The sequence below is a fragment of the Pecten maximus genome, chromosome 10, assembly GCF_902652985.1.
Source record: "Pecten maximus chromosome 10, xPecMax1.1, whole genome shotgun sequence".
NCBI lineage: Eukaryota > Metazoa > Mollusca > Bivalvia > Pectinida > Pectinidae > Pecten > Pecten maximus.
This window is the reverse complement of record NC_047024.1, coordinates 37,378,602-37,666,959: the sequence shown is the minus strand read 5'-3', so window position 1 is coordinate 37,666,959 and position 288,358 is coordinate 37,378,602. Positions and strand designations below refer to the sequence as shown.

General features: G+C 36.4%; 16 protein-coding genes, 2 long non-coding RNA genes and 1 other non-coding gene across 29 annotated transcripts; 12 read left to right on the top strand and 7 right to left on the bottom strand.

The window, feature by feature from the left end:
* Nucleotides 1-1,651: 1,651 nt before the first annotated feature.
* Nucleotides 1,652-11,463, top strand: LOC117336228 (uncharacterized transmembrane protein DDB_G0289901-like). 5 transcript variants are annotated; one of them, XM_033896693.1, is made up of 11 exons: nucleotides 1,652-1,800; nucleotides 1,949-2,019; nucleotides 2,394-2,454; nucleotides 2,781-3,218; nucleotides 3,603-4,040; nucleotides 4,354-4,791; nucleotides 5,159-5,596; nucleotides 5,912-6,349; nucleotides 6,738-7,175; nucleotides 7,479-7,568; nucleotides 9,822-11,463. In XM_033896693.1, exons 1-10 carry the CDS (start codon nucleotides 1,689-1,691, stop codon nucleotides 7,538-7,540), a joined length of 2,934 nt encoding a protein of 977 aa, XP_033752584.1. In that variant the 5' UTR covers nucleotides 1,652-1,688; the 3' UTR covers nucleotides 7,541-7,568; nucleotides 9,822-11,463. The 5 variants fall into 5 exon arrangements, with proteins under 5 accessions (XP_033752584.1, XP_033752583.1, XP_033752587.1 ...); XM_033896692.1 differs by lacking the exon at nucleotides 9,822-11,463 and adding an exon at nucleotides 7,805-7,871; XM_033896696.1 differs by lacking the exons at nucleotides 4,354-4,791; nucleotides 9,822-11,463 and adding an exon at nucleotides 7,805-7,871.
* Nucleotides 11,464-25,710: 14,247 nt separating this feature from the next.
* LOC117336791 lies at nucleotides 25,711-27,534 on the top strand. Its single transcript, XM_033897435.1, has one exon. The coding sequence runs from the start codon at nucleotides 26,418-26,420 to the stop codon at nucleotides 27,288-27,290; it is 873 nt and encodes a 290-aa protein (XP_033753326.1). The 5' UTR covers nucleotides 25,711-26,417; the 3' UTR covers nucleotides 27,291-27,534.
* Nucleotides 27,535-67,444: 39,910 nt separating this feature from the next.
* Nucleotides 67,445-70,765, top strand: LOC117336444 (fatty acid-binding protein-like). Its single transcript, XM_033896957.1, has 4 exons — nucleotides 67,445-67,654; nucleotides 68,313-68,488; nucleotides 69,175-69,288; nucleotides 69,973-70,765. The coding sequence occupies exons 1-4, from the start codon at nucleotides 67,573-67,575 to the stop codon at nucleotides 70,027-70,029; spliced, it is 429 nt and encodes a 142-aa protein (XP_033752848.1). The 5' UTR covers nucleotides 67,445-67,572; the 3' UTR covers nucleotides 70,030-70,765.
* A 5,861-nt stretch (nucleotides 70,766-76,626) lies between these two features.
* On the top strand, nucleotides 76,627-81,274 carry LOC117336443. Its single transcript, XM_033896956.1, has 4 exons — nucleotides 76,627-76,801; nucleotides 79,447-79,622; nucleotides 80,112-80,222; nucleotides 80,876-81,274. Exons 1-4 carry the CDS (start codon nucleotides 76,717-76,719, stop codon nucleotides 80,933-80,935), a joined length of 432 nt encoding a protein of 143 aa, XP_033752847.1. The 5' UTR covers nucleotides 76,627-76,716; the 3' UTR covers nucleotides 80,936-81,274.
* Nucleotides 81,275-83,701: 2,427 nt separating this feature from the next.
* On the top strand, nucleotides 83,702-88,143 carry LOC117336442. The gene is made up of 4 exons (XM_033896955.1): nucleotides 83,702-83,888; nucleotides 85,461-85,639; nucleotides 86,870-86,980; nucleotides 87,870-88,143. Exons 1-4 carry the CDS (start codon nucleotides 83,804-83,806, stop codon nucleotides 87,927-87,929), a joined length of 435 nt encoding a protein of 144 aa, XP_033752846.1. The 5' UTR covers nucleotides 83,702-83,803; the 3' UTR covers nucleotides 87,930-88,143.
* A 2,263-nt stretch (nucleotides 88,144-90,406) lies between these two features.
* Nucleotides 90,407-95,101, top strand: LOC117336441. Its single transcript, XM_033896954.1, has 4 exons — nucleotides 90,407-90,681; nucleotides 92,476-92,651; nucleotides 92,918-93,028; nucleotides 94,840-95,101. The coding sequence occupies exons 1-4, from the start codon at nucleotides 90,597-90,599 to the stop codon at nucleotides 94,900-94,902; spliced, it is 435 nt and encodes a 144-aa protein (XP_033752845.1). The 5' UTR covers nucleotides 90,407-90,596; the 3' UTR covers nucleotides 94,903-95,101.
* Nucleotides 95,102-101,452: 6,351 nt separating this feature from the next.
* Nucleotides 101,453-107,188, top strand: LOC117336439. The gene is made up of 4 exons (XM_033896952.1): nucleotides 101,453-101,836; nucleotides 104,232-104,407; nucleotides 106,314-106,436; nucleotides 106,832-107,188. The coding sequence occupies exons 1-4, from the start codon at nucleotides 101,755-101,757 to the stop codon at nucleotides 106,886-106,888; spliced, it is 438 nt and encodes a 145-aa protein (XP_033752843.1). The 5' UTR covers nucleotides 101,453-101,754; the 3' UTR covers nucleotides 106,889-107,188.
* A 9,769-nt stretch (nucleotides 107,189-116,957) lies between these two features.
* On the top strand, nucleotides 116,958-123,801 carry LOC117336440. Its single transcript, XM_033896953.1, has 4 exons — nucleotides 116,958-117,368; nucleotides 121,448-121,623; nucleotides 122,948-123,070; nucleotides 123,452-123,801. The coding sequence occupies exons 1-4, from the start codon at nucleotides 117,287-117,289 to the stop codon at nucleotides 123,506-123,508; spliced, it is 438 nt and encodes a 145-aa protein (XP_033752844.1). The 5' UTR covers nucleotides 116,958-117,286; the 3' UTR covers nucleotides 123,509-123,801.
* Nucleotides 123,802-127,536: 3,735 nt separating this feature from the next.
* Nucleotides 127,537-142,363, top strand: LOC117335913. Of its 2 annotated transcripts, XR_004534514.1 has the most exons (5): nucleotides 127,537-127,703; nucleotides 133,742-133,920; nucleotides 134,226-134,336; nucleotides 139,716-140,232; nucleotides 140,713-142,363. XR_004534514.1 is itself a non-coding variant. In XM_033896194.1 (4 exons), exons 1-4 carry the CDS (start codon nucleotides 127,619-127,621, stop codon nucleotides 139,770-139,772), a joined length of 432 nt encoding a protein of 143 aa, XP_033752085.1. In that variant the 5' UTR covers nucleotides 127,537-127,618; the 3' UTR covers nucleotides 139,773-142,363. The 2 variants fall into 2 exon arrangements, 1 of the variants encoding a protein (XP_033752085.1); XM_033896194.1 differs by having other exon boundaries at nucleotides 139,716-142,363.
* On the bottom strand, nucleotides 140,121-143,955 carry LOC117336674 (protein starmaker-like). Its single transcript, XM_033897282.1, has 3 exons — nucleotides 143,930-143,955; nucleotides 141,835-142,118; nucleotides 140,121-141,055 (listed from the first exon to the last, which is right to left on the bottom strand). Exons 1-3 carry the CDS (start codon nucleotides 143,953-143,955, stop codon nucleotides 140,121-140,123), a joined length of 1,245 nt encoding a protein of 414 aa, XP_033753173.1.
* Nucleotides 143,956-145,247: 1,292 nt separating this feature from the next.
* On the bottom strand, nucleotides 145,248-152,767 carry LOC117335912. Of its 2 annotated transcripts, none has more exons than XM_033896191.1 (4): nucleotides 152,445-152,767; nucleotides 146,481-146,656; nucleotides 145,958-146,077; nucleotides 145,248-145,755 (listed from the first exon to the last, which is right to left on the bottom strand). In XM_033896191.1, exons 1-4 carry the CDS (start codon nucleotides 152,524-152,526, stop codon nucleotides 145,693-145,695), a joined length of 441 nt encoding a protein of 146 aa, XP_033752082.1. In that variant the 5' UTR covers nucleotides 152,527-152,767; the 3' UTR covers nucleotides 145,248-145,692. The 2 variants fall into 2 exon arrangements, with proteins under 2 accessions (XP_033752082.1, XP_033752083.1); XM_033896192.1 differs by lacking the exon at nucleotides 152,445-152,767 and adding an exon at nucleotides 152,363-152,378.
* Nucleotides 152,768-154,135: 1,368 nt separating this feature from the next.
* LOC117335911 lies at nucleotides 154,136-161,630 on the top strand. 3 transcript variants are annotated; one of them, XR_004534512.1, is made up of 5 exons: nucleotides 154,136-154,271; nucleotides 155,615-155,740; nucleotides 156,045-156,221; nucleotides 160,326-160,451; nucleotides 161,207-161,630. It is a non-coding gene; the product is annotated as an uncharacterized LOC117335911 (long non-coding RNA). The 3 variants fall into 3 exon arrangements; XR_004534513.1 differs by lacking the exon at nucleotides 154,136-154,271 and adding an exon at nucleotides 155,344-155,361; XR_004534511.1 differs by lacking the exon at nucleotides 154,136-154,271 and having other exon boundaries at nucleotides 155,550-155,740.
* Nucleotides 161,631-165,534: 3,904 nt separating this feature from the next.
* LOC117336846 lies at nucleotides 165,535-171,458 on the top strand. Its single transcript, XM_033897504.1, has 4 exons — nucleotides 165,535-165,678; nucleotides 169,705-169,854; nucleotides 170,134-170,241; nucleotides 171,247-171,458. The coding sequence occupies exons 1-4, from the start codon at nucleotides 165,619-165,621 to the stop codon at nucleotides 171,409-171,411; spliced, it is 483 nt and encodes a 160-aa protein (XP_033753395.1). The 5' UTR covers nucleotides 165,535-165,618; the 3' UTR covers nucleotides 171,412-171,458.
* LOC117336847 lies at nucleotides 170,617-172,716 on the bottom strand. The gene is made up of 3 exons (XR_004534668.1): nucleotides 172,382-172,716; nucleotides 172,040-172,133; nucleotides 170,617-171,598 (listed from the first exon to the last, which is right to left on the bottom strand). It is a non-coding gene; the product is annotated as an uncharacterized LOC117336847 (long non-coding RNA).
* Nucleotides 172,717-178,726: 6,010 nt separating this feature from the next.
* On the bottom strand, nucleotides 178,727-178,800 carry Trnai-aau. The gene has a single exon. It is a non-coding gene; the product is annotated as a tRNA-Ile (tRNA).
* A 3,112-nt stretch (nucleotides 178,801-181,912) lies between these two features.
* LOC117335916 (soluble guanylate cyclase 88E-like) lies at nucleotides 181,913-232,896 on the bottom strand. The gene is made up of 10 exons (XM_033896197.1): nucleotides 232,708-232,896; nucleotides 218,721-219,407; nucleotides 217,326-217,481; nucleotides 213,115-213,287; nucleotides 210,759-210,888; nucleotides 208,600-208,746; nucleotides 206,843-206,989; nucleotides 206,233-206,502; nucleotides 205,867-205,956; nucleotides 181,913-183,716 (listed from the first exon to the last, which is right to left on the bottom strand). Exons 1-10 carry the CDS (start codon nucleotides 232,750-232,752, stop codon nucleotides 183,639-183,641), a joined length of 1,923 nt encoding a protein of 640 aa, XP_033752088.1. The 5' UTR covers nucleotides 232,753-232,896; the 3' UTR covers nucleotides 181,913-183,638.
* Nucleotides 188,294-203,134, top strand: LOC117335917 (microfibril-associated glycoprotein 4-like). The gene is made up of 4 exons (XM_033896198.1): nucleotides 188,294-188,412; nucleotides 197,792-198,004; nucleotides 199,893-200,005; nucleotides 200,326-203,134. The coding sequence occupies exons 2-4, from the start codon at nucleotides 197,796-197,798 to the stop codon at nucleotides 201,159-201,161; spliced, it is 1,158 nt and encodes a 385-aa protein (XP_033752089.1). The 5' UTR covers nucleotides 188,294-188,412; nucleotides 197,792-197,795; the 3' UTR covers nucleotides 201,162-203,134.
* A 19,430-nt stretch (nucleotides 232,897-252,326) lies between the features above and the next one.
* On the bottom strand, nucleotides 252,327-263,068 carry LOC117336673 (G-protein coupled receptor GRL101-like). Its single transcript, XM_033897281.1, has 7 exons — nucleotides 262,702-263,068; nucleotides 259,492-259,632; nucleotides 258,123-258,233; nucleotides 256,572-257,162; nucleotides 255,105-256,133; nucleotides 254,508-254,644; nucleotides 252,327-253,226 (listed from the first exon to the last, which is right to left on the bottom strand). The coding sequence occupies exons 1-7, from the start codon at nucleotides 263,066-263,068 to the stop codon at nucleotides 253,203-253,205; spliced, it is 2,400 nt and encodes a 799-aa protein (XP_033753172.1). The 3' UTR covers nucleotides 252,327-253,202.
* Nucleotides 263,069-269,324: 6,256 nt separating this feature from the next.
* Nucleotides 269,325-280,064, bottom strand: LOC117335624 (nuclear pore glycoprotein p62-like). 3 transcript variants are annotated; one of them, XM_033895746.1, is made up of 10 exons: nucleotides 279,921-280,064; nucleotides 277,913-277,955; nucleotides 276,241-276,483; nucleotides 274,555-274,659; nucleotides 273,225-273,831; nucleotides 272,806-272,953; nucleotides 271,939-272,123; nucleotides 270,875-270,986; nucleotides 270,440-270,506; nucleotides 269,325-269,578 (listed from the first exon to the last, which is right to left on the bottom strand). In XM_033895746.1, exons 2-10 carry the CDS (start codon nucleotides 277,944-277,946, stop codon nucleotides 269,487-269,489), a joined length of 1,593 nt encoding a protein of 530 aa, XP_033751637.1. In that variant the 5' UTR covers nucleotides 277,947-277,955; nucleotides 279,921-280,064; the 3' UTR covers nucleotides 269,325-269,486. The 3 variants fall into 3 exon arrangements, with proteins under 3 accessions (XP_033751637.1, XP_033751640.1, XP_033751638.1); XM_033895749.1 differs by having other exon boundaries at nucleotides 274,555-274,656; XM_033895747.1 differs by having other exon boundaries at nucleotides 279,981-280,063.
* Between the last annotated feature and the right edge of the window lie 8,294 nt (nucleotides 280,065-288,358).

Sequence of the window (288,358 nt, the reverse complement as noted above, 5' to 3'; positions counted from 1 at the left end):
CAGCATTATATATAGTGTTTATAGCACATTAAATGAGGCAACTGTAAAAAAAAAAAAAAAAAACATTTACTGAACAGAACAGCTGTACTTTGTTCTTTTCAGAAAGGTCTATTTACATATCGATATCTCCATTAAACACTTCGAAGAATGGATAACATTTGCCAATGTGAAAGGTGTCTGACATGGTTATATAGAATAGGTTGATGTTTTGAGTTGCTCATACTAGCAAAGCATGGTTCAATGTGTTCAAATGCATATTTTACTTTAAAAGTGGTCCTCGCCTATCATCTCGAATTGGTTCTTATTTACTGAAGCGGAAGATCCTCATTAGGGTAACCCAATGATTCCCCCCTCCCCTTTTTTCTTTATTTATTTTTCTTCTTTCTTTTCATCATTCTGGATATCTCGGTTTTAGCAGTTGAGGGGATTAATATACTCGACCACAATGTGATATGTTAAGGGGGAAACATTTGATATTTAATATGACTTTTTCAAATGATTTTTTTTTCTTCAAAGCATCACATTGTGATCGACCATATTAATCAGTTAAACTGCTAAAAACGAAATATCCAGAGAAGACAAAAGTCAAGTAATTTGTTATATGTACACAAGTTATTAGATTTAAAAATATACAGAAAATTATTTGTTAGAATAATTTCGTTACAGGGTAGGGTCATTGCGTGCATAATATTTCAATAATTGGTGGTCAAATTGGTAGAAATAAAACCGCTTGTGACTAGTATGTGTTAGATTTTCTGAAACGAAAAAAGGTCATATTATGTGAAAACACCATAAGAAGATCTCATGCGGTCGATCATTTTTTCCCTAAAATCTTTGAAATAGCGGCTGTAACATGATACTATCATATATATAAGGTTTACGATGAATAATACATTTATGTACAAAATACACAAATCACTGATATCTGTTGAAATCAATACATTAAGTATCTATATATAAAGTAACCCTACTAGGTAAGGATGAAAAGATAGTTCTCTTACAGGTGTAAACAATTTCTATAAAACATACAACGGAAATATTTCATAATCTTACATTTTCCTTTTATTAAATTAATTGTTCAACACATTGCTGGCTTTGTTTGAAATGTAAAACCGTATGATGTAATCCATATGTAAACGTATTAATTCAATACTTAATTTTTGGAGAATATTCGAATGGAAATTTATTATGAGATTGACTATCACTGTCTCTAACTGAGTTTCCTTTTTTTTTCTACATAATAAGTTTCCCTTTTTCTTAATGAACCTGTACTAACTCTGATACTTGGATTTACATAATTGATGTATATTTGCGGCTACAATATTATTGACTGTACTTTCTTCTTTTTTCTCGTGATAGTTGTTACGGTCTCTTAGTGCTAATATTCTTATCTCTCTATAAACATCTTCCTTGTTCCTTATCTAGGTACGTACACATTCTCCGAATCATGACCCACAACAATTCCTGTAAACAACGACATACCGTAGATATCCATGCTCTGTCGGGATTGGACATTGCGCAAATAATGGAAGAAAGGAGTCCGTGAGAACAATGTCATCAGGTTTATTGTGACTACTATAACGTACGTCATTTCTGAATCATTTCGAAATTGTTCGGTGTTTGGCACCTATAAAAGCAGTGGTTGTCTCCTCTTTGTATCATAACGCTGTGAATACAAACATTGCACAATGAGAGGAATTTTACATTGTACCCTTGCTTTGGTACTAGTTTCTATAGTAACAGGTTTTACCCGTTACCCGACATGCATTTGTTATGTTAAACACTCAACTGATGGAGAATGTAAGTTCCACAGATACAGGTTTTCTTTGTGTCTTAACATTTTTGTGATCTACATGTACTCAATGACAAGCATTATGTATTCTTATAATATCGTTTTACATTACGTATCCTTATGATGTATCTAACCTCAGATTCGTATTATTTGCAGCAGCTGATGGATTCCGCGAAGTTCAGTGTCTCCATTCAAGTGGTTTGTTGCTGAAGCCACGCCGGATACAAGTAGGTTAAATTGCAAAATGTTAAAACTTCGGCAGACATATTTTATATAATACATTTTATGACAATTTTATCAAAATGTACTCGAGTAGGAAAATTACATATTATAGACAAACAACGCACAATTTGTACCAGATCAATAAATTAATATGCAGAGTTTTGATCAGAAAACAAGTTTATATTTGACAAATTTGGAGAAATTTTCTGAAGATACATGTAGCCAGTAAACAATAGAAAAAAATGGTTCTGGACTCATTTTTCATTCTTCTGAAACAAACTTTTAGTTGAAATACAGATTAACACATGTTCCTTTTCGACGAATCTGGTAACTACATGTGTAGGCGAGATAAGTGTGTGAGGCTTCTTTTTCTCTTCAGACTAACGATATAGGCACATTAACAGTCCTGACCGGGTCAAATTGCGAGAATTTACTGGAAGGTAAAAGACAGATTGATAAAACATATTTAAAATTTTTTTTTAGTAGTGTTTCCACTATATACATGTATAATATGATACCTTCTATTGCTGACTCATTTTGTTTTTAGTGACATTAAAATATTACTTTCATTTCTTTTTAAAAATAGGTTCTGATATACAAAATATTTATTCTTTGACTTTTAACTGTTTCCTTGCGTGGATTTTCTTTTACCAATAATAACAATGGTATTTAGCTCATTGAAATTTTACCTACGAAATGTTACTATTACTGTAAGTGTATGTATAAAAAAATAAATTTCCATGTATGTACGAATTCTAAATTTCAGATGAAAAGAATGAACAGCGACGGTTTTTCTCTGATTCTTTCGGCGGGAGTATTGATACCGGGGCTAAAGGTGACGGTAGTTCTAGCTTTGGGGGAAGTGTACATACACCGGCAGGAAGTGTGTCGGGTCACGCCCACTTTTCTCATGGCGACCTGTCTGGAGGCGACATCGGTGTGTCCGGCAATGTGGGGAAATTTGGAAGTGCCGGTGTACACGCCAACTACGATAATGGACATGTAAGTGGAGGTGTCGATGCTGGAGTTGATCTTGGTGGCTTTGCACATGCGCAAGGACATGTGGACGTTGACCACAACCTCGATTTCAGTGGAGGTGTGAACGCAGGTGTAGATCTTGGCGGGTTTAAGGAGACGGCCTCACTAGATATCGACCATAACGGACACGCTACAGGAGGAATCCAGGGCACATTTGGACGCAGAGGTAAACCTCTCTCTGGATCAACCCTCTTTCTCTAGATATAATGTTTCCTTTCGGAACAAAACCTCGTATTACCAGAGTAAAAGGAAAATCAAGAAAATGTATGTTTAATTGTATCCTTGTCCGTAGCACAGATTAACAAAATCTTGTGTTGACTCGAATTGTGAAAACATCTCTGTTATTTCCTTTTTCACTTAGTGATCTGTCACAAAGTATTTTCGAAAGGAGACTCTTTAGAACAAAAAAATAAATAAAAACTAATAGTAATAAAAACAACAACAACAAAAAAACCGGCGTGATCAATATTTTCCAAACATTGTAATAGATGGCTGTTTTGCAAAGTTTGCTATTGGGAGGTCAATTTATTAATTTTGGTCATTCTTTCAGATCAGGGCAATCATCAGCGACGGTTTTTCTCTGATTCCTTTGGCGGTAGTATCGATAGCGGAGCTAAAGGTGACGGTAGCTCTAGCGTTGGGGGAAGTGTACATACACCGGCAGGAAGTGTGTCGAGCCACGCCCACTTTTCTCATGGCGATCTATCTGGAGGCGATATCGGTGTGTCCGGCAATGTGGGGAAACTTGGAAGTGCCGGTGTACACGCCAACTACGATAATGGACATGTAAGTGGAGGTGTCGATGCTGGAGTTGATCTTGGTGGCTTTGCACATGCGCAAGGACATGTGGACGTTGACCACAAACTCGATTTCAGTGGAGGTGTGAACGCAGGTGTAGATCTTGGCGGGTTTAAGGAGACGGCAACACTAGATGTCGACCATAATGGACACGCTACCGGAGGAATCCAGGGTACATTTGGACGCAGAGGTAAACCTCTCTCTGGATCAACCCTCTTTCTCTAGATAGAATGTTCTAAGTCTTCGATAGGCTGCATTTACGAGCAGCCACTGTTTTCCAGAGTTATAAGTATAGAAATGTATGATTATAATTGAATCCATATCAAAACACAGATTAACGAAAATTTTGTTCCGAAATATTGTTTGCATCCTTACCTCTTATGATGCATTTTTTAATGGAAAGCCATGACAAAAAAAAATCCCATCAACATAAGGTATACATTTTTGTTTTGCAATTACTAAAATAAAAAAAAATCTACATAGTTTTTCTGTCCACATTTCAGATGAGAGCGAACAACAGCGTCGGTTTTTCTCTGATTCTTTCGGCGGGAGTATCGATACCGGGGCTAAAGGTGACGGTAGTTCTAGCTTTGGGGGAAGTGTACATACACCGGCAGGAAGTGTGTCGGGCCACGCCCACTTTTCTCATGGCGATCTGTCTGGAGGCGATATCGGTGTGTCCGGCAATGTGGGGAAACTTGGAAGTGCCGGTGTACACGCCAACTACGATAATGGACATGTAAGTGGAGGTGTCGATGCTGGAGTTGATCTTGGAGGCTTGGCACATGCGCAAGGACATGTGGACGTTGACCACAACCTGGACGTCAGTGGAGGTGTGAACGCGGGTGTAGATCTTGGCGGGTTTAAGGAGACGGCAACACTAGATATCGACCATAACGGACACGCTACAGGAGGAATCCAGGGCACATTTGGACGCAGAGGTAAAACCTCTTGAATTTACCCTTTTTCTCTAGATATAATGTTTCCTTTCGGAACAAAACCTCTTATTACCAGAGTAAAAGGAAAATCAAGAAAATGTATGTATTATTGTATCCTTGTCCGTAGAACAGATTAACAAAATCTTGTGTCGACTCGAATTGTGAAAACATCTCTGTTGTTATCTTTTTCACTTAGTGATCTGTCACAAAGTATTTTCGAAAGGAGACTCTTTAGAACAAAAAAATAATAAAAAATAATAGTAATAAAAACAACAACAACAACAACAAAACGGCGTGATCAATATTTTCCAAACATTGTAATAGATGGCTACTTGGGAGGTCAATTTATTAATTTTGGTCATTCTTTCAGATCAGGGCAATCATCAGCGACGGTTTTTCTCTGATTCCTTTGGCGGTAGTATCGATAGCGGAGCTAAAGGTGACGGTAGTTCTAGCGTTGGCGGAAGTTTACATACACCGGCAGGAAGTGTGTCGGGTCACGCCCACTTTTCTCATGGCGATCTATCTGGAGGCGATATCGGTGTGTCCGGCAATGTGGGGAAATTTGGAAGTGCCGGTGTACACGCCAACTACGATAATGGACACATAAGTGGAGGTGTCGATGCTGGAGTTGATCTTGGAGGCTTGGCACATGCGCAAGGACATGTGGACGTTGACCACAACCTCGATTTCAGTGGAGGTGTGAACGCAGGTGTAGATCTTGGCGGGTTTAAGGAGACGGCAACACTAGATGTCGACCATAATGGACACGCTACCGGAGGAATCCAGGGTACATTTGGACGCAGAGGTAAACCTCTCTCTGGATCAACCCTCTTTCTCTAGATAGAATGTTCTAAGTCTTCGATAGGTTGCATTACGGAGCAGCCACTCTTTTCCAGAGTTATAAGTATAGAAATGTATGATTATGATTGAATCCATATCAAAGCACAGATTAACGAAAATTTTGTTCCAAAATATTGTTTGCATCCTTATCTCTTCTGATGCATTTTTGAATGGAAACCAATGACAAAAAGAAATCCCATCAACATAAGATATACATTTTTGTTTTGCAATCACTGAAATAAAAAAGAAATCTACATATTTTTTTCGGTCCACATTTCAGATGAGATTGAACAACAGCGTCGGTTTTTCTCTGATTCTTTCGGCGGGAGTATCGATACCGGGGCTAAAGGCGACGGTAGCTCTAGCGTTGGAGGAAGTGTACATACACCGGCAGGAAGTGTGTCGGGCCACGCCCACTTTTCTCATGGCGATCTATCTGGAGGCGATATTGGCGTGTCCGGCAATGTGGGGAAATTTGGAAGTGCCGGTGTACACGCCAACTACGATCATGGACATGTAAGTGGAGGTGTCGATGCTGGAGTTGATCTTGGTGGCTTTGCACATGCGCAAGGACATGTGGACGTTGACCACAACCTGGACCTCAGCGGAGGTGTGAACGCGGGTGTAGATCTTGGCGGGTTTAAGGAGACGGCAACACTAGATATCGACCATAACGGACACACTACAGGAGGAATCCAGGGCACATTTGGACGCAGAGGTAAAACTTCTCCTTTAATTATCACATTTGTATGAAGGTAGAATCTTTATTGTCTATCAAATATTGCATTTCATAAAACAACAAGAAACCACTTTTTGACGTCAAAATAGAGAAAAAAAAACACAAATAAGGAAACAAGTAGATACTGTTCGAAGTGAATATCAAACATTTTTAATGTGTTTTTAAACTGTACACATTTTGCGTTAAGCATTTGTTTTTGTATCATTATCTTTGACATAGCATTTTCAGAAGACTCTCCGAAAGAATAAATTATTTGGAGAAAGCCTCTTATAGCAATACTTAATTGTCATCAACTATGTAAAATGATTTTGTAATTAGATCGATTGAGAGATGCATAGATGTTTATTCTATTCGGTCAATATTTCAGATGAAATCGGACATCAACGACGGTTTTTCTCTGATTCCTTTGGCGGTAGTATCGATAGTGGAGCTAAAGGTGACGGTAGCTCTAGCGTTGGCGGAAGTGTACATACACCAGCAGGAAGTGTGTCGGGTCACGCCCACTTTTCTCATGGCGATCTGTCTGGAGGCGATATCGGTGTGTCCGGCAATGTGGGGAAATTTGGAAGTGCCGGTGTACACGCCAACTACGATAATGGACATGTAAGTGGAGGTGTCGATGCTGGAGTTGATCTTGGAGGCTTTGCACATGCGCAAGGACATGTGGACGTTGACCACAACCTCGATTTCAGCGGAGGTGTGAACGCAGGTGTAGATCTTGGCGGGTTTAAGGAGACGGCCTCACTAGATATCGACCATAACGGACACGCTACAGGAGGAATCCAGGGTACATTTGGACGTAGAGGTAACACTTCTAGAATGATGATATTCTGACATAGATGGAATGTGTATGGTCGCAAAGCATATACCGACTTTAAGGTGATGGTGTTCTGTAAATACTATTGGAAATCTTTAATCTAAAATACATGCATCAATCATGTTGATCGGAAAAATGATTTGACATATTATAGTAATAATTCAGGTTAAAACAATTTTTTATTTAATTTTAATGCCGGTTGCGATATTGTTTTATTAAAAAGACCCACCCACAATGTATTTTCATATGTTTTAAATACATTTGAATGAAGGCATTATTGTTTTCTTACAGGAAATTCCCCCATTGAGCGTATGATCAAGCAGGTTGGCAATGACGATACAGAACTAATGTAGTTTGATAACCAGATGTGAGCATTCTCATGTAAGTTGATTTCTTTAAGTCTAAAAACGATTGAACATTTAAAGATATCAGATAATCAAATGTATTAAATGTTACATTTATGTTCAAGACAGTCAAATAATATAGCATAACGAATCGCAACAAGTAATTAAAATAGATAAAATTAAATCCTACATAAAAAAATAAGCATTTAGCATGAAACATTTTTGCTGTAATTTTGACAGAATATACATATATTGTATTTTACATTTTTACAGGAAAGCGTGATTACAAGTCAAGAACAAACTCTTCATTTTTTATAATCGCATACTTTGCTTTTTTAAATAAAAACATAAATAAATATTTGCAACTCACATGTTTAATTATTTATCAATTTTGCCTATAATCAACACAAGTTTCTAGTAACATTATTCAATCTGATGCAGACATTTTACTGAATAATTCTAGAGAAAGCATACTTGCAAGAACATGTTACTTGGAAAGTCAGCAATGGATATATCAAAGGGTAATTTGTTTCCTTTGAGATAAAAACTTTGATTAGTACAAATCTATATAGACATTTAACAAAAAAAAAACAGTTATGGCAACATAAATAACCTACTGTCCAAAATTCATGTAAGGAAAGAACCCGAACAATGAAAATATAATTTCGCTTCACTCTGAATCTTAATAGATTCACAAAAAACTCTTAACTAATTATTTCACTTTGTGCATGATAAAATTGCTATCCGTCAAATGAAACTCGTATTGATGTCTACATTGCAAAACACGAATCCGCGTATGAAAGTTGTTTTTTTTTAAATAGATTTCAATTATCAATCTACTGTAAGTTTATGTTCTTTTCTCAAACTGCCCATTAGTCAGTTGTATCTCCTCGGATAATAATGTTCATCTGGTAAGCAGGATAAACGTAGGTATCGGGGAATAGAAGGCAGATATAGATAGCGTACATATTATTATATTTACATTCTGTGTTGCATTTGTCTATATGTCGTTAGTAAACCAAATTGTATTCATGAGACTGTATACTACAATTTACAGTGATTCGGTCAGTGTAGGAATACAGCTCCAGGTACCGTGGTGTAGGTTAAACAATGGCCGCCACTTACTTTCGGTCTAAGGAGCTTTGGAATGCTAGAGCTTTATTTACAGAAGCCACAACGAAAAATAAAGCAACGTCACAAGTTATGAGAGTATTATTTTATAATTTGAAAAATGTAGTCAACACGAAATTACTATAAGTGCCATTCTTGATCTATACGAAATATGATCAAATTGTCAATGTGGTCACACTCACAGGGGCTCGTTCCGAATTTTCAGAAATGCAAGACACGACAACAATAAAAGTAAAGTATTCATATAAAAACAATTCTTGTATAAATAACGGGAGTATCGACATGGCTTCCGGTTGTGTATGTGTAGGCCTACTGGATTTTAGTTGTGTGGTTATTCACTGATGTCAAAGGCCTACCTTACAAATTCGAGCCCTTGTGAAGTTTGAAAATCGTCTGCTAAGTTAGCGACACTGAGTTGACCGGTTAGACTGGAATCTGTTTCGAACGAAATATCCTTGGAATCGTTTTCCCCTACTGTCAAAACGACTTTCATTTAGAATTTAAGAGCTGATATTCTTCTTAAAATAACGTAAATTCAGTCGATAGAAACATAAGTGTTTTCGAGGAATCGAGTCTGTCCTGTGCAATGCCCGTTCAACGCCGCATCACTTCTAAATGTTAACTGTATATCATTGCGCGGAAAAACAGTTTCGATTTTAAACAATCAGAAATTATGCAATTGTGAACAATTTGACGATACCTACAAACGTATATGAAATAAAGAATAAAGCCAAATTGTGCAAACAATGATCTTATGTGTTTGCTATTAATAATGTCATCAGGGACTATATTATTCCTTCTGGAAATTTCGGCTGTTCCGGTATTTGAACTTGATGACGTCAGTGATAGGGTAGCGGCAAATTTAAACGCGTCATAACCTACAGTAAATAAAAAATCTTTATGAATGTAAATATACGCATTGAATTGTTACCAAATGGCAGAATACAGTCGTTATGAATACAATTTGGGTGACAGATAAATATTTCATTTCGCCCTAACCTAACGGGCGACATTCTATTGATCTGTCACCCAAATTGTATTCATATCGACTGTATACTACCATTTAGTAACAGTTCAATGCTTAAATGTACCATTATTCTACCACTGATGTTGATTCGCAAAAACCACTTGGGTTTGTATATCATCTCATCTTTCCAAGGTACCTCTCCCGGTTACTTCATCAACAGTTTCCTCTGTTGTGGTCGCCCGTGAAGACGAGGCTGCTAAACGCAATCGAAGACGGTATTTGCCTCTCCATGTTTTTTGACGTTCACAACTGAAATGAATATGTAAGGAATCATAACTGGGCGTCACCTGGGGTCAGTTTAAGGGACCTGTCATGCCAGAGTGTCTGCAACATGACAGCTCGGTGAAATGCAACACTAAAGTTATTCTAGGTGACATCTTTATATGACCTTATTGAATAGATATGATGATAAATACTATCTGACCAAGCAATAGGCAAAGTTATCATGTATTTTTGAAGATTTTCCTCCAAATCTGCATACCATTTCACGCTCGATCAAATATCTGCCGACAATAGAGTTATATCCTTTTACATTTGGTACATAACACTTTTAAATGGCGTTGATCAGTCCTTAATGGCGCCGTCAGGTTGACGTGGAGTAACGTCAAAAAGAAATGACGTCATTAATTATGTAACTGATTCTCGGACTATTTGATACTACAATGTATTAGTTTTTCGACGTTTGTTATTTAGTTTTTTAGCATGAAAATGTAATAAAATGAAAATCGAATGGTTTCCCGTTGAATACAACATATACATGTATGATAAATATCGATAGTATGCCATACTCGTGAAATATATGTTATATCCAACGCGAAACCTTTCAATATCCTCTTTATATTTTTAGATTAATATGTTCCGAAATATCAGTAAACATTATTTAAAGATAGCAAACGTTCAAGTACTACCTTCTCAATATTTTTTGGATGCATCTTTAATATTTGAATGAACAAAGACGTAATGTAAGGAATCTATATGTGAAATTAGTTTAAAACTACTGGTCTAATGATTAATAACACCAAACCTGAAGTTATTTAGATTGGCTGAAAGAAAACAGTGACGTGATTCCTTATCCAGAACTAAAGCAGCAAAGGGGAAGCAGTAATTTTTTTACTTCTGAATGTGGAATTTCAAGTCGATTTACATCAGATACCTAAATTTAGTAACGCTTATGGCTTTAATTAATCTTTAGATGTATAATATACATTATTAAGTCCTTATTGATATCACAATGTAATCATGTTTTATATTCTTGTCGAATCTAGGTGACATTTTCATTAAAAACTATATAGTTTCCTATCGCAAAGTAAAGTAGATATTAAAATTACAAAGAGTTGCTATTATTAAAGTTACTTAGAAGGATGTCTTAAAGTGATTTATTTGATATAAAGTCTCCTATCAATTCATTAAAACGTGTATTGATACGTAGGATGTCTGAAATACAGGTTGCATAACAAGTATTATATAATCAGTATGTTTATGTTTACATTCTTACTAACTTGGTTATTGGATACTTATCCGTTATACAACGGAACTGTAAAACCTTAAATCAACCTGAAGTTCCCTATATTTCCATTACACCATTATTACATTATGCATGTAAAACATGATTTTATTTCCAGTTGTACACCGGACAAATTGCTGTCTAAATGAGTTTCTTTGTCCTTTCAGTACATTTTCGGTAACAAACTGAGTTTTGTTGTTACCTGTTCAATAGTAAAATCACCATGAGTGATCCAACTACAACCACGAAATAAAGAAACGCCGAAATAGTTGTGAGAGTTCGCATTTTCTTTTTGGGTATTGCTAGGATAAACGTGAATATCGGGAAAGTAAGAAGGTTTCTGTTTTCAGTGTCATAGTTAGAATCCAATCTCCAGTTTTTGCTGGAGTTATGACCCTTTGCCCATAGGAATCCGTTTTTCAGACTTGGTTTTGCTTTAACTTGGCGCATCAATTTGCAATCTGTATTGTGTGTCTTTACAATACTATAAAACAGTTAGAGGCAGATCCCCGAAAGTCCGGTTTTTCCCCTGGAGTTGTGGCCCTTTGCACATTGAGGACTGTTCTCATAGTTAACTATAATTAAAATGATTTATGATTTTGGATTAAAGATCAAGTTCGAATCCCGTACGAATATAATGTTCGACTTTCTTTTTTTATTGCGTTAATGTGTACATTGACATTTCTTTTCCATGAATGATTGATTACAATTCAAGCTCAATGTTCGTGTCATATTCCATTTATTGCTGGATATACACCACACACAATATGCATCAAGCACTATCGATACCATTCCACAATCAACAAGCAATATAAAGCATAGTTGATTTCATGATGACCATGAAATTTAGAGAATGGCACTATTCTATTCTATTATTATATTAAGTGGACGCAAGCGAACCTTTCACTATTGTGGGGTTCCAGCATTAATAAAAACAACAATCTGGCATTGAACCTTTAGGGATACCAGGTTAATTTCCACCGAATAGGAATTACATATCCCCCTTTACTTCCAAAGACAATTTATTATATTCCATTCTGTATTGTTGGATCGTCGGGACAAAATCTATCTTGGCATTTATATCATGAACACGCTTGATCTACTTCCACACCTCTACTTCTTGCTTAGCTTTCAGTATGTTGGGGTGGGACGACATTTATCAGTATAATGTGACCAGATGGCCGCTACTGCTGGCTGTCTTTGGCAGTATGCTTCAGTGAGAAAGTAATAATACAAAGGTCAGAAACTATTAGAATACCGTTCTGAAAAGTACAACCGTACTTCATGGTTACAAATCCTGCCATGTTCGAAACATAGCTGTGGAAAATTGTAGAAGATCTGCGGAGAAGTAAACGCTTGATGGAAAACGCCATATCAAATACTCCCGTTAAATTTTGACGGGTGTATGGAAAATCTAATTACTTTAAGCGTAGCGCTGTAGTATTTAGGAGGTGTCGTTTAAATACACAATGTACGTCTATATACTCTGGTTCCAAATTATCGGATTATGTGTGTTCAGGAGTAATATCACAATAATCGCGATCAAACATTATTTTATAGAATTTTTTTTTCTTGCGGAATTTTCCAAATTGTTACAGAGAAGAAATTACTTGCGGTGTCGGAAGTACCGAAATGACGTCAGTATCTAATGAACATTGTTTACTTTTGTCGATTAGCTAATCAATTTCTTCCATTATTACTCCTAACAATATATTGTACCGTCTGGGGCTACCATCGATATGTCACCATGTTGTGGATCGATACAATTTCGTGTCTGCCTCATGCTCGCTGGTAAATCACCGTCACTCATTCCACGCTCATCTACCGTAAAGCAATGTTGTATTCGTAAACTTTGCTGTTAAGAATTGAGTAGATTTAGCTTGGTATATACTGTCAATGAGCGTCCGTACCATAGTGAAATTTTGCCATTTTGCCAATAACCACACACCGAGTACACATAACCTTAGGCTTCGAGGGGAACACCATATACTTATTGCGACTGTTTCGCCATATGGTTGTAATGACCGCTACAATTCGGTAGTGAACTTGTCATCTCCAGGATGCAGGGCAATACAGAAGGGCGAGCATGAGTGCTCTAAATCCATTACATGTCCATCATGTAGTTGCTTCCCTTTAAGTCTTACGGACATTACAAGAGGACCCTGTCAAAACTGTTCCTGATTTCTTTCGGATATTAAATTGGGGATTTCGTTAAGCAAAACGATAATAAAAAATAATGTAAACGTAAATGACAATAATTTACAGATGAAAACTTCGTGTAGGAAAGGAATGTTTCAAAGACCAACTATATTCGATTGAATTTATTATTATCACAAAATTTAGTTAATGATGTCAAAAGAGAACCCATAGCCAAAATAAGAAATTTTAGTGACTAGTAGTGCAGATCACCGCCGAACAAACTTTGTTACTTTTGGTACATACGTGAGCCAATGTATCATGTATAAAGTTCCAATGACAAGTCTACCCAGTAGATACCCTAATAGGGCGTATGCACTTTACCTGCTGCCCAATTGCATGATCGTAGAGGCGACTGAAGCATTGGATCTTATCTGTTCTCGTCTTTTTAAACATCTTCCTGCTTACTTATGCCTCCCTTGACACTGCTTTACTTTTGGCCTTAAATTGAGCGTTCGCCTATGCAAAGAATGCTTTGGGCTCCGTCCCCTGGCAAAGACAAACCAGTGTCTATAAAAATGGTATTTGCTACTCCTGCTTTAGCGCTCAGCAGTTTTAGGAGTAGTTCGCCAGTTGTCAACAACACAACTATGCAGGTCGAGAAATGTCATAAAACGTCGAGGTTCTGCACAAGATTCCATTGTCAGTGTATTACATTTGCTTATTATCTACTACATGTAATTTGCCTGTTATCAGATCATTTTATAAAGGAATACATGCAATTTAAGTTGTAAGTAAAATTTAGATTTCATGCATTTGTTATAGAGCAAAGACAGCAACTACTCTTTTCTATTGTGTTAACTTCGCACATATATTTTGTTATTTCTATTCAGAGACCAATATATGCCATTTGTATACCCTAAAACATATTGCAATTGTAAACACAGATTTCATTTTCATGTAAACACCCAATATGTGATAAGGCGGTTATGCGATGAGACAATCAACATTTTTATACCTTGTATTTGATCTGCCAGTAATGATGATAAATTTATCATCGCTAATTATTATAAATCATCATATCTTGTAAACTTCAGTAATTATATATATACTACAGTGTATGGGATTATAGAGATCTCGAGCGTTTTAACTGTACTAAGTACTAAGGACCCCGGGCGGGATGACGCATACCCTGGATACCCCGGGTAAATACGCCGTCCAATTATAGCAACAAATTCTGAGGACAAAACGACCAATCCTTAATTCAGCATTTCCCTGTTCTTTCTATTCATATACTTTATAGTCATGCTGGACAGGGGGTAATGGTTGATTTCCACAACACTTAAAATGTTAAGCTACTTGAATTAATGATGAAGGGCCCCAGTCATTAAGGACCGTCAAAGACCACAGCAACGCTTATCGTTCTTCAATGTTTCGTTCTACCAGCATACTGATAAGGACGGAGACTTTCTGTCTTTAAATTCTCAAATTTCTCCAGATTCCTTATCAGCGACCTTTTATGATTGGTTTCAGAGCAGCTTTTATCAAAGCGTTTACTATATGTACCATTTCTAGTACTGTATATTGTGATTATCAGAGCACATGATTAATTCAAATCACTGCCTCCACTTGGGATCGAACCGGGACCCCTGTTTATCCGATCGAGCTAAAGAGAAGATCTATATATCTAGACAAGCGGTATATCACTCCCCCTCCAGGAAAGAACTCGACTTTTCCAAGGGTAACAGCGATACTTGTGGAGCGAGGCTGAGTATTCCCCCCCCCCCCCCCCCCCCCCCCCCCCCCCCCGTGTTCCACGTTGGGCGCTATTGAAACAGAGTCGGTGTTGTAGTTTTCATTATTATATTCCGTTACACGTGCATCATGATAGATACGTCAATGTCCTGCAATGAAACAAATAGTTCCATTTAACTAATTAGTCTGTCTGGAAATCACACAACATAGATGATATACATAGGCTTTCGCAGAATTCAATACCATTTCACTTATTACATCTGTTTTACTATTTCTAATAGCTTAAAACTTACATTGAATTTCACAAATACATCATCTAATTTATAAATGCAGTTAATACATCCTTAATCAATTGTATAGAAATATCCAATCAATTGCAAACAATACAATTATTACACGAAGTACATTTACAGGTACCTATCCAAACAATTGGGCAAGAATACTGCGTTGAGTCTAATGAAATGCATCGTAATTCACTCCATAATCCGATCGTTCATTATAACTGTATTGAAAATGTGTAGTGGAAACAGAGCCTACAAGCGTTGGTAAATTATTCTTTAAAATAATTACTATTCTGGCTAAACATACATGGATATGTCAGTAATAATAACAATATAACGTAATTAATGAAATATGATTATGGTGCCTGAAGTAGTTGTTTTCAATTTTGGAAATAGATGGAAGTCTGATGGATTAATATCAGGTGAATAAGCGGATGTTCAATCAATTTATAGCAACAATCGTGAATGGCAGCCATTGCAATGACAGACTTGTAAACAGGAGCATTGTCCTGATTGAATATTACACCTTTAATTAGTGAGCTTTCCGCGGCGCTTAAGCTAAATATTTTCCCCTAACCACCCCAGAAGTGAAGCATAGTATGTGACATTGATTGTTTGTCCCCTTTTGGAGATAACCTACCGGCAGTATATCATCTGCATCCCAGAAAACCAAGACCATAACCTTCTCAGCTGATGGAACAGTCTTTGCCTTCTTTTGCGGGGAAGAGCCATGGTGCTTCCATTGTTTCGATTGTTGTTTGGCCTCTGGGGTAAACTGATTGACTCATGGTTCATCTTAGTGACAATTCTCTGACGAAACTTGGCAGGATCTTCCTAAGAAAAGTTTAAAGCTGACAGTGCAAGTTAAAAAGCATCCTATTGAGAATAGAAAAATAACAATAATGCATGTACAGAGTTCCAAAAATCGCTTCCGAGACATCCCCCAGTTAAGGTAGTGTCGTATCTAAGGACGGGCAGACATTTTTCTTTTTTGTTATGCGTGGATACGAACCGCTATAAAAGCGCGTGCGTTCATTGAGACAAGTATCAGTCTATCGATACATGCGCAAAGCGACATATCTCTGTAGTATATATACATGTAGTATACGTTCTCAATACACACGCCAACGGGTTTTTGTTTTCATTGTACGCAATTGCAGTACTTGGATATGGAATTTGAAGAAGTAATTTTATATATACATATATGTTTTATTTTACAATAGAAGAAAGACATACAAAATATTTGGGCCTCAACAAAACATGATAAAATTATAAACAGAGTAAATGTGAGTAAACTCCTACCTGAGTCTGTACAACTGTTACAGTATTACATCCATAGTTTCAATCGAAATATTACCCGTGTCTTCGTATCATTTGTGCACGTATCATAACGCAATTAAAGCGTGATAAAACCGCACTACTGCACTACAACAGCCCTAGTTTAGTGTAGACAATAGGAATACATCCGAGGAGTTCCGAGTGCTAGTGTAGACGCGAGTAAAAATCGGAACTCCTTGAACTGTTTACTTGTTATCAAATTGGCTGCACCCACGAACAACACGTGAGAAAATGGATAGAGTATTTCGGATTAATTCGTTATGCATTTTTCAGCATTGATTTGGAGACTTTATATTGAACAAGATTTGAAAGATAATTGAGAGACACTGACCATCTTTCTACTCAGGTTACAGGTAAGTGCTTCTTCTGTTTGGTGTCGTTCGCGAATACAGTTGTAGGTCACGTGATGTACAGATACAGTGTATACGTAGTATAATAGGTGATACAGGTGTGTCACCGTGGACACCTGGGGTTAGAGTGAAGGCGAGTGTGACAAAGCACCTTCTTTTTATAGCAGCGGCGGCTTGGTTGTATCCACGCATAACAAAAAAGAAAACTGTCTGACCATGCTTAGATACGACACTACCATAACTGGGGAATGTCTCGGAAACGATTTTTTGAAATATGTACATGCTTTTGTTTAAATCTCAATTGGATGCTTTTTAACTTGCACTGTCAGCTTTAAAATTAGCACGCGATAACTTGCGCCTTGTTTGCTTCTGATCAACTGTCAGAAGACTTGGTATTCATCAGGCCGAAAGCTTTCTCATTGCAAGATCCTCAGTCAGAATGGAATGTATTCCTACCTGTGAAATGTTAACTCTACTGGCTATATATGTTTCTGTGACTCGTCCGTCAGTCATAATAATATCTTGAACTTTATTGACCATTTCTGGAGTTGCAACATTGACAGGCCTTCCAGGACGGGGGTCATCCTCGAGGCTCTGTTGGCAGCGCTTAAATTCCGCTACCCCCTTATCACTGTAGCATATGAAGGAGCATCTTTCCCTAGTATTGGTACCATATCATTATGGATTTCCTTAGGTGTTAAACATTTTTCATGCAAAAATTAAATCACTGCTTTTTCCCGATTTTGTCAATTTTGTAAAAGCCGATTGTCTTGTTTACTTTAGAGTGCTACCTCGTCGATATAAACTAACCAAATGAGACCAGTGCTTGGGTATACGGTCCCTTTATAGTCAGATAATAGTAGGACTTAAACAGAACTGTAAACGTTTGTACTGGACTCACAAATAAATACGTCTGTGTACATCCTTTGTTAGCGGACGGTCTATCGTTGCCGGCAACGTTCACACATAACTAAAACGAGGCATTTTCATGTATTCACACTTACACATAACAAACATACGACACGTGACATGAAAAGAACAGGTATCAAACACGTGAGAGACTCCACAGATAAAGGTACAAAACATATACAGAGGCAACGCACTTAACAATTTATAAAAAAAAAAAGTATCTAAAACAACTTAGATTAACCCTTTTACATGATAATCTATGCTCAAGATATAGAATGAATTTAATATGGATTTTGAATAACTCAATAACTAAACAGCTTTGATCCGTTCCTGAATGCAAACGCCTGAAGTTTGTTTTCTTTGTACACTACCTGTACACCTTCCATACCTTCATATATTGACGCCATAATGAAATATTCATTATTTATAATGCTGAAATCGGGATTCCTTGTAATTGTATATAATTTGGAGTTTGGTTGGTTTGTACAAGTTTTATGTTGGGATCAGAGGTGGGGATTAACCATGGCTAGCAGTGTTTCTTTTATTGAGTAGTTGCGTTCATTCCCTTTGCGTCAAGATTGCTAGTATGTATGTAATTTTTCAAATCCCCATAATCGAATGCTTTCAGCAACATCGTTCGTTAAAATCTAGCAACATTTTCTTAGATCGTTCACGCAAATGCCGGTGGGACGGATGGTGGCTAGGGCGTACTTACTACGCTATCTCACAGAGATGTTTAAGACAACAGGGGAACTATAAAGACTCTTTTACACGTTAGTTTGAAAAAATAAATCAATGTATTGTGAAGAGAGTGAAGATTATTACCCCGTCTCGCCCGGTTTATTCTGTAATCTCATCAGCACTCAATGTTAGTATATGTAGCTCATAATGTGAATCGTGTCCCGGTTAAAGAAACTGATAGGCCAAGGAAGCCAAGGAAGCCAAGGACAACACGAACGGTATTTTATGAGAACAAACATACAACAAAGTCTTTTGGGCCAAGAATAACTAGCATGATTTTACCATAGTTATGTCGACGGAGTTTCTTTCTCTGTCGATATCTACTTAGAGCCATTAGAGAAGTTGGGATCTGGCTAGGGAATCATAGGGAGGACACATTTGCATGAAAGTGTGAGAGTCTAGAGAGCTTCCGCTACGGATCAATGCCAGCTCCACCATCAATTCAATAGCAATTATAGTCAGCCTAGCAATGACATGAAAATCTATTGTAGTTTTGAAGTTGTAGAATATGTAATTAGTATATTGAGGACAGAATAATCGACGAATACCATATTCCGTTGTTTAATCACGATCTCTTCACCTGGTCGAATGATGAAGATTGACAGTTGACATTCAGTGAGCTTAACGTTAATAGCAAGCACTAGTACACACACAATGTGTGTCATGCGTTTAAGGATCTTCTGCACAAACAACTTTATGGACAACAAAATACAATTTACATATATGTTACCGTACTCCTATGTATGACAATAGTAGCAAGACTTGGACAATATTGATTAGACTGCTCGATAAACACTGTACTGAAACACTAACAATTAGGCCAGATGTCCCTGTTGACAGAACACATGTAAAGTGTTTCGTTTTAATATCGAACAGCACTGTATTTCTTATCAGGAAATGGATGCCGGGGAACTGATGGTGATTTGATATGTTCCCATGGCGACCCCATCATCTCTTTAATGACATGCATGTGAAACGGTAGTGAGACATGCTGAGCGGTTAGGTAGCAAAATAATACAGGCCGTATGAACTCGTAGGACAGATATATGCCGAGTTTTAACACTAGATACATATTTTTGTCAAGTGTTCTAACCATTGTGGTGTAAATTATGCTCAACTTCATCCAATGCCACCTTTAATAATTCATAATGATTTATCAGGAGAACATGTATAGTTATCTACTGGGCTTTGACTGCTTTTAGTACTTTTTTTGTGCAAGTCAAATTTTGTTGGAAAATGAGAAGTTACTCGTAACAAACATTTTCTCGTTTGAAATAATCAGATTTTGACATGTTTAGGTCATTTTGCTTGTGCTATGCTTTGAAATTGTAAAGCTAACACTGACTCATCCCAGAAAGTGTTTACATCATCCGTCGAGGTTTATACATAACAAAAACAAACGTAAGTGCCTAAATGGCATCTGTCCATGATGAGGTTTAGTTAGGAATTGTTTAACGTCCTATCATCATTTGGAGTCAGCGGTAAATTAGTGTTGTCTCCTTGTGATAGAGCGGAACTGATACCGACATTTTAGTACTATCTTACTGAAGCATACTGCCGAAGAACCCAAGCACTGACAACGGGCGAACCAGTCGTCCTATTCTTACCGAGCGTTGATCAGGATTAGTTACGACTAATTTTAGTTTAATTTCAATGTGTATCTCGGTCAGGGGACAGATCCCAACGCCTTCCTCACAGAGGCTAACGCTCAACTAAGGACAAAAAGAAGGGAAATGTCGATAACGAAGTTCGGAAGATGATTGGTAAATAAAACTATATGATATCTCAAATGCAATCCCCTCTTACGAATATAATTAGCAGGACAAGGCTTTAAATAGAAAGGCCTATTAAAATCATTTATAATTTTGACTGTTTTATTTTCATTGATTTCGAAGAATCAACTTTCATTGTAGTTTTTTTGTTTTCAGGTTGTCTGTAGCCATCGCGTTTGGTTCGTCGTCTACGTCATGCATAAAAGTTTACATTTAATTCGCGACTCTTAACGGAAAGCGAATTTCAAACATATTTGGTCAGAAACATCATTACGGAGGATAGTCACATTTTTAATAAAGTAGACTTTTTCGACTTAATGCTACAGAGGGGAGAGCACAAAAGGAGAATTTAGCTATAGCGGTTTTCCTCCTTAATACATTGATGGTCAAATTCATTCTGTTCAATATAACAACATTCATTAATCTTCCTCCCACCTGGACAAGTGTTACGTAAGTCGAGTAGTAGATACGTATATGTTTCTATTTAGTAATCACGTGCCTTGTTAATAATGTTAGTAAAGGCATTTAAGCTAACGCGGAAATGCATCCCGCATGGTCTACACCCTCATATCCGCTTCTGTACCATGTCCAAAAATCGTTTTATGTCTGGAGATTTTCTTCCTGTTGCCCAGTCCATCCCACATCCACGTTAACATATCATCCATCATCGTTTAAATGGGGGACTCGGATTAGCAATAATAACGCAAAATAATGTCCACACACGACTGACTTATTGATGAAGTCGGCGATTATTCTAATAGTTAGCTGAATTTCCAATCTTCTTACGGACGTAATGTTGGTCATCAATATGTAATTCTTTGATAATTTAATCATTCCTTCATTACAGTAATTGAGAAAGCCAAATATCACCGTATCACTCACGGTGGAGCAGCGTATCATTGAATCGAGGTAATCAACCTCCGTACAAATATAACTGGTCGTTTACATGCTTAGATATCTCAAACGGTCAGATATGTCAAAATTTAGTATTTTCGAAGAGTGAAAAAATTATATATATATTTATCTTTCAGAGCGTCCTGTATGGGACCCAAGCCAGAACATTTTCTTCCGTTGCGTCCTGTAAGGGACCCAAGCCAGAACATTTCCTTCCGTTTCCTTAACTTGAGGGCATGGTAGAGGGTAAAGACAAATATATATATGTCACACTAATATATACATATCAGATGTTTTCTTTATTACATTAAAAGACAAATAATTATTTTTTCTTTGTTTTCATGGTAAATACTCAAATGTGATTGGTCGAAAAATTCTTTTCATTCTTCTATGAAAGAAATTCCGAGAATGGCGCGAAAGATGTGACGTCACAATACGACAATTGACGTTGCGTATTGATTTGAGAAAAAGAATCCCATTTAAAACCAGTAAAATTGTACATAAAACATGTTTTAAATTAGAAAATCATTTTCAAAAATCAATTATAAACGTTGATGTCAATTAATTTTTAGTTTCATCGGGGTATGAAACAAACTTCTGTAAGAATCCGCTACGCGGATTCATACAATTTGCAAACAAAATTTGTTTCATACCCCGATGAAACTAAAAAAAAATGACATCAATGCTTAACTAAATTTAGGATCTCATCTTTTCTCTTCTTTCTTAACAACGTTTTTGCTCATTGTGTATCCAATAAGTCCTTCTTCTTACTTTTTGCCTTTAGTTAATTCATCTTTAAATTACCTTAGATCTTAATACGATGTTATATAATACAAAGGCAGACCAATCCAAACAATCAGCATTTTGGGAGAAGTACGACTTGATGTGACTAAGGCGGGAAACACGAACACACTCCACATGCATGGAGGTCCCACACACATGAGATCGTCGTTAAATGTTTAAATGACTAAATTGTTAATAGGACGCATTTCACATATACAAAACCTATTGATTATAGTCGTTACTGTTTCTTCTATATCTAAAGTTAAAATGTGGTCGAGTAGACGGATACAGACCGATACGTACCAAAGATCAACTTTTAATGTTTATTACCAGCCGGAAGCCAGGAAGGAGGGAAGAAGGGCAGGACGGTGTAAATCACAAACGATATGTACCGAAATGAACCGGGTAATACAGTTTCTTTCTCACCCTTCCCCCCTATGGTAAGAGGAAGAACAAAAATGATAAACGATGTACTGGAATCAAACACTAACTTGAACAGGACACTTTTTAACAAACACATTGATCGACGACCTTTTGACGCAGTTTATAGACACGATGACTGTTCTCAAAACCTCACTCCAGGATGCGGGAAATACGTTCCCTGAAGGTGACATAACACTTTCTACTTCTAAAACATCACATGTTGTACCAAGGTGATGATCCTTGAGGTAGAGATATGTCGAATCGTCCTGCAATAAGATTGTCTCCTTTTGAACTTTTGCAGCAGAGGGTTTTAATTACGTCATCCCTAACGATTCGGAAAATAGCTGATCCATCTTCTCACTTTATCTAGTCTCCCGTGAAGCAATTTCAAATAAATCTATAGGTGCGTCAGATGCATGTCTTTTACGATTGACAGGACAACGACACTCAGCTTGATCCTCCAACAGTGTTGGATCACTACCATGTCAGGTAATAGATACTCCCGTAGAAAACTCCCTTTAACTATGAATTGCCTTTGGCGAAATACGGGGACCTAACATTTGTTTCGCACAGGTGAAATGCTAGATCCCCAAGGCCGCACGGATCTTCGGATCGGTTTGATTCGGCTTTTGGGGTATACATTTTGCTACGACACACTTCAAAATCCTCCATTATCTAGATTTTCCGACGGTTTGATCTCAGCCAGATTCCTCCTTCTTGATACTTTGAACTGCTGTTCTAAATGGAAATGATCATTGGAAAACCAAAGAGTTGCATTTCTAGTTTTTCTAACAACACCGTGGATTTCAGATGAAAACACATGTGTACAGTTAATCCTGTGTCCAGTATCTTTGTGTTTCTTATACGAAACTTCTTAAGCTGGACAGCAATAAGTGGCTTCAGAAAATAGGTGAAAAGACGCAAAAAACAAAAGTGTTTCATTAACATTTACTTCTTTTGCGAATAGTGTTTTTCATTCTTCGGATACAGTCGGTTTTTAACGACGTATGATAACAAGTCATGTAATTGAGATGAAAGAGGCATGTGAGGCAACGACATAATTTCAATGTATTGCAGTTCTTATCTTTCTTAGCAACTTTTCCCCTAAAATCTCCCTTGATAGTGTCTCAATTTCGGCCTTGAGTAAAGCTTTTTCCCTGTGAGGAAGGTATTGGGTTCTGTCCCCTGGCTGAGCCATACCAAATTCGCAGTTGGTACTCCTGCTTAGCGCTCATCATTCTAGGAGTGAGACGACTGGTACACCCGTTGTCAATGTAATGTGATCGGATGGAATGTCCTGCTGTTTGCTCGTAGTATGCTTCAGTGAGGTTACATTATAAAGTGGGCATCAGTTGTGTAAGGAGATAGACATAAATATACCGCAGCCTTCCATTCACTTCCGGTGGTTGACTGTAATTAGTCTTGTTTACGTAATTTCTCAAACGGACTAGAACAAAGTTCCATTGATAAGTAAATTTCTTTTGTTATACTTCCTATCAACAACTATGGTCATTTATGAATGGCCTCCCTGCGTGCTAGATATCCATCCTCAATGACAGCATATTAGGACCGTATTGTCCTACCTTCAAAGAAATGTCCTTAAAATAAATTTTATATAGGAGATTTACACAATTCAAGACTACCTTTTGGTTTCAAATTTGCGTGCGCACAGAAACTTATAAGTTACTTTCGTCAAAAGGTTTGACCATAGCATGAATCCTGCTATATACAAAATGTATAGCCCACTTCATGTTGACGATAGGAGGCGGCTTAAAGTAGACCTCCTACGGGATCGGGGGTTTCTTCTGTGCTTTCGTCTAATGACATTTAATCAACCAACTGTTCTGTTGTCTCTAATACAACACTTGAAGTTCGAGTTCCTGAGTTCCTGAACACTAGCTAACATAATGCTCTGGCCACAAATTGCAATAGCATACAACAAAAGAATGATGTTTTGTTAACTTCAATATGTTCTAAACAATATCTAAATTGGAAGCATTGATATTTCGCGATACGGTGTATTAAAATATTCATAATCCTCGCAATAAAGAACACGAGTATGTCAGCTTTGTAGCAGTAGTGTACAATAAAATGTATCGCTTGTCGATGTATAATCGAAGACCGAGTGGTTAAGCATGTAGATTTCCAACTGAATGGTCCCTTTGCAATTCCAACCGAGTTCGGGTATAACATACATGTATTATCAACTATAAAGGTCTGTCATTTATAACGAATATACATAAACTTTACCATATCAAGACGACTCAATGCTATTAAATAAATCCACAGATCATACTGAACCACTTGCAATTATAGAAAATAGGAATGTTTTTCGATATTAATATGTCTTTATTCCCTGGTGTCAAATATCAACACAGCTTGTCTAAAAATGACTGCAGTCAAATCTTCGCGACCACCTGTCCATATTTATATCCAGCTTTTATCCACGTCATTTAATGATGCAGACTTTGTAGGTCAGTATACCTATACTGTCTCTAACATTAAGGTATTATATATCGATGCTCTTCCTTCGTGTGATATCTAATATGTTCATTAGGAGACGTAGCATAATCGAAAGTGTACTCTGCAGGCAAATGATGTGTCTTAGCTGAACGTAATGTGTTAACAACTTCTTCCTAAGACAGGGTTATGCTTATGATTATTACACTATTAAGAGACAATTCTGATGTGACCACAAGTTGACCAGTACACATTTAGGGGGACCTTTTACCCCGATGAAATAATGAAATTTTAGAGCAACGTGTACTCGAGGAGCAAAACATTTCAAAAGAACAGCAGACAGAAGTTTTGCAATAAATTGACGTCAATTGAACATTAAACTTTTTTGGCTCGTTATCAAATAAGTTGCACACCCCCTGGCCCTGAATTAGCGACGTTATTTGCCATACTCCCTTTTGCACATCAACTATACTCAACTCCAACAATGACAATTGTTCATACGCTGGCCAACCATAACTATGGACGCCTACAATACTATCGCGAAGGCCTTTTGCCCTCGGACTGTGATCAATAATATCATAGAATAATCAATACGGCCTACAGGGGGCGCTCCGATCGCCGAACACGACAGCTATAACTCGCCTAATTGATTTCGTTCCAAGGCAATTGTTTGGTTGGTGTTCACAAAGATGCATCGATCTCGACGCTTTAGGAGAAGCAATAGCATTATTTTCTGTAGATGGTCATGAAAAATTTAAATATTTAGAAGATTAATTTCAATGTATTAGTTTTGTTTTTTCCTTAAACATACGTTGTAGAACAACAGCAGCTGTGCCGAGAAACGCTGTGGAGTAGCTAAACAGGTTGGCACCATCGATCGCAGGCGACAATTTCAGGTTGAAAGAAACTGTCTACTTCATATAGTTCCTGCCAGTGATCGCATGCCACCAAATATTTGGGCGGCTGGTGTGTCGTCTGCTACCACAACTTCAGGAAGTGGTTTAAGAGCGGAGAATTCACTGAGAAAAATTCGTATTGATTCCGGCTATAGCGAGAGATGTGTTGTGGTTCAGAAAACCGTCGTATATAATAGTGAAATTTAAAACAGAAAAAAGGATAAATGAACACAAATTTATACATGGGATATTAAAACACGATGTGTCGATAATTATGCCGATCCACAATACCCTGTTTTAAGGATTATACCAGGAAGGAACCTTTCAAACGGATTTATGTGGAGAAAAACATGCTGGGGACCTATTCTCGTCGTGTGTGTAACTTGGAATTGTGCTGTGCTCTGGATTACACATCGCTATGATAGAAATGATAACAACGACCTAACAACGTATAAATAAACAGTGTGAAATACTTCATTCGCAAAAATGTCATCGTCATCGTCTTCATCTTCAACACAAACGAGAAAAATATCAACTACCGATCGGAAAGGTGTCCAATCCCTGTTTATACCGGCGGTGCCCCAGATCGTCCTGAACGCGGACGAGAAGGCAGATGCCAGTTCTACTAATACAATACCCCATTCTCGATCAGCCGGTGAATTGGCTACGTGTATGGCCGGTGGGTCCGGAGCTTCAAGCAAATCTTCAAGTGGAAACGCCATTAATTGTAATGGGAAAGAAGCAGAGCCTAGAAATGTTATAGATATATACTGTTCTCCTAGACTTCCGAGACGGTCTTTCCATCAATACGGAAATCACAGTAGCCATTGTGACGATGACTCGAATTGGCTGGAATCGTATGACCCCAACACGCTCCCTACTAAACTTGGCCCCGGAAGTCGTGTCGGAAGTGCTGTTTCCCTTACTAGTGAGTATACGGCTCGTAGTGTGGGTCTCATATCTAACGATTCTTCGTCTGATAGCACACAGTTTTCGGACAAACTGGAGATGATAAAGCAAAAACAGAGTCTGCTGAGGCGATACGTATCAAATCCCGAAAAACCAAACGATATTTACGAAACTCAAGTTCAAAGGTGTACTAAATCTGTAAATAATTTACATAATGAATGTGGACAACAATTGTTTGTCAATCAAAGCAATTCTAATACGGACGGAAGTTTTCCTGACTTGGGTTCCCTAGCTGGGGTCGAGAGGGATCTATCAAAAGTCAGGACGGGCTACGAGGAGTCGGACGATGGTTTTTCATCGTCTATGGTTACTATGGTTACAGACGAGTTGGCTGTGAAAGAAGGAAGGGTTCGTCAGTGGCTAACGGAAATGGGTTCCACCAATGAATAATATCTTCCGGTTTAGTAAAAATGTTATTTTCAGGAACATTGTCTTATATGTCCCCCTTTCATGTTTTGTTTTCAGCTGGGCAAATAATTTGCTGAAATTTGTTTTAAAATTGGATATATTTTAAAACGTTATAACTACAAATGTTGGTATATGTATTTTTGGATTGTATGCTGTTACACCTTCACGATTTCACAGTGTTCTGTTTTCCTCATTGTTCTCTTGTGATTTAAAAAATGGAAATGCATACATACCTTCTTTATTCTTTGTTCTAAAACAGCATAAGTAATATTTGTTAATTCATCAATAATACTGAACAACGTAACTTGAATGTCAATTGACGGAAAATAGCCAATATCATTCTCAGAAGATTACATTCTTTCTTCTCGTTTTGCGTTAAACATGTTAGGGCTACTATGACACCGACACTAGTCAACTTAAAAAAGAAAAAAAAAGATCTATCAGCTAAGCTGATTCTATTGAAAAATTATCTAACTACACAGTAGTTCTCCCGTAAATAGCATGCTGATCTCGTTGTCATGAGTTTGGACATTCCAGTTCATCCAAATTTACACAGCACCTAATGTCCTGCTACTATAAACGATGTCCTCTATAACGCAGAGATATATAACCAAAATGATATAACGTTATTATCCTGCGAAATACCTTCAATTTCATACCCTTTCTGAGAAAGTAAATATGTGCCTATAATGAGTATATTTTATTAGTATGATTTTAATAAAAACTAAAGAGCTGATGTTTAATGGACATCCTTTACAGGTGCAAATTTGGAAGGAATAATTAGCCTAAATGACAACATATTCTTCAAGTAATTAATGATCATATGCTGATTATTAATACTCCGTTAATTTACCAGACACACCGATGTGTGGGTTGGACAACTATAATACACGTTCTGCTATGAACAAAAACATATTAGTGATTATCTTGAGGACGAATTATAGAAGACAACACAAATGCATTATCTACAGAAAAAAAGAACAATAAAATGTGATCGTTTTGGGATGAAAAAACCAAACAGACAAATGGCCTGATAGAGATTTATATCACGTTTGGTTTGCAGGAAACTTGAACTTGAAGGTCGAATTTTGGCAAGCGTTCGAGTGGAAAAATCCAAAAACATCAAGACTATTTGAGAATATTATTACATTGTAATTTGATCAATGTGACGTATTATAAACATTTTCTCCTGTAATATAATTTAATGTTCCACACTAGATATGATGTAACGACAAAATGGAGCAAAACTACAAAGGATACCGACATGATAACGAAATCATAATTCCAACACAAAATCGATAAACCGAGGGCAAAATAGAAAGATTTGTACGGCAACCTTGAAAAAGTAACTGAATAAAAAAGATGTTCCGACAACACCAGGAAACCATTTAAATCTAGGGAGATGTTCAACAGGGGAGACAAATATATACGCTAATGTGATAAGATGAACCTTTGTTATCCCAGGGTTCGGCATATACATTGTATAATACTTAAGAGACCAACCAACCAATTGTTTTCCCATAGACCTTAGTGTTAACGTTTTGGATTTTTTCATTCAAATTCTTGAATTGAATATGACGATTATGGTTTATAACAAAAGTTTAGGGTCTGATATAACACCTAATCAAAAAAAAAAGTTGGGTCCTTCAGCTCAAATTTTCTCCAGGGTAGCCATTTTGAAAATAGGTGAATTTCGCAGTAAAAATTCTCAAAAATCTTAAATGTTTACCTGTTTACTATTATTACGTGAACTTTTGGGTTAAAAACCAATCGGACTTAAGAAATTTATATCAACATTTCTTATTGATAGTTACCTATCAGGCTACATATCTATTTTCTCACTTCATAACATACTGGCCAATCAGTGGCTGCCAGACATTTTATCCTTGGCTCAACGTTCTATACACAGGGGCTGTTTCAAAAATATATTTTTTCAATTGGTTGGTTGTTCCCTTAACCAAAAGCATCTCAAATGTCAGTGAATGCACCAACTGATGCTATGATATTCGTTGATGAACACCATGCTCACATCGCTATGCCAAAAAAACTATTGTTAAGATTATTATTTCAGTGTGTTATATTTTTCGATATTTTCAAGAAGAATAACCCCTTGAAAATATAACATTTGAAAAGCTATAAAATAGAGAAACCCCATGTCCTTTTAATACTTTTTGCGATAAAACATTCTCTGCCTTGTCAAATGTTTAATGAAATAGGGAAAGCTGTATCCCCTAACACCATTGCACGCATGTCAAATACACAATACAAACTATCTAAATAGTGATCATAGACTTCGACATTATCGATGAAATACCAGCATGGTCTGGACATGATTCATGTTTGGCCTCCAACCATCTTTGTGTTATGGTAGCTCGACACCGGGAGCCCTACATCCTATAAACCTGACCTGATTCGTCTGGCTTGAAAGTAAACATATTCGAAAAAATAATGCTTTATGGCTTCCCGTTCATCGATTAGGTATAAGACATCAGCTTCCAAAGAAAGCTTAAAGTTCTCTGTAAAATTATAGAAACCATCGGTTCAATTTACTTGTTTAATGGTATAGGACGGGCGGGAAAACGACACATTGTGTTCATAGTATTGATTTAGGTTGGTATTATCATTGAATATCGATGGCCTCCGATGGTAGAGCAGATATTTGATGGATTTTCGAGAGGTTGACATTTATTTTTGTAATAAATCTTACAGACGATTACATTTAATATATTCCTGCAAATAAAAGTAAAATGCTTTTCTAAACATTACTAATAAAACCCTCTATGAGTATATAAAAAAAGAAACATTCGTGTTTAGATTTATTCTCTATACATGCAATATAGAAAAGGTATATTTATAGAGTCAAAACTTGTATTTCTGAAGATTTGTAAAGAAGAATATCTCCTCTTAAATCAAATTAATTAATAAATAAACAATAAAAAAGGATGACTAGCGGTGAAATCTAATCATATGCTATCTTATATTTCTGAGGTTATCTTCTTTTTAAGGCCATATACCGTTTTGGGATGTGATTACAGGCTTTGAGCTTTAGCTTCCTAAGACTCGAATACCAATAGGCGTGCAGCATCGATTTTAGGCATGGAGGTTAGTTAATTAGTTACTACATTCTTAACGGCCCATCATCACTGAAAGGCATCATGGATTGTTGAGCTGGATGAGCCTCGGGGCTGGAATGAGAGTAGATTACATTACATGAATGTTTGAAGACACGGGAAAAACTATGTCCATTATCACTGATTAGAATAATCTAATAGGTTGCACGGTTGTCTTATCAAGAACTATGTCAACATTGGTCTGTATACATGTATCTACCTACAAGCATTGTATTTACCTGTTTCGGTCGTCGTGTTATCTACCTACTAGTGTTGTTTTTACCTGTTTCGATCGTCGTGTTATCTACCTACTAGTATTGTTTTTACCTGTTTCGGTCGTCGTGTTATCTGCCTACTAGTATTGTTTCTGCCTACTAGTATTGTTTCTCCCTACTAGTGTTGTTTTTACCTGTTTCGATCGTCGTGTTATCTACCTACTAGTATTGTTTTTACCTGTTTCGGTCGTCGTGTTATCTACCTACTAGTATAGTTTTTACCTGTTTCGGTCGTCGTGTCTTCTTCAGAACCAGAATTATCAGTTTATTGTTAGCAGTTGTACATATGGGCTTTAGTTTTGTCAGCAGACTGTAAGAACTAGATGTCATTTTTCACGCAACCTGCAAAAACCAAACCGTCCTAGGATGCAATTTTCATTCCTAATTCTTCATAAACTGTACTTATTACAAAATTGTATTTAAAGGTATTGTGCCTTGGTATGTATTATTTTTGTAATCGCATTATAACAATATAATATAAACTTGGACGCAGGAGCAGAAACGAAACTAAAGTTTTAGATTTTACAGAATTCAAAATAGGTTAAATATATAGACGTAATTCTTTCAGCAGCATTCAGATTAACTTACTTTTATACAAACCTTTAATTAGCAACGGATTTACATGTAAACATATCAAATGAGTTAAAATGCGTAAAATCATAACTTTGTATTTGATTCAGGGCTGGGTTGGTTGTAAAAGAAGTAAGCAAGAAAGAATTATCGACTTACATTTCCGCGAAAATCTTATAAAATACGCCAAGAGTAGAAGAGAATTCAAATATATTTTGGTGAAGCATCGAAAATTATATTATTTCTTGATTCTATTTCGTTTTGAGACTATCACAAATCTTTGTGATAAATTTGCACTGCATACTTCCGCGTAATTATGTAAAAGTTAACCTAATTGGTTTGTCACATAGGAGACATTTTATAGGTCATAATTGCATGACGCAAGAAAATAAACCCTATTATAAATAATTATAGTATATGCATATTGCCCCCTGCCCTTACCTCATATACCTCTCAATGTGTTAAATCCTTTATCTTAAGAGCAAAACGTTGAGTACTCCAGAATACAAAGACATTCGCGATGTTTATTTTATTCCTCGTTTACACAGCGCCTGTTGACACTGTTATTTCTTAGGATCTCACATCCTGTACAATACATAACGTTTAAAGTGCATTTAACGGAACACTTGGTCAGTAATGTTATATATACATATAGTGAGTAATATATATATAGGGTCTGTATATATACATATGGCCTGTAATAAAAATATGGTCTGTAATAAGGCGAATAGCTTAATCATTTGATTAGCGAAAATCTCATTTCCCTTTACCCCCAAACCTTTGTGTGTGTATTCCTTAAAACAGGCAGTTAAGAAGAGGCTGATTAGTGTTTACGTTTCCCAAAATTGTATGAAGTAAGCTTTACCACAAATAGTTTTATCAGGATTTTAGATTTGCTGGTAAAATCACTTTTAGACCAAGCCATTGTCTGAAATATAAAGATAAGGTTTGTACTGTATAAATATGGTCTGTATGTCTGTAATATAAAGCTATGGTCTGTAATATGGAGTTATAATCTATAATATATAGATATGGTCTGTAATATGAAATTGTAATCTGTAATAATAGATATGGTCTATGATATAGATATATGGTCTGTAATATATAAATATGGTCAACATGATGTGTAGATGAAGATTGTAATATACAGATATATTCATATGATCTATGATATCGATATATGGTCTGTAAGATAAGTATAAAGATATGGTACATGTATGTAATATATGTATAAAGATATGGTCTTTAATATATGTATAAAGATATGGTATTTAATATATGTATAAAGATATGGTCTGTAATATATGTATAAAGATATGGTCTTTAATATATGTATAAAGATATGGTTTTTAATATATGAATATCGTGTACATGGTTGCCACGGGTGTTACTGTGACGTATGTCTATGTTTAATGGCATGTACTGTCTGAGGGCTCAACAAAGCAATAAACAATATTGCCACAGAGGCGATTTGATGGTCCCCGTGCAATCACGCGACCAACCTAGAAGGTCTGCTGCATACAGAGCCTGACCTATGAACGCTGTGTTTAAGATCTAATATCTGGTGAGAATTCTCCGTTCTTTAATATAATCACTAATCAGAGAGAAATACATATGAGAAATAACCACGATTCGAACAGGACGAACACACGATTGGGTTAACCATAGAGACTGTACACACTTACATATGATACAATACAGTCCGTGAGTTTTGTAATAACTAATATACCTAATACAAACTTTAAACGAATATTTTCTTTATCCTGTCCTGCTTGAAGGCTTGTTACATGATGAAAAACCAAAGCGTGCCCGTTGATGTAATGTTTTGAAGAGAAGTATCTTCAAAACATGTCCATAAGGACTTGAGAATCGTCAGCATAAAAATAAAACAGGAAAAATATTTCCCTAAACACCAAAATTTTACCATTTTAATAATAACAAATCATATATTTTCTAGAGGCTTAAATTTCGTGGGCTCTCAAAGAATCGTTTAGTAGGGAATTCGATAATGTGAATTAAAAGCATTCCCGAAATCATTAATAATAAAATTTCATGTCATATTTCAGCAATTTATAAATCCGTGGGCATGTGAGCTCGATTTACGAGTATCTTCGAAATCGATGAAAATAATAATGGTAAATGTTAACTGCTCTATAGAAAGAATCAGCTTGGAAACAGTACCGTACATCATGATTAAGAAGGAATATGTATACTATGATAATTCAATACACTTTGTACATAATATACCATTGGTACATTAATAACTCCATGTCATTTATACTGAATTATCACTTCATGGACACGGTAGCAAGGCAACCCACTCGGTCACACACCATTGATACAGTGTTAACAAGTCTTTATCGATAAAATTGACTGTCAATCAGGGAGATATGTCTCAAAGAACGATACGGTGATGTGCCTTCCTTCTGATATCTTCATGTTATTTATCGATATAAGTAGTTTATGCCTTCAGCTGGATGAAATAATAACGAAATTAATCATTTCACTCTAACAAAGGCATATTGTGCTTTCATCATAAAATGTAGTTTTACATTAGTGAGATGTCGTAAATAAAGGCAATGTAATGGTATCGCGTTAAATTTGAAATTATTTCACCAGCATTTTACTCTGTTATACGGATGAGCTTACCCGCTAGGGCCAGCTATTTAAATGTATTACCAGGGGTTTTCGTCGGTGTTCTCTAAATTGCTAAGTACTGCATGTTCGCCATTTTCAAAACGTATGCCCGAAATACAAGATACAAGATACACGAAACTTTATTTAACGTCGCATACATGTACATATAAACAAAGAACGTAAGCTCATGTGAGCTATTATTGCGACAAACATAAGTATGATAACAGACTTAGACACAACAACTAGTACATTAAGATATTTCACTTGTAAATAAACAGAATAATAAAGTTCCTCATAAATTACATGATTTAGAACAAACACTTTAATATATCACAAGTATCATATTATATATTATATTCTTTATAATGTACCCGAAAATTAATGTAAAAGGCGGCGTAAAAGTAAGGACAATGGTAACGGCAGTAGCCAGGTTAAAACGTTAGATCTGAAAGCAGATGCTAAAGGAAGGTGTTATGATACTATTATCCAAAAATATGGTGATATCAATGAAACTGCTCATATGATATATTAGCCCTTTCTTACACGTCCCAGTAGGGTATCAAATAATGTGATATTGCTTTGATAATGCATTATGTATAATGTGTGAGCTTAATTCCCTATAAAGGTTGCCGTGGTACAGTGCAAGGTTCGATATATGAAACTGGAAGGTTTCCAATTAAAATAGCGATAAAAACTTTCGATTCTACTGTTTATATTATATATATCTATACATTATGTATATTGATTCTGCCTTGTTATCTATGATCTATATGGTTTATTGATCTTTTGGTGTTTGATATCTTATCACACTTTTCTTTCAATCAATTTTCTTTCAAGCGAAAGAAAAAAAACTAGTGTTTTTACATTATAATACATGATATAGCAAATATGACTTTAGGCAATATGATTTATAACTTGTGAAAAATGAATGCAAAAATATTAGGTGTTTGGGACGAATTGATCAGAATGCCCTTAAAATGTCATATTTCCACACATACTAGTTCTAGCGATAGTATATCGATTGTAATTGGACTCAAATGTTAAACGTTGTTTTGATGAAATCTACATGTGTATGTGGACAGAATTTTGTCCTTTGTTTCGTGTGGCAGTGCACATTTCAATGTCGCTGGTTAACTCTCTCTTGGTCGAACTGCTGTACATTTACTAATCATCACAACACGCATACACTTTCAAGTCAGCGTTGAATAATTGATAAACCTAACACAAACCATTAATTTTGTCCAACATAACAAGTTTGTTGTCCAGCTGTGATCATCGTCAACATCTTCATTTAGGATTACGTAACTCCGAAACAGAGACAGTTTTTGTATGAGTAGATTACTTGCGCCATTCTAAAACAGTTTGTGGGCCAGGTAGGGAATACTCTAACAAAGGAAATTCATTCTTAACTCCAGAAAAATATACTTATATATCCACAAATGTCGGAAAAAGCAGTAATTGGCATAAACATTTCCCTCTTAAAATATACAGTTATGGTACTTGCTATAGACAATTATTTTTTACATTTGCCATTACTAAAAAAACATATTAAAATTATCATTGTAAATAAAAACATTCATTCATAGAGTTTTACAACCATAACATGATCCCAAATTAATGCACTATACACAAATATATGTTTACTGTTTAAAACCGTTTCCCTATAAAATACCCGTCTTCTTTCGAAATAAGCTATAAGGTTTCTTACTCTATGTGTCTCCTTGACATCCGTCCTACTATGACCCTGGCTGTTGGTGTCTCCTTGACATCTGTCCTCATATGACCCTGGCTGTTGGTGTCTCCTTGACATCTGTCCTCATATGACCCTGGCTGTTTATGACAAACTTTCAAAATCAGCTAAAATGTGTTGGCAAATTAGGTGTGGCATGCTGGCATGTTAACTTATTTGGCAGGTTGACAATTAACTATAGATAATCTAAGAAATAATTATCGAATACTGTCTTCCAAGGTTACCGGAGTAGCCACTGTCGTGTCCCATTTGAAAATTGTCTTTTCAAGGTGACGGACCAAGACGAACACAAAAAGTGTGTGCACACATTGTCTAGGTCAAAAATAGTTATAATTCGTGTTACAACATCAATCTGCTGCTGTTTATCTTAAGAACAACTGTGAATCCTGCGCAAAGTTGGGCGAAGTGTTAAACTCAGCATGAAGCCATGATTCGCCGACATTTTGTTCGTATCGAATGGTCAAAACAGCCTAATGTTTATATTCATCCTCAATCACATTCGCTTTTAATCAATATACTGTTTATGATCCTTTGTTTTCGAGAATATTACAGGGCGATGAGAATAAATCGCTTAAAAGCGGATGGCGTTGGGGAGTCTTTCTAATATACACTACTTTTAACCGTGACCCGCCCTCGTGATCGTTAATATGTTACTTATTCATGACACGCATTCGTTGATGTAAATATGCACTACTTAATCGTGACCTGCCCCCGTGATTGTAAGTATACTACTTATTCGTGACATGCCCTCGTGAATGTAAATATACTACTTATTCATGACATGCCTTTGTGATTTGTATAAGGTTTCGTTAACATGTAGACATTCCCTCGGTCATTCCGATATGACGCGAGGTATAAAAAACACAAGAGATCCCTATACATTGTTAAAATGGACGGTACAATGGTGTTCTGTAAGTATTTCCTAACCACATGTGGCACCGTCACGTCATATGTCTGTCTCCCAGGTTCCTTATAACACATTCCAGTAATATGTACTCATATAACGCCTGCTTTGTATACTCACTGATGTTCGTACACTAACATATCAATTACTAGATAATGCACTAGAAATATGCATATATATCGATAGGGTTTGTATCCTCGTTCACTCCAGCCTGGTTGGCAAAACGGGTTAAGGATCTCTTCTAATGGCAACAACTCCGGCTGTCATTAGATATCGACGTAGCACGCCAAACAGGAATCAGCTGACGCTGGGGAGATGAGATAAATGCGTTTGGCCTAATTCTGTTAAGGAGAGACCTCGATTTATTTTCATTTGTCGATTTTAACTCTGCACATAGTTTTGTTTTCATTAATAGTTAAACAAGACAAATGTTATAAGTACTCTCACGTTAAAAAGTAATTGTTAAAACAGAACTGTCGATGTAAGTTCGTACTTTGTTTTTGACTTCTATTAGCTTAAACACAAATTTATTCAGTATTCAACCATATTGTACATACATATATTAGTATGGGATGGGAAAACAAGCCAAGGTATCATGTTTTTTTTACTTCCCCAATTGGTATAAGTTTCTGGTTTGGCTAAGTAAAATCAAATCATCACCTACCTATCTTTTTATAATGTAATATTTATAAAATGGTTTATATTTTGTCAGTAAGGAACTTTTCAGGAAAGAATGGTCCACGGTGGACTAAGTCCATGACGTGAAAGTATGGCTGATTATGTCCTTAGAGGTTGTATTATAAATGGTCAAATATGCTGTTGCAACTAGCCAGTTGAGGATAAAACTGAGTGTACCCATCTTATTTGTCTATATCTGGTATCCCCTAGACACCTGTCATCATACATCTGGTATCCCCTGGACACATGTCATCATACATCTGGTATCATCTAGACACCTATCATCATACATCTTGTATCCTCTAGACACCTGTCTTCATACATATGGCATCCCCTAGACACCTGTCATCATACATCTGGTAACCCTTAGACACCTGTCATCCTACATCCGGTATCCCCTAGACACCTATCATCATACATCTGGTATCCCCTAGACACCTGTCATTATACATCTCGTATCCCCAGACACCTGTCATCATACATCTTGTATCCCCTAGACACCTGCCATCATACATCTTGTATCCCCTAGACACCTGTCATCATACATCTTGTATCCCCTAGACACCTGTCATCATACATCTTGCATCCCCTAGACACCTGTCATCATACAATGTACATATGGAGTCCCCTAGACACCCGTCATCATATGTCTGTTATTCTCCCAGACAACCCTCATCATACACTGAACCAAAATCCTGACTGAATTTAAGTCGGTATTTCTAGAGGCCATTTAAGTGGTAGGATTTATCGACAAAAATGCAAATATTCAATAAGCATTGTGAAACTGTTGGGACGTATAATGTAATACATACTGAATATAAATCAGTGTACGGTGAAGAGATAAAGATGTCCCTCAAAGATTGCATATGTTTCTTTCCACCTACAGTGTGGGAGAACATGCGTGTTGGCATCGCGTGATGTACCACATAGCCGTTCCTTCGAAGTCGATTGAGTTTAGTTCCATATATGTTGTTTAGTAGACCAGAAAATCGTTTTCTTTTTTCTCTTTCGTATATTTATCGATTAGAAAGCAAGCTTTAAAATTGTCGGCCTGGGCTAGTATATAAACACGAATAAGCCTGTAGATAAACTTCGGTATGTTTAAGGTAAGGATAGCTGTCCAAATCCGATGCTTCTTGCATCGGTAAAAGGCGACGTCACGGAATGATGCGTCCGAAAGAGCCCCAGATTGATCACAACACGCAACTGAAACGAAAACCGAACAACTTTCATCCTAATGCTTTCCGAAAATAACATCCTCTTAAGTGATTACATTTCGGTAGTAATTATAAAGGATTAGAATTTCCCCCTGACCTGTTCTATCCTGTAGACAATATCATAAATAATATGTATATGAAGCGTTGACACTAGTTGAACCTGCAAACCGGAAGCTGTTATTTTGAATTGTGCTGTACGTCTTACAATCATCCGGTTATGTCAGGGCTACATGATAATATCAATAATGATGATTAATGTTGGAAAGATGTACTCTGCCTTCCCGGATGTGACGTAAACAAGACAGAATGTGGTACTTATGTTTATTGATGACGCATGTATAAAGATATCACATTGCGAGAACTTGCGAAACCTAAAGACAATTGGCAAATGATTTGTTCTCAAGTGCGTTGCGAGATTAAATTGCAGTTTTAAGTTGATTCAAATATATTTATCATTGCATGATGGAGGCATTTGTTGCCTCTTTAAACACACATTATCTTCTGAAGCTGTCGAAATGGACACCTTTCTCTCAACAACTAATTCAGCGAAGAAACATTGTCTTTAGTGTGATTTTATAAAGTTACCGTTTTATTTCACATAAATCTTAGTTCAAATTCTATAACTATTATATTCAGGTTGTCCCAGAAACGTCACAGAAGCGAATGCAATTTGGGATTAGTTAGAGACATCGGTATATCATATAAACATTTCCTTTGCTAAACTGCTATGATAGAGGAAAATACAACGACCACACCGGAAATTATTCAATCAACTCTGGGGACTCAAATTTGCACAATTATTTCTGATTTTATATTTTCCTAGGTCTCTCGAGTTCATGAATATCCTCAATGTGCTTTGATAGTTGGGACAGTAATTAACATGATTTTACACCGTTGAATTATATGGATACTTTACAAAACACCGTGTGTATATCGCTATCAATGTAAAAACACAATATGGCTCAGAATAATGAGAAATTCACGATTTTTTTCTCTTTTAAATTAAGTTATTAATGTTTCAGAATAGTTGCTAACCAAATGAGAATGCGGGCAACCCTTTCCAATATTTTGATTATAAGATTGGTCCTACTAAATATTACCTGTATTCTCTTAGTATTTTTTTTTTTAAACTTGATTGATCCATACATTTTCATTTCGAGTTTGTTTGTTATTACCGCATTGTGTAACAACAGTATTATAAGAATATAACAACTGCATTACTGCAGATTTAAATTTAGAGATAATTGATTTTCGTGATCGATCATAACAGACTTTTATTTCAGGACAAAATGAGTCTAATATTGATTTTGGTTTGGTTTATTCTTTTAACGTCCTGTTAACAGCCAGGGTCATTAAAGGACATGCCAGGTTTTGGAGGTGGAGGGAAGCCGGAGTGCCCGGAAAAAAAACTAACCACACGGCCAACGCGGCCCCTTCTAATATTGACTATAAGGCAATAACAAGAATAATAAGAAATCATCGATAAAATATGCATTTTTTATCACTTGGAATACTTAAGGATTGTACCTCATTTTGACTGCGTATATGGAGTATGCCCGCAGTTGGCAACGAACATATCCTATGGTTAGCGCTCCATAGTATATGTTCGTTGCCAACTGCGGGGATACTACCGTATACGCAGTCAAAATGAGGTACAATCCTTATATTTACATCAAGCAGACCGTTTAAATACAGTGCGAAGACAAGAAAATTCGGGATGTGTTGCGACGTTGGTAACTACGGCAGCCGTGGTTGCTAAGATGATATTGTTCCAGTGAATCTACGTAAAGACGACAGTATTGTTAACAAATTAAGAAGAAACAACTGAACATTTTTGTTCAATACTTATTGCGTTTATTATTAATTAATATATTCACAATCTCCTTCTCAGATTAACTATGATTGTCAATCAAAGCGTGTATTGACACAGATTTAGTAGTGACGTGGTCAAATGTTCTCTAGGAACTGTACACTTCAGCCATTTGTTGTTAGCTTACATAGTGGAGAAGTTAAATATGCACCCATTTCCGCAATAATCTGTTGAGTTTTGACAAAATACTCACTTGACGTTAGATTTTTGTGCAGAGATCATCGGGTAACAGGAGAAAACGCTAAAATTGCGTTGATCAGTCTTTTCAAAATGGCGCCGTCGAGTTGACGTCCCGGTAACGTCACAAAGAGACGACGTCATGATTATGTAACCGATTCCCGCGCTTATCAATCCGCTGAGCCTTTTTTTCATTGCCTGTTCGCTAATTTTTTCGCAGTCAGAGTTTACTAAGATGAAGAAGGGAGAGATGTATATATTTTTATTTGTTTTATGGTAACCTTACCTGCCATAACTGTTCCTATTACAATCTACTGAAAAAAATACTAATATAACAAATATCATCAAAATGTCGGAGTCGTTTTGTCTCTATTGTAACATTCAACCAAAAAACGTTAATATAGTACAAAAAGGGGACATTACTTTGAATATGTTGTTAAAAATACATCAAGCCACTTGTAACAAAATCCAAATTAATGTCCATAGGGCGATGCACCAACGACCCCGATGACCGCCCTGTATGCGAGTCACAGGGGGCCAATCCCTGTAAGGGGGCAGCTATCCTTACACGTCTGGGTCACCCGCTGATGCCTCGCGTGTAATTGGTTCCAATGGCCGCCATATGAAGCGCATAATTACGGTCTACAGGGACTCGCAAGGCAATCACACTGTCATGTCTAGAGTTCCACAAGGTCGGGGAACATCATAGCTCTCTGTGGCAAAATGTGTCAATAGAAACACCTCTGTCGATTCAATCCTCATCTCGAAAATGGAAACTCGGCTGAGGTGTTCCGTTGGTAATAGTGTGAGGGAACACTGAGAATAAGATTTACAAGATAATAGAACTATATTTGTTATCATGAAACGAAATGGATTTCGGTAAGGAATGTAATCAAGTTTCAATCAACAAACAATCAATCTAAATAATCGTCTTCTGCAAAGTAAGTTTTAAGAAATTTAATCGGTAAGTACAGTATTTTGGTTATATGGGAATCGATTTTCTCTTCTCGTGACTTTAATGGTAACCTTTTATATGCTGACGATTTATACCCCAACACGACTTATTAATGAAAAAAAGAAGAAAATGAAACATGTAGGCTCAAACATTTTATAATATTTTTTAATAAAAATGATAATATGATGTTCTATTGTCATCTAAAAGCGGTTCACAAAATATATGATTCAAAACTGCTTCCAAGCAACCGATCATAAATTGTCTGTTTTTTATTGTGATTTCTCGTAATTCATAACAAGGACATTTACATAAACCACGGCATAGAATACTGTCAACAATAGGACTACTTTTGATCTTGAGCGCGTTACCGCCAATAGAAAGGCTATTCCTGTACATGAGCGCCTTAGTATGATCTATGGTCACATGAAATACCACCAATAGAAGGGCGATTCCTGCAATGAGCGTCTTGGTTCATCTGACAGCCATATGCGAAGAATACAGCCGATGATAGACAGGACTCTAGTTTAACGATAAAACGTCAATATTCTGAATCTTGATGTTATCACTAATAACAATATATCAACTGTCGACCATGTACAGTAATATGGCATTAATTGGTACCAGGAGAAATAAAATATTGTGGATAGAACTAATGCTAGCTGTTTTGTCCAAAGTATCCAGTACCGGCATGTATAGTCCATGTGCTATATATTTAAAGGGACCAAGAAGATGACAACAAACCTTTATAGTTGGTCTTACTATATGCTACCGTACCGAATGATTTGCTGTTTTGACGTTATCCTTTGCGAGTAATTAAAGACGTAGATATTACGAACACTTAGGATAAGACGTGAGTTAGATTCCGTATAGGACGTGACAATACATGGAGTCATCCGATCAATCCATTGTTTTCTATGCATATTCAGTCATATCCCCCCCCCCCCCCCCCCCCCCCCCCTGATGATTTTGATCCTTGACAACAAGACAAAAGTTATATTTTGGACATAGTTAAACTAAACAATTAAATCTTAGCGTTGTATCTGGTCATTGGAATAAGCATGATGTGATCCTAGAGAGTACACAGAAAAAAGGCATACAATTTCATTTTCATTCCCCTGTTACAAATGTAACAGATTCCTGGCGCGCACAACCTGACATATTTGTCTGACGTTCGAATCAAACACGCCGGTTACTGAAACCCAAATCGATGTTCCTGCTAGAGCTGTCTAATTAACCACGGAACTCTTTTGTTTCGCAAGTTGAAACGTTGGCCATTTCGCCCAAGTGTGAACAGATATCCGATTTTATCATGATATCACCTGTTTCAAGAGCTAATTGAATGATTCTGACGACGTGTGGATCTCGAGGTCTCAGATTGGAATTAGTTTATCATTCAAATACCATCAGGCGTTACAAATCAATGTAATACATTCATCATTTTTAAGAGGTCATAGCAGATTAATGATAATTATATTTTAGTAAATGGATAATACAAACAGTTCTTATTGTTCTTCAAGTACTGTTGTTTTAAATAAATTAAGTCACTATCCAAACAATGGATTGGCTGATTTTTGACCAAGGTCCGTACTTCAATACGGCAAAATGAAGGATCGCTTTACAGTACGATATCACGGAATTACCACGTCGCAAAAACATTGGCGTGCCATCACTTTTAATTGAGCTTCAAATAGAAAGTAATTCATTTAATGATATTGGCTCTTCATTGACAAAACATACAGAACAGCCAAACTAAGGCAGAAAACAATTCAAAGAAGACATCAGAAAGGAAAGTGTTAAGAAAAAAAGGCAAAATTCAAAGTTTGGTCGACTATTTCTTTTTAAATGGCAAAAGAAAAAAGTCACGCCCTTTCAATATGACTTGTTTCCTTTGTTTTATATAGGATTTAGTCTTTCGCCTTAGAAGAAAAGCAAACGATTGCTCATGCTCTAACATTTAAAACAGTGTCATGGAGCTGCGAATAGCATGATAGTCAGAAACAGCTGTTCCCCTCCAGTAAAGATACAGGTAAGGCTTAAGAATTGTAACTGCTGTCTTCATTGCATGATTCGAACGAGGCGACTAAATTTCGGATACTATATTCTGTCTTCTGTCTAAACGACATCCTTCTTCTTAATTTCTCTCTTCAGACTGACTCACTTTTTAATGAGCATTTGTCCATCTGAGGAAGGCTTTGGATTCTGGCCCCTGACCGAGTCTCACCGGAGTCTATAAATGATAGTTCTGCAATGCCCCCCTCCCCCCTTTGCAACAACAATAGGCTGTTCACAACGCGCCGGCCTGAACTTGAGGTTCTTACCCCTGACCGAGGCGCACCGGAGTCTATAAATAATAAATATATAAATGTTACTTTGCGTTCATTATTTTGGAAGTGGGACGATGATGATTAAAAAAAAAACGTTTTTACCCAAAGCACGTTCCCTCATTTTCTTCTGTTGATAAATCTTATAATCAGGAGCAAATGAGGTGTTAAGTTATAGTCACCTACTCCCGAAGAAACTTATATCAATGTTTACATTTGGAGGTTTTTACAGTTTTCGGACTTGTTACATACATTGTACCTAACAGACTATCGTGAATCAGAAAATGAAAGAAAATGTGTGTTTATGAAAGTATACGGGGAATTCCCAAAAATAATAACTGTGGCTGCCGGACCAAGTTGTTCTGAAAATTAGTCCCACAATGCAACGGCGGGTTTTACAGTCTATACAAAATGGCGGAACGCCGAAAGCGTGGACCTGGGAAAACGAAGACAGATTCTGCGAAAAAAAGACGCAAAAGTGAGTGGAATCGGCAAAACCCGAGTATTTCCATAGGAAAGGAAATGATTAGTTGGAACTTAGCGAAAAAAGGAAAGAGAATAGACTCGAATTCCGATTTTGCCGGACGTCTATTGGATTGCTGGTTAGCTTTTGAACATTGTCAGCTTCACCGATCTAAAATTTTATCGATATTTTGTTGTATGCATATTGCTACATTTTAAAATTAAGTATTTAAATGTAAACTATATATATGTTTGTTTATTTTGTTCAGTTATTACGCGAATATTCTGTTAATATGTTTAAATGAAATCATTATTAGGCAAAGTTTACGTATGCTCGATATTAAACAACGGCCATGTATGTAGTTTATGTTCAGCGCACGTTGTTATAGCCTCGTTCTCGGCTCCGTGACAAATCTCGCGATAAATATAAATGCGGCGAGTTATTTTTGAGCATCTTTTAATTGGCTTGCCATTAATATACATGTGTGCAACTAGAAGTTTAGGTTGTTTGGGAGTATCTGGCTTTAAAAGTTTAGAGAAATAAACATTTCCCCGCATTACCAATGTCCCGACCTACGCAGAGAATCGTGTGTAGTAAAATAATTATATTCTGCAAAAAAACCTATCTTAGGGACTTAGTAATATTTGATTTTCGTTATGTGGTGTAACTTTTCGATTATGTAAATGGTCTGTTTCGTGAAATATTGTTCCACTGTGATACAGATATTTCAATTAGCCGTCTCCCCATGTGCTGGGTATCGACACAACTGCGTTGTTTTAAGAGAATAGTTGGTTAACCTATCGGGAATAGTACGATAAACTATCTACACGTATATAGGTTTTATTCTAAGACAGTTCAATCATTCACGTGCTCAATGAAAGGTTACTAGGGACGATTAATGTCTAGTTTCAGTTACGTTAAATGCACCACATCACAGGTTACTCACCTTGTGAATTCCACTGCAGCTTGGCAATTTCTATTCGGAGTACTTAACCCTGTAGACTGATTATCGTGTTGAGACGAAAATTAGAAAATAGATCTTCTGCCGCCATTGTGACTCATGCGATCTTAATAATGTTCGTTGTTCTGAGTGTTCTGTCTTTCTGTGCTTTGGTTCCCTATATAGATGTCCCCTTGGCACTCGTCCTTAAATGACCTTGGCTGTTGGGAGGATGTTTAGCGCCTAATAACAAAACAGACAAAAATTACACCGCATCAGATTAATGTAATGTAAACAAAGACCATTAATACGGTTGTATGAAATACCATTAGGAGTGTTGTGGACTAAAGATTCAAATTGTATAATATGCCAGCTTAGTGTTGATGGAACGTTAAGAATAAAATAATAATTTGCCACGATGTGTAAATCCAGTGCTTTATTTTGTTTTTCGCGAAAAAAAATGTGGAGGAAAACAAACTTGGATGTCGCAGAATTACCACTACACGAATCAGCAAGTCGACATCCAGAGTAGAAAGAGATATATCCGAGATTTATCCGTAATGTGTGTGAAATCTCCCAATGCTCATGTATATTTTATCGTATTCGTTGCTCCACGAGCTTCACGATAGCTACAATCGATTCCGGTATACTGTAAGATATACCATATATTGGAAGACTGTAAAAAAAATATCATGAATCTTATTGTAGTATCTTTACATAGTAAATCAGACTAAAATAAGTCATGTAGACAAAAATGCTTGTTTCGATACTCTATAAGTAGCGAGATTATCACCATTTCCATGTCTCTATTACCTTTAACGAGTGTAGTCTCTCGGATAACACTTTGGGATGCGGCTACATTGTCCCAATGACGTGTTGTCTGTGTTGTCTTTGTCATAGTTAGGTTGATTTAACAGATTTATTAAAAATAAGAAGAAAAAAAAAAGAAGAAATGTGAGTTAGCAACTAATCACGCTAGATAAAATATCGTCTTTAAGAAACCGCCATGTTTTGGCATAATGAAACCTATCTTAAACGTCCGTCAATAACATTTCCGAGGGGTTCACATTAAACAGGGGAAACCAGTCAACAGCGCTAACCGGAACGTATACGTAGTTATGTCGCTCCATACAAGCACAGGTGCTTGGAGCTAAATATTATATGTTGCATATGTGCTATATAGCATCCCCTTATTTTACACAATAATAAGAGTAGGCTATATAGTACATATAAAACATATAATAACAAGCACCTATGCATACAAAAACATAAGCTTCGAGGGATTCGAGGATGGTAATGAGCCGTTAAACCTCTTATCAATCAGCCAGTCCATAGATTGAGGCAAATAAATTAATTTGAAATGAGCTACCTTCTTGCAAAAAAAAAAAATTAGTAATATTTCAATGACTTCGATAATTATACTCTACAACGGATATACGTACATTTGATTTAGAACAGTAAACATGTGTATTTATTGTAATATGTAATGTTTCCAACCTGACAATTCTGAAGTGTATTCACTACAATGACGTTCGTTTATTTGCAGACGATAAGAGCCTGCGTTGGAAGCACGACAATATAACTATCTATTGTATTACTACGATACACCAACGTCCATCCGGTCAGATTTACATCATCAATATTTATGGCTCTATATAATTATATTTAATGTCACTTCAAATACAGTTAATTGAATGTAATTCCACATTATACATTGATTGATGTGGAATTTGAACTGGAACAAATCTAATCAATATTTAGCTTTTCATAGTTGACGTTCTTTAAACATGCCTTTCACCAGATTTAGATATATTCGATTTAATACATTTATGGCAATGGTCGATGTTACTTGCACATTTCATTGCCTAATATAGATGTTGATCTTCAGCCTTTTTCTGAGACATATTGATCACTCTTAGTCTTGTGCTAGTCTAGGAGAAGGATTGATACTGGATCTGTAGCCAAATGTAATTCAAACCGTACATAAAAAATACTGATGGCTTGAAGGTCCAGGATAGGTGGAAATAAGGTAACCTTGGCACAGGTATAATTATATAGAGTGATTACATTTTGTTTGCCTGCGGTTGTAAAATGTGGTTTAGAAGCTGTTTAATCAAGATCTGTGGCAACAATTACAAAAACTAAAAGCAATAATTTAAGTAATGAAAGGTCTAATCACTACTTCTACGGCTAACCTTGTTCCATGAGAGAAAGACCCTGACGTCAGGATAGACAATAAAACCTTGCGTTAGTGCAAGGTATACTGGTAGATCGATGGCATCAGAGGTATACATAATGGTACCGTCTCGACCAGCGCACCTTCTACGTAAACCTGTGTTTTTTTCTAACAGACACCCCAATAGATAAGTGCAGACATTGGTAATGTGTTTCGGGGATGACCCTCATTATTATTTGTTTGTGTTAAGGAGAACGATACGAAAAAATAGTACAGACAGACAAGTATAATAGGTAGCATCTGTATGGTTCCAATTAGGAGGAAACGATTTTATATCACGATTTTCAAGCCTACATATATACAAATGTTGAAAGAAACAGTACAGAAACTTAACCATTTGTTTTGGGAAGCACTATATTATATCAAAACGATCGCTGACCCAATAATAACAAAAATATAATAATAATTTAGGGTAATTTATATTTTCATTTTATAATTTGCTAAGCAGGTACAGCTGTACGTCATAAGAATTGTTCTTGCACACCAATTTCATCATTCGTAAGTATATTTTCCCTTTTTTATTTCTTAAAATCTTTTTTTCTGCTCCTAACGACTCCCTTGCCCCACAATTGACCTTTAGTTGAGCGTTTGCCCCTATGAGGACGTCTTTCGGTTCTGTCCCCTGGCCTAGATATGCTACTCTTGCTTAGCGTTCAGCACTTTTGGAAATTTGGAGACTGATTTGCCCATTATATTGAATTATGAAAATAATAGTACGAATATTCATACAAGGCTTTCAGCTAACACCTCGCCCGGGTATGAATTGACCCTATATGATCTAGTGTAGCAATACCGGAGTGAACCAGTCCAATACTATTTATCGGCCCTTATTGCTCTAAAAGGAATGAATATTTTAATCTCTGTACTTCAACACAAGCATTCGTCAGTATGGTACATGTTTGGAAGTACAGTATGTCCCTAACAAGACTAAATTGTCGTATCATATCAATTTCAATGGTTTTTGGTAATGCATGCGAGATACCGTTGTGTCCGAAATGTATAGATAATGTCACGTTTAGGTCATTTCTCAATGGATGTTAATATTTGTAATATATCGTATCCTAGACTCGCTGGGGGAACTATTTTTGCCAAATTATACCTAAAAAAATATTCCCTGACACTATTTTAACATTCAAGGAGTTACTGCTTTTTAGCTGTCGCATATTTGCAGATTTAACATCGTCGGGCAACAATACATTTTTTAAAATAAAATTAAAAGATAACACGAAACTTTAAGCGAATTTGACTTGAAGAAGACTTTAAACTACATGACAATTTCAAATACACAAAACTCAAATTCATTTTGCTGGATAATGGTACAATTACAGATAGAACAAGAGTTATTATTGATTAACAATGTGTTGTACGAAAACCGGAGATAGGATTTACAAAAGTCCCAGAGGTAGAAAATAAGCCTGCCTTAGAGATAGCTTAGTCGAATGGTAGCTATTACCATGTATCGCTATTTAATTATACGCGTTACCATACGTAATGACGTCAATGAATACACGAGGGAACTGTATCGGTGACGTAACATAGCTCCTTATATCACTCCATAGATATACCGGCCTTGTTTTGATTTGACCTCAGCGGTGTGGACCTGAGATGATTTAACACAGAATCGTAGAAGTGGCCAAAGAGATACAGGAATCTAGGCATAACAGAACCAGCAGACATCAATGTATATATCCACATTTAAACGAGAAGGAATTAACTATTGATGTACGAAGGTCACTTGACCGCGATCATTTCTCCCAAACGTTATCTTGTAATATATGAGGTATTATAAAACAGGTGCAAAAATAACAAAAAAGTACATCGAGCGCAGAAGCTCCAACGCGTAGACATGCTTTAGTGTCATTGATTATCAATCAATATAAATATAAGTTTTCACAAGGTATCAGCCATTTGACCATTTCTATATGGATGACAGACATACTGGGCATACAGCTATACTTTGTTACTGAGACTAGCAATTGACTCGTTACAAATCTAAGTATTTAATGAGATACATGTATATATACATGTACTCATGCATGGAATAGTATAGGTGGTGGAGGGCGATCACAATCCTATGCCTGACAATCATACCAATAGTCGGAAGTGTGATCAGGGTTGAAATCATTTTACTTGTGAAATTTCTTAATTGACATATAGTACTTATCAATCATGCAACATTTGTACTAAATTTTCACTTGGTAGTCTGTCTCTTAGACCCAGGGCTGAATAGGTACTCTAGATGGAAGGGCGTAAGGGTAGGGGCTGCATGGTGATAAAAACAATTACCCAACTGTTCAATCAACATCTATTTTTGGTCCCAGGGTTGCTTCATTTTAATCAAACGCTAACTAGTGAATTACAATTGGAATGATCTGAAATTAATTGAAATGTCGGGAGGTCATGCATAAATGACCTATGTAGTAGAAATGCACTGAAACACAAGATCGTGCATCTTAAAATAATACGAACGAATTGTAATTCAAACTAAAAACCGACGAAAAAAAAGACAAAACATTAAAAATTTATGTTCACTCTTGAAAAATTATAAAGAAAATCAGACTATGCGTTCGGGAAGGGGAAGTATCACAATCCATCAATGGTCACATCCAGGTAATGTCAGTTTCTCAAAAACCGAAACTGGAGAAAGAGGACAGAACCCTAGGCACGTACAGACATATCGCAGTAGGATTACACCTTGGTTAGAGATCAGGATGTCGGCCGTAACCTTCCACATGGTCTTCATCAAGCTTCATTTCTGGAAACGCCGTTTTCTTGGTGTTTCTGTCGCTGCGAGTATTTATCAAAGAGAGAGGGGGAGAATAAAAAATAGTCAAAATGTTGCAATAAATGTAGCAAATTGGAGACTTCTCCAAAGTAGAAGGCACTGAGGAAAAGTCAGGAACTGGACATTTTAGGTATCATCACTACCATAGTGTCGGATGCGTTGAGTTGAACCTTTGTCTTCCCAACAATGCCAGAGGCAATGCCGTTAATATAAAACACGCTGATCGATTGTGTCCCTGAAGACGCAGGTGTGTTATCTACATATAATCCGTTTCCACTAGACAAAATTAATGGTATAGAAGCGACTTTCGGTGACTCTGAATGCGAATATATTTTTTCTTGGGACAGGGCAAATCTACAAGTTACGGCTTAAGTATTAACAGCATAACAACTTGCTCGTGTTGCTCTACGTATTCTGTTGGAATAGCAAACTATACTACACAACGTACAATGTAAAATGTACAATAATGTACCTACCAATGTAATGTACAATACAATACCGTACCTACCAACGTAATGTAAATTACAATACTGTATTTACCAACGTACTGTACAATACAATACTGCACCTACCAACGTAATGTAATATGTCTGCATCGAGTGTTTGCTTAATTTTCATCGGTCGATTTCCTGTATTCATCACAAGAACATATCGGTGAGTAGACCTGTTCGTGCTAAAATAGCTCAAATGGGCAATGCGTGCGATTGTTGCACGAACAGATCAGCAATCTTTACCTCCATCACGTAACGTGTTACTTTGGACAACAGTTAATCAGAATGCTGGAAACAAAACGATTGTTTACAATATTGCTGATACCCCAACAACATTTCGCTACAATAAACGAAGAGGAATTATAAGATATTTTGAAGAAAAAAGACTTGTTGGACACCCGGGAAAATTCTTCAGATGCAACAAAACTATTTCGGCCACATTTAAGTGCCAAAGGCAAGTCTGCATGCCGAATTTGAAAACTTTAGTCAACATGCTTTGGAGCCTTGGAATTTTTTTATTCATTAGTTTTAGTTGGCCATATTACAAAACAGTTATTGCCTTTTGTGTTCAGTGTACACGAGATTATACGAACCTGGTCAATGGTTGATTCACCTCGGCCTACATCCTCGATGAACAAACCCTTGACTAGGTTCATTATTACCGTGTAGAAAAACTTAAATATCCAGTTGTTGATATGCTATTTAAAACATCGCTTTGAAGTTCTAAACTCATCGTTTTCATCTGATATTTTCCCTATAGCTTTTAACACTATTTCTACAACAAAATTTACCGTACAGAAATGAGCAGTACGGGAAATCCCCCCCCCCCCCCCCCCCCCTTTTCTCAAAGCAAATTTGACAGCCATACATGCGCATGTGCCAGCGATTATACTTTATGCTCCAACAAAGGTTTTTCATATTCAATAATAGTGTATGGTAAACTTCTCATCCGTCTCATCGGGAAATTCAGGGGGTCGGATGTGGGGTAGGGGGATTTCATACAACACCGGTGTACCACACTGCTAGTATACGAAAAAGGGTAACAGCAATGCGATCGAATACTATACTTACTGCCAACAGTAACGACTTCTGTGTATGACGACCCCAATACTCACCCTTTGTGGTCACAAACAAGTCTTTTTAATTGAGATTTTATAATAATTTGTCATATACAACATGAATGTGAATTATATAGGTAAACAACAAAAATACCTTGGATATGGCAACATTCATTTACATGTGATAATTTCTCGACAAACAAATATCTCCGCTTAATTAGCTGATAATTGTGAGAATATGAATAATTAACAGTTCTGGGAATATGACAAAACCTAATACTGCAGGAAGGCAATATTGAAAATGATGGGTAAATGGCAAAAATAAAAGACGAACCACACTGTAGGTTACCTGCGTATCTACAGTGTTGTGTTTATGAAATATTAAACTTTTCGCTCAAATTATCACAGGACTTTGGCAAAGGTCAGTGTGAAGTTATTTGGGTATTTTCTCCGTCGTCGACTATGTAATTGATTTCCTCGATGTAATTCATGGTGACAACCAATTATTGCGCAGTCGGATTAGTATCACCAGATTACTTAATTCTGCTCTTCGACACCTAATGCTATTATACGTGTACAGACGATAACATTTCAAACAAACAATTTCATGAGCTCCTTGTTCAGGTCTTCCGCTGTCGTTATGGTGATATCCAGGTGACGTAATGATGTTTTGTTTGCTTTATCTTGTTTAACATCCTATAAACAGCGACAGAAAATGTTTACTTCCCGATCTTTGTCCATGTTACTATAAATAGCATGTCTTATTTCTCATAAAATAGATTCAAAAATAAGACTCAAGTATTGCATTGTTTTAAAGAAATATTAATTCGGCAAAAATAGTTCTTTGTTCCAAGTAGGGGGTTGGAACACTTCTAAATTGTTACATTTATTTTCATTTGACGGTCTAGAGTATATTTGACCATTTTTTGCAACTGGCATCGTTAATGAGGTATAGATTGTATTTGACCCTTTTTGCCACTAACATCGTTGATTAGTCCTAGATTTCAAGACACAATAATGTTTTGGATAAACTAGGGAAAATATATGAATGCGGAACTGGTGTCGAGTCCCTCTGGAATAAATGTTCTTTGGTTTAGTTTGATGCTTTTAAGAGAGGTGATTTTATGTTGAGGCAATAAAATACCATTCATACATATAAAATGTGTCCCATCTGTCTCACGTATCGGTAGCTTTATGATTTAAATTCCACTTAATAAGCACATTTGTAAATACAGTAGTAATTTGATGAGCGTTGTTGCTCAATTAGGCATTTTTTTTTCTATCATTAGTGAAAACCGTTACCGCACATAATTACACCGGCTAATATGTGTAGCATTCGTGTGGAAATAAGGACCTACGCTGAACACGACAGAAGGCTTACACAAGAAAACTTTATTGATAGAATTCCAGAAGGAACTGATGTGTTGAGATTACCTAGAAATGCCAGACTATTGACATATGGAATTGTCGGAACAGAATCATTCTGTAGACAATAAACACAAGCACCAGTCCCTGTAGCTCTACACATGTTTGGAGTATCGCTATTGGGTGTCAGAATTGTCTAGCTCAACTCATATTGAAATGATGTTACATCTGTACGTCTGTGTGGTTGTAGTTTTCATTAATGTTAGAAACATATCTAATTTAGCAACAGTGCACATTTAAATCTGCAGATTTTATGTGTATAGGAGCCCTCCTTTTATTGACACAGTTACAAAACAAGTCTTAGAAAATCCTTTCTATCGATTCTTAACAATATGTGTAGTCCAGAGGCGGTAGACGCTCTCTAGGTGTCCTTTTCCTTACTATTTGGCATTCTATTCGATATTGAAGGCCTGGTTCCAAATATCGCGGCTTGTGTGATAGATGGCGATTGTTGACAATCCTCATTTTACAACATATGGCTTTAATAAACACAGGTTAATGGCTCGGCATGGTCACCTTCATCTTCACTTTAAACATAAATTTTATTCTGACTGAAATAGGATTTTACAATCTTTTGGCAGTCAGCTCAAAATAAAAAACAAAAATTTTTAATTGGTTAAATAATGTACATGTTATTTTTTTTCTGCAAAGGGATATTTTGTAGTTTCTTCCTCTCAATTATATATTTTATAAATTATATATGGCATGGAACACTCATTTATTATATTGTTATTATTAGATACATGTCATAGGGAAGGCCCACGTGGTTCCTATTACTGTAGGTAACGTATGGTTTTGGTTACAATTTGATTTTATGTATTCATTAAATATTTATTCATATAGAGCGAAACCGGTATTTTGATGTGAAAAGAGATGCCACATTCACATTGTTTTGATATGTAAACATCCCTTGAAAACATCATATTGTATTGATAATTTAAACGAAATTTTACCTCCATTAACATCTGTCTACTGTTGATAAGACTCTGCTTCCTTGTTCCAACATAGCTGTTTCTTGTTTCAAAGGATGCAGTATATTTAGTTTACATGCAACAGTGACAATTGTCGCTCATGTGACTTCAAATACAAAGGTGAGCGAGTGAGTGAGTGAGTGAGTGAGTGAACGAGTGAGTTAGTGAGTGAGTGAACGAGTGAGTGAGTGAACGAGTGAGTTAGTGAGTGAGTGAACGAGTGAGTGAGTTAGTGAGTTAGTGAGTGAATGTTGGAGTGAGTGAGTTAGTGAGTGAGTGAGTGAACGAGTGGGTGGGTGGGTGAGTGAGTGAGTGAGTGAGTGAGTGAGTGAGTGAGTGAGTGAGTGAGTGAGTGAGTGGATGAATGTTGGAGTGAGTGAGTTAGTGAGTGAGAGAGTGAATGAATGTTGGAGTGAGTGAGTTAGTGAGTGAACGAGTGAGTGAGTGAGTGAGTGAACGAGTGAGTTAGTGAGTGAGTGAACGAGTGAGTGAGTGAGAAAGTGAGTGAATGAACGTTGGAGTGAGTGAGTGAACGCGTGAGTTATTGAGTGAGTGAGTGAGTGAACGAGTGAGTGAATGTTTGAGTGAGTGAGTGAACGAGTGAGTTAGTGAGTGAGTGAGTGAGTGAACGAATGAGTGAGTGAGTGGGTGAATGTTGGAGTGAGTGAGTGAGTGAACGAGTGAGTTAGTAAGTGAGTGAACGAGTGAGTGAGTGAGTAATTGAACGAATGAGTGAGAGAGTGAGTGAGTGAGTGAGTGAGTGAGTGAGTGAGACATCGGGTATTACAAATCAAAATCACCAGCATTAACAATAATCTGTAAAGTTTTTGAGACGCCGCTGTGACTCAAAATACATTAATTGCAGTTCACAATCATTAATGAAAACAGCTACAGGAACATTTGGAATAAGATCTTTTGAAAGCTCCACTAAACTGTGTATGATTTGTAATAAACCTGATGCATTATCCGGAAAAACAACAATATCCCCTATTTTATCACTGGTCCAAACAATTATAGTGTTGTATTTCGCATGCCAGTTTTGCAGACATGTCGGTCTTTGGTAGCTCCCTCAGGAATATGCCATTACAATTGATGTATTCTCAGATCCCGAGAACTACTACTAGATCCGGACATTCAGCTTTTCCTATACTGAATAAAAATGCTTAGAGAGAGCTTACATAGCTATAAACATAACTGATATTCCCAAGACATCGTCAATGATCACCCTGTTTAGAATGCAAATACGGGCCTGACCGTATAATAATGGGTTATAAAGTGACGGTAATTGATATGGAAAGAGACCAGTCTGCCTGTAGTCATCGGTAACCAGCACATAATCGCCATATGTGTAATTAAATACCTTATCTAGCTTATTAGAGATCCATATTGATACTTAACCCTCGTGATGTTTCTATTGAACTGTTTGTCGCCTGGTGTTGTAGCATCATTTCATCGTTTTGCAATGAACTGTAATTTCGTACTAAAATGACGTGTTTAATTCTAAATATAATATATTGTTATTGTATAATAAAGATTTTATATACAATTCATTCTTTTTAGCTTTATTTTTTCAGCTCAAAAGGAGTCAAATACATATAAAAATTGAAAATGGCCACCGTTGGCGACTTTCAATGATTATGATGAAAAGTTCAAACAATTGTATAACAGTGAATAATTTTTTTATTATTATCATTACAACATTCATGTGAATCTCGTTTTACGTTTTACTGCAATATTTTATTTTGTGAGTTTTTGGCATTTTAACGAAAAAAATTTAGTATGGATATAAACATATGAATAAAACAAACAGGCAATTACAGAAAGGATGGACATTCCAACTTGTACCATTGCCAATACAATAGAATATAGGCAATTTTGTATGATGTTCATAGAACGTCTCTGTTTGTTTATGTAGGTTCGAGTCTCTGGTAGGACATGCTCCTTGGTCCCGGATAAAGCTTTGATATGTTTTGTTTATGACCTTGTAAAGAAACAGATATATAACCCCCGAGCATGACCAATGCATAATTCAAACATGGTAATATTCCCGGAATAGTAGCGGCACCCGGAATGCCTATATCTATCACTACGTACCGAAAAACATCCAAACGGCATCATTATTTTCTACATGTACATGGTGTTCATACATGTAGCAACACTACTTCCCAACCAAACTTTAAGAAAACAATAAAACGACAAAAAGAAAAAGTAATTTTACCTAAAAATTGATCAAACGAGGGCAAAGACATCAATATAGATTTATCAACTTTTTTTTCATGCGAATGTTTGGTTTTATTGGTTTTTGCAGTCTTTAACGTCTTGGAAAACAGCTATGGTCATATAAGGATTCATCCCTTGTTTGCGAGATGTATACACGTGAGTGCGTACGCATTTTTGGAAACCTGGATATGTTCGTGTTTGTCTCCTTGTGATAGCGCGGAACTGAAGCCGACTTCATAGTGCTACCTCACTGAAGTATACTGTAGATATCAAAAGGAAGCTCCATCTGGTAATTTAATGATGACAACGCGCAAAGCAGTCGTCCCACTCCGAAAATGCTGAAATCTAAGCGATAAAAAATGCTCCATTAGAGTCATGCAATGATAATCCTGATGATGATGATGATGATGATGCTGATGCTGCTGCTGATGATGATGATGCTCCTGCTGCTCCTCCTGATGATTGGTCAACTCCATTAATGAGGTGGTGTTATGCACCGCCACTTCATTGATAAGCTAATGCGTTACACGATCGATTTGTTGCCAATGCAATTTATTTAGAAATGTAGAAAATTGAAGCATCTATTTGTCATTCAAAAAATAAAGATTTATTTTTATCGATTCAGTGTGAACTCTGCCTCAAACAAGTTAAGTGCCGAGGAAACTGCGTGTCATGTAATTCAACTACTCAATGAAATAACACACTCTACAGTAAGGTTGTATTGTGTTATTTTGTTGGTTTTACTTGACAGAAAGATTGATTGCTCTGACTTGCTCTTCCGTCCACTGAGTCCCTGACTCGGTGTATAGTCGGTGTATAGAGACAGGTATGCATTTCCCTGTACATCGACTAAACTCAAGCAACCAGCAAAGACCTTCCGGTCTCTTACTAGAATATGGATTCATCTGTTGTGACCATTCCTCTCAAAATCAGTTATTTGTACTTATTGTGTGTGTGTGTGTGTGTGTGTGTGTGAGTGTGTGTGTGTGTGTGTGTGTGTGTGTGTGTGTGTGTCTGTGTGTGTGTGTGTGTGTGTGTGTGTGTGTGTGTCTGTGTGTGTGTCTGTCTGTCTGTGTGTCTGTCTGTCTGTCTGTCTGTGTGTGTGTCTGTCTGTGTGTGTGTGTGTGTGTGTCTGTCTGTCTGTCTGTCTGTCTGTCTGTCTGTCTGTGTGTCTGTCTGTGTGTCTGTCTGTGTGTGTGTGTGTGTGTGTGTGTGTGTCTGTCTGTCTGTCTGTCTGTCATTTAAGAGTGTGACTAAGATTTTAATGGCAGGTATCGTCGATGAAGGAAATGATACTTACTCTTCCGAAGTACCTAGCCTTTTTTCAGAAGACTCTATGCAAATATGTATATCTTTGAAAACTTTGCTCTCGTTTAATATATTTTTAGTTTAAATCATGATTTCGTTATTATGCTGCTATTCTTTGTTTTATACTCTGTTTATCCTTCCACTACATCGCATCCTAGCATCTTGTCTAAAGATTGTGTTGTCCTTGAAGCCTTTCAAAACCTTCCCACAATAATACCATCCCCCTCTCATGACGCGCGAACGCATAGTAAAGACCATCCACTCTCTCTCTCTCCTTCCATTTTACTTTAAAAGTGTTAGGTGAAGGCGTGACGTCAAAGGGTGTCATTTCCCCCGCTCTCTTAACGTTTGTTTTCCCGCAAATCCAAATTTTAACAATGTCACTTTTAAGCTTAAATTAGAAGTTTCCAAATTGAGCACAATAATAACCTTGGTTTGTTCAATTTTGTCACTGCTCCATAAATGGCAGGTTTAACGTCAAAGTGAGCGATGCACAGGGGAACGTGAATGGAAAATATTAATTGGAAGCGTCCCAGTCTTCAGACTAACATAATTGGTTTGGGCGACGTGTGCAATTTCTTCTTCAAGATGTATTGAGTTCACCAGACATAGAAAGACTTGAATGTTTGAAGCAGACGTTCTTAGCTCACATGGGATCATCTATAGATCAAGAGTAAACACTAGTGTCATTGGTTGGGCACATTGGGCGATTTGCATTTCTGCGCGGAAACGTGCGGGTGCTCTTCTCCAAATGGACTTAATGATATATAGTATTGATTCAGTAAGGTCATTAGAGCAAGCCTTGTTCGCTTAAGGTTTTAACCCCAGTTAGCATTGCAGGGCATATGTACTGCCGGATGACGCCAAAGCTGAAATGTTTCAGAGTATAACGAGAGTAAAACCACAATGTCGGAGTAACTTATCATGATTGCAAATGCTGTTATTTTACGTTTGAAAACTAAACCGACAGAGCTTACAACAAACTTTCAGTCAGTAATGAAAGATGGAATAAATCATTAAAATCGCAAATCACCATTATGTAATACATCTGTATACAATAATCCGGATGGCGATAATAAATTTGATTTATATAAAAAAAAAACATGGAATAACATTAGCTAAACTATGATTGCAACATATTTATTGTCATTTCATTGTACATGTATGATAGCTACACAACTCAAAAGCGTCTTCACGAATTCGACGTACTTTTCATCTTAAGTCAAAGTTACTAATGTCCGCTGTCGATATATTACCACTGTCTCCTGTCGATATATTACCACTATCTACTGTCGATATATTACCACTATCTACTGTCGATATATTACCGCTGTCTACTGTTCCTATGTTACCGCTGTCTACTGTCGATATATTACCACTGTCTACTGTCGATATATTACCACTGTCTACTGTCCCTATATAACCACTGTCTACTGTCTCTATATTACAACTGTCTACTGTCGATATATTACTACTGTCTACTGTCCCTATATTACCACTGTCTACTGTCGATATATTACCACTGTCTACTGTCGATATGTTACCACTGTCTACTGTCCCTATATTACCATTGTCTACTGTCCCTATATTACCACTGTCTACTGTCCCTATATTACCACTGTCTACTGTCGATATATTACCACTGTCTACTGTCGATATATTACCACTGTCTATTGTCGCTATGTTACCACTGTCTACTGTCGATATATTACCACTGTCTACTGTCTCTATATTACAACTGTCTACTGTCGATATATTACCACTGTCTACTGTCCCTATATTACCACTGCCTACTGTCGATATATTACCACTGTCTACTGTCGATATATTACCACTGTCTACTGTCGATATATTACCACTGTCTACTGTCGATATATTACCACTGTCTACTGTCGATATATTACCGCTGTCTACTGTCGATATATTAACACTGTCTACTGTCGATATATTACCACTGTCTACTGTCGATATATTACCACTGTCTACTGTCGATATATTACCACTGTCTACTGTCGATATATTACCACTGTCTACTGTCGATATATTACCACTGTCTACTGTCGATATATTACCACTGTCTACTGTCGATATATTACCACTGTCTACTGTCGATATATTACCACTGTCTACTGTCGATATATTACCACTGTCTACTGTCGATATATTACCACTGTCTACTGTCGATATATTACCACTGTCTACTGTCGATATAGTACCACTGTCTACTGTCGGTATATTACCACTGTCTACTGTCCCTATATTACCACTGTCTACTGTCGATATATTACCACTGTCTACTGTCGATATATTACGACTGTCTACTGTCCCTATATTACCACTGTCTACTGTCGCTATATTACCACTGTCTACTGTCGCTATATTACCACTGTCTACTGTCTCTATATTACCACTGTCTACTGTCCATATATTACCACTGTCTACTGTCCCTATATTACCACTGTCTACTGTCTCTATATTACCACTGTCTACTGTCCCTATATTACCACTGTCTACTGTCGATATATTACCACTGTCTACTGTCGATATATTACCACTGTCTACTGTCTCTATATTACCACTGTCTACTGTCGATATATTACCATTGTCTACTGTCTCTATATTACCACTGTCTACTGTCCCTATATTACCACTGTCTACTGTCTCTATATTACCACTGTCTACTGTCGCTATATTACCACTGTCTACTGTCGATATGTTACCACCGTCTACTGTCTCTATATTACCACTGTCTACTGTCTCTATATTACCACTGTCTACTGTCGCTATATTACCACTGTCTACTGTCAATATATTACCACTGTCTACTGTCGCTATATTACCACTGTCTACTGTCGATATATATTACCACTGTCTACTGTCGCTATATTACCACTGTCTACTGTCGATATATTACCGCTGTCTACTGTCGATATATTACCACTGTCTACTGTCGATATATTACCTCTGTCTACTGTCGTTATATTACCTCTGTCTACTGTCGCTGTATTTCAGTAATACATTCACTTTGTTACCACTGTCTACTTTCGCTTGATTTATCCGAAATGGTGGTATCATAAATTGAAATATTCCGCTTACTTCGGTCTTCGGAATACTCTTGTCAAGGATGAAGAAATGTTCGACTTTGGTATGGATATAGAATCCACAGGCCCACGCCCACAATTGATCTTATCAATATTATTAGAATTGTATTCATCATATAATGAGGTTTTATCATTACTTAACGGTATGCTGCAGTCATATGATCCAATCATACATTGATGTAATCAAAATATGGGAGAATGGAACTAAATCATATCTCGACAATACAGTATGATATAATGGTCATATGATATAATGGTAAAACTGAATGAAATTACGATAAAAATAAATCGTATGTTAGTGAAATCATATCATACAAACATGATATCTGATAATATATTGTTAAATTCAATTAACATGATAAAAGCAAATCATAAAACTACGATAACTAATAATAAAATGTTGAAAACCGAATCAAAAATCAAATGATGATCTAATCAAATCATAGTATAATAAATTCATTAATTCACCAAGGAAAACGTAAAACTGTAGAGCCATATCATTGATAGAATCTAATTCATATAATGAGAAAATGAAAACTAGATCATGAAAACATCATATATATTATGATGGCAAAATCAAATGATATTATATAAAATTTTGCTCATACATGACATCATAATTGTAGCGACACTAGGACTGCTGGTGACTCAATCTAGTGTGAATTGTCAAGACAGCTGGAGTTGCTGCCCTTCGAAGCATCAGCCATGTATCTGTTTCTCTAAAGAATAAAGTATATACTGCTAGTATTCGCGAACTACGATCATGTGGATGTAGAGAATAATTATCAAACACTTACGTTATCATACAAAAATAAACTTCCTTAAGAATGCACACAAAATGACATTGAAGACGCTAATTCATTCATCAACAACGCTTCAAGTAGATTTACTTGAATAGCAAATACCATCAAATGTTACGTAAAAAGAAATTCATGCAGTGTCTGTTTGGTTTGATGTGCTATTAATCAATGCCTATCAACAGCTATGGTCATTAAAGGACAGCCTCTCCTCGATTTGAGATGCATGCGTGTGGTAATGTTTTTGAAGGCTGCAACAACACAAGTGTTCAAAGAGTTATCCTTCCCTCGATCGACAGATTCCTGTGTCGAGAGCAAAGTATTAAAATGATCAAATCTTGATTCCTGTTATATTAAAGTGCTATTTTTGTTATCTGTAAGCCTTCCCTGGTTTGTACATTATTAACTGAAGGTGTCGTGGTAGTTATATGTAATTAAAGTCATTTATAATGTGAGCTAACTCGCGGTCAATAAGTTCTATTCATATTCAACTGGACTTTGTCTTAAGTTTTAGAGGGGAACATCTACAAACTAAAAACCGTGATTTAAGAAAGGTGTTTTAAACGTTTGACTCATAATCTGATATCATACAAAAAGTTTCAAATATCAGTTGTAAAGTTCATAACCTCGGTATGTTTACATTTCCAACCAGGTCAAAACTTCCGGACAAACAGGCTATTATACAAATCACCCAACGTTCAACTTTATCTCGCCGTATTGATAAAAAAATGTGCTTGGTGTACATGTACATATTTGTTTTAGGATGAGCTCACATTAAACAACTGAAGAGGAGTTTCCGCTTGATAATGTCTGGCTTGTTGTCTGCTAAGGCGGTCAGTTTCTAGTACGTTTACAGCTCGGTGTTAATATAGCCTCGCACACCTGCATTTCTCCTCCTGCTGAAACAAATATATTTTATCTGAAATATGGAAGACAGTTTACATCAGAATAATTCATTAGCCATTTAATGAAATGATGAAACTATGCTTTTATTGGTATATTTGGTATCACACAATGTTGTATAGGTATTCATATCAGAGTTAATGTAATATAAAATCTGTAGCGTATCGATAGCTGATCAAATATCATTAGCACACTGTGTGCTTTTACGTTATATTTATATACATGTAAATGCTTATATTTGTCGTCAATATTAAAATATTTAAGATCTCTGTACACAAAATGCCGACTAATCACACATGTAGTGTAAATTGAGTAACACTAAGTTTCGGACAACTTTGTTGCTGTCGATCTGTTGTCCAATATATATCTTTATCTCAAAACGATCGGTACCCAAGGTGCCTAGCTGACAATCGCTTTACTGGCTAGTCAAATATATAAGTATTTGATTAACAAAAATGAATGTAAAGCTATGTCCCTTTAAATAGAATGGCAGGTTCAGATAGACTTTTAACATGTCTGTATGTTTGCTTCTAATTATGACCTCATGGTTCTAATTGCTGACTCTTTAATACCACGTGTTCAGATTGCGAAATATATCCGACCATACAAGGCCACATCAATGACATGTTCCGTCAGATTAAATATCTAAAACATACACATTTGTCTCTAAGTTACATACATGTACCAAGGATTTAATTGTATACCGATAACAAATGTACTACTGTGGTATTGTGATCACCCGTTTAGAGTGTATACATGTATCTCTGTAATATATAACGACTCCATAAACTGCTAAGATAGCTTGAGAGAATATATTCATTCCTTAAGAACCATAATACAGTTAAAGCCACAATACAACTAGTTTGAACGCATCCGGATAACTAAAGCTCACTACAAATTAATATTTACCGTCCCTGGAAATAATAATGTGTAGGTTAAATCAAAGCGCAATACAAACTAAAGACAATGGTCTACAAAATCAAAAACAACAAAGAAAGTAAGCAATACTTCTTACTTAAAATCGATAAAATTGCGGGTAGAATAGCATTCCAACGTGGTAACGAAATGCTATTTCACATTCAAAATCGATTAAGAGGTTAATTCAAAATATTAATTTAGATATAAACATTGAATCGATACTTAATGTGTTCAAAAAAGGGCAATAAGTGTCCTTTAAATCTAGGTGTAATCCAGAAAATCACCAGGTTTATCAAAAAGCGCAAAGACTTTACATACAAAATATGTAACACGAGGGGAAAGCATTGCTTTGATTGAATTCGGACTTCAGATTTTATATCAGACAAAAGCGTGAACTATCCCTATGACAATTGTTTTTACAATGTAAACGTAAAATATTTAATGATGTTTTTTCTCTTTTTGTTTTGCTTTTGTATTCATGGGTTTAACATCCTCGCGACTGACAGGGTCATGTGAGGACGGGTGACTGATGACTACTAATTATAAACCTATATGAACACTTTTTATTTAAAAATACATGTATATTTACACTATACTTCGATTTACTCCTACAAGCTTACCATATTTACATTTCTATAAATAATCCTAGCAACCGAAACCATTGTTTTCAATTTATTGATTTTTTAACTACATGCACAGCAAACAAAAGTGACGCACGTTAATAATTCATCGTTAAGCGGGCAGCAACGGATGATCTAAGGAATTATATAGATACGATTATTTTATTCAGCTAATAACTATGATTAATTGATAGACATGTGAGACAGTTAATTATAACTAAGGCCTTTTTACAGCGTCTCATCATAATTAAGATGATATGGACAAATAAATGGTTCATGAAAACGTTTTTAAAAAGGAACAACATCAAACAATCAAACAATGTCGAAAGTTTAAAGACTCACAGGTATATAGTAAAAAAACAGCTCGTTCAGAGAACGGATCCTAATGTGAAAATGAATCGGACTTCACGCAAAACAACAACCTTGGAAGGTGACTCCATGTTTGTCAATATGATATCGGGGAGTCGAACCCAAACCGTCTTGGTGATAGGCGAGCAGGTTATCTACTTTGCCATACGACAACTTATATGTGTTAAGAAGTAAGTCCCACTTTTTTTCTGGAATTTATAACTCTGTGAAGAAATGGCACATTAAGATTAAAGAAAAAACCTTCTTCGATGAAGTTTTCGACAAAAGGAAGAATGTTTTGTACAAATTTTAAGTATAAGATGCAAATCGAACACATGTATTTTAATAGTTGTCATAAAGTTACACGTGCATATTAAGTTAACCTGTCACCTTATTTACACAGCCAAGCCAATACTTATTGAAAAATTATGAAACTGGTATTAATCACACTTGTCTAGTCAAAGTTAATCGTCTTCTTTCACAACTACCAGTGCACATATGTACACAACACATACATACTATCATTGTCGGTGAAGATGTAGACTGCTGACGTGTATAAACGCATAACAATAAGGAGAAGATGATAGAGCGAGCACATAAAAATTAATGCTACTTCAAACTGACGGAAAAATACCTGACAAAACCTATCATGATTATGATTTCCTATTGGTCGTTATAGCACGTGTTGGTCCACGTCAGATAAGGCTGTTTAAATGTCTTTGTCAATTCAAATGTGCACTCGTATTTTGACCTCTTTATATCAATACTCATTTTATGCGTCATTCTCTGAACATTGTATTTCAACGGCTAGATAGTTGAGAGGGATTAACATTGCGATTTATTTAGAAATCCAACACTGATACCCACACGATGTTTATTACTTATACGGACAGTTAGCAGACACTTTTTACAGACACAGAAAATTACTACCAATGAAAGTAATTATTTGTATATAATTCATTAAAAAATATTGAAATGTCGTTTGCTAAAGATTTTTTTTACATTTGATCCCTGTGACCGTGTAAGTAGGGCAAGATCATTCACTTGAACTTCACCCATGCATGTTACTTGCCCAATATCAGGTACCCGGGCCTCATGATTATCGAGAAGAAATCGTTTTAACGTTTTAGCATATTTGACTCCCGTCACGTTGAAAATAGGTCAAGGTCATTCATTTGAACAAATTTGGTAGCCGTTTATCCTAGCATGCTACAGACCTAATGTCAGTACCATGGACCTTTTGGTTTTTGAGAAGAAGTTGTTAACTTAAAAAACAGTTAACGCCGGACTGACGGACGACAGACGCCTAGCCACGACTAACTTAGGGCAAAAGATCTTTAAACACCATTTATTATTTGCAGATGTGTTAAAACGGGTTGTTTTTATCTATTTAACAATATCCACAATGTAAGATAAAGGTGGTAAAGAACATGTAGAGAAATGCTGGTTATATACTAGGAAAGATTACAGAAATTAAAGGAGGCTTTGGAAAGAAAGTAAGCAAGATCGTTAAGAGGAATTCAGTTAAAAGATAGATACGGAACATCTAACAAACAGTCTCCACACAGCAAAATATGTCTGATTCAAACTTTGATATAGCGAAAGATGATAAGGATCGGATCCAGAGGGACAAAAGGATCGGATCCAGAGGGACAAAAAATTAATGTTTGGTAAGAAAGAAACAAAGACACCAGAAATGGAATGAAGGAAAAATAAATAAAAGAGATGCTGTCTGTATTCACACTTAAGACAACAGAAAAAACAAGGTTGCTTAGAAAAAGAGAACAATTGTAATAAGGACCAATTTTTGGTGTCTTTTGGCAACACAGAAGATAAATTAAAGATATGTTTAGAAATGTTAATAAACAATAAGGGGACATTTTAAAGCCAGAAACGATCAAACAATGAAAGAAAGGAAAGCTGAATCACAATAAGACAATGAATAAATAAAAAAATAAATAAGGGGAATGAACAAACCGAAGCAGGGGAAGGCATAGATTATGTCAACCGAGTGCGAGGTTCTCCGTGGAGGACAATTACGTGTTACGTATGGCAAGACAAAACAGTACCAACTCTAAATCAAAGTTTAATTGTCTGAATTATGCCAAGCACCACATTAGAGGTTGAACAGATTTGTGTTTATTATTGGAGCATGCTACTAACCAGAAGCTGAGTAGAAATGACACAACTAAGTCAGCCTACGGCCCGGGTCAATTATATAACTAATAACAAGTACACAGACACTTAATTTGATCATATTTGAAGGTTTCTATTGTGTGGGGAAAAAAAATGAAAAAAAAAATGCGTTATTATCCAATAACAAATATATGGATGTTTGTAACGTCACTTTAGATTTGATAGAGCAAGGAAAGCTCCGCAAATACTTTTTAGAGAAAAGGGCCAATTGAAGAAAGAAAGCATATTAGGTCTGATTAACGAAGATTAGATTATAAGGAATATTTGAAATGGTGTTTACGATTTGAAGCCATATCACATATAACAGAGTGTTGTCTCTGTGTAAATTGTTTCTTGTTTGATAAAGTAAGAACATTTCATCCTCCGTTGGATTTTAAACGGAGATGTCTTTTTTCTACTTAATGAAAGAGGAGAAATTCGAGTGTTTAAGGAGATATGTGAAGAATGTAACTTCTACTCACCAACAACAATGATGTAATAACAACGACAATACATTATACATGTATTTATATATTGTTTCATGGTAATTGTAAATTGCGTTAGTTATGTAAAAGATGAAGAAATGGTAAATATACCCTTAGCATTATAAATATCCTAGGTTGTCTGAATTTGTACCTGTAATCGGATTTATGTATTACTAACAGGTGACATCATAAGGAAGCGGAGACGTGTCTGATTCTGCACGTTGTTATGATGCAATTTATTCTGTACAGACACGGTTACAAGGTCAGATAAACCCCGGGGATGACATTTCCGTGTTTTGAATATAATTTTACCCAATAAGTATAATACATTTAAATGTCTATACGTTATTTATTCCTGGGCATGCTAATGGCCACTCAGTATGCCTATTTCTTTAGAGTATTAGTACAAACATATTTACAAACACGATACCTGTCAGTGTAAACCCGCGTAGATGATGAAACAGTGGCTAATCTGTCACACCTTTCTACGTTTTTGGTAGAAGCATATTAAACTAAATAGCATGTCACTTGGTGTTGATTTCACGTTTAAGTCAACATGTCTCAATTTGTTGGTAGGTGGAGAGCAGAGACAACTTCCGATGAGGTTCCAGGTTATACAGAGTTTATGCCTGTTCTAGGTAAGATAATAATGTATTCCATTGAAACAATTAACAATCCGTAGGAGAGCTCAGAATTATAATTTATAAGAATGTGACATCTGTAGTACACTAAAATATTTTAACAGGATCACACTTGGTTTTTATGCCTCTTGGATTAACAAAGTAATGAAATGATATTTTGATAAATTTTGACTGCATACGTATTGTATGTAAGACTTTAGAATCATTGTGGAGTACTAGAAGGACGACACAGCTGAATTCTGATATTAACATCCTTGACGAGTCCTAGTTCTGCCCCAAACATAACTAACGAGTCCTAGACGGACGACACAGCTATATAGTGTCCCTGGAATCAACGACAGGTCCTATATGGTTGATACACCTCTGTGGTGCCCCTGGCAACACTTACGAGTCATAGACGGACGACACAGTTGCATGGTGCCTTTGTCATCAATTACGAGTCATAGGCGGAAGACACAGTTGTATATTGCTTCTTTCATCACGTACGAGTCCTAGACGGACGATACAGCTGTATTATGCAGTTTTGTATTCGCTTTCTATGACTAAAGTAATATCAAATGGTTATATTGATGTTGTGGTTATATACAAACTTACTTGTAATAAAAATATTATCTAAAATCAAAAAGTCCACTCTTGGTGAAATGTCCTTTTTCAGATGTACCAGAACACGTTCAAGAGATGATAAAAGGTAGAATTGTTACTCTTGAGTTAGCCCTAGAAGGGGATACGTGGACATCGAAATCAAGTCTGGAGGGAATGCCGGGGAGGATCAACAAGTTCAAGCTTGGACAAGATGTAGAATCGGAGAGGATGGACGGGACCATACAGAACGTGAGGACGTCTTGTTTACAGACATTTAAAAATAAATGTATAGATAGCATTGTGTATCAAAGTAGGATGGTCGAAGGCGGCCGTTTGATGAATTTCTTTAATTATTGTATCACTGTGTACACTGTGGTAATGCAGGTTGTAGCTTGCATTAAAATGAGCATTTTGTTTCCTTTTTCTTTTTTAAAGTTTTAAACAGTTTAACAAATCACATGTCATCAGCCAGGCCCATGGTTGGACATGTTACCTACAAAGCATGGTAGTGATATATATTCATTTAAAATATCACTGATTTATCTGGATTGGCTTATTAGACCCTTAAAGTATAACCTTTAGTATTCAAATGTTTTAAGTGATTGATTCTAGTAGATACTGAAAGTGTTCTTTATAATAACACCCAAGGAAACCTCCGATATACTCATGTCTTAAAAAGCTTTGTAAAATGATGATGTTTTACGCCTGTTAGCTCAATATACGCATATTATTGTTAAGGTGACGTAAAATATACACTTTTATCAAATATTTTGTGATATTTACATTTCAAAAGTAAAACCCGAATAATGTGTCAAGTTAATCAAACATTGGGCCTGATGCACGTTATATCGTAGTATTACATTGCTCATCAAATACAGCAAATAACATCCCAACTCCCCAAATACGACTTGTATACATCTGTGTAATGTTTTCAGTTCAGAAATATCACTGATGGCGATACATGGATTGAGGAAATTACGCCAGTGTCCAATCCCAATGGGAATTCTATTGTGACGAAACGAACAGTAAACGGCGATGTAATGGACGTAGTAAGTACCTGACTGACAATATCATTAGTCCTTGTATAGAAACATCGATATTGTGTACACTGTATTGGTCGATATCGTGTAGATATACACGGTATTTGTCGATATTGTGTAAATATACACGATATTTGTCAATATTCTGTAAATACAATGTATACAAGGTATTTGTCAGTGTTATGTAAATATATACGGTATTTGTCAAAATTATGTAAATATACACGATATTTGTCAATATTATGTAAATTTAAACGGTATTTGTGAATGATGATGTACATGTTGTGTGCTACTACATATATTATATAGGTCACTGAAGACGCTTACCCTCCCGGCACACTTGTTCTTTGTTTCTGTATTAACCTAAATGATTTTATTACATTGTTCCGTTTTCTTATGCATTGTTACCCACGTGCATTGTACGTGAAATAAAAGTTCCCCATGCAATAACTGTTTAAGGAAGTAACCCGTTATTTACATATTTCATAATGTTATCAACATTTCAACAATCTTTATAGTTCAAAAGACTGCATCCTATGCCGGCGTTATTTGAATGAGCTATGTACTGGATAGTTAGTGGTTATATAAGTGGTAGATAACGACCGATTATTATCTTGTATAACGGACTTCTAAATGCACGAAGGTGAGGTATACATGCAAGTCCATATTGAGTTCTCATTATCTGTATTTCAGAACGTAACCATTGTTGGACAGGGAGCCTCGATATCGTTTAAGATGCTAAGACAGTAGGCTGTATTTCCATTTAGTCTTCACTCCATCCATCACGGCCATGCTTAGTGCCCAGCGTGAAAGAAGTGTACTTTTATCTCTTTGTCTCATGAACTTAAATACAATTGTATATTGTTTTAATTGTTCTAGCTATCACACTTAATTGTGTTATTGGTGTATATCTTAATTGATATTTATGCTTTACACTCAGAAAGAAAACTTGATTAACAGGTTTTGAGTAAAATAACCACCAACATGGTGACTTTAGAATTGATTATATACATTGGAGCCGTTTTTGTGACTCAAAAATACTAGTTATAATAAGAATAACGAAGGATTCCAACACAGTATGATTGTATTCCATAAACAATACAATCAACTACTTTATGATGACAATAATCTCAAATCCATGTCAGCTAGAGGGTTTGCCTGCCTTTTATATGTCAGGGACAAAGGTAGTTGGCTAGTTATGTACAATCCATGAATTGAAATCAAATAATTCTATAACATCACTATTATTGATTATTCGCTAGTTATCACAAATTATTAATGTCCTTTCCGCAAAAGTATACACATTCAACAATGCCTAAATTTTATTAACAGCATAATGATTAACAGTTGGGCATAGAATGATTACAGGTGGTTTACTCTTTAATCATGAGTATTAGGGTTTCTCATGTTTTCAACACTAGAATTTCTAAATTATTGACTAATGTAAATGTGAATGTACAGTTGTATATTAAAACAAAAATCTTTATTTCCACCAAATGTTTTTATTTCTATAGTATTTGTTCACATGATAGACATTATTAGATGTGTAACATACATATTTTTCCACCAACAAGATCTTGCCGAAACAGTATATACTTTATGGAAATCGGTCGAAGGACGAAACAGCTGAATAATACAATATTCGCAGTTCAGTATATATTGTATCTATCGATAAACTTTTATTTAAGGGGTTATTGACCTGTGTGCCTATTTGTACACTCCTTTGTATGACTATGTTACGCTATCGGACATCAATAAGCATCACTTATCTCAGACATTATTCTCAGGTTTCTCCGTGATAGATTATTTATTTGGTTAAAAATATAATTATAAAAATGACACAGATGTTTTGTTTATGAACACATCCAAAAAACTATTATAGATTTACATGTTAAAATCTTACCACACATTTTTAGTAAAGATATATCGATCGGTAGCCACACAAAATCGGTGGTGAAATGCTTCAAAGCAAAATCAAATAATTGTCGGTCATTGTACAGTATTTAACTTGATATTTGTTAATATTGTACGTGACTATGGTATAGTCTACATTGAGAACATTTAAACAACAAAGAGCTTCTATCGGCAATATTTGATCAGTTGGTTCTCCGACATAATGGAAACATATGGCTTCACACGTAACACTAGGTACACATAATGATTCCGACAAAGATCGCGCTGCTCTGGAAAGTGGAAGCATAATCGGAACCCGACTGACAAACTGTACGGCAGGTACAGGGCCGCGCATTGTGAAATCTTCACACTTGATAAATGGTGTGTGAAATATATAACCTGCCTGTATTGCGAAATAGGCACGTGATGTGAAATAGGGAGCAGGTACACATTAAGTAGAACAATCCCTATCTAGCATACTCGTGGACATTGCTGCGTAAAATAGGTGTTCTAATATTGATATAAAAAAGACGATAGATGAAAATGAATTATCATATTAAATTGGTTTTGAATGTAGTCGTCATTGCTGTTATACACAATATCAATCTCAATATAATTAATGACGTCATATCCTTTCCTACACACAAGTTGATATAAGCAATATAATTGCTTTTCTGTTTGACAAACTGAGCTAAACTGTCTTGAAAACAAAAGAAAAGCTACCTTACTCATTATCCATATCATATACTGACGTTTGATTGGATTCCTAATCTTCTCAGAAATAAACTTTAGAAAAAAATATTATTTCTGTCTCGGCCAATTCTTCAACCTAGCCTTTATTAAAACTTTTTAAGTATGTAGCACTGCACTACATGATCCAGAAGTTGAATTTAATAATGAGATTTCGAAGATCTCAAAAGAGCTTTAATGAGTCTGAATTGAACAACCGCTCTAGATCTGTAGCTTTTATCACCTATTGACAACCGATGCTACATATGAACTTAAGAACGCGTTTGTTCATTTTGGGAGCCTTCTGTTCCGAGGAAGGAGAACGACTATACCACTTCAATTGATTTAAAATACCATATCGCATAAGAACATAATATTATTTAATATCTGTCATGACAGACTGTTTTTTTGCGTATTTATCAGAAAAAAACTTCTATTTCTTAAGATGTATTGATGATGTATTGTCTCTAAACAGATTGCTCAATTTCTTTATGGTAAACTCATGGCTACCCTTACATGGGAAGCGATGTAATGCGTATTTATAACACAGGACTTACTATTAGTAAATTGTTAATCACCATTCAATATTACATTTAATTTAACCTCTCAGCAGTGTTGAGCGTGTCCTGAATTTCAGTAAAATTGGTATGAGTCATGGAGTCAAACAATAATTAAAGACTATATTAAACTTGTAGAAGGCGTGGGTTAAATGATCAAGTAGGTAGTTTCATGTAACATAACACATTCTGTTCGAACATATGTGGAGTTTACGTAACCATTTCTAATTAATATTTATCTAAATTCACATTGTCATGATTAATTTTGTTCCGTGCTAAAAGTCCTAAAAGTCGTAACAAGTACCGAATAAATGTGTTTGGCAAGTTTTGACAAGAGGAGGGGGAAGGTTGTGTTAGTGACAAATATCGATGGATACATACTGTATACATTCTAAACACGCAATTTACACAGAAACTCAATGGGCGAAAAGATAAAACTCCTTCTGTCCTACCTTCAGCGACAATTAAGGGATGAGATTAGATATATGTTTATTGGATAAATACCGTGTGGAAGTGTTATGGTTTGCATCATGATCTGAGGGTTAATTAGTTTGCATTTCGGTATTCACTGATTGTTCCTAAGAATGCAAATTAATCCTTAAGATCATTTGAAAATCCCGTGGTAAGGACTATATTACCCGGAAAGAATGACCTTTAATTAATTGCTGTAAGTAATTAATGATATGATAGAATGTTTACCGTTGTTTACTTAATGCAGACACTGCATTATTTCAGAAAACATGTTTCCGCATTTATGGTGTAATCGTCGATACACAAGTGGGGCTGAGGAGGGTTTACAGCAATCGGAACACCTCGCCTCCGTCTGCGAACGTTGTTTCGAAGAAAATGACGAGGAGTTCCGATTGGGTTTACAGGATTCAAGATTCAGACTGTAACTATCTTGTTTCATGGATTAACTAAAAGCAAACCAATGCTTTCAACAAAATATTTATTTTATTCAGGATTTGTTGATGTTTGCTGTTGACTATTTATACATCTTCACATGAAATTTGACGGTAACTGCCATGGATAAGGGCGTGCTGGACAGATTGGCCTAGACAGGGATGTCATAGATATGACCCTGACCTAGATAACTAAATTTAGCGTAAATATCTCTCTCGTGGGGTAGCTTCTTTACCGTCGGGACAAGAATCATTGGTTGTCACCCGGTAAACCTCGTGTTTGACGACGTAGGAATCACTTGTCCAAACCCTCATGATCAGACCGTATTAGTGATGGTTTCAGTTAATCATTAATAACTCATTATTCCGAAATATGTATGAAAATTTGATTCAAAACGTTTGCATTAATAACGTTCAATACAGGTGTATAGAATTATAGAAAAACTTAATTTCTACATTCAATAGAATACACTATTATTATTGGTTATGAGTTATTGATATAGTTTTATAAACACAACATTAACCATATTCAGGCTGTATTGATTTAAGGACCTTAGTATGTATACATTGTACCCAGAATTTGCAAACAATCTGGCCAATGTCCACATTAGACGTGTACCAAATGTAAACATACGTCACTGTCGTTGACTAGCGTCAGTGATATTCTTCCGAAGCGTACGAAAGCCTGTAAGCGCCACCACATGTACACGAATCACGAATACAACCTCAAAACTTTGACCCAGTTCAAAAATTTGAGCCCTAGTAATTTACAAGACTGTTCCTTGAAACTGTCTGATCAGATGAGGTTTTATTTCTTCAATGTTTTTACATTTTATGTATGAAAAAAAGTTTTCTCCCACAAAAGTTGGGTGTTATTTCAATGCCCAGGGCATGAAATAATCATAACTGTTGAGTAACAAACAGTGTATACGACACGTGGAATAAAATCTTACTGCGTTTTGATGTGTTGACACGGTTACCTTTGACCGGGACTATTCTTAATTACATATATGTGCGTTTTGATTGGCCAACGCTTGAAGACCGCTTCACGAGGTACCGAAAATGACGATGCACACGAAGTAACTCGCAGATGTATTATGTGATAATCTTAAAACAATTATTATATTTCTATCAATTCCTTGCTTTGAAAATTATAAAACTACTGATTTTTTGCTATGATTTATAACAACTTGCAATACTTCCACACGTTTCCGAAATTGTCAGTTTTGCATATTAATTAGCATCAGGTCATATCCTTACACGTCAACTGATAGTACAAAAAGAAAACAAATTGACACAAAACATGTCGATTTATCCTTAAAATAGCTTTTCTCCTGTGGTAGAAACAGGTCACACAAACTCGTGGTTGTTGTATTTTGCATAACTTTTACTCTCGGTAGTTATTTTTTAAAGTTACAAAAAACACTCGCTTATGCTTATTTTTAATTCGAGCGAAAGAAATACCATATACAACGACAACTCTTTGTGTAACCTCTATATATCTATAATTTGTAACAGCAGAAATTCCAATTAGAAATTATCGTATTTACGTATTAAATGAGGGTCAAAATCATACGATCGCTTATAGACAAATGAAACGGCAAACGCACTATAGCTATACATGATGTCGAGGATTATGTTCGATGTACTAGCTCTCCCCGTAAGTTTGGTATTAGGAAAACTTTAATAGCCAGAACAATTACACTCAACAAAAGAAGCACGTGCACTTAGAGTTAATTATGTTTAATATAAACTTTTATCAACCTGTCATCATAATGTGGTTTTCGAGTGCTTATCATAATCTTTAATCATAACAATTTACAAGTAATAACTTTTTGTAAGTTTTAAACCACGGAAAAGTTATCATCCCAGTGTAAATCCGGTATCTTCACCACAACGGCATTTTTGTAATAGTTGTTGATGTACATTATACATTCTCTCTACTTCAGTTACAGTGTTTTGGATCCTTGTAAAACTGAGCCCACTTGACGTTACAGAATCCGGCTCTGTATACAATTTACATTTCTTTCATAACTTAATTAATGACGTAGTATACAGATACGATACATACGTACAGATAAGTGAAACACACACCCACACGTACAAGACACGTGTATAGGTGACACGCACTAACACCTTATATGCACGTATAACATTTAACACGTGTGACACGTGTAGAGCAATGTACAATGTACAAGTACATGTTTGTCAACGCCTTTATCGAAATTCGACGTCACGAGCCATGTATATTACGAAAACCGGCATAATATGACGTTACGTCACAATCGAAGCATAACAGCAATTTAATATCGTAATGTGTTTGTTACGTCAACATCAGTGTAATATGGGGACGTAAGATGATGAAGAATTCGGTCAACAATAAAAAGATTTATAGAATGTTTCGTTTCCTTTTTAATTGAGGGTGTGAATGAGAAATCTCCAACCCGACGGTTGCTATTTCTGGCTGTCTTACCCAAGGTTTTGTCAACCCAAAATCTGATATTTCTGATTTCTGATTTTCTAATTCTGTCTTGGGTTTATTAAAGGACGTGATACACATAATTGTTCTTAAATATTCTTCTTATATACCTAATATTTACCATACTGGCTTGATAAACTTACAGATACAATGCTCTCTTGATATAAACACAATTGATGTTTCACAATTTAATATGGAATTGTCTTGGGAATAAGTGATAAATCAAGGTGAAGAACACTGAAACACAACTATCTAAAATTTACGTGAATGCTGTATATCGTTTATATGTTGACCGTTGAGAGGAAGTGGCGGGGAAAAAATAACTTCCAATAGCACTGTTTAAACCGGTGGTTCAAATTAAATAAGATGGTACAGACCTTGTTCCTCCATTGTGTCTGCAGGCCTTGGACCACTGGGCCAGTGTCCACATCTTTTGTGCTAAAGAATAGCTACAAAATGATACATCACTAGAGTCGGTCACATCCTTTTAATAGCAGTATCTACTCATCCAATATGATATGATATCATTGAATAAAACCCCACAAATTGTATAGATCACCCATTAATTAATGTTTGATTAAAATAAACAGAGAAATAAAATCACGACGTTATTAGTTATCAAACAAAATTTGATTTACAGCTATTTACATATAAAGACGTCTTAAACATAGAAGTACATGTCTTTGTGATCGTCAGTGTAAATGTCCCGTCTCGGCTATCGTATTGAGATAGCCATCCTCGCTCTTCGTGTTACTTCTCGGCTGCCGTATTGTATGTGAGTCATGTTTAATGTATATAACTACACTAATAAGGCCTGCCCATCTCATTCCTCGTCAGCTTTCCTGTCCATCACGTCGTTAGCCTCCAAACCTTCAACATGTCGGACGAAGTAGTGGGAACATGGATAGCAACCGCGCCCGCTGGGGAATCTAAAGGATTTGAACAGTTTTGCAAAACGTTGAGTAAGTATTTGAAACAATCTTATCGTAAGTTATGTATTTATTTGTTGTTGGTTAAAAAAATAACGGGGATGTAGACAGTGTATTGAAGAATTCTTCTCACAGCCGGGTTAAGAGTTTGGCCTATTACTCCGGATTAAAATAGGATGTTTCTATGATTAATTGACATTTTCAGTCGGCATATTTTAGCGGTTGCGTGTGGTTACCTCACTTAAAACATACAGGAGACTAATCTTTATTCACAAAAATTGGTGTAAAACATCTTGTCCAGAGTGGCTTTACAGTTTTCCATATAACTTTCACACCAATATCCAATACAAAATGAACACATGTTATACCATACTTCGCCATTTTGGACGATTTTCCCGCGACATTCATTAACAGAATCCCAGATAAAAAGTATATTATTTTTGACTGTCTAGAAGTCATGCAAGTAACCAACATTTTAAGTTCTGGTATCTGTAAATACGATGGTAAAGTGTATATTAATGATGGCTAAATAGCTGGACATACTTAACATTTCTGTATATTTATCTTACAATTATAATTACTATGCATTTATAACTTATGTTGATGGATGCAATCATCTTTCTGTGATTAGTTATAAATTGGCCTTTAGCGACCAGATATTTACCTTTCCGATCACACGGACTTGGCGTGAACTTCCATGGGCCACATTATATGTTTCAGAGTAGTAAAACTCCTGGGGAGAAAATAGAACAGTGTTTTTAAAATTACATTTCGTGTCTTACGAATTGTTAATTCCATTTAATATTAATATATATCAGCATGAATTGTTTAATATTTCCAACGAATGTTCACGCGTGGAAATTGGTCATGTATTCAGCAAGGTATGATACAAGAAATTCAATGAAAACAGAGAGATACAACTACGTGGACAACTGCTGTGCGATAGAATATGACCCTGGTCGATAAAGAGTAGATGAATCATTATCAAAGGCAAACATACGACTTATTGACATAACTCGTCTGTATACTTTGAACAAGTTCATGTTCAAGGACAAGTTTATTTTTATAGATTTTTTGTCAGCGCTAAAACGACTCCATTTATAATCGGATTTAAATCAAAATTCATCTATATAAAATGTCCTTTAGTAATTTGATAGACCTTTTCTTTATGATCATGCCATTTGTGCCGACCAACACTGTGCCATCGAACAGTTCTTTGGCGCGGTGGTATAAGTTGTGGAGACCTCTGTCTTGGCGATTAGGAGCTGTAGATCGCTAGTTCAAGTCACGGTCAGGGCTAGAGTCATAAAATTGTCTTCCTTCGTCATTTGTGTTACTTTATCTAATCAACACAATGTATTTTATAGTCTATGTGTTGTTGTGGTTTTTCTCCGGGTACTCCGGCTTTCCTCCACCTCCAAAACCTGGTACGTCCTTAAAAGACCCTGGCTGTTAATAGGACGTTAAACAAAAACAAACCAAAACCATATCACAAACACCTGTAATATAACAGAGTAACACAAAATGATGAAGGAAGACAATTTTATAAACCCATGACCTGACTGGGACCCAAACTCTCGATCTACGACATCCTATCGCCTAGTCAAAAACACGTGCAGCTTCCACGTTCTTAAAAACAGCCAACAACGTTTCAATGGCGCAATGATAGTCGGTCCGATACCCTGATATGATCATAGTGACACTCGTCTATTTAGATAATACATGAATACCTGGATCGGAATATATATATATATATATATATATTGGGTCATATATATATTACATTGATGAGAATTGTATGAATATTACATCAATTCAAATCTTTTAACTTTGGATCAACATCACGTATCACGTATTCTCCCTCTCTCTATAATTTCTAATAAAGTGCGGCTCGCTCTTCTAAGAGTTTTGCTACCCCTAGTTTTGAACTAGTGCTAAATCCTTGTGATTGAGACGAGACGAAGTGATATCAGCCCCTATATAACATCATAAAAGGCGACTAAATTTGGGATCTTATCTTTTCTCTTTTTTTTTTCGTAACAACTTTCTTCTTACTGATGTCCTTTACAATACCTCTCTTTTTGCCTTTATTTGAGCTTTCGACCCTGATATGAAGTCTTTGGGTTCTGTTCTAAAGACGAGGCATACCACACCCTTGAAAAATTGTAGTTGCTATTCCGGGTTAGCGCTCAGCATTTTGGGAAAGGGACGACTGGTTTGCCAGTATAATGTGACTGGGCGGGTTGTCCTGCTGGGTGTCTTCGGCAGCATGCTTCAGTGAGGTGGCACTATAAATTCGGCATCAGTTCCAAGCAATCAACAGAACGCACAATATAAGCATAGCCTTTCTTCCCAAAATCCACACGCATATACATCTGACATGCATCTATTGCACATCTATTACATTGCTGTTGTATGGATGTTCAACAATAGTAAACTAAACCAAATGAAATCATTCATTGCGTAACAATTGTGTTTATTATATGTGTGTCTTGAGATATGATGACAATGTTGTTTTATATGTTACAAGATACCAGTTATGTGATGTAAAACAATATATCGCTTATCACGACAAATTTAATCCAAGAACAATAGAGACAGCGCAACGACATATTCACGTAACATTTATTTGTGAGATTCTAACTTTTTTCGAATCGATGATTATATATCTATTATAGAAGCTGACGAAAAAATGATTGAGCAATTCCGAAAGGTCACCTTTGGGACAAAGCTCTCAAAAGAAGGCAGTTCGTGGACAGTGTCTGTATTAGGCGACGAGAATGTAATCAAAACAGTATCCTTCGAGTCAGGGAAGGAATATGAAACAGAAGGCATGGACAAAAAAATGTACAAGGTATGTATTAACTTACAAACGTATATATCAAATAAAACTCTGTCTCTAAGTAAACCGAACGACAAGCTGGATAGAGATTTGAGTACAATATGACATCATAGTTTATTTCTGACACAAAAGTTTATATATTATATTAGAAGATATCTCATACACTTTAAATGACACGTCTTATAAATATAAAATATATATTATAAGAATTCAAATATTCATAAACATATAATATATAAAGATATCGCATATCTCATCAACTTTATACGATCTCTTTTATAAAAAAAATATTTTATATAATTTGGTAAAGTACTGGACAAACATTGCTTCATGAATCAATGACAACTTGACTTGCCAAACTAAAACCTTACAATTTGTAAATGTAATTGAGCACAACAATCAGGACCATTTCTGTTTTAAAAACACTTGCAGCATTTTTACAAAGTAATATCTATTGTATTATTGTTTCAACGTACTTTCACTTTCGCTTTCTGGTTTAAGGTTACTTCAAAAATGGATGGATGTAAGTGTGATGAGACATCAATTCCAATGGAAGGTGATGGTAAGGGAACACGGACCACGCGAGTTGTAAATAATGGAGTCATGACAGTCGTAAGTGCATTTAATTTCTCACGTGACCATCTTTTCCTCATGGCGCTAAAATGAAAGGCCTAAAGCAATATAACTGTGTATAAAGGTAATTAGGAATAAGACGAAGCCTACCCGACCAAACTTGAATAAATACGAAATGTCATTCACTCCGTCAAAGTAATACTTCCATGTTTTCCTTTTCCTCAAATTTTCTTCCATTCCTGAATAATATTTATTTATTCATTTATTTATCTATTGATCTATCTTTAACAAAAGACGATAGTGGCAAATGTCGACGTATAAAAGAGTTCGAAAAATAAACCTTACATGATCATCTATCTCTCGGTTAATGAAGGGTGTACACTACGCGATCTTCATTTTCTTTAACTTGCAAACATGTTATTTTAAATAAATGTTTCATGCCCGTCGAAATATTATGAAGCACGTAATTATGGAAAAAACTACCACTACTTATAGTTAACATGTACATATATATACTTATAAATGTTAATGTTTGTTAGATATCATAGTTGATACTGGTCCCTATCTATTCCCTCAGGAACACATTTAACAATAAATGGACACCATTTTACTTCTTGCACTTGTCTGTTCACCGCTAACTAAATAAGTATTATTAGATGTGTTATAATCTTTATAAATTAAATGTGTTTCAGACATCAACGTCGATTGAGTTCCCTGACTGTTCTATGACGTACACCATGAAAAAAAAGTAGAACAGTTCTGAAAGGAATCAAATACTAGATGAGATACCAGTCATGATCAACAATGATGAAACTTAAAGTGAAATCGGGAAACAGCACCAGGTTCCTTATCCACGTGGACACCAGCAGACTCCTTCTTCACGCGGACTCCACCAGGTTCATTATCCACGAGGATAGGTTGGAGAAGGAATTATATTAGTATAGTATACAATGATCATTTTCTTTTTCAAAATGTCGATCAACATCATCATCAAGATTTGGAAATGAGCTGTTTGATCATACATTTGGTTACCATGGCGTTGAAGTTACGTTTAAAATTTTGATAATAAACGCAAGTAGTTTGGCCGTTGATTTTGTTTTACTGTTGTTTTTTTAGTTGTGGAGTATTTCACAACACATATCTAAAAAAATACTAATGTATGTAGATAGCCTGAAAATGGACCTCATCCATATCGAATCTCGAGATAAAAGAAAGCACGATTTGAAAGTCATAACGAGATCTTGATATTCTTGATAATAAACCGTTATCTGTTAAACAGAATATAGTTACTTCACCAAGACAACTGATATTCAAGTTTAAAAAAGAACAAGCACGCTGCACTTTTTTTAAAGCGTAAAGACTAAGAAAAGGTATCAAAACAAATTTGCTGAAATAATGTTTAAGTTATTCACAAGTACATTTGAATTTAGTGCTTCTTCATAATACTAGACTATTTTTACTCTTTAAACGTAAATTTGTTAAGGTCTTTTAACTGTAGTCGGTATTGTGACGATGCAATCAGTGACGTCACAAACGTACAAGCGATCGGAGGATCACATCATCAAAGGTGGGACAAGGCACAATTAAAGTGTGGGGTAACGACACATGATAAGTGAGGGGACGTGGCCATAGCTATAGTGTTGGGACACGACACATGCTATAATTTGGGGACACGTCACATGGTAAAGCCACATACTCCCGAACAACCGAAAATTCTAGTTGCACACGTGTATTAATGGCAATCCAAGATGCTCATTCACGCTCTCCCAACATTAAAATGACCACTGGCCTGGAAGCTTAACCGGATGAGTCCTGGAGACATCACTGTGTAAAAATAACTCGCCGCATTTAATTTATCGCAAGATTTGTCAGGGAGTCGAGAAGGAGGCTATAACAACGTTACCGTACACTGCACAAAAAACACACACACACATGACCGTTGTTTACATATCGAGCATAAATGAACTTTGTCTAATAATGCTTTCATTTAAACATCTTAACAGAACAAAATAACCAAACAAAGTTAACAATTAAATACTTAATTTTAAAATGTAGCAATATGCATACAACAAAAACACCGATAAAATCTTATATCGGGGAAGTTGACAATGTCCTAAAGCTAGCCAGCAATCCAACAGACGTCCGAAAAATCGGAACTCAAGTCTATTCCTTTTCTTCTCTCATTAAGTTACAATGAATCATTTCCTTTCCTAAGGAAATACTCGGGCTTTGCCGATTCCAAACTCTTTTGTGTCTTTTTAGGCAGACTCTGCCCGCGTTTCGCAGTTCCACACTTGCGGCGTTCCGCTATTTTGTATGGACTACAAAACCCGCCGTTGTATTGTTGGACTAATTGTCAGAGAAACTTTGTTCGGCAGCCACAGTTATTAATTTTTCGAAATCCCCGTATACTTTCATAAATACACACTTTCTTTCAGTTTTTGATTCACGATAATCTATTAGGTATGTATCAAGTCCGAAAACTATAAAAAGCTCGTGAGTATGTGGCTTTAAAGTATGGGAACACGACACATGCTATAATGTGGGGAAACGACACATGCCATAGTGTGGGGACATGACACATGTGATAGTGTGGGGATACGACACATGCCATAGTGTGGGGACATGACACATGTGATAGTGTGGGGATACGACACATGCTTTAGTTTGGGGACACGACACATGCTATAGTGCTTGGACACGACGGATGCTATAGTTGGCGGACACGACACATGTGATAGTGTGGGGATACGACACATGCTATAGTGTTGGGACAAGACACATGTTATGATGTAGGGACACGACATATGCTACAGTTTCGGGACACGACACATGTTATAGTGCGGGGACACGACAAATGTTATCTTGTGGGGACACGACACATGCTACAGTTTGGAGACATCACACATGCTATAGTTTTGGTACACGACACATGCTATAGTGTGGGGACACGACACATGATATAGTGTGGGGACACAACACACATGCTATAGTGTTGGGACAAGACACATGTTATGATGTAGGGACACGACATATGCTACAGTTTCGGGACACGACACATGTTATAGTGCGGGGACACGACACACATGCTATAGTGTGGGGACACGACACATGCTATAGTGTGGGGACACGACACATGCTATAGTGTGGGGACACGACACATGCTATAGGGTGGGGACACGACACATGCTATAGTGTGGGGACACAACACATGCTATAGTGTGGGGACACGACACATGCTATAGTGTGGGGACACAACACACATGCTATAGTGTGGGGACACGACATATGTTTGAGTAAGAGGATAACAACAAATGTTACATCAACACCAATTGAAAAAAGAAGGGAAAATATTATAAGAACATGTATATACATCCGTAACAAAAAAAGTCAAACATTTGAGACATGTTTGGACAACTAAAACGGAGCAGTGCTTACGTTTTAGGTTAGTTTTAAATGATCAATCTAACTTATTTTAACTGAACTTTCTTCCCTTCCCGGCTACCGTATTGTATGCTAGTCACGGTTAAATGTTTATATTGCCATACAAAAGCAGTCCCTTCATCTCATTCCCCGTCAGATTTCTAAGTTAACCTGTCGTCAACTTCCAAACCTTCAACATGTCGGACGAATTCTTGGGAACATGGTCGGGAACAAAAACTTGTGGGGAATCCAAGGGATTCGACGAGTACTGCAAGGAGATGAGTATGTCTTATTACTATAAACAGTTTTTAAATGGCGGAACAGTTGACATTGTTGAGCTAGTATAACACTTGGGGAATATAAATCCACCTACAGCTATCCCATAGGATTGTACAAAAACACAACTGCAAATCAAATCAAAAAAGATTTACAAAATTACTGTATTACTTTTAGACTAGCATTGTAAAGAAATAATATCAATTACTTTAGAAAGGATACGATGAAGTATTACACGTAAAACATGTACCCGTATCACGCTACAAATCTCTCTGTCAATAGGTCAAGGATCCCAAGTCTTAGATATCAGTGTATTTTTATAAAGGAGCACTGAGTCAGGTTTCTGTTTGCATTTGCGAGTGAATGTGTATTATGGAAGCCGAATAGGAATACAGAAAGAAAACCTGGGGCGGCACTGTGAAAACATATTTTCTTTCTCGTAACAACGCTTTTCTATGTCTCATGATAATAAATTGCATTCACGTAATGATGACTTTCTTAGCCATAACAACGATTTCCAATCTCGTTACAACGACATCCTTTAAAATATAAAATAGATGTATAAAGTTAAGAAATAAAAAAAATCGAAAGAAAAGAAAAAATGAAGAAACATAAAACGTCACATTGTTGCGAGAAAGATTCGCAGAACATATCGACTCTTGTTCTTCTGTTAACATAGTAGAATATTGGGGTTGTTGAAAGGGACAATGTTGCGGGTCACTAAATCAAATACCATTCCTACCTTCGGTTACAGCAATATATATTTAAAAGGAAGTCAATTATATTGACAAATTCAATATTTCGGAGCTACAGTCAAACCTGTGAATAAAAGACACCCAAGGGACAAGGCAAAAGTGTCATTTATAGAGAGGTGTTCTTTATACACAGGTTCAACGAGTTATGTCCCTTATAAACAAAGAAACAAACCAAAATCTGATTACAGTACACTAGATATCTCCTGATTTATTATATTTAAACACCGAAACAAATGAAGAAAAGACAAATAATTAAAGATTAATGCGTAATCAATTCAAACAAATTCTTCACAATATCAGGGGCCGCTTTGGCCGAGTGGTTAAGGTGTCCCAACACTTTAACACTAGCCCTCAACCTCTGGGTTGCGAGTTCGAAACCTACGTGGGGCAGTTGCCAGGTACTGACCGTAGGCCGGTGGTTTTTCTCCGGGTACTCCGGCTTTCCTCCACCTCCAAAACCTGGCACGTCCTTAAATGACCCTGGCTGTTAATAGGACGTTAAGCAAAAACAAACCAAACTTCACAGCATTGTTCTTCTGTATATCACTTCAAACGCCCTACTGTCCGTCATCCATGTTTATTAGCTAAGATTTTGTTATATAATGATATACAATGTGCACTCGTGTGTCCAATGGCAAATGACACACAAGCGGAGATACGGGATATATTAAGTTGTGAATAGGGTATATAAAATATTCAAAGTTATGTCAAACAAATAATAAATAAATACTTTCTGATTAATTCAATTCCATTTTTTTAATTCAAACTGACAATAAGCTTGCTGTTCTTATTTGGGTTTTGTTATTGGTTTTTATTATTGCAGAAACTGAGAATGATGTCATTGAAACATTCCGCAAAGTCACCATAGGGCTGAAGTATTCACGAAAGGATGACGGTCAGTTGGAAGTTTGTGTGCTATCAGACGGACAAAACATAAAGACAACAGCATTTAAGTCGGGTGAAGAATTTGAATCACAAGGTTTCGACGATAAAACATACAAGGTAGGTACTTATTCCATTGGCAAATGTATCAAAGGGGTATAACTCCAAATGTCAATTTGTCGTTTACAGATGAACATTTACGCTTCATCTCAACAAAGCACAATACGACAACATATGCTGTATGCGCTAATTGTTAGCGTGTCGTTGCCTTGTCCTTGACAATACGACAGCAGGATAAAGCGACAGTATGATAAGGCGACAAAACGATAAAACTACAGCAGGATAATGCGTCAACATGACAAAGTGACAACACGACAGGAAGAAGAGGGGACACGACGACAACATGACAAGGTGACAAGAGGTCAAACAACTGTACAGCAATGTTACAATTATAACATGACAATGTGAGCAGATCATATGTATGGACATAATTATTTGTTAGTTACTTTTCAATATAATGAATTGTGAAATTCTGAAAAATATGAATATAGTAGAATAGTAATTGATAATAACTGGCAACTTCTACACAATAGCATGTAAATTCATACTTATAGAAAGTTATGTTTATAATATTCACAAGTAGATAACACCAAGCTTAATAGATTATACAGAGATTCGTTGTAATTTTGTCCTATAGACTGGTGTAAATCTGGGGAAAGTTATCGCCCCTTATGTGTACTATAATAATACACAATGTACTCATCACTTTACAACACAATATTCTTAATGCCCTACTAAAAGTAAAGGCTTAAGTCTATATCGGAGCTACACGAAACATACTTGAAAATTCATTGTCATGGAAAATAATTAGTGCAAGTACCTCTGGACTTTTGTAAAAATACCAATATCCTTTAATAATTGGCAATACACATCATAGATAAGTCTGGAAAGTTCAATAGCTCAATATATAATATGGTTTGTAAAAAAAGTATTAAGTTCCTATAAGGTATACCAATAATGTTTGTTGTATTCATCTTAACTGTTTTTAATACATTTATGACAATACTACAGCAGGACAAGGCGAAAAAACGACAACATGGCGAGACATCATCATGACGAGACGACAGCATGGCGAGACGACAATATGACAAGGCGACAATATGACAAGTACATAGGATATGACAGAAACCTCTCTGTATTTATTTAGACCCCGTGATCCACATCCATAAACAATTACTGGCTCATTAAATATTTACATGGAATGACCTCATCTGTGATGTCAGATGTCCTTATACAAAAAGCTATGACGTTACAATTAAACGGACAATGTACATTGTTTTCTGATTTAAGATCGTTACAACAGTAAATGGTAATAACTCGGAGGAAACCTCGATTCCAGTGGATGGATTCCACAAAGGAACAAAGACTTTACGAACTATTAAGGATGGCATCATGCACGTGGTGAGTATTGTCATAGAGAACGTTTGAATTACTGCCAGGCGTAATTGTCGAAAACAGTCAAATCATTTGACGTTTTTTTTTTCATTAACTAAGTCAAAAGAATATTTTCCAGCCTCTCTATGATTTCGTTACATATAAATTATGATAAATGGACAAAACAATATGTTGAAACGATAGAATACATACCCTATAATGATGATATAGAACCAATAACGTCGTTTTTTAGATTGTAATTAAAACCCGGAAATTTTCCACTGTACGGGGGATCTCTGATGTGGTGCTTCACTCTTTTTACGTAAATAAAACACGGAAAACATGTCATGCACGCATGCGCAAACTGCTTTTGAAAATGGCGAACAGGCGATCAACGACATGCAGAAGCCCAACGTCCATCAAACATACTTGTTACTGCATTGGAAGCAAAGTATTGAGTAAAATCACAAAATCATCTAAGAGTTGACGCGAGTCTCTAAGACAAAAAATAAAGATGAGTTAAATGTAAAAATCCACAATAATTAGGCAGTGAAGCTTCCCTGCGCGCTCAGGTTTGGTTAACTTACTATTTCAGATGTTTATAACATATTCTGAATTTGTATAGTTGACGTATATGAATCTGAGCAGATTTAACGGAACTGGTTTTGAAATTTAACTTGATAAAGTTTATATGTATAAACAAAATGATAGAGAGGCTTTAAGCTCGTAGTGGCAGAGATCGATTGGTTAAAAGTAACCTCATTGTCCTCATGTCAACAAAATAACGTTTTACATGTTAAGGTTCTTCTTCTTTTTTTAATGTTGAATGAAATTATGTGATTTTCATTACTTAAGTTTAATTATAAAATCTGACATGTTTTACTTCTTTCATGATATCACCTGTTTTCTTTTTTAGAAATCGTTTTCAATCGCCAATCCATCCGTTACCATGGAGTACACCATGACAAAGACGTAAACAAAACTGTGTTCGCGGTGACGTCATAGTAGACATCAACTGGATAACTGGAAGTGATATACATGGAATAGAGACAAAAACTGTGGTTACTAAGCATTACTCGTGTTAAGATACCTGAACATGAAGGAGAGAGTATACCAGTTATTTAATCAAGCAGTCTCCCTCCCTGGGCAGGACTTTCGCCAATAAATTTTTCTAAAGGATATGCACTGATTGATATTTTTTCTTATTTCATTTTGTTCATATCTTGGCGTTCTCCTTGCTTCTCAGTTACCCGTCTTTAAATGACCATACCTGTTGATAGGACGTTAAACAATACATAGGGGAGGCCATCCTTAAATGACCATAGCTGTTGATAGGACGTTAAACAATACATAGGGGAGACCGTCCTTAAATCATCATACCTGTTGATAGGACGTTCAGCTGATCATAGTTGTTGATTGGATATTAGCATTACTCAGGAGAGACCGTCACTAAATCACCTTAGCTGTTGAAAGGACGTTAAATACTACGCAGGGGAGGCCATCCTTAAATCACGCTAGCTATTGATATGACGTTAAACAATACACACGGGAGGCCGTCTTCATTAACAATACTCACGGGAGGCCGTCCTTAAATCATGCTAGCTGTTGATACATGCATGAAGGACGTTAAACAATACACTGGGGAGGCGGTCTTTAAATGAGGCTAACTGTTGATAGCCAAATAATCTATCCGGTTTGAATCGTTTAGGTATGAACAAGTCACAGTAAAAACAGTATATGGACTAAGACCACAATTAAACATTTCCGGGTTCAGTAGGTACGAATGAAGTCCCCTAGAAATGGAGGTGATTTTGTAAAAACTATAATATGGCTGTTAGAACTTAGTATTTGTATACAAGACTGGTGTTGAAATACTCTAGATATATCATTCCGACATTCACTGTGTAATTTTTTTTTTATGGCGCATTTTATTTTGGCGCAAGGTGCTGTGTCCTGTCTTTACCCCTACCCTTTGAACCGGAAGATAATCATCACGACGTTAATATCTCGGCAATTAAGCTAATAAGTCGACATATTTTTCGGTTTATGTCGACATATTTCTTTGTGATGTTGACATCCTCTCGGAATATCGACATCTTTAAGTCGTAACTCGGCAACTCGGTGACAGAAATATGCCAGCATAAAAAAGACCATTATGCTGTTTTGATTTTTTTTTTTTTTTATATTTTACTCATTGCTCTTGGCTGGTAAGAAGGGTAAGCTAGCTGTCGGATTTTGGGAATTTGTTATAAAATTAAATGTTACAATGAAACATATAGTGAAATTAATGTGGTATTAGTTCATATAATACGTGTACGGCTTGACAGTAGAAGGGGAGGTAACTAAAATAATGTATATTGACAGTTTTTACTGTGTCAAGAAGATATCAACAGCCTAGGCCAAATGCGGACGATTGTCCAGGAAAAAAAAATACAATAAAACTTCAATGAGCCTAAATAATTCAGCTACATGAATTAATCTGACTATAACGACTACACATTTATAGTGAATTTATCGAAGAAAAACAAGTAGGCTAAACCGAACCAGAAATGTAAATAAAAAGTAAATAGAAAGAGCCCGCAAACTGTGAAGAAAAAAAAAAAGTATCACGTAGCTGTTTCATCTGTTTGGTATGTGTTAATGATAATAAAGGCAAAACGGAAATTCATAACTAAAGGTAAAACAAGACACTTACACTTTATCTAAAGTATGGAGGAGAAAGTGTACTAATCTAACTGGAATTAATTGAGAAGAGTTTGAATACTCGATCATTTTGAAAATTACTGTCGCAATTTATAAGGTTTCAGACGTAGTGTGTAGCGTAGCGGCAGACCGACGCCAAAATCTAACCTAATCCAAGTTTTGTTCAGTTTAATTTTTGAGTGAATATTAATATGCATATAAACATTAATCAACTGTACATTAAATAAAAAGTTTTGTTCAGTTCAATTGTTTAAATGAATGTTATTATTCAGATAAACGTAAGTTAACTGTACATGTCCTTTTGTCGGAATTGATAGGTTGTTACCCGGTACTTGGACCAAACGGGGGGATATGTCGGTGACCGAGAATCACGGAGGGGCAGTAAAACTAAATAAACATTTATATGTATTAATACTACAGTTTGGTATAATCTCAGTATGCTTGTGTCATGTATTAGGGTTATGTTAACCACATAACTACCCACAAACGAAACTAAAAGGTCTGTACTAGCCATATGAATTATGTATCAAATGCATTCTTATGCATGCACAATGCCATGCATAAAACAATACATGTACATGTAGTATGTATAATGAATATAACATAAAAATAAAAAGACTGCTTGTAAAGGCACCACCCACGATACTCTCAAGTGAAGTAATCCGGTGTAGTGATGGGAATACAGTGTTAATATTAGGCTTACGCGTGGTATAGCCTGGTTCGGACTGGGCATTAGTTATACGTTGTTTAACAGTGCGCTACACTCAATAGTACATGCATAAAGTTTACCAGACGGCATTACAGCTTAATCAAAGTATAAGTACAGCTAGAATTTTACCAATGGTCTAGCTAATCTACCTACTTCCCTGTATATCGGATCACTTATTAACGTACATTTGATTCATTCACGCCATACCAGTTGTTTCTGACACTTTAAATCATGGCAGATCAATTTGTAGGAAACTGGATCTGTGAAACACCCTATGGAGAATTGGAGGGATTTGACGCTTTCAATGCGGCACTGGGTACGTTGTCATCTTTCTGATTGGTTTAGGATTATTTCACGACCTCTTTATATATTGTTTAACGTCCTATCAGCAGCTATGTCATCTTCGGATGGCCTCTCCTGTGTAATATTTAACGTCCTATCAGCAGCTAGCATCATATAAGGACGGCCTCACCTGTGTATTATTTAACGTCCTATCAACAGCTAGCAACATATAAGGACGGCCTCTCCTGTGTATTATCTAACGTCCAATCAACAGCTATGGTCATCTAAGGACGGCCTCCCCTGAAATATGCATGTATTTCGTGTATGTGTGAAGCTGCAATATGTCTTGTTTAACTTCTTGTGATAGAACGGAACAAATGCCGACTTTATAGTGTTACCTCACTGAAGCATACTGCCAGGGGGGAAGAACCCGATGCTTTACTCACAGGGAATTCCATTCTAGCAATAATATAGATACTATGTGTCAATACATTATCAGATTTCCTGATTTTAGGGTACATTATATTTTGGTATGGGATTGTTATTGCAATATCTGATGTGATATCGACTAATGATATTACACCATCCGTGTCTTAAATTACCTTTTTAATTATGTTATATCAAAAAGTGATTAGATAAAATGGTAAATGTCCCTTCTATATCAAATGATCGTTTTTCCCCTTCAAGTTTTTTTCACATTTGGCTCCTAGCATCACTGACGAGTATTAGAGGAGGAAACTGTTCTGACATGCAGTCTCATTACGTATCTATTCCTCAATTCATATATACAATTCTTAATATTCAAAAAAGCCTTACTACAATGTACATACAATACTTACTTTAGACAATCCTTATTATATACAATCCTTAATATTCTTAATATATTACTATATAGTCATAACTATAGAAAAACCTACATTATACATACAATACCAGGTACTTATTATAGACAATCCTTACTACATACAATCCTTACTATATACAATCATTATTATATACAATATCTACTATATACAATTATTACAATATACAATCCTTAATATATACTATAAACAATGCTAACTACATACAATCTTAATTATGTACAATCCTTATTATATAAAATCCTTACTATATACAATGCTTACTACAAACAATACTTACTATATACAATACTTACTACAAACAATACTTACTATATACAATACTTACTATGTACAATCCTTACTATATACGATCCTTACTATATACAATCCTTAACATATATCAGTACATCATAAAAGAAGGCCTCTGTAAAAAGGTTATCACTTTATATTAGACCCTAATTATGTTTTGGCATGGTCGCTCTCTGAAAACTTATTTGACAATACTTTTGCAATACCCAGCCTGTATTCAAGTTTTATGCTAGTAATTGCTAATCATGAATAGATTTATATGCAATATTTCAACATATCAAGGCCTATCATATCCGTAGTCGTACACGGGATTTTTCTATTCTTCTCTTTGGTTGTTTTTATCATCTTTGCTAGCATATTAAAACTTAATGTATTCCTGCATTAGCGACTGCTCAGAATTTTTAGGATTGTTATTTAGTATACTGTTAAAAATTCTGGTTCTATTTCAGTATCTTTACAATTCTTTATATACATATCACAAAAGCATACTTTGAATATGTAATAATAGCATTCATCATGTTTAATTTGATAGGCTTTGATCAACACAATGAAAACTGTCTGTAAGACATGCGTTTGTTGTGCTCTTTCAGGGTGTGATATGTAATTTTACCTACTATTTTAACATTAATATATTCTTACCGTGTCAACATAATTACGATGTTTATTTACAATAGGTACTGATCCGGCAATGGTTGAGCAATATAAAGGAATTAAGACCTCATTCCAGTATTCTCGGAACGGTGACGTGTGGACAAGTGCCGTTACGATGAATGGAAACGTAATGAAATCATATTCGTTTTCATTCAACCAGGAAATGGAACAGGACGGCATTGATGGCAAACCTTACCAGGTATTGATAGTGTGAAGGTTTTTCAGCGAGTCGATCTTAGCCGATACATATTTGACAAAACGTATGCATTGCCAAATCAAAAGTAATATTCCGCATCGTGCACAAGAAAAAACAAAATCTGATAATGATGATTTATGATATTTCATGAAAAAAGAAAAAAACTCTTGAAAACAGTTGTCATTCGCTTGCCATTAGTTCTGTTGTATTTGTTTTTTTTTCCAAAACCGATATTAACATTTTTCATGAAGTTTTGTATTGTGTTTCAGTGTTTGATCAAGATTGATGGAGACGTCTGGGTTGAGACATCAGTGCCAAAAGATGGAAGCAACAAGGGAATAACTGCAAGGAGGACTGTCAACGGGGATATACTGACAAGTGTAAGTAGGGTCACAGGGAATATAGTAGGAACTGTTACCGGGGATATAGTGACAAGTGTAAGTAAGGACTGTCACCAGGGATATAGTGACAAGTGTAAGTAAGGTCACCAGGGATATAGTGACAAGTGTAAGTAAGGACTATCACCAGGGATATAGTGACAAGTGTACCTAAGGTCACCAGGGATATAGTGACAAGTGTAAGTAAGGTCACCGGGGGTATAGTGACAAGTGTAAGTAAGGACTATCCCCGGGGATATAGTGACAAGAGTAAGTAAGGTCACCAGGGATATAGTGACAAGTGTAAGTAAGGTCACCAGGGATATAGTGACAAGTGTAAGTAAGGACTATCACCGGGGATATAGTGACAAGTGTAAGTAAGGTCACCAGGGATATAGTGACAAGTGTAAGTAAGGACTGTCACCAGGGATATAGTGACAAGTGTAAGTAAGGACTGTCAACGGGGATATAGTGACAAGTGTAAGTAAGGACTATCATCTATCACCAGGGATATAGTGACAAGTGTAAGTAAGGTCACCAGGGATATAGTGACAAGTGTAAGTAAGGACTGTCACCAGGGATATAGTGGCAAGTGTAAGTAAGGTCACCAGGGATATAGTGACAAGTGTAAGTAAGGACTGTCACCAGGGATATAGTGACAAGTGTAAGTAAGGACTATCACCGGGGATATAGTGACAAGTGTAAGTAAGGACTATCACCGGGGATATAGTGACAAGTGTAAGTAAGGACTATCACCGGGGATATAGTGACAAGTGTAAGTAAGGACTATCACCGGGGATATAGTGACAAGTGTAAGTAAGGACTATCACCGGGGATATAGTGACAAGAGTAAGTAAGGACTGTCACCATGGATATAGTGACAAGTGTAAGTAAGGACTATCATCAGGGATATTGTGACAAGTTCAAGAACTGTTACCGGGGATATAGTAAGAACTGTTACAGGAGATATAGTAAGAACTGTTACAGGAGATATAGTAAGAACTTTCACAGGGGATATAGTAAGAACTGTTACCGGGGATATAGTAAGAACTGTTACCGGGGATATAGTAAGAACTGTAAACGGGGATATAGTAAGAACTGTAAACGGGGATATAGTGACAATGGCTATCAGATTGGATAAAATAAAAAGCAACCAATGAGAATATAACGAAAAAAATACGTTCTGAATATTTACTTAAAAAACAACAATATAAAACGAGTACAAATTCATAAGTTTTTTTATAGTTTTAATTGAATATCCACGATTTTGCTATTCAAAACCTTAGCTTGCAATGTGTTTATAATAAAATAGACATAAGTTAATTGTATGAATATATGATAAAAAAGCCTACGAAACAAAGCATATGTGTAACATTGTTAGATGGTTTAAGTATAAACATACTATTAACAGTAACTATATAACTGAATTTGTCAAAATGACACACAGGCAAAATGATACAATGCATTTGTGAAAGTTATTATACATATAAACAAACAGAGTTTTCCCAGTGACGTCACACAGTTTTAGTGTGCGGGATTTATATAGTCATACATCATACTGAGTAGGCTAACGGCATGGCTCAATCGGAGTCAGATCGAAAATGATTCTCCTGTGTTTATTTTTGTTGAGAGTATTTGTAACGTAATAAATTTTCACTGTGTCCCGGACCTGAGGTCACTCGGTACACCTATGTGGTACACCTATGTGGTACACCTATGTGGGATAGAGATATTCCACATGGTTGTTCCACGTGGGACAAATGTATCTTACATATGCAAAGGTGTGATAAAATGACGTCATTTGCTCGTTTCAGGTAACAACAGTCAACGGTACAAACCCACCCGTCTCGATATCGATTCCAAGAAAACGACAGTAGGACTGTTTCCTTGTAACGATGACTATTTATATCATTACGTACATGTATATGCTGTTTTAAAGTAAAATTAAATGCAGGAAAGAGACTATTTAGGAACCATTCGTCTCTATGCTTATCACATAGAGGGACAGTATATAATATTAGCTTGATTGGCGAGTTCATATATTTTCGCTGTACAAATAAATACTTGTAAATTTGAGGTGGAATTTGTTGTTTTCTATCAATACGCAATAAAATAAACAACAATAAGAAAGAATACATTGTAGTTTCATACTAGCTATATTCAGATTGTGACGTCATGTCATTTTTTTAAGTAACGCACTGATGCCAAACGTTGAGATACTAAATACGAGAGAAAGCCGAAACAGTCATAGAAAGAGGTACAAGTGTATATAACCAACAGACCATACATTAACTATTCTTCACTCTTTTTTAGTTCCTCATCGTTCTGTTTGTCTTGCTCCCGTGGGTAGTAGTATTTTCCCATTTTTTTCTCTCATTTTTTTTCTTGACCCTTAGCACTGTTTTAAGAATAAGAAACATGATTTATCTGTTTTAGTACCGATATGGTATGAACCTGGAGATATATCATACAGGTGTGTCCGCGAAAATACTCTTCAGGTCAACGTTAATATGGCCATTTGGTTGTCCTATTCAAGGAGGACCGTCGTCCTAAAGTGACATAACGTGTATATAACATGCGACGACGTCCTGTCCTGATACAGGACCGTATTTTACAATAATTGCTATAAATAGACTAAAGGACGCCATTAACAAAATGTAACAGGGAAATTAAAGTAGATATCATCTACCTAACATGTCCGTGCATTGTACGACACTGATGTATTTACCGATGTCCTTCACAACATTTGTCATATTTACACTATCTATTAATTCAATGTGAGCAAATATTTGTAGACCAATAATTGACAGTGTTTATATTTAGACTAGAGCACAATAACCGGCAGATATGTTTACTTTTTAAAGATGGATTCAAACGGTTTTGCGCTTAATTATTGTAACCCCATCTTCATTTATTTAATTTTTTTGATACTAAAAAAAATATTTTTGGATATTTTTTAACTTTTATTTTTATTCATTTATTTTTCTCCTTTTTTATTTTCAGTAGATTGTCTAAGCTATGAGCTTTACATTAGTACCTGATTTGTAAAGATCCATAGTTAGCCATGATACATATTAACAATCGATCCAGTTCCTTCTGTTACATAGCACCAGAGTAGTGCATGATTTATTGGCTTGTAATATATCTATGGATGTACTGGTTAATGAACCTTAAGTAGTGACGGTACACGTGTCAACATTTCATTTGTGTGCTTGGGTAAACACCTTATACAAGTGTAGGGTATACTTTCGTATATAGTGCTTGACAAAAGTCAATATTGTAGATAGTCTCACCTGTATCTGTGGGCTTCCTTGTGAAAATGCCCATCGACTACTTTAAATGTCCATGTGCATATGAGGTTTGAATCTGAATAACGTTAGTGAAATATTTCTTGACATAATATTATCGGGTATTCCGGATTCCTCTATACAATTCAACAATGATTTTTATCGGATTGTGATAGGTTCAACAGGTAATTTGATTTAGTAATACATAACCACTGTGAGAATGTTTAGGTTTTTTTCTGTTGTTGTCGTAATGTCATAGATATGTTACTTGACAACCAGCAATGTAATTTTGTCAATATACTTATATATACATGTATTAGAGGAAAGGGCCGTCATAATGTCGGAACAACGTGTTCCCCATCCTCTTGCAATTCTGGCAATTGAATATTTTGAAAATTAATCAATCTTTAACAGATCTTAGTGTTTAAGATAAGAATTGTTTAGTGGTTTATATCGGAATTGTCCAGTGTTTGTGTTCAGAATTGTCCAGTGTTTGAGTTCAGAATTGTTCAGTGTTTGTGTTCAGAATTGTCCAATGTTTGAGTTCAGAATTGTCCAGTGTTTGTGTTCAGAATTGTCCAATGTTTGAGTTTAGAATTGTCCAGTGTTTGAGTTCAGAATTGTCCAATGTTTGAGTTTAGAATTGTCCAGTGTTTGAGTTCAGAGTTGTCCAGTGTTTGTGTTAAGAATTGTCCAGTGTTTGAGTTCAGAGTTGTCCAGTGTTTGTGTTAAGAATTGTCCAGTGTTTGTGTTCAGAATTGTCCAGTGTTTGAGTTCAGAATTGTCCAGTGATTTATGTCAGAATTGTCCAGTATTTGAGTTCAGAATTGTCTAGTGGTTTATATCAGAATTGTCCAGTGTTTGAGTTCAGAATCGTCCAATGTTTGAGTTCAGAATTGTCCAGTGTTTGAGTTCAGAGTTGTCCAGTGTTTGAGTTCAGAATTGTCCAATGTTTGAGTTCAGAATTGTCCAGTGTTTGAGTTCAGAGTTGTCCAGTGTTTGTGTTAAGAATTGTCCAGTGTTTGTGTTCAGAATTGTCCAGTGTTTGAGTTCAGAATTGTCCAGTGGTTTATGTCAGAATTGTCCAGTATTTGAGTTCAGAATTGTCTAGTGGTTTATATCAGAATTGTCCAGTGGTTTATATCAGAATTGTCCAGTATTTGAGTTCAGAATTGTCCAGTGGTTTATATAAGAATTGTCCTGTGTTTGAGATAAGGAAATCTTGAAATGTTATTTGATGATGTCTGTAGGAAGAACATATACAATTCATGTTTGCTTTGGTTTTGTTTTGCATTATTAAACGCCCTATCAACACCTATGGTCATTTAAAGCCTCTTTATGTTTTCAAAACATGTTTGTTCATACAAAATTAAAAAAAAACCATGTTAAATGAGAGAATTTATTTACCTTAATGATGATATAATGTGAGTACAAATACCGTAGATTTTCATACTTGCAATTAAAACCGAGAAACTATCCACTGAACACGGGGAATCTCTAATGCGGTGTTTTATTCTCTTATGTAAGTTAGCCATGGCAAAAATGTCATACACGCATGTGCAAACTGGTATGTTTGGAAGAAGTGGTTGATTGGCGATCAAGGCCAAGCATCAAAATCCAAAGTCGATCAGACGTACTGGTTCTTGTCACGAAAAAAAAGGAGGTGGCAAAAAACCAATCCTCATCTACGATATACAGTCAACGTGAGTATGTTAGACAGAGATAAATAAAGTTAATCATGAACATCCACCACGAACTGACAGGGAAACCTCATGACATTTGTTAAAAAACCCAATGCTTTCTGTTTATCGTTTGTGGATATAACTCGGCGCATAGTGTTGACGAAACAAAGCATATTTGAAGATAAATCCATATTTTTAAAGGAAATTTACTTCATGGATTTAAAATATGTCTGAAAAAAAACAACAAAAAAACCCAACATAACAACGGGCCCTCCTGTGTGAGAAATGCTTGCCTGTGATAAATGTTTGTGTGGTTTGGGAGGCTGTAGTATGTTCGTGTTTGTCTTCTTGTGATGTCGATTTTATAGTGATATCTCACTGAAACATACCACTAAGATACCCAGCAGCACACACCACCCGATCACATTATACTGACAACGGGCTAACCAGTCGACCCACTCCATTACAAGAGTGATCGCTCAACTAAAGGTCGAAAATGACGCATTGTCAAGGTAGACCTTAGAAAGACTAAAGCGTTTGGAAAGAAGAGAACAGATATTATCCGAAATGATGTCGCTTTCACGATTATGCAATAGGGGAAGTAGGTACTATTCTTACGCTCGAACTGCAATATATCAGGCAAAATAATAAAACACATGAGTGAATACCGACATAAGAATAAAACTGTAAAACAATAGAAAAATCCATTAAAACAGGGCAAATAACCAACTACATGTACGTAAATTAATCATTCTTTCAGATTAAGTGCATATATCTAGAATCTTGTAATAGAGCTAACAATGCAATGCTGATTTGTGTATTTTGTATCGAGGTCCCGTATTTGTCAATTTTATATAGTGTTTAGTATATTGCGTTTTTATTGGTGTTTTTTTTTAAATTTTTTTTTACAGCAAGAGTGATTTTCGATGAAAAGTGTAATTTTGTATTAAGATATAGCTTTCTCTAATTTTATATTGCGTACTCTATATTTTATACAATTAATAAGATTCGATCTGAGGTCCGAACATTTATTAACATTAAAGCGGTATAAAATAAACCGGAAGTGGTTAGATGTGGTACATCTTTATCAGATTTTACTACGGTATTGTTAACAATCAATGACAAATGGCGTATATATAACATGTAGTATACACAGGACACTGATATAAGGTCAGAGACACGACATGGTATATACGTAAGTCGATATGCATTAACCCGTTATCGATCGACATTTATATTTAAATATGACGGGCTCTATACAAATATCGACAAGTTGATACTTCAACCAACATAGTCACCATGTTAAGTATCACCAAACACTTAATGTTTTATTTAAGTGGATAGCAACACCAGGGAGTAAAACGTGTCTGGTCGAGTTTAACGTCCGTACATTGTAAATGGAAATGTTGTTTGTTATAAGGCTGACAAAAAGTTGTTTAACTTTCAGCAGTTAAAACAAATCAAACAAACAAAACAACAAATCAGTCGTTTACATCAGTAATCAGTAAGAATGAAATAAAATGGCCATCTGTATCTGTTATGCTTGTGTATCATTACTTACATCCGCCATTTGCATTTAAAGGTCAAAAGTTTATCAATGTTGTAAGTTAAATCCGCTCAAACAACTGCACCTATCGCGTGCTATAGAAACATGTGAGCATAACTATATGAGTATTTTGTGCGATATAAATTATGTGATCCACATGAGCTTATTTGTTTTCTCCTAAAACATACATTTTTGAATGTTTTGCCAAAAAGAGCAAACATGTAGTTTATTTAACAAATTACATGTTGAAGTCAATGCTCACGGTTAGCCATATCTGTTCCAATGTCCTCGAGTAGTGGTGTATAGTCTTGTAGAAGGTCACTGTATTTTTCTATTTGTATCATTCTTACTGCTTTGTGAATGCACAAACAAATATGGAATTATATCCTGATATGAAGTTCTACATATATAACTAAAGATATATATTTATTAACCTTTTCAATAATTATGAAATGCATTATATGTGACATTATATCAATCACTCCCTTTTGACCGTCCATCACCGGACGTTGATTTTAAAGGGACATCACGGTAAAAACGTTGTTATTTTCATTGAATGTACGTATTTTATTCCTTTCCCGTTATGTTTCTGTGCTATCCTAATATTCACAGTCGGCCCCTTTGTCCAGCCTGACCACTCGATTTAGTTGGGAACTCCCCTCTAAATTTAGCGCTGAAATTATTTTTAAATATTTATGTGTATATAAGTGTTAACCCTGTGCATATATTAGTGAAAGACAGTAGCGAAGTACTGGTAGACTGTATAAAATTGCGTATAGCTACGTGCAGCAAAATACGAGCAGCGTACGTATTAATTGTTCGTTTGTTTCAACTGTTCCCATCTACTCTACTGCTTCCCAGTGTAATTCTAGGATTGTATTCGACCATTTGGTCATTCTTCTCTTTGTTGCTGAACCTGTTGCCGTTTTCAACCGCGGTCGACTCAGACGGGACGACGCCATTTTTGTTTTCAAGTGTGTTGTATTTTGTTGTGCGCATACGTTATATCGTGAACGACATAACATTTACATCCAGATTGTTGATCAACGAATTATGATTACCTTTTTATAATTGATAATTTATGCTATTATGTACAGATTTCATCAAAATCAAATTGTCTCCGTTCATAAAGTTATAATTAATTTTCTTTGTTTTCATGGTAAAAACTCAAATGGGATTGGTCGAAAAATTCTTTTCTTTCTTCTAAGAAAGAAATTCTGAGAATGGCGCGAAAAATGTGACGTCACAATACGACAATTGACGTTGCGTATTGATTTGAGAGAAAGAATCCCATTAAAACCAGTAAAATTGTACATAAAACATGTTTTAAATAAGAAAATCATTTTCAAAAATTAATTATAAGCGTTGATGTCAATTATGCTTTAGTTTTATCGGGGTATGAAACAAATTTTGTTTGCAAACCTCTGTAAGAATCCGCGGATTCATACAGTTTGCAAACAAAATTTGTTTCATACCCCGATGAAACTAAAAAAAAATGACATCAATGCTTAATTACCATCTGTACACCACCTAAGATATTTCCTAATTAATCATAATAGGCCCTCGGCGAAAATTCGACAATTTACTTGTCTGTACTGTCGTTATTACTACTTGACAATTATCTATTTCTAGTAATACGCATCCAACATTTGTTTGTTAGGATCCAGTACCTATATATTGGTTTATACCGTCGTTACTACTTACTAGACCCTGTGCAAATATATATATATGGAAGAAAAATGCAAAATATAAATTGGTTTACCGTAATATCCCTTTAAGAATAAAGAATAAAAGTTGGACGAAGCACGTGCTGTACATTTGAATACACAGCCAAGCGATCCCCATACACCCTTTAAATTTTACAACACAACAACTGTCGCCTAGGCGAAAGATGTGCCCGCTACTACAGAGCGACCTGACCACTCGACCACCCAATATATCATATACCACTAAGTAATGAATAAGTTACAGTGTGTACAAGTATCTACATATACTGGTCTGTTGAATTTTAATCCAATGAACGGCGTGGTAAACGGGTTTATAAAAGAGCACGACAGTAGTAGCGCACGATGGTTTATAAAATAGCACGAAAACAGTATCTATATATAGGCAGTGTCTGTCAGTACAAAGCCGTATTATACGTTCGGGTACTATATAAGGCCTGGTTAGAAGACCCGCCGGTACACAGACACGGGAAACCAAACAGACCTTACAATGTCAGCTTTCGCAGGGAAATGGGTAGACGAGGCTGCCGCAGGAAAATACGAAGGCTTCGACGAATTTGCTTCAAAAGCGGGTAAGTGAAGATTGTTACTCTGCTGCTTTGTATAGTTGAAACCTCAAAAATTCAGTTGTAAATTTTTCGTAAATAATCTGATCGTCTCACCTTTGGAGATGAGACATTGGTACTGATATGTTGTTTTTACGTCTTTAGTAAATCCGGTTTAAACGGAAAGTAAGTGTGGTGTGGAGTTTTTTGAAGTTGATACTTTACGCGTTATAATTTTGTATCTATATACTGACGTAGATATTTCTGTGTGTACATGTATATACTGACGTAGATATATCTGTATATATATATACTGACGTAGATATTTCTGTGTGTACATGTATATACTGACGTAGATATTTCTGTGTGTACATGTATATACTGACGTAGATATTTCTGTATATATATATACTGACGTAGATATATCTGTATATATATATACTGACGTAGATATTTCTGTGTCTATATACTGACGTAGATATTTCTGTATATATATATTCTGACGTAGATATATCTGTATATATATATACTGACGTAGATATTTCTGTGTCTATATACTGACGTAGATATTTCTGTATATATATATTCTGACGTAGATATATCTGTATATATATATACTGACGTAGATATTTCTGTGTCTATATACTGACGTAGATATTTCTGTGTCTATATATTGACGTAGATATTTCTGTGTCTATATTCTGACGTAGATATTTCTGTGTGTATATTCTGACGTAGATATTTCTGTGTGAATATACTGACGTAGATATATATTTGTGTCTATATACTGACGTGGATATTTCTGTGTCTATATACTGACGTAGATATTTCTGTGTGTATTTACTGACGTAAATATTTCTGTATATATATATATTCTGACGTAGATATTTCTGTGTCTATATTCTGACGTAGATGTTTTTGTATGTATATACTGACGTAGATATTTCTGTGTCTGTATACTGACGTAGATATTTCTGTGTGTATATACTGACGTGGATATTTCTGTGTCTGTATACTGACGTAGATATTTCTGTGTCTGTATACTGACGTAGATATTTCTGTGTCTGTATACTGACGTAGATATTTCTGTGTCTGTATACTGACGTAGATATTTCTGTGTCTGTATACTGACGTAGATTTTTCTGTGTATAAATACTGACGTAGACATTTATGTGACTTTATACTGACGTAGATTTTTCTGTGTATAAATACTGACGTAGACATTTATGTGACTTTATACTGACGTAGATATTTCTGTGACTTTATACTGACGTAGACATTTCTGTGACTTTATACTGGAGTAGATATTTCTGTATGGTTCATAATAAAATGATTTTATGTCCTAAAATATATGAACAACTGCTTTATGATAAGTATGAACTTGACCATAGGGAACTGGATAACATTTCTGGCACTGATGAATCCAATGTAAATGATTGATTGACCCTGTATTTAAATGTGTAGGACCCTTGGCCTAAATATAATGTTTGCTGAGTGACCACAGTTGTCCACATCGTCATTGTTTGGTCAATATTATTATAACTATTGTGTGCCATGCTTAAACTGGGGAACAATTTAAATATAGATGTTTTCTCGTCTCTGGGATCATATGGCTATACGATTGTATACCCCCAGCAGCGCTTTTCAGTCTATATATTGCTGAGTTAAAACATGATTTAAAGTTAACAATCCTATTGTGAAAAGATGGATTTGATCACCTCAACACTGTTGTAATACAATACACCCGGTCATAAGATTGTCTCTGTAGAAAGATACCTTTCAACCTAGTGTCGAAATTCGCCTGTCTGCTATAGAAATAAAGGTGAGAGTTTTCACATTAATTCTCAGAAGTATGACTTCATTGATAAACATAATCTTACACTCGTGTCTATGTCATATGGAATTTCTTAAACTTGTCTAAAGGCTTGTGGCATATTAAATCATTGAATAAGTTTAGTAGAATTCTATACGATCTAATCACGAGTATACATGCGTTAGATAAATTCCCTATGACAAAGTCACAAGTATAAACGAGTTCAATAAATTCCCTTTAACACAGTCACGAGTATAAACGTGTTAAATAAATTCCCTTTAACACATTCATGAGTATAAACGTGTTAAATAAATTCCCTTTAACACATTCATGAGTATAAAAGAGTTCAATAAATTCCCTTTAACAGTCATGAGTATAAACGTGTTAAATAAATTCCCTCTAACACATTCATGAGTATAAAAGAGTTCAATAAATTCCCTTTAACAGTCATGAGTATACACGAGTTCAATAAATTACCTATAACACAGTCACGAGTATGAACGAATTTAATAACTTCCCTCCCTGTAACATAGTAATTGATATATCACCAGATCCAACCCTCGGGTCGTGGTAGGTTGTATGTTATCTAAACTCAATGTACCGTTTCAGGAATGACAGAAGATGAGGTTAACACATACAGAGACTTTATTGGAAAACAAGAGACCATAGTAGATGGCGATGACTGGCAATACATTTATGACTTTGGTGAACACAAATCGCATCATAAGTTCAAGCTCAACATAAAAAATCCAACGGATAAAGATATAGAAGGAAATGACTTTCAGGTAATAATCTAACAATGTTAACAAAAACATTATCTGTCATAGAGTAACATCAATATATTAACAAAGACATTTCATCCTTTCAAACAATGAACCGATAAATAACAAAAAAACATCAAACAAGAAAAACAAAACTTGTCAAACCAGAAAACACAAAACAAGATGTTAAACCTGGAAATCACAAAACATCATGTCAAAACTGGAAATCACAAAATATCATGTCAAACCTGGAAAACACAAAACATCATGTCAAACCTGGAAAATACAAAACATCATGTCAAACCTGGAAAACACTAAACAACATGTCAAACCTGGAAATCACAAAATATCATGTCAAACCTGGAAAACACAAAACATCATGCCAAACCTGGAAAATACAAAACATCATGTCAAACCTGAAAAACACAAAACAACTTGTCAAACCTGGAAAACACAAAACATCATGTCAAACCTGGAAAACACAAAACAACTTGTCAGACCATGACAAACACAAAACATCATGTCAAACCTGGAAATCACAAAACATCATGTCAAACCTGGAAATCACAAAATATCATGTCAAACCTGGAAAACACAAAATATCATGTCAAACCTGGAAAACACAAAACAACATGTCAAACCTGGAAAACACAAAACATCATGTCAAACCTGGAAACCACAAAACAATTTGTCAAACCTGGAAATCACAAAACATCATGTCAAACCTGGAAATCACAAAACATCATGTCAAACCTGCAAATCACAAAACATCATGTCAAACCTGGAAATCATAAAATATCATGTCAAACCTGGAAATCACAAAACATCATGTCAAACTTGGAAAACACAAAACAACATGTCAAACCTGGAAATCACAAAACATCATGTCAAACCTGGAAATCACAAAATATCATGTCAAACCTGGAAAACACAAAACATCATGTCAAACCTGGAAAATACAAAACATCATGTCAAACCTGGAAAACACTAAACAACATGTCAAACCTGGAAATCACAAAATATCATGTCAAAACTGGAAAACACAAAACATCATGCCAAACCTGGAAAATACAAAACATCATGTCAAACCTGAAAAACACAAAACAACTTGTCAAACATGGAAAACACAAAACATCATGTCAAACCTGGAAAACACAAAACAACTTGTCAGACCATGACAAACACAAAACATCATGTCAAACCTGGAAAACACAAAACATCATGTCAAACCTGGAAATCACAAAATATCATGTCAAACCTGGAAAACACAAAATATCATGTCAAACCTGGAAAACACAAAACAACATGTCAAACCTGGAAAACACAAAACATCATGTCAAACCTGGAAACCACAAAACAATTTGTCAAACCTGGAAATCACAAAACATCATGTCAAACCTGGAAATCACAAAACATCATGTCAAACCTGGAAATCACAAAACATCATGTCAAACCTGGAAATCATAAAATATCATGTCAAACCTGGAAATCACAAAACATCATGTCAAACTTGGAAAACACAAAACAACTTGTCAAACCTGGAAATCACAAAAAATCATGTCAAACCTGGAAAACACAAAACATCATGTCAAACCTGGAAATCACAAAACATCATGTCAAACCTGGAAAACACAAAACATCATGTCATATCAGGAAAAACACAAAACATCATGTCAAACCTGGAAAACACAAAACACCTTGTCATATCAGGAAAAACACAAAACATCATGGCAAACCTGGAAAACACAAAACAACATGTCATATCAGGAAAAACACAAAACATCATGTCAAACCAAGGAAACACAAAACAACATTTCGTAGAAGTAAAACGCTAAACAACTTGTCAAACCATGAAAATATATAACTACTATTACATATGCAATCTTGAGAGAGATGAGTTGATTTGGAACCATCTTTGATTTATTTGCAGATTACCCCTCAACTAAATGGTGACAAGGAAATGACTGAGACTGTGGAAACCATGAGGAACAATGTATTGGTTACCACTATCATGAAAAGAAAAATCATTGGAGACGGAAGCAGACAAGAAATTGTGAGTCTTTCCTCTAGGTTCTATTTATATGTTGAATCGATGTGTGTACCTGGAACGGCCGCCAAATAGTATTACTTTTCAATACGAAACATTGACAATTGTAGCCAGGTGTTTAGGATGAATTACCAGTTCACATTTACTGTCACTGGTATCGCTTCACGTTTTAATCTAAACAGCTCGTTATCGACTATGACTGTTATAAAGTCAATGGAAGCTAATACCTCAGGATTTACCGTCTTATTTCTTAATCGCTCTCTCGCCTATGTTTGTGTTGGGTTACACTGTATCTGCGTATAGTAACACTTTGATACATCTACATGGTGACCAAATATATTACGCTTGTTAAATGCATGATAAGGAATATTTAATGTTCTTATTCTTATTTTCTCTTACAGGAAATTACCCATAAAGAGTCTGGTGCCAAAATGAAGGGTTTTATGCGCAAAGAGTAGCTGGATTTCATGCGGAAAACCAAACATTGCCATGAGGTTGAAGATATACGTTTCACCATCACATAATCTGTATACCATCAACGAGAAAAAAAAATATCGATAGATAAACCCGAACACAATAATATCATTGGAAATTAATTTGTCAATATGTGAAGGAATTGTCAGTTTCGGACCTGCACACTCGATAACACTCATTTTCATAATAAATTTATCCAAAGAAACCTGAAAGATGTTTCCCTTTCTCTTTGGATGTTTTGTCAATTCCTTAATAAAAATGTAGCTTGTACTTCACTGTGATTACGTCCGATTCGCTGACTTTATTTTTAGACGAATGTAACCAAATTTAACGAAGTTCCTGGCGTCTGTGGCTTATATAACAAGATTTTAAGGTTTTAAGATTTCAAGTTTTTTTCCACACAGGACACAAAGTGTATAACAAGAGGTCAATAAGACAAAACAATATGCATAGCTTACAAGAAAATAACGTGAATATACGAGAGTTTATATACTAACGTGGTTATAATCAATGCCATCTCACTATACATAGAAATATAAGTACAATACAATATATGAACTGTATAGTTTTCAGTAAAGATGACAACAGACCATACGTTACACTACGTACGTGTGTACGTTACACACTTGCCTCTCCAACAAAAACTCAACTGTGTCATTTCCTCATGAGTTCCAATTCCGTTGTTGCTTATAATTCCACATGTCTGTGTAGTCTCCGAATGAAATTCTTCCCTTTCTTCATTCCCTTTCATAATCTAATGCTTCTTTCTTTCTGGAGATGTTAGGCACACGCATGTGGCATTCCTCACTTCACCATGTGGTTCCTACTCGTTTGTTTTTCTGTTTTTGGCGCATGCGCAATCAGTGTTTTATTCAATATGGAGGTGGAACGAAATGGAATTTCTTCGGGACGCAAATAACTATTTGGATTTTTTTTTTAATTTTAAAGATAAATAAGAAGATGAAACTTTCCGAGGGTGGTAATATGTTGAGTGTGTTACTTTTATTGCTGAAGAAAAATACATACGAGTCTATTCGTGTTTTTAATTGATAAAAAAATTATCTGTCGAAGGTACATGTTCATAAACTGTAATGATGAACGGTGAGTGATTACTATCATAGCTGCGCTCTTCTAAGGCTTTGCCTTCAAAATAAACCGGAAGTGGTTAGATGTGGTACATCTTTATCAGATTTTTCTACGGTATTGTTAACAAGTAATGACACATGGCGTATATATAACATGTAGTATACACAGGACACTGATATAAAGTCTCGGACACGACATGGTATATACGTAAGTCGATATGTATTAACCAGTTATCGCATCACCACAAATACTACATTATCGCATAGGTTGGAACGGTCGACACTCGACAATCGAGCAACATTGTTAAGCGCTGCAAACGAAGCTTCTTCGTTTGACATGGCGTATTAGAAGCAAGCGTCTGAAGGACCGTTAGTGTAATGTTCTAATTTTCATCCGGAAAATGTTAAATCAAACGAATAAAATTCTTTTAGAAAAAAAGAAAGCACCAGTTATATAGATTACAATATAATTTTTGAAAGAAAATGGTAAAGATTTAATTAAAGATTTCATCAATCTCAGATTCCAAAATAACTGCTCTAATTTGGTAATTTGAGCCATACTTGAAGCAAAAGTTTTGGGGTACCAGCAAGTAAACACGCCATAGTGTGAAAAGTAATATGGTGAGGCGTTATTTTTCTTTTATTTTCTTAAAGCATACATATGAAATTTTTAATTAAGCAAAAAAAGGGGGTCATTTTTCAGTTTATTTTTTCAGGAAAAAAAATAAACGTATTTTTAAAAATCATTTTTCACTAAAAATACAAGTTTTTTTTCGAATGAAAATAGCCATATTTTTTTAACCACCCAAAGAATCTTCTCTTTTTTTGATAATTATGAATGATATTGCTCATATTAATGATATAAATAGGATATAAACTTCTTTTTATGCTTTAGGTGAATATTATCGGGGTAATATAAAATCTACCAAAATTCTTAAAAATATGGTACAGCTATTAATTAATACGCATCTTTATGTGGCCCTGGTAGTAAAGCGAACGTGGTGACATGTTTTTTAATTGCTTTTTGTGATAGGAGCATAATTTACATTGAAATGAAAATAAAATTAAGGAGATCTATCAGAAGAAACCCGAAGGCTCGGTCTACCTGAAACCTGTAAAATTGTACATAAAACATGTTTTAAATAAGAAAATCATTTTCAAAAATTAATTATAAGCGTTGATGTAAATTATGTTTTAGTTTAATCGGGGTATGAAACAAATTTTGTTTGCAAACTTCTGTAAGAATCCGCGGATTCATACAGTTTGCAAACAAAATTTGTTTCATACCCCGATTGAAACTTAAAAAAATGACATCAATGCTTAATTACCATCTGTACACCACCTAAGATATGTCCTAATTAATCATAATAGGCCATCGGCGAATTAATCATCGGCCGAGGGGGGTCGTTTTTGACACAGGGGTAACCCTGAGTCATAGGGATCGCTATAAAACCGGAAATGGCAGTGGTAGAAAGACAGGTACTGCCCTCTACCGGGCTCTCTGAACAATATTATAATACACAATTTTTGCTTCTGCTGAACGGAAGATGTGAAATAATTACTGTAGTTAAAGTGGTTCCTATAAATTAGTCATAATCATATTATTATAACATTATTTCTTTCTTATTTTATTGTGTAGTATATTTTTGTGTGTTTGATGTTTACTTTCGAAGCTAAAAGCTAACCTGCCATACTGGATATATATGTTATCGTAGGGTTGACCTACATAGTAACTTCACTTCGGTTCCGATTGTGTAATAAATACACAACACTGCAAATTGCCGGTAATAAGCCAAGTTACCTTGGATTCATATATTCGATGTAGAAGGTAGAAGTATTGAAGTGATGGGGGAAAGATTGACGTGTAAATATGGACTTCGAAAGATTACCGATAGAACTAGTGCCAGTTTGTCCGCGCTATTTTTAGATCTATGGAGTTTTGTTTGTACAACATACTGAATCGGCCCGGATATTAAATCCGGAAAAAATATAAGTGGCCTAATTTATTTACTCATTATTTTATTTAAACGCTAAAAGCGTGTAAACTTACGCCACTTTGTGTGTAGCTTTTATTAGAAATATCTTTTAATTATTGTGTTTGCTTTATTAAATGGAATATCACAGTTTAAATGTATCCGGACATTTGACCCGGTCGCTGGTTTGTGTGTCAGTTTTGCCTTGTGACCCGTATGTTCATCGAGACATATTTCACCCATCTTGTTTACCGTCGTAGACTTTCTTTTGTGATTGTAATATAGAATCTACCTGATCAGAATACTATGCAATGCGATAATTAGATATTGGTAGCTATTTTCAGAGATGTGTGCTGTTGTGAAAATGCAAACGATGCGGTTAACGTGGGATTTTTCCCACGCCATTAGGCGGCAGGCTTTTTTCAACACTTCGTGTACGGACTTGCCTGTTTGGAATTGGGTCAAAATTAAAACAAAAACACACCGGAGAAGGCTAATACATAATACCTTTATTAGAATTTATCAACAGTGAACTAGGCAGGTGAGACATTGTTTTCTCATTCAACAAAACATTTCCGTTTATAATTGGCCTGAGCAGAATTTCGAACTCGAAAAGATCGATACCAGTACTATACTGTACTGTCAGTGGTGATATTTTACAGCGGTACTTCGTTGTCATTGATGATTTCTGATTGTGTAATCATTATTCATACTGCCTACAGACAAGCATATATATATATATATATATATATCCTTTTGAATAGAATAACACCCCGTAATAATGATATTATACACAATAGCCTGATGCTAACAAACCGTTTGAGATCTACGTTTTTCAAAGCCAGCTAGTTTTCATTCAATTTCGTTGTGATAAATGCCTAATTAAATGGGATATCAACACTTTAATTTGTATAATTTTATGAGTTGACATTTTAATCTAGATTAAAACACCTGATACACATGAATTTCATTAAAAAAAAGTCTATTTTTGGAAATGCAAATTTTATATCTCAAATCTAGATTATAGTGTACAGAAAAATAGAATAGAAATAAGAACCGACCTATATCTACCGTAATTTTTTGACATCATTCTATTTTTATTAGGCCTAGCTGATTAGTCATAACGTTGCCATACCAAATAAACCCAATAGGATAAAATAAATGAAATGTGGTCTAGATCTTGCACAAAAAAACAGTACAGTTCATCCAGTTGGGCATTATAATTTTGAAATTGATGATTTGATATCATCAATTTCAAAATTAAGTAAGTTATAGCTACATTCAGATCTCACTAACATAAATTAACATTAAATGTACATACATATGTATCATGCAGTTACAGTTATGTATATGGTACATATACTATTGTGGAGAATATTTGATGTAATGTTCTTACAAAAAAATATCAGTTAAAAACAAAATTCCACTTCAAATTGATTTGAACTGTACATGTGAATGAATGTGGTTTTTTTATAGATAATTTGTAGCTACACAGTATGGAGTGTAAACATATAACATAGAGTGCTATATGAAAATCATGTTCACTCTAATAACAAGTATAACAAGTCTGAGCTGATATGAGCATGTAATTCTAAGTTTTGAATGCTAATTATAAATTAGTTTGATGTGCCCGCCAGTGATGCCAATGCATATATGCCGTATATATAATGGTATACCCTGCCCTGTCTACATCCGCATTCTCGAGCATACCCAGGTGTTTTTTTGTACTTATATATTAATTACACAATTGAATATGTTTTAATGGAAATGAAGTGCTAATATATTAATTACACAATTGAATATGTTTTAATGGAAATGAAGTGTAACTAGCTCAGTAGCTAGTTTCTTAATCCGATACAAAATTATAGATACTGAAACCTTAAACCTATAGTCAAAGATGATTAACATCTAGTTTATGTTATCATAAAGACAGCCTTAGGAATTAAAATTATGTGTATATCATGCAGGTGAAACATTGAGATATATAGGTTATTATTCAACCCCTCCCGCCTTCCCTTCCCCCTCCTCTGCTGATAGGGTGTGACACCTTTTTATTACCTGGACAGTTCAGGCCTCAGGGAATCTTTCAATACACTGGTCAAAGTGCAAAAGATTTACACTGGCATGTTGATTACATCTTCCCAAGTGTGAGGAATTAATCTTAAAATATGGTAGAAATAACTTCCATAACTGTGAATGTATTAGGTGGCTAAAAGAGTAGGATGGAGTAAGAAATATGTCTTATTGTCCAGTAAATCTATATAAAACAAACTATGATAGCAAGGGAAAGCAAACGAATATTTCATACAACAAATTGAATCTAATTAGTCAATCATATATAGTTCATAATCTTACATCAAGGAAAATAATATAAACTGGTGATGGCGTCACTTTTTTTTTTTTTTTTAGAGATATAGATCTATAGAAGACCACATAAGAATGGAAATCATCACATTTTACTGTGCCCTGCACTCACAATTTCTTGCATATTTTGTAACATGTAATTAACCATTGATAATATCTTAAATCATTTTTTTCTTATTTTGTGTTATCAAGTTCATGTGGAATTTAATTTGCATAATGAGGATTTTGGAATTATAAAACATAAATAAGTGAAAGCGTTATGTTATAGCATAAATATAACAAGATTCTAAAAAGTTGAATGATAAGCAACCTTTGTGTTGATTATTGAATCATATACAGTTTATTCAAGTTTATTCAATATTTTGATTTATGTCTTACATTAAAAGATTAATATCCAACTAAGACGGCAATTGGGCCGTGATTCATGAATGATTACAAAAACTAATTTGAAGTACTTCTCGGTCAAATAAACCCCTACTATTTTACATACAATACAGTTGTGCAACATGAAGAACATTTAGGTCCATTCTCTGAAAATGATGCCAATTTTAGGCCCAGGTTCCTCCGTTTCAGTTAATACACAAGTCCGTTTCGCCACCTAATACAAGGGGCGCAAGTCCTGCACCCTCCAAGTCCATTAACCTTCTCCAGGTTGATACCGCTACCCTATCAATCAAATTAAGTAACTCTGATAGATCTATAATGTGTACCAGACAGAATGGAACAACATACACTCATACTTTGCTTGTCATTAAGATTATTGGAAATGATGAATATTTACAAATTATTCTTCAATTGTTGGATAAATATTAAGTAAACTTTATACTCATCACAAAAAGAAATTGCAGCTGAAAGGTTCTTGCTTTTTCTAACTGAGTCAAAATATAACAAACAAAGGGCCATAACTCGTAAAATATATTCAAATGAAATAAACGCAACTTCATGACATGGCATACCCAGTTTGAAAAAAAAGATGGTTATTGATGGTGGGAAGAGACCTCCGAACAAACCACATAATGCCTGAATTAAATAAGTTCCACAAAGGGCTTATCCTCTGTCCATATCTCTAGTTATGTTGTCAAATCAAACTGCAGTTCAGGAAAACACAATTTTATGTCATGGTTATGAAACATACCAAGTTTGAAAACTTTGAAGAGATTACCAAACAAACCACATTGATACATGATGCCCAGGCCAATTTAGCGAAGTTCTAGAGTGGGCCTAGTACACAACTTATGCCATGGTATATGTATACTAAGTTTGAAAGTAATGGATTATTTAGTGTAGGAGGAGGTCTCCACACAAACCCAATGTATTTGCTACACAATGACCATATTTGGCAAATATGCAATACTGTTACTCAAAAAATGTGAATGACGACAACAAAGCCCATTTAATTTGGCTTTGGGGATTCGAAGGGATAATGTAACTCCAAAACGTTATATATGCCGAATATCTGAAAAGTAATGTTTTGACACCTTTTAACTCTTAGACGTGCACCAAAAAAATATTGTTTTCACATAATCGATAAAGTTCAAAGCATGTCAAAAAGCAGCTTTTTGTCACAAAATCTATTAATTTGACATGTGACATCCATTGATAAACAGTGCTAGTCATATGACATTGACGTTTATTGATCAACTGTACTAGTCATGTGCCATTCACATGTATTGATAAACAGCTAACACCAAAACTACTAACATTTGAAAACCAACATAACTGAAACTGGGGTGACAACATTAGCTTTCCATCTTCTTTGAAGAAATTAACTAATGAAATTAAAAAATGATTCCAGCTCTACATCCTCTTTGAAAAAAACGAGCTAATAAAATTCAAAAAATTATTCAAAGCAGTGACTTATACTGTCATGCATTTTAAACACATCTTTCAAATTTTCAATGACATGTTCCAGATCACAAAATATTACATAGTCAGTATACATATCCACTCACAGTAAAATCCATACTTAGAATTATCCAATATCAATAATACTAATAGCGAATCTAAATATTATATCAAAGCATTGTAGCCAACTGATCTCCATAGAATAGAAACTAGATAAGAGATGGCCTGACTGGACTGGTTTGTGTTTCTTGCGCATGCACCAATTTAGCTTATTATAACAGTGCTTAACAGGATCTTTCATTTGACCAATAAAGATCATTTAATGGTGTGTGCAAAGATCTCGCACTCGGATATTTTACTTATTATGTCAAGAAGCCACTGAAGCAAAAAGTATTAAACATAAACACTGCAATTTTGTTAATGAGTAGTTTTATTTTTAGCTCACCTGGCTGAAGGGCAAGTGAGCTTATGTCGTGGTGTGGCGTCCGTCCGTCCGGCGTCAATTTTTCATTTAAACAACTTCTGCTAATAACCAAGAGGCCCAGGGACTTGATATTACACGTGTAGCAAAGAAATGACCTTGACTTTCATTCAAGGTCACATGGGTCAAAAAGGCTATAATCTTCCAACGACTTCTTCTCAATAAGCAAGAGGCCCAGGGACCTGATATTGGGCCTGTAGCATGCCGGATGAAGGGCTACCAAGATTGTTCAAATAAATGACCTTCACCTTCATTCAAGGTCACAGAGGTGAAATAGGCTATAATCTTCCCACGACTTCATTTCAATAACCAAGATGCCCAGGGACTTGATATTGGGCCGGTAGCATACTGGGGTGAAGGGCTACCACGTTTGTTCAAATGAATGTCTTTGACCGTAATTCAAGGTCACAGAGGTGAAATAGGCTATAATCTTCCAACTACTTCTTCGCAATAAGCATGGGGCCCAGGGACTTAATATTGGCCTGTACCATGCTGGGGTGAAGGGCTACCATGCATATGTTTGTTCCAATAAATGACCTTGAACTTCATTCAAGGTCACATGGGAACTTCATTCAAGGTCACATGGGTCAAATAGGCTATAATCTTCAAACAGCTTCTTCTCAATAACAAAGAGCCCAGGGACGTGATATTAGGCCTGTAGCATGCTGGGTCGTAGGGCTACCAAATTTGTTGAAATAAATGACCTTGACCTTCATTCATGGTCACAGGGGTGAAATTGGCTTAAATCTGTACACAATAATTTTGCGATAGCCAAGAGTCCCTGAAGCCTAACATTAGGCAAATATTATGCTGGAATGAAGGACTAGAAAATTCTTTGATATGAAAAAAGAGGTAATCAGCATAGTATGTGTAGAAATTACCTCAATCAACGTCAAAGTTGGTGTAGAGCCAGGTGAGCGGTACAGGCCCATTGGGCCTCTTGTTTGAGAGGTACAGTATGTATAATGTGGACAAAATTGAGATATCTTCTTATTCTCTCATGCATGTAAAGACACATATATAAAGAAAGGATTTATTTTTTGGAAATTAGAAATAAGTCTGAAAGACATGGAAGTCCTCCCTCCTCCTGAGGATTTCAGTTTGTCGAATTTGATTTTGTGTTAATCTCGATGTGTCCCTGCATTCTGTTGTGCTATTTTCGGCGAAGTCCTAATGCCTATATTACTGATCTGTTACCTTGCCTATGAGTTAAAAATGTTCTTGGCATTTATAGCAAATACTTGTTGCAAACAGAAATTAAAAACAAATCACCCGTTTCCGGCAGATATGTGTAGAATGTTGGAATTTGTAGCATAAACCATCTACTACTTGCACTATCAATATATTATTTTGGTATTAGTGTACCAAGGTATTGCCTAACAACAAATTCAGTAGGTTAATTCACCAGTACACTGTGTGGATACATATATTACATAATCATTATATTTATTATATATATATGATAGCAAAGATGTAATCAACACAACAAGTATTGTTTGCTTATGAGTGTATATGTTGAAACAAATTTGTGCAAACCTTACAATCCATTTAGTAGGAGTTACTTGCCCTTTAAATATGCTAGAGGTGTAAATGCCATTTCTAGTTTTCAATATAAGCCAGTTACCATTTTATCATATAAAAAACCCATTTTGAATCCATGAAATAATGCAATCATTTTCATTATCATAGTCACGAAAATAGTATTTGGGTGAAGCAGAGTACTCGACTTTTCAAATTACATTACTACATCTTACAACACCCAGAATAAGCTCCGCCTACCTCTCTCATGACTGCAAAAAAAACCATGTGCACCCCTGACCCCTGTGTCTTCAGTACTTACAGTACTTTGATTACAATTTTACGATATGGTTTGTTGTTTATACTTACTATATTTGTGTAACTGTACATTGTTCTATGTCTATATGTGATCGTATGTAATTTACCAGTGTCTTGAAAAAGGGACAGATTGCCTCGAAAATTCGACAATTTACTTGTCTGTACTGTCGTTATTACTACTTGACAATAATCCATTTCTAATAATACGCATCCAACATTTGTTTGTTAGGATCCAGTACCTACATGTATATACAAATATGTATTGGTTTATACCGTCGTTATTACTTACTAGACCCTGTGCAAATATATATATATGGAAGAAAAATGCAAAATATCAATTGGTTTACCGTAATATCCCTTTAAGAATAAAGAATAAAACTTGATCGCAGCACGCGCTGTATATTTGAATACACAGCCAAGCGATCCCCATGCACCCTTTAAATTCTACAACACAACAACTGTCGCTTAGGCGAAAGATGTGCCCACTACTACAGAGCGACCTGACCACTCGACAACCCAATATATCATATACTACTAAGTAATGAATAAGTTACAGTGTGTACAAGTATCTACATATACTGGTCTGTTGAATTTTAATCCAATGAACGGCGTGGTAAACGGGTTAATAAAAGAGCACGCAAGTAGTAGCGCACGATGGTTTATAAAATAGCACGAAAACATATCTATATATAGGCAACGTCTGTCAGTACAAAGCCGTATTATACGTTCGGGTACTATATAAGGCCTGGTTAAAAGACCCGCCGGCACAAAGACACGGGAAACCAAACAGACCTTACAATGTCGGCTTTCGCAGGGAAATGGGTAGACGAGGCAGAAGCAGGAGAATTAGAAGGCTTCGATGAATTTACTTCAAAAATGGGTAAGTGAAGATTGTTACTCTGCTGCTTTGTATAGTTGAAACCTCAAAAATTCAGTTGTAAATTTTTCGTAAATAATCTGATCGTCTCACCTTTGGAGATGAGACATTGGTACTGATATGTTGTTTTTACGTCTTTAGTACATATAAGTAAATCCGGTTTAAACGGAAAGTAAGTGTGGTGTGGAGTTTTCTGAAGTTGATACTTTACGCGTTATAATTTTGTATCTATATACTGACGTAGATATTTCTGTGTGTACATGTATATACTGACGTAGATATATCTGTATATATATATATATATACTGACGTAGATATTTCTGTGTCTATATTCTGACGTAGATATATCTGTATCTATGTACTGACGTAGATATTTCTGTGTCTATATTCTGACGTAGATATATTTGTGTCTATATACTGACGTAGATATTTCTGTGTCTATATTCTGACAGATATTTCTGTGTGAATATACTGACGTAGATATTTCTGTGTGTATATACTGACGTAGATATATATTTGTGTCTATATACTGACGTAGATATTTCTGTGTCTATATTCTGACGTAGATATTTCTGTGTCTATATACTGACGTAGATATTTCTGTGTCTATATACTGACGTAGATATGTCTGTGTCTATATTCTGACGTAGATATTTCTGTGTCTGTATTCTGACGTAGATATTTCTGTGTCTATATACTGACGTAGATATTTCTGTGTCTATATACTGACGTAGATATTTCTGTGTCTATATTCTGACATTGATATTTCTGTGTCTATGTACTGACGTAGATATTTATCTGTGTAGATACTGACGTAGATATATTTGTATATATATACTGACGTAGATATATATTTGTGTCTATATTCTGACGTAGATATTTCTGTGTCTATATACTAACGTACTAGATATTTCTGTGTCTATATTCTGACGTAGATAGTTCTGCGTCTATATACTGACGTAGATATTTCTGTGTCTATATTCTGACGTAGATAGTTCTGTGTCTATATACTGACGTAGATATTTCTGTGTCTATATACTGACGTAGATATATATTTGTGTCTATATACTGACGTGGATATTTCTGTGTCTATATACTGACGTAGATAGTTCTGTGTGTATTTACTGACGTAAATATATCTGTATATATATATCCTGACGTAGATATTTCTGTGTCTATATACTGACGTAGGTATTTTTGTATCTATATACTAACGTAGATATGTCTGTGTCTATATTCTGACATTCATATTTCTGTGTGTATATACTGACGTAGATATTTATGTGTGTATATACTGACGTAGATGTTTATGTGTGTATATACTGACGTAGATGTTTCTGTGTCTGTTTTCTGACGTAGATATTTCTGTGTGTATATACTGACGTAGATATTTCTGTGTGTACATGGATATACTGACGTAGATATATCTGTATATATATATACTGACGTAGATATTTCTGTGTCTATATTCTGACGTAGATATATTTGTATATATATACTGACGTAGATATATATTTGTGTCTATATTCTGACGTAGATATTTCTGTGTCTATATTCTGACATTGATATTTCTGTGTCTATGTACTGACGTAGATATTTATCTGTGTATATACTGACGTAGATATATTTGTATATATATACTGACGTAGATATATATTTGTGTCTATATTCTGACGTAGATATTTCTGTATCTATATACTAACGTACTAGATATTTCTGTGTCTATATTCTGACGTAGATAGTTCTGCGTCTATATACTGACGTAGATATTTCTGTGTCTATATTCTGACGTAGATAGTTCTGTGTCTATATACTGACGTAGATATTTCTGTGTCTATATACTGACGTAGATATATATTTGTGTCTATATACTGACGTGGATATTTCTGTGTCTATATACTGACGTAGATAGTTCTGTGTGTATTTACTGACGTAAATATATCTGTATATATATATCCTGACGTAGATATTTCTGTGTCTATATACTGACGTAGATATTTTTGTATCTATATACTAACGTAGATATGTCTGTGTCTATATTCTAACATTGATATTTCTGTGTGTATATACTGACGTAGATATTTATGTGTGTATATACTGACGTAGATGTTTATGTGTGTATATACTGACGTAGATGTTTCTGTGTCTGTTTTCTGACGTAGATATTTCTGTGTGTATATACTGACGTAGATATTTCTGTGTGTACATGGATATACTGACGTAGATATATCTGTATATATATATACTGACGTAGATATTTCTGTGTCTATATTCTGACGTAGATATATTTGTATATATATACTGACGTAGATATATATTTGTGTCTATATTCTGACGTAGATATTTCTGTGTCTATATACTAACGTACTAGATATTTCTGTGTCTATATTCTGACGTAGATATTTCTGTGTGTATATACTGACGTAGACATTTATGTGTGTATATACTGACGTAGATATTTCTGTGTCTAAATTCTGACGTAGATATTTTTGTGTGTATATACTGACGTAGATATTTCTGTGTGTATATACTGACGTAGATATTTTTGTATATATATTCTGACGTAGATATTTCTGTGTCTATATTCTGACGTAGATATATCTGTGTCTATAAACTGACGTAGACATGTCTGTGACTTTATACTGGAGGAGACATTTCTGTGACTTTATACTTGAGTAGACATATCTGTGTCTATATACTGACGTAGATATTTCTGTGTCTATATATTGACGTAGATGTTTCTGTGTCTATACTCTGACGTAGATATTTCTGTGTGTATATACTGACGTAGATATTTCTGTGTCTATATTCTGACGTAGATATTTCTGTGTCTATATTCTGACGTAGATATTTCTGTGTCTATATACTGACGTAGATGTTTTTGTATGTATATAATGACGTAAACATTCCTGTGACTTTATACTGGAGTAGATATTTCTGTATGGTTCATAATAAAATGATTTTATGTCCTAAAAAATATGAACAACTGCTTTATGATCAGTATGAACTTGATCATAGGAAACTGGATAACATTTCTGGCACTAATAGATCCAATGTAAATAATTGATTGACCCTGTATTTAAATGTGTAGGACCCTTGGCCTAAATATGTTTGCTGAGTGACCACAGTTGTCCACATCGTCATTGTTTGGTCAATATTATTATAACTATTGTGTGCAATGCTTAAACTGGGGAACAATTTAAATATAGATGTTTTCTCGTCTCTGCGATCATGTGGCTATACGATTGTATACACCCAGCAGCGCTTTTCAGTCTATATATTGCTGAGTTAAAACATGATTTAAAGTTCACAATCCTATTGTGAAAAGATGGATTTGAATCACCTCAACACTGTTGTAATACAATACACCCGGTCATAAGATTGTCTCTGTAGAAAGATACCTTTCAACCTAGTGTCGAAATTCGCCTGTCTGCTATAGAAATAAAGGTGAGAGTTTTCACATTAATTCTCAGAAATATGACTTAATTGATCAACATAATCTTACACTCATGTCTATCATGTCATATGGAATTTATTAAACTTGTCTAAAGGCTTGTGGCATATCAAACAATTGAACAAGTTTAGTAAAATTCTATACGATCTAGTCACGCGTTGGATAAGTTCCCTATGACAAAGTCACAAGTATAAACGAGTTCAATAAATTCCCTTTAACACAGTCACGAGTATAAACGTGTTAAATAAATTCCCTTTAACACAGTCACGAGTATAAACGTGTTAAATAAATTTCCTATGACAAAGTCACGAGTATAAACGTGTTAAATAAATTCCCTTAACACATTCATGAGTATAAAAGAGTTCAATAAATTCCCTTTAACACAGTCACGAGTATAAACGTGTTAAATAAATTCCCTTAACACATTCACGAGTATAAAAGAGTTCAATAAATTCCCTTTAACAGTCATGAGTATAAACGACTTCAATAAATTACCTATAACACAGTCACGAGTATGAACGAATTTAAAAACTTCCCTCCCTGTAACATAGTAATTGATATATCACCAGATCCAACCCTCGGGATCGTGGTAGGTTGTATGTTATCTAAACTCAATGTACCGTTTCAGGAATGACAGAAGATGAGGTTAACAAATACAAAGGGTTTATTGGAAAGCAAGAGACCATAGTGGATGGCGATGAATGGCAATACATTTATGACTTTGGTGAACACAAATCGCATCATAAGTTCAAGCTCAACATAAAAAATCCAACAGATAAAGATATAGAAGGAAATGACTTTAAGGTAATAATCTAACAATGTTAACAAAAACATTATCTGTCATAGAGTAACATCAATATATTAAAGACATTTCATCCTTTCAAACAATGAACCGATAAATAACAAAAAAATATCAAACAAGAAAAACAAAACAACTTGTCAAACCAGAAAACACAAAACAACATGTCAAATCTGGAAATCACAAAACATCATGTCAAACCTGGAAATCACAAAATATCATGTCAAACCTGGAAAACACAAAACATCAGGTCAAACCTGGAAAACACAAAACAACATGTCAAACCTGGAAAACACAAAACATCATGCCAAACCTGGAAAATACAAAACATCATGTCAAACCTGGAAAACACAAAACAACTTGTCAAACCTGGAAAACACAAAACATCATGTCAAACCTGGAAAACACAAAATATCATGTCATATCAGGAAAAACACAAAACATCATGTCAAACCTGGAAAACACAAAACATCATGTCAAACCAGGAAAACACAAAACATCATGTCATATCAGGAAAAACACAAAACATCATGTCAAACCTGGAAAACACAAAACATCATGTCAAACCAGGAAAACACAAAATAACATGTCATATCAGGAAAAACACAAAACATCATGTCAAACCTGGAAAACACAAAACACCTTGTCATATCAGGAAAAACACAAAACATCATGTCAAACCAAGGAAACACAAAATATCATGTCAAACCTCGAAAACACAAAACACCATGTCATATCAGGAAAAACACAAAACATCATGTCAAACCTTGAAAACACAAAACATCATGTCAAACCTGGAAAACACAAAACACCATGTCATATCAGGAAAAACACAAAACATCATGTCAAACCTGGAAAACACAAAATATCATGTCATATCAGGAAAAACACAAAACATCATGTCAAACCTGGAAAACACAAAACACCATGTCATATCAGGAAAAACACAAAACATCATGTCAAACCTGGAAAACACAAAATATCATGTCATATCAGGAAAAACACAAAACATCATGTCAAACCTGGAAAACACAAAACACCATGTCATATCAGGAAAAACACTAAACATCATGTCAAACCTGGAAAACACAAAACAACATGTCATATCAGGAAAAACACAAACATCATGTCAAACCTGGAAAACACAAAACAACATGTCATATCAGGAAAAACACAAAACATCATGTCAAACCAAGGAAACACAAAACAACATTTCGTAGAAGTAAAACGCTAAACAACCTGTCAAACCATGAAAATATATAACTACTATTACATATGCAATCTTGAGAGAGATGAGTTGATTTGGAACCGTCTTTGATTTATTTCCAGATTACCCCTAAACTAAATGGTGACAAGGAAATGACTGAGACTGTGGAAACCCTGAGGAACAAGATATGGGTTACCACTATCATGACAAGAAAAATCATTGGAGACGGAAGCAGACAAGAAATTGTGAGTCTTTCCTCTAGGTTCTATTTATATGTTGAATCGATGTGTGTACCTGGAACGGCCGCCAAATAGTATTACTTTTCAATACGAAACATTGACAATTGTAGCCAGGTGTTTAGGATGAATTACCAGTTCACATTTACTGTCACTGGTATCGCTTCACGTTTTAATCTAAACAGCTCGTTATCGACTATGACTGTTATAAAGTCAATGGAAGCTAATACCTCAGGATTTACCGTCTTATTTCTTAATCGCTCTCTCGCCTATGTTTGTGTTACCACAGCTTCGGTTACACTGTATTTGCGTATTGTAACACTTTGTTACATCTACATGGTGATGTTACGGTATTACGGTTGTTAAATGCATTCTTATTTTCTCTTACAGGAAATTACCCATAAAGAGTCTGGTGCCAAAATGAAGGGTTTTATGCGCAAAGAGTAGCTGGATTTCATGCGGAAAACCAAACATTGCCATGAGGTTGAAGATATACGTTTCACCATCACATAATCTGTATACCATCAACGAGAAAAAAAATTATCGATAGATAAACCCGAACATAATAATATCATTGGAAATTAATTTGTCAATATGTGAAGGAATTATCAGTTTCGAACCTGCACACTCGATAACACTCATTTTCATAATAAATTTATCCAAAGGAACCTGAAAGATGTTTCCCTTTGTCTTTGGATGTTTTGTCAATTCCTTAATAAAAATGTAGCTTGTACTTCACTGTGTTTACGTCCGATTCGCTGACTTTATTTTTAGACGAATGTAACCAAATTTAACGAAGTTCCTGGCGTCTGTGGCTTATATAACAAGATTTTAAGGTTTTAAGATTTCAAGTTTTTTTCCACACAGGACACAAAGTGTATAACAAGAATAAGACAAAACAATATGCATAGCTTACAAGAAAATAACGTGAATATACCAGAGTTTATATACTAACGTGGTTATAAGCAATGCCATCTCACTATAAATAGAAATAAAAGTACAATACAACATATGAACTGTACAGTTTTCAGTAAAGATGACAACAGACCATACGTTTGAAATTCTTCCCTTTCTTCATTCCTTTCATAATCTAATGCTTCTTTCTTTCTGGAGATGTTAGGCACACGCATGTGGCATTCCTCGCTGTTTTTCTGTTTTTGGCGCATGCGCAATCAGTGTTTTATTCAATATGGAGGTGGAACGAAATGGAATTTCTTCGGGACGCAAATAACTATTTTAATTTTTTTAAATTTAAAGATAAATAAGAAGATGAAACTTTCCGAGGGTGGTAATAATGTTGAGTGTGTAACTTTTATTGCTGAAGAAAAATACATACGAGTCTATTCGTGTTTTTAATTGATAAAACAATTATCTGTCGAAGGTGTAGCACCTTTAAGCAATGTTTTAAAAACAGCTTTATTTAATGTTACAGTGTTTTCGTATATCCAAATGCTGTTAAAACCAGTATCATTAGTATTTGTTTCATATAGCTAAGCCTTTTAAAGTCTGCTACTTGATTTTCTTGCATTTTTAGTATTAAGCGTTAGAATGTAGTAGAAAGTTTGTCGCCTTCTGCGATTGGATTATGCCAAAACATTAACATCCTGAATTTTATTTCAATTTCAAGTGATAATTTTCCAAGTTCGCTATTAACCATGCAATTTGGTTTACTATTTCTAACATTTAAAATTGCTTACAAAATTACAAGTACATGTATTTTTTTTTTCAATTATACTTACGTTTTCCCCAGATTTCACAGCCATAAAGTAAAATGGGGGAAACCAGTGAATCGAACAAATTAAGTTGCAAGTCTATAGATAATGGGATGTTTCTTATTTCTGTATACAATGCAAATAATACTTTTTTTTCCTTGTTCAGCTATTTTTCTCCTTGTTTTAGCCAATGAACCGTTATAGTTAAATAGTTTGCCAAGATAAGGATAAGAATCCTCGAATTTGCTTATCAAATATGGTAAAGTGAAACCGTTTTGTATTTTTATGTTTTTCAAAAATTTCAATTTTAACTAGTGTTCATAATGATTTGGAAAACAACCAAGAGCACTGTGTAAACCTTCAGGTGATTCGGACATCGGCCTTTGACGGCTCTTCATGATTAGAATTCGGTAAAAGTTACACCCCTTGACCGGGGGAATCCTTGCGACATAAGTGTGTAAGAATAACTCGCCGATAAACTACACACATGACTGTGCTTACATATCGAGAATATGTAAGTCAACTTGCCTAATAATGTTTTCCTTTGAATATGTTAGCGAAATAATCTCATATTAACTGATCAAAATACAACTAAATGCTTATTTCAAAATATAGATGAAAATAAGATCGCCGAGGTTAAAGTTCGAGGAATATAGAAAAAGCCATCGACATCCGGTAGTGTCAGACTTTGAGTCTTTCCAGTTTTCTTCTCTTGTAACGAATCATTGAATTCTTTATGTATACTTATTTTTTTGGCACCAAAACTCGCTTAAACATTTTCAGACCCTTCCTTGAGCGATATTATGTGACGTACAATTTCAAAATGACATGCTTATACATACATTGCAATGTACATAAACAAATAGTGTGATTGCTGCCGCCGGTGAGCTTTGTTATATATACAGTACACATAACTTTAAAATGTGAAATGACCAAGGAATACATGCATATACTTTAGATCTATGTACACTTAAAATGTTCATACATTGTATTATGACGACAACCGTATGAAAGGAAAGGGTTTTTTCACTTTTTATTTCAACTTACGTGTTAGTGTGTCTGATGATTTCTTTTGCCAGAATATCAGGGAAAAGCAACTTGAAGTATGCTAACGGCTCAGCGTCTCTAGGAGGCATACGCATTAAACCTGAAACAGGAGCAAATGGCTTTCTTCTGTTTGGCTCCGGTGAAAATGTCCTTATCCACGGACCCGCCATGGTGCTCTGCGGCTATGATGTCATAATGACGTCATGTTTTCATTATAACGTCACATCGTCGGGAGATGACGTCGTTTATCATAATTTTGTTAAAGTCTATCGGAACTCATGATGACAAACAAGGACAAACAAGGACAATCATTTGCATATTGCAGTCACGTTTACACCATCATAAGATTCATTCCCACTTTACCAACATGTTGTTTTTGCTTTATAAACATTACATGCGTTTACCTGTGGAACATTAAATTTTAAGCTATGAACAGTGATTTTCATGTTGTTGTCGATATAGTCGATCGATCGATCGAGAGCTTTGGTTGTCGTTCTCCTGGTCATTCCAAATGAATATTCGTTTCTCATGTGCCGTCGGCATAGGAAAAGATCTATTACAACAATATTCAAATGTTTACATCATTGTTTGACAGCAGCATAATTGAGAGAATCTTGGATATATTGCTGAGTATGCATGAAAATGAATTCATTTTCCTGTTCTGATATATTAGAATCTCCATAAAGAAGCAGGTTCTCAGTGAGAAGAATATATGAATTAATTCACGGAAGAGCGTTATTCTTTATAAGTGTATGGTGGCAACTGCTTCTTAGCATTGTGTCAATGCGGAGCAAATGTAAATATTTCGGTATAGTCTATTTCAGCATACATGGAACTCAAAAGTGACTCATCCAACAATAAGATTGGATTAGATATTTCGGAATATACTTATAAAAAAATGAAATAAATATTCATATGTACTTACATAACAATAGTATATATAAACATGAAGCAGTAATGTATTACTTAGATTGCTTTTTTTTTTACAATATCTCTCAATAAATCAATTATATATGATTACTATATTGTGAAGCATCTAATTGTAACAAATTGTATCTGTATATAACCAATAAGCAAAAAGCTAAAAGGTTAATTAAGGAAATCCTAGAGGTTTGCCGATTCCACTCCCGTTTACGTTTCTGTTTGGCAGAATTTGTGCGTTTTGGTAGGCACATGCTTTCAGCATTCACCATTGGTGTTGTTGACTTAAAACCTGCTTGTTGCATCTTGGGACTAATAGAAACTTGTCCGTCAGGGAATTCCCCCTATGCTTTCATAAATACGCAATAATTTGTTAGGTATATATTAAGTCTGAAATTTGGAAAGAGGAAAAATTGTAAACATTTATACATATTTTTTGGGAATATGGGCTTTAAATGACGTGGTGTGGTTTTAATTTGTTTAAATTGTACAAACCTACCTACCTCGATCTTACAATGTAACCTTATACTGTTTTTTTCACTTCTAGCTATATGAAGAACGTGAATATTTAAATCTCCTCATTGTTACTGTAATTTCTCATTTCGTACAGTAAACACTAGTTCCCAACACACAACATTCGTACACAGTCTCAGATTAATCATTTTTATATTCGATCATTCGGTTGGTTTTACCTAACCAATCGTCAGGTCCCTGTGATCTTGAGTAATGGCTTATCGATATTTTTAGATCTGTCTACCTATTGGCTGACACCCGGGATATATAACACCAATTCCTTTATATACACAGTGATTGACGCTAGTAGTTCAGTACACCTATTGGAGTGGGAACTAATCGGACTATTCATCCAACGCTCAAAATGGCAGACAAATTGTCAGGACAATGGGAGACAGACCAGGAACATGGCAAGAACGAAAACTTTAAAAAATACCATACTGCTATTGGTAAGATTTCATTGTTCATATGCTTATTCTGTCTTATGAAATGCAACGAGTATCAATGATGAGTAAGCATGTTTGCCCATTTATACTTCTTTGACATAAATGAAATGTATAGATTCAATAATCCGAAGAAATCTGTGATATACATACAGGATAACGATCTGACATAAATACATGCATTAGAGCCATATGTAGATCAATAAAATACTGTGTAAACTAAGTGAGTTTTTTTTTTTTTTTAACTCTAAACAATTACAGCACATTATATTGTTATATGTCATAAAGACAGCTGAATGTGCGGAAGAGGAGTTGAAGAGGGCCCCGCAGATCATTGGGGTAACTGCCATGTTAATGGATTTTGATTATTAGATTAAGATAAGTGTGACGTTTTGATGACCACTGACGAGTTCACTGGTGACTACACTGGTGATTACACTGGTGACTACACTGACGACTTCACTGGTGACTACACTGGTGACTACACTGATGACTACACTGGTGACTACACTGGTGATTACACCACTGGTGACTACACTGGTGACTTCACTGATGATTACACTGGTGACTACACTGGTGACTACACTGGTGATTACACTGGTGATTACACTGGTGACTACACTGGTGACTACACTGATGATTACACTGGTGACTACACTGGTGACTACACTGGTGACTTCACTGGTGATTACACTGGTGACTTCACTGATGACTACACTGATGACTACACTGGTGACTACACTGATGACTACACTTGTGACTACACTGGTGACTACACTGGTGACTTCACTGATGACTACACTGGTGACTACACTGGTGACTACACTGGTGACTACACTGGTGACTACACTGATGACTACACTGATGACTACACTGGTGACTTCACTGATGACTACACTGGTGACTACACTGATGACTACACTGGTGACTACACTGATGACTACACTGGTGACTACACTGGTGACTACACTGGTGACTACACTGGTGACTACACTGGTGACTACACTGGTGACTACACTGATGACTACACTGGTTACTACACTGGTGACTACACTGATGACTTCACTGATGACTACACTGGTGACTACACTGGTGACTACACTGGTGACTACACTGGTGACTACACTGGTGATTACACTGGTGACTACACTGGTGACTTCACTGATGACTTCACTGGTGACTACACTGGTGACTACACTGGTGACTACACTGGTGACTACACTGGTGACTACACTGGTGACTTCACTGATGACTACACTGGTGACTACACTGGTGACTACACTGGTGACTACACTGGTGACTACACTGATGACTACACTGGTGACTACACTGGTGACTACACTGGTGACTTCACTGATGACTACACTGGTGACTACACTGGTGACTACACTGGTGACTACACTGATGACTACACTGGTGACTACACTGGTGACTACACTGATGACTTCACTGATGACTACACTGATGACTACACTGATGACTACACTGGTGACTTCACTGGTGACTACACTGGTGACTACACTGGTGACTTCACTGATGACTACACTGGTGACTACACTGGTGACTACACTGGTGACTACACTGATGACTACACTGGTGACTACACTGATGACTACACTGGTGACTACACTGGTTACTACACTGGTGATTACACTGGTGACTACACTGGTGACTTCACTGATGACTACACTGATGACTACACTGGTGACTACACTGGTGACTACACTGGTGACTACACTGGTGATTACACTGGTGACTACACTGGTGACTACACTGGTGACTACACTGGTGACTTCACTGATGACTACACTGGTGACTACACTGGTGACTACACTGGTGACTACACTTGTGACTACACTGGTGACTTCACTGATGACTACACTGGTGACTTCACTGGTGACTACACTGGTGACTACACTGGTGACTTCACTGATGACTACACTGGTGACTTCACTGATGACTACACTGGTGACTACACTGGTGACTACACTGGTGACTACACTGGTGACTTCACTGATGACTACACTGGTGACTACACTGGTGACTACACTGGTGACTACACTGGTGACTACACTGATGACTTCACTGGTGACTTCACTGATGACTACACTGGTGACTACACTGGTGACTACACTGATGACTACACTGGTGACTACACTGGTGACTACACTGGTGACTACACTGGTGATTACACTGATGACTACACTGGTGACTACACTGGTGACTACACTGATGACTACACTGGTTACTACACTGATGACTACACTGGTGACTACACTGATGACTACACTGGTGACTTCACTGGTGACTTCACTGGTGACTACACTGGTGACTACACTGATGACTACACTGGTGACTTCACTGATGACTACACTGGTGACTACACTGGTGACTACACTGGTGACTTCACTGATGACTACACTGGTGACTACACTGGTGACTACACTGGTGACTACACTGGTGACTACACTGGTGACTACACTGATGACTACACTGGTGACTACACTGATGACTACACTGGTGACTACACTGATGACTACACTGGTGACTACACTGATGACTACACTGGTGACTACACTGGTGACTACACTGGTGACTACACTGGTGACTTCACTGGTGACTACACTGGTGACTACACTGGTGACTACACTGGTGACTTCACTGATGACTACACTGGTGACTACACTGGTGACTACACTGGTGACTACACTGGTGACTTCACTGGTGACTACACTGGTGACTACACTGGTGACTACACTGGTGACTACACTGGTGACTTCACTGATGACTACACTGGTGACTACACTGGTGACTACACTGGTGACTACACTGGTGACTTCACTGATGACTACACTGGTGACTTCACTGATGACTACACTGGTGACTTCACTGATGACTACACTGGTGACTACACTGGTGACTTCACTGGTGACTACACTGGTGACTACACTGGTGACTACACTGGTGACTACACTGGTGACTTCACTGATGACTACACTGGTGACTACACTGGTGACTACACTGGTGACTACACTGGTGACTTCACTGATGACTACACTGGTGACTACACTGGTGACTACACTGGTGACTACACTGGTGACTACACTGGTGACTTCACTGATGACTACACTGGTGACTACACTGATGACTACACTGGTGACTACACTGATGACTACACTGGTGACTACACTGATGACTACACTGGTGACTACACTGATGACTACACTGGTGACTTCACTGATGACTACACTGGTGACTACACTGGTGACTACACCACTGGTGACTTCACTGGTGACTTCACTCTGTCACATTCATCAGACCTTCACTAGAGGGCGCGTCTTCTGTGTAATCCGAGATATTGAAATGAAATACATTAGTTGCTGACAATATATTCGTTTTAAAGTAATTAGAAATCGTATGATAACTTATTTTATCTATATAAATGTAATTTGTTTAATTAATAGCGAATGGTTGTAAATTTAAATTGTACAAAAACCACTATTATACCGATTTGAGTCTGTCCAGATCTGTAAGAGACGATTAGATTATCTAATGTTACATGACCACTTCAGGAATATAATCTTTATTAACAGTTATTAAAACATGGTTGTGATGTCATATTGGGCTGTTGCCAGTACTTTATTTGGACTTTTGTCGAAAGTCATGAGTTACCTGTAGATTAAAGCTGTCCTATATAGCTATACATTTATGTATATTATTTCACCTACAGCCGGAGAGTAGTTCTGACTAATCTAAAGAGTCTTATGAATTAATTTACAGTACAAAGTAAAAAACAAATACCTGTAAAGATGTGATTAGCAGAAACAGAAATGAAATGGTGATGTATTGTAGATTAATCACTAATTTGATATATAATCAAGGAATAAATCCAAATTGAAGAAGGCTGATAAACCTATAACCCATTCAAACTGAAACTTTCACCGAATTTAACTCCACAAACTTTCACAAACAACGTCATATCCTTTCCAGATCAGTTTCACAAATACTCTTCAATCCGAGGGGAATGTTATAATTACATATCCGGTCACCATAGCGCTTACCTCTGTTTGTCTGTATTGTTATTGTCTCCTCCTCTATAATCCATCACTTTGCTGTGAGGTTGAGATCACAGCAATTCTTTATTCCTTCCAGGAATTAAACAATCTTACTAACAACATAGCTTTTGCAAAGGTATATTTAATGTAGATTCTGTTATCAAATTTTCTATATCATCGTCCGTCATTGTGTAAAACTTAGTCGGGTTTTGGTCCTCCTTTTCATCAACCTTTTCGGCCTCTTGAGTTTCTTTTATAAGCTCATAATCCCTTTGTACACTTTCATCTTCACCAGATATTCGAAAAATAAATAACCTTTTCTATTAAGATTAAAAGAGTATTCTGTAGCACAATGATGTTTTGTGATATGAACATTTCCTCGTCACTACTACACAGCATGCTCAAAGTTATATAACCAAACTCATATTGAGGTGAAAGAAGACCAGGTAATGTGTTATTATGGGAATTAGGACATAGTCGAATATTAAATACATAGTGCCATGTTTTAAGTAAAAGAAACACCCAAACATGCAGTAGATTAGCCAAGATAATGCACAATTCTCGGATCTACGCACCTAATTATACGCCATACTTGCATAAGATCAGTTTTCTCAATTACATGGCGTTTGATGTGTGCAGAAGAAAAACTATGTCCTGTACTCCTAATACTTTTAAACTGATATAGCGTCTGGTTGTTTGTATTATCTATTCACAGTCGGTGTTGTTTTGACGTGTTTTACATACATGAGTATGCGTCCTCGCTAAATCCATGGTCATAAAGGAGGACGCATGTGCCAAGTTTTGCAACTTTTTAATAGATAACATTCAGTCTAAAATCCTTTCATGAACCCAATGTCAATTAAAATATCAGATTACAGCAACACGTGACTATATATTGAAAGGAGGAACAGTCTGATAGACAGTGCTCTCTCTCTCTATATATATATATAGTGATAACAAGGTTCTCTACGAGACTATCTGCTTACCGCGACTACAAGCTTATTTTGCGATCTGATCGATGACCCCTCTGTCTAGACAAGGAAACAACCAATACGTTCAATATACGCATGTTTTATACACCCGTATTGTCTTAAGATCAGCGACTATTATATTAATTAGGTTATACAGTATAATGTTTTACCTAGGGGTCTCGGTCCATGCGCGCGGGCGTTTTGTTAAGCTACTCTAGCAGATATGATTTTTAATTTTATGTAGTAGCAACATATAAACCACATTGAAAATATTTCTTTTCGTAAACACGAAATTGATTGTTGGAACATACGTCTTTTTGTTAGACCATATGCATCTTAGTAAAGTGTCCTATTTCCGATTTTAAATACATCATAGTTATATAATTCATGAACAATTATTACATTAACATGCCAGGTCCGTTAAGACATACGAGACACTGAAGATATTTATAAACCGATATATGTTTTACAATGGGAAGACTGCACTGATAAGACCACATAAAATACTGTTGTCCTTAGAGGAGGTTTCCACAATGTGAATAATACCCACTAGAAACATGCACTTCGTTTACACGAGTAACGCACACATATCTACAAAATATGTATCCACTAAAAACGCGTACACATATAAAATAAAAGTAGCGCATACTGTTTCGTCATAGCAATCCCAAAGTGCACTTTCTTGTTAGCTTATTTTAGATATTTTTATGGTTGTTTTCTCTCGCAATTTCCCTTCATCATAGTATGCTTCGCAAAAATTACACACATGCGTTATCTAATATCTGAGGTTTTTTCGTTTTTTGTTTTATTTTGATTCTATGAAACGAGTCTTAAGAAACGTTTCTTTCACCAATCACAACTCTGCTATGTGTTGTTACAGCTGCCTTGTTTACGCTGATCACTTGGCAGTCACAGTACCACCTATGATTGATTCTCTATGGATAGTTCATCCAATTCTTTCTAATCCTAGGAAGATCTCGGTTATTATTTCCATTATGTGTTTGTTTGTGTGATCTAGGATTAGGCGCAGATGTGGTGGATCAGTTCAGCAAAGTCCGAGATGCTCTTGAATATGAAATAAACGGGACAAAGATGACATGCAAAGTTCTTATTGGCGGAAAAGTGATAAAAACCTATGATGACATTGAAGAGGGAAAAGAAGTGTCAATAGAAGGCGTTGACGGAAAACCATGTTTGGTAAGTGTTTGTCGTTTTGTTTTTGTTTTTTTTGTTTTGTCCATCTCAGACAAAAGAAAAACTATTTTGCCCCTAACAACACTATCGAGACCTAGGAGGATAAAATACTTGGAATGTATTCCATCTTCACATATCTCTTTATTCACTTTCCGTGAATCTAGTTAGTTATGATTCCCTTATGAAGTCCTTTTACACCAATTAAACGTATCATACGTCTGTGCATTATTAATGATAACATAATGATATTCCATATTACTTGCGACCATAATATTTCTAATTTCTTATCTTAATTCATTATTTTTCAGTTCTGTTATCGCATTAAAAATGGTAAATGGGTAGAAACCTACAAACCAGGTGATGGCAAAGGCATAGAAGTTGAAACAACGAAAGTCGTCAACGGAAACAAATTAACGATTGTAAGTCTTACGGTATAGCATATATAGTGTTCAATGCCGTTACAATACTGTATCGTTGACGTGACATTATTGTATTGTTTAGGTGTAGACTTTATTGTATTGTTACCGTGACATTACTGTATCGTTGCCGTGACATTATTGTATCGTTGCCGTGACATTACTGTATCATTGCCGTGACATTACTGTATCGTTGCCGTGACATTACTGTATCGTTGTCGTGACATTACTGTATCGTTGCCGTAACATTATTGTATCGTTGCCGTGACATTACTTTATCGTTGTCGTGACATTACTGTATCGTTGCCGTGACATTACTGTATCGTTGCCGTGACATTAATGTATCGTTGCCGTGACATTATTGTATCGTAGCCGTGACATTACTGTATCGTTGCCGTAACATTATTGTATCGTTGCCGTGAAATTACTTTATCATCGCCGTAACATTATTGTATCGTTGCCGTGACATAAATGTATCGTTGCCGTGACATTACTTTATCATTGCCGTGACATTACTGTATCGTTGCCGTGACATTATTGTATCGTTGCCGTGGCATTACTGTATTGTTGCAGTGACATTATTGTATCGCTGCCGTGATATTATTGTATCGTTGCCGTGACATTAGTGTATCGTTGCCGTGACATTACTGTATTGTTGCCGTGACATTACTGTATCGTTGCCGTGACATTACTGTATCGTTGCCGTGATATTACTGTATCGCTGCCGGGACATTACTGTATTGTTGCCGTGACATTACTGTATCGTTGCCGTGACATTACTGTATTGTTGCAGTGATATTATTGTATCGTTGCCGTGACATTACTGTATTGTTGCATTGACATTACTGTATCGTTGCCGTGACATTACTGTATTGTTGCAGTGATATTATTGTATCGCTGCCGTGATATTATTGTATCGTTGCCGTGACATTACTGTATCGTTGCCGTGACATTACTGTATTGTTGCAGTGACATTATTGTATCGCTGCCGTGATATTATTGTATCGTTGCCGTGACATTACTGTATCGCTGCCGTGATATTATTGTATCGTTGCCGTGACATTACTGTATCGTTGCCGTAACATTAGTGTATCGTTGCCGTGATATTATTGTATCGTTGACGTGACATTACTGTATCGTTGCCGTGGCATAACTGTATCGTTGCCGTGACATTACTTTATCATTGCCGTGACATTACTGTATCGTTGCCGTGACATTATTGTATCGTTGCCGTGACATTACTGTATCGTTGCCGTGACATAACTGTATCGTTGCCGTGACATTACTTTATCATTGCCGTGACATTACTGTATCGTTGCCGTGACATTATTGTATCGTTGCCGTGACATTACTGTATCGTTGACGTGACATTACTGTATCGTTGCCGTGGCATTACTGTATCGTTGACGTGACATTACTGTATTGTTGCAGTGATAGTATTGTATCGCTGCCGTGATATTATTGTATCGTTGCCGTGACATTAGTGTATCGTTGCCGTGACATTACAGTATCGTTGCCGTGACATTACTGTATTGTTGCAGTGATATTATTGTATCGCTGCCGTGATATTATTGTATCGTTGCCGTGACATTATTGTATCGCTGCCGTGGTATTATTGTATTGTTGCCGTGACATTACTGTATCGTTGCCGTGATATTATTGTATCGTTGCCGTGACATTACTGTATCGTTGCCGTGACATTACTGTATCGTTGCCGTGGCATTACTGTATTGTTGCAGTGACATTATTGTATCGCTGCCGTGATATTATTGTATCGTTGCCGTGACATTACTGTATTGTTGCCGTGATATTACTGTATTGTTGCCGTGACATTACTTGATCATTGCCGTGACATTACTGTATCGTTGCAGTGACATTATTGTATCGTTGCCGTGACATTACTGTATCGTTGCCGTGACATTACTTTATCGTTGCCGTGACATTACTGTATCGTTCCCGTGATATTATTGTATCGTTGCCGTGACATTACTGTATCGTTGCCGTGACATTACTTTATCATTGCCGTGACATTATTGTATCGTTGCCGTGACATTATTGTATCGCTGCCGTGATATTATTGTATCGTTGCCGTGACATTAGTGTATCGTTGCCGTGACATTACTGTATTGTTGCCGTGACATTACTGTATCGTTGCCGTGACATTACTGTATCGTTGCCGTGATATTACTGTATCGCTGCCGGGACATTACTGTATTGTTGCCGTGACATTACTGTATCGTTGCCGTGACATTACTGTATTGTTGCAGTGATATTATTGTATCGTTGCCGTGACATTACTGTATTGTTGCATTGACATTACTGTATCGTTGCCGTGACATTACTGTATTGTTGCAGTGATATTATTGTATCGCTGCCGTGATATTATTGTATCGTTGCCGTGACATTACTGTATCGTTGCCGTGACATTACTGTATTGTTGCAGTGACATTATTGTATCGCTGCCGTGATATTATTGTATCGTTGCCGTGACATTACTGTATCGTTGTCGTGACATTACTGTATTGTTGCCGTGACATTATTGTATCGTTGCCGTGACATTACTGTATCGTTGCCGTAACATTAGTGTATCGTTGCCGTGATATTATTGTATCGTTGCCCTGACATTACCGTATTGTTGCGGTGACATAACTGTATCGTTGCCGTGACATTACTTTATCATTGCCGTGACATTACTGTATCGTTGCCGTGACATTATTGTATCGTTGCCGTGACATTACTGTATCGTTGACGTGACATTACTGTATCGTTGCCGTGGCATTACTGTATCGTTGACGTGACATTACTGTATCGTTGCCGTGACATTACTGTATCGTTGCCCTGACATTACTGTATTGTTGCCGTGACATTACTTTATCGTTGCCGTGACATTAGTGTATCGTTGCCGTGACATTACTGTATCGTTGCCGTGACATTACTGTATCGTTGCCGTGACATTACTGTATCGTTGCCGTGACATTACTGTATCGTTGCCGTGACATTACTTTATCGTTGCCGTGACATTACTGTATCGTTGACGTGACATTACTGTATCGTTGCCGTGACATTACTGTATCGTTGCCGTGACATTACTTTATCGTTGCCGTGACATTACTGTATCGTTCCCGTGATATTATTGTATCGTTGCCGTGACATTACTGTATCGTTGCCGTGATATTATTGTATCGTTGCCGTGACATTACTGTATCGTTGCCGTGACATTACTGTATCGTTGCCGTGACATTAGTGTATCGTTGCCGTGACGTTACTGTATCGTTGCCGTGACATTACTGTATCGTTGCCGTGACATCATTGTATTTTACCGTGACATCATACAGCTGTGTGTAAAGAACTCAGGAGAAAAAGATTCTTAAGTTGCCAAATACAAGGATTGCCGACTGTTTTGCAGCGTAAAGTTCTTATCCCGAGGTTTGAGATACCTCTGTCTCACTCCAATGGGGGTGAATTATTATGTTTATCCTTGAAGTCACTTCCGTGTATTGTTGCCCCGCCGTCGTACAATTGTTGAGAACGCGCAAAGCGGGCGCGTCGCTTTGTCTTAGCCCTTGGGTGAGATAGGAAATGTTCTCTCATCCCTACCGGTATCATACTGGTCTGCCAAGGTAAATACACCCATGCTTGCTGTGTGTGTATTACCTCGCTTCCGGTGTAGGATAGCCACGCGCGCGCAATGATACAAAAGTAGGTCGCCGAACCGAAAGTAGATCTATCTATAGATTTGTAAACACGTCGTCTGCTCCATGTGCTAGGCCAGATCTATTTTTTTTTTTAATTTATGATATAAATTATGTAAAAAACACGTTCTTTTATTGTTTTTTTATTAATAAAACATGGAACTATATTTTCACGCGAAAGGACACACTAGCTTGGCCGACATCAAGTGATTTGGCTTCGCTTGCAATGACAGGGCTGCTGAAACAACGTTAGACTTTGGAAATGAATGGTTTCCTTCGTTTTTAGAACAGCAAACCGCCGTTTGCATATATGGGATATGGTAAATCGATTGGAGCTGTTCTTTTTTTATTATATGCAGTAGAAAAAGTTTGGATTGAGAAAAAATGGCGTCTATCTGAGAAAGCTATCGACAGATAGAGCCTATTTTTGCATATTTTAGGTTGGGGAATGAGAGAAAAATACTCAATCATATGTGGTTCATGTAGGATAGGGATATTTCACCCTCTGGGTCACAAAATGTGGTAAAACCCTTGGCGGAGCCTCGGGTTTTACCACATTTTGTGACACCTCGGGTGGAATATCCCTATCCTACATGAACCACATATGATAGAGTCTTATATTCTGATCCTGGACAGGTATATCCACAATTCCTACAGTGTGATGTGTTCTTTTCTTACATACTTCACAGGGTGATCCCTTGGCTGCCAATGATTGGATAGATCAGTCTGACATGGGGTTAAGAAAGACAGCTGGCGCGAGTTATGACACCATTCACAATAGCATAACGTTATCATTTTATTCAGCGTAACCACTTAGCAAATTGATAACGTCATCAATTTCGACGCACATTGTTATTATGGCACGAGAAAAGATATACTACACCTTACAAATGTTTCTTATTCAGTAGTGTATGTGAGTAAACTAATCAAGCACGGGCCTAAACGAGGGTTATTATATCCCTGTCACTGGAATATACTCTTAGAAAGTTCTGATATTCTCTCAACTTGGACAGGGACATCCACAATTTTACTGGTTTGAAATTTTCTTTAATTGCATTTTTTGCCAGTAATATATAGACATTTTTTCAAATTGATAAAATCTATATTTTCACTGCAGCGATGTATGTTTTGCAGTGAAAATAGAAGTTTTTCGTTTTTGATCCATCAGAGCAAATATTTGTATTCAACTCATTAAAAATTGCCGATTTTTCCAATCTTAGCAAAAAATTGATTTATTGGTTATGACAAGCTACATGTACCTCTGTTCTCTGCACGTTCTCAACAATTGCACGTTAACAGTACCATGACGTTACGTCGACAATTCATTCACGTCACGTTACGTTAACATTTCCTTGCATTGATGTAACATCCATATCAGATACATAAGAGGATAAACAGGGTAAGATCAGAGTAAGATAATCGTTCATCCCCTTGGTAATGAGGCAGGGTGAACTCAACCCTTTAGGTAAGATTCTTGCTGTCAAACGCTCAGCCTAAGAATCTTCCTCCTGGGGATGAGATGCACGTCCCATTCCCAAAGGGGGTGGAAGAAACAAGATCAGCCTGTGGATTACATGAGAAAAGAAAATCTCACACAGATACAATTTTGAATCCCTGTCCAGGGTCTATACCATACAGGTGTAAACGAGTCCCTGTTATAATGTCTTTATGTCTGATATCTTTGTTACAGACCCACAACATTGTCGGTAAGGATATCGCCTATACCTACACAGCAACTAAGAAGTAGAGCAAGAAGATTTCTACCTGGAGACACTGGACATTACACACTTTTACAAAGGAATCTGTACTGCACGACGGCAATATTTCCATTATAATATATGTTCACGTTTGTCTTAATGTGATGTAGTACTGGCAAGCAGTTGGACATTTACCATACGATGTATAATTCTACACGTTATGAAGAACATTAAACCATAAACGTGCCATGACATCAGAAACAAGAGTCTTCATGTATATTGCGATAAAATGTGTGTTTTATATCATCTATCTTATATAATTCAAATAAATGTTTGATCAAAGTTATTAATTTAATAAATAACGAATTATTTTGCAAATATTAGTTCCTTGTACGATATCAAGTCAGACATGTTCTGAGCCTTATATGCCCAGTGGTTCCATTGCAATTAGCGTGGTTCCAATTTTGAGAATGTGAATTTACTTTGGTTTTATCTAAAGTTTCACGGTGGGTATCGTCTAAAGTTTCAATGTGAGTATCGTCTAAACTTTCACGGCGGGTATCGTCTAAAGTTTCACGGCGGGTATCGTCTAAAGTTTCACTGTGGGTATCGTCTAAAGTATCACTGTGGGTATCGTCTAATGTTTCACGGCGGGTGTCGTCTAAAGTTGCACGGCGGGTATCGTCTAAAGTTTCACGGCGGGTATCGTCTAAAGTTTCACGGTGGGTAACGTCTAAAGTTTCACGGTGGGTATCGTCTAAAGTTTCACGGTGGGTATCGTCTAAAGTTGCACGGCGGGTATCTTCTAAAGTTTCACGGCGGGTATCGTCTAAAGTTCTACGGAGGGTATCATCTAAAGTTTCAAGGCGGTTGTCGTCTAAAGTTACACGGCGGGTGTCGTCTAAATTTTCACGGCGGGTATCGTCTAAAGTTTCACGGCGGGTGTCGTCTAAAGTTTCCCGGTAGGTATCGTCTAAAGTTTCCCGGTAGGTATCGTCTAAAGTTTCGCGGCGGGTATCGTCTAAAGTTTCACGACGGGTATCGTCTAAAGTTTCACGGCGGGTATCGTCTAAAGTTTCACGGCGGGTATCGTCTAAAGTTTCACCGCGGGTATCGTCTAAAGTTTCACGACGGGTATCGTCTAAAGTTTCACGGCGGGTATCGTCTAAAGTTTCACTGTGGGTATCGTCTAAAGTATCACTGTGGGTATCGTCTAATGTTTCACGGCGGGTGTCGTCTAAAGTTGCACGGTAGGTATCGTCTAAAGTTTCCCGGTAGGTATCGTCTAAAGTTTCACGGTGGGTATCGTCTAAAGTTTCACGGCGGGTATCGTCTAAAGTTTAACGGTGGTATCGTCTAAAGTTTCACGGCGGGTATCGTCTAAAGTTTCAATGTGAGTAACGTCTAAAGTTTCACGGCGGGTATCGTCTAAAGTTTCACGGTGGGTATCGTCTAAAGTTTCACGGCGGGTATCGTCTAAAGTTTCACGGCGGGTATCGTCTAAAGTTTCACGGCGGGTATCGTCTCAAGTTTCACGGCAGGTATCGTCTAAAGTTTCAATGTGAGTAACGTCTAAAGTTTCACGGCGGGTATCGTCTAAAGTTTCACGGCGGGTATCGTCTAAAGTTTCACGGCGGGTATCGTCTAAAGTTTCAATGTGAGTAACGTCTAAAGTTTCACGGTGGGTATCGTCTTAAGTTTCACGGCGGGTATCGTCTAAAGTTTCAATATGAGTAACGTCTAAAGTTTCACGGTGGGTATCGTCTAAAATTTCACGGCGGGTATCGTCTAAAGTTTCAATGTGAGTAACGTCTAAAGTTTCCCGGTAGGTATCGTCTAAAGTTTCAATGTGAGTAACGTCTAAAGTTTCACGGCGGGTATCGTCTAAAGTTTCACGGTTGGTATCGTCTAAAATTTCACGGCGGATATCGTCTAAAATTTCACGGTAGGTGTCGTCTTAAGTTTCACGGCGGGTATCGTCTAAAGTTTCACGGCGGGTATCGTCTAAAGTTTCACGGCGGATATCGTCTAAAGTTTCACGGTGGGTATCGTCTAAAGTTTCAAGGTGGGTATCGTCTAAAGTGTCTAGGTGGGTATCGTCTCAAGTTTTACGGCGGGTATCGTCTAAAGTTTCAATGTGAGTAACGGCTAAAGTTTCACGGTGGGTATCGTCTAAAGTTTCACGGCGGGTATCGTCTAAAGTTTCCCGGTAGGTATCTTCTAAAGTTTCACGGCGGGTATCGTCTAAAGTTTCACGGCGGGTATCGTCTAAAGTTTCACGGCGGGTATCGTCTAAAGTTTCATGGTAGGTATCTTCTAAAGTTTCACGGCGGGTATCGTCTAAAGTTTCACGGCGGGTATCGTCTAAAGTTTCACGGCGGGTATCGTCTAAAGTTCTAATGTGGGTATCGTCTAAAGTTTCATGGTAGGTATCTTCTAAAGTCTCACGGTGGGTATCGTCTAAAGTCTAAATCATCTGGTATTCCAAGCAAATGTATATTTTAATCGTATTTTGCCCTCGTTTGAAAGATTTTGAATAGTGTTGGTATATTCTCTTGTTTTGTCTTAGAGCTAAATTCTGCCAAGGTTTCGATGTGAACTAAGCAATATTGCTCGCAACCTGGTTAATAAATTTAGCATGGACTCGGATTTCTGTATTATCAGTATTTTCTGATTTTCTGTATGTTTGAAAATTCGTATTTTGAATTCTTCTAAAATAGAACTGTACTTAACAAATGCCTACTTGACGTCAACCACTTCGATGTTGGAAACCTCTTTCGTAATCAGCGGTATATATAAGTTTATATCGTCCTAAATGCAGGGAATACGTTCCAATGTTAGAACTGCGTTCCCCTAGTCACCTTTTAAATATCTGCAATATCACTCTTTCTTATTTGAAGCAGGTGGAAAATTTCCATCAGAACATTGGTAAACCTTTTGACAAGCATGTGGCATATGCTTAGGATTTAAATTCGATTTTGAACTAACTCAATAGATACGTAAACATAGATTAGTTTAACTAAACACATGCATATCGACCATGGAAAATTTCCATACATTAATAATCCCATGTGCGATAGGTGAGTTAATACGAAAGTAAACAATATGAGCGACAACACCGAGGGTACTTAAAATCTAGCCAGCACGTATAGGTCTCTAGTGGCAGCTTAATTTCGTGTATATCAATTTGTTTCCAAATATATATATTTATTAATCAAAACAAGCTAATCTGCAATTATATCATTTTATACATATGTATAGAGAATTGTCAGTAAAATAAGTGTAAAATTGACTAAATATCATTAACACGACTTAACTATGCATGTGTATCAGGGTATGGTTAGCTTCCTGCGAGAAAAGTCACACTTCTGATCTATACGAGCGTATAGCCATGTTGAAAATTGACAACAATAGCATTTTTTAGAACCATTCATCATAGAATTATTAAGCTATAGTTTATATATAAGTAATTTATGCGTTTTGCAGCCACAAAGATACAATAATCAACCACAGTTAATATATATTGGACTTTGTTGTACATCCACAGGCGTTACCTGACCTGGATTGCCAATCCCTTACATTCTATTGTAGTGTGCTGTATCTGCAAACTTAAAGAGGCTTGCCCGCAGAGAGATCAGAAAAATTGGCTAATAGAAAAAGATTTTTTACACATGGCAGATTGTTGGAATTGTTGAGTTTTTCATTTTATTTTCCTTATAAAACGCCGAAAAGTGATATTAAAACCTCATTTTTTAAATATTATTTATTTAATTGCAACCCGCAATAAGTCCCCGCTATAAAGTGGAGTCTAATTTGATTGACACATCAAAGAAACAAGCACGTGCACAGTGCCGCACAGTGATAACTTCAAAGGCAGCGGCGATTTACAAAGAAGATTTGCCGTTATATTCCATACATTTCCCTCTCAGGTTGAATTTTAAAACGTCTTTTAAACACATATTCTGTAATTGTTTTCAAGAAATAAAGTCGGAAAGCCTCTAATTTTGTTACATAGAAACGTGTACTGAAGTTTATTTAGTGATCGGAGATGTGCCGTTTACCGGTCCGTCTGCGGGTGAGCCTCTTTAAATTTTGTGCATTCTGAACAACATTAATTTTTTAAATCTAGATTAGAATGTCTTATTCCACGCTGTGATAAAAATCAAGGCTCGATAAACAGACTCTATATATCAGCCTACTGACTCACCCAGTACGGCGTCTATTACGCAACATTTTAATCCGCCACTTGTCTATTTCGCAATAATAGGTGTCCCATTGATTCCATAAAAGGTCTTATTCTTTTCAAACGCATATATCCTTATATGGATGTCCAAATAGTTAATAGACAGCAACTACATCATCGTAGTAATTAACCGTGGAACTATAGTACACATACATCAAAATATCTAGTAATTACGAAGAGTAAGTCATTTCAAATTATATTTATTTAGAATGACCGTTATAAAAAGAGATTTAGCCATTTAAAGTCGGTAAAATGAAGTATATCCAGATCTATTGTTATCATAGATGTGCAATAGTAAGACAATTTCAGACATTTCATCTTTGCATATCCAATCGCCTATATGAAAATAATATAATATAAACAAACGATATCCAATTAGCAGCAAACATCCGTGATCCCAAGGGTACTCCGACAGGTTGTCATATCAAACCTTTCAGCTCATCACAAGCAGTTGATATTGAAATCCATCGGGAATATTTATACATTGTATAACAAAAGCATTCTGATAATGGTGATACATTATATATAACCAAGTATCGACCGAAATCAAAATGCTAAAATTACTTTTTTTTGTGGTTAATTTTTCTTGAATTTAACTTATTCAGCTTCTTAAAAAATCTTAATCGAAAATCAAAAAAGAAAATTCGAACAAACTTAAATTGAATTTCTTCTCTGCAGTGTAAACATGGTAATCGGACATTATTTTAAGAATAATTTGATAACGAAACTATCAGATCAGAATTGTAAACATTGAATGATTGAACTGTTCACAAACAGAGTGTCATTAAATTCGTTTAGATTTATCGACGTCAGATACTCCCTTAGTGATGTCACAGCTGTCATTGTGGCTCTTTAAGTATTGGCTGAATCCGAGTTATCCAACATTCAATCAATTCACTCTACACTGAGCGAGGGAAATCGCTATGTTTTTAGCTGTTTGTTGACGTCTGCTTCGTCCATTTTGCCAAAAGAGCGTCGCACGGTAACTAGGTCTTCAGAGCGATTGGCTCTGATGGATTTTGATGCACCATTCAAGCTTCAAACATTTTTTGCTTCTATCAAGTCAAAATAGATTTTACCGACGTCCACGTGACATAGTCTAACAAATCAGTGAACAGGAAAATCAGGAAAATAATAAACGTATATATATTATATAATAAGCAAAGGCTAAATTTAGATCTGCCATAGGCCTGTTTTCGTTACCATGACAACGGGTATTTACAAATATAGATAGATAGATATTACAGACGAAAAGTTTCGGAAATAATGACAACAATCTGAGGAAAATATAGCTGTTTTCTTTTTGAGTGAACATTTAAACTTTTATTGGTATCAATTAATGCACAAGTTTAATAAAAAAAATGGTCCAGAAGAGGATTTACATGATTTTTTAACAAAAGGGATTCTGTATCCAATCACATACATATATGAAACAATCTCAGTCAATTACATACAGCAGGCATTGCATAATTTCCGTGCTAATTACGAGAATAGCGCCATCCACATGCGGATCCCATACTACGAAAGTTTTGAAAATTTCAATGATATACATGAATAGGAATCTTACTTATAAATACTATTTATCTTTTAATAATAGTCTTTGTTATAACATACATACTAATTCTTGTAATTCACTCAGTTGTATTGTCTTGTTATGTGTAATGCCCGTAGGTCATATAGCAAAGCGCTGACCACGTCCACAAAGTCACGTTCACATGCACTTCGAATTATGACGTCACCCGCGTCATACTAAAAGCCATTGTTTGTCCAGATTCTAAATGAGTAATTGCCTGCAAAGAAAATGAAACAGTTCTGATAGATATATTTTCATTTATGTATGCACGCGTATGAATATTTAGCTACGTTGGTGTGCATACAATATATTGATATAAACATAATTATCTGAATCGGTCATTTAAGGGTGTAAGGTTTGGCTTGTTTGAGTTCGTATATAACACTTGACATTAATACAGCTATGGTAAAGGTTCTTACACATTTCATGGTATCCTCGACGACCGTTCTCTCCATCCGAGTGGTAACCTTACGTCCAGACGGAAGCCAGGTATCTGTCACCTCGACAAGCTTGTTCGGTTGTTCTAGTTTTGGCGTAGTCTAAACAAATAAGAGTGATATTAAGCTGGTGCTACAGTCTGGGAATTTCCTGAACATGGTACAAAAGAGTTATTTTGTTACACTGATTATCAATCCTTATCTCCATATCAACCAAGTCGGAGTTAAAAGTGAGCAAAATTCCGTATTGGTTTCTATTATGAAAAACATATTATGAAAATACGTTTTATGTTTTACAACTTTCCGTTTTTTCGAACTTCAGTTACATATATGGATCATTGCAGCCCATTAAAATCTCCATTAAACCGTTCACAAACAATTTGGAATCTTGTTTTTTTAGCTTTTAATTCCTTTCAAAAGATAAACGAGATAATAATCGAAAGTAGATGAGAAATGCGACACATTTACAATCAACACAGCTGGGGTGCTAAATATAGATACATACTATAATTTTGTTGCCTTCCATGTCGACATCTTCCGGATTGGTGACACCCAATTTTAAAAGGTGCGACTGCGTGCTGTCTCCAAGGGATAGATCATATGTCCACGTGTCACCCTCAACTTTGTATGCTATGCCCATCTTAATATCTCTGTACAATTGTTTCCCCTCGGGTGTAACACCTAAATGTATAATATACATCAGATATACCTAAATAGTAAAACCAGTTATCCCCAGGAGTGTAACAATAATGTCAACATCGGGATATATAACATACATTGGTTATCCTGTGGGGTGTAACAATAATGTCAACATCGAGATATATAACATACATTGGTTATCCTGTGGGTGTAACAATAATGTCAACATCGAGATATATAACATACATCGGCTATCACCTTGGGTGTAACAATAATGTCAACATCGAGATATATAACATACATTGGCTATCACCTTGGGTGTAACAATATTGTCAACATCGAGAAATATAACATACATTGGCTATCACCTTGGGTGTAACAATAATGTCAACATCGAGATATATAACATACATCAGCTATCACCTGGGGTATAACAATAATGTCAACATCGAGATATATAACATACATCGGCTATCCTCAGGGGTGTAACAATAGTGTCAACATCGAGATATATAACATACATCGGCTATCCCCAGGGGTGTAACAATAATGTCAACATCGAGATATATAGCATACACCAGCTATCCACTGGGGTGTGACAATAATGTCAACATCGAGATATATAACATACATCGGCTATCCCCAGGAGTGTAACAATAATGTCAACATCGAGATATACAACATACATCAGATATCACCTTGGGTGTAACAATAATGTCAACATCGAGATATATTACATACATCAGATATCCCCTGGGGTGTAACAATAATGTCAACATCGAGATATATAACATACATCAGATATCACGTGGGGTGTAACAATAATGTCAACATCGAGATATATAACATACATTGGCTATCACCTTGGGTGTAACAATAATGTCAACATCAAGATATATAGCATACACCAGCTATCCACTGGGATGTGACAATAATGTCAATATCGAGATATATAACATACATCGGCTATCACCTTGGGTGTAACAATAATGTCAACATCGAGATATATAGCATACACCAGCTATCCCCAGGAGTGTAACAATAATGTCAACATCGAGATATACAACATACATAAGATATCACCTTGGGTGTAACAATAATGTCAACATCGAGATATATAACATACATCAGCTATCTCCAGGGGTGTAACAATAATGTCAACATCGAGATATATAACATACATTGGCTATCCCCTGGGGTGTAACAATAATGTCAACATCGAGATATATAACATACATCAGATATCACGTGGGGTGTAACAATAATGTCAACATCGAGATATATAACATACATTGGCTATCCCCTGGGGTGTAACAATAATGTCAACATCGAGATATATAACATACACCAGCTATCCACTGGGGTGTGACAATAATGTCAACATCCAGATATATAACAAACATTGGCTATCCTCTGGGGTGTAACAATAGTGTCAACATCGAGATATATAACATACATTGGCTATCCCCAGGGGTGTAACAATAATGTCAACATCGATATATATAACATACACCAGCTATCCCCTGGGGTGTGACAATAATGTCAACATCGGGATATATAACATACATTGGCTATCCCCTGGGGTGTAACAATAATGTCAACATCGAGATATATAACATACATCGGCTATTCCCTGGGGTGTGACAATAATGTCAACATCGAGATATATAACATACACCAGCTATCCACTGGGGTGTGGCAATAATGTCAACATCGAGATATATAACATACATCAGCTATCCCCTGGGGTGTGACAATAGTGTCAACATCGAGATATATAACATACATTGGCTATCCCCAGGGGTGTAACAATAATGTCAACATCGAGATATATAGCATACATCAGCTCTCCCCAGGGGTGTAAAAATAATGTCAACATCGAGATATATAACATACATCAGCTATCCCCAGGGGTGTAAAAATAATGTCACCATCGAGATATATAACATACAACCGCTATCCACTTGGGTGTGACAATAATGTCAACATCGAGAATATAAATCACCTATCTCCTGGGGTTTAACAGTACTGCCAACATCGAGATAACATTATACATCAGCTATCCTCTTGGGTGTGACAATAATGTCAACATCGAGATATATAACATACATTAACTACCACTTGGGTGTGACAATAATGTCAACACCGAGGATGTAAATCACCTATCTCCTGGGGTTTAACCGTACTGCCAACATCGAGATATACAATATATTCATCATCTAACTACCGAGAAACAAAACATACATTTTAGTTATCCCATAGAGTGTTCCATATACACCAACATCGAGATCAACTATTATTTATAACGTTTTTACAGCGAGATGTGATCGTCACTGCTTATAGTATGGATATTATATTCTACTATCGTTCGTTAAATTGTCTTCCACTTTACCTGGTCAAGATCACCCCTAGTGTATGACAAATGGACCATGCGTTAATGAAATATGACCGGGAGAGAAATTACCCCACCCCCATCCCCTATGTTTAGGACGTTAAGGAGATTCTAATGCCTCGGAAAAGACAACCAAGTTTATCATCCATCGGGTTTTGAGAGTTCTCTATCACACCCGTAATGCAAAGAAATGTTTAATTAATCTTTTATGATCATGAGTGATTATATAACATTTGTGTTTGACCAATCAGAACAACCTTTTCTATTCAGCGAGTTAAAAATTGGCCGGATTTCGGGTTCAGATCCAAAAGAAGAGAATGTAGAATCAGCGGTTATTTTGTTTAACTTCTTCAATATGCATTGCTGTTTAGATGGGTTACTTATGACACAATAACACATTTTATTATACCTCAGACTTGTATCACAGCTTCTGATTAGTGGAAACCATGTCACGTGATTAAAAACATTCGTTATGTCAACCACAACTTTCCAAATAATTCATTATTGACTTGCTGTCGCTTTCGAAACATCATGTCACCCTCTGAATATCATAATGTCACCCTCTCGTGAGCCCTCCAAAATCGTTATGTCACCCTCTCGTGAGCCCCAACTCGGAACTCTCTTCCGTAACGTCTTCAAAAGTAGTCGAATCAGAGAAGTTTCGAGTATTCTGCTTGACAACAACAATGGCTGCCGGCGGACGCTATCGTCTGCCAACAGAGGAGGAATTGGCGAAATTATTGCAAGAAAAGGATTCTAAAAACACCAAAAGGGTCATCAATGTGGCCGTGGATTCCTTTAGACATTTCCTATCTGCAACAGGTAGGCCTAGACCAAGGATTGTGAAAACTTCGACGTCCATACATTGAAAGTTCAACTGGGAGAATTTTATGCCGGGTCCAGAAAGACGATGGGGTACCTCTTAAAAACTTTTCTTAAAAACTGTTGATAGTAATAAATAAACTTATTGATACCAAAATTAATTCACTTATGTTTTTTTTCGGTATAATAAAACAATTACTGCCCTTGTTCCGAGTTGACATGAATATTTGCCCACCCTTGAGGTGTCATGTCACCCTCGGGCTACGCCCTCGGGTGACATGACACCTCTCGGGTGGTCAAATATTCATGTCAACCCGGAACAAGGGCAATAATTGTATAATGTTACTGATCCCAGCGCTTTTCATACCAAAAGATATTTCTTTATATTTTTTATTTGAATATAACATATGGCATGTCATATGTATGACAGAATATACTGATATCCTGCCATACTCGTAGTGATATATAAACTTGAATGCAACACCGATGCCAGCATCGAGATTTCACACCCATAGCCTTCTTGATTACAACACTTTTGTCAACATCAACATATATATACAACACATATCCTTTTCTAAATACCAACACCTATGTCAACATCGAGACATACAATACACATAGGCTTTCCCAACAATACAAAATATATGTCAACATGAAGAAATATGACACGTAGGAGTTCTTATTATAAAACATCATAGCATGAACTGGAATAGGAAATACACATCGAATTTCTTTACGATATTACGATACCTTGGTAAACACTAGTATATGTAAAACATCATAGGATGCAATACAAATGTCAACATCGAAATATAAAATACATCGACTTTCAAAGGCAGATATCACCTAAGCAAACAATGAGGTACATACATGTAATACACATCGCTCTCTTTAGGATACAATGCCTTTCTCAACATCGAGATTTATAACATATCGACTTTCACTAGGACAGACCACCTTAGCAAACACCTTGATATCACAACACGCATTAGTTCTTAGAGACATTACGAACATCAAATGCCCCTTTTAGGGTTGGTCGTTATATAAATAGTACTGACTGAAGTCTATTGTATCAATTGAAAATCTTAACCTGAGCATCGCAAAGTTCATCGTTATCAATAATCTTACCCATTTCATTAGTTACCCACAGCATCAGGGAATTCATTGGTATTTATAGCCTTACCCACAGCATCAGGGAATTCATTGGTATTTATAATCTTACCCACAGCATCAGAGAATTCATCGGTATTTATAGCCTTACCCACAGCATCAGGGAATTCATCGGTATTTATAGCCTTACCCACAGCATCAGGGAATTCATTGGTATTTATAGCTTTACCCACAGCATCAGGGAATTCATCGGTATTTAATGGCATCGCCAAAAACCTTCGTAATTCATAGCATTACCTATATAGATAGCATCGCAAAATTCATCAATTTTCTTACCCATAACATGGCCAAAAACCAAAGTAATTTAAAGCCTTATTAAAAGCATCGCAAACTCCATCATTATAAAAAGTCTTCACCATAGCATCAGGAAATTCCCCACAATTCATAACCTTTCCAGTAGCATCGCAAAATGCAGCATAATCAATAGTCTTACCGAGAGCATAAAGAAAATATATTTATTTTAGTTTACACTCTTTTTCATTTCAACATATTTTATTGATAATCAAATGGATTGAACATCAGGCTAAGCCTATATTAAAGTTCTCTCCATAAATTATTACATTTATTTCAAATAATTAGTATTTGGTTATTAGTCAAGAATGGAAATTACAGTATATATATATAGAAAGAGTATTTGTGAATAATATATTACGATAATCTTATGTATTTTCTTATAATGATAATTTTGAAATTATTGTTAAATATTTATGAGAACTCGTTTACTATGCAGGAGAGAGACAAGTGCCTGATCAACAACAGAGTTTCTGACTATAATGTCCATCTGGTAAATACCAGTAGTCTTCTACTCATGTGTTGACCAAACACGCATCTCCCTACCGCATATAAACTGGTACCATATAAGAATTTAAAATAAAACATAAAATTGTATAATTCTGATTAAGTCCAAATCAAATAAGATTATCAATTGAGATTGTTCATAGGAAGGAGATAAATTAATTATACATAACTAGCAAGTCACCACATCTCACCCAACTTTACCCTGTAAGGCATGTAATAAATATAATGATGCTTAGTTAAGAGGGTTACAATCACATTGACACTATTCACCTTTGTTTATATATATATTATATATACATACATTTGTATGTGTGTGTATGTTGATAATATTATTTAATAGATGTACAGTGATTACTATAGAAAGCAGAACATAATAAGAAAATCATTAACACACAAACACAGTGACAGCATCCGTAATTGAACATTTATATGCATATTATATGATTATCAAATTATAGAGTAAGAGATACTCTTACACTCTTACCGAGAACATCAGGAAATACATTGTAATCAATAGTCTTACCCATAGCATCAGGAAATACATTTATTTTAATTTACAGTCTTACCCATAGCATCGCAAAATCCATTGTAATCAATAGTCTTACCCATAGCATCAGGAAATACATTTATTTTAATTTACAGTCTTACCCATAGCATCGCAAAATCCATCGTAATTTTCAGACTCTCCTGTTGTTTTGTCATCAAGCCATTTTCCTTGGAACACAGACATTATATATCCTAGTCAATGTTTATGAATCCACTTCGGCAAATTATGAAAAATTAACTCCAAAGAGGAAACAATGCGTTTGTTCATCAACATATAAACTGAAATGGCACTGGCTTGATTCAAGGAAAAGGTTGAAATGTACACTTAATTTCCACTGAGGTTATATGAGTATGGTAAATTTATATGATGATGTTGGTATTTTTGTTTCCTATTGTAATCTAGAAGTGGTAAGTTATTCTGATGTCAAAACGTATAGGGCTATACTGATCGGTCACAACATAATCTCCGATGAATGGCTTTGATCCTAATCCTAATACAGAGAACCTTAGTGTTACACGTAAAGCGATATAACAATAGCATATACACATTGTTGTTGATTTCGTGTGATTTATATTTCTATTGGGTACACACTAGGATCTCTGTTACAATGTTCTACTCTGTATCATGTGTGTAATGGCAACACGAGAAATAATCGTGTAAACGGAGCCATAATAGTAGACTTCAGCGACAGAGATTAAATAACAAAGTAAGCCGCATCATATAGTGTATCTATGGCTGTGTATAGTCTATCTAAAAGTCCTTAGTGATGTTAGGGGCCCGAAGAGTGCGAAAACCAAATAGAAAAGTTTGAACACATACTGGCTTAAATAAATGTAAAATTGTAAAAGGGGACGTGTTTGATACCTTTTCATAATATTACTATACATCATATTTGTAACAATAACCGTGATTAGTTAAATGCATCCTCTAACAGGGATATAGAAGGTTTTATATCACTCTCATGAGGAAAGTAAATCATCATATATCACTGGGGCACGTGTTTACAAGGTAATATGTATTCTATCATATTCTGAGAGGAGTTGTCTCCTTTCCGGTTGTTCATCAATGCCAAACGATCAGAAAAACAAACGTTGTCGTACAGTCGAAGAAGCAGAAATATATAAAAGTCTGCAAAACAAGAATGTACCCGTCAACTCTTTCCGAGAGTTTCTAAAAGACTCTGGTACATGTAATAATATCTGGACAATCTGGCGACTTTGATCAGAAGGGTTTATAATAAAGATGATAACTGATATATCTTGACTCTCATTTATTATAATTTTCCTTATAATAAACAATTAATAGCAATGATTGCAGGGTAATATGAAGGTTAATTTACCCTTTGTATCATATTTCTCTTTACCAAGCCCTCGGGAATTATGATACATTCGGGTAAGTAAACCTTCATATTACCTTGCAACAAGGGTCATAAATGCATAATATAGCAATATATAACGCAGATGTCAAATAATTAAGTCACCATACATATGTTTCTTTGACAGGGGAAGAAAAATACTAAATTTCAATGGAACTCAGCAAAAAAATTCCTCATCCCAACATGTTTAACCGACCATCGTGCGATCGTCATGGAAAATGGGTCATTGATTCCATGTATGCATCATCTATTTGATACTCAGCACAAAAGATTATCATGCATTTGAGTCATCATACTGTCTCCAACTGGACATTGTTAACCAACGACACATTCCTTGTTCCTGTACGTTAAGTAAGCATCGTCCGCCTACCACTATTCACCTAAGGTATGCTATACACACAAAACAGCTTCCGGTTACTTTCGAAGTGATCTCAATGGGACCACTCCACGTGATTTCGACTTCGGGCGAACGCTCAACCACTAAGAGGAAGACAAAACCTTCCACAATGTTCATAATTGTTGATGCCACTTGTTTGTGGTGGTTACTTTAAAGGTAAGAAAATCTCTGATGAAATGTTTAGATTGGAAAGAAGTGACATTTGAGATGCATGTTTGTACGGCAGCATGCTGATGTCCTATGAAGACAAGGCCGGTTTTGTAGTGTCATGACATTATACTGCGATACCCAGTTTTGTTTTAACGGGAATTAACGTACTCGCAACAACTAGAACCAAATGTAAAGGAGGCACAAAGCCGAAAAACCAAAATACTGAAAGAAAGAGCAGACAGGAAGGATAGGAATAACTCAATATACCAATTGGTGTAATGGAGACATGAGGTCTTTTGACCCACTAAATAGAAAACACGAAAGAAAACCTCCATTTTCTTTCACAGGGCTCACTTAAAGTTACTTCCTTGGTTTTCCAATGTCTAAACATCAGCGATACCATTCTTTTATCTGCAAGAGAAAGGGGATTACTTGAATATATCTGATGAAGAGATGGAGGTATAAATCTAGTCAACTGAAATATGCAGCGGAACTCTCCTTCGCGACCAAATCACTACAATGTTTTGTCACGTTCACTTCGACTCTTGCCTGAATATATAGTGTGATCAAGCGTCCGGTTGAGCGAAGCTGTCACCATGCTACAATCTTATACCTAGTACATGTACACATGTATACTCTTAGTACGAGGCCATTGGATAATAAATGTGTATTATCGGTTTTGACCCGGACAAGCAAACTTACACTAGAAGTACATGCGTTATATTGATTGCTATAAGGATTAAGGCCAACACAGTGGAATTTTTCTCCTTGAATGTTACACGATCATATCGAATACACTGTAGTAGATGTAAATTATAGCGGGTGCAGCGTTGTACTTGGGTACCACAGATACTGGAAACTGATTGTTGCCGAGTTTATGTTAAACACGTCGACTTCCCCAGGTGCATTTAAATCCCTACAGTGCATAGCTACAAAAAACTGTTGACTTCACCAATACGACGTTCGCGTTGTCTATAATAGAAATATATTTCAAGGTCAATTTTAAAATCGTAAATTAAGTACACGTATCGGCATCGACTAAACAGTTGATGTGAAAACTTTTTACAGCGAGCCCATTTTCTTAAAGGGGGCATAGGTAAATATTCTCTAAACTTGTATTTATAGAAATATATCAAGGACTATATATATATATATAGTCTAAATGTTAAATAGAACAGAACCAGCTAACGTAAGCAAGAGAACCGTGTCCAGCCGTGTATAATGTAGGTCATCTGACCACCACACTTACACAATAAACAGGTGGACAACCCCGACGAAATTGAAATCGCCCAGCAGGTGTATATTCCTCTTGATCTGATCATACTGTACTTTTAACTTTGACTTTCTAGAGTTACCGGCCGAACGCGCCCAGTCACCAAACCCAACATTTACAATGTCAGAATTCTTTGGACAATGGGAAATGGACGAAATTTGTGAGAAATCAGAGAATTTTCTCAACTTTTGTAAAGCTGTGGGTAAGTGTTAGTCTTAATAAGTTGTCGTTTCAATGTACAGTGCAAACAAAGGGGTATACGACCGTTTACGTCACAATACTATGTGATCTTACAGAATAATATCTAAAGGGTTTCTACAGAAAAAAAAATAGAACGTCCAGTAATTTTTGTTTTTCCTGCTATTCAAATGGTATCCACGGTGCTTTCTCTATTCAGAAATCATATTGGTTTAACTATTTTACATCTAAACACTCCCCAAAATATATTGTTTAATCCCCAAGACACTTGATGTGCCAGAACGTATCGTATTTTGTTTTCATTTAAGACATGAAGCCAGACGAGATCGAATACTACAAAAAGATGCAAGAGACGATAGCTTACTCTGGGGAAGGAGACAGCTGGGTTTGTGAGATTTCCATGGGACGAAAACAAAAGCAGACACGAATTTAAACTTGGAATAAAGAACCCACCAGAAAAAGGAATTGATGGGTCAACTTTCTGTGTAAGGCACCTTTTGTCGTCTTATTATAGATATAATTAGGGATTTTCACCAAATGGTGAAAAGACCTATTGTTTCTTCTTCTTCTTCTTCTTCTTCTTCTTCTTCTATTTTATTCGAACAATTGCTCCAAAATGGTAAGAGGTATGTCAATTCACTTAAGTTCTTATTATATGGCATATGTCAAAGGGGTGTGGTCATCTATTATTAAGTAGGTCACAAAAGCCGATATGGCCGCCATAACGTCAAACCTAAAAAGTTTAAAATGGTAATAACTCAAAAAATATTCATTATACAGAGGTTATACAATCATGTTATTGGTAGATACTGTCTGGGCGGTAGGCCATTTTTGAGAATTTCCTTTGATCTTTTTGTTATGCCGACCATTCACATTTTGAGTTTCTTCTCAAATTCCACCAGTGGGATTCAGTATAAACTTTGATAAAATGACAATGAGATAGTACTGACGAAGCCTTGTTATCATGGGTCGGTCCAAAATCCAATATGGCCGCCATTACGCCATGTATTAGAAAAAATTAAATGGTCATAACTCCAAAAGTCAGGTATTTATATTACTTGTAGATAATGTTTAGGGCTAACTTTTTTTCTAAAAAAATTTAAGGTCAGAGGTCAAATGCAAATGTTCACTATGGGGTCAAAGGTCACTAAATTATCAACTTTTTTGTGTTTTAATCTTTTAACATAAATCGATGCAGTATGTCATTTTTATGATTTTAAAACCTTTGGTTTTCGATAGCACTTTTCGGTTCAGGTGGTACGCCATTTTGAAAATTTTCATTGATAAATCTTTAAACAACATCTTCTCAAAAACCAAGAGGCCAAGAGACTGGATATTAGGCGTGTCGTATGGTTGGGTGAAGGGCTACAAAGTTTGTTCAAATGAATGACCTTGACCAACATTCAAGGTCACGGAGTCAAATAGGCTAAAATGTTTAAACGACATCTTCCCAATAACAAAGAGGTCCAGGGGGTAGATATTGGGTCTGTAGCATAATTGGACCAAAGGCAACCAGGTTTGTTCAAATGAATGACCTTGACCTACATTCAAGATCACGGGGGTCAAATAGGCTAAAATCTTTAAACGACATCTTCTCAATAACCTAGAGTCCAGGAGAGTTGATATTTGGTCTGTAGCATGCTGAAGTGAAGGGCTACCAAGTTTGTTCAAATTAATGAACTTGACCTACCTTCAATGTCATAAAGGTAAATGCTCCCTTAAGTTTGTCAAAGTTGTGAAAAGCCCGTCAGATTGTCCATGACAATTTCTAGTTACTATTGTTCTTTTATATTTTATCTTTCCTGGTAGTGTCCCTAAGACACTATTTGATCGAGATATCCAATTGTATTTTGTTAATATTCTGAATATTAGATTATCTTCTATGTTATTATATCAAATACTCATCCATGTTTTCAGATATATATATATATAAGTATACGTTAATGCAAATCATCAAAGATCGACCGCAAACAATAACAATACTACCTTCTCTATATAAGCATTGGTATCGATACGAATGCATGGTAGTAGACTTTGTTGTAATACTTATTATTTCGGTGGTCGAGTGGCACAGTGGTAATAAATTCGCCTTTCACCTAGGTGGCCGTGGTTTGATACCTCAATCGGAAATGAAAATGTGCGGGGGTAACATGTTCCACCAGATGGGTTTTCCCAGGTACTCCAGTTTCCTAAAAAACAGCGTCTAACGACATGATCACTTACGTTAACTATGCATCCAGCTGGCTGGTGTTTGATTCACGAGAAAATATTGTTTTTTCCATGTTACGAAAACATGCTGCAGTAAATGTTTTTGACACGGAATGTTTAAAGGGAAATTGAAAACAATTACCTAACATTCTTCCATTTTAATTTTTTAAATTAAAAGGAAGAGCAATGGAAATATGTGTATACAATTATAGTGTTACATGTATATTGCTAGAATATGATTTTTGATAACTTTTTTATCTGTATCTGTTTGTATTAATCGGAAACTGCAGAAATACAACTTTATCATTACTAAGTTCATTTTTTTTTTGAATTCTTTTTTTTTTTTATCTAATACTCACCTTTCTTAACATGAAAACACCTTAAAAATAATATCAATTGTTATTCTCGTTCAGCACCAACAATATTGTGACATTTCAACATGATTTTCTAAACCACCGATGAGAAATGACATTAAAATAATAAACGATAAAATACAAAAGGTCTATAGATGTAAAGCCGTGTCGTGTAAAGAACGAAATGTCACAACAAGACGCCATTTTAATGTACAGAGTGTATGATCACCCTTTCAATGGTTTCGAGAATATAATTTGACCGAATTCGAAATAAAAATGCTATTGGTATAGTTTGCGGAAACGAGCATACTATGTTAAGAACTCGAGTGGCCCACTGAATCTATCAACTTAAAAAGTGACCTGCCATTTTGGTTAGTCATGAGAACAAATAGAAACCTGTATACAAGCTAGATATCTGGCGCCGGCAACGATCTAATATTTAAATCAAACATAACTGAACACCGTTAACTTATTGATTTGTTTCAAGAATTAAATGTCCTCTCAGAAAGGCTGCTGTGGTGATTCCAAGGGTGGAAAACATGTCACAGAAGAAAGACAGTGTAGAAAGCACACATTCTTGTACCTAGGTCTTGTGAAAGGGGTAGAGATATCTTTTGTCAATGCAATGTCATATAATTTGAAAACATTGATGAAATCCACAGATTCTGTAGTAAGTTCACTGGTAACAGCCGACCGTGAGAGGTAGAGGGATAGAGAAAGCCATATTGGTTGGTTCGGCTTTTCACTCAAGTGATCCGAAGGACCAGTGAACCTATGCAACGGTGCAATGTCCGTCGTCCGTTTAATTCATGGGCCTGGGGGCCGGGGCCCAATAAGGGAAATATAGAAAATTCTTTAAAAGCCTTTTTGTATATTTTGTATAAACAGTGAGTCTGGGCCTAAGGATCGAGGGTCCCAAAGGGAAATATATCAAGTGCTTTAAAACCTTTCTTCTTTTGTAGGAATGAAAGGATTTGGTCCATATTTGTCAAAAGCATCTTTCGGTGAAAGAGAACCAATTTTGAATAAACAGTGGGTCTGGAACCCGGGGTGGCGGGCCTCCAAAGGGGAAAACACCGAATTCTTTTAAAATACTTCTTCTCCTGTTGGAATAAAATATTTGGTATATATACATGTGTATGTCTGAAGCATCCTTGAGTTAAAGGTAACAAATTTTGTATAATGGAGGAAATAAAGAAAATTCTGATACATGTATGTCCTGAATGTGCAGTGATTACCCATCTTTACTTCAATATCCAGGTGAGAGATACAGGCCATCTGGACCGCTTGTTTTATTTTCTATTTTTTTTTTTTATCATCATTATTATTATTATTTCAATTTCTTACCATATTTGAAAAAAAAATGTTCTCACTGAAGGAAAACGATAATTTTCAAATGTAACTCTTAGCAAACGCACCGAATGCCAAGTATATGATCAAATATAAGCCATACCGAAACTGCTTCAAATAAACTACTAAGTATTCTACATGGAACGTTAAGAGTTTCTACGCGTCTGTAGTATTAGTTGAAGATTCCTCCTATGGTAGGAGATCCAACATGCGCTGTAGGTGTTTTACATCAGGTTTTGTGACAATTAGTTCCACATGCTCAGTATGAGACGGATAGAATCTTTATGACAATTTAGCATGTAGCTGTTTAAAGTCAGAAATCTCAGTCACGAAAAGTTATGAAAGTAAAATAATGTTGAAATTAAGGACAATATGAGTGGGATCTCTGCTAAAATAAGGTCTTTTTGCGATACCCTCCCGAGCCTGCACGAGGTTAGATAGTCACAATTAGTCGCATCATACGTCATTCATATTAACAGATATAGGGATGACATAAGCCTTTTACATTGAAGTTCATGCATAATAATGTGATAATCACACGAACAATTAGGGTACAGATTAAGAATTTTGTTTATAATATATCAGCTTACCAAAGACGTTAAGGAAATTAAATAATCGCTCATAGTCAGCATAACAAAAATATGAACCAAACACATCATGGAAGCATTTCTGTTTTAGATAGAACCAAAGTTGGAAGCGCCCGCCAGACTCGTGGAAGTGGCTACTACCATGTTACTTGGGCATGATAAGGAGGTGGTCACTAGGACCGAGAGGACCCTGACCGCTCCCAATAAAATGAAATCAGTATGTATTATACACCAAGAAAGCTCTGTTCATTTGAAACGGTTCAAGACGAGTATAACATGTTATACCACTTTAAAGGCAATGATGAAGCATTTTGTAGTGCTGCAATTAATGGGTTTTCGTTAGAATATCAAATCATGTGTCGATAAAAAGTAAAACTAAATTTTCACGTAATCACTGCTGTTTAATAATTATTGTTAACTAAAGAAAATGCATGTCGTGCACATCCATACAAATGTCAATGCGTTTTAAAGATTTAATATCTTAAATGATGGAAAACATTTAGTTAAAACTTATAAAGCTAGTACAAATATGACGTTGAAGATTGTATGCGATATTACTATGGAGTTAACTGCAAAACATTCGTCAGATACATGGTCCATGCCTATTATCGTGACGAACATATTACCATGACGTAAACTGTTGCGAGATATTGAAAAGTCGGTATTGGTTAATATGTGACCAGAAGCTTTTGTTTTTATGTGAATAATACTTACCATGACGCAGAACATCAATCACTGAAAAAACGCCATGAAAATACTCGCAATGTTCTTTGCAATTTTACCTCACGGTAATATGTTCGTCACGATAATAGGCGTGGGCCCTGTATAGTTGTAATTTTTTCAGCATTCAACTAAAACACGATTTGTCAACCAAAGGGCATTTGTCAATCAACAGCACATGTCTTTCTGGACATATTTTGAGGTAAGTCATGGTAACATACCTGCTCAAAGGATGTACCATTTGTTTTGCAGATAGTGACAGACGTAGCATCTGGAGTCTCCATGACGTTTTGTGCAACACGGAAGTGACGTTTTACGGAATGTACAAGCATACAAATCGTGAAATCGAGACGGCATTACCATGAAGATGATGTTAAGCCATCAGTTAGAAACCATTTAAGTGTTCAGTGTGTGTGATTTCAAAGCAAGATGTGTAATATACAGTATATGCACAACCCCTGGCATGTAACTTTGAAACGTTGATGAATAAATGTTTTTTTAAAATGAATAAATCAATAGTAATTCTGTTTGATTTTTAATTATAAGAAATCACATATAGTTAACATATGTGTATACTTCTTCTTTGGAAAACTAGAAAGGGCATCATCTACATTTTGAGGAAAACTCAAGCTGGGATGTTACTGTTTAGAAATGGGAAATAAACAACTGGAAAATCGCTTATGTGTTGTTGCACTATAAGTAAGGATTTTTTTAAGCGGATGATGTCGAAGACTCAGAAGTGTCAACGATTTTATGTCCCAAGGCATACAATCATGATAAGGTGAAACTGAAGGACCTTGTGAGTTCTGTTATACTATGTGTCTGTATAGTAAATACCCATTGACTTCAGTTTGTCTAGGCTAGGGGTCACAACCAATAATCTTCATCACAAGGATGATCATCACTAATCAGCACTAATACCAAATGTGTGATGTTGCCTTGAAAGATATTATCAAAAAATGGTTTAGTATTATAAGTCCTATAGTGATATAAATTAACGACAACATATGGGGGTCTTATTTTTATTTTTATTAATTCGAAGATTAAAACAAATCAAACGATTTTATTTTTGGGGTTTGAAACTGCCTAATCTCTTAAAAATTATTGGTCGAATGTATTTAATCCACGACAGCCCGATCTCGTTTCTTTCATTATCTAGCATATTCTTCGACGGAATCCACAAGTACATGCATCTTTAAATTGATATTCAATTTAATAGGAGTGTCTCGATAATTTGGACCCTTCATAGAAATCGTTCGTAACTTATTGTGCATAATGCAAATATCACCAGTTACGACACATACAACTTGAACGCCATGTCTAATCAGGATATATTGTGTCATCAAAATGCAGTTATTACGTACGGCGCTTTCTTTATAACCGATTTCGAAGCAACGGATCTAGAACAACGGTAGGAAATGATATGACGGGTTACTTTTGTAACGAAAGTACGGTGGTATCTTACAACTTTACCTCAAGTTGTATGTAACGCAATATGCCGATGATTCCATTCATTTAGCAGATTTTGTCGAAAATTAGTATGTAGCTTGGAAAGACATATTGTGAAGAATAGTACTGATAGTTCAATGGAACTTTCAGTGTACTCAGTTGCAAAGCACACACATAAACACTGCCCAGTCGTATGTATCTCAATACAGGGATGACCGTCCTTGAATAAACAATACAAAACCAATCTAACACGTCATATATTCTGCTGTCATACACACTGGAAATCAAATAGCTTTACTGAACAAAAAGATATGGCTTAGCTACAAGGTAGAGTTAGAAATCGTCACGCTAAGGACCATATTAAAATGTCAGTTCAAGGGAGGTAATCATTATGGTCGGTTGTGACTATGGTAGTCTCCGATGTAAGTGAATATGACCTTTTATGTAACACCTGAGTGACGTTAGCCATCTTTATTAAATATCAGAGCTCTTCATGTCGTTTACTTTATGATTTAATGAAATATGAGTAATTATGCGACGTTGTACGACGTTCATTAACACAGGGTCATTTGAGGACGATGTCTATTTGAATGAATCCCATTTTAAGGACTGCTTTACAAGTTCTCACATTTAGTTGCCTCTTAGACACAAGTTGCAGGTGATTTTTATAATCATAGACATACAGGGGTATCGCCTTCAAAAAAATGTTTGATGCAAAATGTGCCCATATATAACATGTACACTGTATGCACAATATGTCTATTTTCTCTGGGTGATATCGATAAAAACATTTTCCTCGAAATCAAAGATGGCTTCTTTGAAGTTCATTTCTATCTTCTTATCTTATCGGTACACAAGTGTCTGTCGAACACAAACGTCCCAGGAAGACATTTGTGTGTACCGTGTGCACAAATAGAACACAAGTACATAACACTTTCCCCGAAATAACGATTACAAAAGCTGATCAAGAAATTAAAATCGCATTTCTTCTTTCCCGAAATAAAATAATAAAGACGACACTGGTTGAAAAGTAGTTTTTTTAACAAAAAGAAACAAATCACACATTTAAAAAAAAAATCTAATGGTTATCTGTATTGTCCAGCTATAGACCGCCCTAGTCATATAATTACACTGACGATGTAAGTGAAGGAAAGTTCGTATAGTTTATTGTTTAAGTCTTGTTAAAAACGTAGAATATCAAGGCATCAGAGCATAATCGTAATATAAACATGACATATAATGCAGTTCACGATAATTTGTCTCGGACAAGCTCCCTCATGGTGAAATAGAGCACCTTTCATCTACCCTCTATAATCTCGGGGAACTGTTCATTGATACTGGACACTGACCCTAGGCAATGCTACGTGTTGCACAAAATAAAGGTCAATAAAATGTGTGAATCCAGTTATAATTGGGCGACACTTGTCCTCGTAAAAAAATTACAAATCTGTAAATTTCTGACATGAATGTGAAAGTCAACACCAATTAGTAGTTTATACTCTTGCTTATCGCTCAGCCATTTGGATTAGGGTGACTGATTTGCCCGCTGTGAGTATAATATGACCGGTTATAGTAGCATGCTGGTTGCCTTCTGTGAGTTTAATATGACCTGTTATAGTGCCGCCTCATTGCATGATCGTAAAAGGCGACTAAACTTGGGATCTTATCTTTTCTCTTCTTTCTTATAACTTTCTTCTTCCTTATATCTCCCTTGACAATGCCTCACTTTTGGCCTTTAGTTGAGCGTTCGGCCGCTGTGAGGAAGGCTTTGGGTTCTGTCCCCTGGCCGGGACATACCAGAGTCTTTAAAAATGGTAGTTGCTGCTCCTGCTTATCGCTCAGTATATTATGAGTGGGACGACTGGTTGGCCCGTTGTCAGTATAATGTGACCGGGTGGGGTGTGATGCTGGGTGTCTTCGGCAGTATGCTTCAGTGAGGTAGGTAGCACTATAAATCGGCAGAAGTTCCGGCCAATCACCTTTCACAAGGAGATTTAACACGAACATACCACAGTCTCCCAACATACACATAAGCACTGACCACATGCATGCATGTCGCAAGCACGGGTGGCCTTCCTTAAATGACCTGTTAATAGGACGTTAAACAAAATAAACCAAACCAGACCAATATGTAGTAAGCTTCTATGGCACTTTAACTAGGTGATAGATATACTTAAATACCGAGGCACACAAGGGACGTCTTTAAATAAACAATACAAATCATATTCATGCACAGCGAGTTTAAGTAAGCATCCAAATAGCGATCTAACAAAACTGTGATGACCATGCACGCTGTGATGACCACGCATATCACTGTTAACTCATACAATGCAATGTTTGCGATTTACGTTTACGTTAAAAGTTCTCCGTTCCCCAGCCATACCCGACCAGTTACAGTGAAAGGCGAAGGTGTCGTACAAAATATGTTTGTTGAGCATCACAGAGAAACGGCCAAAGTTTGACACGTGTCAAAGTTACTGTTTGTAGGTATTGCTATAACTCATTAAGACCTGTTACTTCTGCTATCTGAAACGACAACTGACATTTCATATTGATCTTACATGGTCCGAAGGAGAAGTCATGAACGGCTGCTCAGAATTTGTCGAATTTGGTTAAAAGCATTCTTGGGAGAAGCTGATAAATTATTACTATAAGTGGTGAGTTTCCCACTCAGCGCGCTCACTGTTGTTTAATGGTGGATCTGATCCCCCGTAGTGGATATTAATCATTCAAATTATTATTTTTTGATGAATAATAGGAATAATACGATTTTAGTCCATAAGTCTGAATCTTGTTTTGGTGAAAAGGGGTTGGGTTGTATTGATTGGGCTCAAAGGGAACAAATTGTTTCGAGAATCATCATCTTCTGTTGGGATGAATTTGACCAAAGTTGGTCTACAGCATTCTTGAAAAGGGACATCATTTTGTGAAAACGGTGGGTCGGAACACCTTGGTACAGACGGCGTGTATAAATAAAAGAGGTGACAAAAATTAAAGAACAAGAAAAACAAGAACTAAAATTCATAAATCTTTATTTAGAAATCACTTATCTCCCTTATCCATGTGTTACACAGTGCATGTTCCTGGTTCAGTGTAGGATACTTAAACGTCACGTCAATCCACACACTGCATATGTCAATCTTCTCAAGGAAATAGATAATAGACACTGCTGCCGAGAAAACACCATTTCGGCGTTAACCGTGAATAGATCCAGTATGTTACAGGCAATAATCCTCAGCTGTGTGGTGGGACTCGAGTTGACTGCTGCTATCAGGGTATTTATATTGTTCTACAATGGGACTTGCTTTCATACCTTGAAAGTTTGGCTAATGGAATCTCACATGGGCTTGTTACATGGACATGAAGTATCTCAACCCGAGTGTAAGAATTTGGTTTACACGAGGGTTGAGATTAATAAAGAGTACTAGATTTTAAGGTATTTTGAAGCCTTTTCATCGCACCATCATCAATGTATTTGAAATGTCTCTCAAAATTGATTACGTTATCCAATTGAGACAAGGTTACCCTACAAACATGATGACACTGTTATGGGTAGGTTTATGGTGCTGCCTGTTGTCTTTCCCAACCCGGGATTAGCCGGTAAAGCACGTGAGAATGAATATTTCTCTATCTTGAGAAGGAAATAGATTTATCTCAACCCATCTCCGGCTGAGATTCACTATCTCATTCCTATTGAGGTGATTGTGATATTGCCGATACATTAATGCATTCCAAAGTTGAAGTGACGTGATTTAATTGTCGAGGTGACGTCATTGTGTCGCCTTGACATTCATATTTTTGTGAACGTGCAAAGAGCATGTGTGACTTGTCTCAACACTGGGTGAAATAACAAAACCTCACTGTTCTGGGTAAGAACACAATTCTCCCGAGGGGGTAAGATTATTGATTGTCTGCCCATACGGTTACGTCAACGGCTTAATGATCACTTCACTGGTAGAACATTGTCCATCGAGGCACATCGTATAAATCCAGAGAATACTTGTTAAATGCACAATGTAGAATACTTGAAATTCACAGTAATATGTTGCTCTTTCATAAAAAGAGCAGGAATTAATGCACTTCATGATGGCCCAGGTAATTAATTAGTGATACATGTATATGCGTACTAGTGCAGAAAACTTTAAAATGTTCATACAGTTCCATCATTATAATGGATGTAAAATTTCAAAAGAAATAAAATCGTGATAATATGTACAAAATCTATAAACATTTATGTTGATGCCTTTCTAGTTATTGGGATATAATGTCGGAACGCAAGAATAATGAATATTCAACCTGTATCTATGTCTGGATAGAGTTTGTTACTGACATCTGTTGTCCGAGTAGTATATGTGATTATGACAGGGTACATGACTCTTCCTAACCGTTTGTATAACATAGCTGTAAATGTTGTACTAATTATTCTTTTAGTTCTGTATGCTAACAGAGGATTTAAGAATATCTTTTGAGGAATACTGAACGTTCGACCAAAACTTGTATCTTTTATTAAGAAATTTGCCCAATCAATATCCAAAAATGACCTGACACAATATGTGTCCTTGAAATCTGACAATGAAGATGTCAAGAAGGTTAAACTTTCATGTGCATATGGCAGACTGACAACCGGTATTAGAACCGTGTCCTGCTTGTTTGTAATGTCAAGAACAAGTTTGAATTTATCTTTCTTGAAGAACTTGTAGAGAACAATTACTAATATAATGATAAGCGCTAAAGTACCGAGTACTTCTGAAGTAGAGTAGATGTGTGGTGTAAGGTTGATTGAGTCTTTGGTTGTAGTAACTGTAGATGCTGTAGTATAATGAAAAACGGATGAAGTATATAGCTGTGTGCATTATCAGCTTTTGACAGCAGTTCTACAGTTGTAATTAAAGCTCTGTACTTCAAGAATAAAAATGCAAAAGCTAGTAGGCTAAGAGTAGATAATGCCGCTGAGATATAAGAAAAAATCGAGGGAAAATATGTGCTCTGAGATAATTTAGATTGGTAATCCAACATTGATTCTGATAATCTCTGAAAAATGGCTTTATTCTCTTTTGCAGCTATGGCAACCTTCAGATTCTAGTATATTTGTGAAATTGTGTGTAAAAAGCTTAAAATGTGGCAATTGTATGCTTAATGTTTGAAAAAAGATTGAATTGGGTTTGATATATATCGAAGATTGATTGACAAATTGCTGAAGAAGTATAAGGTTGACTCCATGAACTTTAGAAATAAAGTATCATTTCTTAAGATAATATGTTCATCACAGTGCCAAATATGATGATTTTGTGAACAAGCCTGTAGATCTTCAGAAGATATTTCACTACATTGTTGAATATAATTTTGCATCTTCAAATAATAAGTGATCATTTGTGCTCCGTAGTTTTGTACCATGATTTGTAGATTCATTAATGGGAATTGGGAATGAAGTAATTTTAAAAAGTTGCTTGAATAAAAGGCGTGATAGCATTCATAATCTCACCACTAGAGTTTTAAGCTGAAACTAAAACAATCCAGAATCGTAAACTGTTCGAAAGAATTGAAATGTTGTCTTAAAGTACTAAAAGAGATTCGGTTCTCAATAAAACCAGTTTGTTTCGATGACTCGGTTTTCCGAAGCTTTTTTTTTGGTAAAATATTGTAATCCAAGTTCTCCTAGAATACTCAAAAACATTTCAATTTGACTTTGAGATATTTGATGAATGAGAAAACATGGGTCATGTTAAGTCCACCATCTTCCTTGCGTGAAATTAAAGTGTCACGCTTTGTCTTTTCAGCTTAAAAATGCCATATGAAACCAAACAAGATACGGTTTAGCTTATTAAGAAATGTTCTTGAAGGATTTGGGAGTGTAGAAAACAAATGCACAAATTTGGGTAATATAAGTTTTTTTTTATAATTGTAATACGTCCAATCAAAGTAAGATCTCGGCAAGTCCAGTACCTTGTTAATATACTGTAGCTTATTCTCATAATTGATGCGTTCAATAATATCGAGATTTAAGGAAAACATTATACCCAACAGTTTGAAATTAGCATTTGACCAATTAATACTCAAATCAAGACATATTCTTTCATTTGAAAATTTCTTATTTCCTATCCAGTACAGGCTGGATTTTTATAAATTGATCTTTAACCCAGATACCATGGCAAAATCTTCCAATAATTCAACCGCAGTGTATAGAGTTTGACTACTGCCATCCAGTAAGGGATAGGCATCATCAGCATATTGACCAAGAAAAAACTGACTACCTGCTATAACTATGCCTTTTCCGAAGAAGTTACCATCCTGTTAATTACATGAATGTCCATAAACAATGCAAATAGTAATGCCGTCAAACTTTCACGTACGTATTATGGTCGTCTGTCTGTTGTAAACGTTTGTTCTCCGGAGATCTACATGTTCAGCCAATTTCCCTGAATCTTAGTATGTGTTATAATCATGATATTCGGTTTTGATTCCCTGAACGCCATTTGTATACTGTAGTATTTGAATTTTGTTCTTCTCTTAGATTTTTAAACTATTTAAAACTGTAGGTTTTTTACAAATGATATAGAGTAATGTTTTGCTGTGTGACATGTCCATTTGACTGCATTTTTCATTTCCCTGTCATAGTTTGAATCTATGATTATACTATAATTATACATATCGTTTAGGCATGGAAAGGTTTTATGATATTTTAACCCGTGATATTCTTTTTCTGATATATTTGAAGGTAACCCTATTTCAGAAGATGACAGCATCTAATCTTTAGAATCAGAGAAAGACAAAGTAGGAGACAAATGAATGAGTGATTGGGGAGAGAACGTGTGTAGTGATTTATATGATAATTGTCAAAAATATTTTCTATCCCTGTGCTAAATTCACAGGAAAAAAACTTATTGGCCTTTACGACCCTCTGGCAACTACATGGAGTTTTCCAGGGATTTTCCTGTACCAGTGTGACTCCTTATGAACATCAGTGTTTTATGTATTTACACACATTGATCAAAATACAGACTGTTGTCAAGAATGGGGAAAACAACCTTAATGAGCTTTATATTTACCCCGTTTTGCCGCTGTAATCCAGCCCCCTGGGTGCCAACTCCTCTATTGTACATTGTACCATCAGAGTAAATTGGGTAAAAGTTAACCTCTGCCATTTACCAAATTGAGGACCCAAGGGAGATGAAATTGGCATAAAAAGTTTAGTTCCTTATGTGTACGTCTGTTGTTCTTTTTTAAATGTTTTATTTTCAGAACAGCTGCTGATCTTGCATTCTTAGCTAAACTTTGTACTAACGCCGAATTCGTTTTTGTAGCACCATCATTTTAATTTGACTGGTCATGGTTCTGCCTTTCCTGCTTTCATCAAATACAATGCAGATCTTCACACCACAGACCTATCCGTCTTTGATCCTCGTACTGACCCCCAGGAGCTGCTTCTGCACTATATCACCGACGAGAAAAACGTAAGATATACGAGGGCTGATTGATATGTTGTGAGCCTGGTATTGAAGGAGGTACAAGCATGTTCTTTTTTAAGTCCTACTATTATCTGACTATAAAGGGTCGTGTACCCAAGAACTGGTCTCATTTGGTTAGTTTATATCGACGAGGAAGCACTCTAAATTAAACAAGACAAGCGGCAAAATCGGTTAGGGTTAGGGTGAAAGAGTCTGTTATTGCCATGTATGTCATTTACGATTGTGGCTGTTGTATTTAAATGTCGGAAACTTTATAATATATAGGACATGTTCATGAGAAACGTCGGAATGCCTGGATATTGTGAGGTGGGGAGGCTACCAAAGGACGCTGTAACTTTACTGGAGAGTTTGGAGAGGGAGGCATTCCTTAATGTAAGTACCTGGTGAGAGCGAGGCGTCCTTTAATGTAAGTACCTGATTAGAGGGGAGGCATTCCTTAACGTAAGTACCTGATTAGAGGGAGGCAGTAACATGTTATTGAGTTCCATGGTGTAGTATATACGGAAGAGTATTTAGTTCACATAGGTAATAAACATATACATACAGATCAAATAACTGTTTTAGAAACACGGAGAGGGGAAATCTGTATAATACTACCCGTGATACGGCAGACACTGATTTCTTAAATAATATCAATGAACGCCACTACTTTAAACGAGCCTACCAGGAAACACTGGGGACCCTGCGATTGACAACCTTCCGGCGGTGTAAACTGCACACACCAGTAATGATAAAAAAAATCAAGAATGATTCCTCATATGTTTTTTGCATTTTAATCTCTGTGTTTTTATTTAGGGTTATCAAACAATTATAATCGGCATTATTTTTTCGGCGTTATACGAAGAGACGTAATAGCCGAACATGTGATGGAAACAGCCGATTCTAATTTCATGGGAAAGGTTGTCAAAATATAGTACCACAGTAAAAGAATTTTTTATTCGATTTCTATAAGATATTTCAAACATTTGATATTTTCATCGTTATGTTTAAGTTGGTTCTACCATATTCCATTCACACTCTATTGGAAAAAATAGAGAAACGAAAATAGCCATTACGTATGAATTAACACCAATTACACACATGCAAATGATATTTTCGCTTGTAGGGTTATATTATACATGCAAAAGGCTGCTCAAAGAAGCATTATCGAATGTCACATGATCATGGGTAGATATTAAATCCAACTAAAATGTATTTTTTATTTTATAACTTATACCGCGAGTTAATTTACAAGTGGTATTGACGTAAAGCTCGCAACTAAGGCAATCCAGGAAAAATACAAATTACAATATTCTTTCAAGGGAAAAAATGAACGATAAAACGCCGGGACCCATTTTTTTATATAGTAAACTCTAATCTTATATCTTCTCGTTACAGCATGAGGTTGTTGACAGTATTGGGGGCAAAGCAAGTTTGTCGTTTACACCGACAATGACGGAATCTTCCGTTACAGTAGATATGACCATCGTCAGAAGATACTGTAGCTCACAGAATGTGTCCATGGGAACGTTTGAGTTACACTGGTTACATGAATCCCAATAGATGATGCATGGCATTACCTTCCACTAATAAACGTCTAGTGTAGTTCATATCGTGTTTGTCACGTGAAAAAGAGGAGAAAAACAAAATCCTATCTTTGAATAATCTTCGTATTGAATAATCGATAATTTCATGGTTGTTTAACATTGACTTTTTAACTGAACACAGTCTCTTCTTCTCCGGTATGTTTCTGTTAAAACAGAGAAAGTAAAAAAATAATTGTTTTCATTGATTCAGTTACTGAAATATATGTCAATAAACTGAGAAAAATTGAATTTGAATATTATTTTTTTTTCAGTTTTGAAATCTTTTTTATTCATCCTTTTACATATAGTATACATACCGGTACATATATTACATGGTATAATAAAACAGACATATCATTACAGCAGTAAGATGTACAATACGTATTAAGTGATGAATAGAAAAAAAAAGGATTGGTTGGTTTTTTTGGAATACAGAGACAAACAAACAAACGACCTTCCACTCACGCTTTCTCTCATTTTAATATATTGTGTTTAAAGGTACAAAAAGAGAAAAACTTTTGACTTACTTTTAAGTACATGTTATGATATGTGTGAAGAAGATCTGAAAAATTATTCACTTATAGGAATTTGAATATTATACTTACAAAGAGAACAGTGTCAGGGTTCGCAGCATCTGTCTTGTCAGTATCTTGTATCGCATTTCGTGTTGTTGTTGCCGGTGATGTCAATGCCCGCTCACTTGCAAATATAAAAGACATATATTAATTTAATTATGTCATATTTGTGTATCCATGTATTCAATATGTGATACTTGTACTTATACCGCGTTCCGTGTTTAGACAATACAGAATGAGAGAATGATTGTTTGATTATACTTATACAAATAGGGACACATCAAATTCTTCCACGCTGTAAATTAAAAGAAAAAAATGTTTTTGCTTCACGTCAAGGTAATTGTATAAAAACATTTCGTATTTACTATTTACCTATATCCTGGAAATAAATTCCTGTTGATAGCAGATCCTCAGCCATGTTGATTTGACTTAGAATATAGAATGGTTCAAATGTGCCTCCTTTTATAGATCTAAATCAGACATGGTTTCCTTGACTAGTCGTCCACCTGGCTGACCAAATGTGAAAAATAACCACCTTCACGATACCCAAATAATCATGAGTTAAATTGCACCTACCTCCTTCCCTCAATTTGTGTGGCTAGAACATCTTTAACTTCCACACACCTGGACTTATTGTCTGTAGTCTTAAAACTTGTAAGGATGTTTTAAATTTAAATATTTTGTAATGATATAGTACCACTCAGACATATTTGAAATGTTCACGTAGAAGATAAACTGTTAAAATATGTTAATTAAGTTGTCGGTTTGAAAGGTGAAGAAAGAGAATTTTATTGATTGAATCATACGATCCCTTTTATCAATCCAAGGAAGATATTTGTAAACATTCCTAATAAATTATTTTACATCATGAATTGATAGTAATCCAAATTATAGAATATATTACTTTTATGTACATCTATCTAAAACGTTACTTTTAATATGCGTTACCGTACGCGTGTCAGTGTAGTGACTCGATTTACATAATTGGTTGCCGCGGCTAGGTCACACAAAGGAGTCGTGCGGCACACCACAATAGCTAAAAAGATATCTTACCACATTAAAACATTAGTCGGCAAGCTATAGTTCTTAAGACCATTTACAACGTCTACTCAAGTATTATAATACACTTATTTCAACATTAAATTCTTCAAAAAAAAAAAAGATAACTAAACTGTTATATCTACAAATTCAATATGTTCAATTATTTTTCGACACAACAGTATTAACGATAGGATCCGATATTTGTATGTAGTAAGTCAAGAAAAATAACAATACTTTCAATTAATGAACCCAATGTTTAGTGTAGAGAGCATGTTAAAGAAAATATAATTCCCTATGTATATTGCTAGGTGTAACGTGTGTTTAAGTCGTCGGTGATGAACTAATTGAAGACGCGTTACTGTTGTCGGTAACCTAACAATAGGTCTCTGTGCGACCATCTCTATCTAAAGTTAATGAGGCGTAACACTATCTGTTATCTGTCGGCATTAATAAAACTACCAAGTAACCTCAAGCTAATTTACATTTTAGTCAAAACATGAAATGGACCAAGACGGGTCCATTTCCCATTACAAGTTTTGAAATTTTGGAGTTATCGTTCTTTGAACTGGTTTTTTTCCCCCAGAATGGAACATTTTCCCGAATTAAGAAGCATCGTAGATTCCTTTTACAACAGCATTGAATTAGAAGATTTTGCAGAATTTGCTGGTGTTATCAATGACCACTACGTGAAACAAAACTAATTGATTTAATATGGAGAGAACTAAAATTGGATTTGGATTTGGATTAACTGCCCCTACCAAAACGACAGAGACTTGACCAGTATGGTGATCAACAGCCATCTAGACCTTACCATTTGAGAAAAATGTCAGAAAAACAGTTTAAAACGAAAAAGGCCGTAGACACGAAATATCACGTCCATCTAGACAAAGATTTCTGGAACGATAAAAAGTTAAAAGACATACACGGAGATCTTCATGGCATGTTTCAAAACGTATTGGATGAAGCCAAGCAAAGGGCAGCCGACAACGATGTGGGTCGTGTCCTCATACACCATCTGAGCCTGGACAATGCCATCGTGGTTCCATTGCACCCATTAGAGGAGCTATGCCGATCTAGTTATGGCACATGTCGAAAAGGTGCTGCACAGTCACGAGGAGCTCGCTGTGACGGAAGGACTGAATATCGACGTCGGAATTATCAACGTTCCCAAAGGGAGTGGTAGGGGACGATTTACGAACATATCCGGTGGAAATGATTCTATTAAAAAGAAGACGTCTCTTGTTCAAATCGTGAACGAAGATTCCATGTGCATAGCTCGATCCATATCCGTGTGTTTGGCACGAGCCAATAGGATTTCTAATGGAGAATGGAAAAAACTGACCCGAAACGAGCCACATGTACCCATGATACAACAGAAACTCCGCCATGGGAAAGTTCCAGATTGGTATTACAGAAGAACGCGTGACCGCCAAAGAAGAGTGCAGTGATATTTGCCTGCTGCCATTTCCGATATGGCCGACGTTCCTACTGACCGACCGGCCAGTTTAAACGACATTTCGGCATTTGAAGAAGTGCTAGGCTTCAACATTTTAGTGCTCAGTGCCAGATTTGGAAACAACTTCATTAAAATCACGAACGCCGATAGGAAAAACCTGTATTTGTACTTGGTGGAAGACGGAGTGATACAGCATTCCCATGCCATTGTAAGCAAAAGTGGATTTTTCTCTTACTCATTTTTCTGCGAGACGTTTAAAACCTTACTGTCACAGAGAACGTCATTCCTGTACAACGAGATGCATCGTGTGTAAACATCCAACATGCTTTAAAGCGGCGGCGAGAAGAAACTACCGGAATCTCGTTATAAACTCGACGGTTACTGCCACGAAACCAACACGGCATACGAATTTCACGGCTGTGTGCATCACGGGTGTCCAAAATGTTTCAAACAAGACCGCGATACAATCAAACATCCAAGAACGAACCAATGTATGGATAAACTATTTGCGCTCACCATGAAAAAGAAAAGCTTTATAGAACGGATGGGAATGAACTATGTATGCATCTGGGAACACGAATTTAAACACATCCGGATAAAGGACGATGCATGTAAACATTTTGTTGACTCGCTGGACATAGTGGAACGTCTGAATCCTCGGGATAGCTTTTTTGGCGGGAGAACCAACACTTGTAAACTCCATTATAAGGCCAAGGATGGGGAACAGATAAAATATGTAGACGTTACGTCTCTCTACCCGTGGGTCAGCAAGTATTGCCGCTACCCCGTCGGACACCCAGACATCATCACGTCGAAGACTCAATATGAAACAGTCCGAGTTCATTCACGAATCCGAGGCGAGCGTTTCTTCCAAATATTATCAGGTTCACAAAAGAACATACAGAATTTTCATATCGCAGCAAACGATATGATTCAACTGGAATGGATACACAAATCAGCCTTCGTACCAGAGGATTGTAAAACAACATCTTCTTGGCAGTGTTTACCGCGACATATGCACACATCAAATTATTGACTCTGATGAATTCAATCAATGATGACATTGCCGGTAGTATACTATATCATGATACAGATTCTGTGATCTACGTAAATAGACCTGGAAAATATGACCCACCCTTCGGTGATTATTTGGGTGAACTCACAAACGAATTAGATGGTGATGATTACATTGTGGAGTTTGTATCTGGAGGACCAAAGAACTGTTCTTACCGTACCAAATCTGGTAAAGAATGTTGCAAATTTCGTGGGTAAACCCTTAATTTTACCAACAGTAAACTCGTCAACTTTGAGGTCTTGAAAGACATCACCACGACATCCGACAAAATAGACTCTGTTACCCTCGTCAATCCATCCAAAATATGCAGTGAAAAACGTAAAAGAAAATTATTCAATAGAGAGGAGAAAAAGAAGTATCAGAAAGTCTATACAAAGTGGGTCCTATTACCAGATATAGACACTGTACACTACTGTTTTTAGTTTCATTAATAAAACTATGTGAGCTTGAAATTGGTTTTCGTTGTTTTTAATGTAGTGTGCAAAGAAAATGCACCTGTTCAACAGAAGACAAAGAACACAAGGATAAATCGACAACATTCATTTTCAAAAATCAATAAGGAATCCATTTAAATTTCTCTTTTTAACCGGGTGGTCCGTTTTTCAGTTTCCTTGGTACGACCATATTTCCGTATCCAGTCTGAGATTTTTTTACAATAAATCCAACGGGTGTATGTACATTGTGTATGTTGTTCAGCACTTGGTAAAACTGTTTATGTCCAATGAGTTCCTTTGACCAATGACTGGACACTGCATCTTTGATCAGGTCGACAATGTTAGATCCACGCACAATCAGCTCGCCATACATGTTCCAGTTCAACTCATTTCCTCGATGTTGTTTTAGGAAATTCAAACGCCCCCAGGTCTTACGTAGTCTGTTTTTAGGGACGATGTATTCCAAGGTAGATTCCATTCCATTTGTATCAGAAACAGTTTTTGACCGTTATCATCGGTTTGGAGCCAGTGTGGAACCGTGTGGAGCCATTGTGGATCCGGGTGGAGCCAGATGGAGCCGTGTGGAGCCATTGTGGAGCCAGTGTGGAGCCTGGAGCCGTGTGGAGCCGTGTGGAGCCGTGTGGAGCCAGTGTGGAGCCAGTGTGGAGCCGTGTGGAGCCAGTGTGGAGCCAGTGTGGAGCCAGTGTGAAGCCAGTGTGGAGCCGTGTGGAGCCAGTGTGGAGGTGTGTGGAGCCATGTGGAGCCAGTGTAGAGCCAGTGTGGAGCCATTGTGGAGCCGTGTGGAGCCAGTGTGGAGTCATTGTGGAGCCAGTGTGGAGTCGTGTTGAGCCAGTGTTGAGCCAGTGTGGAGCCAGTGTGGAGGAGCCAGTGTGGAGCCAGTGTGGAGCCGTTTGGAGCCATGTTGAGCCAGTGTGGTGGATGTTTTGGATCGTACTAGATGTTGAGATAGTCCTTCCAGTCACACATTCACATTACCCTATATAGATATTGTATTTTTATTACTTTGTCTCAAGTCAACCAGCACACGTACTTGGTATCGACACACTGATACAAAGTAACCATCAGGTAGCGGATACTGTTTCACGTTGTCACACAGCGTGGTATTCAGGCTTGGTAATATCTCACAGTTCGTAGTATTTGTCACGGTCTTGATACAGTCCTGCGTCTTGTCACGTTTTGCTGTCATATTTTCTGTACCTTTTGTACACGAAATTTAAACTGGACATCATACCTTCGTTCATATCTGGCACGACAACACTGTCGATGAATTCGTCCTGGAGATCATTGTTCCTTTATCCGTTTTACAGAATGATAACTTTTCATAGGTATGACCCTTTTTATGCGTTATTTTTTCCGTGTTCACATATCCCAACACGTGTCATTGGGATTGCATTCCGAACAATACAGAAGAGACATTTGATTAAAATAATATTTATAACAAGGTTCAATGTCTTTCAGTTCCGGTATCCTACCAGGTAACTCCTTCGTGACCTCCTTCAGTCGGGTATATTGGTCGAAATGTAGCGCCACTCCAGTACGGGTAGGCCTCTTTTCACTTGTAACTTTGGGTCTCCAGAAATGACTTATGTCCACGGTAGGATAAGGGTGATTTACCGAAACGTGTACATTACCACCTGTAGGTTCACAAATCTTAATTTCTTTTCCTGACTTGAAATCCGTCAACTCTTTCCAACGTTGTAGAGGAAACATTAACTCCTTAGTGTCCATTATGAGATAAATCCATTTTGCGCATGCCTGCTCTGTTATCTCAATTTTAGCATTCTTTCCCATTTCCGTACGAGAAATCTACACACTTTCTCTTCGCTCACGTTTTCGGCCGCCATATTCTGTAACGGAATCATCGGACAATGAAAGATTCTCCATGGCTTTGGTAATGATATCTAAAATGTCTTTAAGTATCGCCTTCGTATACTCTTTACCATTCAAGGGAAGTTCCGTCATTTCCACATCTTGATTTTCTTTTATTATTTTATATTTTATACGAATTCATTAATTAGCTGTAAGAGTGATAAACGAAAACCGTAAAGTATCTGCGTGCATAAAAAAATGGTAATTTCAGGATATGCTGAACTATCCAAACATTCACAATACAAAATTAATCTTACCTTGTCTGGGATGTGTTCCGTTCTTTGCTCCCGAGAAGACTGATGCCGTATGCCAAGAATCCTGGATCTTTTATACGTTTTTGTAAGTAAGAACTAGGTCAAGTTTTGGTTAAAATAATCTCTTCGAGTAGGTCACGTGAGGGGGTCAGGGGGTCACGTGAGGGGGTCACGCAGGTGTCACGTGAGGTTTAAAGTAGGTCAGGGTCATGGGGTCTGGGGTGTAAAGGGACGGCTATACCACTATTTCATTTGTTTTTGTTTTTAATTGGAAGTACTAGTAGGGTTTTTTTTATTGGTTGCCCAGTTTTTGTATGTTTCGCTTATATTTATTTGTTAACAGCAATGCAACATTGTAATGACTATACAATCGACTAGTCGGACGAAAAGTTTTATACAAAAATGCATCGATCATGTCAATGTTAGCTTTCCATAGTTTTGGATAAAAAGTGTATGGAGTCTGTCAATAGATTTAAAACAGACATTCGGATTATGCAGATATAGCAATTAATTTCATAAAATAGTTTATATTTCAGACAGTGAAAGAAAATAAAAATAAAAAAATACTGGCCAGTGTGGGGGTCGAACCCACGACATTCGCGTTATTAGCACGACGCTCTAACCGACTGAGCTAACCGGCCCTACATGCCAACAGCCATATTTTAAATATTGATAAATTATAGGAAATATTTATGTGCATGCCTGCATTCAGCTTCATCGAATTTTCAAATAGATTTGAATTTCCGTGAAATGGATCATACTGCTCATTTCAGATCAGAGAAAGCCGACGATGAATAATGCCTTCTAAAGACTTGTTTGGAAATAGTTTTCGAGTGATCCCCCTTTACTCAGTACACAATTTGAGTCCATGTGTAAAGGGGAATAACTCGACTAAATACAGCAGGCCTAGCATAGCAACGCTTGAGATAGGTAAATAATAGATTTGTAGAGGGACGTCTCTATCTATATATTTGGTATCATTGACCTATATTACACGTCAGAAACATACTAGCCTGGAAGATAATAAAATATCATTAATTAGCATTGAGGGAAAATTTGGTAGGTTTTTATGATCCTGCTTGAAACTGGTTTATTCTGCTACAAATTATATTCTAGATTCCTTGGATGTTTTTTCGTAGATGTAATTCTGTTTTTAGAGAAAGAAACTAGATGTCTGCAGTCAGCGGGCAAAATAACCACTCCAGAGAACCAAAATATAAGTAATCTGGGATAGTTTCTTCATAATATGAACGTGTGTATATTTTAAACCGGTGCCAATAATCATAGGCATTTCAACGTGACACGCAGGATAATGACATTGATTTGATTAATATTTCCAATTGAGTATATTGCATACATCAGTACGACGGAATATGGGTTTTACTTTGAAATAAAGTTAACTTAATTTTATACAAAAATTCAGAGATAAATATATTTAAAATGTGCACCGTCACGGGAATAATAAAACATCTGGGCAGTTTGTCAACGGAACTATTATTTTTGACCTCCTTTTCACAAACCATTGTTCCGTTCATACATAATTCGGTGTTCAAACTTCCCTATACCCTTCTAAAACACCTTTAATTGATTGAAGTTTAACTAACAAGGGTTCCTCTGCAAGCCTCTCAAGTGGTCGTCCAGATTGAATTTCATACCATGTGTAAAATGTATGTTTACGTGAATGGTATTCGCATTTTACTTCTCTATAGTTAGCACAAAGACTTCCGCTTTGTCCAATTAAAAAACAATAAATTATTGACAGAGAAAAGAAAATGATTCAAGACCACAACAGGCACACGCATAATTAACGGCACTTTTAGATATATATGTATGTCTAAAAATAGATCAAAATATATACGACTTTCTATGGCGCGGGAAGGATGTCATAATTAAATATTTTTGCCTAGGCAAAATTCGATTTATGCCTAGGCAGAAATAATTTTGCCTATGTATAAATCGAATATTGCCTAGGCTGAAATATTTTTGCCTAAGCAATATTTTATTTTTGCCTAGGCAAAAATATTTAATTATGACATCCTTCCCGCGCCATAACTTTCCCCTAGTATAGGTAAAGTGTATCACAGGGACAAACAGCTGCATGTACAAAAAATGTAATTTCACTATTTATTTGGCACCTACTACTCCCTGGCCCTTTGGAGTGAAAAAAGACGTCACCTGCTGGTCAATACGTCACTACAAATACATCTCTAATTCCACACATCTGTTTAACACCATACAATGCTAAACCAGCTTTAAGCACAGTGCACGTGATATACATGGTTATGACCTCTCTCACTAATCCTGGTCCAAGTATGTCTATATAGTAGCTTTTTACTGTCTTTTTCAAAAGTATAAAAAATAATTTTTAACCAGAGGGATCTTGGCGCCCACCATTGAATGATCTTTATAGGTTCCATGTCAGATTGATCTTCTCTCTGTTTTTCCCTTTCTCTTACTAATCTGTGTAAATTGAGAAACATCCCTACAGTACTAGTACTTTTCAAACAAGGGGAATTTATATATGAAATTTGAGATTTAGCGATAATGGCTGTCTGTCGACCATGTTGTTTTCCTATTGGTGCCAAAATGCTATACGACGGACCAAGGGGAACTTGCATTGGTCCCAAAGTGCAATATACATGACAAGGGACCAAGGGGAACTTACATATGAAATTTGAGAAAGATCCCTTCAGCACTTTCTGAGAAATAGCGATAACAAACTTCAATTGTCAAAATCCAAGATGGCTGCCTGTCGGCTATGTTGTTTTCCGACTGTTCCTAAAATGCAATATGCATAATTATGAGCCAAACTGACAGACAGTTGTCTGGTGTAGGCCCTGACACCAGACATAGACATTCTGACAGACAGACGTCTGGTGTAGGCCCTGACACCAGACTTGGACATTCTGACAGACAAACGTCTGGTGTAGGCCCTGACACCAGACTTAAACATTCTGATAGACAGTTGTCTGGTGTAGGCCCTACATCAGACATATTTCTGTCAAAATGTCTGGTGCCTAGGGTTGATAAAACTTGGAATGCTATCTGGTGTACTTTTACACAATCCTAGACTTTACCATATTTCCATCTTCTCGCATACGTCTTGTATTTGGGTAGACAGTACTGAATACTTATCATAATTTAATTCTATTTATAAACAACATGAAACCCATAGAAAAATGAACTGCGACAGATACCTGTAGTCTGACACTATTGAATAGTTGCTAGCCATCCTGCGGGTCTGCCACTTGAATGTAGTAACTCTACCACTTGACTTCAATTACCTATTGCTTTCCGATTCTTACATATTCATTCAAACAGGCTGTGTCCTGGGGTAAAACACGTTACATTAATTGTTCTAGACTGCATGAGACAGGCCTTCTGTATGTTATTCAATGAAGTAGTCACCAATTACCACAATGAGATATCACCTCAAAATGACCCTGACTGTTCACAGGGTGATAAACCCAGCAAATAAGCAAGGGTTTCCTTGTAGTGTGACTACCTAATGGAACATCATGCTGGAGGCCAGTCGAATACAATCCAGAACAAAACTAGGGTAAAGTGTCCTGCCCAACGACACAACCACAATAGCACAGACTGCTTTGTTTCTCATCTCCCGAGAAATACAAACTGATACAGGTGAAGAGCTTCGAACCAAGCATTTCGGATCATCATGTAAGGCAATGTTGCCGGCGTTCCAACCAACTGAGCTATTGCATGCTAGGCAAGAAAAACAAACCAAAAACAAAATTCAGAAAATGCAATTTTATATAAAAATATTTATGGAACAGAAGTGCAATTATTCACAAATACCAATTATTGCAGATGGTAAACAACTTATGGAACTACTATATTGATTTAGGCAATTGGCACTATTGTACCACATCACAAAATTCAAGGTACCTCTGGATCCGACCACATCATTGGAAACTAATGTTTGCTTATGATACCTGGATATCAGTAATATCAATCTCATCACCCTCTCACATTTATGGATTTGGCTGTCATCAATGCAATTGCACTCTCCCGTCAATGGATTGCAGTGGTCTCAATGTCATTCCCCTCTTTTGATTTGTATTGTATCAATGCAACACATGATTGGGCTGGTCTCAACGCCATTGTCCTTTCCCATTTTACCGTCTCCCATACACAGATTCAGTCTGACTCAACGGCATTGCCCTTTCCAACCTAGGAATTTTTTTGGCAGCAATGTCATAGCCCTCTCCAATCTATGAATTATAATGGTCTCAAGGCCATTTCCATTTCCCATTTATGGATTTGGTTAACACCAATGCAATAGCACTCTCCCATCAATGGATTGAATGGTCTCAACATAATTGCTCTTTCTTTTCTATGGATTTGAATGGTCTCAACATCATTGCTCTTTCTTTTCTATGGATTTGAATGGTCTCAACATCATTGCTCTTTCTTTTCTATGGATTTGAATGGTCTCAACATCATTGCTCTTTCTTTTCTATAGATTTGAATGGTCTCAACATCATTGCTCTTTCTTTTCTATAGATTTGAATGGTCTCAACATCATTGCTCTTTCTTTTCTATAGATTTGAATGGTCTCAACATCATTGCTCTTTCTTTTCTATAGATTTGAATGGTCTCAACATCATTGCTCTTTCTTTTCTATGGATTTGAATGGTCTCAACATCATTGCTCTTTCCCTTCTATAAATTTGAATAGTTTCAATGTCGTTTCCCTTTCCCATCTTGGATTTGTTTGGTATCAATGTCATAACCCTTTCCAATCCATGGATTTGGTTTGATTCAATGTCAATGTTCTTTCCCATATATGGACTTGGTTGGTCTGAATGTCATTGCCCTTTCCCACCAATGGATGGGGTAGATCTGAACGGCATTGACCGTTCATACCAATGAGTTCAGTTAGTCTGAATGCCATTGTTCTTTCCCGCCAATGGATGGGGTAGATCTGAACGTCATTGACCGTTCATACCAATGAGTTCAGTTAGTCTGAATGCCATTGTTCTTTCCCACCAATGGATTGGGTTGGTCTCAAGGTCAATGCCCTTTCTCACCTATGGATCTGGTAAGTCTCAACACCATCATCCTTTCCCAACAACAGATTGGGTAGGTCTGAACGCCATTGCCCATTCCCACTAATAGATTGGGTTGGTCTCAAGGTCGATGTCACTTTGCCATCTAGCTATATAGTTGGTTTCAATGCCATTGTCCTTTCCTGTATATAAAACTTGCTGGTCTCAATGTCATTTTCCTCTCCTTCACTGGACCTTAATGGTTTGAAGGTCATTGCTTTATCCCATCAATGGACACAGGGACCTGGCTAATCTTAGCGTCATTGCTTTCTCCCTTCAATGGACACAGGGACATAACTGATCTTGGCATCATTACTTTCTCCCTTCAATGGACACAGGGACATCGCTGATCTTGGTTGGCATCATTGTTTTCTCCCTTCAATGGACACAGGGACATCGCTGATCTTGGCATCATTGCTTTCTCCCTTCAATATTTCCTGATTTTTTGGCATCTTCAATTAGCCAGTATGTCTCCATATCCCCTTTACCCTGTAACACATAGATTTAAATAATCTTACATTTGTTAGCAAATATACTGTGATCTACAACAAATGATAAAATGTTACTCATAGCATCAAACTTGTCTATGACATTGGGTTGTTTTTATACAGTAAAACCTGTCTAACCAGACACCCCAGGGGCCTGGAAAAGACAGTTCTCTCACCGGACACCCCAGGGGCCTGGAAAAGACAGTTCTCTCACCAGACACCACAGGGGCCTGGAAAAGACAGTTCTCTCACCGGACACCACAGGGGCCTGGAAACGACAGTTCTCTCACCAGACACCACAGGGGCCTGGAAAAGACAGTTTTGATAAGATAGTGTGACAGGATAACTGATGATAGCTTTAAGAACATATCTCTGATCCATTTTCTCCCTCATACTATCTCGGTCTTAGTTTTACTTTAGTTTCAACAACAAACCTTTCTATAATCTTGGCTACTGTGATTATTTTCAATTGTTTAAAAGTAGAATTTAAGTGATGAATTAGAATTGAATTTATTGTGGATAAGCTTGTCTATACAGGAACCCACCTATATCAACTTTTCTATACAGGAACCCAACCTATAAAATAACTTTTCTATAAAGGAACCCCACCTATAATAACTTTTTTTATACAGGAACCCAATCTATAATAATTTTTCTATACAGGAACCCAACCTATATTTTCTTTTCTATACAGGAACCCAACCTATATTAACTTTTCTATACAGGAACCCCACCTCTAATAACTTTTCTATACAGGAACCCCACCTATATTAACTTTTCTATACCCCACCTATAATAACTTTTCTATACGGGAAGGGGGCCGCAGTGACCAAGTGGTTAAGGTGTCCCTGACACTTTATCACTAGCCCTCCACGTCTGGGTTGCGAGTTTGAAAGCTACGTGGGGCAGTTGCCAGGTACTGACGGTAGGCTGGTGGTTTTCTTCAGGTACTCCAGCTTTCCTCAACCTCCAAAACCTGGTACGTCCTTAAATGACCCTGGTTGTTAATAGGATGTTAAACAAAACAAACCAAACTTTACAGGACCCCCACCTATAATAACTTTTCTATACAGGAACACCACCTATAATAACTTTTCTATATAGGAACCCCACCTAAAATAAACTTTTCTATACAGGAACCCCACCTATAATAACTTTTCTATACAGGAACCCAATCTATAATAATTTTTCTATACAGGAACCCAACCTATATTTTCTTTTCTATACAGGAACCCAACCTATATTAACTTTTCTATACAGGAACCCCACCTCTAATAACTTTTCTATACAGGAACCCCACCTATATTAACTTTTCTATACCCCACCTATAATAACTTTTCTATACGGGAAGGGGGCCGCAGTGACCAAGTGGTTAAGGTGTCCCTGACACTTTATCACTAGCCCTCCACGTCTGGGTTGCGAGTTTGAAAGCTACGTGGGGCAGTTGCCAGGTACTGACGGTAGGCTGGTGGTTTTCTTCAGGTACTCCAGCTTTCCTCAACCTCCAAAACCTGGTACGTCCTTAAATGACCCTGGTTGTTAATAGGATGTTAAACAAAACAAACCAAACTTTACAGGACCCCCACCTATAATAACTTTTCTATACAGGAACACCACCTATAATAACTTTTCTATATAGGAACCCCACCTAAAATAAACTTTTCTATACAGGAACCCCACCTATAATAACTTTTCTATACAGGAACCCAACCTATAATAACCTTTCTATACAGGAACCCCGCCTAGCTTTAATAACTTTTCTATACAGGAATCCAACCTGTAATAACTTTTCTATACAGGAACCCTGCCTAGCTTTAATAACTTTTCTATACAGGAACCCCACCTATAATAACTTTTCTATACAGGAACCATTAACCTATATTAACTTTCCATATTTTCAGTCTGTCCTTGACCTCTAGCCTGTCAAGTTGATATGGCAGTATCAGGTCGACTACAAGGGTAAAGTTTTTAATTGTTATATACAGGTTCGAAGTTTTTTTTTATTAATTATTGCGAAATTGGTTTGCATAATATCAGTGCACTTCCATCATGACTTCAGATAGAGTTTAACTAAAGACCATATGTATATATACAAACAACATGAAACAGCTTGCGGCCCAATCTTTTAAAACCTAATTAATTCAAGCAGGATACATATATAAACAAAATCAATAACATTGCCAGCTTACACCAATTAGGAATCATGGTGTATTGAAGCTCCTAGGAATTGGTGCAAATCACAAACCCATGGCCATATATAATTCTATACATGTAGTGCATGCACATATAATGGACGCTGGGTTGAGAATCCATGCCTATTTGACTGAAGCCATTAGGGACCAGGTGGCTTATATGATGTCTGTCTACTCCTCCTGAATTTAGCCTGCTAGGAAATGTCTCTAACCACCAAAGAACAAAATGCATCATTTTACAGTAACAGAGAATTTGTGTCCCAATCAGTTACATAAAAGGCAGAACCAAAATGTTGAAAGGGATTAGGTTTTTATCTTTGACTTATCCTCAAGGACAGATGAAAAGATTTTGAACAAAGGCTCAGAACATCTCTGCTAACCTTGCAAATCCAATATCAAAATTGGCCTTCACTGGGATCAGAGGTGTCAGCTAGGACAAAATGGGAAATTTATATATAGCTAATATCTTACAAGAGTCCCAAAAGGCATGTATTTCTCAGCAAATTATACATTGAAAACTTTATTGAATAGATTTAATTCATGTGAATCTGAAAGTTGATTAGGTCATTGATATGAAAGTCAAACTAATACCTCTTCTTTTCCATACTTATTACATGTCCTGTACCCTAATACTAGAATTCTGGTTTTCAAAAACAATTATATGAAGATTTTAGCACATTTGAGCCCTGTGACCTTGTATGTAGGTCAAGGCCATTCATTTGAACAAATGATTCTAGTCAATTATGACCCTAGGCTTGGGCCTTTTAGAAATTGTTTAAAAGAAAAAGTTGACACTGTATCAATACAGGGCTCAAAGTGGATATTATTACCAGGTGGCCTATTTGGCTACCAAGTCATAAAATCTAGGGGCCAATTGGAGAAATTTGTTGCCTGGCCTAGTTGTCTTAAATTTGGAAGAAAAAAAAAAAATTCTTTGCATCAGTATAACATCTCTGTAACTTTTTTCATTGTTAACGTCATTTAACATTGACTGCATCCTAGGCTTTGAAAGATTAACCAAATCACAAATTTACACGATTTCTTAAGTGGCAATACAGGCGCCTTATAGGTCAATAACTGGTCGCCAATGGTGAATTTAAGGCACCATGGCCACTAAAATAGGCACTACTTTGAGCCCTGCGATACTAAAGATGCACCATGGCATAAGTTCACAAGTGCATCAGGCAATGTAGGCTTGAAACATACTCCTTCTCTTTGAAAATTATTGCAGTTTGAGGACCAGAAAAAAAACTCTATAAAGAAAAATCGGCTGAATTATTTTGGCAGGAAAGAGTTGAGGCCTAAAATAAGAGAATCAAAATTCTGACTTTTCATAAACCATACTTATTGAAAATATATAAAGAGAATTTGACTACATCTGCATGGTTATTATCCATGGGCCATCACAATGTTCCAGATCTAACACTCCTAAATACCGGGCCAGTACACACATTTCTGACATTTTGTAAATAAACTATGATGTGAAATAATCTAATAAAAACAATCTCTTACTCCATAACCAGCCTAATACTGCGCATATTGAATAATATCTTAAGACTTTCATCTTATTTTTCCAAAGAACCTGAAGAAAAGTAACTGCGTTCATAATGACATAGTAACACAATGTATGGTTAGCTTAGTTTGATAATCTTGGGGTATTTTTCTTGTAAATCTTTACATTTGATTAAAAACTGTGAAGAAAAATCATCTTTCGTTATCATCAAAATTGATAGTTTTCATAATAAAAAGACCTGTTATTTCATATGACTTGAACAAAATCATTTTTTAAGACATTTCCCAATCTTATCACCAAGCTTGAAAAATCTCATTCATGCGACCATGTTTACTGTTTATATTATTCAAGTATGGGAAAAAAAAGCAACAAGTTGACTGGGTATCAAGTATCAACATTAGCTGCCTTTACATTCCCATAATATGGCACAGCAGGCAGAATCTAAAAACTCCAGCAGCTGACGATAAAGAAAAGTAGAATAATTTATAGTGTGTACAGAGAGGGGAGCCAGGCAGTAACTCATAGCTAAAACAGAGCAGTATATCTAAAACACATGTTTATCTAATAAAATCATTAATTGACTCAGCAACATTGGTGGTGCATTGGTGGTCAAAATGGATATAGAATTTCATTGGAAACCTAAAAAAAGTTCCTCAGAGGCCCATTCAGGGAGAACCATTCAAATTTTTCTACACCCATGTTTTAACATGTTCCATACTGACTAAGGAAACAACTTGTAATTAGCTGAATCTTACAAACTAACAAGTTTTAATTTTAATTTCATAAATTAATCATTGCGAAGAACAGCATGTTGATGTTAAAATGTGTTCAGACTAATGGAGGAGCCCTCGGTAGGACCCCGGAGATTGTAAGACTTCCTTCTAATTTGTTTCTGTGAACAATGTTTGTGCTAAGGAACGTTGCCGTGACAATGGACTGGGATCTACAACACCTTGACGTCTAACTATAGCTACTAAACATTCCAAAATAAGGTGAGTGTATGTCAGTCAAAAAACAGTGGAAGTCATTGTGACAGATGCATCAAGTATCATATACCACTGACAAAAAATATATTGCTCATGATTTTTACATATAGTCAACACTAGCTGTGTTTGAATTTAGATTGAAAAACTTGCTACAAAGACAAAATAAAAACAAAAGAACACTCTAATAATGACTAAAAATCATACTGTATCTAAATATTATATGATAATTTCTTTCTTAAATCTATATTAGACACGATATAAAGATTATATGCTGTCTAACAGATTAATACAGAGCTTCAAAAATAGCTTTAACCTAACCAGAAATAACAGATTAAAACAACAGAACAGAACTACCAGTAGATATGTAGAACTAAATACCATCAAAGTATGTAACACACATGAATTTTAAAACATCTTGTGGAGAGCATACATACATAATACCTGTGATAGATTTACACACTGAACTATGATTTGACATCAGTGATAGATTTTGTACAAAAAGGAAATTCAATTCAATGAATTTTAACAACTAGACATCTGTGATGGATTGATACAACTGAACTATAATTTGACATCTGTAAATATTTTTTTTCTACAAAGAAGCCATAAAATCCAATGGCTAAAAACAACTAGACACCTGTGATGGAGTTAAACATTTTTAAGACACCTGCAATTGATTTATACAATTAGACACCTGTGATGGATTATACACTAAGACACCTGTGATGGATTTGTATAATTAGACACATGTGATGCATTTATACAATTAGATACCTGTGGTGGATTCATATAATTAGACACCTGTGATGGATTTGTATAATTAGACACCTGTGATGGATTTATACACCAAGACACCTGTGATGGATTTATACAACTTGATACATGTGAAGGATGTATGCAATGATATGTTAGTGCTGGATTTATGAATCAATTTTGTGATAAACACATTTGATGGATTTTATAACTATATACAGAAATTTATAAAATCATATAATGGATTTATATAAAAAGACACATGAGATGGAATCATATAATTATATGCATATGATGGATTTATATAAAAAGACTCATGTGATGGATTTATGGAAGACACATATGATGGATTTATATAAAAAGACACGTGATGGATTTATGTAAGACACATATGATGGATTTATATAACACATTAGATAGAATTCTATAATTACATACCTGTGACAGATTTATAAAGTTAGATACCAGCTGTGATGGAGTAATTTGACACATGTGGTAGATTCACATGTACAGGATCAAATATATGTGAAGGATTTATCTGATTAGGCACATTTGATGGATTTATCTAATAAGACATCTGTGATGGGTTTGTATAATAAGACATCTGTGATGGGTTAGTATAATAAGACATCTGTGATGGGTTAGTATAATAAGACATATGTGATGGGTTTGTATAATAAGACATCTGTGATGGGTTAGTATAATAAGACATCTGTGATGGGTTTATATAATAAGACATCTGTGATGGGTTAGTATAATCAGACATCTGTGATGGGTTTGTATAATAAGACATCTGTGATCGGTTAGTATAATAAGACATCTGTGATGGGTTAGTATAATAAGACATCTGTGATGGGTTTGTATAATAAGACATCTCTGATAGGTTTATATAATAAGACATATGTGATGTGTTTATATGATAAGACATCAGTGATGTGTTTATATAATAAGACATATGTGATGGGTTTATATAATAAGACATCTGTGATGGGTAAGTGTAATACGATATCTCTGATGGATTTATATAATAAGATGTGTAATAGGTTTGTATTATAAGACACATATGGTTGGTTTATTTATGTACCTTATGTATCAAGTTCAGACTTATATAATATATCACATCAGCAGACATATATCACCTCAGTAACACTAACTGAATCATGTTCATATGTTCAGACTTGTATTACCTTAGTAAAACTGCAACTGAATCATGTTAAGACTTACATCACCTCAATTAAAATGTACAACATGTTCAGACTTACATCACCCCAGTACAACTCTAACACAATCATGTTCAGACTTACATCACCTCAGTAAAACTTCAACAGAATCATGTTCAGGCTTACATCACCTGAGAATAATATCAACAGAATCATGTTCAGACTTACATCACCTCAGTAAAACTCCAACAGAATCATGTTCAGGCTTACATCACCTCAGTAAAACTTCAACAGAATCATGTTCAGACTTACATCACCTCAGTAAAACTCTTAAAGAATCATGTTCAGGCTTACATCACCCCAGTAAAACTCTAACACAATCATGTTCAGACTTACATCACCTCAGTAAAACTTCAACAGAATCATGTTCAGACTTACATCACCTCAGTAAAATTCAACAGAATCATGTTCAGACTTACATCACCTCAGTAAAACTCTAACAGAATCATGTTCAGGCTTACATCACCTCAGTAAAACTCTTAAAGAATCATGTTCAGGCTTACATCACCTCAGTAAAACTTCAACAGAATCATGTTCAGACTTACATCACCTCAGTAAAACTCTTAAAGAATCATGTTCAGACTTACATCACCTCAGTAAAACTTCAACAGAATCATGTTCAGGCTTACATCACCTCAGTAAAACTCTAACAGAATCATGTTCAGACTTACATCACCTCAGTAAAACTCTAACTGAATCATGTTCAGACTAACATCACCTAAGTAAAACTCTAACTTAATCTTGTTCAGACTTACATCACCTCAGTAAAACTCTAACAGAATCATGTTCAGACTTACATCACCTCAGTAAAATTCTTACAGAATCATGTTTAGACTTACACCACCTCAGTAAAACTTTTACAGAATCATGTTCAGGCTTACATCACCTCAGTAAAACTCTAACTGAATCTTGTTCAGACTTACATCACCTCAGTAAAATTCCAACAGAATCATGTTTAGACTTACATCACCTCAGTAAAACTCTAGCTGAATCTTGTTCAGGACTTACATCACCTCAGTAAAACTCTAACTTAATCTTGTTCAGACTTACATCACCTAAGTAAAACTCTAACAGAATCATGTTCAGGCTTACATCACCTCAGTAAAACTCTTACAGAATCAAGTTTACACTTACATCACCTCAGTAAAACTCTAACACAATCATGTTCAGACTTACATCACCTAAGTAAAACTCTAACACAATCATGTTCAGACTTACACCACCTCAGTAAAACTTTTACAGAATCATGTTCAGACTTACATCACATCAGTAAAACTCTAACAGAATCATATTCAGACTTACACCACCTCAGTAAAACTTTTACAGAATCATGTTCAGACTTACATCACATCAGTAAAACTCTAACAGAATCATGTTTAGACTTACACCACCTCAGTAAAACTTTTACAGAATCATGTTCAGGCTTACATCACCTCAGTAAAACTCTAACACAATCATGTTCACACTTACATCACCTCAGTAAAACTCTTACTGAATCTTATTTAGGCTTACATCACCTCAGTAAAACTCTAACACAATCATGTTCACACTTACATCACCTCAGTAAAACTCTAACTGATTCATGTTCAGACTTACATCACATCAGTAAAACTCTTACAGAATCATGTTCAGGCTTACATCACCTCAGTAAAACTCTAACACAATCATGTTCACACTTACATCACCTCAGTAAAACTCTAACACAATCATGTTCAGACTTACATCACCTTATTAAAACTCTAACTGAATCTTGTTCAGACTTACATCACCTCAGTAAAATTCCAACAGAATCATGTTTAGACTTACATCACCTCAGTAAAACTCTAGCTGAATCTTGTTCAGACTTACATCACCTCAGTAAAATTCCAACAGAATCATGTTTAGACTTACATCACCTCAGTAAAACTCTAGCTGAATCTTGTTCAGACTTACATCACCTCAGTAAAATTCCAACAGAATCATGTTTAGACTTACACCACCTCAGTAAAACTTTAGCTGAATCATGTTCAAACTTACATCACCTCAGTAAAATTCCAACAGAATCATGTTTAGACTTACATCACCTCAGTAAAACTCTTACAAAATCATGTTCAGACTTACATCACCTCAGTAAAACTTCAACAGAATCATGTTCAGACTTACATCACCTCAGTAAAATTCCAACAGAATCATGTTTAGACTTACATCACCTCAGTAAAACTCTTACAGAATCATGTTCAGACTTACATCACCTAAGTAAAACTTCAACAGAATCATGTTCAGACTTACATCACCTCAGTAAAACTCTAACAGAATCATGTTCAGGCTTACATCACCTCAGTAAAACTCTTAACAGAATCATGTTCAGGCTTACATCACCTCAGTAAAACTTCAACAGAATCATGTTCAGACTTACATCACCTCAGTAAAACTCTAACAGAATCATGTTCAGGCTTACATCACCTCAGTAAAACTCTAACAGAATCATGTTCAGACTTACATCACCTCAGTAAAATTCTTACAGAATCATGTTTAGACTTACATCACCTCAGTAAAACTCTTACAGAATCATGTTCAGACTTACATCACATCAGTAAAACTCTAACAGAATCATGTTTCAGACTTACATCACCTCAGTAAAACTCTTACAGAATCATGTTCAGACTTACATCACCTCAGTAAAACTCTAACAGAATCATGTTTAGACTTACACCACCTCAGTAAAACTTTTACAGAATCATGTTCAGACTTACATCACCTCAGTAAAACTCTAACAGAATCATGTTCAGACTTACATCACATCAGTAAAACTCTAACAGAATCATGTTTAGACTTACACCACCTCAGTAAAACTTTTACAGAATCATGTTCAGACTTACATCACATCAGTAAAACTCTAACAGAATCATGTTTAGACTTACACCACCTCAGTAAAACTTTTACAGAATCATGTTCAGGCTTACATCACCTCAGTAAAACTCTAACAGAATCATGTTCAGACTTACATCACCTCAGTAAAACTCTAACACAATCATGTTCAGGCTTACATCACCTCAGTAAAACATCTAACAGAATCATGTTCAGGCTTACATCACATCAGTAAAACTCTAACTGATTCATGTTCAGACTTACATCACATCAGTAAAACTCTTACAGAATCATGTTCAGGCTTACATCACCTCAGTAAAACTCTAACACAATCATGTTCACACTTACATCACCTCAGTAAAACTCTAACACAATCATGTTCAGACTTACATCACCTTATTAAAACTCTAACTGAATCTTGTTCAGACTTACATCACCTCAGTAAAATTCCAACAGAATCATGTTTAGACTTACATCACCTCAGTAAAACTCTAGCTGAATCTTGTTCAGACTTACATCACCTCAGTAAAATTCCAACAGAATCATGTTTAGACTTACATCACCTCAGTAAAACTCTTAAAGAATCATGTTCAGGCTTACATCACCTCAGTAAAACTCTTAAAGAATCATGTTCAGGCTTACATCACCTCAGTAAAACTCTAACAGAATCATGTTCAGACTTACATCACCTCAGTAAAACTCTTACTGAATCTTATTTAGGCTTACATCACCTCAGTAAAACTCTAACACAATCATGTTCACACTTACATCACCTCAGTAAAACTCTAACAGAATCATGTTCAGGCTTACATCACCTCAGTAAAACTCTAACTGATTCATGTTCAGACTTACATCACATCAGTAAAACTCTTACAGAATCATGTTCAGGCTTACATCACCTCAGTAAAACTCTAACACAATCATGTTCACACTTACATCACCTCAGTAAAACTCTAACACAATCATGTTCAGACTTACATCACCTTAGTAAAACTCTAACTGAATCATGTTCAGACTTACATCACCTCAGTAAAATTCCAACAGAATCATGTTTAGACTTACATCACCTCAGTAAAACTCTAGCTGAATCTTGTTCAGACTTACATCACCTCAGTAAAATTCCAACAGAATCATGTTTAGACTTACATCACCTCAGTAAAACTCTAGCTGAATCTTGTTCAGACTTACATCACCTCAGTAAAATTCCAACAGAATCATGTTTAGACTTACACCACCTCAGTAAAACTTTAGCTGAATCATGTTCAAACTTACATCACCTCAGTAAAATTCCAACAGAATCATGTTTAGACTTACATAACCTCAGTAAAACTCTTACAAAATCATGTTCAGACTTACATCACCTCAGTAAAACTTCAACAGAATCATGTTCAGACTTACATCACCTCAGTAAAATTCCAACAGAATCATGTTTAGACTTACATCACCTCAGTAAAACTCTTACAGAATCATGTTCAGACTTACATCACCTAAGTAAAACTTCAACAGAATCATGTTCAGACTTACACCACCTCAGTAAAACTCTAACAGAATCATGTTCAGGCTTACATCACCTCAGTAAAACTCTTAAAGAATCATGTTCAGGCTTACATCACCTCAGTAAAACTTCAACAGAATCATATTCAGGCTTACATCACCTCAGTAAAACTCTAACACAATCATGTTCAGGCTTACATCACCTCAGTAAAATTCTTACAGAATCATGTTTAGACTTACACCACCTCAGTAAAACTTTTACAGAATCATGTTCAGACTTACATCACCTCAGTAAAACTCTAACAGAATCATGTTTAGACTTACACCACCAAAGTAAAACTTTTACAGAATCATGTTCAGACTTACATCACCTAAGTAAAACTCTAACAGAATCATGTTCAGACTTACATCACCTAAGTAAAACTCTAACTTAATCTTGTTCAGACTTACATCACCTCAGTAAAACTCTTAACAGAATCATGTTCAGACTTACATCACCTCAGTAAAATTCTTACAGAATCATGTTTAGACTTACACCACCTCAGTAAAACTTTTACAGAATCATGTTCAGGCTTACATCACCTCAGTAAAACTCTAACAGAATCATGTTCAGACTTACATCACCTCAGTAAAACTCTAACACAATCATGTTCAGACTTACATCACCTCAGTAAAACTCTAGCTGAATCATGTTCAAACTTACATCACCTCAGTAAAACTTCAACAGAATCATGTTCAGACTTACATCACCTCAGTAAAACTCTAACAGAATCATGTTCAGACTTACATCACCTCAGTAAAACTCTAACACAATCATGTTTAGATTTACATCACCTCAGTAAAACTTTTACAGAATCATGTTCAGGCTTACATCACCTCAGTAAAACTCTAACAGAATCATGTTTAGACTTACATCACCTCAGTAAAACTCTTACAGAATCAAGTTTACACTTACATCACCTCAGTAAAACTCTAACAGAATCATGTTCAGACTTACATCACCTCAGTAAAACTTTTACAGAATCATGTTCAGGCTTACATCACCTCAGTAAAACTCTAACAGAATCATGTTCAGACTTACATCACCTCAGTAAAACTCTTACTGAATCATGTTCAGACTTACATCACCTCAGTAAAACTCTAACTTAATCTTGTTCAGACTTACATCACCTCAGTAAAACTCTAACAGAATCATGTTCAGACTTACATCACCTCAGTAAAACTCTAACAGAATCATGTTCAGACTTACATCACCTCAGTAAAACTCTTAACAGAATCATGTTCAGACTTACATCACCTCAGTAAAACTCTTACAGAATCATGTTTAGACTTACATCACCTCAGTAAAACTTTACAGAATCATGTTCAGACTTACATCACCTCAGTAAAACTCTTAACAGAATCATGTTCAGGCTTACATCACCTCAGTAAAACTCTAACAGAATCATGTTCAGACTTACATCACATCAGTAAAACTCTAACAGAATCATGTTTAGATCGACTTACACCACCTCAGTAAAACTCTAACAGAATCATGTTCAGACTTACATCACCTCAGTAAAACTCTAGCTGAATCATGTTCAGACTTACATCACCTCAGTAAAATTCCAACAGAATCATGTTTAGACTTACATCACATCAGTAAAACTCTTACAGAATCATGTTTAGATCGACTTACACCACCTCAGTAAAACTTTTACAGAATCATGTTCAGACTTACATCACCTCAGTAAAACTCTAACAGAATCATGTTTAGACTTACATCACCTCAGTAAAACTCTAACAGAATCATGTTCAGACTTACATCACCTCAGTAAAATTCCAACAGAATCATGTTTAGACTTACATCACCTCAGTAAAACTCTAGCTGAATCATTGTTCAGACTTACATCACCTCAGTAAAATTCCAACAGAATCATGTTTAGACTTACATCACCTCAGTAAAACTCTAGCTGAATCATGTTCAGACTTACATCACCTCAGTAAAATTCCAACAGAATCATGTTTAGACTTACATCACCTCAGTAAAACTCTTACAGAATCATGTTCAGACTTACATCACCTAAGTAAAACTTCAACAGAATCATGTTCAGACTTACATCACCTCAGTAAAACTCTAACAGAATCATGTTTAGATCGACTTACACCACCTCAGTAAAACTTTTACAGAATCATGTTCAGGCTTACATCACCTCAGTAAAACTCTAACAGAATCATGTTTAGACTTACATCACCTCAGTAAAACTCTAGCTGAATCTTGTTCAGACTTACATCACCTCAGTAAAATTCCAACAGAATCATGTTTAGACTTACATCACCTCAGTAAAACTCTAGCTGAATCTTGTTCAGACTTACATCACCTCAGTAAAATTCCAACAGAATCATGTTTAGACTTACATCACCTCAGTAAAACTCTAGCTGAATCATGTTCAAACTTACATCACCTCAGTAAAATTCCAACAGAATCATGTTTAGACTTACATCACCTCAGTAAAACTCTTACAGAATCATGTTCAGACTTACATCACCTAAGTAAAACTTCAACAGAATCATGTTCAGACTTACATCACCTCAGTAAAACTCCAACAGAATCATGTTTAGACTTACATCACCTCAGTAAAACTCTTACAGAATCATGTTCAGACTTACATCACCTCAGTAAAACTCTGAATCATGTGTGTTGGATATAATGTATATCTCCTTAGTTAAACAGTATGTATTTGATATTGATAAATGATAAATACTGACAACAACCAAAACTCTCCAAAATCAACACTAGAAATGCAGTAACAGAAACAGCTAGGTGTGATAGAAATATTTTCCTTCTTTCTGATGATTTAAAATCATATTTCCTTAATAAATCACATCTTCACAAAGTGTCAATCATCATCACAAACAGGTTTGTTTTATATTTTTCATACTACACTTGTATACCTGATACTATATTGCTTGCATGCATAAAAAGTTCATAATTTGTGCTATATGTGAAATTATCATGAATAGTTTTCTTGTTGACATATGATATATTATGACATTACAAAAAAATTTTAAAGGTAAGAAATATGTTTTAGTACGATGGGAGCTGTTTTGGTAGCACTAGCATGGGCCTGTATCCTAGGTATGGTGACAACACAATACGATGGCAGTATCTGTCAGTCCATGGACTACCGAGCCCTCACTAGAGAGCTGCAGAACGAACACCAGTGTATGATTCTGGAGAAATTGCAGCGGGACTTTGAGGCAGATAAAAATTCAAGGGAGGGCCTCCTCAACGACCTTGTACGGTAAGCATCACTATACATCGTGTTTGAATGCTAATCAATATATAAGAGTTAAATAACCCTCCTAACTCCAACAAATTAAAATTAAAATCAGTCCAACCACTCAGAAATATATACAGTATTAGTAATACATATTTAACATCCCTCTAAACCCAGTATGATTTAACTAATAAATGCCGCTCAGATCATGCATCAAATACCCTGCAAAACTGAAATAAGTTAAAAAAAACTTTTAGCTTATTAGATTCATATCTCTACCTGAAATAAGTAAATTAGATATTGAGAACTACATGTAATGCATAAGGACACTTAATTGCACATATTTTTATAATACAATTTACATGTATATACAGGTCTACATCAAATGCAGAGTGGAGGTCACTACATGTATATGGTTTTATGAACTTGAAAAAATATAATACCAAGGTCAATATCATTTTTCAGATCCATTTATGGACATATAACCATTCAGTATCTCCTAATATCAATATAATATAAATGGAACAAATAAAAACAGATACGGTTAAGGTTTTACATGTCACTGTAGAAATTTCTTCAAAAGTCAAAAGTCCCTGTAGATTAGGAATTTGTGACAAGTCCCTGTGGATTAGGAATTTGTGACAAGTCCCTGTAGGTTAGGAATTTGTGACAAGTCCCTGTGGATTAGGAATTAGTGACAAGTCCCTGTGGATTAGGAATTTGTGACAAGTCCCTGTAGGTTAGGAATTTGTGACAAGTCCCTGTGGATTAGGAATTAATGACAAGTCCCTGTGGATTGGGAATCAATGACAAGTCCCTGTAGGTTAGGAATTAGTGACAAGTCCCTGTAGGTTAGGAATTAGTGACAAGTCCCTGTAGATTAGGAATTAGTGACAAGTCCCTGTAGGTTAGGAATTAGTGACAAGTCCCTGTAGATTAGGAATTTGTGACAAGTCCCTGTTGATTAGGAATTTGTGACAAGTCCCTGTAGGTTAGGAATTAGTGACAAGTCCCTGTGGATTAGGAATTAGTGACAAGTCCCTGTGGATTAGGAATTAGTGACAAGTCCCTTGAGGTTAGGAATTTGTGACAAGTCCCTGTGGATTAGGAATTAATGACAAGTCCCTGTGGATTGGGAATCAATGACAAGTCCCTGTAGGTTAGGAATTAGTGACAAGTCCCTGTAGTTTAGGAATTAGTGACAAGTCCCTGTAGATTAGGAATTAGTGACAAGTCCCTGTAGGTTAGGAATTAGTGACAAGTCCCTGTAGATTAGGAATTTGTGACAAGTCCCTGTGGATTAGGAATTAATGACAAGTCCCTGTAGGTTAGGAATTTGTGACAAGTCCCTGTAGGTTAGGAATTAGTGACAAGCCCCTGTAGATTAGGAATTTGTGACAAGTCCCTGTAGGTTAGGAATTAGTGACAAGTCCCTGTAGATTAGGAATTAGTGACAAGTCCCTGTAGATTAGGAATTTGTGACAAGTCCCTGTAGGTTAGGAATTTGTGACAAGTCCCTGTAGGTTAGGAATTAGTGACAAGCCCCTGTAGATTAGGAATTTGTGACAAGTCCCTGTAGGTTAGGAATTAGTGACAAGTCCCTGTAGATTAGGAATTAGTGACAAGTCCCTGTAGATTAGGAATTTGTGACAAGTCCCTGTAGGTTAGGAATTTGTGACAAGTCCCTGTAGATTAGGAATTAGTGACAAGTCCCTGTAGGTTAGGAATTTGTGACAAGTCCCTGTAGATTAGGAATTAGTGACAAGTCCCTGTAGGTTAGGAATTTGTGACAAGTCCCTGTGGATTAAGAGTTAGTGACAAGTCCCTGTGGATTAGGAATTAGCAGTATGTCCCTGTCGATTGTTCTGAAAGCAGTTTTTCAAAATAAACATATATCATTTGTGTTCCACAGGAGAATAGACAAGCTCAGCAAAAAGATCTCGAAACTCAAAAAGTCAAAGGAAGATGGCAAAGAAAAACCATTGAAATATTCCCCAGCACTAAAGGGTGTTCCACTGATTAGGGGTGAGATTTGTTTAGAGTCTCAAAGTGTTCAGAGATGTTGAATATCTAATTTGTTAATACATACAGGTGCCTTATTATAGTGTTATCTAACATGAGCTCATTTTACTTTTTATTTAATTGCTAGTCTGAAGAAGACTTTATTAGAATAACTGACTTTTAACAATGTTGCTGGAAAATTAAAACATATAACAGACATCTTCAAGGATGAAAACATATTAAAATGGCCTTGAATTAAATATAAAGGTTAATAGTTATACTTTTTGATATCTGTATTTCCACATAAATGATACATTGCTGTAAAAATAATGTTGTATTTGTAGACTGCCATGAGCTAATAATGAATGGTATCACAGTTAGCGGAGTGTACTCGGTTAAAATGCCACTGGGCCGAATCGTCAATGTTTGGTGTGACATGGATACAGACAATGGTGGCTGGACAGTCATCCAGCGTCGTATGGATGGCAGTGTTAACTTCACTCGGATGTGGAACGACTATACTTTCGGATTCGGCAATGCTAACTCTGAGTACTGGATAGGAAATGAGAATCTGTATCAGATGACCACTTATTATAACTACACCATGAGAATTGACATGTATGGCTGGGAAAATGATCACGCTTATGCTGAGTATGGGATATTTTTTATTTCTTCCGAACAGAACGGTTTTCAACTGAACATCGGAAATTACCGAGGCACAGCTGGTGATTCTCTTAACTATCATAATGACATGAAATTCACCACCATTGACAAGGACAATGACAAATGGTTCCTCAACTGTGCCGCTAAAGATGGTGCTGGATGGTGGTACAGGAATTGTGGGTATTCATCACTCAATGGTCTCTATATCCCTGGGGGCAACAAGACCATTACACCCGACGGAATCATCAAGGGAATAATATGGTTTCACTGGAAATGGCTTTATAACTACTCCTTACGGAAAACAGAAATTAAGATTAAACCCTCACTTGCTGTAAAGATCGAACGTGAGCTCTTCACAGACCTTGACGACACACCATCGACCGTAGAAACGCCTCATACAGAGGTAGGAATAGATGATACTGAGGAAGAGGAGATTGAAGAGGAGACTGATGAGGAAGATTTTGATGAAGGTTTTGAGGAAGGTTTTGAAGAAAACATTGAAACTCAAGGGGGATAACTTACACATACTTGCACAGGCCAAAAGGACATCGTGATTGCAATTTTTAAAGAGATAAAGATGTGTCAGAATGTATTTTGGTGTGATCCCAATCTGGAAAATAGTTGTCTTTGTTTTCATCTTACTATTACAGATATTCTCAAATCTTCCCTTTCAAACTTTACTGTGATATTAAAAAAACAATTATGCATTATAATATGTCTCGACTGTCCCCACTTTATCAGTGTGTGTTAAGCAAGCTTCAAGATAATTAAATATTCTTTTCTTTATTCTTTTTTTTTTTGTTTTTTTTTTTTTTTTGCAAAAAAAATGGTTGTGAAAATATTGATGCAATGAAAATTTCATTGCAAATTAGAAAAAAAAAATTCATCTCAATATGGCAAGCCTGTCCCAAAAAAAGCATTCTTCCCAAGAAATGAGAAGAAAACATGTCTGATATCCTACAGATCCTGTTTAAATTTGACTATATTCTATTTTTTAAAATCATTTGGAGGAGCAATATAGATTATGTATAAGAGGTTTTGAATCCCAAATTACCCCCCCCCCCCCCCCCCCCCCCCCCAAAAAAAAAAAACAAAAAAAAAAAAAAAAAAAAAAAACTATTAACTTGAGATATAAACAACAAAGAAACACTTTTAATGATTTGGTAAGTATAACACTGGTCTGAGCTAAATGCAAAACATTAAAAGTCTTGTTTCCAAGCATCCCTAATTTCCAGAGTCATAGATTCCACAAATGATGAGTGTTGTGATGTTCACTTTGTCTAATTGTATACCAAGTTCAGTTATAGTCAAACATATACATTTGTATTGTTGATTGATGGAACAAAGAAGAAGAAGCAATGTTCATGTCAATTGTATACAGTATATGTATTGCATCAGATATAAATATACAAATGAAACAGAAATTGATATTTCAGTTAAATGGATGACTGGGAAATTAAATGCTGTTTGAGATATAAATCAAACCAAATACCCAACTGTTCATAGTTAGTATCCAATTTAAGTTATAATATTCTGACACAACCACTTATCAAACATAATCAAATTGAAATTATCACAAAATACCTTCATCAAAACTACATAATACCAAAAATATCAAAGTTTTAGTGCTTGAGTACTTTCAGTATTTTGATTCTGTTATGAAAGCCAGGGCAGAATAATTCAGAATAAAAATAAATTATGATAATAATAGAACTCTCATATTTGAATTTTCTTTTTCTCTTCAATCTCAAAATTTCATTAAAATAAATTTCATTCAGATTATATAACTTAATACATTCTTTTCTTTGAAGCAATTAATAATGTAAAAATGTAATTAGAAAAAGATGTGTGAAGTTATGTAATTAACGATAGAAAATTTTACAGAAATAAGAATACAAAAAATAAATATGTAGTGTAGAAGGTATACTGAAATGAAGATTCCATAGAAACAATCATATTAATCAACAGTAATTTGATCTAATATGATTACAATTAAAAAAAAAAAAAAATAAGAATGGTAAAGTTTAAGTACGGATGCAGCTAGCCTTTCAATGTAATTAAGATTGAACACATTAATACTCATAGCTTATTTACTACATGTCAACGGTACTTTGGCTACATGTACTGTACATCATTTGATGCAAGGGAGGTAACTCTGTGATTATTACTACATCTTTTAAAGGTGTTAAAATTTTCATTATTTTATACCAGTATATAGCATATTTAATTGATTTTAATATTTTTTTTAAACAAATTTTGATGAGTCTGACATTCTCTTTATCATACACTTTTTACACATCATAAAATTATGTCAGATAACACATATTTAATGTTTAGATTTTAACTATTTTGCAAGAATCCAAGAAAAAAGTCACCAAATTTGTCTTTGCTGTAAATTCATGATGTGATATTGTATTGTTTATTGTTGATAAGTATTACCATATATAAATCTCCTAAAGCTTCTAATGTATAAAATGTAAATAAAGCTGTGTGTTTTAATCTTATATTCTTATACTTTAGTTAATTACCTATGATGACATTTATGTGTACAGATGGGTACTTTAGACAAAAAAGGTTTGTTATTTCACCTTCTGTCTTTAGAAAGAAGGACCAAATAATTATATGGAGATAACTGATGTGTGAAAAGAAAATATCTATTCTACGTACGGGTGTGTCTAATAGATTGCTTTGACAGCCAATCATACCCATGCAATGACGACTATTTGACATTTGTTCACAGAAGAAAAATGGCTGGATTTCATATAAAACATTTCAATCTATCCAAACAATCACAGCATATTAACTCATGGTGACTGTAAATTGGAACAAGAGTAATCAGTATTTAGTGGAAGATAAAGGGACATAACTCGATATGATTACGAAAACAGAAGATCAATGGGGCTAGGTTGAGGATAGTGCTGATTGTGGAATGATAATGGGGGACACAAAGATCAATAAGGAGCTGAATAAAGGGACATAACTGATGGCTGAATATTGAAACAAGAAGGTAAATTGGGGCAGGATAAAGGGGCGTAACTGATTATGGCTAGATATTGGGACAAGAAGGTAAATAAGGTGCTGGATAAAGGGACATAACTTATGATGGCTTAATGTTGGGACAAAAAAGGTAAATGGATGCTGGAGAAATGGACATATCTGATGGCTATATATTGAAACAAGATGGTAAATTGGGGCTGGATAAAGGGACATAACTGATGGCTTGATATCGGGACGAAAAATGTAAATGAAGGCTGGACAATGGGACATAACTGATGGTTGGATATTTGGACAAGAAGGTAATGGGGGCTGGATAAAGGGACATAATGGGGGTTTGATAAGGGACAAAACTAGAGGGGCAAGAAGATTGTATAGATTGATCAACTAATCCAGAATCGTCTGGATAATTTTTGCATACATTACCAAGGATTAACATGATTGTGTGCTTTTATTTATTTTTAACTGCCTGTATATTGTTTTAATTTTGCCTCCAAATTTTTACCATCACTTATAACAACTTTGCCTTTATCAAATAACGAATCTTACAGATCAATGATTTAATTACGGTTCATGACAACTCAGCTGTGGTATAGAATTTATATGACTGGACAAACAAAAATGAAAAAAAAATGTCTAAGGAGCGTGCATAGCCATCTCAACCTTCTGACCTCAAAATGGTAAATTTCTTATTTCTGTTAAACCAGTGGAAACAAAACTAACATCTGGTTACAGATGAGATAGGCCAGCATTTGTATGTTAACTGTTTCACTGTTGATCAATCTAAACCCTATACTTACATCCTGTTTCCTTTGGACCGTGTCCAGGAAGAGTCACTGCACCTTTACTGATATTAATCAGAATCTGTATGACCCATAGATATGTTCTACAGTGAACTTAATCAAAATCCTTCCATGAACATATTGGAAGTAGTTGATTCCCACCATCCTGTCCCTATAGGAGGACTATAATCCATACCATTTGTTTGAAACAGGCAATTGTTTGAGTTATTGCTGAATAAAATGATCCTGTCACCTAGTTGGACACCAAAGGCCCTATGAACTAATCTAGATATTCAGGGTATATACAAATTAAGCTAAAAATCAAGTCCTTGGATTATTCCATGTAGAATCACAAAAGAGTTCCCCACTTTGAGCTATATATAAAGGGTGCCTCTGAGAACCCTATTACCGTTACCATGACAAAAAAAAAAACCTGAATTGTGTCCCCTTTATCATCAATGTCCTGCTAGTCAAAGTTTTGTGTTAAAAAAGCAAAGGGCTCACCTGACAACAACCGATTGGAACAATTTGAATTTGCTCCCTTATTAATTTAATGCTAATCCTACAATGACTGTCCTTCTTTAGATCAATTTTGTAATTTTCCATTGTTTCAACCAAAAGACATGGTCTCAAAAAAACCTCAATTTGACATTGACAGTACCTATGGATACCAAAAAAAACTCATCTTAACATTGATAGTACCACAGGACATCAAAACACCTCACCTTGACATTGATAGTACCCCTGGACATCAAAAAACCTCACCTTATCATTGATAGTACTCCTGGATAACAAAACACCTCACCTTGACATTGAAAGTACCCCTTGATACCAAAAACCTTACCTTGACATTGATAGTACCCCTGGACATCAAAAAACCTCACCTTATCATTGATAGTACTCCTGGATACCAAAAACCCTCACCTTGACATTGATAGTACCCCTGGATACCAAAAACCCTCACCTTGACATTGATATTACCCCTGGACATCAAAAAACCTGACCTTGACATTGATAGTACCCCTTGACATGAAAAAACCTTCACCTTGACATTGATAGTATCCCTGGACATAAAACAACTACACCTTGACATTGATAGTACCCCTGGACACAAAAAACCTCACCTTGACATTGATGGTACCCCTGGACATCTAAAAACCTCACCTTGACAATGAGCGTACCCCTGGATACCAAAAACCCTCACCTTGACATTGATGGTACCCCTGGATACCAAAAACCCTCACCTTGGCATTGATGGTATCCCTGGACATAAAAAAACTACACCTTGACATTGATAGTACCCCTGGACACAAAAACCCTCATCTTGACATTGATGGTACCCCTGGACACCAAACAAACCTCACCTTGACATTGATGGTACCCCTGGACACCAAACAAACCTCACCTTGACATTGATGGTACCCCTGGACACCAAACAAACCTCACCTTGACATTGATGGTACCCCTGGACACCATGATGTAGCTGCTCCCTATCAGGTGTTGATGACACTGTTCACTCAGGTGTATTTTTCCTGGCTGCAGTTTAACAAAAATATCCTGGAGTCAATATTTCCTCCTATTAAGAAAACATTCCTTATATGCATAAAAAAAGGATACCTATACATATCAATCTATAATCTACCTGTCCTGAGATAAAACAACACCCTATGACTTTTCAGAAATATTTTAAACATGTCCAGACATCCGGAGATGTCAGGAAAAGTCATAGAGGTAAACTGAATATATTTTAGATCATACAATTTCTTATCATTTGACAGACAAAAACATCCTGCTGTTACATGATCCACTCACCTTGCCATGAGATTGCATACGAGAAGCTGTGTTCACAGTGTCCCCAAACAGGCAGTACTGCGGCATTCGGCGACCTATGACCCCACCCACTACCCCACCAGTATGCATGCCCAATCGAAACTGGAGACTTTTTCCGGTGGTTGGGTCATGGAGTTCATTAGAAAGTTGAAGCAAATCTAGAGCCAGGCCTGCCACCTGGTGGGCATGATTGGGACGTCTGTCAGGAACGCCGCCTGCAACCATATACACCGCATCTCCCAATGTCTCAACCTCCAAAATAAAAACAAAATGCTATATAATGCATCTTAATTCCAATCTCTTAATCTCTAAAATATTAAAACGAAAAGGTTATATAGACATACATCTTAGTTCTCAACTCCCAACCTCCAAAATAGATAAAGAAGTATTACATATACAGTGTACATCTTGATTCTCATTTCTTCACCTCCAAAATAAATTACAAAATGTTTGATATACAGTAGACATCTTAAATCTCAACTCCTAACCTCCAAAATAATGGAAAAAGAAAGAAGTAAATTTATTAATTAAAATAACAGTTCAAGGGAGATAACTCATAGTTACGTGCACTTCATTTATGCAAGACCTTTACCTTGAAACAACCATGTTTGTCCACCACATTATCAAACACAGTGAAGATGTTGTTGATACACTGGACAATCTGCAAAGGAGTCCCCCTGGCACAGATCAGATTAAAATCTACCAGGTAACTGAACAGGATTGTCACATCATCAAATACCTGTAAAATATTCACAAATTTAGGTAGTTATAACAATCTACTTATCAAGCAGATTTATTTGATCTGTAATAGGCCCCGTGGGTGACATTTAATTTTATTCAAACAAGCCCTCTGTCCAAGACTTAAACTTCACTCAAACAGGTACATGTAAAGGACAACACTAAACTTTAATAAAACAAGTCGAGGTACAACCACTTAAATTTTAATCAAACAAATCGAAGGACTAGCACTTAAACTTTAATTAAACAAATCAAGGTACCTACACTTAAACTTTAAACATACAAGTCCAGCGTCCAACATTTGAAATTCTCTCAAACAAGTCCAGGGATAAACACTTAAACTTTAATCAAACAAGCCCATGGTCCAACACTTAAATTTTACTCAAACATGTCTAGGGACAAACACTTAAACAGTACTCAAACAGGTCAAAGGACAACACTTTATCTTCACTTAAACAAGTTCAGGGACAACACTAAAACTTTACTCAAACAAGCCCATGGTCCAACACTTAAATTTTACTCAAACATGTCTAGGGGCAAACACTTAAACAGTACTCAAACAGGTCAAAGGACAACACTTTATCTTTAATTAAACAAGTTCAGGGACAACACTAAAACTTTACTCAAACAAGTCCAAGGACAACACTTTACCTAAACAGGTCCAGTGACAATCACTTAAATTTTACTCAAACATGTCCAGTGACAAACACTTAAACTTTACTCAAACAGGTCCAGGGACAAACACCTAAACTTTACTCAAACAGGTCCAGAGACAACACTTAGACTTTACCTAAACAGGTCCAGGGACAACACTTAAATTTTACCTAAACATGTCCAGTGACAAACACTTAAACTTTACTCAAACAGGTCCAGGGACAAACACCTAAACTTTACTCAAACAGGTCCAGAGACAACACTTAGACTTTACCTAAACTGGTCCAGAGACAACACTTAGACTTTACCTAAACTGGTCCAGAGACAACACTTAAATTTTACTCAAACAATTCCAGTGACAATCACTTAAAGTTTACTCAAACAGGTCCTGGGACTTAACACCTAAGTTCAGGGACAACACTAAAACTTTACTCAAACAAGTCCAAGGACAACACTTTACCTAAACAGGTCCAGTGACAATCACTTAAATTTTACTCAAACAGGTCCAGGGACAAACACCTAAACATTACTCAAACAGGTCCAGAGACAACACTTAGACTTTACCTAAACAGGTCCAGGGACAACACTTAAATTTTACCTAAACATGTCCAGTGACAAACACTTAAACTTTACTCAAACAGGTCCAGGGACAAACACCTAAACTTTACTCAAACAGGTCCAGAGACAACACTTAGACTTTACCTAAACTGGTCCAGAGACAACACTTAAATTTTACTCAAACAATTCCAGTGACAATCACTTAAAGTTTACTCAAACAGGTCCAGGAACTAACACTTAAACTTTACTCAAACAGGTCCTGGGACAAAACAAACACTTATACTTTATTCATAATTCATAAACTATGAAAATTACCATTGCTCACTTTTTTATAGATTGTATAATGACCTGAGGGAAAACTTTTCTGGGAGGGTTACCATGTAATTTTTATATACGTACCTGACAGGTTTTGATGGGGTCAACGCCTTCTTTGAGGTCCTTGGCGATGGTCTCCGGTATCATATTGTACAGAAGCATGTTACTATTGTGCTGCCAATCATCCAATTCTCTCATTGTCTCCGAAATCTTCTCACTCTGTTTCACTTGCTGTGATGGTTATAAATAAATATTGTATAGAAATCATATATATATACTGTACATTAATGGACAATTCATATAGAAATATAGCCTTCTTGACAAATTATACAGATTCATGGGTAATTGCTTTAGATTAATGGACAAGATATGAAGATTAATGGACAAATTATGAAGATTTATGGCAAATCAAAGAGACATCTTGACAAATTATGCTGATCTATTGGAAAACAATAATGGACAAATAAAGACTTTTGGACAATTATACAGATCAATGAATATATCATACTTACATATTGACACATTATACAGATTTATGGAGAAATTATGTAGACTTTTAGACATATTTTCCTATTATATAGATTTCTAAAGATATGCTCCATCAGTCATTTTAACCTAATGACATGTGCCCTTTATATAGAACATATCTAATGACATGTGCCCTTTGTCTAGGACATACCTAATGACATGTGTCCTTTGTCTAGGACATACCTAATGACATGTGTCCTTTGTCTAGGACATACCTAATGACATGTGTCCTTTGTCTAGGACATACCTAATGACATGTGCCCTTTATCTAGGACATACCTAATGACATGTGCCCTTTATATAGGACATATCTAATGACATGTGCCCTTTATATAGGACATATCTAATGACATGTGCCCTATGTCAAGGACATATTTAATGACATGTGCCCTTTATATAGGACATATCTAATGACATGTGCCCTTTATATAGGACATATCTAATGACATGTGCCCTTTATATAGGACATATTTAATGACATGTGCCCTATGTCAAGGACATATTTAATGACATGTGCCCTTTATATAGGACATATCTAATGACATGTGCCCTTTGTATAGGACATATACCTAATGACATGTGCCCTATGTCTAGGACATACCTAATGACATGTGACCTTTGTCTAGGACATACCTAATGACATGTGTCCTTTGTCTAGGACATATTTAATGACATGTGACCTTTGTCTAGGACGTACCTAATGACATGTGCCCTTTGTCTAGGACATATCTAATGTCATGTGCCCTTTGTCTAGGACATACCTAATGACATGTGTCCTTTGTCTAGGACATACCTAATGACATGTGTCCTTTATATAGACATGTGCCCTTTATATAGGACATACCTAATGACATGTGCCCTTTATATAGGACATACCTAATGACATGTGCCCTTTATATAGGAGATTACCTAATGACATGTGTCCTTTGTCTAGGACATTTCTAATGACATGTGCCCTTTGTCAAGGACATACCTAATGACATGTGACCTTTGTCTAGGACATACCTAATGACATGTGTCCTTTGTCTAGGACATAATTAATGACATGTGTCCTTTGTCTAGGATATACCTAATGACATGTGTCCTTTGTCTAGGACATATCTAATGTCATGTGCCCTTTGTGTAGGACATACCTAATGACATGTGTCCTTTGTCTAGGACATACCTAATGACATGTGTCCTTTGTCTAGGACATATTTAATGACATGTGCCCTATGTCAAGGACATATTTAATGACATTTGCCCTTTATATAGGACATACCTAATGACATGTGTCCTTTGTGTAGGACATACCTAATGACATGTGTCCTTTGTGTAGGACATATCTAATGACATGTGCCCTTTATCTAGGACATATCTAATGACACATGCTCTTTGTATAGGATATATATCTAATGACATGTGTCCTTTGTGTAGGATATACATCTAATGACATGTGCCCTTTATATAGGACATACATAATCACTGCTATGTTGACCCCACTCAGGTAGTTAACAGTGTATATGTATTGTAAAGTTCACAGCCTTAACAGAGGATCGAAAGACTCTGGGTAAGCATTGTAACTGCAGCCTTAAGTGTTTTCTGGGAAAGAGATGGTTAGTCTCAATCTTTTTAAGCAGCATTGCCCTGAACTGTTAACTGTTATTCTAGACTAAAGAATCAACAGAAAATGATTTTGCCTTGATTTGACCCTGACCCCATGTGACCTTACTCACCTGTTCTATAGAATACTCCAGTACTGAAGAGTGTTGCCAGCCAGTCATGACCATCTGCCGACTATTATCATACATGTTCAGGTCACTGATGTATAGTCCCATCTTCTCCAAGTCAGTTAGGCCACTGATACTGCCACAAAAACAAGTCAGTTAGGCCACTGATACTGCCACAAAAACAAGTTAGTTAGGCCACTGATACTGCCACAAAAACAAGTCAGTTAGGCCCCTTATACTGCCACAAAAACAAGTCAGTTAGGCCCCTTATACTGCCACAAAAACAAGTCAGTTAGGCCACTAATTCTGCCACAAAAAAGGTCAGTTAGGCCACTAATACTGCCACAAAAACAAGTCAGTTAGGCCACTGATACTGCCACAAAAACAAGTTGGTTAGGCCACTGATAAAACTCCATACTGCCATCAATCATAGTGAAAACCCTACACTGCCATCAACCATAGTCAAAACCTTATACTGCCATCAACCATAGTCAAAACCTTATACTGCCATCAATCATAGTCAAAACCCTACACTGCTATCAATCATAGTCAAAACCTTATACTGCCATCAACCATAGTCAAAACCTTATACTGCCATCAATCATAGTCAAAACCCTACACTGCCATCAATCATAGTGAAAACCCTATACTGCCATCAATCATAGTCAAATAATGGTGGGAATCTCTACACTTTGGTAATGTCTTTTTGATGCTGACATTGTATCTGTAGTAATATGGGTAAGTGTCTTTAAGGGGAGACAACTGTTATGCATTTCATGCTTTAAATATGAAAAAAACCACTTTCTTTAGAATTGGCAATATCTTGCACTGTGACAATTAAATATTCTTAAACCAAAGCTATATATAAATAAAGAGATATTTTTGCATACTATGGCACATGACATTGTGTGTCAGATGTTAAACCATGAATATAATTTTCGACTCATTACCTTTAATTCTAATTTCATTCAAACATTCATCAAGTTCTAAAAAATATTAAATTACAAGCATATTCTATTATACTAGGCCATTTATAGTAAATATCCATACAAGGTATATATTGTATACATGTGTATCCATGTCACTGTAAAATCCATTTTATCAATTACCGTACCCACTGTAATTAACAACACTGTCCGCTATTATCCCACCTCCAGTTAACATCTAAAAAGATGTTGTTGTGCCCCTTTATCCAGGCCATTGATCCCCCATCTTGACCTGCTTTGACTAAAAATTACAACTTTGTATATGATAAACCAGACAATAGGTCCTTAAGATACCAGCTTTTACAATGTAAAATAATTTTGAAATTCAATGATATGTGTTTATCTCCCTTTGTAAATCCACTGCCTTATTTCTTTGATTAGTTAGTTACTGGTTTATCAACTACATGACTCCGCCTATTTCTAGGTTTTGTGTCACCAACTATACTCAGTGTTCTGTCGACTTTGGTTAGTTACTGGTTTATCACCTACATGACTCCATATATTGTTAGATTTTGTCTCAACATCTATAGTCAGTGTTCTGTCAGATTTACATAATTAATTACTGGTTAACCTCCTACCTGTCTCTGCTAATTGCTAGGTTTCATCTCAACAAAGTTGTTTCATCATATTACGTTCTTTAATAGGGCTTGCTTCATTGCTATCATCAATATGTAATCAATGGTATGTAATTACCTAAATCTGGCAACAACAGATGTTATTTTATCACTAAAAATCAAAATATCAAATATCATCAGATATCAATAGCACCGTTAAAATATACTTCAGCTAGCTAAAGGTCTCTGGTTATTTTTTGGTTCTAACGTTACACATCGCGCCTGGATGAGGAAATTTTTTTTATAGCCTTAAAAAAAAAAGGCCTATGCCAAACCCCCCCTCCCGTTTACCGAAAATCTTATCCCCGAAAGAATGCAAAATTTGATATACTGGTAATCAATTCATTTTCCGAAAATTTTTGGCCCCCAAACCCCTCGCCAAAGAAAAAATTCGGCTCGCGCCTATGGCGCTTTCATTATTAAGGAGAATACTATAGGTATTACAGTATATTGTATAACTATCAACCGTAACAGAAGATAAATATCCCTATCCAACCTATCACCAGACAACTTACCTAGTATACATATTTATTTACCTGTGTTTTGTCGTTCTAACCATGCATACATGTTTTGTTTGAAATTATATTCCATGAAATATATAAAACTAAATCCACCTAATACCCAGAAGTTTACCACACAATTCAACTACTGCAAAATTAAATAATTAATTAATTTATAAAAAAATTAAGGCATAATGCTTTTTTAAACGGGAAAACTAAGACTATGATATACTTGATGATTGTATATCTAGGAGAGACTTACAGTGGAGTACACAGAAACACCATCATATTCCAATCCTCCATAAACTTCACCTGTCCGCGCAACAACACTTTACTGGCTTGTGGTCTGTTACCTGGCCCCAGGCTGGCATTGGACAGGCGATGAACTGGACTCCGGTACTGGACCTCGAATGTCACTCGCTGTAACCTCTTCACCTGATAACAAAAACATCTGACAATTCATGATCGTATCTCAGGTGAGGCGAACATTTTAAGGGGTCTGATCAAATATGGAGTTTGACACAGGACAGAGAAGGACCACCTATAGCGGTGCCCTTGTCAGTCAGCTGTCCGAATCTGTGGATGTAACAGATAGTTAGGAAAAGACTCCCCTGAGGGGGATACAGGTACCTGAGGACTCGACCAGCGGGCCCCCTCACATCACCTGAACACAGTCAATGACAGCTAAAGGAGATATGTCAAACGAGTAACCATCCAACCAAGATGTCTGATAAAGTGAGAAATGGTGACATTTCAAGACTATATCTGATTAAAACAATGGATAATACCATTTTGAGACACTGTCTTAAAAGGTGATAGGGTTATTATATTATATCTATAGAAGTAATGTCTAATTAACAACTCCTCATAGACTATGATGGTTATGCTTAAATGTAGTTAGAGGACAAATAAAAATCTGGAAAGAACAAATCATCTCTCCAATGATAAAGTAAACTGTTTTGTTTTTATTTGTAATTTGTACGACTGTCAGGTCTGTGTTGGCCATTTTGTCTACAAAATCTTGTCATCAACATTGATGAAAATGATGGTCAAATTCAGAAAAATGTGTTACAAAGAATTTGTCTTATCAAGACCATTACAAGGGAAAACAACAATTGAAGGCGTAACATGTCTGATAAGTCCAAGAACAGCAATATGGCAACCAACTTCAATAAAGTGCTAAAGTGCAACGAAACATGACACACAAATCACTTTATCACCTGCTATGAAAAATTAGTCATCAAATGCATCGTGGAATAATCAATAAAAGGAAAATCAGTAACATTGTGGTAAACACTTATACTGGAGACATTCATGTGGAGCAAATATCACAGCATCTGTCAGGGGTCTCATCTCCAGCTCTGGGTACTCGATATCACTAGATATTTATAATCACAAGGTCTAGTTATCAAAGTAAAATGTACTGTCATTGCTCTTCAGGTCAATAATTCAATAATTTCATGGAAATTTTGAGATGGACCTGATGATTTTAAATTTTCAATGCATTCCCATTTTCTTCAATTTTTTCTAAAAATGAAATATAATGCCATGTGTCATTTCAATGTATTACATCAAAATGGTAGTGCCACCATATCAAATAACCAGAAATAATGCACACAATCTAAAGGCCTGTCAATACCATTCGGCGCGTGGCAGTTAATATGATATGCTTGGAGCAATATGGAGACAACAACAATTCACCATCAAATGCTATGTATCTTCTATGACAGGTCTATAGAAAAACAGGGTTGGTAATGAATAACTTATCTTAAATCTTACTCTAAGAATCAATGCATTGTACAAGACAACCTATATAACTCTAGGAATTTAAATCTTAACAGCAAACTGTTTATTGATATTCCCAGTTTGCTTGCAAAGCTCAATCATTAAAAACATATAAAGGCAGTTTATTGCTTAAATGAGCATTGCCATGAATTATTTATAGCGTTTCAAGTAATATCCCTTGTCCTACAGTTCTTGGTAACATCTTGTCTCACAGTTTTTGGTAATATCCCTTGTCTCACAGTTCTTGGTAATATCTTGTCTCACAGTTTTGGGTAATATCCCTTGTCCTACAGTTCTTGGTAATATCTAATTGTCTCACAGTTCTTGGTAATATCTCTTGTATCACAGTTCTTGGTAATATCCCTTGTCTCATAGTTCTTGGTAATATCCCTTGTCCTACAGTTCCTGGTAATATCCCTTGTCTCACAGTTCTTGGTAATATCTCTTGTCCTACAGTTCTTGGTAATATCTCTTGTCCTACAGTTCTTGGTAATATCCCTTGTCCTACAGTTCTTGGTAATATCCCTTGTCCTACAGTTCTAGGTAATATCCCTTGTCTCACAGTTCTTGGTAATATCCCTTGTCTCACAGTTCTTGGTAATATCCCTTGTCCTACAGTTCTTGGTAATATCTCTTGTCCTACAGTTCTTGGTAATATCTCTTGTCTGAGTTCTTGGTAATATCCCTTGTCTCACATTTCTTGGTAATATCTCTTGTCTCACATTTCTTGGTAATATCCCTTGTCTCACAGTTACAGTTCTTGGTAATATCCCTTGTCTCACATTTCTAGGTAATATCCCTTGTCTCACAGTTCTAGGTAATATCCCTTGTCTCACAGTTCTTGGTAATATCCCTTGTCCTACAGTTCTTGGTAATATCCCTTGTCTCACAGTTTTGGGTAATATCCCTTGTCCTACAGTTCTTGGTAATATCCCTTGTCTCACAGTTCTAGGTAATATCCCTTGTCCTACAGTTCTTGGTAATATCTCTTGTCTCACAGTTCTTGGTAATATCCCTTGTCTCACAGTTCTTGGTAATATCCCTTGTCCTACAGTTCTTGGTAATATCCCTTGTCTCATAGTTCTTGGTAATATCCCTTGTCTCACAGTTCTTGGTAATATCCCTTGTCCTACAGTTCTTGGTAATATCCCTTGTCTCACAGTTCTTGGTAAAGTCCCTTGTCTGAGTTCTTGGTAATATCCCTTGTCTCACAGTTCTTGGTAAAGTCCCTTGTCTGAGTTCTTGGTAATATCCCTTGTCTCACAGTTCTTGGTAATATCCCTTGTCTCACAGTTCTTGGTAATATCTCTTGTCTGAGTTCTTGGTAATATCCCTTGTCTGAGTTCTTGGTAATATCCCTTAAATTGTCTCACAGTTCTTGGTAATATCCCTTGTCCTACAGTTCCTGGTAATATCCCTTGTCTCACAGTTCTTGGTAATATCCCTTGTCCTACAGTTCTAGGTAATATCCCTTGTCTCACAGTTCTTGGTAATATCCCTTGTCCTACAGTTCTAGGTAATATCCCTTGTCTCACAGTTCTAGGTAATATCCCTTGTCTCACAGTTCTTGACATAACATTAATATGAAATATCTTTGGAAAGTTAACACACTTGGGCTCAGTTGTTCAAAAGGTGATTAGCTTGATCACTTTATAAGTAAAAATCTCATTTGTCCTTTACCTCTAAAGCTGTGTATGTATTATTCTTTAAAATGGACAGGTAAGAAAAGACTGATGAGTGAAATTGTTGTTAAACTCTTATTAGCCTAATCACCCTTTGAACAACTGGGCCTTGGTTTTAAAAGTCTGCACAGTATAACATTTATCCATGTTTTGTAGTCAAAATGGTGGCTGCTTCAAACTTAGACAGAGGCATGCACTAACTATACCCAGTTGAAAATCTCCATGAAAATGCTAATCTCCAAGGAAATTTCATTAAGATTTAGCAAAATCTTCGCAGAAAACATATTAAATGAAGTTATTTTGAATTCTCCTCAGAATAACTCCATTGAAATAGCAACATTTCCAGGATAAATTACCAATCTTCATATTTTTTTTCATGGCAGTTCTGCAGAACTGGGTAAATAGGTCAACGATACATGTACATCCTACCTTGGTGAACCTGGGATATTCTTTTAACACTACTGTCAGGCAAATTTATTTTAATTTTGAAGTTATGCCATGTTTAAACTGTTAAATTTTCATGTGAAAAAATACTTTATTTGATAAATAATTAATATGTGAAATGATTTTGAGAAATATTCTTTGTTTTTATTTTTTACTTAACAGAGTAAAACAGATGAACTATATATTGGTGCTGTTTGTTTCATATACCTCACTAAATACTCCTCTTAATAGCAACTTACATGTCTTATAAAAAGTGATTGAACTGCATTTTTAATGTATTTATGGTGGTATGAATGCAATATAATTACAGTACAATCCTTATATTAATATGTACAAATGATATACATATACAGATTGTATATACAATTAAGTCGTGTTTAATTGTCTTAAGAGACCACCTTATCAGTCAACATCCTGTTTAAAGTGATTAGTGCTGAAATCAATTTTCTAAAATCAAGTCTTTCCTTTGAAGCAATTCATCAATTTGATTTATTCCCCAAATAATTTTGAAACTGCAAACATAAAAATGACCCAGCGGTAACATCAAAGTAAGTGTAATTACATTGTTCCAAGTGCAGTCTATCAGAGGCCTTCGTATCAGGAATCTGGTTGGAAATTCTGAGCCAATCAGATTGTATGACTCTAACAGCATTGGTAAGCTGGTGCCCATGTGTCTTATCACCATGTTCTCATCGAATACAATACAAAATGGAAATATCTGAAATGGAAAAATTTATTACTCAATTATAAAGTGTTAATGATTCTTTAAAAAAAAATAGAGAAATAATGATAATAATAAAGATAAAACATTATGAATTTTTAATAGAGAGAAAATTAATCTGTCGAATCTGATGATGGTGGGCTAAATATATTTACAAGGACAAGATTTCATGTGAAATCATGATTAAAATAGACTGCATTATTTATCTCCATGTTTATGTTAGAAGACTGCAGATTAAACAACCTCACTGATGATAAGGGTGACTATAGGTAAACTTGTTAGGCCAAATACGGTATTTAAAATACATTTGAAAACATGTGTGGACTTCTTTATTGACTTTCATAATGTGGTATGTTGTTCAGATATTTGACTTGAGCATTAAAATGTAGGACTACCAAGTTGATTGTGTATAATTAGTTTTTAATTATAGGTCGTCACGCATGACTGATTTAACTCTATACCTTGATGTATACATGTATCCACTTTCATCACCGATTAAATCATTTCTGCACAAACCACAAGGGCATTTTAACTATAATATTGTATGAGCTATTTTGAGCTATTTTATTTTACTGTATGTTTTCTGAATTCCTATTATAACTTACTCATACACATAACTATATAATGTAGCCAACCTGCACCTGGGATAAATAGCTGGTCATAGACACTAAAAAAGGAAGGGTGATTGAATATCTTAAAGGATTAGCTTACCGATTTAAACTTCGTTTCATTTTGAGAAAAAAAAGACAAAAAACATCAGAATGATCACTATCTTTCCAAAAATGCTATATATATACTTCAAACAAAGCACTAAAACTTGAAAAATTAAAGTTTTTTTTAGCAAATCCTTGATTCTCATTTTCCTCTCTGGAAAAAAAACCTTAAAATAAAGGGCCATAACTCTGTATATATACTTTAGCTAAACAATACTCCACGAACCAATGAGGTACATCTAAAATTTGGTAATTTAAGGTGCCTACATATTGTATATACGTTAATGCCCTGCACAAGATTACAACAGAAACAAGCATCATGCACTTACACCTGAAATCACAACATTAATTCAAGTTGAAGTACAGTCAATAGTACAGGCCTACAGGGTACAAACACATCTGTATGTCTGACTTACATTAAGTCCATTAACTGCATTAAACTTCTTTTCAACTTTTCTATTATATTCATTGCATTTGATCCATGACTATCTTAACTCAGATTACGGTTTGCAGCCTTATATACCTTAAATAACGTGTTGGCAGACAAAGTAGGGAACTGGGATGGGAAAAGTGGCGATGTGGCTCCAATGTCCTCCCTATAGGCACTGTTTTTGAAATTGAGACGGAACTGTGTGTGATAGCCGATATCAATCGTGCTTTGTGTGACTTTACTGACAGTCACATTAATGTTGTAAAACTGAGAGGCACATTCACACAACTGGCCGATAACATAGGGCGTAAATCCCTTACGTTTCGACCGATACACCAACACACAACCGTCAACATCCTCATCGCTCACATTGAAAGATGGACTGTGCATTCGAGGGAAGGTAAACCGCATGGTTTCATGCAAATTGTCAATTTCCTTTAGAAAGTCACGGTAGTGACGTCCTGATATCCGAACAATTTTGTCATAGCCATAATGACTAAAAAACTTCACGAAACACTGACCAAAGTACTGCAGATATTCCTCCGATGTTCGATCACCAATTACTTTGCTACAGGCTTTAGACAGGTCTAACATTACACGGTCCGGGTAGATGCCATGTGTGTTGAAAACTGTGTTCCTCAGACCGATGTGTTCCAGTATAGCCCGCCACACTTCCTCTCCATGTTCAGTTTTAACGTAATGCTGGACACTCTCCAGTAACATCCCATACATCTTTCCCCTTCGACCCTCCTCGGACACACAATGGTTTGCTAAGGGAACCTGAAACACAAGTCAGTATTGTGAATTAAGTAATTGTAGATCTAGTGTGTGACCGTTTGACCTTTAACTGACCAGTCATCTATCATCATATGGTATAATTATACATATCAGATATTCTCTATGCAGTAAACACTTCTTAATCAGTATGCAACAATGGCCGATGTGACATCACACTTTGTGGTCAGTATATGTATGTATCTAGTTGTGAGGCCAGAGTGTCCAACACAAAATCTCTTAAATAAAGGAGAGGCTTACTGCTGAGGCTATGAAATAGTACCATCTATACTGAACCTGATTAAGATATTTATCAAGAGGAATAACCTAATTCAGGATAACAAACAAGTTTTTTGTTTTCATTAAATTGCAAGTGACATAGTTGGGCATGAGGTTTTTGAAGAAATTTTAGTAAGGACCTCTATGACACTCTGTAGTCAGATTACAGTAGTCACTAAGGATCTCTATGACACTCTGTAGTCAGTTTACAGTAGTCACTAAGGATCTCTATGACACTCTGTAGACAGTTTACAGTAGTCACTAAGGATCTCTATGACACTCTGTAGTCAGTTTACAGTAGTCACTAAGGATCTCTATGACACTCTGTAGTCAGTTTACAGTAGTCACTAAGGATCTCTATGACACTCTGTAGACAGTTTACAGTAGTCACTAAGGATCTCTATGACACTCTGTAGACAGTTTACAGTAGTCACTAAGGATCTCTATGACACTCTGTAGTCAGTTTACAGTAGTCACTAAGGATCTCTATGACACTCTAGACAGTTTACAGTAGTCACTAAGGATCTCTATGACACTCTGTAGTCAGTTTACAGTAGTCACTAAGGATCTCTATGACACTCTGTAGTCAGTTTACAGTAGTCACTAAGGATCTCTATGACACTCTGTAGTCAGTTTACAGTAGTCACTAAGGATCTCTATGACACTCTGTAGTCAGTTTACAGTAGTCACTAAGGATCTCTATGACACTCTGTAGTCAGTTTACAGTAGTCACTATGGATCTCTATGACACTCTGTAGTCAGTTTACAGTAGTCACTAAGGATCTCTATGACACTCTGTAGTCAGTTTACAGTAGTCACTATGGATCTCTATGACACTCTGTAGTCAGTTTACAGTAGTCACTAAGGATCTCTATGACACTATGTAGACAGTTTACAGTAGTCACTAAGGATCTCTATGACACTCTGTAGACAGTTTACAGTAGTCACTAAGGATCTCTATGACACTCTGTAGTCAGTTTACAGTAGTCACTAAGGATCTCTATGACACTCTAGACAGTTTACAGTAGTCACTAAGGATCTCTATGACACTCTGTAGTCAGTTTACAGTAGTCACTAAGGATCTCTATGACACTCTGTAGTCAGTTTACAGTAGTCACTAAGGATCTCTATGACACTCTGTAGTCAGTTTACAGTAGTCACTAAGGATCTCTATGACACTCTGTAGTCAGTTTACAGTAGTCACTATGGATCTCTATGACACTCTGTAGTCAGTTTACAGTAGTCACTAAGGATCTCTATGACACTCTGTAGTCAGTTTACAGTAGTCACTATGGATCTCTATGACACTCTGTAGTCAGTTTACAGTAGTCACTAAGGATCTCTATGACACTCTGTAGTCAGTTTACAGTAGTCACTATGGATCTCTATGACACTCTGTAGTCAGTTTACAGTAGTCACTAAGGATCTCTATGACACTCTGTAGACAGTTTACAGTAGTCACTAAGGATCTCTATGACACTCTGTAGACAGTTTACAGTAGTCACTAAGGATCTCTATGACACTCTGTAGTCAGTTTACAGTAGTCACTAAGGATCTCTATGACACTCTGTAGTCAGTTTACAGTAGTCACTAAGGATCTCTATGACACTCTGTAGTCAGTTTACAGTAGTTACTAAGAATCAGTGCTGATACATGCAGTATACATATTTACAATTAACTGATCATTCAGGTATTATATAATTGAAACCTAAAAAAATGAATTCTTTGTTACAGACAAAATTCTTTACATGCATGATCGTCAATAGTTTAATTGCCGTTAGATTTTGTTGCTGTAAAATTAATTGCTGTGAAATTTTAAAAAATACAGTTTACAGAAAACATTAATATTCAGCTCACCTTGTACTAGCACGAAAACAGAACCCCAGAATGAGATAGCACAGCACGTTTCTTTGAATTCCCCAGCTTCTTGTGAAACGTGCCAATGTTTGTGTTCCACAACTCTATTAATAAGTCCAGGCCCTGTTACAAAGGATGCCCTTTATAGAAAGTAATAAACTCTCTAAGGAAAACCCTTCATAACTATGTGGTTTTCATACACAAGTAAAAGCCAGTGGCACTGGTATACGGGTAAAATTTCAAGTCAAAAACATTAGTTTAACATTAAAACTCAGCCTAGATCATGGTTATCTAAAGAAGTGCTGTGTGAATCACTTTTGATAGTTTACAGGTTAAAACATATTCAGAACACAAGTGGTCATTTAAAGGCAAAATTTTCATTGACCTTGACCTTTATTGTATCATAAACTGAACCAATTTATACAGAAGTATCTCCCCCTGTGGTATACTGACTTATCTCCCCTTGAGTTTTACTGACTTATCTCCCCTTGAGGTTTACTGACTTATCTCCCCTGAGTTATACTGACTATCTCCCTGAAGGTATACTGATTTGTCTCCCCTGAGTTATACTGTCTTATTTCCCCTGAATTATACTGTCTTATCTCCCCTGAATTATACTGTCTTATTTCCCCTGAGTTATACTGTCTTATCTCCCCCTAGTTATACTTTCCCCTTGAGTTATACTGATTTATCTCCCCTGAGTTATACTGACTATCTCCCTTAAGGTATACTGACTCATCTCTCTTGCGTTACACTGATCTATCTTCGCTGAGTTATATTGACTTATCTCCCTTGCGTTACACTGATTTATCTCCCCTGAGTTCTACTGATCTATTCCCTCTTAGCATTTGTGAATGACCCCTCATGATCAGTTAATTCTACTGAATTACATCCCTTAAGGTGTAATAAGTAATTTCCTCTTATTTGAATCTCCTGAATTACAGATTTCCATTGCACAATTTATGAACTGACAAACATCCTTTGTACAAAACCTCCATTCAACATTACTTGACAGCACTTAACGGAAATATTTTACATTCTACAAGGCTTATCAGTTTTTCACCAGATCCAACACACATGCAGCTAAATAACTTCAGCTTCTGATTTCTCTCCATCTGTCTGGTCTCAGCATTGTTAGCTTTTTTTTACTTTAGCCTAATGTGCTTGTTATCTGATTTAGATACATGTAAATGGAAAAAACCTGCATCTCTGTCCATAGTGTTTCAGTAATCACAGCATGCTATTCTCATTTAAAAGTACAGTTCTATATAAAAAATATTCCAAATTCTGGGCTCTTGTCTTCTCAATAACAGGGAAATAATTTACTTTTCTTTTATTAAACATTTGATTTCCTGATTTCTCAAAGCAAATCTAATTTCTCCAGCCACTCTTGTCACCCTGTATTGAGATACCCCATGTCTTGGTACTTGTCACCCTGTATTGAGATACCCCATGTCTTGGTAATTGTCACCCTGTATTGAGATACCCCATATCTTGGTAAGTGTCACCCTGTATTGAGATACCCCATGTCTTGGTAATTGTCACCCTGTATTGAGATACCCCATATCTTGGTAAGTGTCACCCTGTATTGAGATACCCCATGTCTTGGTAAGTGTCACCCTGTATTGAGATACTCCATGTCTTGGTAATTGTCACCCTGTATTGAGATACCCCAATTCTTGGTACTTGTCACCCTGTATTGCGATACTCCATGTCTTGGTAATTGTCACCCTGTATTGAGATACTCCATGTCTTGGTACTTGTCACCCTGTATTGAGATACCTCATGTTTTGGTACTTGTCACCCTGTATTGCGATACACCATGTTTGGTAATTGTCACCCTGTATTGAGATACTCCATGTCTTGGTAATTGTCACCCTGTATTGAGATACTCCATGTCTTGGTAATTGTCACCCTGTATTGAGATACCCCATGTTTGGTATTTGTCACCCTGTATTGAGATACCTCATGTCTTGGTAATTGTCACCCTGTATTGAGATACCCCATATCTTGGTAATTGTCACCCTGTATTGAGATACCCCATGTTTGGTATTTGTCACCCTGTATTGAGATACCCCATATCTTGGTAATTGTCACCCTGTATTGAGATACCTCATGTCTTGGTAATTGTCACCCTGTATTGAGATACTCCATGTCTTGGTAATTGTCACCCTGTATTGAGATACCTCATATCTTGGTAATTGTCACCCTGTATTGAGATACCCCATGTTTGGTATTTGTCACCCTGTATTGAGATACCCCATATCTTGGTAATTGTCACCCTGTATTGAGATACCTCATGTCTTGGTAATTGTCACCCTGTATTGAGATACTCCATGTCTTGGTAATTGTCACCCTGTATTGAGATACCTCATATCTTGGTAATTGTCACCCTGTATTGAGATACTCCATGCCTTGGTACTTGTCACCCTGTATTGAGATACTCCATGTCTTGGTACTTGTCACCCTGTATTGAGATACCCCATGTCTTGGTAATTGTCACCCTGTATTGAGATACCCCATATCTTGGTACTTGTCACCCTGTATTGAGATACACCATGCCTTGGTACTTGTCACCCTGTATTGAGATACCTCATGTCTTGGTACTTGTCACCCTGTATTGAGATACTCAGTATCTTGGTAATTGTCACCCTGTATTGAGATACCCCATATCTTGGTAATTGTCACCCTGTATTGAGATACCCCAATTCTTGGTAATTGTCACCCTGTATTGAGATACCCCAATTCTTGGTACTTGTCACCCTGTATTGAGATACTCCATGTCTTGGTACTTGTCACCTTGTATTGGGATACCTCATGTCTTGGTACTTGTCACCCTGTATTGAGATACTCAGTATCTTGGTAATTGTCACCCTGTATTGAGATAACCCATATCTTGGTAATTGTCACCCTGTATTGAGATACCCCATGTTTGGTAATTGTCACCCTGTATTGAGATACTCCATGTCTTGGTAATTGTCACCCTGTATTGAGATACTCCATGTCTTGGTAATTGTCACCCTGTATTGAGATACTCCATGTCTTGGTAATTGTCACCCTGTATTGAGATACCCTATATCTTGGTACTTGTCACCCTGTATTGAGATACCCCATGTCTTGGTACTTGTCACCCTGTATTGAGATACTCCATGTCTTGGTAATTGTCACCCTGTATTGAGATACCCTATATCTTGGTACTTGTCACCCTGTATTGAGATACCCCATGTCTTGGTACTTGTCACCCTGTATTGAGATACTCCATGTCTTGGTACTTGTCACCCTGTATTGAGATACTCCATGTCTTGGTACTTGTCACCCTGTATTGAGATACTCCATGTCTTGGTACTTGTCACCCTGTATTGAGATACTCCATGTCTTGGTAATTGTCACCCTGTATTGAGATACCCCATATCTTGGTACTTGTCACCCTGTATTGAGATACTGAATATCTTGGTAATTGTCACTGCATCATTAGTACCTTAGCCTAAATATTTGCATGTAGGCTCAAAATCATTCAGCTTGGTCACTGTTCATTACTTTCTGTATCTATTATATACACTTGTATTGACAATCAGATGCTTAAGTAAGGGATAGCTTTTCCATTGATCAGCTTTTGTTTATGCTTGGTAGGGGAGATAAAACCATTGCACACATTCTCACGCCAGGACTTAAAGTGTCACAGACTCACGCCAGGACGTAAAGTGTCACAGACTCACGCCAGGACTTAAAGTGTCACAGACTCACGCCAGGACGTAAAGTGTCACAGACTCACGCCAGGACTTAAAGTGTCACAGACTCACGCCAGGACGTAAAGTGTCACAGACTCACGCCAGGACTTAAAGTGTCACAGACTCACGCCAGGACGTAAAGTGTCACAGACTCACGCCAGGACGTAAAGTGTCACAGACTCACGCCAGGACGTAAAGTGTCACAGACTCACGCCAGGACGTAAAGTGTCACAGACTCACGCCAGGACTTAAAGTGTCACAGACTCACGCCAGGACGTAAAGTGTCACAGACTCACGCCAGGACGTAAAGTGTCACAGACTCACGCCAGGACGTAAAGTGTCACAGACTCACGCCAGGACGTAAAGTGTCACAGACTCACGCCAGGACGTAAAGTGTCACAGACTCACGCCAGAACGTAAAGTGTCACAGACTCACGCCAGGACTTAAAGTTATAAACAGAACAAAAAAATAAATAAATAATCAATCAATCAATTTTAGGCCCACCTACTTCTCCTATTTTCTAAAGATAATCATGCATATCAATCATATCTTCAACAGGAAGTTTTCTTGGAGGAGGTCTGATCTGTGACCAGTTCAGTCAAAATCCATCCAGTCACTATGGACATTTATATAGAAAGCTCGACAATTCAATAAATTACATGATGAAACAAATGGTCGATTGGCAATGATACATAGATAGCCTGGCTCTTTGGAACTTAATGGCTAAAAATAAACATTTGGGGCATATCATATGAACAATGGTAAAACTAGATTTTTTACCTAATAACAGTTAGCAAACATTGATACCATAATGATATTCAAACTTGATATAATACAAAAAAATGTCTATAGATACATATTGATTTAGACAGTAAAATTTCTTTGATAAAATATACAGTTTGACAAATATGTACGCATAAAAATGATGGCAGATAAAGCCATATGACCTTTGAAGTTGGCTTCTTGCCTAGTTTATCACATCCAAACAGGCCTCATCAGCTTTATTGTAAGAAAGGAAATTTTCTATCATTGGTTTTTGATAAATCCTTTTTAATCTGAATCTTCAAATCTAGAGAATATAAAAAGGTACTGCCCATTGGAAAGAAGAGTTTGACAGTAATAAAGAACACACATTTGCCAGCTATTATCAAAATCATTTTGAAAATTTAAAATTTGATATACTTTGAATGTATACAAGTCACTGTAGAATCATACCAGCATATATCTGAATGCCTGCTTTGTATTCGTATCTACACCCGAACCTCGAACCTCTCGAACCTCGAGATATATACTAACCTTTCAGTATTGGCACTCAGTACAGAGAGAGAGTTCCCAATGGAGTTACAGATACTCTACTGACATAACACCTCTGTTGTGTAGTTTGCTTGTACCATTTGGACACTCACTACACATGGGTATGTAGTGGTTTGGTATAACTACCAACATGAATGTCACTTGTGTTTAGGACCAAATGTGGACAATGTCTTACTCGCAAAAGGTCATTATATTTCTGTGACGATCATTCATTCAGAGGTAGTATAGCAATAACATTTAAGATTTACATCATATTTCGCCATCATCTTTCAGACTATATAGCACAGGTCTGGATTTTAGTTTCTAGCTGTCTTTCTTAATGTCTTGATCATGATTTAGTAAGTGGCATGTAGTCAAATGTCAGTAATGGATCATCTCATGGATCTGTGACATTACACAACCCATTAGTGACAGTTCTGTCTAGATAAAACTATTTGTTTAGGAAAAGTAATAATGACAACATTTTTCAACCTGGCAGCCATGTATTGCATGTAATAATTGTTTTAGTGGACCTGAGCTCATATTCCTAAAAGGCGTGTCTTAATTTTAATTGATACAACTTTTGGTTAACAAAAATTATTTCATCTTGAAGGTGTCGCAATAATCTAAACTTAGTTAGGACCTTCTGTGGACCATACACAACTCATGATTGAAAGTCTGGTTTTAATATGTTAGTGATAGTGGCCATGGAAGTGACACATAGGTCTGAATTTCTTGTAGGACATATGATCGGCCACGCCCTGCTCACTATTGGAAGTTCTGCTGTGTCTGTATTAAATCATCCATTCAGGAGGAGTAGTGATAACAAGATTTTATTTACAGATAGGCAGACAGATGGATGAATGAACTGATTAAGCGTCCTGATATAAAATTCTCCAACATTCATCTAGTGTCAGTTAAAAATGGCTGATTGTGGTTTTACATTTTAAAATCTCAGAGGGTGATATATTACACCAACCAGCACCACAAACTAGATAAGATGTATCAAGTCTGTACCAGTACCATGTGAGGTAAACATAAAGTGTACTTTCAAATCAAAGGGTCTCATTATTTACCTTGCCTAGTCTGACATGCCGTAATTTACATACACATGACCATAATTTCTGTTTCATCAATTTTATTAACTAAATAAACAACATTATTATGAGCACGTACAGCTGTTGAATCCTAAATGTTTTAAATTATCTAATAAAAAGTGTTTTTAAAATAGACTTTTTTACTGTTGGTACCAAAATGATAAAAGGAAATCCTAGACATTCCCAACACTCCAAACAAAAATAACTTATTGTATCTCTGAAATATCAAAATCTTACAAGTACCATGATGGAGACAAAATTAACAAGCTGCAAATATACATTAATTGGATACCCTTTTAACCCATAAGTAATCAATCTGCTAGAATTTAATAAGATCCTAAACCTTATCAAACCCTCCCCCTTTAGTCATGTCTCTGTGTCCCAGTATCCACAGCATCACCCATACCATTATATTTATGTCCCAGTATCAATAGCATCACCCATACCATTATAGTTATGTCCCAGTCTCCATAGCACCACCCATACCATTATAGTTATGTCCCAGTCTCCATATCATCACCCATACCATTATAGTTATGTCCCAGTCTCCACAGCATCACCCATACCATTATAGTTATGTCCCAGTCTCCATAGCATCACCCATACCATTATAGTTATGTCCCAGTCTCCATAGCATCACCCATACCATTATAGTTATGTCCCAGTCTCCATAGCATCACCCATACCATTATAGTTATGTCCCAGTCTCCATAGCATCACCCACACCATTATAGTTATGTCCCAGTCTCCATAGCATCGCCCACACCATTATAGTTATGTCCCAGTCTCCATAACATCACCCATACCATTATAGTTATGTCCCAGTATCCATAGCATCGCCCACACCATTATAGTTATGTCCCAGTCTCCATAGCATCACCCATACCATTATAGTTATGTCCCAGTCTCCATAACATCACCCATACCATCATAGTTATGTCTCAGTATCCATAGCATCACCCACACCATTATAGTTATGTCCCAGTCTCCATAGCATCACCCATACCATTATAGTTATGTCCCAGTCACCATAGCATCACCCATACCATTTTAGTTATGTCCCAGTCTCCATAGCATCACCCATACCATTATAATTATGTCCCAGTATCCATAGCATCACCCATACCATTATAGTTATGTCCCAGTCTCCATAGCATCACCCATACCATTATAGTTATGTCCCAGTCTCCATAGCATCACCCATACCATTATAGTTATGTCCCAGTCTCCATAGCATCGCCCACACCATTATAGTTATGTCCCAGTCTCCATAGCATCACCCATACCATTATAGTTATGTCCCAGTCTCCATAGCATCACCCATACCATTATAGTTATGTCCCAGTATCCATAGCATCACCAACACCATTAAATGTATGTCCCAGTCTCCATAGCAGCACCCATACCATTATAGTTATGTCCCAGTATCCATAGCATCACCAACACCATTATATGTATGCCCCAGTCTCCATAGCAGCACCCATACCATTATAGGTATGTCCCAGTCTCTAATGCTACATCCATATACATGTACTTGAATTGTTGTCCTAGTCTCCATAGAAATACCCATACCATTTTAGGTATGTCCCAGTCTGCATAGCAACACCTATATTCTTATATTGATTGTATTATACCCTTGCAGATATAGGCTTTTAGTATGTTCTATGTCCCCATAATAACACTCCTCTCCTTTTAGTATGTTCCATGTCCCCATAGCAACACTCCTCTACTTTAAGTATGTTCCATGTCCCAATAATAACACTCCTCTCCTTTTAGTATGTTCCATGTCCCCATAGCAACACTCCTCTACTTTAAGTATGTTCCATGTCCCAATAATAACACTCCTCTCCTTTTAGTATGTTCCATGTCCCCATAGCAACACTCCTCTACTTTAAGTATGTTCCATGTCCCAATAATAACACTCCTCTCCTTTTAGTATGTTCCATGTCCCCATAGTAAAACTCCTCTCCTTTAAGTATGTGCCATGTCCCCACAGTAACACTCCTCTCCTTTTAGTATGTTTCATGTCCCAATAGCAACACTCCTCTCCTTTTAGTATGTTTCATGTTCCCATAGCAACCCTCCTCGCCTTTTAGTATGTTCCATGTCCCCACAGTAACACTCCTCGCCTTTTAGTATGTTCCATGTCCCCACAGTAACACTCCTCTCCTTTTAGTATGTTTCATGTTCCCATAGCAACATTCCTCTCCTTTTAGTATGTTCCATGTCCCCATAGCAACACTCCTCGTATGTTTCATGTCCCCACAGTAACAGTCCTAGCCTTTTATGTTCCATGTCCCCATAGCAACACTCCTTTTCTTTAAGTATGTTCCATGTTCCCATAGCAACACTCCTCTCCTTTTAGTATGTTCCATGTCCCCATAATAACACTCCTCTTCTTTAAGTATGTTCCATGTCCCCATAGCAACACTCCTCTTCTTTAAGTATGTTCCATGTCACCATAGCAACACTCCTCTCCTTTTAGTATGTTCCATGTCCCCATAGCAACCCTCCTCTCCTTTTAGTATGCTCCATGTCCCCATAGCAACACTCCTCTCCTTTTAGTATGTTCCATGTCCCCATAGCAATATTCCTCTCCTTTTAGTATGTTCCATGTCCCCATAGCAACTCTTCTCTCCTCTCTCTTTAGGAATGTTCCATGTTTCCCCATAGCAACCATACCACACCCATAACACCACCTATTCCACCACCCATACCACACCCATACCACCACCCAAACCACACCCATACCACCACCAATACCACACCCATACCACCACCCATACCACCACCAATAACACCACCCATACCACACCCATACCACCACCCAAACCACACCCATACCACCATCCATACCACCACCCATACCACACCCATACCACCACCCATACCACACCCATACCACCACCCATACCACCACCCATAACATGTACCAACCATACCACCACCCATACCACACCCATACCACACCCATACCACCCCATACCACCACCCATACCACACACCATACCACACCCATACCACCACCCATACCACCACCCATACCACCACCCATACCACATCCATACCACCACCCATACCACCACCCATACCGCCACTCATACCGCCACCCCATACCACCACCCATACCACACACTCATACCACACCCATACCACACACTCATACCACATCCATACCACCACCCATACCACCACCCATACCGCCACTCATACCACCACCCATACCACCACCCATACCACCACCCATAACACCACCCCATACCACCACCCATACCACCACCCATAACACCACCCATACCACCACCCATACCACCACCCATACCACCACCCATAACACCACCCATAACACCACACCCCATACCACCACCCATACCACACACTCATACCACACCCATACCACCACCCATACCACACATTCATACCACCACCCATAACACCACCCATACCACCACCCATAACACCACCCATACCACCACCCATACCACACCAATACCACCACCCATACCACCACCTATAACACCATATTAACTAGGTCACACATCTCCCCATAGTGACACCATACTTGATCCCTAAAGTTCAAATGCCCCTATCTTTGTAGTTTACCATATGCTCATAACTTGGTTTCTGTAAACCCATATAACTATTAGCTTCTTCATAAGATGGATGTTGCTATATGATGAATTTATGTATAAATTAAGAGATCATTAAGAATTTAATTGCTTTTTAATCTTAATTTTTATGAAAGTTTTTTTTTGCTTTTGACATTTTGACATGCTTTGATTGAACACTTTTCAAATTTCTATTTAATAATCAAAATATAAAATAAACTGATGACAATATACCACATATCAATATTGTATATGGAAGTATATACCAATACCTGAATGGTTATGTGTGTTTATGCATGTGTGTTGCACACAAGTGCACAGATGTGACATTATGTAAACTTATCTTGTGTATGTATAGGTCTGTGTTAACACTGTAGGTGTGTCCTTTATTCACTGCACATATTGCACATGTTTTAGCACAATGACTGAGGTAAAGTTTGATGGCTGTGTGTTCTTCATGATGATAGAATGAATTTCGCATATATGAATTGTTTATATGTGTATATGCTACATATAGGCAATGTTTGGACCTACTGTGATATGGTTGTGATCCTCCATGACTTAAACAGACTCCACACTGTCTTCTGGTGCTATATCTCCATGGTAACTATCCAAGCTGTTCCTTCACTTCCTGTACGAGGCAATTGTAGACAGATAATGGCCTGGTGCCCTTACACATCTCGGTGTGCTCTCCAACACTTAACTCTCTATACTTGATCTTTGCTGCTAATTTACATGAATTGTTTTAACGTGTTAACTGGGGGGAACGGAAACTCTAAAGCTAACTCTAATACACACTCCAAGTATTGAAAGCCAACAAACTTACCCACAATCCCAGAATGGAATGATCCCATTGTGATATTTTCTCAATGAATGTGAAATTTAAACAAAAAGTTTACTTCATTTTTTTTCCTTTTTCTGTATTACTTTGAATCAAAATTCATTTCAAATGAAGATATAATTGTGTAAAATTGTTTTAAAATCACATGAAAAAGCAATCAAAATTATTTTAAAACACATAAATAATTTAATTACACATGAAACAAGGTTTCAATACTCATACAAATTAACAGTCACTAACTTCAATGCAGAGCATCTCTATTGAGAAGGGAGGTAACTCTAGGTCAGTCCCTGGTCTTCTATGAAGAAGGGAGATTACTCAGCTCCAAGGGTGACTTTATACGTCTTTAAATAACTTTAAACATTTTTTTTATTTCCTCGTCATTTACACGCTTCAGTATTAAGAAGCAGTGAGGATCAATTATAACCCGTATTAGGTAACGCTCTATTAGGTCCCCTTTAAGAGCAGTTACTCCGAAAATGTAAACCAAACACGTGGAAAAGAAAAGGTAAGTACAGGTAATAACTACAGGTGAACAGTGAACATGACACACATACACGCACACACACACGCATACACATTCACGTACACATAAACCCTACCTGGTGTCCACCAACACAAGATGCTTTCGGAGGGATCATTGCCATGTTGGATGCTTGAATAGCCTTTGAACGTCAGTAAAACTTCACCAAGATAATTCGACATGATCTTTCCTCAGTGGCAGACCCCCTCTTAGCTTTAATGAGTCTATGCATGGAAATGTGAAACCTTCCTTACAAAACCTGAAGTGTACATATATATATATACACGGTAGTGTTTATCTGTCCTGTCTGAAAACATGTCTTCCCCTTTGTGTGTATATATACCATCATAAAACGATTGTTTACGCATGACGACATATACTATAGTAACAGGTGAACTTATAACAAAACAAGTACACGTGGTGTTTGGACGAAATTTAAAATAAGAACATTACTCCGGTTATATAGATGAGTATACATATAATATGGGTCAAATAAGTAATATTAACGGTAATAATCCAGGTAACACTGGATCCTCGCAAAGGTTTGTCTGCAGGATACGAATTACTTGAAATGAGAAGTAGTTCTAACAGTGTGGACATGGAAAATGTCGAATTTTCGAGGCAATCCGTCCCTTTATCAAGACACAGAGAATACAAATACAATCACATAATATATAAACAGTCCTAAAAATACAATAAGATACAGTAAGAGTAGTACTTTTGGTAGTAGTTGAAATAACATCCATGAACCCTTCAGCTGGCGCGAGCCGAAGGCGGATGCTAGCGTGACATGGACAAAGCCATGTTCTATGATGGAACGCTATGTGACCAACGGCCAAGACATTTGAAAATATCCCGCGCGTGCAAATGCCGAAGTGTTTATGGACGTTTCGTCCGAAAATGATTTTAGATGGATTCAGCGTATATGATCAGGTGGACGATATTGCATAAATACTATGGTCAAAGTGGCTAATTGGTATACATAGTGGTTGAGATCCATTTCATCGTACACCCAATTTAAGCTGAAGATTTTTTTGTTTTAAAAGACACGAGACATAAAAAAGCCATTATTGTCGGGATTTCGGACAACACGTTGTTTCCATCTATACATCGGATTGTCCCTTGTAATGTCATAATGGATATAACAAAGAAAAAAACAATACCTACTACCAACCCTAATTGTGATGTTTTCATTCAATGCATATCAAACCCATATGACTCTTCAAATTCAGCGCATGAAAACTATTTTTGCTAAAAGCTATATTCACGTGACGCTGCCCCTTTAGCACATGTAAACTATTTTTCCTAAAAGGAAATATATGCACGTGACTTGATATTTAGGTATGTAAACTATTTTTTCTAAAAAACTACATTGTATATGCTCGTGACTTTTACACTTATCGCATGAAATTATTTTTCTAAAAGCTACACATACACTCACTACACACATACACTCACTACACGCATACACTCCCTACACACATACACTCACTACACGCATACACTCACTACACACATACACTCACTACACGCATACACTCACTACACACATACACTAACTACACACATACACTCACTACACACATACACTCACTACATACATACACTAACTACACTCATTACACACATACAATCACTACACACATACACTCACTATACACATACACTTACTATACGTATACACTCACTACACACATACAATCACTACACACATACACTCACTACACACATACAATCACTATACACATACACTCACTACACACATACACTCACTACACGCATACACTCACTACACTCATACACTCACTACACACATACACTCACTACACTCATACACTCCCTACACTCATACACTCACTACACTCATACACTCCCTACACTCATACACTCACTACACACATACACTCACTACACACATACACTCACTACACACATACACTCACTACACGCATCCACTTACTACACACATACACTCACTACACGCATACACTCACTACACACATACACTCACTACACACATACACTCACTACACACATACACTCACTACACGCATACACTCACTACACACATATACTCACTATACGCATCCACTTACTACACGCATACACTCACTACACACATACACTCACTACAAACATACACTCACTACACACATACACTCACTACACGCATACACTCACTACACACATACACTCACTACAAAAATACACTCACTACACACATACACTCACTACACGCACACTCACACACACATACACTCACTACACACATACACTCACTATACGCATCCACTCACTACACGCACACTCACACACACACACACACACACATACACTCACTACAAACATACACTCACTACACGCATACACTCACTACAAACATACACTCACTACACGCATACACTCATACACTCACACCATACAATCACTACACACATACAATCACTACACACATACACTCACTACACACATACACTAGCTACACACATACAATCACTACACACATACACTCACTACACACATACACTCACTACACACATACACTCACTACACACATACACTCACTACAAACATACACTCATTACACTCATACACTCACTACACTCATACACTCACTACACACATACACTCACTACAAACATACACTCACTATACGCATACACTCACTACACGCATGCATTCGCACACAAGGGGAGACTGTCTTTAAATGACAACAGCTGTTGATAGGAAAATATACAATGCTAAACCTAAGTAATCAGTTATTCGTTAAAATCGGTCCGTCTTTAAATTATATAAACACCATATGTACCCCACAAGTGGGGAAATAAAGAACAACACAGAAATTGTTTCTTTTTTTCGTTATACTTAATCGACAAATCAGAGACTTAGATGTGAAATAATGACAAAAACATTGTGATTTTTTAAAATCGTAACACAACCATTTACCTCGTTTCTTATTCAAGCTTGGTTGTTTGATGAACTCGTTTATATTTCTCTCGCGCTTTAACTATTCTGGGTTTTTTCCCCCAAACCTTTAAATAGCCACTCCGCGTGTGGAATAAGACTGTTTTTATATAAGTTGTTTTATTTGCTTGTCACGGAATTGGATTCAGGGCAGTCGTATGTTCACTCTTATTGGACAGGGTTTTTTTTATCAAAAATACGAGAAAGATATCTATCTGGTTTGTAAAAATCGTGATTTATCACATAAGTGTCACTCACAAAAGATCGATAGTAGTAGAATTCTAGGTTATTCTGAACCATTCCATCCTTTCCCTCTAGGCCGCGCTAACTAAATCTGCTCAATGACAGTTCATTATAACGACAATGTTTGGTATATAGATTGACAATGTTTGGTATATATAGCTACAATGTTTGGTTTAGAAATTTAAAGCGACAATGTTGTGTATATATCGCGTTAATGTTTGGTATATGTATATATAGCGACAATTTTGGTACATATAGCGACAGTGTTTTATATAACTAAAATAAAAATGACAACGTTTAGTATATATATAGCAACAATTTTTCGTGTATATAGCGCGAATATTTGGTATATATAGCGACAATGTTTGGTATATATAGCACTAATGTTGGGTATATAGAGCGACAATGTTTGGTATATAATGCGCCTATGTTTGGTTTGTAAAACATAAAGGTTTTGTATAGCACCGATGACTGGTATATCTGTTTAAGTATAGTTTCTTCATAGCGACAGTGTTTGGTATATGGCGCTAATTATTGGTACATTTTGTATATAGCGGTCTTATTTGGTATATATCATTATTGATAGGTATATAGCGCTAATGATTAAATGGTTTACGTAAGTAGCGCTAATGATAGGCATACTGCCCTAATAATTGGTATATTGTGCTAATAATTGGTATATTGTGCTAATGATTGGTAATTAACACTTATGATTGGTATACAGCGCTAATGATTGAGATATTGTGATAAGGATTGGTAAATGGCACTAATGATTGGTATACAGCGCTAGTGATTTGTATACAGTGTACAACACGTGTAATGATTGGCATGTAGCACTTATGATTAGTAATTGGAACTAATAATTGGTCTACTGCGCTAATGAATTGCATTTTGTGCGTATGGTTGGTATATTGCGCTAACGATTAGTAAAGAGCGTTAATGATTGGCACATAGGGCTTATGATCGGTATAAAGCGCAACTGATTTGTAAATATCACTAACGAAAATGGTTCACATCACTAATGTTTGGTATATACCGCTTACAATTTGTAAATATCACTAACGAATGGTATAGTGAATGGTATACAGCGCTAATGAGTGGTATACATCGCAAATGTGGTACATAGCGCTAATGATTGGTATATATCTCTTATAATTTGTAAATATTACTAATGAAAAGTATTCATCTAACGAATGGTATAATGAATGGTATATATCGCTAACGATTTGTAAACATTACTTACAAATGGTATAAAGCGTTAATGATTGGTTTATAGCGAAAATGATTCGTCATTAGTGCTAATGACAGCATTAATGATTGGTATATACCTACACTGATCGGTATACGTCGTAGGACACTAATCAACGATAGCAATGTCATATTATATAGCACCCGTGATTCGTTTAGTCCTGAACCCGTTCTTCCGCTTCGAAATCCACAGTACCCTACGTTTTCTCAGTTGTATACATCAACTCTGAATCTTGGAATGTGTCATTACAAAATCGAAGGCTCACTAATCAGACGTTCTGATACGTGGCCTGTACTTGATAATCAAAGGTTTAATTCATTATAAATCACGTCAAGTCTAGCTTTATGATGCATGCGATCCACTTTCATCTTTAATTGTTAGTGATTATAAGGTTTAGCAACAATCTTTGTCGCTCGCTAGGAGGCGCATACATAGATCCTCTATGCAAGGTAAATAGTGCCTAATTCAGAATCACATGCGAGGTCGAGAGAGGAACCCTTGGATTTCAAAGTAATTTGATATGTATGTTACCCTGTTAAATACTAGCCGCTATATAAGAGAACTATTCAGCTCGATCAGTTGTCAGTGTAAGATTTGGTAGCCAGGGGTCCCGGGTTCGATCCCTATCGGAGGCATTGAAATATTAAATATAATTTGTCATGCGCTATATGTTACATGTAGGTAGGTGTAAACACCTCAGACAACATCAACTTTATTTTATATAAAGACGATGATGTTATTTTCTCGTAAACTTATACAACAAGAGAAACATTGCAATGCCGAGGTACTCATTGGCAGAGTGAAGATTGGTGAATTTCATCTTGCGATACTAATTCGTCAATAGCTACGACATCAAAAAAATATTGTATCGGACAAAATCGTGAGCATGTAAAGATTCCTAGCAATTATGACCTATTTAATTGTAGAAAACAGGATGGATATATCACTGTGTGACAAAGAAACTCAAATCCAGGGCTCATTAACTTCAAAAATTGTACAGTAGTAACACGCTTGCTTTTCACCTTGGCGAATAGATATATGGAGTCGCCTGCCTGGCTACATTGGATTTTCCGGGTACCCGGTTTCCTCACACACTAAGACTCCTTGCGCCCTTCCATCCTGGCCAATAATAATGATGATATAAGTTGCTATGACTTGTTTCGCATGTCTTGTAAAAAAAATAATAAGTTTACTTTAACTGCCAAAATCTTATCAGAGTCGAGAACTTTTCTTCCTACATTCAACAGAGGTGATTTATTTTTTTTCTAACAAGTTTGAATTCATTACCGTTCATATCGCAATATGTCAAGGCCAACGAGCCTTCATCAATGGTGCAAAAATGATGACGTCATTTAGTGATAAATTTATTGCAATATATCAAACGACACGATGTATTGTGAGTGGTGTCGATTTCAGAATCAGTTCGTGGGAACTGTCTCGAAATGTCGATAGAATGCTTTACGAATTGGATTAACAACGAAAGGTCAATGTACAGACATCTGATCTTGTAACAGCGACTTTGTACTTGCGTACATGTACAGTATGCGTTACCATGTGAGGATGAGAGTGCAGTGATTCATCTGAAGAATGGAGCAAATGAAATCCAAGTATCGTTAATGTAATAACTTATAAACTGTTATGTCTAAACCAATACCGTAATAATAATGTTCCCTATATACGTTATATACAACAATTATTAGATGAATGTGGTATTAGCTATGTGTGGAATATCCAGTATATCCAGGAATTAGATACTTCTTGGATAAAGTCATATGTAAAACAAACACTCCATGATCAGTTTATACAGCAGTGGGATAATGATGTATTTAATTCTTCTAAGTCTGGTTGTTACAGAATTTTTAAAAACAAATTTGGTTTTGAATGCTATCTAGACGTTCTTACAGATAAAGAAAGAAATACTTTTTGTAAGTTCAGAACTACAAATCATAGACTGATTATTGAAACTGGAAGGTGGAATAATATTGAACGCCACGAAAGAATATGTACTTTTTGTAATAGTCAACAAATAGGAGATGAATTCCATTATCTGCTAGAATGCCAGTCATTAGCTGCGCATAGAAAATTATATCTAAATAAATATTATTATACAAGGCCGAACATATTAAAATTTAGAGATCTTATGAACTCAAACCACGTAAATACATTGAAAAAACTCTGTAAATTCATTAGTATTATCTTTAGCAATGTGTCCTCCATAGCATGATGTTACACATCATGTTCATCTTGACTTGATCTTTTTCGTTTTGTTGATTTGAAATTATATAAAATGGTATCATGCGTAACGATATGGTTAAATATCAGATGTTTTGATAAACTAATTGATACAGTCTGCGTGTGCATACTTTATACACTGGCTGAACAACTGTATATAACTTTTGTATTGTGTAAATATGTTTTCTCTGTACTGTTATGTATGGTTAAAGAGAAATAAATTGAATTGAAATTGAGCTTTAACAATCAGTGAACTTTGGTCATTACGGTAGTGTACAACACATCGCCTATACCGGTAATCCAGGACCTGGTCGGTGTGACTTACATACAATTTTAAGCACTATTCTATTTTACTATTTATTTTGACTCAGCTGATAGAGCAATCAAGTTAAATTATTTCCCTCTGGATCCCATTTCGGCATTCGAACTAGGTGACTAAAAATAAAACCTCGAGGACTAAGTTCTTGCCCTGTAAATAACCTTGGTATATTCCTCCTCAACCAAGAACGATAAATCGGGCTTAATGTTTTTGATGTAACGAGAAAAAAAATAATAACTTCCGATTGAAAAAATAAGAGATATAAGCATGTTACTGGACTTAGCGATAGCACGTGTCACTAAAATCCAGTGTCCTTATCACAGGTACCCGGATTCTAAATACTTTATAATTAATAGTAGAGGAATGGCAATCGTTATAATATTAGAACTCGGGCGCCTGTGGTTCTAACATACAATTTGAAATTAATTATTGTCCAAATTAATGTGCTACAACAAGATACATGTAGTTTGATTATCAGTCAGTTTCTTCTAACTACCATTATACAAACTACAACACAGTTGAAATGTGGAGAAATTCTAAAAATAGAGACGGAAGCTGTTAGTTTCATTTTGATAATGAAATTTGAAATTACCTCGTTAAGTTGTTGAATTCATTCCAAAACTAATACCAAGATACTCTACAACAGCCAAAAACTACCAGATTTGTGGTATAGTAGTAACTTGATTACAATGTTATATTTATAGCTCGGAACAAATTTACATGAATAAGTATGCGCGAATTCTATTTGCTATTTATCAGAATCACATGATGAATTAAAGGTCAGGCCGGGCATTTCTATCGACCGTGCAAGCACACTTACCGTACCAACGAGGAAAGATTATCACAAATGAGCACATCCATCCAGGAACTTGTATCCAAGGGAGTTCACGATGAAGCCACCAGAACCCCTGTTCATTGAGGCTATCAATATACACGTGCTTTACATCATTCGAGTTAACAGGGGTATGGTGTACGGTGATCTATGAAGAGTAATATACGGTCCACATTTCCGCGATTAAATTCCTGACTGTCTACGTGGTGAAGGTCAGTACAGCACATCACTGGAGACGGAATGTCGATTTCAAGTCACGTTATGGAGTCGGAACTATAAAAAATGCATTAGTCCGCAGCTAACGAGTACGTATATTGTGTCTCTAAAGACATACATGTCTAAAAGAGACTATAGATATATAAACAATAATTATGTTTTAAGTCAGTTTACAGTAGTTCTTATATTTATTAAAACTATGTATTCCACTTACTGCTTTATGGGTATCGGTTCTTTTGTAGGTTTTTAAACAATTGATTTATTTAATGACATACCAGTGGGATTGATTGTCATCAGGATAGCTCCGTGAATTGTCGGATGAATATTATGGCAATCTGTTGAAATGTCATAGATGATGAACACTGGTACAATATAACGGTTTGACTGCGTATAATGGCGTGCCTAATCAATACCACATTTCCATTTAGCTGTGATATATAAAGGAATCGTGTTCGTCAAATGTTCCCACTTGAGAGAAAAAATGACTGGGGTTTGTTCGGTGTATTTATACTGAGCTGACATTCAGTATACAACCTCGTGGGGATGCGATGATAGGTTAGATTGGCTATTTTTGGACCCGTGACGTGTAGATATTAATATATGTAGGTAAAATACCATCATACTCAGCACATCTTCGAAATCCGAGGATCATCTTAATGTCCCTTTTGGACAGTAGTCGTGCACTTTGAGACTGGCCACATGAACTTGGCACGAATCCCAACCCATTATCCATATTTTATGTGCATTCAATTATATATTTAATACATATGCCCAGTCCCCGTGAGACAGAGGGGGGGGGGGGGGGGGGGGGGGGGGGGGGGGGGGGGGTGAATAATATGACTGCCAGTCAGCGTTTGATTTGGGGAGCAACATTTGGATATCGCTATCTCAAACCCTTTAATCTCAATCGTGTACTCGTTAAGGAATGGCCTTTTCAAAATGGGGGATCAAAGCGATCACAAAAAGTGGTTGTGCACTTTATGCTACATTTTCTTAGTTATAAGTACACACTCTGACCGAGACAAGTACAACGTCTAACTCAGAAATGCTTGAAATTTATATTACAACAGCTATTACTGCTGTTTAGTTCATTAACGTCTGTGAATCATCGCAAAGTTAGTCGAACTTTTAAACGCGGCATCAAGGCGTGATTTGCCGCGAATATGCCTTATGCTTTATCGTCATTGTCAGGAACACGCCCCAATAACCACCGCTTTTAGCTGAATGATGTTTATGTTCATAGCTCTATAATATTTACAAAAACAAAGGGAAAGGATTTTGTTTACGTTAAGGATCAGCCTTCGAAAATTTGAAGCGAGTTCAGCAGAAAATGTTACAGACTAGTTCCAAAAACTGTTGCATTTTTTATTACGGGTTGATTCGAAATAATAACTGCAATGGAAATTCTTTCTTCGTTCATAATTGAGGGGACATTTGGGAATGACATAAATTGTATTGTATCTTTGGTACAGTTCAGGGATCACACAGTTACGCGATGTCCAGAGTCTGCGCGATCTATGTACGATATTCTGGTGATCGTCTTGGTCCGCCATCTTGAAAAGACCATTCCCTAACGGGTTGACGACAGTGTCGATACACATCTCTCCTAGAAGTAATTTCCACTTGGTCATTTATTGTATTTGTTTAATTTTGAACCCTTGTCGGCAGATCTAATACAGCTGGCGATCTTTGATTTTCAAAGGTATATTCGCTAAGTGTGAAAGTTTGGAGGTGTTACCGAGAATCTCATTAAAACTGTATATGGCATGTGACGGACAATGCAATCATAGGGACTCGCCTCGTCTGTCAATACAGCAATACACATTCTTAATTTATATTGGGTGTATTGACAGACGAGGCGCGTATGCCTGTGATTCAATATCAACATTTCGGCCATCAAGGTTTGGAATTAAAAATCCGAGCATTGAGGGCAACGGCCGAGATGTTGCGATTGGGCCACGGATATCGTCCGCCTTCCGATCGTTTGTCGCCGATGTTTATCGATCGTGCACGTGCTTTAACGCTGTTATGTAAATGTATTTCCATCACCTTTTTAAATGCCTGTATCAAATGCAGTTCTTAACTTGCCATCAAAAATCAATACCTTGTACAATATTCATAATCAATATTTTAGATGAACAATGCGCGCGTGCAGACATCATTTTTAGTGTTTGAAAATTGGAGAAAATCTGTGTCTCTCGTATTAAGCTGAGATAATAATACATGGAAGATATAACAGTAAAAACAATCATATTAAAACAAATATCACATAACTACCGCAGTAAAATTTTCAGTTGACAACGCTTACTTTAGAATGTTTTCCTTAAATAATTCCCGGAAATAAAGTGGAAGGAAAAATCCTTTTTGTTCAATTATAACTGGGCTGTTTTCCAGTATATCAAAAATTTACAAAGCAAGTTGTAGAAAGAATTATTAGTTTTGAATTTTGAAAGTAGCTTTTCATATTATATAAATCATTTTAAATGAGCTTTATTCCACATTTTAACTATTTAAAAATAATCACTATCCATATCTTTAGGTAGCACTTGATAGATCGAATTATCAGTGTCATATAATCATCTAATGAATTAAATATTTTGATAGAAGATAGTTTAGCAAATCGTTCTTCGTCCGGCGTCCGTCTGCACTCCGCCAGTCCGTCCTTTAACAATCCGTGTTATCGCTATGACAGTTCGCCATGGATATTAATCTAGATTCCTCTTGTATTTAGTTTGTTAACCCTATTTCTTAGAGAGTTCTTATATATACACTATATTCAATATGTACTTTCCTCTCGTTTTCAAAGGATTAAAAGGAAGAAGAGAAAAGTCAAGAAAGGACCAGTTTTGCAGAGATCAAACAATAATCATTCGATAGTAGGCGCCAATATCTCTTTGGGATTTCTTATTGAATTTCTGCATTCAAAAATACATTATTTATATTTTAACTACAATGTACTTAATTATTCTGTATCGAAATGAATTACATATCATCCATAATTCATTGATTCAGCTTTATAGTGTAAGAATCTCCTATTCTGTATTTAAAATAAATCTCTGCATTACATCTAAAATAGTTGCGTTCACACACCACAGCAATCTACTCTGACCCATAGTCTTTAATTGATGGTGCGCGTGGAGCACACGGAGAAAACTGCTAAATTTAGTTCAAGGAAGGACAATACAATCCATATTTCTCTAGACCTTTGTACGTAACACGTTGTTAGGAATATATTTGGAACTGCCTGGGCATCCTGGATTGGGTTTGTGTGTCTTTGTTGGGAATGGGGGTGCTTTGCAAGTACTCACAAAAACTATTCCCAAGAGTGGCACAAAATATTATGAATATTCCAGGGGCACTATGGTCAGATGTGAACTCCTTACTTGGTTTTCTGTCTGCAGAAGACTTCTTACTGATTTGGTTTTGAATTGTTTAACGTCCTATAAGCAGCTATGATGTAAGTGTGTGTACTTCAGGTGGCTGTGCAGTATTCGTGTTTGTCTCCCTGTTATTTCACTGAAGCATACTGTCGATGACACCCAACAGAACACCCCCTACTTTGGTACATGATATTGACGAATGGCATGAGTAGTAACTGCCTTTTGACTCTGGTATGTCTCGGCCAAGGGGAACCCGAGTTTCCTCTGGCCCCAACACAAGTCTCATCCACATCAGACACGTTGTCAGTGCCAGAAGAAACAACTTGGGCTAGGCCAGGGGATAAAACCAAAAGCTTTCATCACAGGGACGAACGCTGAAATAAAGGCCAAAGGTGAGGAATAAAGCAAGGGAGACAATAGGAATAATTAGACACTGATCAGATGAATATATCTCTTTTATATAAATAACATCTGACATATTGCTTACTTTCATTTCCTAAAAATTCCGACGAAGATTCCAACACAGACACTTTGATAAGGAATCGTAATTTGACAAGAGAAGTTGATTTAAGCATGTTTATTGTTAAATATCTAACACAGAATTAGGCACATTTAAAACAAATTATCTTCGCATTCTCCCAATATACATTAACATATATGTAGAAGACGATGGAAACATGCATATTTCTACAATGATAAATATGTGTTACTATTAAAATATGCTACTGGATTTAATAAGCGTTTGCACATATATAAAAACGTTCGAATTCAGGTCCACGGTAAGATGCGGCTTCCAAAACCAAATTGTTTCCAAAATGAATTAAACATTTAAAGAGTTGAAGTTTTAGATCTATTAAGTATATGTGGTGACATAGATAAGCACATCCTGCATACTTAAGGTTTGCTCTAAATATATCATAATTTAGGGAATTACACTGGTGTTTAAGCATTGTTTCCAAAATATTCTTACAATCACCGACCCTAAAATACAAAAGGTGAAGACTGTAAATCTGACCGAAGATATCAACAAATCCAATGTAGGTAGTGAACAGGATAGAAACAAATCCAATGTAGGTAGTGAACGGGAGAGAAACAAATCCAATGTAGGTAGTGAACGGGATAGAAACAAATCCAATGTAGGTAGTGAACAGGATAGAAACAAATCCAATGTAGGTAGTGAACGGGAGAGAAACAAATCCAATGTAGGTAGTGAACGGGATAGAAACAAATCCAATGTAGGTAGTGAACAGGATATAAACAAATATAATGTAGGTAGTGAACGCACTGCATCATATAAGTCATTTCAACTGTAGTAGATTGTATAATTCTACCACAATACCCTGTGTTATTCAACAATCTGTTTATACCACACGTGGTATAAACTCTGTACGCATTTTGATTGGCTAACACGGTGAACTTTGACCCAAGCTGCAATTGTTAATGACGTCATCAATAATCTAATGACGTCACATCACCGGGTCCCGGACGTCACCGGTACACTTTATTTGCATACGCGAAATTATACTTGGCCACGTTCCCTTTGATTCAAGCCGATATTATTGTGGTAGAAACAGGTCACACGACTCGTGATTGTTGGATATGGAATTTATTTCACACTCGTAAGTTATTTTTTAAAGTTGCAAAACACTCGCTAAAGCTCGTGTCTTTTGTAACTTTTAAAAAATAACTTACTCGTGTGAAATAAATTCCATATCCAACAACCACTCGTTGTGTAACCTCAAGGAGAGCTGGTAGGAGACAGACGAAATTGAGGAATCATGTAGTTATAGTTTCGCAGAGCATAGCGATTCCGAGGGATGATTGATATGTTGTGAGCCTCGTATTGAAGGAGGTAATCAATGATGTTTTTTTTAAGTCCTGCCATTCTCTGACTATATAGGGCCGTGTACACAAGGACTGGTCTCATTTTGTTAGCTTATATCGACGAGGTAGCACTCTAAAGTAAGCAGGACAAGCGGCTTTTTCAAAATGGACAAAATTGGTGAAAGAGTAGTGATCCAATATTTGCATAAAAAAGGTTTAACACCTAATGATATCCATAATAAAAGCCACACTAGGGAAAGATGACCCTTCATGAGCTACAGGGAAAAGGTGTGTGGCGGAATTTTTAAAAGCGCGGCCGACAGAGCCTTTAGGATGATCCCTGTCCTGGAAGGCCTGTCAATGTTGCAACCCTAGAAATGGTCAATAAAGTTCATGATATTGTTATGACTGACAGACGAGTTACAGAAAGATATATAGCCAGCAGATTTGGCATTTCAAAGGTAAAAGTACATGTACTTACCATTCTGACCGAGGATATTGCAATGAGAAAGTTTTCGACCTGATGGGTACCAAGACTTCTGACAACTGATCAGAAGCACACCAGGCGCACATTATCGTGTGCTAATCTGACCCTTTTTGAGGAAGATCCTGCCGACTGTCTTCAGAGATTTGGTCACTATGGATGAAACATGGGTCCATCATTTTACCCTAGAGGCTCTCCCCGCAAAAGAAGGCAAAGACTGTTCCATCAACTGGGAAGGCTATGACCTAGGTTTTCTATGGTGCAGATGGTATTCGGCTGATAGATTATCTCCAAATAGGACAAATAATCAATGGTACATACTATGCTTCACTTGTGAGGCAGTTTAGGGAAAATATTAAACTTAAGCGCCACGGAAGACGTCATACATGCAGTGAATTACTTTCTGTACAGCCAAGAAAAGGAGTTCTATAAAAGTGTCATCGATGCCCTTAGACATCGCTGACAAAAGTGTATAGAATTCAAAATCCAATCCTTCAACATCAGACTCACAACATATCAATCAGCCCTCGTACTTTCACCAATAATGAGTGGAAGAATATAATTTAGGAAGTCTGAGGTACATTTATTATGAATCTTTTATAGCAGTTGTAGTTTTCTACGGCTAACAAGAGTCTCTAAGTTTGTTTCATTATACAAATAACCAATACAGGCATATGAGGAAGGTGTATGAAGACCGATATTTGGCATTTCGTCTTCCCAACCTATCTCGAAAAGACACAAAGGACAAAGCGAAATACGTAAAGAAGAAAAAGCATTAAACATATTATGGCAAATATGTATCAAGTTAACTATCAAATCTCCCCGCTAAGCACCGTCCTTTCTCGCAATGACAGAACGTAATAACTATAAAAAAAAAAAAAAAAAAAAAAGGTTTCGTAGTGACCGGACATATTTCCATTTAATAATTATCGCTTTTTCGACCCTCTTGTGATTGTTATGTCGCGCGAAAAACACGAGCATCGTCCTGATTGAAATAGCGATCAGAAGATTTTATGGGAAAAAAATCCAAATTAGCCATTTTCAATGTTTTTAATATCATAAGTTCACAACATCAGATTCTTAACCTGATTGGTAGCAATCGGCCCAATCTAAAGGGTCAAATGTGATTTTTAATTAATTTTCGCTAAATACTGCACGGTGATTAGGCTTGCTCATCGATATCGCCCGGCCTCGTTGTCTTAGTATCCTTAAGACTTACTTTCCAGGTAACCGGGGTCAAATAGGCTAAACTATTTAAACGACGTCTTCTCAATAACCAAGAGGCCTAGGGACTTTATATTAGGCCTGTAGCATGCTAGGATAAAAGGCTACCAAGCTTCTTCAAATGGATGACCTTGACCTACTTTCAACTACGTCTTTCCAATAACCAAGAGGCCCAGGGACTTGATATAAGGCCCGAAGCATGCTGGGGTGGAGGGCTACTAATTTGTTCAAGTGAATAACCTTGACTTCGTTTTGAGACTTCTCAACCAAAAACAATCAACAGCAATCAGCGATTTAGGTCCATAGGGCCTCTTTTTTCTCTTTGATAGTCAATGAAGTACACAATCACCAATAGTTTGGTCAGATGACCGTTAAGGCCCATGGACCTCTGGATTTTTTTTAAAAATGCCAAAGTGATCAAGTGTAAATGTAAGGATTGCTTTTTTTGTTTTTGTTTTTTGTTCATGCATCGAAGTCCATTTACATTGGGATGAGTACATATTTAACTTGACCCGCTTTGCGCAACAAGCAATATGTACCTACCCCAAAGTAAATACACGTCGATACAACTACTATGAAAATCAATCCTTTAATACAATATACAAGTGCTGTGAAAATACGATATTTCTAATCATGTTCATTCACCTGCCGTTTTGGCTCCTCTATACTATATGCTTGTCCTCTGTTGTCCCAGGGGTCGAAAATTGTTTATAAAGAAATTGAATTGAATTGTATATCACGACCTCAAATTCTACGGTCAACGTTAAATATTTGCACTTGCGTTGTATACCGGTCTCTAGATCTTTATCAAGCCCAGTGTTATTAATTTCCGATAATTACACACGGTGATTAGCCATGCGCATCGATATCGGCGACTTCGTTACGTACTTCGTTACGTCAGAGTAAAAGTGCGCGGTGGTAAATTATGACTTTATGCAATACGATCAAAGAAATATATATTAATGATGGATTGTCAATTCACAAAAAAAGCAAATATTTCAATAAATATTGTAAATCATATTGATTGCATTGTTTTTTCCGCACTATTTTGTTTACTCTTTGTTGTCAATGACACCACAGAAGCGCTATCTAGTGTTTTCCGAATAATTTGGCTGTTCTATTGAGTTTTGAGATGAAGCAACAAAAATAAAAATCAATCCTTAATTAACAGGTCAAAGTCATATTTAGATTTTTCTCGTTAGGTGTGGGGGGTATATATGTGAGCCAAAGCTCATTTTGCTTCATTACGAAGAATCTTTCAATTACATAATCCAGTCAATTTATTATCCTGAAATATATACCAGGTATTGCCAGCAAGCAATTTATATTTGTCTAAATATAACTAGCACTTCATAATGCGTGGGAGATAACTCGTGTATTTTCAGTCACTTTTATATCTAAATTAGAGTCATATTTTAGATATTTTTCAAGCTTGTATGAGTGTAGCGGCCAATACTACATATTGTGATTGTCACAATCTTCTTTCTAACAATGAAAACAAATCGTGCAGATATTTTCGTGTATTTTACGTGGATGAATATATCGCTAATCCATTAAAATGTGATAAAATTAATGGTGAAATTAATGTTGAAAAAGTTGTCAGTTAACAACCAAATAATAAATCTTGCAGTAAAGATTGAATTATGAACAAATATATATTGAAATTAATAGGATACTCAACACAACACGATAGCTTTGAAACTCTTGCGTTGTGCACTCGGTTTGTGAGGAATAAGAAGTGTTTGTCTGTAAAACCCTCGGGTTCCATCACATGTTGCGACCCCTTGAGTTGAATACCCCTATCCTACATACCTGCATATGAAAATGTCCGAAAATCTAGTGACACCATTTAACCCTATACTAAAGCGGTATTACGACACTCCATCATGATATGTACCAGGCTTTCAATAACCTCTGGTGTTATATATGTGTGTGATTGGAAGCAAATAAAATCTCCCAATTTTGGAATTGTAACTGTCTGTTCTTTAATATTAACTGGAGCCTAATTTCGGTTGTTTTGAAGAAATGGAAACTACTCGAAGAGTAACTCTTACCTCTCGTGCTGTAACTTCTTGGAAGGTCTTCACGCTAACAGGTGGTGGGAGGGACACGTGTTCTATGAGCAATTGAATCCGCCAACAGACCAACGATATATACAATGGTGTCCGGTCAAAAGCGAAAACGCCGGAACACTTCTTCATCTGAAAGGAACTCCAGGGGGTTCTGGCGATCCATTATAAGCCTTGGCCTTGGTATGACCACTTTTCTCACTTCTCTTTTCACAAAACGTCCTTCCGCCATAGTGAGGAAGTATCCTGAGCATGGACAATACCTTACTCAAGAAAATTTAAGAGCGTGCTCAAATCTTGAGCACATATTTTTTTTATGAATACGACTTGAGCATGAGAACAAAATCTGTGAGTATAAAAGTTTATTTTGAGCACAAACCTTGAGTTTGAGCATGAGTAAAGTTTGCATCGAATCGGCCATGTCTTGCCAGTAGACCCCTTCTCTCTGAAGGAACACATCAATTCCCTGGTAGGCCACTTGTTGTAGTCACAGCTTCTTGTGATATTCACAAATTTGAAAAAAATAAATTGGGAAATATCTAAACTGTATAACACGAAATGACCGTGGTATATTTCACATGGTGTCTCTGGTTGTTTGTCGGTATGTTGTAGTATTAGTTGTATAATGGGGTAGAACACCTGGTGTTCCAGGACTATTATAGTCATCCGCTCCATCGACAATACCAACCATAAAAATCTAGGTCAAATCGACAACACCCACCATGCAAATCTAGGTCAAATCGACAACACCCACTATACAAATCTACGTCAAATCGACAACACCAACCATACAAATCTAGGTCAAATCGACATCACCAACCATACAAATCTAGGTCAAATCGACATCACCCACCATACAAATCTAGGTCAAATCGACATCACCAACCAAACAAATATACGTCAAATCGACAACACCAACCATACAAATCTAGGTAAAATCGACATCACCAACCATACAAATCTAGGTCAAATCGACATCACCCACCATACAAATCTAGGTCAAATCGACAACACCAACCATGCAAATCTTCGTCAAATCCACAACACCGACCATACAAATCTATGTCAAATCGACAACACCCACCATACAAATCTAGGTCAAATTGACAACACCCACCATACAAATCTAGGTCAAATCGACAACACCCACTATACAAATCTACGTCAAATATACAAATCTACGTCAAATCGACAACATCCATCATACGGATCTAGTTCAAATCGACAACACAAAACATACGGATCTAGGTCAAAGCGACAAGAATTCAATTTAATTCAGTTTATTTCCGAATGTAGCACAACATATAGGAATTACATGATACATAAACGCACATTACAATTCATTTGAACAAGATGGTGGAGAACACAACAGATATAATTATAATTCATACCATTACACACATGTATATAAAACACTTTCTAAAGCAAACAAAATAACGAAACTTGATAAATGCTGACTAGCCCAATTCAGTTATATTTTGAGTAGAGATATCCTTTTGGACGAAGTATGAATAAGGTATTTACTGAAATTTGTTAAAGTTTTAACATTTTACTAGCAAATGATTCAATTAACTTAAAAACAGAGGGGCGTCGATTAAAATACGTCTTGATGTACAAAATTCTCAACTCTGAATAAACTGGACATAATAATATAAAATGGGTCTCATCTACAACTTCTCTTCTATTACATAATACACATAGTCTTTGGTCTCTGGAGATACCTTGGTATCTACCAGTTTCAACACTTAAATCGTGTGCTTGTATCCTAAACTTAGTAAGACTTGGTGATCGGTCTACAATATGCTGATATAAAATACATTTAGAAGAATTTGTTTCTCAACTCTTGGATAACAATACCATATACCCGTTGAGAGTATAACAGCAAGATATATACCATATTGGAAATAACTGCAATAGTAAGGTTACAGATGTTATGACATTTATAAGCAGCAGTATCGAATGAATGATAAATAACAATAATAATAAGAATAATAAGAATATATTGATAAATGAGTGGAGTATACAATAGTATAGTCAAGGGATATCTTCAATATGATTAAATAAAACAAAGTCACCAACAAGAGGGATACAGTTGTTTCCATAGGTATGTCAAAAGTCTGTTGGGAAACCTTATCACCAAACACACCAAGATGCTGTTGATAAGAAATTCAATAATAGTTTGCATTCTCATTATCTTATCTTCGGTGATTTAAGAATATGCTTCCTTATCGCTCACAACTATTTACGTATACCGTCGCTCGCCTTTCATAGAAGAGACAGCTCTCGTCAAAAGCAACCGAAGGTCTTCCTGCAAATAGGACTTCAGCCCCCGACTTAACTATTCTAAGAATGGATGTAAGAAGAGTGGATATAGTCTTAGTTTAACAACCTCTCGTGTCACTATATAAAAATAGGCTGCTGTATATCTTAATGAAATATCAAAAGTTACAAAAACGCTGTTATCAGCTATACCTTTCTTGACATCGTATTTAAAGCAAATGAAATACAGTATATAAAATGGCCAACTTTGGGCAATCTTTTATTATCCTGAAAAAGGTCATTCTGAAGTTGTTGTCGTATTTGATTGTCAAATTTTTATTTATAACATCTTATTTTTTCTTCTTCTTCTTCTTTTTTGTTGAGGGGGGGGGGGGGGGGGGGGGGGAGGTTCTAAATACCGGAGAGGTTACTCTCAGATTGTGCCCATACATGGTACCTTGTTTTGAAAAACAAAATGACCACAGGGGAGCATTCTTGGATTTCAGGATTGCTATTTAATATTTTTACTTAAATTTCGTAAATATTTATGTTATAAATGTTACTGTTTTCCTTCTCTGTATCTGGTACGTACCTTTTCGGATGTTTTATGATTTGTTTTATTGACATTTTATACATTTTTGTGGCCAGCAGTATATAGGCTGTCGATGATCTTTACATTTATCTATTTCAATTACAGATGCCTCTTTTCCGTATAGCGATATATCCAACAGTTATGACTATTTCTTGAACTTTAAAATATAAATCTCACAAGCAAAACATATTGTAGGTATATCTGTATTTCGTTACCTGTGTAGATATGCTATACGTCAGCTTATTATGACTATCATATACTTGCTATAAATACTTTGCATACCATTCTCAATATAGGCATACATATGTTTTCATTTGGCCGTAGATATCACTTTTACAGTACAAAGAATTAAATGAAGCAAAGTTGAGTGGGATCAAAACGGGAAGTGATTGGTATGAGGTCAAGTTCACGAGGCAAATATTTGATCATATATTAAATTGATATATGACTGAAATTTCCTGTGACCATATCAATTAATGAAGTAGAGATAAGTATTGAGGGGTAATCAATTTTGCGTTACAGCCTGATTTTTTGTTATAAATTCGGTACGTGAACAGCAATTAAAGGCGGATTCGCATTTCCAAATTATTCACTGTGTTTGCGGGTGATTCACTGTTGGACATTGTCTGGCCACTGCTGTTGCTTTGATGTATTGGCGCCATCGGTAAACAGGACCCGAAGCCGTTTCTATGACGTCACCGGCGTTGGTTCCTGTAGGAAGAATCCCAAACATATAACTAATATTAATTAAATCGGCTAGTGAGATATTCGATCCCTAGCGGAGGAGATGATCTAAATTTGATGAGTATGCGCTCTGTTACAATTATTTTATATTTTATATATAATTTTTTTTATATTTAACTCAAAATCGTTTAGCTCAAAATCGTATATCAAACTCAAAATCGTATATCTAACTCAAACTCGTTTATCTAACTCAAAAATCGGATATGTAGCTCAAAATCGGATATGTAGCTAAAATCTTGTATTTAACTCAAAATCATATATCTAACTCAAAATCGTGTATCAAAAACCCCAGGATAATGCCAACATGAAAAGTTACCATAATTCTAACTCAAAATCGATAGAACGGAGTCAAATCTCGAACAAAATAAAAATTTGCATGAAGAAAAATGTACGGAGATATAAACATGTACGGAGATATAAACATGTACGGAGATATAAACATGTACGGAGATATAAACATGTACGGAGATATAAAGAACGGAGATATAAACATGTACGGAGATATAAACATGTACGGAGATATAAACATGTACGGAGATATAAACATGTACGGAGATATAAACATGTACGGAGATATAAACATGTACGGAGATATAAAGAACGGAGATATAAACATGTACGGAGATATAAACATGTACGGAGATATAAACATGTACGGAGATATAAAGAACGGAGATATAAACATGTACGGAGATATAAACATGTACGGAGATATAAACATGTACGGAGATATAAACATGTACGGAGATATAAAGAACGGAGATATAAACATGTACGGAGATATAAACATGTACGGAGATATAAACATGTACGGAGATATAAAGAACGGAGATATAAAGAACGGAGATATAAAGATGTACGGAGATATAAACAGAGATATAAACATGTACGGAGATATAAACATGTACGGAGATATAAACATGTACGGAGATATAAAGAACGGAGATATAAACATGTAACGGAGATATAAACATGTACGGAGATATAAACATGTACGGAGATATAAAGAACGGAGATATAAAGATGCACGGAGATATGAAGATGTAAGGAGATATAAAGATGTACGGAGATATAAAGATTAGGTATTCCGGAAGGGTAAGCGTCTTAAGCTTAATCGACGACCCCGCCATGCAAACCGTTTTATCAACATTACATTGATATAAAAAAAACTCTTAAAATACACGATAACGAACGGGTTTAAGTGTAAACTGGGGCATGAACCTGCTGGTATAGTCAATTAATACTCACATTCTGTTTTCTCTTCCTCCAAATAGCTGAAGCAGTGTACAGAAAAGGGTTGATAGCTGCATTGATTGGCAGTACGAACACCATCACCCAGGCATACACCGAGTCTGGGATTTTAACTCCATATCGTGATACCACTCCTAAAACATAACAAACACACGGCGACATCATTTCTACTGGATCAACAGGGACCTCACACGAATTCTCAACCCATGGTCCATATATATATTTGAAGAACTGCGAAAGTGCTCGGGAGATCTACAGATTTGTTTTAAAGTTAGATTTATTCTATCTTTAAAGCCCTTCACAAGGTCTATTCCACTTTATTTGGTATACACATATATAAAAAAAAAAAAAAAAAAGGAAAGAAATTAACGCGGCATTCTGTTATCTATGATGCACATACACATATATATATATATGTATTATAGTGCGTGCAAAGTCCCTCTTAAATGATATGTTTCACAAAAAGAGTTACAATGACAATACAATACAGATTAAGAATTCATTTTCCTCTGATGCTGTATGATGAACAATATAAATTCAATGGTGTTATAGTCCTATCCGCATTATGCACCGTTAGAGAAGCAGCAAACGTACCCATGACACCAATAGGGAACCAGCAGCAAAAATCGGTCATCACCACAAAGAACAGGGTCGTTGCCACAGTCCTCTCCCGTTGGCGACTCTGTGAGGAGGTAATACAGCGACCACTTCTCCTCAAACTTTTACAAATACAAATCTGACCTATGAATATTACGGCAAAAATGATGCTGTTGAGGCAAACAAACACTGCGAAAGAATAGTCAGTCCCCGGCCGTTCGTCTCCTGTAAGTGGTAGGGCAAGACACACACCTGACTGGGAGTAGAATTCACCTTTGAAGTATGACTGCATAGCAACAATAGGGATGACTGCAATTGTGATAGAAACAATCCACAACGACACCGAGACAAGTAAAGTCAATTTCCATGAAATACTCCATCGGGTGAGACGAGAAAGAGGGCTTATTATAACAATAAGTCTATCTATCGTCACCAGTAACACGAGAAACGTCGACATCTCGCTGGATACATTAGACAAGACACCCGCCATAGTACATAACATACTGTTTCTCCAATCATAGTCATTCCAAGCGTAAATGTTGTTGTAATACACATCGACAACAGCTATTATGAGCAGGTAGATACCCATTAATAAATCAGAAATAGCCAAATTCAGTGTGAAAATTGAATAGCTCTTTGTAATATTTTCTCTGTCAAGGAACAGCCTGTAACTTATGACTATAAGGTTTCCAATTAAAGCAAATATCCCAATTAACCAAAGGCAAACTCTCAGTACCGTCGAACCAATCAAAGCAAAACAGGAGGATATGGCATCACCTTCAGATTTACATAGATCAGGATCCCAAATGCACATCCATAATGGATTTTTTGTCTCTCTACAGTTATTATCTTCAACTGACGGTGGCTTAACACAACACATGAATGGAACATCAGTAAATAATTTATCTAAATTGTCTAAACCTTCAAACATATGTTCCGTCACTCTTAAATTGTTACCCACAATATTTAGATAAGATAGATTGCTTGGTAACCGTGGTAATTGTGTCAATGCATTGTTTGATAAATCTAGTATTTGAAGATTGAGATGTACATTGAGTGGTATGGTTGATTCATTATACAGTGGATAGTTATGATCAGTCATTGTGTAGAATACATTGTAAGGTAGTGAAGCGATTTTATTATTGTGCATATGTAGGGCAGTAAGATCAGTCAGTCCCATGAACAGATTAGATGGGATAACTGCTATGTTATTGAATGACAAATCGAGATACGTCAGGTGAAGTAATCCATCGAACAAATAGTGTGGAACAACTGTAATGTTATTTTCGTTAAGATAGAGATTTCTAAGATTCGAAAGTCCGCTGAAAATATTAAACGGAAGAACCGCAATATCATTTAACGCTAAATGAATTATACGAAGTTTGTACAACCCATCAAACAGATCGTAGGGGAGAACTGTTAAGTTATTGTACCATATAACTAGGTAAGTAAGGTTAGACAGACCATTGAAAATATCGAACGGGAGAACCGCGATCTCATTGTCTCCTAGGATGAGATGAGTAAGATCATATAGTCCATTGAAAATGTCGTGGGGAAAATCTCCTATGTTGTTGTTGGACAGATTCAGGTAAGTCAGATTAGACAGCCCATGGAATACGTTGTGGGGTAAATCTTGTATGGTATTGAATGATAAATCAAGGTAAGCAAGATTAGACAGTCCACTGAAGACGTTGTGGGGTAAATTGTGTATGGTATTGAATGATAAATCAAGGTAAGACAGTTTAGACAGCCCACTGAAGACGTTGTGGGGTAAATCTTGTATGATATTGCCTGATAGATCAAGGTAAGTCAGTTTGGACAGTCCACTGAAGACGTTGTGGGGGAGAACACGTATCCGGTTCAAGGATAGAGAGCATGAGGCCAGATCAGACAGCCCGTAGAACACGTTGTCGGGGAGAACGGTAATGTTTTTGTAAGTTAAGTTGAGATAGTTAACTTTTGTAAGTCCATTGAACAACGAGTCGTCTTTGTTTACATCCAGAAGTGGCTCCTGTACAGAAGAGCAGGCGTGGATCGCTGTACAGTCGTACGGTTCTGTAAAAAGATAATTTAGATATACCTTAATGATATATACTTAATTCAACAACACTACACATGTCGCCAACAGAAATAAGAAACCCTATAGAATGAATTAACATGTGTTTCAATGAATAGCACTTAGTAAAAGATACCGCATACAAAATGTATGTCGAGTGAAAGATACAGCGTGTGTCAAGTTAATAATACAGCATATGTCGAGTACAAGATACAGCATATGTCAGGTGAAGCATAACCTTATGTCAACGCTACAACATATTGCGAGTAAAAGATACAGCATATATCAAGTAAACGATACAACATATGTCAATCAAAAAATACAGCATATATATCGAGTAAACGACAAACACATGTCTAGATACAGCATATGTCTAGAAAAGGATAGAGAATTTGTCTGGTAGAAGATAAAGCACATGTCTGGTTAAAAATTAATCATATATCAAGTAAATGATAAAACATTTGGCTAGTAAAAGATAAAGAATGTATCTAGTAAAAGATAAAGTATATGTCTAGTAGAAGATAAAGCATATGTCAGGTAAAAGATAAAGCATATGTCTGGTAACAGATAAAGCATATGTCTGGTAAAAGATAAAGCATATGTTTAGTAGAAGATAAGCATATGTCGGGTAAAAGATGAAGCATACTGTATCTTTTATAAGACATAAAAGGTACAGCATATGTCTGGTAAAAGATAAAGCATATGTCAAGTAAATGATAAAAAAATTGGCTTGTAAAAGATAAAACATATGTCTGGAAAAAGATAAAACATATGTCAGGTTAAATAATAAAGCATATGTCTGGTAGAAGATACAGCACATATCGGATAAAAAATAAACATATGCCTAATAAAAGATACAGTGTATGCCTAGTAGAAGATAGAGCATGTTAAGTAGAGAAAAAAAACATCGAAGAGAAAAAATAAAACACAGAGGCCAACAAGTGGAACAAAGTACTTACCGCAGCCGCCTCCTGTTTCCGAGTCTAGACAGTGAATACAACATTCGTATTTCACAAGTTGGCGAGATGTTTCCGGCGGACACGAGTTATTTTCCATGTCACGAAGACGCCCTAAAATTGATATATGTTGATTTTTTAATACACGAATTCAAAGTACGATAATTGTAAATAATTTGAGACGAAAACAATTGTACGAGTAAAAAAGATACGTCGTGATGATTTGCGATTTAAATCCCATGTAAATTCGATCAGTTGAAATAATTTCATGAGTCGGGATGAAGAAATAAGAACACCATGCCTTGGTGTCTTGCCAACACACTATTACCTCTGTAAATAGAGTATATGTAGTTGATTATGAGAATGAAAATATTAGCGAAAAGGACAATATAGCGAAACGGACCATCTAAAGACATGTAATGGACGAGATTTAGCATTACAGCTTATAGCCATGGATTTTTTCCGGAATATGTCAATATCAGTGCTGTGTTAATCAGACATAACTTTCTAGGTGTAACTTGTCCATTCATTTTAAGACATCATATGGAATTAGACATATTCGTGTGACATAAACCCGAGGGGAAGATTCTTAAGTTACCAAACACGAGGCTTGCTGAGTGTTTGAAAACTTAAGAATCTTACCCTGAGGGTTGAGAGTAATGTCTGGGTTTTAATCCTGGTACATATTGAATACCCCCACTGAAAGGAATATATCAAACACACACAAGATGTTAGAACCTTTCAATAAAAATTTGGGAGTCAGATACAGTAGAGTCTTACGTAAGGTAAACTACGCCATAAAATTGTCTCGGTTTCGTCATTCTTGGACTCGTTAGTCATGCTAAGGGCATAAACTTCTGATACCATTATACCACCTTTACTTCAAAGCTGAACATTTCATCACCAAGCAAAAATAAATATAATTCTATTCTCAAAACATGGTACAAACATGCGCTCACACGGAAAATGATTGACGAAATATGTTAAAGTGGGTTGAATGTGAAACACATCGTAGGATCTACGATATTAATTTTTAAAAAACATCGCCTATACTAATTGATTGAACTACATGTATATAATGTGTAAAGAAATAAATGTAAGAAACTTTTGATAATTGGTAGGTAATTATAATCTCAACGATAATGAATTTTCGGGAAAAATGCCATTATCTCCTTAAATACAATTATGACAGTGAAAAAAAAAACAATTTTAAATAATATCTTCTTTTTTTTTTTATTTGCGTAGTTTCCATGAGACCTGGACATTTATTTTTTCCATCTGAATATCTTAGATCCTATGTCTTAAGCGACCTCTAAAAGTCTGGGCTTGTAATTCTACTGAAGTGGTTAATAAGGATAAAAAAACCTCTTACTTTGTGGGCATTCCTTGAGTACTTGTCTCTTCACACGTTTTTCTCTGTTTTCATATTTCCTATCAACAACGAACTTTACGAAATGTTCCGTGTTCTTGTTAAAGTCCCTGTTCTTCTTTTGTCCACTTCCCGTTTGGAAAACTACATCCGATTTGTTCACATATTGACTTGAATTTACATTCCAGATGAAGATTATTATACAAATAGCACACTTGAATATTAGGTATAACATGCTTGTTTTGTAATAGCAGCAATGTGAGAACGCTTTCTGATTCAGTGATGTGAGAACGCTTTCTGATTCAGAAGAAAAATGTGAAAATTTGAATGTTCACATGGGAACAATAACCTGCTGCCGATTATGACAAATAAAACAATGTCACAGACGAATATCCGGATGAATGGGGCGCACACAACTATCCTGGCATCTGATTGGCGCAATTAACTTTTCTGGCGAATTATTGGGTAGAATTGATTGATATCACAATACAACTAGCCTCCTAATTAACGCCATTCCTCTTTTTTTCCATGCAACATCATTTCTTTCGGTAGTGGTCAGACATATGATACATTTATATCAAATTTTATTGGAAAATTCTAGGTATCACGTTTTACTGTGGATTTGTTCCTGGCCGTACATAAGTAATCATAAATTTTAAGTGTGTTTAAAAAAAAAACCTGATGGGCCTGTTATGATTGTGAAAACCGTTAACGCTTTAAAAAATATACTTATTATATGAAATGGTTTAATCTAATAGGTAAGCCTAACGAATGAATAAAAATGAAGGGTCACGTCCGCTGAAATATTCCTATAAATAATCGATCAACAATGATTGCATGCCTCATTAAAAATAGATATCGACACGATTGGAAGTGTCAAACGCCATCTTCGTATCCGTCTTTACTCGGACAGATTCAAAATTCAATTGAATCGCATTGAACGTGAAATAGTGAAAAATAGTACTTTACACGAGATGGAGGTCAAAGTTTCTGAAAGGATCAAACATGATAAATCAAGAGACCTATACTGGTCTACCGGATTGAAGTGACTTTAACGAAAGATATCACTAGCATAGTTTAATGTTATATACAGTATCTGGTTCCAATGCACTGGTCAGCTATGATATTTTAAAAACACAACAAAAGTCAATTTAATTAGATATATAGAAGTGAACGTGATATCGCTATTCTGGTTTCTTGCCATATCAGTGGTAGAGACAAAAGTCAAATTAATTAGATATATTGGGGTAAACGTGATATCGCGATTCTGGTTTCTTGCCAGATCAGTTACTACAGACAAAAGTCAAATTAATTAGATATATTGGGGTAAACGTGATATCGCGATTCTGGTGTCTTGCCATGTCGGTGAAAGAGAACACTGCCATTAAATCCAGGGATTTCTGTTATGTTTTAAAATTTTATGTTGTTCGACATTTTAGTTGTCCCATACCAGATAATTAAAGGTCGATGATATGGTATAATGACAAAGGACGATAACATTAGAATTTCAGTTCAAAATACACCGCCATGGATTTGTGAAACGTGAAATTAGAAGTCACTATGAAATATGTATACGTCGGCATCATCTGTCGTTTGGGAGGAAATGTTCGTTACATCATCGAACCCAACCTCGGAATACCGTTAACACCATGAAATATTACCCTGCTTCTGATTTATAATCTAAAAAAAACTTTTCTTCTGTTAAGACTTGAGGATAGCTGTCGCCCAGGTATAAAAATATAGGCAAGTTACCTTTCCGACCCATGACTTGGTTCATCTCTGGATGTGGTATCTGATTTGCAGCATACCAACTTAGGAAGACCATTCCTACCTTAGCTTTCCAGGCGGTGTTCCCCTATGGTTTATCTAAACTGATTTTTAGTTGGGTTTTCCTTTGTCCTCTGGTGTAACTGGAGTTTATAGTGGAGAGTTGGTTTTGATCACACTTATCAATACCCTGTCATGATTTTGAATTCCTCAATTTTCTTATATTAGGATGCCAAGCTAACATCTTTGTATCGTTCTGTAACCACAGTAACTGGGTGAACGAGATTCAATGTTGGGTTGGAAGGCCTGGCTTCTAAGGGCAGAGTTGAGACAAAATAGATGGGAGTCTTTCAAAATGCAGGGTTAATGATAAGATTTAGTATAAAGCAATTTGCGGGTGAAAAGGATTTATTGTTGTTTAAAAGGGGGCGAGGAGGGCGGGGGGGGGGGGGGGGGGGGGGGGGGGGGGGGGGGGTTAGCAAATTCATGATAATAGGCTTCCATTTTCTCCAGTCTTATTCAAATTTACTTTTAGTTTTGGACTTTATATATATACAAAACTACATTTAAAAAAAATAACACTTTGAATCTTAAAGCTGACAAATATGATTTAAGGTAATTTCAAAGTCTTAATAATGTTTAATAATGATTAATATTTCATTATCAGCACAGCTACATTGTTGTTAAACTATTCTAAAAAGAAAGGTATCCTGAATGTAACTAAGTGGTATTAAAAGTAAATCCAACCAAATTTCGAATCTCTGGAGAAGCACCTTGTACCATGGTAACAGCTTAAAAAATGCTCAAAAATTGCAAAATATTATGATATTTGACCCAAAATGACACAATTCTCTACACAATTTTCCGAAACCTATTTGAAATTCAATATCTCTATCCCAAAGACAGAATTAATCTTGTTTTGACATATGTTGTAAATTAAGTTTTCCTGCTATCTTACCTTTTCGGTGGGCTTCCATTTTTCGAAAAACTAAATTTCCTGTGTAAACACTATTTCGGAAAATCCGGAAATTTTAAATCCGGAGCCAATTTATTAATTTTTTGTTTTAACGAATGTGAAGCCTGTATGTACTACTTCATACTGAATATATCAATTATAGTGTACAATTAATTTTTTTCATTTTTTATGCATATCATAATACAGGAGTTATTTGCTTAACAAAAAAATCGCCCATGGCCCTATCCTACTGTAGTGTGCTACCATAGCTAGGTACACTCTCAGGATGGGGGTCCACAGTGATGATCAGACACGGCGCGTCGGTGGTGGGTGTCTAGCTACTGATGTCCTTCTTCATCCACAACCAGCATGAATATCTTTCTGCTGCCTTTGCCATCCTCTACACTGCTGATCTCTTAGTACTGTCCAGGTACTCCCAATGCAGATAGTATTCCCCACACAGACTGTGCGGGGAAGTCTCTACATCCAACCTCCACTGGGTAGCTTCACGTCTGCTAACCTCGCTCCCTGTACTCCACCAGCAATGCTTCGTACTTCGCTTTCATCCTTTCGTGGGCTTCGCTGTACCTTTCCTCCCATGGTACTATTGGCTCTATAACAATTATCTTCTTTGTCGATGGTGACAAAAGAACCATATCCGTTCTGAGGTTGGTTGGTACAATGTCCGGAAAAGTTAGTCTCTGATCCAGGTCTGCAGTCATCTTCCAGTCTCCTGCCTGAATGAGGGTTCCGGAAGTTTTCTGAGCTTGGTGTTGATGTTGCACCTTCCTTCACAAATGTGATCTGTGTATGTTTGAGCCTTGGTTGGCTGCCCTTGCTCTTCCGTTCTTTCTCCATAATGTCTACCAGCTCCCTTAAGACTTGGTTGTGGTGCCATGTGTATCTCCCCTGTGCTAAAGCCACGCGACAAGAGGCAAGTATGTGCTAAAGGGTACCTCTCTGTCCACACAGAGGGCAGTCTGGTGTTTCTACAAGGTTCCAATTATGGAGATTTGCTGGTGTTGGAAGTACGTCATACACAGACCGAAGGAGAAACTGCAATAGGAATTGAGTGTACTTCCAGATTTTCCGACCAGGACAGTGCACGCGGTCTGTGTCCCACCTAGTCCATGCTCCCTAAACTCAAGGTTCAACTGCTTTAGTCTGCCTTTTTTGTTCCTCACTACTTCCTATTTCCTTCTGGGCCATCCTACGCCTTTCTTCTGCATCAGCTTTTTTCCAGAAAGTGCTTTTAGATGTTCCTAAGCCTTGTCTTCCTACTGCAGTTGTTCCAACGATGTCTTTGTGTCGCAGCCTGCTCTCAGCCTCATCAACTGCTCTTGATGCTGACCACTTTCTGCCAGTTCGTACTTCCACGCCGGCTAGTCGAACCTTGTCATCCTTTGTTTCGTTCAAGGTCATGATGAGCGTTGCCTTACTTGTCTTGAACTCTTCAACTAGTGACGAGAGAGGAAGTTGGAGTTTTGCTGTCCTGCTGTATAGGCCTACTGCAGTTAAGCTTTGGGGAACTCTCAACCACTTCCGGAGGTGTCTGTTGATTATGCGCTCTATTTTCTCTACAGTTGTGGTCTCATAGAGCATAAGGGCCAGGCAGGCTAAGCGTGGAAGAAGACTATGCTGATACATCCAAGCTTTGAGATTCCCCGTAAGGCCTGTCTTGCCTATATTCCTCATTCCTTCACTGACCTGCTGTTCAATTCTTTGGGTGTTGACCTTAACTCCGAGTGATTCGTCAAACCACTCTCCCAGGCATTTGATTGGGTTTCCAATGATGGATGGTATATCCTTCCCCTGTATCTTTAGTTGAAATTGTTGTATGACTATGCCTTTCTTTATGAAAAGGGAACTTGACTTTTTGGGTTTGAAGGTCATTCTTGCCAAGTTACTCTTTCCTCTAAGGCTGTCAGTATCCATCTTGCCTGAATATGGGTGTCAGTAGTATCATCCATGAAGCCCCTATTTGGTGGCTGCCTGGAGTTGCTGGATGTCTTTGGACCTTTTGTCTCTCTTTCTCCTGCTTTGATGATCATATTCATACCCATTACATAGGGGATAATTGAGATAGTACTTCCGGTCACAATACCCTTCTGTAATTCTTCTTCAAGATGTTGTAAAAGTATTGGTTGTAAAGCGCAGATGTATCCCGCTGAAGTAGCTTTGGATTATTCTGGTATATGATAATGTGCCAAAGACTCTTGTATGAGCATATGTGGTATGGTTCCATATGCATTTGCAAGATCCAGCCATACTATTGTTAGGTCTTTCTTGTTGACCTTGGGTTCCCTGATGAGTTGAGTTACGATACTTGTATGTTCTATGCATCCCGAGAATCCGGGTATTCCTCATTTTTGCACCGATGAAACAACATACTGGTTCTTTGTCATATATGCTGTCAACCTCCTTGCTAGAACTGAGAAGAATATCTTTCCTTCTACATTCAGCAGTGAGATGGTACAAAACTGCTTTATGTTCTCTGAGTTCTCCTTTGGTACGAAGCAGTCCTCAGCCTTCTGCTAACACGATGGAATCTTTCCTCTCCTTCATACAATTTTAAGCAGCTTCCAGAGATGTTTCAGGATCTCCGGACAATTCTTTTAGACCTTATAAGGAATACCATTGGGCCCGGGTACCAGATCTAGCTTTCTTTACAACCCCGTGAACTTCCTTCAATGATGGTTCCTTTTCGTCCAATGGTACCCATGGTTCTGGCTCTGCTTCTATCCTTTCACATGGCCCTAGCGGTCTCCACTGGTGATTATCTCCATGTGTTTCTGATAGATAACACTCAACTTCTTCTTTTGAACCCCTCAGTGTCCCTGACTTGGATCCTTCAAGTGTAGATTTGGTAAATCTGTAAAGGTTTGCTTCAAACATTGATCTCTTTTCCCCCTTTCTCGTCTAGCTTTCCGTATTCTCTTTGTTCTCTGGAGGTTGTTACTCTTCTCTCTTAGGATAGCTCTTATATTTTTTTAGACCTATCTTCTCCTCCTCGTTCGCTATTTTGTATTGTCTTGTGATTGTTCTTATTTCTGTTCGCGGTTTGAGTATCTCCTTTTGGCGTCTATTTGATGTTACTAGTTCTTTTGCCCTACCTCATTCCTTTGCTCTAAACCGCTCAAGTCCAACTGCGTACACTAATGTTGACATCGATGTTACCTTCCTGTGCACGTCACCTACCAGCGTCCTCTGTAAGATCTTGTCGAGGTCGTGGTCAAAGGCCTCCCATCTTTTGTCCTCAGAAAATGGCCATCTTACTGCTTCTTTCCTGGTGTTGCTAACTGCCTCTTGGTTTGAGTTGGGTTCTGACTACCTGGTTCTGCCTCAATATTAGCTTGATCTGCCTCCGTGAGTAAGAGGTCCTCAGCACTGTGGTGGTCTTCCTGGCTGTGGTCCTCTTCCGTCTCATAAGTATTAACTGCGCGTTCCCCCTTCTGCTTCTCCGGTCTACATTTGGCTTTTCCCTGGTATAGTTCTTACACAATTTCCCGCAGAGGTTGGTTGGTACGATGTCCGGAAAAGTTAATCTCTGGTCTAGGTCTACAGTCAGCTCCCAGTCTCCCCGAGCTTGGTGTTGATGTTGCACCTTCCGTCACGAACGTGATCTGTGTATGTTTGGGCTGACCTTGATCTTCCGTTCTTTCTCCGTAATTTCTGCCAGCTCCCTTAAGACTTGGTTGTGGCGCTGTGTATCTCCCCTGTGCTTGTGCTGTAGGGTTCCTCTCTGTCCTCACAGGGAGCAGTCTGGAGTTTCTAAAAGGTCCCAATTACCTTGTTTTCAAATATAAAGGACTGCCTTGTTTGCTGCCAAGATATGTTGAATGATTGTAGCTTGAAACCATACTAACTTGGAATTTTTGGTTTCTGTAAAAGGAAGTTTATATATTTTTGACTACCATTCATTATTTTACCCTGATTCCATTTTATGGTGTTTGCTTATCCCCTGTAAACAACCAGTGTCATTTTAAGGCGGAGTCTCCTTGTAGTAGCTGATGATTATCTTATGTGAGGCCCATCGTATGCCATCCAGAGCAAAGTGTTTTGCTCAAGGACAACAACCACAACGGTATAGACCGGCGCGTTTCTTAGCTTCCCGACACAAACGGCAAAGTTAAAGAGCATCAAACCACAAACCTCGGATCTTCACCAGAGGTTACGAACCGACAGCTCTTGCGGCCCTTGTATTAGGCATCGGTCGATGCTGGATATGAGATAGATTTATCAAAGTCTTTATACTTCTTTTATTCTTAAAAATGATTTCTAGAGTAAGTGGTATAATGGGCTCACTACAAATCACGATTTCTTAAATACTTTTCGATTGCTACACTAACCCATGGTATTGCAGTTACTAGTAGTAGTGTAGTTGGTGTTCATTCTTATTTTTTTTCTTTTGTAAACCCATGCAATTGAATTTGCAGCCTATAAAACCCCTATAAACAAAGGAGGTGGTGCATAGGAGGGCTAAATCGGCCCACGGCAGTTTTTTTCCCGGAAACATATTTCTGTCAAAAGCATAATATCCCCCATTATGTGGGAGGAATTAATTTCCATTCCTCAATGTATATATATTTTTTTGGGGTGATTTCATTATTTCCCCATCAAACTGCATAAGAAGCTAATGTTTTGTCCACCAATTATTATAGAACACATTTTTATTTCCTATTTGTGAAACAAATTCACCCCATTTGTTTAAGGTTTAATTTTGTATATGAATCATCACGCTCTGTAACACTAAAATTAAATTTCAGCCTAATTTGATGTCTTCTTTGTGAAAATCATTGTTTTTAACTTTTCATTTAAAGTCTAATACCACAAAGTTATTAATGGAGTACTATCAAAATTTCCGGTTAGAAATAATCTATGGATATTCATGAACATTTAATGAAACAAATTTATTTTGTGAATTACTGGATATGCCAAGATTTTATTATGTTAAATGCATACACCCCAAATTTTAGACAACATATCAAAGTACTGAAAAATACAGGCAAATGCTAAAAATCCAACAAAAATAACAACGCAATCCGACTTTACTGCTTGTGTCAGACAGGGTGCTCCTTTTTAACCCTTGGCTTTTTAATACAATTTACTTCATGACCTTTCTTTGTATGCAAAAATCTTTTGTTATCCAGTAATTTTTGATGATTTTTTTTGGTTGTGTATTAAGATTAATATGCAAACATGTTTTTTAAAAGCAAAATTTGATAGTACTCCAACGATTATTACGTTTTATCTACTAAACAAATAAAAGAAAATTTCAAGAAGGTAAATTTTTTACTGATAATTTTGTTAAAAAAAACTGTAATTACACTTTCTATTATACAAATTCATACTAAACAGACATGTTTTTATAAAATATAACATCACATGAGACTATCAATGCAATATGAAAGTTATCGAGTACTTTTGTACGAGAAATATGTTGAATTTAAAAGGGAGGGTACACATTTTTTACATAAATCATGTTAGGTGGCGCTGCGTATACAGCATTTGCCAATTTTCGTTTTGGTGTCTAAAATGACATGTATTTGGTTAAAGTCTATCATAATATCATGCATAAAATAAGATTCGGCCGTGGGCCGCCATGCACCACCTCCTTTTCATAGAAGTCAAACAATATCTTAATTTCAACCAATCAGAAGCCTCCATGTGGTTACTAAAACCAATATCGTCGAACTCTTATATACAAATTTTCATCAAAATTGGACAATATTTTCCTTTCGACCAATCAGAAGCCTCCGTGTGCTTACTATGGCAAGGAAACCCATGCAGTTGAATTCGCAGTCCCCCAATACCCCTAGCTACCAATTTTTATTGAAATCAATGTGTAAACTTAAAATGAAAAACTGCGGTTGCAAAGGTAAAACAGTGTTCCATGTAATGGTGAACATATATACCAAATGTCATCAAAATTGGACAATATCTAATTTCGACCAATCACAGGCCAGGAAATGGCGGCCATTTTGCTTGTTTTCCCAAATATAAACACCACCATTGTTTTAACAGTGCCATACTACACCTACAAGTCATCTCTATAACAACCATATTGTTTTAAATTTCAATGTTTTGTACACAAAAATAATTTTCATTGTAACCATTTAGCCAATCAGGTCAGAAGTTAAACCCGATATAGATTAAGTGGTAAGCAAGCGAGCGATGGATGGATGGATGGATGGATAACCTGATTCCAGTATACCCCCCCTAATTTCGTAGGGATGGGGGTGGATAAGGCAAGGTCATAAATAAATGAATTGGGGATATCAGTAATGACTTAATAATATTGATTTTACCTATTGGAGTCAAACTTTGCTTTTTACATGTAGTGATAAGTGCTTGAAGTTTAATATTTTCTTGTTAAAATTCAATTGAGGAATTTGATCGACTGAATAGTGTATCTCTGAAAATGTACATTTATCTTTTCCACACTGTGGGTTCAGATCCGGTGTCATATAAGATAAGTATCCCCACAGGATTTGTATCCAGATACTAAAACCGGCCATAGGATTTGTACCCCCACTTTCCCATAGGAAAAGTATCCTCCCTAATCATATAAAACCTAAAGAGTATTAGTTAACTTTTTTTTCATAATTGGATGGAGGATTAAAAGAGTTTTGGGATGGGATGTATGTTGTATATATTTTTTTCTAATCATGACATACCAGGCGACAGCAAACGTGATATGTAGTTTGTCTGTTCACTTACATATTTTTGATGTGTTCATCTTCTTGCCTATCTGTATACCTGGTGAGTCTACACCTATATAAGGAATGGACGTTGGTTCTTTGGGGATTTCCCCACTTTTATCTATATAAGGATTGTTCATCAAAGACAACTGGGGATGAATGGAGTAAAGTTGTGATGTACATGCAATCATCAGGCTTCATGGCAGGTGTGAATGTGAATGAATTGTGACTCCTTGTTAAATTCCTACAGACTTTGCTCCATAATGTTTTAACAAAATGTTCAACATTTTAACATAATTAGTCTGGCCGTACCATAACTCTCATACAGTGACTGTACACTAGTCTAAAGTATATTCTTCACTGCAGAGAAATATCCTGCAGAAACCAGAGATGAAATGATAAAGACAGAAATATTACACTTCAAATATCAACTTTAGTTTAATATTAGATTAAATGTGTGAAGTCACAAAACTTCATCCTCAGAACAGATAACTCCATCAGTGTTATGTCTGATTGTCCAATATCCATGATACACTGTGTAGGTGATTTTTTTCTTTTTGTGATACTGATGTTGTTCAGTTGTAAACCAATCTAAAATTGCGTTCCTGTTCCTTCCGTTGCATCTCCATTTGTTTAGAAATGTCATCCACTTTTCTTCCCAAAAAAGCTGGAATAAGAATTGCTAATATTAGAATAAAAACACAAATTATAGCTACACAAAAACAAAACACTTGTTTCGAGTAATATGCCAGACAAAACATATATACAATATGCATATAATTTATTCTTATCAGTAATATGAGATAATATTGTTTCATGCATGTTTTATACAGTGCATTTTCACACATGAAAATGGCTCAGAAACTCATGTCCAATGTTAAATCTTTGCCTCCAGAAACTAGAGAATGTACACAGGGCTCACACAGTTACTCCACTGCCTGCTAGACTGTTTGATTACTACCAAGTATGCATGTCAATATTCCTGGTAAGAGTTAGGGTGAATGAGAAAAGGAAGCTCTGTAATATTTGTAATACTGGTATTGCACATACATGTATATTCAATATAGCTTTAAGCGTATAATACACTCACAGGGTCTTTATGAAATACGAACACATCTGGGATTTTTTTTGATGAAATTCTATTTTTAGTAACAGTGACCTTGACCATCAATTGATTGAACTCACATTCAAATTTCTTCAAATGCACGTGAAATTACATCAATATTTGTCAATCAATATTGAAAGCTGACAATGACATTAAAATTCTATTTTCAGTTACAGTGACCTACTGACTGCACAAACTGAGTGTTTTATATACTTGACACGTACATGCGACCTTGATTATAAGTTAAAAAAAATTTTTTGCTACAATTTTTTTGTGTGACCTACCAGTAAAATATGTTGATGAAAATATTTCCGTGTTTTGTGGTGGGTGGGAATTGTTTTCATGTGTTATGGTGGGTGAAAATTGTTTCGATGTTTTATGGTCGAGAATTGATTGTTATTTTCATGGTCAGAAGATAAATACCTGTGTTTTGATCGATCCATTGTAAGGAATCCATGTGGGAGTTTAAAATCTTTGTGACCTGCTGTGTCTGAAACAAGAACAATTTTCCTGGGGTAAGTACAAGTCAACTGTTTACAAGGATATTGGTGTTTTATCCATGTTTTTCAACCAAACAACATTATAAATGCAATGAAATCCATATTAAATGGCACTGTAACCTAATTCCATATTCATCATGTGAAAAGTTTATGGGGCCAACTCATTATTACTTGGACTCGCAGTTTTTGAAATACAGGACTATAAAGTAGACTGTGTTAAATCTTATAGATCTGCAACAGATATTGAAGGGCACAGAATAAAAGTAAACTCTATATTAAAACTGCCTGGCTTTGCTGAGCTTCATAAGCAAAATAAAAGTAAACTCCTTAAAACAACCTGGCTTTACTGAGAACTTACTGGGTCTGAATTGTCCTGGTTAGAGTTGGTCATATTCAGGTGATCTATAATCTCTTTTAAGTCCTGGACCATGCGCTTCAGCTGGGCATCAACATTCTCTGCTAACTGATACCTGTACACACAAGTATTTATAGAATGTATCAAATAATTAAGGGCATGTATACATAAATATGGGCTGTATAAAATATTCATGGGCTGTATCAAATAATTAAGGGCTGTATCAGATAATTATGGCCTCATGCAGTGCATTATATGCCTCTTACCCACTTTGAGTAATAGGTCAAGTATAACAAGGTTGAGTGATTGGAAAATATAGGTCACAGTTACCTATACTTAACATATAGCTGTAGTATTTACTACTCATTACATAATCATAGTTTGATTAAGCTGAATACTAAGTCTAGCTATGATTTAGTATTATTTCTCAATATGCATTCATGTATAAAGTTTCATAAAAATAGAAATACAAAGTCATGATTTGAACTGCATGAAAAGTAAGAGTTCTATAATACCCTACCAATGTAATGTACTATTATTATATGATGTAATATTCCAAGATAATCCTCGCAAGCTAAAAGCTGCATTTTGCTATTCCCAGTTCTATTTATCTATTAGTAACAGCAACCTTGACCTTGGCTTAAGGAATGTTATAAACCCCTATTGTGTGTCTGAATTTCACACTGTATAATCATGCGATTAATTTCAGAAAGATTAGACCTCTGTAAGACTCTTAGATGATGTATTTTGACAGCATATTACTAGTACAGCGACCTTGATTTTGACTTTTGGAACTTTTTAAACCACTAATGTTTATCCTCACATCATAGTTTAACACTATGTGAAGTTTCAGACAGTTTGGCTTTCCAGATTCTGAGATAATCACCAGAAACGAAAGTGCTGACAGACTGATTGACGGATGGAAAGATGGAAGGATGGAAGGATGGAGGGACATACATTGTGATTACTATAGAAAGAGCACCTGCCATGCTGGGCCCAAATTTAAAACAGTTATGTGAGCTGTGAAGGTTGGAAAAGATAAAATCTGGGATCCAAGTATGAGTTACGTGTGTTCTCGTTCCAGATCAGCGTGCTGCTGGAAATTTATGTTTGGCTGCTGTTCTACAGACTTCTCCAGTGGGGTCAAAAGGTCGGACAATTCTTGCTGCTGGGACTTTATGAAGTCAAGCTCATGGTCAAGTTTTTGTTGGTCAATCTTCACTCTCTCCATATCACTGTTCAGGGCAGAAATCTGAAACACAGGTGTGGCGATATAACTCAGAGCTGTCATATGACAGGGATGTAATCAAATGAATATAACAAGTGGTGTATCCACATTGAATTGTTGGAAGTCTATGTTTATACTGTATTTAGCCTCTAAACCCCTCTCCTAATGTTGAAATTCAGTATCAAAATTTGGGGAGAGCTTATATATGAAGCACTTTTAACTTAATTTTATAAAACTGATGATTCTGAAAAAAATAACGGGGCTTTTATTGTTGTCCGAGGCTAACTATGGATAGATACGGTAATTCAACATAAGTCTTTACTTTGGTGAATATGAAACTAGAAATTAATTCTAAGGGCTGCTCCAAAAATCATCCACCACCAATCAAATATTTGAACATATTTTAGTATGAGTACTAGAATATGGGACTTTACCCCCACCACCCATCAAATATTTGAACATATTTTAGTATGAGTACTAGAATATGGGACATTACCCCCACCACCCATCAAATTTTAATTGAAGTGCCTCCCATCTCTACAACAAAAATAACTTTGAAATAATCCTAACCAAATGAATGGAAACAATAATCTATTAAAGTACAAAATGTAAGCCACAGTAACCTACATTAGGTAATGATATAGTAGCCTAAAGATGTTTCCCCATATGTTTATATTACAGTTTAATGTCATACAGACAAACAGACCTTCTCTCCATTGTCTATAAGTAGTCTGTCCCAGCCGTTGACCTGTGTGGCTTGTTCCAGGAAGTCTTTTTCCTGTTTGTCCAGTTCAGACATCCATTTGTTGATGTTGTCCTCCAGTTGCTGGTAGGTGATCTGTTTCTGAGGGGCTCTGAAACATGTCCAGACGACAGGTGAATGGTCTGGTATAGCAGAGTAATAATACTTCAATATGACAGTACACCAGAAAGGTAAATTAACATGATGTATGCCATTGCACACACCACATCAAGGATACAATATCAAAATTTCAGTATTTAACTTTCTTTGTCTTTTAATAACTTGCTTCTAAACTTTCAATTGATTGACCTTAATCAGCACTGCCAGAGTAATAATACTCTGTCACTGTCATGACGGATACAATAAAAAGTATTGGTAATTACGCAGTAGCAATGGCTGCTGTCGGGGCTGTGAAGCCTTGGGCTGTAGTCTTGGGAACCAGAGATCCCTGGAGTGTTAATCCAATAGCTGCTGAAGTTGTAGCAGATGTTGATGGCAATTTCAGTCCTGTGTTTGCTGCAGTACTAACACCAAGTGTCAGGCCTGTAGAAGCAGGGGTACCACTCCCCAAAGTCAGACCTGAAGATGCAGCAGTGCTGCCACCAAGTGTCAATCCAGGAGCAGCAGTGCTGCCACCAAGTGTAAGACCAGGAGCAGCAGTGCTGCCACCAAGTGTAAGACCAGGAGCAGCAGTGCTGCCACCAAGTGTCAGTCCAGGAGCAGCAGTGCTGCCACCAAGTGTCAGACCAGGAGCAGCAGTGCTGCCACCAAGTGTCAGACCAGTTGAAGCAGGGGTGCTGCCACCAAGTGTCAGACCAGGAGCAGCAGTGCTGCCACCTAGTGTAAGACCTGTAGATGCAGCAGTGCTGCCACCTAGTGTAAGACCTGTAGATGCAGCAGTGCTGCCACCAAGGGTCAGACCAGGTGCAGCAGTGCTGCCACCAAGGGTCAGGCCAGTTGTTGCTGGTGTACTAAGAAGTCCAGGTGCACCTGAAAAAAAAATCCATTACAATAAAATCTAATCAATTTTAAAAACATGTTACCCTGGTAAATATCGCCACACTAATGCACTGCTTAGCTAGAGAGAACTATTTTAGCTCAATCAGTTGAGAGTTAGACTAGGAGATCAGAGATCCAGATGTTCCATCCCTAGTGGAGGAATTGAAATAAATCTAAAAGAAATAAATTTAATTCATCAAGCTCTCTGTTACATTAATTGGCTTCCATGTAAAGACAGGAGAAATTTACTTAGTATCAGAAACTCAAGGTCAATCAGCTGAGCATTAAACTAGGAATCCAGAAGTCCCTTTGTTCGATCCCTAGCAGAAGCTTTGAAATGCATACAATTTAGATATGCGTCAAAGAAAAAGTAAATGTCCCAAATTCAATTTCAATTTTCAAATTAATAAAGTAAATGGTCATCATACAGTATTTTATATGATGATCACTATTATGGCGACACCTTGCAATTGGGCAGCAGACAGGAGCTGCAATAGGTAACACAATGTCCTTTACTGAAGATATACACCACAAAGGGCTTTTTCCCCAGTGTCTTATAATTAGCTGAGTAATTGTAACTTCCCCTGATTGAGCCTACATTGCAACTGTAGATTTTACTATGGAGCAGTCAATATATATGAGGTAACCAAATAAATTTAGAGTGTATAGTTTTTTTCATCACTTTTGCAAACAACAAATTTTTAAAAAATATACCTGTTGTAGCTGCAGAGGTTGTGGAGCTTATCGTGTTGGCAAAGTTAAACGGTGTGGCAGCAGCAGCTGGCTGGGTAATTCCTGTGGCTGATGTGGCAGCAGCTGCTAAAGTTAAAAGAGATGCATTTTGAAACCTCGATAATTTTTATCCTTCCTGAAAGCACCAATAAACATAAAATCATAGCTAACATCTTCAATCCCTAACTCAGTTTATAATCAAAAACAGAATGACAACTCAACTAGTATTCACAATAAGTAAAAGGAAGATGTAAAACTCAGCAAGCCTTTTCTGACTCATCATAATATGCCAGTTGGAATGGAGTACCAAAGTCTAGGCTGTTCACTTTACGGACATGTGGTTAATTATGACCTGGGCAGACTTTTCCATGCCCTCCATCCCCCTATAAGAGACTTTTCCTACAGTTCTTCATCCCCCTTAATACACTTTTCCCAGTCCTACACCCCCCCCCCCCCCCCCCCCCCCCCCCAATCTAATAAACTTTTCCCAGCCCTCCATCCCCTATAGGACACTTTTCCTGTCCTCCATATTGCCCAAAGGCACTTTTCCCCTAAGCCCTCAATCCCCTAGACACTTTCCCAAGCCCAACATCCCCTAAAATACTTTTCATAGCCCTTCTTCCCTTAAAACACTTTACCCCCAGAGATACTTTCTCCAGCCTATATCCTCCTAAGACACTTTCCCCACTCTCTCATCCCCCAGAGACTTTTCCCAGCCCTCCATCCCCCAGAGACACTTTTCAGTTTTTTTAGCCCTCAATCTTCCTAAAACACTTTTCCAATCCCTCCAACCCCCAGAGACACTTTCCATGTTATAAACATGCTCCATGTCCTCTACGAGTGTGATCACTCATCTGCAATGTACGGTCAGGAGTTTGGTATAGCCCGTTTAACACTTGAACTCTTAACTTCACACACATGTACACGGCAGACCTAATAGTGAAATCTAAACCTAGTGCCCAGAGAATAAGAAAGCCCTGGAAAGTTTATTTCTGTCGATGACGCTGACATCACGCCACATTGCCCATACATTAAGGGACCGTGAACACAAAATCGGCCGGTTACAAGCAATCCGCTATGCAGAAGACATTGCAGGAGAATTACAGTTGTCATGTGTCCACAATTAATCGGCTATTGCACAGGCTTCGTGCTAATTACCAACATCATAGTGGACACCCACATGTGATGTCAGTAAGTTTGGACCATTGCATAACAACAACACAATAATGCAACCGATTCCGTATATAGCAACGCTCACAGCAAGGGAGACCCAGTGAATTCTGTTTCGAGATCAGTTCCTACACTGTCTGATGTTGTCTACTTATATGTAGTGCAGGACTAATACCAAGAGGGCCTTATTGTGGATCAATTATGACACTGCGTCAGTAAGATAGTGACAGTCAAGATAACATCATTAGGCATCAAAATTCCATGAAGATTGTTATGCTTTTATTATGACTTTCTAGATGTAAATATCAATGAATTTATGATTTAATTGGTTAAATATCAATGAATTTATGATTTAATTGGTTATATTTTAGTTGACATTTGCTGTACGAATTAAACAATGTGAAACTCTTTTTTCATCTTTCAAACAATGTGAAACTCTTTTTTCATCTTTCTCTTACTGTTGAGTATATTTCCTGTCAACATAAAAAACAATATTACGAGTGTTGAAATTGAATCCTGTTCCAAGGCCGGCTGGGGCTGCAGTGGATGCGGCAGCTGTTGTAGCTGGAGTAGCTGTCCCAAAGTTAAATCCAGCTGCTGGAGTGGTGGCAACACTAGTCTGATTGCCAAAATTGAAGCCTCCAACTGCAGGTGTAGATGCTGCTGTAGGTGCTCCAAATTTGAATCCCCCAGTGGAAGAAGCTTGTGTGGTAGGTGTGCTGGTAGTAGCAAAGGTAAACCCTGTAACATATGTTTATAACATAACCTTTACTATAATTAGAAACAGGCCAGTCAGTGTTGTCATGGTTGTGTCTTTGAACAAGACACATAGCTTTACCCTAATTGCTTTGGATGGCATGTGATGGGCCTCTCATATGTTGTTCAGTGCGGTAGTCACCAACTACCACAAGGAGACTCCATCTCAGAATCACCCTGGCTGTTCACAGGGTGACAAACCCAGCAAAAAAAACAAATTATATACTAGAGGTAGTGAGCAAGGCTTACATGTCAACCCTGCCCTGCTTGATTACAGAATTTCTCCACTGATATTCTTGAGAAGATGAAGTGAACTGTAATGTTGTAATTTTGTTTTGATAATTTCTTTTTTTCATACGACAAATAATATATGAAGCTTTATCATGCTAGCACAATTGGTGACATGGTCTCTCTTACAATTTCTGATGAACAAAATGCCCACACACTACAAAAAAAAAAGAGAAAGAAAAGAAATTATTTTAAAGCACCAAACATAACTAGTAAGCTACTGTTGACAAAAAAAAGTATCATCAAACTTTATTTCCTCCCAAAGGAGATAAGTGGAATACAACAAAATCGACAGAAAAAAAAGTAATATCAAAATAAGTGAAGAGTTCATTTAGCGTGCTTTCCATGAGTAGCTACTATGTAGCTTACTCACTATCGCGTACTTGCATCATAATCAGGGCGAGAATAAGCGCGTGACGCTAACAACGAATCGAGCCGCCTTCATAAGGAAGCGATTCCTGCAAATATCATCATCAAATGGAATGTTCTTACTAGCGCCTAGTAGGACTTGAACAAATGATGCGTTGTTCTCGCATGTCACGATGTTGAAAACACGTGGGCCAAAATCGTTCAGAATATCTTGTAGGAAACGTTCACGTGATTCCCTGAAGTGGGGGCAGATGGAGCTGCTATGCACGATGACATCGCTGAAGGGCTGGTTGCACAAGACACACACTGCACTAACATGGCTTGAGGTCAATGTTGCACATAACGATTGAATTATCTGGGTGTCTGGTAGAGATTCCGCGACTTGCCACATAACGTAAGGTCCATATGAGCAGTGGCACGCACGAAACAATTCAAAATCGCGATCAGATGCCATGCGATCCTGTAAGGCTTTGTTTTCGGTACTAGATATAGCCGCCTTTACTAGACGTTTCCATTGCCGTTTCGGAGGAAAGACGTAGGTTTGAGTATATGTAACAAGGTACGGAAATAGTTTATATCTCTGGAGCACATTGGTTATATCTGGGAAGTACCCGTTGTGTGTGCCCTTAAATTGGGTATTGAGTTTAAGGATGAACAAATTGAATCTCTGAAGTCTTTTGGGGTGTTAAATGTGTTTACAGCTACTGATGATATAGTGGGAGACTGTACACTGGTAGTGGGGTGTAAAGATACATACCACCTGCTGGAGGTTTTTGGTTACCACCAAACATACTTGGAACCTGAAACACAAAGACCATTATATGTAATATTATGTACAGTACTGTAGGACTTGATACTAAATGACACTGTACACAAGTTACATCTGGTACGGTGATAATCTTAAATCAACTGCAACGAGTGATAGAAAATAATCAAAAATTAATTGAAACGTACAGTAGCGAAGCGGTCCATGAAACAAATATTGATACCATATACTGAACTTTATCCTTTGATCAATCAGAAAGACACTTCCTTTGATTTACTGTCCATTACCCAAGACCCCTGTCATAACATAACACTATAAAATTAATTGAAATGCAAGTGCGGTTGTCGGTGTTTAAAAGATTTTTATGACCATGCATTCACAGGTACTTGGGGTAAGAAATTATATTTGTATATATATACTATAAAGCCTCCTATTATTTTATATAGTAATAGGAGGCTTTATAGTATATATATATATACAAATATAATTTCTTACCATCTACATCTATATTTACATCGAGTCCATCACTAAAGTGATGATTATTCGATGGCATGGACAGGCTACAAATAGAGTTAAGAAATTAGCAACGTTAAAAAAAAAATTGAAAAAAAACAAGAGGCCCAGAGGGCCTGTATCGCTCACCTGGATTTCATGAGATATGAAACAAGAATGATGATTAAGTATATTTGTCACTGGTATTTCTATGTCAATATATCATAGGCATTTTATATGGGTACGTAAGGTTTCCATTGCTTAGTTTCAGAGAAGTAGTTGTTTATATCAATTCAGCCAAATTGACCCCTTTTGGCCCCGCCCCTCAGCCCCCAGGCAGGTCGGCCCCACCATTTGTACAATTTTGAATCCCAACCCAAAGGGATGCTCACAGTCAAATATGAGCAATATTTATTGCTTGGTTTCAGTGGAGAAGTTGTTCATATCAATATAGCCAAATTAACCCATCTTGGCCCCGCCCCTCAGGCCCCCGGGGGGTCAACCCCATCATGTGTACAATTTTGAATCCCCACCCAATAATGATGCTACCAGGCAAATATGAGCAATATCCATTGCTCGGTTTCAGAGAAGAAGTCGTTTATATCAATATAGCAATATTGACCACATTTGGCCCCGTCCCTCAGGCCCCTGGGGGGTCAGCCCCATCATTTGTACAATTTTGAATCCCTACCTAATAGTGATGCTACCAGAAAAATATGAGCGATATCCAATGCTTGGTTTCAGAGAAGAAGTCGCTTGTATCAATATAGCCCAATTGACCACATTTGGCCCCGCCCCTTAGGCCCCTGGGGGGTCAGCTCCATCATTTGTAAAAGTTTTAATCCCCACCCCATAGTGATGCTACCAGGCAAATATGAGCGATATCCATTGCTTGGTTTCAGAGAAGAAGTCGTTAATATCAATATAGCTATATTGACCCCTTTTGGCCCCGCCCCTCAGGCCATCAGGGGTCAGCCCCACCATTTGTACAATTTTGAATCTCCACCCCATAGTGATGCTACCAGGCAAATAGGAGCAATATCCTTTGCTTAGTTTCAGAGAAGAAGTCGTTGATATTAATAGAGCCAAATTGACCCCTTTTGGCCCCGCCCCTCAGACCCCTTGGGGTTCAGCCCCACCATTTGTACAATTTTGAGTCCTCACCCCATAGGGATGCTTCTGACCAAATTTGGTCAAATTCTGATGTGTGGTTATGAAGAAGAAGTCAATTGTTGACGGACGGACGGACAGACAGACGGACGACGGACGCAACGGTATGGCATAAGCTCACCTTGGTCCTTCGGACCAGGTGAGCTAAAAATCAAATGTATATATATATACTTTAAAATATTAATCTGTTGGAAAAAACTGTTGGTAGCTACATGGATTGGGAATAACCCCAAGTGCATGCATTTCTTAATTGTAACATGTATGACTCGAGTCGACGATAATCTTGCAATAGGATTTCAAGAGAAATATCAAGCATTAATAAAATAATAGTTGTTACCTAATTTCAAATATTATTCAGACTGCGCGTATTACGACATAGGCAGATCTATAGACTTACACCTTTCAGATGTTTTTTTTTTTTGTATGGCGGGATTCCCCTCGCCTAAATATATTGGACTATCTGTATCAACGAAAAGCTTCACAGGCTAGTAAAAAGCTAAGCGTGATTGTGACAGTGAAAATATTCTGGAGCCTACTAATGACTTGAATATTAACCTAAACTGGCCTGAACAGTCAATTAAGAACTAATTGTTATTTTTTGTTGTTCACTGGTGTATGAACGGCATTTTTTGACAGATATTTTAAATGACGCGCGATGTTGAACTATCTGTCAAAAAATGCCGTTCATACACCAGTGAACAACAAAAAATAACAATTATTTCTTATATTTACATTTCAAAACTACTTTTCAACGTAATCTTTGAAAAAAATCATAAGAAACAGTATTCTACGTTCGTTATACGTAGTGACGAAACAGCTGAATGATCGATGTAACAGCGTAACAGATAGTTCCAATTTGGCGGGAAAGGTAATCAAGTACACAAGTACACAAAATATAGTTCCATACAAATTCATTATTTTAATCAACATGAAAGAAAAATATTGAAATGTTGTCTTCAATTTTACAATTATTAACAAGTTTTAAAGTTGATAAAACAGTATTTCATGTGTAATCAAACGCGATTTTATATTCACACTTCTGCATTGGCACCGTCAACAATGTACTGTATGTATTCATACGCGGCAGGTTAATTGTTCACCTAGGAATGAACGCTAATTTTGTTAGTACCTTCATATAGAGAACACACAGTGGAAATGTAAATATTCAGTTTTGTTCTGAGGTATAATCACAATATGGTATTGAAAAGTATCAACTGTAGGATATAGAGTTTCTCTCTTTGGGCGTATCAGACACACACGCCCAAAAAGCGTCCCGCCTCAATCCATTTCCCTCCAAACTCAAATTTCATACATCCCTCTCCGTTTCGCCACAAAAAATATCACACCCAAGCCATATCGCCCAAAAATTCAAATAGCCCTGAAAATTCACGAAGCGCCAAAAGTATGTTTAATAGGTGTTTTTTTTTTTTTCGTTTATTCTTAAAACATTTTTGTCATATTATTTCTAATGGGATGCAGGAATGCTTTATATGACGTGGAACGGAATAGTAAACGACTAAGCTTGGCCTGGTGTCGAATTCCTTTTGATAATACAATTATTGTTATATTTTCTGTGTTATTTTGATAGTATTACATATTTGTTGTACATCTGTTGACTTAAAATATTTTTAAATGGAACGTAATCATGTAATGCACTTACATTGTACGTACGGCACTTGGTGATTGGAATCAGTAGTAGTACCAGATACATCATGATATATATCACATGATATACTGTCGTTCATGTAACCGTTCTATGAAAACAAGATATTTTTGTAAATTTTAGCATGATTTTATTTGAGTGGTTTTCGTTTAACTACGGGTTAAAATGACACATGATTTAGCGATACATGATATCCAATCAAATTAAATTTGTTTCTAGAAGCACAGAGCATGCGTTCCATAATCTAAATACATCCTTGCAGATTTACTATAGGCAAACCACATTATTTTTTTCCCTAATTGACTGAGACATCGGTATACATGTAAATACAATTAACAAACCATACATCTACTGTCACCCCTGGCTCTCATCACGAACGTACCGCCTGCATGGCTCCCATCGCGAACGTCACCCCATGACTCTCATTGCGTATGTACCCCTTTGCTCTCATCGCGTACGTACCGCCTGGCTCTCATCACGAACGTACCGCATGGATCCCATCGCGTACGTACCGCCTGGCTCTCATCACGAACGTACCGCCTGGCTACCATCGCGAACGTACCGCCTGGCTACCATCGCGAACGTACCGCCTGGCTCCCATCGCGAACGCCACCCCATGACTCCCATCGCGTACGTACCCCTTTGCTCTCTTCGCGAACGTATCGCATGGTTCTCATCACGAACGTACTGACTGGCTCTCATCTCGAACGTACTGCATGGCTCTCATCGCGTACATACCCCATAACTCTGATCGCGTACATACCCCATGACTCTCATCGCGTACATACCCCATGGCTCTCATCGCGTACATACCCCATAACTCTGATCGCGTACATACCCCATAACTCTCATTGCGTACATACCCCATGGCTCTCATCGCGTACATACCCCATGACTTTCATCGCGTACATACCCCATGACTCTCATCGCGTACATACCCCATAACTCTCATTGAGTACATACCCCATAACTCTGATCGCGTACATACCCCATAACTCTGATCGCGTACATACCCCATGACTTTCATCGCGTACATACCCCATGACTTTCATCGCGTACATACCCCATGACTCTCATCGCGTACATACCCCTTGGCTCTCATTGAGTACATACCCCATAACTCTCATCGCGTACATACCCCATGACTCTCATCGCGTATATACCCCATAACTCTCATTGCGTACATACCCCATGACTTTCATCGCGTACATACCCCATGACTCTCATTGCGTACATACCCCATGACTCTCATCGCGTACATACCCCATAACTCTCATTGCGTACATACCCCATAACTCTAATTGAGTACATACCCCATGACTCTCATCGCGTACATACCCCATGACTCTCATCGCGTACATACCCCATAACTCTCATTGCGTACATACCCCATAACTATCATTGCATACATACCCCATAACTCTAATTGAGTACATACCCCATGACTCTCATCGCGCACGTACCCATGGCTCTCATCGCGTACATACCCCATAACTCTCATTGCATACATACCCCATAACTCTAATTGAGTACATACCCCATGACTCTCATTGCGTACATACCCCATGACTCTCATTGCGTACATACCCCATGGCTCTCATTGCGTACATACCCCATAACTCTCATTGCATACATACCCCATAACTCTAATCGCGTACATACCCCATGACTCATTGCGTACATACCCCATAACTCTAATTGCGTACATACCCCATAACTCTCATCGCGCACGTACCCATGGCTCTCATTGCGTACATACCCTATGGCTCTTATCGCGTACATACCCCATAACTCTCATTGAGTACATACCCCATAACTCTCATCGCGTACATACCCCATAACTCTCATTGAGTACATACACTGTACCCATGACTCTGATCGCGTTCATACCCCATGGCTCATTGCGTACATACCCTATGGCTCTTATCGCGTACATACCCCATAACTCTCATCGCGTACATACCCCATAACTCGCATTGCGTACATACCCCATAACTCTCATCGCGTACATACCCCATGACTCTCATCGCGTACATACCCTATGGCTCTTATCGCGTACATACCCCATAACTCTCATTGCGCACATACCCCATAACTCTCATTGCGCACATACCCCATGACTCTCATCGCGTACATACCCCATGACTCTCATCGCGTACATACCCCATGGCTCTTATCGCGTACATACCCCATAACTCTCATCGCGTACATACCCCATAACTCTCATTGCATACATACCCTATGACTCTCATCGCGCACGTACCGCCTGGATCTCATCACGCATCCTCTAACTGGCTCTCATCACGCACCCCCAGCTGGATCTCATCGCCTTTCATTGCGTATTAAATCTAAATTCCTTGACCCGAATTTCGAAAATTTCATAACAAAAAATGCCATTCTTATATGCGCGGAAACAAAGATTGGCGAATATGATGAATTAAGCCTGCGAAATGGATATGTAACCTTTCCGAAATACTTATAACTAAATTCAGAAGAAAATCGAGGAAAGTATATGTAATGCGGTTTGAAATATCTAAAACCCATCTGAATTATATGAGAGTATATACGCAACGACTGTATGTAATTGTACGTTCCTCCTGTCGGGTTGTGTTTCCCGGGCAGTTGACAAACGGGCTGGTCTGTGCTGTCGTGGTTGTGTCCTTGGGCAAGACACTTTACCCTAGTTGCTGCAACGGGCCTCCCGTATGTTGTTCAGTGAGGTAGTCACCAACTACTACAAGGATATGCCATGCCTCGAAATGATATTGGCTGTTCACGGGCCAATAAACCAAGCAAACAAACAAACAACAAAGAACTCGCCTGACACCACTGATTTTACCAAATTTACCTGATATCTGAGACATCGCTGAAAAACATTATGGTTATCGATAATAATTATTTTTTGAGTGAATTGTTCAACATGATATACCTCATGCGAGATTTTCTCATGATAAAGGATGTTTAGTGTACTTATAGCTATGGATCAAAACTGATCGAAATATGTAAACGATGTTCTATATTTATAAGTTCAAACAACATGTTAACATTCCAGTGTTGTTTGATTACCTGATATCGACACCTCATCTGTTCCTATTTATAACATAATGTGAAACTACTTACTTAGTTTAATAAATTTCACATTTATAACATCATGTGAAACTACTTACTTAGTTTAATGAATTTCACATTTATAACATAATGTGAAACTACTTACTCACATTTATATTATAATTTGAAAAGTACTTAAATTCATAAATTTCACATTTTAAACAGAATTCTAAACTACTGACTTAATTTGATGAATTTCACATTTACGAGAAAAAAAGTTGTTCACGATGAGCAAACTTTGCAGATGGAGATTATTATGTCTGATAGAATCCTATGCAATCGGATCTTACACAAGATGTGCGGAAAATATTGGGGATGGATCGCTTTACCTTTTTTAATCAAACAGAATAATTATCGATATATCTACACGTATAGCGGTCTAAAATTTTATGAATCAAGCACATATAGTAGTATGTGGAGGACATCAATTATCAATTGATATGATAAGTAAACCAACGGTAGCTCATTAACTTTTTAAATAGTACACAACACATTCTTTTTGTTATAATTGGATTGCTGAAGAGGAGATTTTCATGATTTTTGTTTCATATCACAATTACAATAATTACATGTAACGTGTATTTTTGTAACTACATTCATTAATAGAAGGGCAATGTCATTATACACGTCCCCAGGATTTAGGGCAGCTAATAACAGATTGGGACCTTCACGCCTGTGCCATATATAATCAAGCCAAACTGTGGAAGTAGGTTGCCAGGTTGGGGAGTTTGTGGAGTTATGACTTAGGGGCCTGTTCGTTTTTTAAATATACTATTTCAAACATATATCTTGACGGACCTGCAAGTGTTAATACAGGCCTTGGGAGTCTTTGTCAAGGCTCGTCTGAAAACAATATAAAATCATCAGATCCGTCTTTATTTTATAAACGAACAACACCGGTCTAACTGGTCCATCCGTTCGGACCGCAAAAACGAAAACGGCCTTGGAGCCAAACGGTTTTGAGTAGAACGAATATTCATACCCTGCCTACACTGCTCTCTGACGACGACCATCTGTCAGAAATTGTCCGTCCGTCGTCCAGAGCTACATGTACGTTATCGCAGCTAGGTTTTGAGGTGAACGTCTGTAATATTTCTTTTGGTTCAGAAATCTTTTCATTAGAATTTTACAAAATATCAGACTTATAAGTATATAAGTGTAGCGGGACTGGACTGGGTCGATCATCGGTGATCATGTAGCTCAATTGGTAGAGCGTCCGGCTAGTGTTCGGAGGTCCCGGGTTCGAACCCCGGTCTGGCCGCTACATTTTCTCCTCTCCGGTTACAAAATTGGCGCCAAGCTAAAATACCCACGGTGGTGGTATAAGGGTCTTGTGTGTCATCGAAGGCGAAGACTAGGAAAAAAGGAGGGAGGTGTGTAGCGGGACTGGACTGGGTCGATCATCGGTGATCAGGTAGCTCAATTGGTAGAGCATCCGGCTAGTGTTCGGAGGTCCCGGGTTCAAACCCCGGTCTGGCCGCTACGTTTTCTCCTCTGTTACATAAGGTATAATGTACATTGTATGTCATATTTAAATCACTAGTTTTTGTACGCCCGTGGAATTTCTGTAGCATACTGTATAATCAATGTTCAGGTTAGTTCCACTAAACTATATCAGGTTTTTAGTTATACCCAATTTACTCGGAACACATATTAACATGCAATCGGAACCCCTCGTCATTTTCTCCGAAACTAGACTCGGGCCAAAGTAGTAACCATTTTGGACTACTTTCGATCACATGACACAAAAAATGGCGGCGCCCATGTTTCATTAAACGGCGAGATTCAGCGATCATCATAAATCGACATGATGTGAAAACGGTAGTTAATGGGATGTCAAAAGTTTTCCACATCACGATTGTAGTATTTCGTTATATTTCTCATATTTCGATCATTAGGAAGTCGCTGATTTACCTCCAAGTAAATATTTGTCTAACAGTCTCAAATGGTAATGTTTTGTTTTGTCAGCGAGTGTTCGATTGTCAAGTAGGGTATTTCTGTTACTCAATACATATTAGTTCTCTAATTTTCTTAAATGATTTCGACAGATCTCACCCTTGATTCTTTTATCTTTTAAGATATATATATATATATTGTCATGACAGGTCTGATATAATATATATGTACATCAATATATACAATATATACATTTGTATATGCCAAGATATCTATAAACATCATCATTCCTGCCATCTCATTATGACAGCCACATTTTTATCAATTGCAAGATTTTCAGAACATCGTGATCACCTTCAAATATGATATTTTTGTAGATATATTTATATGTAAAAACACTGAAATTTAAGACTCATAATTTGGAGGAATTAGCATACCTGAATGTTATGATTATGATATTTCAAGTACAATTGTATTTCTTATTGATATACATCCAAATTATCACTAGCATATAAAGACTTCTACAATATCTGAATTACATGTATGCAGGAATGTTGATGTTATAAATGCATATAAATTATAATATGAAATCTAGACAAAAGTAAAATACAGAAAACTTGTAAACACGGCCGAGATAAGTTTTCATGAAAGATGTGTTCTCCTTTCTCTAACTTGAAAATCATAAAAAAAGAAGTGACAGCAGATATAGGTCTAGTCTGATTCATATTACACCAGACCCAGAATATCTGTACTGTTCCTCCACAGCTGGATTATAGTCTGATTTATATTATACCAGACCCAGAATATCTGTACTGTTCCTCCACAGCTGGATTATAGTCTGATTTATATTATACCAGACCCAGAATATCTGTACTGTTCCTCCACAGCTGGATTATGCACTCATACATTATATACAGGGTAATGATCATACCTGCACTTTGATAAAGTCTATTTTTGTTCAATATTAACAAATCTTTGCCAATATTATATAAATATGTATATACTATTATATTATTTTCATCAGCATTATACAGAACACAACCATGTGTCATCCACAAAGGCAAATGAACCAGGATGTTTTCTTTAGGAAAGTGGTTAACATGGAGAGTTTTTTTTCCAAAAAGCAAATAAAATTCCTATTAGAACATTATTTCAAATAATACAAAACCCGTTAAAGAATGGTGAAATAAAATATTTTTATGTTTATTAGGTATAAAAATACATAGTTAACCCTGAAGCATATCAATTTGGTATGATTCTATTAATATATTATGATAGAGGATAAAGTTTACTAATGGTAAAATCATTATCCGGTTCTTCAACTTTTCTTCTATCATGTATGTCTCCACATATATGTCTCCAGAAATGTGTTTTTTCTTATCTTGTTGTGTTCTTTTTGTTTAAAGTTCAGGGATTTGATTTTTCTATATGATTACATCTATATACACTGTACATACCAGAAAAAATATTGATGAGATGGAAAATTGCCTCCTAGGCCGGTGAAGGAAAGCTTGGAATAGCCCTTTATGAAAACCTGAACATTGACAAGTCAACTTTTGTTGCTTCATGCTACAGCTAAAACAAAATGTGTACCAGTGTAAAAAAAACACCAGCTAAAAGTGACTTGACATTTTAACAGTGACATTGACTGTTGACACAGTGATAATTATCTCTGGTCAGCTGAACCAAGACTGAATTTTGTTAAAAAAATAAACTTAAATCATTCATTAAAACCTGGAGTAGAAGGTCATTAACTGTTGTTGACAGATATCATATGTAATTAAATCACTGATGATATCGCAGTTCAATCACCTTATTATTTCACTCCACAATCCAAGTGAAATATATTCTGAAGAAGTTGAATTCTAGTCTTATTTACTTTTTAATTAAAATTAAATTGAATTAGAAGATTGTTCCAAACTACACTTACTGTACTTCAAGATTTCTGTTAAGTATTCACCTATAAATAGGATTGATAATGAAATTATCATTTTTATTGAGCAGTATCTATACCGAATGAGGTGTTTTCACAACTCAATACATATAAACTCTTTAATCAACACAAAAAAGGACATTTATTATAAAGTTCAGCAATCTATTGCTTCTGG

What these genes read in the sequence shown, in the direction of transcription:
- LOC117336442 (XM_033896955.1), top strand. Translation starts at nt 83,804, where the DNA reads ATGTCGGACGAATTCTTGGGAACATGGTCGGGAACAAAAACTTGTGGG. An exon ending in TCGACGATAAAACATACAAG is followed by an intron (nt 85,640 to 86,869) that starts GTAGGTACTTAT and finishes TTCTGATTTAAG; the next exon opens with ATCGTTACAACAGTAAATGG. An exon ending in AGGATGGCATCATGCACGTG is followed by an intron (nt 86,981 to 87,869) that starts GTGAGTATTGTC and finishes TTTCTTTTTTAG; the next exon opens with AAATCGTTTTCAATCGCCAA.
- LOC117336846 (XM_033897504.1), top strand. Translation starts at nt 165,619, where the DNA reads ATGTTACAGGCAATAATCCTCAGCTGTGTGGTGGGACTCGAGTTGACT. An exon ending in AGTTGACTGCTGCTATCAGG is followed by an intron (nt 165,679 to 169,704) that starts GTATTTATATTG and finishes TCGTTTTTGTAG; the next exon opens with CACCATCATTTTAATTTGAC. An exon ending in ATATCACCGACGAGAAAAAC is followed by an intron (nt 169,855 to 170,133) that starts GTAAGATATACG and finishes TATAATATATAG; the next exon opens with GACATGTTCATGAGAAACGT.
- LOC117335624 (XM_033895746.1), bottom strand. Translation starts at nt 277,946, where the DNA reads ATGTTTGGTGGTAACCAAAAACCTCCAGCAGGTG. An exon ending in CCAAAAACCTCCAGCAGGTG is followed by an intron (nt 276,484 to 277,912) that starts GTATGTATCTTT and finishes CATATGTTACAG; the next exon opens with GGTTTACCTTTGCTACTACC. An exon ending in AACCTCTGCAGCTACAACAG is followed by an intron (nt 273,832 to 274,554) that starts GTATATTTTTTA and finishes TTTTTTTTTCAG; the next exon opens with GTGCACCTGGACTTCTTAGT.
- LOC117336441 (XM_033896954.1), top strand. Translation starts at nt 90,597, where the DNA reads ATGGCAGATCAATTTGTAGGAAACTGGATCTGTGAAACACCCTATGGA. An exon ending in TTGATGGCAAACCTTACCAG is followed by an intron (nt 92,652 to 92,917) that starts GTATTGATAGTG and finishes ATTGTGTTTCAG; the next exon opens with TGTTTGATCAAGATTGATGG. An exon ending in ACGGGGATATACTGACAAGT is followed by an intron (nt 93,029 to 94,839) that starts GTAAGTAGGGTC and finishes TGCTCGTTTCAG; the next exon opens with GTAACAACAGTCAACGGTAC.
- LOC117335917 (XM_033896198.1), top strand. Translation starts at nt 197,796, where the DNA reads ATGGGAGCTGTTTTGGTAGCACTAGCATGGGCCTGTATCCTAGGTATG. An exon ending in CTCCTCAACGACCTTGTACG is followed by an intron (nt 198,005 to 199,892) that starts GTAAGCATCACT and finishes TGTGTTCCACAG; the next exon opens with GAGAATAGACAAGCTCAGCA. An exon ending in GGGTGTTCCACTGATTAGGG is followed by an intron (nt 200,006 to 200,325) that starts GTGAGATTTGTT and finishes TTGTATTTGTAG; the next exon opens with ACTGCCATGAGCTAATAATG.
- LOC117336439 (XM_033896952.1), top strand. Translation starts at nt 101,755, where the DNA reads ATGTCAGCTTTCGCAGGGAAATGGGTAGACGAGGCTGCCGCAGGAAAA. An exon ending in CGAATTTGCTTCAAAAGCGG is followed by an intron (nt 101,837 to 104,231) that starts GTAAGTGAAGAT and finishes GTACCGTTTCAG; the next exon opens with GAATGACAGAAGATGAGGTT. An exon ending in ACGGAAGCAGACAAGAAATT is followed by an intron (nt 106,437 to 106,831) that starts GTGAGTCTTTCC and finishes TTTCTCTTACAG; the next exon opens with GAAATTACCCATAAAGAGTC.
- LOC117335913 (XM_033896194.1), top strand. Translation starts at nt 127,619, where the DNA reads ATGGCAGACAAATTGTCAGGACAATGGGAGACAGACCAGGAACATGGC. An exon ending in TTGACGGAAAACCATGTTTG is followed by an intron (nt 133,921 to 134,225) that starts GTAAGTGTTTGT and finishes ATTATTTTTCAG; the next exon opens with TTCTGTTATCGCATTAAAAA. An exon ending in ACGGAAACAAATTAACGATT is followed by an intron (nt 134,337 to 139,715) that starts GTAAGTCTTACG and finishes TCTTTGTTACAG; the next exon opens with ACCCACAACATTGTCGGTAA.
- LOC117336673 (XM_033897281.1), bottom strand. Translation starts at nt 263,068, where the DNA reads ATGGAGAAAGAACGGAAGAGCAAGGGCAGCCAACCAAGGCTCAAACAT. An exon ending in GGAAACAGGAGGCGGCTGCG is followed by an intron (nt 257,163 to 258,122) that starts GTAAGTACTTTG and finishes ATCTTTTTACAG; the next exon opens with AACCGTACGACTGTACAGCG. An exon ending in GTTCCCTATTGGTGTCATGG is followed by an intron (nt 254,645 to 255,104) that starts GTACGTTTGCTG and finishes GTTATGTTTTAG; the next exon opens with GAGTGGTATCACGATATGGA.
- LOC117335912 (XM_033896191.1), bottom strand. Translation starts at nt 152,526, where the DNA reads ATGTCTGTGTTCCAAGGAAAATGGCTTGATGACAAAACAACAGGAGAG. An exon ending in TGGATTTTGCGATGCTATGG is followed by an intron (nt 146,657 to 152,444) that starts GTAAGACTGTAA and finishes TTATACATTTAG; the next exon opens with GTGTTACACCCGAGGGGAAA. An exon ending in TGGAAGGCAACAAAATTATA is followed by an intron (nt 146,078 to 146,480) that starts GTATGTATCTAT and finishes TTATTTGTTTAG; the next exon opens with ACTACGCCAAAACTAGAACA.
- LOC117336228 (XM_033896693.1), top strand. Translation starts at nt 1,689, where the DNA reads ATGAGAGGAATTTTACATTGTACCCTTGCTTTGGTACTAGTTTCTATA. An exon ending in GGGCACATTTGGACGCAGAG is followed by an intron (nt 6,350 to 6,737) that starts GTAAAACTTCTC and finishes TCAATATTTCAG; the next exon opens with ATGAAATCGGACATCAACGA. An exon ending in GGGTACATTTGGACGTAGAG is followed by an intron (nt 7,176 to 7,478) that starts GTAACACTTCTA and finishes GTTTTCTTACAG; the next exon opens with GAAATTCCCCCATTGAGCGT.
- LOC117335916 (XM_033896197.1), bottom strand. Translation starts at nt 232,752, where the DNA reads ATGGCAATGATCCCTCCGAAAGCATCTTGTGTTGGTGGACACCAG. An exon ending in TGGAGTATTCTATAGAACAG is followed by an intron (nt 208,747 to 210,758) that starts GTGAGTAAGGTC and finishes TAACCATCACAG; the next exon opens with CAAGTGAAACAGAGTGAGAA. An exon ending in GGGGTACCATCAATGTCAAG is followed by an intron (nt 183,717 to 205,866) that starts GTGAGGTTTGTT and finishes TATGTGTTACAG; the next exon opens with GGTAAAGGGGATATGGAGAC.
- LOC117336444 (XM_033896957.1), top strand. Translation starts at nt 67,573, where the DNA reads ATGTCTCAATTTGTTGGTAGGTGGAGAGCAGAGACAACTTCCGATGAG. An exon ending in AGAGTTTATGCCTGTTCTAG is followed by an intron (nt 67,655 to 68,312) that starts GTAAGATAATAA and finishes GTCCTTTTTCAG; the next exon opens with ATGTACCAGAACACGTTCAA. An exon ending in TGGACGGGACCATACAGAAC is followed by an intron (nt 68,489 to 69,174) that starts GTGAGGACGTCT and finishes TAATGTTTTCAG; the next exon opens with TTCAGAAATATCACTGATGG.
- LOC117336443 (XM_033896956.1), top strand. Translation starts at nt 76,717, where the DNA reads ATGTCGGACGAAGTAGTGGGAACATGGATAGCAACCGCGCCCGCTGGG. An exon ending in ACAGTTTTGCAAAACGTTGA is followed by an intron (nt 76,802 to 79,446) that starts GTAAGTATTTGA and finishes TATCTATTATAG; the next exon opens with AAGCTGACGAAAAAATGATT. An exon ending in ATAATGGAGTCATGACAGTC is followed by an intron (nt 80,223 to 80,875) that starts GTAAGTGCATTT and finishes AATGTGTTTCAG; the next exon opens with ACATCAACGTCGATTGAGTT.
- LOC117336674 (XM_033897282.1), bottom strand. Translation starts at nt 143,955, where the DNA reads ATGTTGCGTAATAGACGCCGTACTGG. An exon ending in CGTAATAGACGCCGTACTGG is followed by an intron (nt 142,119 to 143,929) that starts GTGAGTCAGTAG and finishes TACCCACATTAG; the next exon opens with AACTTTAGACGATACCCGCC. An exon ending in AACTTTAGACGATACCCGCC is followed by an intron (nt 141,056 to 141,834) that starts GTAAAACTTGAG and finishes GTTAAACTTTAG; the next exon opens with ACGATACCCGCCGTGAAACT.
- LOC117336440 (XM_033896953.1), top strand. Translation starts at nt 117,287, where the DNA reads ATGTCGGCTTTCGCAGGGAAATGGGTAGACGAGGCAGAAGCAGGAGAA. An exon ending in TGAATTTACTTCAAAAATGG is followed by an intron (nt 117,369 to 121,447) that starts GTAAGTGAAGAT and finishes GTACCGTTTCAG; the next exon opens with GAATGACAGAAGATGAGGTT. An exon ending in ACGGAAGCAGACAAGAAATT is followed by an intron (nt 123,071 to 123,451) that starts GTGAGTCTTTCC and finishes TTTCTCTTACAG; the next exon opens with GAAATTACCCATAAAGAGTC.
- LOC117336791 (XM_033897435.1), top strand. Translation starts at nt 26,418, where the DNA reads ATGTCATCGTCATCGTCTTCATCTTCAACACAAACGAGAAAAATATCA.